General features: G+C 54.4%; 1 protein-coding gene across 3 annotated transcripts; it reads left to right on the top strand.

Annotated features, from left to right (window-relative positions):
- The first annotated feature begins 3,398 nt into the window (after window positions 1-3,398).
- LOC140411164 (zinc transporter ZIP9) lies at window positions 3,399-123,011 on the top strand. Of its 3 annotated transcripts, XM_072500242.1 has the most exons (8): window positions 3,399-3,633; window positions 73,012-73,120; window positions 76,418-76,597; window positions 84,738-84,839; window positions 97,944-98,012; window positions 100,574-100,659; window positions 105,403-105,537; window positions 122,609-123,011. In XM_072500242.1, the coding sequence occupies exons 1-8, from the start codon at window positions 3,538-3,540 to the stop codon at window positions 122,840-122,842; spliced, it is 1,011 nt and encodes a 336-aa protein (XP_072356343.1). In that variant the 5' UTR covers window positions 3,399-3,537; the 3' UTR covers window positions 122,843-123,011. The 3 variants fall into 3 exon arrangements, with proteins under 3 accessions (XP_072356343.1, XP_072356344.1, XP_072356345.1); XM_072500243.1 differs by lacking the exon at window positions 84,738-84,839; XM_072500244.1 differs by lacking the exons at window positions 76,418-76,597; window positions 84,738-84,839.
- Window positions 123,012-245,402: the final 122,391 nt, after the last annotated feature.

The following is a 245,402-nucleotide window of genomic DNA, read 5'->3' as shown; positions in this document are numbered from 1 at the left end:
CCCCCCCTCCCCCCCCTCCCCTCTCCCCTCTCCTCCCCCCTCCCCCCCCTCCCCCCACCCCCCCTCCCCCCTCCCCCTCCCCCGCCCCCCCTTCCCCCTCCCCCTCACCCCCCCTCCCCCTCCCCCCCTCCCCCCCCCCCTCCCCCTCCCCCTCCCCCCCTCCCCCCCCTCCCCCCCCACCCCCCCCTCCCCCCCCTCCCCCCCCCCTCCCCCCCCCCCTCCCCTCTCCCCCTCCCACCTCCCCCCTCTCCCGCCCCCCTCCCCCATCCCCCCTCTCCCCCCCCCCTCCCCCCCACCCTCCCTCCCCCTCCCCCCTCCCCCCCTCCCCTCCCCTCTCCCCCCCTCCCTCCCTCCCCCCTCCCTCCCTCCCCCTCCCCTCCCCCTCCCCCCCTCCCCCCCCTCCCCTCCCCCCCCCATCCCCTCCCCCCCCATCCCCCTCCCCCCCTCCCCCCCCATCCCCCTCCCCCCACACCCCCTCCCCCCTCCCCCTCCCCCCCTCCCCCCCTCCCCCCCTTCCCCCCCTCCCCCCTCCCCCTCCCCCCCTCCCCCTCCCCCCCCCTCCCCCTCCCCCCCCCCCCTCCCCCCCCTCCCCCCTCCCCCCTCCCCCCCCCCCTCCCCCCTCCCCTCCCCCCCCATCCCCCTCCCCCCCCCCCCTCCCCCCCCTCCCCCCTCCCCATCCCCCCCCCCCTCCCCCCCCTCCCCCCTCCCCATCCCCCCCTCCCCCTCCCCCCCTCCCCTCCCCCCCCTCCCCCCCCCCCCTCCCCCCCCTCCCCCCCTCCCCCCCCCCCCTCCCCCTCCCCCCCCCCTCCCCCCCTCCCCCCCCCCTCCCCCCCCTCCCCCCCCCCTCCCCCTCCCCCCCCCTCCCCCCTCCCCCCCCTCCCCCTCCCCCCCCCCCCACCCCCCCCTCCCCCCTCCCCCTCCCCCCCCTCCCCCCCCCCTCCCCCCCCCCCTCCCCACCCACTCCCCCCCCTCCCCCCTCCCCCCCCCCCCCCCCCACCCACTCCACCCCCCTCCCCCTCCCCCCCCTCCCCCCACCCCCCCTCCCCCCCCCCTCCCCCCCCCTCCCCCCCCACCCCCTCCCCCCCCACTCCCCCCCACCCCCCCCCCCCCACCCCCCCCACCCCCCCCCCCCCCCCCCCTCCCCCCCCTCCCCCCCCCCCTCCCCCCCCCCCCCCCCCCCCTCCCCTCCACCCCTCCCCCCCCCTCCCCACCCCCCCCCCTCCCCCCCCTCCCCCCTCCCCCCCTCCCCCCTCCCCCCCACCCCTCCCCACCTCCCCTCCTCCCCCCCCCCTTCCCCTCCCCCTCCTCCCCCCCCCTCCTCCCCCCCTCCCCCTTCCCCTCCCCCTCCCCCCCTTCCCCTCCCCCTCCCCCCCTTCCCCCTCCCCCTCCCCCCCCTTCCCCTCCCCCTCCCCCCCCTTCCCCTCCCCCTCCCCCCCCTTCCCCTCCCCCTCCCCCCCTCCCCCCCCCTCCCCTCCCCCACCCCCCCCCTCCCCTCCCCCTCCCCCACCCCCCCCCTCCCCCACCCCCCCCCCACCCCCACCCCCCCCCACCCCCCCCCCCCCCACCCCCCCCTCCTCCCCCCCCCCACCCCCCCCCTCCCCCCTCCCCCCCCCCCCCCCCCCTCCCCCCCCCTCCCCCCCCCTCCCCCCCCCTCCCCCCCCCCTCCCCCCCCCCCTCCCTCCCCCCCCTCCCTCCCCCCCTCCCCCCCCCCTCCCCCCCCCCCCCCCCCCCCCCTCCCCCCCCCCCCCTCCCCCCTCCCTCCCCCCCTCCCCCCCCCCCCCCCCTCCCCCCCCCCCCTCCCCCCCCCTCCCCCCCCCCTCCCCTCCCCCCCTCCCCTCCCCCCTCCCCCCCCTCCCCTCCCCCCCCCTCCCCTCCCCCCTCCCCCCCCTCCCCTCCCCCCCCTCCCCCCCCCCTCCCTCCCCTCCCCCCTCCCCCCCCCCTCCCCCCCCCCTCCCTCCCCCCCTCCCCCCCCCCTCCCCCCCCCTCCCTCCCCCCCCTCCCCCCCCCCCTCCCCCCCTCCCCTCCCCCCTCCCCTCCCCCCCCCCCCTCCCCCCCTCCCCCCCCCCCTCCCCCCCCCCCTCCTCCTCCCCCCCCCCCCTCCCCCCCCCCCTCCCCCCCCCCCCCCCTCCCCTCCCCTCCTCCCCCCTTCCCCCCCCTCCTCCCCCCTTCCCCCCTTCCCCCTCCCCTCCCCTCCTCCCCCCCTTCCCCCCCCCCCTCCTCCCCCCCTTCCCCCCCCCTCCCCTCCTCCCCCCCTTCCCCCTTCCCCCTCCCCCTTCCCCCTTCCTTCCCCCCCTCCCCCTTCCCCCTTCCTTCCCCCCTCCCCCTTCCCCTCCCCTTCCCCCTTCCTTCCCCCCTCCCCTCCCCCCCCCCTTCCTTCCCCCCTCCCCCCTCCCCTCCCCTCCCCTCCCCCCCTCCCCTCCCCCTTCCCCTCCCCTCCCCCCTCCCCCCCTCCCCCCTCCCCCCCCCCTCCCCCCCCCCCCCTCCCCTCCCCTCCCCCCCCCCTCCCCTCCCCCCTCCCCCCCCTCCCCTCCCCCCTCCCCCCCCTCCCCCTCCCCCCCTCCCCCTCCCCCCCCTCCCCCCCCCCTCCCCCCCCCCTCCCTCCCCCCCCCTCCCTCCCCTCCCCCCCCCCCTCCCCCCCCCCTCCCCCCCCCCCTCCCCTCCCCCCCCCCCTCCCCCCCCCCTCCCCCCCCCCCTCCCCCCCCCCTCCCCCCTCCCCCCCCCCTCCCCCCTCCCCCCCCCCTCCCCCCTCCCCCCCCCCCCCTCCCCCCTCCCCCCCCTCCCCTCCCCCCTCCCCTCCCCCCTCCCCCCTCCCCTCCCCTCCCCCCCCCTCCCCTCCCCCCCCCTCCCCTCCCCCCCCCTCCTCCCCCCCCTCCTCCCCCCTCCCCCCTCCCCCCTCCCCCCCTCCCCTCCCCCCTCCCCCCCCTCCCCTCCCCTCCCCCCCTCCCCCCCCTCCCCTCCCCCCCCTCCCCCCCCTCCCCTCCCCCCCCTCCCCCCTCCCCCCCTCCCCTCCCCTCCCCTCCCCCCTCCCCCCCCCCTCCCCCCCCTCCCCCCTCCCCCCCCCCCTCCCCCCCCTCCCCCCCCCTCCCCCCTCCCCCCCCCTCCCCCCTCCCCCCTCCCCCCCCCCCTCCCCTCCCCTCCCCCCCCTCCCCCCTCCCCCCTCCCCTCCCCCCCCCTCCCCCCTCCCCTCCCCCTTCCTTCCCCCCTCCCCCTTCCTTCCCCCCTCCCCCTTCCTTCCCCCCTCCCCCTTCCCCCTTCTTTCCCCCCTCCCCCTTCCCCCTTCCTTCCCCCCTCCCCCTTCCCCCTTCCTTCCCCCCTCCCCCCTCCCCTCCCCCTACTTCCCCCTGCGGTTCCTCGCTCCGCCGCGGGTGCTGCTGTTTGCCACATTCCGCGGACCAGCGACGTGGATGGTGTGAAGTTTGGGGAAGTTTGCGGGAGTTTGGGGAAGTTTGCGGGGATGCTGCGGGCTGGGCTGAGCTGCTCCCGGCCGCCTTGCTGAAGGGTCCGGGCTGAAGGGGAGGCAGCCAGGGCTGGGAGGCGATGGACGGGGCGGTGGCGATCATCCTGTTGTCTCTGGCCATGTTCGGGGGCTGTTTGCTGCTGGGACTGATCCCATTGACCATCAGACTGGCCCAGGTAAGGAGCTGCTCCAGCACAGAGCCGCTCACGGTGTGGAGGATGTGGCTCTTCTCCAACTCCGTTACAGCCTCTGTTTGCTTTAAGTGTTGTTTGCTGGAAAGTTGAACTTGTTTTAAAGTCTCCCCTCCCTGTAAATAAGCACATTCCTGCCGGGATCACCACCCTCAGCCCCGCCGGTTAATGAGGAATAGACAGAACCCGCCAGACTGAGGGTCAGACAGACCGAGGGTCAGACAGACCGAGGGTCAGACAGAGGGAAGGTCAGACAGAGGGAGGGTCAGACAGAGGGAGGGTCAGACAGAGGGAGGGTCAGACAGACTGAGGGTCAGACAGACCAACAAGACCGAGGGTCAGACAGAGGGAGGGTCAGACAGAGGGAGGGTCAGACAGAGGGAGGGTCAGACAGAGGGAAGGTCAGACAGAGGGAGGGTCAGACAGAGGGAGGGTCAGACAGACTGAGGGTCAGACAGACTGAGGGTCAGACAGACCAACGAGACGGAGGGTCAGACAGAGGGAGGGTCAGACAGAGGGAGGGTCAGACAGAGGGAGGGTCAGACAGAGGGAGGGTCAGACAGAGGGAGGGTCAGACAGAGGGAGGGTCAGACAGAGGGAGGGTCAGACAGAGGGAGGGTCAGACAGAGGGAGGGTCAGACAGACTGAGGGTCAGACAGACTGAGGGTCAGACAGACTGAGGGTCAGACAGACTGAGGGTCAGACAGACTGAGGGTCAGACAGACTGAGGGTCAGACAGACTGAGGGTCAGACAGACTAACGAGACCGAGGGTCAGACAGACCGAGGGTCAGACAGAGGGAAGGTCAGACAGAGGGAAGGTCAGACAGAGGGAAGGTCAGACAGAGGGAGGGTCAGACAGAAGGAGGGTCAGACAGAAGGAGGGTCAGACAGAAGGAGGGTCAGACAGAGGGAGGGTCAGACAGACTGAGGGTCAGACAGACCAACGAGACCGAGGGGTCAGACAGACCGAGGGTCAGACAGACCGAGGGTCAGACAGACCGAGGGTCAGACAGACCGAGGGTCAGACAGACCGAGGGTCAGACAGACCGAGGGTCAGACAGACCGAGGGTCAGACAAAGGGAAGGTCAGACAGAGGGAAGGTCAGACAGAGGGAGGGTCAGACAGAGGGAGGGTCAGACAGAGGGAGGGTCAGACAGACTGAGGGTCAGACAGACTGAGGGTCAGACAGACTGAGGGTCAGACAGAGGGAGGGTCAGACAGAGGGAGGGTCAGACAGAGGGAGGGTCAGACAGAGGGAGGGTCAGACAGAGGGAGGGTCAGACAGAGGAGGGTCAGACAGAGGGAGGGTCAGACAGACGGAGGGTCAGACAGACTGAGGGTCAGACAGAGGGAGGGTCAGACAGAGGGAGGGTCAGACAGAGGGAGGGTCAGACAGAGGGAGGGTCAGACAGAGGGAGGGTCAGACAGAGGGAGGGTCAGACAGAGGGAGGGTCAGACAGAGGGAGGGTCAGACAGAGGGAGGGTCAGACAGAGGGTCAGACAGACAGAGGGTCAGACAGACTGAGGGTCAGACAGACTGAGGGTCAGACAGACTGAGGGTCAGACAGACTGAGGGTCAGACAGACTGAGGGTCAGACAGACTGAGGGTCAGACAGACTGACGAGACCGAGGGTCAGACAGACCGAGGGTCAGACAGACCGAGGGTCAGACAGACCGAGGGTCAGACAGACCGAGGGTCAGACAGACCGAGGGTCAGACAGACCGAGGGTCAGACAGACCGAGGGTCAGACAGACCGAGGGTCAGACAGACCGAGGGTCAGACAGACCGAGGGTCAGACAGACCGAGGGTCAGACAGACAGAACCAGCCTGACTGCGGGTCAGACAGTGGGAGGGTCAGACAGAGGGAGGGTCAGACAGAGGGAGGGTCAGACAGAGGGAGGGTCAGACAGAGGGAGGGTCAGACAGACTGAGGGTCAGACAGACTGAGGGTCAGACAGAGGGAAGGTCAGACAGAGGGAAGGTCAGACAGAGGGAGGGTCAGACAGAGGGAGGGTCAGACAGAGGGAGGGTCAGACAGAGGGAGGGTCAGACAGAGGGAGGGTCAGACAGAGGGAGGGTCAGACAGACTGAGGGTCAGACAGACGGAGGGTCAGACAGACGGAGGGTCAGACAGACGGAGGGTCAGACAGAGGGAGGGTCAGACAGAGGGAGGGTCAGACAGAGGGAGGGTCAGACAGAGGGAGGGTCAGACAGAGGGAGGGTCAGACAGAGGGAGGGTCAGACAGAGGGAGGGTCAGACAGAGGGAGGGTCAGACAGAGGGAGGGTCAGACAGAGGGAGGGTCAGACAGAGGGAGGGTCAGACAGAGGGTCAGACAGACTGAGGGTCAGACAGACGGAGGGTCAGACAGAGGGAGGGTCAGACAGAGGGAGGGTCAGACAGAGGGAGGGTCAGACAGAGGGAGGGTCAGACAGAGGGAGGGTCAGACAGACTGAGGGTCAGACAGACTGAGGGTCAGACAGACTGAGGGTCAGACAGACTGAGGGTCAGACAGACTGAGGGTCAGACAGACTGAGGGTCAGACAGACTGAGGGTCAGACAGACTGAGGGTCAGACAGACTAACGAGACCGAGGGTCAGACAGACCGAGGGTCAGACAGACCGAGGGTCAGACAGAGGGAGGGTCAGACAGAGGGCGGGTCAGACAGAGGGCGGGTCAGACAGAGGGCGGGTCAGACAGAGGGCGGGTCAGACAGAGGGCGGGTCAGACAGAGGGCGGGTCAGACAGAGGGCGGGTCAGACAGAGGGCGGGTCAGACAGAGGGCGGGTCAGACAGAGGGCGGGTCAGACAGAGGGCGGGTCAGACAGAGGGCGGGTCAGACAGAGGGCGGGTCAGACAGAGGGCGGGTCAGACAGAGGGCGGGTCAGACAGAGGGCGGGTCAGACAGAGGGCGGGTCAGACAGAGGGCGGGTCAGACAGAGGGCGGGTCAGACAGAGGGCGGGTCAGACAGAGGGCGGGTCAGACAGAGGGCGGGTCAGACAGAGGGCGGGTCAGACAGAGGGCGGGTCAGACAGAGGGCGGGTCAGACAGAGGGCGGGTCAGACAGAGGGCGGGTCAGACAGAGGGCGGGTCAGACAGAGGGCGGGTCAGACAGAGGGCGGGTCAGACAGAGGGCGGGTCAGACAGAGGGCGGGTCAGACAGAGGGCGGGTCAGACAGAGGGCGGGTCAGACAGAGGGCGGGTCAGACAGAGGGCGGGTCAGACAGAGGGCGGGTCAGACAGAGGGCGGGTCAGACAGAGGGCGGGTCAGACAGAGGGCGGGTCAGACAGAGGGCGGGTCAGACAGAGGGCGGGTCAGACAGAGGGCGGGTCAGACAGAGGGCGGGTCAGACAGAGGGCGGGTCAGACAGAGGGCGGGTCAGACAGAGGGCGGGTCAGACAGAGGGCGGGTCAGACAGAGGGCGGGTCAGACAGAGGGCGGGTCAGACAGAGGGCGGGTCAGACAGAGGGCGGGTCAGACAGAGGGCGGGTCAGACAGAGGGCGGGTCAGACAGAGGGCGGGTCAGACAGAGGGCGGGTCAGACAGAGGGCGGGTCAGACAGAGGGCGGGTCAGACAGAGGGCGGGTCAGACAGAGGGCGGGTCAGACAGAGGGCGGGTCAGACAGAGGGCGGGTCAGACAGAGGGCGGGTCAGACAGAGGGCGGGTCAGACAGAGGGCGGGTCAGACAGAGGGCGGGTCAGACAGAGGGCGGGTCAGACAGAGGGCGGGTCAGACAGAGGGCGGGTCAGACAGAGGGCGGGTCAGACAGAGGGCGGGTCAGACAGAGGGCGGGTCAGACAGAGGGCGGGTCAGACAGAGGGCGGGTCAGACAGAGGGCGGGTCAGACAGAGGGCGGGTCAGACAGAGGGCGGGTCAGACAGAGGGCGGGTCAGACAGAGGGCGGGTCAGACAGAGGGCGGGTCAGACAGAGGGCGGGTCAGACAGAGGGCGGGTCAGACAGAGGGCGGGTCAGACAGAGGGCGGGTCAGACAGAGGGCGGGTCAGACAGAGGGCGGGTCAGACAGAGGGCGGGTCAGACAGAGGGCGGGTCAGACAGAGGGCGGGTCAGACAGAGGGCGGGTCAGACAGAGGGCGGGTCAGACAGAGGGCGGGTCAGACAGAGGGCGGGTCAGACAGAGGGCGGGTCAGACAGAGGGCGGGTCAGACAGAGGGCGGGTCAGACAGAGGGCGGGTCAGACAGGGGCGGGTCAGACAGGGGGCGGGTCAGACAGGGGGCGGGTCAGACAGGGGGCGGGTCAGACAGGGGGCGGGTCAGACAGGGGGCGGGTCAGACAGGGGGCGGGTCAGACAGGGGGCGGGTCAGACAGGGGGCGGGTCAGACAGGGGGCGGGTCAGACAGGGGGCGGGTCAGACAGGGGGCGGGTCAGACAGGGGGCGGGTCAGTCAGGGGGCGGGTCAGTCAGGGGGCGGGTCAGTCAGGGGGCGGGTCAGTCAGGGGGCGGGTCAGTCAGGGGGCGGGTCAGTCAGGGGGCGGGTCAGTCAGGGGGCGGGTCAGTCAGGGGGCGGGTCAGTCAGGGGGCGGGTCAGTCAGGGGGCGGGTCAGTCAGGGGGCGGGTCAGTCAGGGGGCGGGTCAGTCAGGGGGCGGGTCAGTCAGGGGGCGGGTCAGTCAGGGGGCGGGTCAGTCAGGGGGCGGGTCAGTCAGGGGGCGGGTCAGTCAGGGGGCGGGTCAGTCAGGGGGCGGGTCAGTCAGGGGGCGGGTCAGTCAGGGGGCGGGTCAGTCAGGGGGCGGGTCAGTCAGGGGGCGGGTCAGTCAGGGGGCGGGTCAGTCAGGGGGCGGGTCAGTCAGGGGGCGGGTCAGACAGGGGGCGGGTCAGACAGGGGGCGGGTCAGACAGGGGGCGGGTCAGACAGGGGGCGGGTCAGACAGGGGGCGGGTCAGACAGGGGGCGGGTCAGACAGGGGGCGGGTCAGACAGGGGGCGGGTCAGACAGGGGGCGGGTCAGACAGGGGGCGGGTCAGACAGGGGGCGGGTCAGACAGGGGGCGGGTCAGACAGACCGAGGGTCAGACAGACCGAGGGTCAGACAGACAGATATGAAAAAGCATTCAGCTTCAGTCTTTGAGCGAGTCGACTGTCTGCCAGGAATTCTACCACACAATAAACGGATTTACTGTTAGTGGACTACGCTAGGGGCACTGCAGGTGGGTATAATCACAGATACAGGTCAGATGTGTGCAGGTCTGTCACTGTATTACACTGGGACACAGTACTGATGGGTACAGGTCTGTGACTGTATTACACTGGGACACAGTACTGATGGGTACCGGTCTGTCACTGTATTACACTGGGACACAGTACTGATGGGTACAGGTCTGTCACTGTATTACACTGGGATACAGTACTGATGGGTACAGGTCTGTCACTGTATTACACTGGGACACAGTACTGATGGGTACCGGTCTGTCACTGTGTTACACTGAGACACAGTATTGATGGGTACAGGTCTGTCACTGTATTACACTGGGATACAGAATTGATGGGTACAGGTCTGTCACTGTATTACACTGGGACACAGTACTGATGGGTACCGGTCTGTCACTGTGTTACACTGGGACACAGTACTGATGGGTACAGGTCTGTCACTGTATTACACTGGGACACAGTACTGATGGGTACCGGTCTGTCACTGTGTTACACTGGGACACAGTACTGATGGGTACAGGTCAGTCACTGTGTTACACTGGGACACAGTATTGATGGGTACAGGTCTGTCACTGTATTACACTGGGACACAGTACTGATGGGTACAGGTCTGTCACTGTATTACACTGGGACACAGTACTGATGGGTACCGGTCTGTCACTGTGTTACACTGGGACACAGTACTGATGGGTACAGGTCAGTCACTGTGTTACACTGGGACACAGTATTGATGGGTACAGGTCTGTCACTGTATTACACTGGGACACAGTACTGATGGGTACAGGTCTGTCACTGTATTACACTGAGACACAGTATTGATGGGTACAGGTCTGTCACTGTATTACACTGGGACACAGTACTGATGGGTACAGGTCTGTCACTGTGTTACACTGGGACACAGTATTGATGGGTACAGGTCTGTCACTGTATTACACTGGGACACAGTACTGATGGGTACAGGTCTGTCACTGTATTACACTGGGACACAGTACTGATGGGTACAGGTCTGTCACTGTATTACACTGGGACACAGTACTGATGGGTACAGGTCTGTCACTGTATTGCACTGAGACACAGTACTGATGGGTACAGGTCTGTCACTGTGTTACACTGGGACACAGTACTGATGGGTACAGGTCTGTCACTGTGTTACACTGGGACACAGTATTGATGGGTACAGGTCTGTCACTGTATTACACTGAGACACAGTATTGATGGGTACAGGTCTGTCACTGTGTTACACTGGGACACAGTATTGATGGGTACAGGTCTGTCACTGTATTACACTGGGACACAGTACTGATGGGTACAGGTCTGTCACTGTATTACACTGGGACACAGTACTGATGGGTACCGGTCTGTCACTGTGTTACACTGGGACACAGTACTGATGGGTACAGGTCAGTCACTGTGTTACACTGGGACATAGTATTGATGGGTACAGGTCTGTCACTGTATTACACTGGGACACAGTACTGATGGGTACAGGTCTGTCACTGTATTACACTGAGACACAGTATTGATGGGTACAGGTCTGTCACTGTGTTACACTGGGACACAGTATTGATGGGTACAGGTCTGTCACTGTATTACACTGGGACACAGTACTGATGGGTACAGGTCTGTCACTGTATTACACTGGGACACAGTACTGATGGGTACAGGTCTGTCACTGTATTACACTGGGACACAGTACTGATGGGTACAGGTCTGTCACTGTATTGCACTGAGACACAGTACTGATGGGTACAGGTCTGTCACTGTGTTACACTGGGACACAGTACTGATGGGTACAGGTCTGTCACTGTGTTACACTGGGACACAGTATTGATGGGTACAGGTCTGTCACTGTATTACACTGAGACACAGTATTGATGGGTACAGGTCTGTCACTGTGTTACACTGGGACACAGTATTCATGGGTACAGGTCTGTCACTGTGTTACACTGGGACACAGTATTGATGGGTACAGGTCTGTCACTGTGTTACACTGGGACACAGTACTGATGGGTACAGGTCTGTCACTGTGTTACACTGGGATACAGTACTGATGGGTACAGGTCTGTCACTGTGTTACACTGGGACACAGTACTGATGGGTACAGGTCTGTCATTGTGTTACACTGGGACACAGTATTGATGGGTACAGGTCTGTCACTGTGTTACACTGAGACACAGTACTGATGGGTACAGGTCTGTCACTGTATTACACTGGGACACAATACTGATGGGTACAGGTCTGTCACTGTGTTACACTGAGACACAGTACTGATGGGTACAGGTCTGTCACTGTATTACACTGGGACACAGTACTGATGGGTACAGGTCTGTCACTGTATTACACTGGGACACAGTACTGATGGGTACAGGTCTGTCACTGTATTACACTGGGACACAGTACTGATGGGTACAGGTCAGTCACTGTGTTACACTGGGACACAGTACTGATGGGTACAGGTCTGTCACTGTGTTACACTGGGACACAGTACTGATGGGTACAGGTCTGTCACTGTATTACACTGGGACACAGTACTGATGGGTACAGGTCAGTCACTGTGTTACACTGGGACACAGTACTGATGGGTACAGGTCTGTCACTGTATTACACTGGGACACAGTACTGATGGGTACAGGTCTGTCACTGTATTACACTGGGACACAGTACTGATGGGTACAGGTCTGTCACTGTATTACACTGAGACACAGTATTGATGGGTACAGGTCTGTCACTGTGTTACACTGGGACACAGTATTGATGGGTACAGGTCTGTCACTGTATTACACTGGGACACAGTACTGATGGGTACAGGTCTGTGACTGTATTACACTGGGACACAGTACTGATGGGTACCGGTCTGTCACTGTGTTACACTGGGACACAGTATTGATGGGTACAGGTCTGTCACTGTATTACACTGGGACACAGTACTGATGGGTACAGGTCTGTCACTGTATTACACTGGGACACAGTACTGATGGGTACAGGTCTGTCACTGTATTACACTGGGATACAGTACTGATGGGTACAGGTCTGTCACTGTATTACACTGGGACACAGTACTGATGGGTACCGGTCTGTCACTGTGTTACACTGAGACACAGTATTGATGGGTACAGGTCTGTCACTGTATTACACTGGGATACAGTACTGATGGGTACAGGTCTGTCACTGTATTACACTGGGACACAGTACTGATGGGTACCGGTCTGTCACTGTGTTACACTGGGACACAGTACTGATGGGTACAGGTCAGTCACTGTGTTACACTGGGACACAGTATTGATGGGTACAGGTCTGTCACTGTATTACACTGGGACACAGTACTGATGGGTACAGGTCTGTCACTGTATTACACTGAGACACAGTATTGATGGGTACAGGTCTGTCACTGTATTACACTGGGACACAGTACTGATGGGTACAGGTCTGTCACTGTGTTACACTGGGACACAGTATTGATGGGTACAGGTCTGTCACTGTATTACACTGGGACACAGTACTGATGGGTACAGGTCTGTCACTGTATTACACTGGGACACAGTACTGATGGGTACAGGTCTGTCACTGTATTACACTGGGACACAGTACTGATGGGTACAGGTCTGTCACTGTATTGCACTGAGACACAGTACTGATGGGTACAGGTCTGTCACTGTGTTACACTGGGACACAGTACTGATGGGTACAGGTCTGTCACTGTGTTACACTGGGACACAGTATTGATGGGTACAGGTCTGTCACTGTATTACACTGAGACACAGTATTGATGGGTACAGGTCTGTCACTGTGTTACACTGGGACACAGTATTCATGGGTACAGGTCTGTCACTGTGTTACACTGGGACACAGTATTGATGGGTACAGGTCTGTCACTGTGTTACACTGGGACACAGTACTGATGGGTACAGGTCTGTCACTGTGTTACACTGGGATACAGTACTGATGGGTACAGGTCTGTCACTGTGTTACACTGGGACACAGTACTGATGGGTACAGGTCTGTCATTGTGTTACACTGGGACACAGTATTGATGGGTACAGGTCTGTCACTGTGTTACACTGAGACACAGTACTGATGGGTACAGGTCTGTCACTGTATTACACTGGGACACAATACTGATGGGTACAGGTCTGTCACTGTGTTACACTGAGACACAGTACTGATGGGTACAGGTCTGTCACTGTATTACACTGGGACACAGTACTGATGGGTACAGGTCTGTCACTGTATTACACTGGGACACAGTACTGATGGGTACAGGTCTGTCACTGTATTACACTGGGACACAGTACTGATGGGTACAGGTCAGTCACTGTGTTACACTGGGACACAGTACTGATGGGTACAGGTCTGTCACTGTGTTACACTGGGACACAGTACTGATGGGTACAGGTCTGTCACTGTATTACACTGGGACACAGTACTGATGGGTACAGGTCAGTCACTGTGTTACACTGGGACACAGTACTGATGGGTACAGGTCTGTCACTGTATTACACTGGGACACAGTACTGATGGGTACAGGTCTGTCACTGTATTACACTGGGACACAGTACTGATGGGTACAGGTCTGTCACTGTATTACACTGAGACACAGTATTGATGGGTACAGGTCTGTCACTGTGTTACACTGGGACACAGTATTGATGGGTACAGGTCTGTCACTGTATTACACTGGGACACAGTACTGATGGGTACAGGTCTGTGACTGTATTACACTGGGACACAGTACTGATGGGTACCGGTCTGTCACTGTGTTACACTGGGACACAGTATTGATGGGTACAGGTCTGTCACTGTATTACACTGGGACACAGTACTGATGGGTACAGGTCTGTCACTGTATTACACTGGGACACAGTACTGATGGGTACAGGTCTGTCACTGTATTACACTGGGATACAGTACTGATGGGTACAGGTCTGTCACTGTATTACACTGGGACACAGTACTGATGGGTACCGGTCTGTCACTGTGTTACACTGAGACACAGTATTGATGGGTACAGGTCTGTCACTGTATTACACTGGGATACAGTACTGATGGGTACAGGTCTGTCACTGTATTACACTGGGACACAGTACTGATGGGTACCGGTCTGTCACTGTGTTACACTGGGACACAGTACTGATGGGTACAGGTCAGTCACTGTGTTACACTGGGACACAGTATTGATGGGTACAGGTCTGTCACTGTATTACACTGGGACACAGTACTGATGGGTACAGGTCTGTCACTGTATTACACTGAGACACAGTATTGATGGGTACAGGTCTGTCACTGTATTACACTGGGACACAGTACTGATGGGTACAGGTCTGTCACTGTGTTACACTGGGACACAGTATTGATGGGTACAGGTCTGTCACTGTATTACACTGGGACACAGTACTGATGGGTACAGGTCTGTCACTGTATTACACTGGGACACAGTACTGATGGGTACAGGTCTGTCACTGTATTACACTGGGACACAGTACTGATGGGTACAGGTCTGTCACTGTATTGCACTGAGACACAGTACTGATGGGTACAGGTCTGTCACTGTGTTACACTGGGACACAGTACTGATGGGTACAGGTCTGTCACTGTGTTACACTGGGACACAGTATTGATGGGTACAGGTCTGTCACTGTATTACACTGAGACACAGTATTGATGGGTACAGGTCTGTCACTGTGTTACACTGGGACACAGTATTGATGGGTACAGGTCTGTCACTGTATTACACTGGGACACAGTACTGATGGGTACAGGTCTGTCACTGTATTACACTGGGACACAGTACTGATGGGTACCGGTCTGTCACTGTGTTACACTGGGACACAGTACTGATGGGTACAGGTCAGTCACTGTGTTACACTGGGACATAGTATTGATGGGTACAGGTCTGTCACTGTATTACACTGGGACACAGTACTGATGGGTACAGGTCTGTCACTGTATTACACTGAGACACAGTATTGATGGGTACAGGTCTGTCACTGTGTTACACTGGGACACAGTATTGATGGGTACAGGTCTGTCACTGTATTACACTGGGACACAGTACTGATGGGTACAGGTCTGTCACTGTATTACACTGGGACACAGTACTGATGGGTACAGGTCTGTCACTGTATTACACTGGGACACAGTACTGATGGGTACAGGTCTGTCACTGTATTGCACTGAGACACAGTACTGATGGGTACAGGTCTGTCACTGTGTTACACTGGGACACAGTACTGATGGGTACAGGTCTGTCACTGTGTTACACTGGGACACAGTATTGATGGGTACAGGTCTGTCACTGTATTACACTGAGACACAGTATTGATGGGTACAGGTCTGTCACTGTGTTACACTGGGACACAGTATTCATGGGTACAGGTCTGTCACTGTGTTACACTGGGACACAGTATTGATGGGTACAGGTCTGTCACTGTGTTACACTGGGACACAGTACTGATGGGTACAGGTCTGTCACTGTGTTACACTGGGATACAGTACTGATGGGTACAGGTCTGTCACTGTGTTACACTGGGACACAGTACTGATGGGTACAGGTCTGTCATTGTGTTACACTGGGACACAGTATTGATGGGTACAGGTCTGTCACTGTGTTACACTGAGACACAGTACTGATGGGTACAGGTCTGTCACTGTATTACACTGGGACACAATACTGATGGGTACAGGTCTGTCACTGTGTTACACTGAGACACAGTACTGATGGGTACAGGTCTGTCACTGTATTACACTGGGACACAGTACTGATGGGTACAGGTCTGTCACTGTATTACACTGGGACACAGTACTGATGGGTACAGGTCTGTCACTGTATTACACTGGGACACAGTACTGATGGGTACAGGTCAGTCACTGTGTTACACTGGGACACAGTACTGATGGGTACAGGTCTGTCACTGTGTTACACTGGGACACAGTACTGATGGGTACAGGTCTGTCACTGTATTACACTGGGACACAGTACTGATGGGTACAGGTCAGTCACTGTGTTACACTGGGACACAGTACTGATGGGTACAGGTCTGTCACTGTATTACACTGGGACACAGTACTGATGGGTACAGGTCTGTCACTGTATTACACTGGGACACAGTACTGATGGGTACAGGTCTGTCACTGTATTACACTGAGACACAGTATTGATGGGTACAGGTCTGTCACTGTGTTACACTGGGACACAGTACTGATGGGTACAGGTCTGTCACTGTATTACACTGGGACACAGTACTGATGGGTACAGGTCTGTCACTGTATTACACTGGGACACAGTACTGATGGGTACCGGTCTGTCACTGTTACACTGAGACACAGTATTGATGGGTACAGGTCTGTCACTGTGTTACACTGGGACACAGTACTGATGGGTACAGGTCTGTCACTGTGTTACACTGGGACACAGTACTGATGGGTACAGGTCTGTCACTGTGTTACACTGGGACACAGTATTGATGGGTACAGGTCTGTCACTGTATTACACTGGGACACAGTACTGATGGGTACAGGTCTGTCACTGTGTTACACTGGGACACAGTACTGATGGGTACAGGTCTGTCACTGTGTTACACTGGGACACAGTACTGATGGGTACAGGTCTGTCACTGTATTACACTGGGACACAGTACTGATGGGTACAGGTCTGTCACTGTGTTACACTGGGATACAGTACTGATGGGTACAGGTCTGTCACTGTGTTACACTGGGACACAGTACTGATGGGTACAGGTCTGTCATTGTATTACACTGGGACACAGTATTGATGGGTACAGGTCTGTCACTGTGTTACACTGAGACACAGTACTGATGGGTACAGGTCTGTCACTGTATTACACTGGGACACAGTACTGATGGGTACAGGTCTGTCACTGTGTTACACTGAGACACAGTACTGATGGGTACAGGTCTGTCACTGTATTACACTGGGACACAATACTGATGGGTACAGGTCTGTCACTGTGTTACACTGAGACACAGTACTGATGGGTACAGGTCTGTCACTGTGTTACACTGAGACACAGTACTGATGGGTACAGGTCTGTCACTGTATTACACTGGGACACAGTACTGATGGGTACAGGTCTGTCACTGTATTACACTGGGACACAGTACTGATGGGTACAGGTCAGTCACTGTGTTACACTGGGACACAGTACTGATGGGTACAGGTCTGTCACTGTGTTACACTGGGACACAGTACTGATGGGTACAGGTCTGTCACTGTATTACACTGGGACACAGTACTGATGGGTACAGGTCAGTCACTGTATTACACTGGGACACAGTACTGATGGGTACAGGTCTGTCACTGTATTACACTGGGACACAGTACTGATGGGTACAGGTCTGTCACTGTATTACACTAGGACACAGTACTGATGGGTACAGGTCTGTCACTGTATTACACTGAGACACAGTATTGATGGGTACAGGTCTGTCACTGTGTTACACTGGGACACAGTACTGATGGGTACAGGTCTGTCACTGTATTACACTGGGACACAGTACTGATGGGTACAGGTCTGTCACTGTATTACACTGGGACACAGTACTGATGGGTACAGGTCTGTCACTGTATTACACTGGGATACAGTACTGATGGGTACAGGTCTGTCACTGTATTACACTGAGACACAGTACTGATGGGTACAGGTCTGTCACTGTATTACACTGGGATACAGTACTGATGGGTACGGGTCTGTCACTGTATTACACTGGGACACAGTACTGATGGGTACAGGTCTGTCACTGTATTACACTGGGACACAGTACTGATGGGTACAGGTCTGTCACTGTATTACACTGGGACACAGTACTGATGGGTACAGGTCTGTCACTGTGTTACACTGGGACACAGTACTGATGGGTACAGGTCTGTCCCTGTGTTACACTGGGACACAGTACTGATGGGTACAGGTCTGTCACTGTATTACACTGGGACACAGTACTGATGGGTACAGGTCTGTCACTGTATTACACTGGGACACAGTACTGATGGGTACAGGTCTGTCACTGTATTACACTGGGACACAGTACTGATGGGTACAGGTCTGTCACTGTATTACACTGGGACACAGTACTGATGGGTACAGGTCAGTCACTGTGTTACACTGGGACACAGTACTGATGGGTACAGGTCTGTCACTGTGTTACACTGGGACACAGTACTGATGGGTACAGGTCTGTCACTGTATTACACTGGGACACAGTACTGATGGGTACAGGTCAGTCACTGTGTTACACTGGGACACAGTACTGATGGGTACAGGTCTGTCACTGTATTACACTGGGACACAGTACTGATGGGTACAGGTCTGTCACTGTATTACACTGGGACACAGTACTGATGGGTACAGGTCTGTCACTGTATTACACTGAGACACAGTATTGATGGGTACAGGTCTGTCACTGTGTTACACTGGGACACAGTACTGATGGGTACAGGTCTGTCACTGTATTACACTGGGACACAGTACTGATGGGTACAGGTCTGTCACTGTATTACACTGGGACACAGTACTGATGGGTACCGGTCTGTCACTGTGTTACACTGAGACACAGTACTGATGGGTACAGGTCTGTCACTGTGTTACACTGGGACACAGTATTGATGGGTACAGGTCTGTCACTGTATTACACTGGGACACAGTACTGATGGGTACCGGTCTGTCACTGTGTTACACTGAGACACAGTACTGATGGGGACAGGTCTGTCACTGTGTTACACTGGGACACAGTATTGATGGGTACAGGTCTGTCACTGTATTACACTGGGACACAGTACTGATGGGTACAGGTCTGTCACTGTGTTACACTGGGACACAGTACTGATGGGTACAGGTCTGTCACTGTGTTACACTGGGACACAGTACTGATGGGTACAGGTCTGTCACTGTGTTACACTGGGACACAGTACTGATGGGTACAGGTCTGTCACTGTATTACACTGGGACACAGTACTGATGGGTACAGGTCAGTCACTGTGTTACACTGGGACACAGTACTGATGGGTACAGGTCTGTCACTGTATTACACTGGGACACAGTACTGATGGGTACAGGTCTGTCACTGTGTTACACTGAGACACAGTACTGATGGGTACAGGTCTGTCACTGTGTTACACTGAGACACAGTACTGATGGGTACAGGTCTGTCACTGTATTACACTGGGACACAGTACTGATGGGTACAGGTCTGTCACTGTATTACACTGGGACACAGTACTGATGGGTACAGGTCAGTCACTGTGTTACACTGGGACACAGTACTGATGGGTACAGGTCTGTCACTGTGTTACACTGGGACACAGTACTGATGGGTACAGGTCTGTCACTGTATTACACTGGGACACAGTACTGATGGGTACAGGTCAGTCACTGTATTACACGGGGACACAGTACTGATGGGTACAGGTCTGTCACTGTATTACACTGGGACACAGTACTGATGGGTACAGGTCTGTCACTGTATTACACTGGGACACAGTACTGATGGGTACAGGTCTGTCACTGTATTACACTGAGACACAGTATTGATGGGTACAGGTCTGTCACTGTGTTACACTGGGACACAGTACTGATGGGTACAGGTCTGTCACTGTATTACACTGGGACACAGTACTGATGGGTACGGGTCTGTCACTGTATTACACTGGGACACAGTACTGATGGGTACAGGTCTGTCACTGTATTACACTGGGATACAGTACTGATGGGTACAGGTCTGTCACTGTATTACACTGAGACACAGTACTGATGGGTACAGGTCTGTCACTGTATTACACTGGGATACAGTACTGATGGGTACGGGTCTGTCACTGTATTACACTGGGACACAGTACTGATGGGTGCAGGTCTGTCACTGTATTACACTGGGACACAGTACTGATGGGTACAGGTCTGTCACTGTATTACACTGGGACACAGTACTGATGGGTACAGGTCTGTCACTGTGTTACACTGGGACACAGTACTGATGGGTACAGGTCTGTCCCTGTGTTACACTGGGACACAGTACTGATGGGTACAGGTCTGTCACTGTATTACACTGGGACACAGTACTGATGGGTACAGGTCTGTCACTGTATTACACTGGGACACAGTACTGATGGGTACAGGTCTGTCACTGTATTACACTGGGACACTACGGATGGGTACAGGTCTGTCACTGTATTACACTGGGACACAGTACTGATGGGTACAGGTCTGTCACTGTGTTACACTGGGACACAGTACTGATGGGTACAGGTCTGTCACTGTATTACACTGAGACACAGTATTGATGGGTACAGGTCTGTCACTGTGTTACACTGGGACACAGTACTGATGGGTACAGGTCTGTCACTGTATTACACTGGGACACAGTACTGATGGGTACAGGTCTGTCACTGTATTACACTGGGACACAGTACTGATGGGTACCGGTCTGTCACTGTTACACTGAGACACAGTATTGATGGGTACAGGTCTGTCACTGTGTTACACTGGGACACAGTACTGATGGGTACAGGTCTGTCACTGTGTTACACTGGGACACAGTACTGATGGGTACAGGTCTGTCACTGTGTTACACTGGGACACAGTATTGATGGGTACAGGTCTGTCACTGTATTACACTGGGACACAGTACTGATGGGTACAGGTCTGTCACTGTGTTACACTGGGACACAGTACTGATGGGTACAGGTCTGTCACTGTGTTACACAGGGACACAGTACTGATGGGTACAGGTCTGTCACTGTATTACACTGGGACACAGTACTGATGGGTACAGGTCTGTCACTGTGTTACACTGGGATACAGTACTGATGGGTACAGGTCTGTCACTGTGTTACACTGGGACACAGTACTGATGGGTACAGGTCTGTCATTGTATTACACTGGGACACAGTATTGATGGGTACAGGTCTGTCACTGTGTTACACTGAGACACAGTACTGATGGGTACAGGTCTGTCACTGTATTACACTGGGACACAGTACTGATGGGTACAGGTCTGCCACTGTGTTACACGAGACACCAGTACTGATGGGTACAGGTCTGTCACTGTATTACACTGGGACACAATACTGATGGGTACAGGTCTGTCACTGTGTTACACTGAGACACAGTACTGATGGGTACAGGTCTGTCACTGTGTTACACTGAGGACACAGTACTGATGGGTACAGGTCTGTCACTGTATTACACTGGGACACAGTACTGATGGGTACAGGTCTGTCACTGTATTACACTGGGACACAGTACTGATGGGTACAGGTCTGTCACTGTGTTACACTGGGACACAGTTACTGATGGGTACAGGTCTGTCACTGTAGTTACACTGGGACACAGTACTGATGGGTACAGGTCTGTCACTGTATTACACTGGGACACAGTACTGATGGGTACAGGTCTGTCACTGTATTACACTGGGACACAGTACTGATGGGTACAGGTCTGTCACTGTATTACACTGGGACACAGTACTGATGGGTACAGGTCTGTCACTGTATTACACTGGACACAGTACTGATGGGTACAGGTCTGTCACTGTTTTACACTGGACACAGTACTGATGGGTACAGGTCTGTCACTGTATTACACTGGGACACAGTACTGATGGGTACAGGTCTGTCACTGTATTACACTGGGACACAGTACTGATGGGTACAGGTCTGTCACTGTATTACACTGGGACACAGTACTGATGGGTACAGGTCTGTCACTGTATTACACTGGGACACAGTACTGATGGGTACAGGTCTGTCACTGTATTACACTGAGACACAGTACTGATGGGTACAGGTCTGTCACTGTATTACACTGGGATACAGTACTGATGGGTACAGGTCTGTCACTGTATTACACTGGGACACAGTACTGATGGGTACAGGTCTGTCACTGTATTACACTGGGACACAGTACTGATGGGTACAGGTCTGTCACTGTATTACACTGGGACACAGTACTGATGGGTACAGGTCTGTCACTGTGTTACACTGGGACACAGTACTGATGGGTACAGGTCTGTCACTGTATTACACTGGGACACAGTACTGATGGGTACAGGTCTGTCACTGTATTACACTGGGACACAGTACTGATGGGTACAGGTCTGTCACTGTATTACACTGGGACACAGTACTGATGGGTACAGGTCTGTCACTGTATTACACTGGGACACAGTACTGATGGGTACAGGTCAGTCACTGTGTTACACTGGGACACAGTACTGATGGGTACAGGTCTGTCACTGTGTTACACTGGGACACAGTACTGATGGGTACAGGTCTGTCACTGTATTACACTGGGACACAGTACTGATGGGTACAGGTCAGTCACTGTGTTACACTGGGACACAGTACTGATGGGTACAGGTCTGTCACTGTATTACACTGGGACACAGTACTGATGGGTACAGGTCTGTCACTGTATTACACTGGGACACAGTACTGATGGGTACAGGTCTGTCACTGTATTACACTGAGACACAGTATTGATGGGTACAGGTCTGTCACTGTGTTACACTGGGACACAGTACTGATGGGTACAGGTCTGTCACTGTATTACACTGGGACACAGTACTGATGGGTACAGGTCTGTCACTGTATTACACTGGGACACAGTACTGATGGGTACAGGTCTGTCACTGTGTTACACTGAGACACAGTACTTGATGGGTACAGGTCTGTCACTGTGTTACACTGGGACACAGTACTGATGGGTACAGGTCTGTCACTGTGTTACACTGGGACACAGTACTGATGGGTACAGGTCTGTCACTGTGTTACACTGGGACACAGTACTTGATGGGTACAGGTCTGTCACTGTATTACACTGGGACACAGTACTGATGGGTACAGGTCTGTCACTGTGTTACACTGGGACACAGTACTGATGGGTGCAGGTCTGTCACTGTGTTACACTGGGACACAGTACTGATGGGTACAGGTCTGTCACTGTATTACACTGGGACACAGTACTGATGGGTACAGGTCTGTCACTGTGTTACACTGGGACTACAGTACTGATGGGTACAGGTCTGTCACTGTGTTACACTGGGACACATTACTGATGGGTACAGGTCTGTCATTGTATTACACTGGGACACAGTATTGATGGGTACAGGTCTGTCACTGTGTTACACTGAGACACAGTACTGATGGGTACAGGTCTGTCACTGTATTACACTGGGACACAGTACTGATGGGTACAGGTCTGTCACTGTGTTACACTGAGACACAGCACTGATGGGTACAGGTCTGTCACTGTATTACACTGGGACACAATACTGATGGGTACAGGTCTGTCACTGTGTTACACTGAGACACAGTACTGATGGGTACAGGTCTGTCACTGTATTACACTGGGACACAGTACTGATGGGTACAGGTCTGTCACTGTATTACACTGGGACACAGTACTGATGGGTACAGGTCTGTCACTGTATTACACTGGGACACAGTACTGATGGGTACAGGTCAGTCACTGTGTTACACTGGGACACAGTACTGATGGGTACAGGTCTGTCACTGTGTTACACTGGGACACAGTACTGATGGGTACAGGTCTGTCACTGTATTACACTGGGACACAGTACTGATGGGTACAGGTCAGTCACTGTGTTACACTGGGACACAGTACTGATGGGTACAGGTCTGTCACTGTATTACACTGGGACACAGTACTGATGGGTACAGGTCTGTCACTGTATTACACTGGGACACAGTACTGATGGGTACAGGTCTGTCACTGTATTACACTGAGACACAGTATTGATGGGTACAGGTCTGTCACTGTGTTACACTGGGACACAGTACTGATGGGTACAGGTCTGTCACTGTATTACACTGGGACACAGTACTGATGGGTACAGGTCTGTCACTGTATTACACTGGGACACAGTACTGATGGGTACCGGTCTGTCACTGTGTTACACTGAGACACAGTATTGATGGGTACAGGTCTGTCACTGTGTTACACTGGGACACAGTACTGATGGGTACAGGTCTGTCACTGTGTTACACTGGGACACAGTACTGATGGGTACAGGTCTGTCACTGTGTTACACTGGGACACAGTATTGATGGGTACAGGTCTGTCACTGTATTACACTGGGACACAGTACTGATGGGTACAGGTCTGTCACTGTGTTACACTGGGACACAGTACTGATGGGTGCAGGTCTGTCACTGTGTTACACTGGGACACAGTACTGATGGGTACAGGTCTGTCACTGTATTACACTGGGACACAGTACTGATGGGTACAGGTCTGTCACTGTGTTACACTGGGATACAGTACTGATGGGTACAGGTCTGTCACTGTGTTACACTGGGACACATTACTGATGGGTACAGGTCTGTCATTGTATTACACTGGGACACAGTATTGATGGGTACAGGTCTGTCACTGTGTTACACTGAGACACAGTACTGATGGGTACAGGTCTGTCACTGTATTACACTGGGACACAGTACTGATGGGTACAGGTCTGTCACTGTGTTACACTGAGACACAGCACTGATGGGTACAGGTCTGTCACTGTATTACACTGGGACACAATACTGATGGGTACAGGTCTGTCACTGTGTTACACTGAGACACAGTACTGATGGGTACAGGTCTGTCACTGTGTTACACTGAGACACAGTACTGATGGGTACAGGTCTGTCACTGTATTACACTGGGACACAGTACTGATGGGTACAGGTCTGTCACTGTATTACACTGGGACACAGTACTGATGGGTACAGGTCAGTCACTGTGTTACACTGGGACACAGTACTGATGGGTACAGGTCTGTCACTGTGTTACACTGGGACACAGTACTGATGGGTACAGGTCTGTCACTGTATTACACTGGGACACAGTACTGATGGGTACAGGTCAGTCACTGTATTACACGGGGACACAGTACTGATGGGTACAGGTCTGTCACTGTATTACACTGGGACACAGTACTGATGGGTACAGGTCTGTCACTGTATTACACTGGGACACAGTACTGATGGGTACAGGTCTGTCACTGTATTACACTGAGACACAGTATTGATGGGTACAGGTCTGTCACTGTGTTACACTGGGACACAGTACTGATGGGTACAGGTCTGTCACTGTATTACACTGGGACACAGTACTGATGGGTACAGGTCTGTCACTGTATTACACTGGGACACAGTACTGATGGGTACAGGTCTGTCACTGTATTACACTGGGATACAGTACTGATGGGTACAGGTCTGTCACTGTATTACACTGAGACACAGTACTGATGGGTACAGGTCTGTCACTGTATTACACTGGGATACAGTACTGATGGGTACGGGTCTGTCACTGTATTACACTGGGACACAGTACTGATGGGTGCAGGTCTGTCACTGTATTACACTGGGACACAGTACTGATGGGTACAGGTCTGTCACTGTATTACACTGGGACACAGTACTGATGGGTACAGGTCTGTCACTGTGTTACACTGGGACACAGTACTGATGGGTACAGGTCTGTCCCTGTGTTACACTGGGACACAGTACTGATGGGTACAGGTCTGTCACTGTATTACACTGGGACACAGTACTGATGGGTACAGGTCTGTCACTGTATTACACTGGGACACAGTACTGATGGGTACAGGTCTGTCACTGTATTACACTGGGACACTACGGATGGGTACAGGTCTGTCACTGTATTACACTGGGACACAGTACTGATGGGTACAGGTCTGTCACTGTGTTACACTGAGATACAGTACTGATGGGTACAGGTCTGTCACTGTATTACACTGAGACACAGTACTGATGGGTACAGGACTGTCACTGTGTTACACTGGGATACAGTACTGATGGGTACAGGTCTGTCACTGTATTACACTGGGACACAGTACTGATGGGTACAGGTCTGTCACTGTATTACACCGGGACACAGTACTGATGGGTACAGGGCTGTCACTGTATTACACTGGGACACAGTACTGATGGGTACAGGTCTGTCACTGTATTACACTGGGATACAGTACTGATGGGTACAGGTCTGTCACTGTGTTACACTGGGACACAGTATTGATGGGTACAGGTCTGTCACTGTATTACACCGGGACACAGTACTGATGGGTACAGGTCTGTCACTGTATTACACTGGGACACAGTACTGATGGGTACAGGTCTGTCACTGTGTTACACTGGGACACAGTATTGATGGGTACAGGTCTGTCACTGTATTACACTGGGACACAGTACTGATGGGTACAGGTCTGTCACTGTATTACACTGGGATACAGTACTGATGGGTACAGGTCTGTCACTGTATTACACTGGGATACAGTACTGATGGGTACAGGTCTGTCACTGTATTACACTGGGATACAGTACTGATGGGTACAGGTCTGTCACTGTGTTACACTGGGGCACAGTACTGATGGGTACAGGTCTGTCACTGTGTTACACTGGGACACAGTACTGATGGGTACAGGTCTGTCACTGTATTACACCAGGACACAGTACTGATGGGTACAGGGCTGTCACTGTATTACACTGGGACACAGTACTGATGGGTACTGGTCTGTCACTGTATTACACTGGGATACAGTACTGATGGGTACAGGTCTGTCACTGTGTTACACTGGGACACAGTATTGATGGGTACAGGTCTGTCACTGTATTACACCGGGACACAGTACTGATGGGTACAGGTCTGTCACTGTATTACACTGGGACACAGTACTGATGGGTACAGGTCTGTCACTGTGTTACACTGGGACACAGTATTGATGGGTACAGGTCTGTCACTGTATTACACTGGGATACAGAATTGATGGGTACAGGTCTGTCACTGTATTACACTGGGACACAGTACTGATGGGTACAGGTCTGTCACTGTATTACACTGGGACACAGTACTGATGGGTACAGGTCTGTCACTGTATTCCACTGGGACACAGTACTGATGGGTACAGGTCTGTCACTGTGTTACACTGCGACACAGTACTGATGGGTACAGGTCTGTCACTGTGTTACACTGGGACACAGTACTGATGGGTACAGGTCTGTCACTGTGTTACACTGAGACACAGTATTGATGGGTACAGGTCTGTCACTGTATTACACTGGGACACAGTACTGATGGGTACAGGTCTGTCACTGTGTTACACTGAGACACAGTATTGATGGGTACAGCTCTGTCACTGTATTACACTGGGACACAGTACTGATGGGTACAGGTCTGTCACTGTGTTACACTGGGACACAGTATTGATGGGTACAGGCCTGTCACTGTATTACACTGAGACACAGTACTGATGGTTACAGGTCTGTCACTGTATTACACTGGGACACAGTACTGATGGGTACAGGTCTGTCACTGTATTACACTGGGACACAGTACTGATGGGTACAGGGCTGTCACAGTATTACACTGGGACACAGTATTGATGGGTACAGGTCTGTCACTGTGTTACACTGGGACACAGTACTGATGGGTACAGGGCTGTCACTGTATTACACTGGGACACAGTACTGATGGGTACAGGTCTGTCACTGTGTTACACTGAGACACAGTACTGATGGTTACAGGTCTGTCACTGTATTACACTGGGACACAGTACTGATGGGTACAGGTCTGTCACTGTATTACACTGGGATACAGTATTGATGGGTACAGGTCTGTCACTGTGTTACACTGGGACACAGTACTGATGGGTACAGGTCTGTCACTGTATTACACAGGGACACAGTACTGATGGGTACAGGTCTGTCACTGTATTACACTGGGACACAGTACTGATGGGTACAGGTCTGTCACTGTGTTACACTGGGACACAGTATTGATGGGTACAGGTCTGTCACTGTATTACACTGGGACACAGTACTGATGGGTACAAGTCTGTCACTGTATTACACTGGGACACAGTATTGATGGGTACAGGTCTGTCACTGTATTACACTGGGACACAGTACTGATGGCTACAGGTCTGTCACTGTATTACACTGAGACACAGCACTGATGGGTACAGGTCTGTCACTGTGTTACACTGGGACACAGTATTGATGGGTACAGGTCTGTCACTGTATTACACTGGCACACAGTACTGATGGGTACAGGTCTGTCACTGTGTTACACTGGGACACAGTACTGATGGGTACAGGTCTGTCACTGTATTACACTGGGACACAGTACTGATGGGTACAGGTCTGTCACTGTATTACACTGAGACACAGTACTGATGGGTACAGGTCTGTCACTGTATTACACTGGGACACAGTACTGATGGGTACAGGTCTGTCACTGTGTTACACCGGGAAACAGTACTGATGGGTACAGGTCTGTCACTGTATTACACTGGGACACAGTATTGATGGGTACAGGTCTGTCACTGTGTTACACTGGGATACAGTACTGATGGGTACAGGTCTGTCACTGTATTACACTGGGATACAGTACTGATGGGTACAGGTCTGTCACTGTGTTACACTGGGACACAGTACTGATGGGTACAAGTCTGTCACTGTATTACACCTGGATACAGTACTGATGGGTACAGATCTGTCACTGTGTTACACTGAGACACAGTACTGATGGGTACAGGTCTGTCACTGTGTTACACTGGGACACAGTATTGATGGGTACAGGTCTGTCACTGTATTAAACTGGGACACAGTACTGATGGGTACAGGTCTGTCACTGTATTACACTGGGACACAGTACTGATGGGTACAGGTCTGTCACTGTATTACACTGGGACACAGTACTGATGGGTACAGGTCTGTCACTGTATTACACATGGACACAGTACTGATGGGTACAGGTCTGTCACTGTATTACACTGGGACACAGTATTGATGGGTACAGGTCTGTCACTGTGTTACACTGGGACACAGTACTGATGGGTACAGGTCTGCCACTGTATTGCACTGGGACACGGTACTGATGGGTACAGGTCTGTCACTGTGTTACACTGAGACACAGTACTGATGGGTACAGGTCTGTCACTGTATTACACTGGGACACAGTACTGATGGGTACAGGTCTGTCACTGTATTACACTGGGATATAGTACTGATGGGTACAGGTCTGTCACTGTGTTACACTGGGACACAGTACTGATGGGTACAGGTCTGTCACTGTATTACACTGGGACACAGTACTGATGGGTACAGGTCTGTCACTGTATTACACTGGGATACAGTACTGATGGGTACAGGTCTGTCACTGTGTTACACTGGGACACAGTATTGATGGGTACAGGTCTGTCACTGTATTACACCGGGACACAGTACTGATGGGTACAGGTCTGTCACTGTATTACACTGGGACACAGTACTGATGGGTACAGGTCTGTCACTGTGTTACACTGGGACACAGTATTGATGGGTACAGGTCTGTCACTGTATTACACTGGGATACAGAATTGATGGGTACAGGTCTGTCACTGTATTACACTGGGACACAGTACTGATGGGTACAGGTCTGTCACTGTATTACACTGGGACACAGTACTGATGGATACAGGTCTGTCACTGTATTCCACTGGGACACAGTACTGATGGGTACAGGTCTGTCACTGTATTACACTGGGATACAGTACTGATGGGTACAGGTCTGTCACTGTATTACACTGGGACACAGTACTGATGGGTACAGGTCTGTCACTGTATTACACTGGGATACAGTACTGATGGGTACAGGTCTGTCACTGTATTACACTGGGATACAGTACTGATGGGTACAGGTCTGTCACTGTGTTACACTGGGGCACAGTACTGATGGGTACAGGTCTGTCACTGTGTTACACTGGGACACAGTACTGATGGGTACAGGTCTGTCACTGTATTACACCGGGACACAGTACTGATGGGTACAGGGCTGTCACTGTATTACACTGGGACACAGTACTGATGGGAACTGGTCTGTCACTGTATTACACTGGGATACAGTACTGATGGGTACAGGTCTGTCACTGTGTTACACTGGGACACAGTATTGATAGGTACAGGTCTGTCACTGTATTACACCGGGACACAGTACTGATGGGTACAGGTCTGTCACTGTATTACACTGGGACACAGTACTGATGGGTACAGGTCTGTCACTGTGCTACACTGGGACACAGTATTGATGGGTACAGGTCTGTCACTGTATTACACTGGGATACAGAATTGATGGGTACAGGTCTGTCACTGTATTACACTGGGACACAGTACTGATGGGTACAGGTCTGTCACTGTATTACACTGGGACACAGTACTGATGGGTACAGGTCTGTCACTGTATTCCACTGGGACACAGTACTGATGGGTACAGGTCTGTCACTGTATTACACTGGGATACAGTACTGATGGATACATGTCTGTCACTGTATTACACTGGGACACAGTACTGATGGGTACAGGTCTGTCACTGTATTACACTGGGATACAGTACTGATGGGTACAGGTCTGTCACTGTGTTACACTGGGACACAGTACTGATGGGTACAGGTCTGTCACTGTATTACACTGGGACACAGTACTGATGGGTACAGGTCTGTCACTGTGTTACACTGCGACACAGTACTGATGGGTACAGGTCTGTCACTGTGTTACACTGGGACACAGTACTGATGGGTACAGGTCTGTCACTGTATTACACTGAGACACAGTACTGATGGGTACAGGTCTGTCACTGTATTACACTGGGACACAGTACTGATGGGTACAGGTCTGTCACTGTGTTACACTGAGACACAGTATTGATGGGTACAGGTCTGTCACTGTATTACACTGGGACACAGTACTGATGGGTACAGGTCTGTCACTGTGTTACACTGGGACACAGTATTGATGGGTACAGGCCTGTCACTGTATTACACTGAGACACAGTACTGATGGTTACAGGTCTGTCACTGTATTACACTGGGACACAGTACTGATGGGTACAGGTCTGTCACTGTATTACATTGGGACACAGTACTGATGGGTACAGGGCTGTCACAGTATTACACTGGGACACAGTATTGATGGGTACAGGTCTGTCACTGTGTTACACTGGGACACAGTACTGATGGGTACAGGGCTGTCACTGTATTACACTGGGACACAGTACTGATGGGTACAGGTCTGTCACTGTGTTACACTGAGACACAGTACTGATGGTTACAGGTCTGTCACTGTATTACACTGGGACACAGTACTGATGGGTTCAAGTCTGTCACTGTATTACACTGGGATACAGTATTGATGGGTACAGGTCTGTCACTGTGTTACACTGGGACACAGTACTGATGGGTACAGGTCTGTCACTGTATTACACAGGGACACAGTACTGATGGGTACAGGTCTGTCACTGTATTACACTGGGACACAGTACTGATGGGTACAGGTCTGTCACTGTGTTACACTGGGACACAGTATTGATGGGTACAGGTCTGTCACTGTATTACACTTGGACACAGTACTGATGGGTACAAGTCTGTCACTGTATTACACTGGGACACAGTATTGATGGGTACAGGTCTGTCACTGTATTACACTGGGACACAGTACTGATGGCTACAGGTCTGTCACTGTATTACACTGAGACACAGCACTGCTGGGTACAGGTCTGTCACTGTGTTACACTGGGACACAGTATTGATGGGTACAGGTCTGTCACTGTATTAAACTGGGACACAGTACTGATGGGTACAGGTCTGTCACTGTATTACACTGGGACACAGTACTGATGGGTACAGGTCTGTCACTGTATTACACTGGGACACAGTACTGATGGGTACAGGTCTGTCACTGTATTACACATGGACACAGTACTGATGGGTACAGGTCTGTCACTGTATTACACTGGGACACAGTATTGATGGGTACAGGTCTGTCACTGTGTTACACTGGGACACAGTACTGATGGGTACAGGTCTGCCACTGTATTGCACTGGGACACGGTACTGATGGGTACAGGTCTGTCACTGTGTTACACTGAGACACAGTACTGATGGGTACAGGTCTGTCACTGTATTACACTGGGACACAGTACTGATGGGTACAGGTCTGTCACTGTATTACACTGGGATATAGTACTGATGGGTACAGGTCTGTCACTGTGTTACACTGGGACACAGTACTGATGGGTACAGGTCTGTCACTGTATTACACTGGGACACAGTACTGATGGGTACAGGTCTGTCACTGTATTACACTGGGATACAGTACTGATGGGTACAGGTCTGTCACTGTGTTACACTGAGACACAGTATTGATGGGTACAGCTCTGTCACTGTATTACACTGGGACACAGTACTGATGGGTACAGGTCTGTCACTGTGTTACACTGGGACACAGTATTGATGGGTACAGGCCTGTCACTGTATTACACTGAGACACAGTACTGATGGTTACAGGTCTGTCACTGTATTACACTGGGACACAGTACTGATGGGTACAGGTCTGTCACTGTATTACACTGGGACACAGTACTGATGGGTACAGGGCTGTCACAGTATTACACTGGGACACAGTATTGATGGGTACAGGTCTGTCACTGTGTTACACTGGGACACAGTACTGATGGGTACAGGGCTGTCACTGTATTACACTGGGACACAGTACTGATGGGTACAGGTCTGTCACTGTGTTACACTGAGACACAGTACTGATGGTTACAGGTCTGTCACTGTATTACACTGGGACACAGTACTGATGGGTACAGGTCTGTCACTGTATTACACTGGGATACAGTATTGATGGGTACAGGTCTGTCACTGTGTTACACTGGGACACAGTACTGATGGGTACAGGTCTGTCACTGTATTACACAGGGACACAGTACTGATGGGTACAGGTCTGTCACTGTATTACACTGGGACACAGTACTGATGGGTACAGGTCTGTCACTGTGTTACACTGGGACACAGTATTGATGGGTACAGGTCTGTCACTGTATTACACTGGGACACAGTACTGATGGGTACAAGTCTGTCACTGTATTACACTGGGACACAGTATTGATGGGTACAGGTCTGTCACTGTATTACACTGGGACACAGTACTGATGGCTACAGGTCTGTCACTGTATTACACTGAGACACAGCACTGATGGGTACAGGTCTGTCACTGTGTTACACTGGGACACAGTATTGATGGGTACAGGTCTGTCACTGTATTACACTGGCACACAGTACTGATGGGTACAGGTCTGTCACTGTGTTACACTGGGACACAGTACTGATGGGTACAGGTCTGTCACTGTATTACACTGGGACACAGTACTGATGGGTACAGGTCTGTCACTGTATTACACTGAGACACAGTACTGATGGGTACAGGTCTGTCACTGTATTACACTGGGACACAGTACTGATGGGTACAGGTCTGTCACTGTGTTACACCGGGAAACAGTACTGATGGGTACAGGTCTGTCACTGTATTACACTGGGACACAGTATTGATGGGTACAGGTCTGTCACTGTGTTACACTGGGATACAGTACTGATGGGTACAAGTCTGTCACTGTATTACACTGGGATACAGTACTGATGGGTACAGGTCTGTCACTGTATTACACTGGGATACAGTACTGATGGGTACAGGTCTGTCACTGTGTTACACTGGGACACAGTACTGATGGGTACAAGTCTGTCACTGTATTACACCTGGATACAGTACTGATGGGTACAGATCTGTCACTGTGTTACACTGAGACACAGTACTGATGGGTACAGGTCTGTCACTGTGTTACACTGGGACACAGTATTGATGGGTACAGGTCTGTCACTGTATTAAACTGGGACACAGTACTGATGGGTACAGGTCTGTCACTGTATTACACTGGGACACAGTACTGATGGGTACAGGTCTGTCACTGTATTACACTGGGACACAGTACTGATGGGTACAGGTCTGTCACTGTATTACACATGGACACAGTACTGATGGGTACAGGTCTGTCACTGTATTACACTGGGACACAGTATTGATGGGTACAGGTCTGTCACTGTGTTACACTGGGACACAGTACTGATGGGTACAGGTCTGCCACTGTATTGCACTGGGACACGGTACTGATGGGTACAGGTCTGTCACTGTGTTACACTGAGACACAGTACTGATGGGTACAGGTCTGTCACTGTATTACACTGGGACACAGTACTGATGGGTACAGGTCTGTCACTGTATTACACTGGGATATAGTACTGATGGGTACAGGTCTGTCACTGTGTTACACTGGGACACAGTACTGATGGGTACAGGTCTGTCACTGTATTACACTGGGACACAGTACTGATGGGTACAGGTCTGTCACTGTATTACACTGGGATACAGTACTGATGGGTACAGGTCTGTCACTGTGTTACACTGGGACACAGTATTGATGGGTACAGGTCTGTCACTGTATTACACCGGGACACAGTACTGATGGGTACAGGTCTGTCACTGTATTACACTGGGACACAGTACTGATGGGTACAGGTCTGTCACTGTGTTACACTGGGACACAGTATTGATGGGTACAGGTCTGTCACTGTATTACACTGGGATACAGAATTGATGGGTACAGGTCTGTCACTGTATTACACTGGGACACAGTACTGATGGGTACAGGTCTGTCACTGTATTACACTGGGACACAGTACTGATGGATACAGGTCTGTCACTGTATTCCACTGGGACACAGTACTGATGGGTACAGGTCTGTCACTGTATTACACTGGGATACAGTACTGATGGGTACAGGTCTGTCACTGTATTACACTGGGACACAGTACTGATGGGTACAGGTCTGTCACTGTATTACACTGGGATACAGTACTGATGGGTACAGGTCTGTCACTGTATTACACTGGGATACAGTACTGATGGGTACAGGTCTGTCACTGTGTTACACTGGGGCACAGTACTGATGGGTACAGGTCTGTCACTGTGTTACACTGGGACACAGTACTGATGGGTACAGGTCTGTCACTGTATTACACCGGGACACAGTACTGATGGGTACAGGGCTGTCACTGTATTACACTGGGACACAGTACTGATGGGAACTGGTCTGTCACTGTATTACACTGGGATACAGTACTGATGGGTACAGGTCTGTCACTGTGTTACACTGGGACACAGTATTGATAGGTACAGGTCTGTCACTGTATTACACCGGGACACAGTACTGATGGGTACAGGTCTGTCACTGTATTACACTGGGACACAGTACTGATGGGTACAGGTCTGTCACTGTGCTACACTGGGACACAGTATTGATGGGTACAGGTCTGTCACTGTATTACACTGGGATACAGAATTGATGGGTACAGGTCTGTCACTGTATTACACTGGGACACAGTACTGATGGGTACAGGTCTGTCACTGTATTACACTGGGACACAGTACTGATGGGTACAGGTCTGTCACTGTATTCCACTGGGACACAGTACTGATGGGTACAGGTCTGTCACTGTATTACACTGGGATACAGTACTGATGGATACATGTCTGTCACTGTATTACACTGGGACACAGTACTGATGGGTACAGGTCTGTCACTGTATTACACTGGGATACAGTACTGATGGGTACAGGTCTGTCACTGTGTTACACTGGGACACAGTACTGATGGGTACAGGTCTGTCACTGTATTACACTGGGACACAGTACTGATGGGTACAGGTCTGTCACTGTGTTACACTGCGACACAGTACTGATGGGTACAGGTCTGTCACTGTGTTACACTGGGACACAGTACTGATGGGTACAGGTCTGTCACTGTATTACACTGAGACACAGTACTGATGGGTACAGGTCTGTCACTGTATTACACTGGGACACAGTACTGATGGGTACAGGTCTGTCACTGTGTTACACTGAGACACAGTATTGATGGGTACAGGTCTGTCACTGTATTACACTGGGACACAGTACTGATGGGTACAGGTCTGTCACTGTGTTACACTGGGACACAGTATTGATGGGTACAGGCCTGTCACTGTATTACACTGAGACACAGTACTGATGGTTACAGGTCTGTCACTGTATTACACTGGGACACAGTACTGATGGGTACAGGTCTGTCACTGTATTACATTGGGACACAGTACTGATGGGTACAGGGCTGTCACAGTATTACACTGGGACACAGTATTGATGGGTACAGGTCTGTCACTGTGTTACACTGGGACACAGTACTGATGGGTACAGGGCTGTCACTGTATTACACTGGGACACAGTACTGATGGGTACAGGTCTGTCACTGTGTTACACTGAGACACAGTACTGATGGTTACAGGTCTGTCACTGTATTACACTGGGACACAGTACTGATGGGTTCAAGTCTGTCACTGTATTACACTGGGATACAGTATTGATGGGTACAGGTCTGTCACTGTGTTACACTGGGACACAGTACTGATGGGTACAGGTCTGTCACTGTATTACACAGGGACACAGTACTGATGGGTACAGGTCTGTCACTGTATTACACTGGGACACAGTACTGATGGGTACAGGTCTGTCACTGTGTTACACTGGGACACAGTATTGATGGGTACAGGTCTGTCACTGTATTACACTTGGACACAGTACTGATGGGTACAAGTCTGTCACTGTATTACACTGGGACACAGTATTGATGGGTACAGGTCTGTCACTGTATTACACTGGGACACAGTACTGATGGCTACAGGTCTGTCACTGTATTACACTGAGACACAGCACTGCTGGGTACAGGTCTGTCACTGTGTTACACTGGGACACAGTATTGATGGGTACAGGTCTGTCACTGTATTAAACTGGGACACAGTACTGATGGGTACAGGTCTGTCACTGTATTACACTGGGACACAGTACTGATGGGTACAGGCCTGTCACTGTATTACACTGGGACACAGTACTGATGGGTACAGGTCTGTCACTGTATTACACATGGACACAGTACTGATGGGTACAGGTCTGTCACTGTATTACACTGGGACACAGTATTGATGGGTACAGGTCTGTCACTGCGTTACACTGGGACACAGTACTGATGGGTACAGGTCTGCCACTGTATTGCACTGGGACACGGTACTGATGGGTACAGGTCTGTCACTGTGTTACACTGAGACACAGTACTGATGGGTACAGGTCTGTCACTGTATTACACTGGGACACAGTACTGATGGGTACAGGTCTGTCACTGTATTACACTGGGATATAGTACTGATGGGTACAGGTCTGTCACTGTGTTACACTGGGACACAGTACTGATGGGTACAGGTCTGTCACTGTATTACACTGGGACACAGTACTGATGGGTACAGGTCTGTCACTGTATTACACTGGGATACAGTACTGATGGGTACAGGTCTGTCACTGTGTTACACTGGGACACAGTATTGATGGGTACAGGTCTGTCACTGTATTACACCGGGACACAGTTCTGATGGGTACAGGTCTGTCACTGTATTACACTGGGACACAGTACTGATGGGTACAGGTCTGTCACTGTGTTACACTGGGACACAGTATTGATGGGTACAGGTCTGTCACTGTATTACACTGGGATACAGAATTGATGGGTACAGGTCTGTCACTGTATTACACTGGGACACAGTACTGATGGGTACAGGTCTGTCACTGTATTACACTGGGACACAGTACTGATGGATACAGGTCTGTCACTGTATTCCACTGGGACACAGTACTGATGGGTACAGGTCTGTCACTGTATTACACTGGGATACAGTACTGATGGGTACAGGTCTGTCACTGTATTACACTGGGACACAGTACTGATGGGTACAGGTCTGTCACTGTATTACACTGGGATACAGTACTGATGGGTACAGGTCTGTCACTGTATTACACTGGGGCACAGTACTGATGGGTACAGGTCTGTCACTGTATTACACTGGGACACAGTACTGATGGGTACAGGTCTGTCACTGTATTACACTGGGATACAGAATTGATGGGTACAGGTCTGTCACTGTATTACACTGGGACACAGTACTGATGGGTACAGGTCTGTCACTGTATTACACTGGGATACAGTACTGATGGGTACAGGTCTGTCACTGTGTTACACTGGGACACAGTACTGATGGGTACAGGTCTGTCACTGTATTACACTGGGACACAGTACTGATGGGTACAGGTCTGTCACTGTGTTACACTGGGACACAGTATTGATGGGTACAGGTCTGTCACTGTATTACACTGGGATACAGAATTGATGGGTACAGGTCTGTCACTGTATTACACTGGGACACAGTACTGATGGGTACAGGTCTGTCACTGTATTACACTGGGACACAGTACTGATGGATACAGGTCTGTCACTGTATTCCACTGGGACACAGTACTGATGGGTACAGGTCTGTCACTGTATTACACTGGGATACAGTACTGATGGGTACAGGTCTGTCACTGTATTACACTGGGACACAGTACTGATGGGTACAGGTCTGTCACTGTATTACACTGGGATACAGTACTGATGGGTACAGGTCTGTCACTGTATTACACTGGGATACAGTACTGATGGGTACAGGTCTGTCACTGTGTTACACTGGGGCACAGTACTGATGGGTACAGGTCTGTCACTGTGTTACACTGGGACACAGTACTGATGGGTACAGGTCTGTCACTGTATTACACCGGGACACAGTACTGATGGGCACAGGGCTGTCACTGTATTACACTGGGACACAGTACTGATGGGAACTGGTCTGTCACTGTATTACACTGGGATACAGTACTGATGGGTACAGGTCTGTCACTGTGTTACACTGGGACACAGTATTGATAGGTACAGGTCTGTCACTGTATTACACCGGGACACAGTACTGATGGGTACAGGTCTGTCACTGTATTACACTGGGACACAGTACTGATGGGTACAGGTCTGTCACTGTGCTACACTGGGACACAGTATTGATGGGTACAGGTCTGTCACTGTATTACACTGGGATACAGAATTGATGGGTACAGGTCTGTCACTGTATTACACTGGGACACAGTACTGATGGGTACAGGTCTGTCACTGTATTACACTGGGACACAGTACTGATGGGTACAGGTCTGTCACTGTATTCCACTGGGACACAGTACTGATGGGTACAGGTCTGTCACTGTATTACACTGGGATACAGTACTGATGGGTACATGTCTGTCACTGTATTACACTGGGACACAGTACTGATGGGTACAGGTCTGTCACTGTATTACACTGGGATACAGTACTGATGGGTACAGGTCTGTCACTGTGTTACACTGGGACACAGTACTGATGGGTACAGGTCTGTCACTGTATTACACTGGGACACAGTACTGATGGGTACAGGTCTGTCACTGTGTTACACTGCGACACAGTACTGATGGGTACAGGTCTGTCACTGTGTTACACTGGGACACAGTACTGATGGGTACAGGTCTGTCACTGTATTACACTGAGACACAGTACTGATGGGTACAGGTCTGTCACTGTATTACACTGGGACACAGTACTGATGGGTACAGGTCTGTCACTGTGTTACACTGAGACACAGTATTGATGGGTACAGGTCTGTCACTGTATTACACTGGGACACAGTACTGATGGGTACAGGTCTGTCACTGTGTTACACTGGGACACAGTATTGATGGGTACAGGCCTGTCACTGTATTACACTGAGACACAGTACTGATGGTTACAGGTCTGTCACTGTATTACACTGGGACACAGTACTGATGGGTACAGGTCTGTCACTGTATTACATTGGGACACAGTACTGATGGGTACAGGGCTGTCACAGTATTACACTGGGACACAGTATTGATGGGTACAGGTCTGTCACTGTGTTACACTGGGACACAGTACTGATGGGTACAGGGCTGTCACTGTATTACACTGGGACACAGTACTGATGGGTACAGGTCTGTCACTGTGTTACACTGAGACACAGTACTGATGGTTACAGGTCTGTCACTGTATTACACTGGGACACAGTACTGATGGGTTCAGGTCTGTCACTGTATTACACTGGGATACAGTATTGATGGGTACAGGTCTGTCACTGTGTTACACTGGGACACAGTACTGATGGGTACAGGTCTGTCACTGTATTACACAGGGACACAGTACTGATGGGTACAGGTCTGTCACTGTATTACACTGGGACACAGTACTGATGGGTACAGGTCTGTCACTGTGTTACACTGGGACACAGTATTGATGGGTACAGGTCTGTCACTGTATTACACTTGGACACAGTACTGATGGGTACAAGTCTGTCACTGTATTACACTGGGACACAGTATTGATGGGTACAGGTCTGTCACTGTATTACACTGGGACACAGTACTGATGGCTACAGGTCTGTCACTGTATTACACTGAGACACAGCACTGCTGGGTACAGGTCTGTCACTGTGTTACACTGGGACACAGTGTTGATGGGTACAGGTCTGTCACTGTATTACACTGGGACACAGTACTGATGGGTACAGGTCTGTCACTGTGTTACACTGGGACACAGTACTGATGGGTACAGGTCTGTCACTGTATTACACTGGGACACAGTACTGATGGGTACCGGTCTGTCACTGTATTACACTGAGACACAGTACTGATGGGTACAGGTCTGTCACTGTATTACACTGGGACACAGTACTGATGGGTACAGGTCTGTCACTGTGTTACACCGGGACACAGTACTGATGGGTACAGGTCTGTCACTGTATTACACTGGGACACAGTATTGATGGGTACAGGTCTGTCACTGTGTTCCACTGGGATACAGTACTGATGGGTACAAGTCTGTCACTGTATTACACATGGACACAGTACTGATGGGTACAGGTCTGTCACTGTATTACACTGGGACACAGTATTGATGGGTACAGGTCTGTCACTGTGTTACACTGGGACACAGTACTGATGGGTACAGGTCTGCCACTGTATTACACTGGGACACAGTACTGATGGGTACAGGTCTGTCACTGTGTTACACTGAGACACAGTACTGATGGGTACAGGTCTGTCACTGTATTACACTGGGACACAGTACTGATGGGTACAGGTCTGTCACTGTATTACACTGGGATACAGTACTGATGGGTACAGGTCTGTCACTGTGTTACACTGGGACACAGTACTGATGGGTACAGGTCTGTCACTGTATTACACTGGGACACAGTACTGATGGGTACAGGTCTGTCACTGTATTACACTGGGATACAGTACTGATGGGTACAGGTCTGTCACTGTGTTACACTGGGATACAGTACTGATGGGTACAGGTCTGTCACTGTATTACACTGGGACACAGTACTGATGGGTACAGGTCTGTCACTGTATTACACTGGGACACAGTACTGATGGGTACAGGTCTGTCACTGTATTACACTGGGACACAGTACTGATGGGTACAGGTCTGTCACTGTATTACACTGGGACACAGTACTGATGGGTACAGGTCTGTCACTGTATTACACTGAGACACAGTACTGATGGGTACAGGTCTGTCACTGTATTACACCGGGACACAGTACTGATGGGTACAAGTCTGTCACTGTGTTACACTGGGACACAGCACTGATGGGTACAGGTCTGTCACTGTATTACACTGGGACACAGTACTGATGGGTACAGGTCTGTCACTGTATTACACTGAGACACAGTACTGATGGGTACAGGTCTGTCACTGTATTACACTGAGACACAGTACTGATGGGTACAGGTCTGTCACTGTATTACACTGGGACACAGTACTGATGGGTACAGGTCTGTCACTGTATTACACTGGGACACAGTACTGATGGGTACAGGTCTGTCACTGTATTACACTGGGACACAGTACTGATGGGTACAGGTCTGTCACTGTATTACACTGGGACACAGTACTGATGGGTACAGGTCTGTCACTGTATTACACTGGGATACAGAATTGATGGGTACAGGTCTGTCACTGTATTACACTGGGACACAGTACTGATGGGTACAGGTCTGTCACTGTATTACACTGGGACACAGTACTGATGGGTACAGGTCTGTCACTGTATTCCACTGGGACACAGTACTGATGGGTACAGGTCTGTCACTGTATTACACTGGGATACAGTACTGATGGGTACATGTCTGTCACTGTATTACACTGGGACACAGTACTGATGGGTACAGGTCTGTCACTGTATTACACTGGGATACAGTACTGATGGGTACAGGTCTGTCACTGTGTTACACTGGGACACAGTACTGATGGGTACAGGTCTGTCACTGTATTACACTGGGACACAGTACTGATGGGTACAGGTCTGTCACTGTGTTACACTGCGACACAGTACTGATGGGTACAGGTCTGTCACTGTGTTACACTGGGACACAGTACTGATGGGTACAGGTCTGTCACTGTATTACACTGGGACACAGTACTGATGGGTACAGGTCTGTCACTGTGTTACACTGAGACACAGTATTGATGGGTACAGGTCTGTCACTGTATTACACTGGGACACAGTACTGATGGGTACAGGTCTGTCACTGTGTTACACTGGGACACAGTATTGATGGGTACAGGCCTGTCACTGTATTACACTGAGACACAGTACTGATGGTTACAGGTCTGTCACTGTATTACACTGGGACACAGTACTGATGGGTACAGGTCTGTCACTGTATTACACTGAGACACAGTACTGATGGTTACAGGTCTGTCACTGTATTACACTGGGACACAGTACTGATGGGTACAGGTCTGTCACTGTATTACACTGGGATACAGTATTGATGGGTACAGGTCTGTCACTGTGTTACACTGGGACACAGTACTGATGGGTACAGGTCTGTCACTGTATTACACAGGGACACAGTACTGATGGGTACAGGTCTGTCACTGTATTACACTGGGACACAGTACTGATGGGTACAGGTCTGTCACTGTGTTACACTGGGACACAGTACTGATGGGTACAGGTCTGTCACTGTATTACACCGGGACACAGTACTGATGGGTACAGGGCTGTCACTGTATTACACTGGGACACAGTACTGATGGGAACTGGTCTGTCACTGTATTACACTGGGATACAGTACTGATGGGTACAGGTCTGTCACTGTGTTACACTGGGACACAGTATTGATAGGTACAGGTCTGTCACTGTATTACACCGGGACACAGTACTGATGGGTACAGGTCTGTCACTGTATTACACTGGGACACAGTACTGATGGGTACAGGTCTGTCACTGTGCTACACTGGGACACAGTATTGATGGGTACAGGTCTGTCACTGTATTACACTGGGATACAGAATTGATGGGTACAGGTCTGTCACTGTATTACACTGGGACACAGTACTGATGGGTACAGGTCTGTCACTGTATTACACTGGGACACAGTACTGATGGGTACAGGTCTGTCACTGTATTCCACTGGGACACAGTACTGATGGGTACAGGTCTGTCACTGTATTACACTGGGATACAGTACTGATGGGTACATGTCTGTCACTGTATTACACTGGGACACAGTACTGATGGGTACAGGTCTGTCACTGTATTACACTGGGATACAGTACTGATGGGTACAGGTCTGTCACTGTGTTACACTGGGACACAGTACTGATGGGTACAGGTCTGTCACTGTATTACACTGGGACACAGTACTGATGGGTACAGGTCTGTCACTGTGTTACACTGCGACACAGTACTGATGGGTACAGGTCTGTCACTGTGTTACACTGGGACACAGTACTGATGGGTACAGGTCTGTCACTGTATTACACTGAGACACAGTACTGATGGGTACAGGTCTGTCACTGTATTACACTGGGACACAGTACTGATGGGTACAGGTCTGTCACTGTGTTACACTGAGACACAGTATTGATGGGTACAGGTCTGTCACTGTATTACACTGGGACACAGTACTGATGGGTACAGGTCTGTCACTGTGTTACACTGGGACACAGTATTGATGGGTACAGGTCTGTCACTGTGTTACACTGAGACACAGTACTGATGGGTACAGGCCTGTCACTGTGTTACACTGAGACACAGTACTGATGGGTACAGGCCTGTCACTGTATTACACTGAGACACAGTACTGATGGTTACAGGTCTGTCACTGTATTACACTGGGACACAGTACTGATGGGTACAGGTCTGTCACTGTATTACATTGGGACACAGTACTGATGGGTACAGGTCTGTCACTGTGTTACACTGAGACACAGTACTGATGGGTACAGGCCTGTCACTGTATTACACTGAGACACAGTACTGATGGTTACAGGTCTGTCACTGTATTACACTGGGACACAGTACTGATGGGTACAGGTCTGTCACTGTATTACATTGGGACACAGTACTGATGGGTACAGGGCTGTCACAGTATTACACTGGGACACAGTATTGATGGGTACAGGTCTGTCACTGTGTTACACTGGGACACAGTACTGATGGGTACAGGGCTGTCACTGTATTACACTGGGACACAGTACTGATGGGTACAGGTCTGTCACTGTGTTACACTGAGACACAGTACTGATGGTTACAGGTCTGTCACTGTATTACACTGGGACACAGTACTGATGGGTTCAGGTCTGTCACTGTATTACACTGGGATACAGTATTGATGGGTACAGGTCTGTCACTGTGTTACACTGGGACACAGTACTGATGGGTACAGGTCTGTCACTGTATTACACAGGGACACAGTACTGATGGGTACAGGTCTGTCACTGTATTACACTGGGACACAGTACTGATGGGTACAGGTCTGTCACTGTGTTACACTGGGACACAGTATTGATGGGTACAGGTCTGTCACTGTATTACACTTGGACACAGTACTGATGGGTACAAGTCTGTCACAGTATTACACTGGGACACAGTATTGATGGGTACAGGTCTGTCACTGTATTACACTGGGACACAGTACTGATGGCTACAGGTCTGTCACTGTGTTACACCGGGACACAGTACTGATGGGTACAGGTCTGTCACTGTATTACACTGGGACACAGTATTGATGGGTACAGGTCTGTCACTGTGTTACACTGGGATACAGTACTGATGGGTACAAGTCTGTCACTGTATTACACATGGACACAGTACTGATGGGTACAGGTCTGTCACTGTATTACACTGGGACACAGTATTGATGGGTACAGGTCTGTCACTGTGTTACACTGGGACACAGTACTGATGGGTACAGGTCTGCCACTGTATTACACTGGGACACAGTACTGATGGGTACAGGTCTGTCACTGTGTTACACTGAGACACAGTACTGATGGGTACAGGTCTGTCACTGTATTACACTGGGACACAGTACTGATGGGTACAGGTCTGTCACTGTATTACACTGGGATACAGTACTGATGGGTACAGGTCTGTCACTGTGTTACACTGGGACACAGTACTGATGGGTACAGGTCTGTCACTGTATTACACTGGGACACAGTACTGATGGGTACAGGTCTGTCACTGTATTACACTGGGATACAGTACTGATGGGTACAGGTCTGTCACTGTGTTACACTGGGATACAGTACTGATGGGTACAGGTCTGTCACTGTATTACACTGGGACACAGTACTGATGGGTACAGGTCTGTCACTGTATTACACTGGGACACAGTACTGATGGGTACAGGTCTGTCACTGTATTACACTGGGACACAGTATTGATGGGTACAGGTCTGTCACTGTATTACACTGGGACACAGTACTGATGGGTACAGGTCTGTCACTGTGTTACACTGGGACACAGTACTGATGGGTACAGGTCTGTCACTGTATTACACTGGGACACAGTACTGATGGGTACCGGTCTGTCACTGTATTACACTGAGACACAGTACTGATGGGTACAGGTCTGTCACTGTATTACACTGGGACACAGTACTGATGGGTACAGGTCTGTCACTGTGTTACACCGGGACACAGTACTGATGGGTACAGGTCTGTCACTGTATTACACTGGGACACAGTATTGATGGGTACAGGTCTGTCACTGTGTTCCACTGGGATACAGTACTGATGGGTACAAGTCTGTCACTGTATTACACATGGACACAGTACTGATGGGTACAGGTCTGTCACTGTATTACACTGGGACACAGTATTGATGGGTACAGGTCTGTCACTGTGTTACACTGGGACACAGTACTGATGGGTACAGGTCTGCCACTGTATTACACTGGGACACAGTACTGATGGGTACAGGTCTGTCACTGTGTTACACTGAGACACAGTACTGATGGGTACAGGTCTGTCACTGTATTACACTGGGACACAGTACTGATGGGTACAGGTCTGTCACTGTATTACACTGGGATACAGTACTGATGGGTACAGGTCTGTCACTGTGTTACACTGGGACACAGTACTGATGGGTACAGGTCTGTCACTGTATTACACTGGGACACAGTACTGATGGGTACAGGTCTGTCACTGTATTACACTGGGATACAGTACTGATGGGTACAGGTCTGTCACTGTGTTACACTGGGATACAGTACTGATGGGTACAGGTCTGTCACTGTATTACACTGGGACACAGTACTGATGGGTACAGGTCTCTCACTGTATTACACTGGGACACAGTACTGATGGGTACAGGTCTGTCACTGTATTACACTGGGACACAGTACTGATGGGTACAGGTCTGTCACTGTATTACACTGGGACACAGTACTGATGGGTACAGGTCTGTCACTGTATTACACTGAGACACAGTACTGATGGGTACAGGTCTGTCACTGTATTACACCGGGACACAGTACTGATGGGTACAAGTCTGTCACTGTGTTACACTGGGACACAGCACTGATGGGTACAGGTCTGTCACTGTATTACACTGGGACACAGTACTGATGGGTACAGGTCTGTCACTGTATTACACTGAGACACAGTACTGATGGGTACAGGTCTGTCACTGTATTACACTGAGACACAGTACTGATGGGTACAGGTCTGTCACTGTATTACACTGGGACACAGTACTGATGGGTACAGGTCTGTCACTGTATTACACTGGGACACAGTACTGATGGGTACAGGTCTGTCACTGTATTACACTGGGACACAGTACTGATGGGTACAGGTCTGTCACTGTATTACACTGGGACACAGTACTGATGGGTACAGGTCTGTCACTGTATTACACTGGGATACAGAATTGATGGGTACAGGTCTGTCACTGTATTACACTGGGACACAGTACTGATGGGTACAGGTCTGTCACTGTATTACACTGGGACACAGTACTGATGGGTACAGGTCTGTCACTGTATTCCACTGGGACACAGTACTGATGGGTACAGGTCTGTCACTGTATTACACTGGGATACAGTACTGATGGGTACATGTCTGTCACTGTATTACACTGGGACACAGTACTGATGGGTACAGGTCTGTCACTGTATTACACTGGGATACAGTACTGATGGGTACAGGTCTGTCACTGTGTTACACTGGGACACAGTACTGATGGGTACAGGTCTGTCACTGTATTACACTGGGACACAGTACTGATGGGTACAGGTCTGTCACTGTGTTACACTGCGACACAGTACTGATGGGTACAGGTCTGTCACTGTGTTACACTGGGACACAGTACTGATGGGTACAGGTCTGTCACTGTATTACACTGGGACACAGTACTGATGGGTACAGGTCTGTCACTGTGTTACACTGAGACACAGTATTGATGGGTACAGGTCTGTCACTGTATTACACTGGGACACAGTACTGATGGGTACAGGTCTGTCACTGTGTTACACTGGGACACAGTATTGATGGGTACAGGCCTGTCACTGTATTACACTGAGACACAGTACTGATGGTTACAGGTCTGTCACTGTATTACACTGGGACACAGTACTGATGGGTACAGGTCTGTCACTGTATTACACTGAGACACAGTACTGATGGTTACAGGTCTGTCACTGTATTACACTGGGACACAGTACTGATGGGTACAGGTCTGTCACTGTATTACACTGGGATACAGTATTGATGGGTACAGGTCTGTCACTGTGTTACACTGGGACACAGTACTGATGGGTACAGGTCTGTCACTGTATTACACAGGGACACAGTACTGATGGGTACAGGTCTGTCACTGTATTACACTGGGACACAGTACTGATGGGTACAGGTCTGTCACTGTGTTACACTGGGACACAGTACTGATGGGTACAGGTCTGTCACTGTATTACACCGGGACACAGTACTGATGGGTACAGGGCTGTCACTGTATTACACTGGGACACAGTACTGATGGGAACTGGTCTGTCACTGTATTACACTGGGATACAGTACTGATGGGTACAGGTCTGTCACTGTGTTACACTGGGACACAGTATTGATAGGTACAGGTCTGTCACTGTATTACACCGGGACACAGTACTGATGGGTACAGGTCTGTCACTGTATTACACTGGGACACAGTACTGATGGGTACAGGTCTGTCACTGTGCTACACTGGGACACAGTATTGATGGGTACAGGTCTGTCACTGTATTACACTGGGATACAGAATTGATGGGTACAGGTCTGTCACTGTATTACACTGGGACACAGTACTGATGGGTACAGGTCTGTCACTGTATTACACTGGGACACAGTACTGATGGGTACAGGTCTGTCACTGTATTCCACTGGGACACAGTACTGATGGGTACAGGTCTGTCACTGTATTACACTGGGATACAGTACTGATCGGTACATGTCTGTCACTGTATTACACTGGGACACAGTACTGATGGGTACAGGTCTGTCACTGTATTACACTGGGATACAGTACTGATGGGTACAGGTCTGTCACTGTGTTACACTGGGACACAGTACTGATGGGTACAGGTCTGTCACTGTATTACACTGGGACACAGTACTGATGGGTACAGGTCTGTCACTGTGTTACACTGCGACACAGTACTGATGGGTACAGGTCTGTCACTGTGTTACACTGGGACACAGTACTGATGGGTACAGGTCTGTCACTGTATTACACTGAGACACAGTACTGATGGGTACAGGTCTGTCACTGTATTACACTGGGACACAGTACTGATGGGTACAGGTCTGTCACTGTGTTACACTGAGACACAGTATTGATGGGTACAGGTCTGTCACTGTATTACACTGGGACACAGTACTGATGGGTACAGGTCTGTCACTGTGTTACACTGGGACACAGTATTGATGGGTACAGGTCTGTCACTGTGTTACACTGAGACACAGTACTGATGGGTACAGGCCTGTCACTGTGTTACACTGAGACACAGTACTGATGGGTACAGGTCTGTCACTGTGTTACACTGGGACACAGTATTGATGGGTACAGGTCTGTCACTGTATTACACTGAGACACAGTACTGATGGTTACAGGTCTGTCACTGTATTACACTGGGACACAGTACTGATGGGTACAGGTCTGTCACTGTATTACATTGGGACACAGTACTGATGGGTACAGGTCTGTCACTGTGTTACACTGAGACACAGTACTGATGGGTACAGGCCTGTCACTGTATTACACTGAGACACAGTACTGATGGTTACAGGTCTGTCACTGTATTACACTGGGACACAGTACTGATGGGTACAGGTCTGTCACTGTATTACATTGGGACACAGTACTGATGGGTACAGGGCTGTCACAGTATTACACTGGGACACAGTATTGATGGGTACAGGTCTGTCACTGTGTTACACTGGGACACAGTACTGATGGGTACAGGGCTGTCACTGTATTACACTGGGACACAGTACTGATGGGTACAGGTCTGTCACTGTGTTACACTGAGACACAGTACTGATGGTTACAGGTCTGTCACTGTATTACACTGGGACACAGTACTGATGGGTTCAGGTCTGTCACTGTATTACACTGGGATACAGTATTGATGGGTACAGGTCTGTCACTGTGTTACACTGGGACACAGTACTGATGGGTACAGGTCTGTCACTGTATTACACAGGGACACAGTACTGATGGGTACAGGTCTGTCACTGTATTACACTGGGACACAGTACTGATGGGTACAGGTCTGTCACTGTGTTACACTGGGACACAGTATTGATGGGTACAGGTCTGTCACTGTATTACACTTGGACACAGTACTGATGGGTACAAGTCTGTCACTGTATTACACTGGGACACAGTATTGATGGGTACAGGTCTGTCACTGTATTACACTGGGACACAGTACTGATGGCTACAGGTCTGTCACTGTGTTACACCGGGACACAGTACTGATGGGTACAGGTCTGTCACTGTATTACACTGGGACACAGTATTGATGGGTACAGGTCTGTCACTGTGTTACACTGGGATACAGTACTGATGGGTACAAGTCTGTCACTGTATTACACATGGACACAGTACTGATGGGTACAGGTCTGTCACTGTATTACACTGGGACACAGTATTGATGGGTACAGGTCTGTCACTGTGTTACACTGGGACACAGTACTGATGGGTACAGGTCTGCCACTGTATTACACTGGGACACAGTACTGATGGGTACAGGTCTGTCACTGTGTTACACTGAGACACAGTACTGATGGGTACAGGTCTGTCACTGTATTACACTGGGACACAGTACTGATGGGTACAGGTCTGTCACTGTATTACACTGGGATACAGTACTGATGGGTACAGGTCTGTCACTGTGTTACACTGGGACACAGTACTGATGGGTACAGGTCTGTCACTGTATTACACTGGGACACAGTACTGATGGGTACAGGTCTGTCACTGTATTACACTGGGATACAGTACTGATGGGTACAGGTCTGTCACTGTGTTACACTGGGATACAGTACTGATGGGTACAGGTCTGTCACTGTATTACACTGGGACACAGTACTGATGGGTACAGGTCTGTCACTGTATTACACTGGGACACAGTACTGATGGGTACAGGTCTGTCACTGTATTACACTGGGACACAGTACTGATGGGTACAGGTCTGTCACTGTATTACACTGAGACACAGTACTGATGGGTACAGGTCTGTCACTGTATTACACTGGGACACAGTACTGATGGGTACAGGTCTGTCACTGTATTACACTGGGACACAGTACTGATGGGTACAGGTCTGTCACTGTATTGCACTGGGACACAGTACTGATGGGTACAGGTCTGTCACTGTATTACACTGGGACACAGTACTGATGGGTACAGGTCTGTCACTGTGTTACACTGGGACACAGTACTGATGGGTACAGGTCTGTCACTGTATTACACTGGGACACAGTACTGATGGGTACAGGTCTGTCACTGTATTACACTGGGACACAGTACTGATGGGTACAGGTCTGTCACTGTATTACACTGAGACACAGTACTGATGGGTACAGGTCTGTCACTGTATTACACCGGGACACAGTACTGATGGGTACAAGTCTGTCACTGTGTTACACTGGGACACAGCACTGATGGGTACAGGTCTGTCACTGTATTACACTGGGACACAGTACTGATGGGTACAGGTCTGTCACTGTATTACACTGAGACACAGTACTGATGGGTACAGGTCTGTCACTGTATTACACTGAGACACAGTACTGATGGGTACAGGTCTGTCACTGTGTTACACTGGGACACAGTACTGATGGGTACAGGTCTGTCACTGTATTACACTGGGACACAGTACTGATGGGTACAGGTCTGTCACTGTATTACACTGGGACACAGTACTGATGGGTACAGGTCTGTCACTGTATTACACTGGGACACAGTACTGATGGGTACAGGTCTGTCACTGTATTACACTGGGATACAGAATTGATGGGTACAGGTCTGTCACTGTATTACACTGGGACACAGTACTGATGGGTACAGGTCTGTCACTGTATTACACTGGGATACAGTACTGATGGGTACAGGTCTGTCACTGTGTTACACTGGGACACAGTACTGATGGGTACAGGTCTGTCACTGTATTACACTGAGACACAGTACTGATGGGTACAGGTCTGTCACTGTATTACACTGGGACACAGTACTGATGGGTACAGGTCTGTCACTGTATTACACTGGGACACAGTACTGATGGGTACAGGTCTGTCACTGTATTACACTGGGACACAGTACTGATGGGTACAGGTCTGTCACTGTATTACACTGGGACACAGTACTGATGGGTACAGGTCTGTCACTGTGTTACACTGGGACACAGTACTGATGGGTACAGGTCTGTCACTGTATTACACTGGGACACAGTACTGATGGGTACAGGTCTGTCACTGTATTACACTGGGACACAGTACTGATGGGTACAGGTCTGTCACTGTATTACACTGAGACACAGTACTGATGGGTACAGGTCTGTCACTGTATTACACCGGGACACAGTACTGATGGGTACAAGTCTGTCACTGTGTTACACTGGGACACAGCACTGATGGGTACAGGTCTGTCACTGTATTACACTGGGACACAGTACTGATGGGTACAGGTCTGTCACTGTATTACACTGAGACACAGTACTGATGGGTACAGGTCTGTCACTGTATTACACTGAGACACAGTACTGATTGGTACAGGTCTGTCACTGTATTACACTGGGACACAGTACTGATGGGTACAGGTCTGTCACTGTATTACACTGGGACACAGTACTGATGTGTACAGGTCTGTCACTGTATTACACTGGGACATAGTACTGATGGGTACAGGTCTGTCACTGTATTACACTGGGACACAGTACTGATGGGTACAGGTCTGTCACTGTATTACACTGGGACACAGTACTGGTGGGTACAGGTCTGTCACTGTGTTACACTGGGACACAGTACTGATGGGTACAGGTCTGTCACTGTATTACACTGGGACACAGTACTGATGGGTACAGGTCTGTCACTGTATTACACAGGGACACAGTACTGATGGGTACAGGTCTGTCACTGTATTACACTGGGACACAGTACTGATGGGTACAGGTCTGTCACTGTGTTACACTGGGACACAGTACTGATGGGTACAGGTCTGTCACTGTATTACACCGGGACACAGTACTGATGGGTACAGGGCTGTCACTGTATTACACTGGGACACAGTACTGATGGGAACTGGTCTATCACTGTATTACACTGGGATACAGTACTGATGGGTACAGGTCTGTCACTGTGTTACACTGGGACACAGTATTGATAGGTACAGGTCTGTCACTGTATTACACCGGGACACAGTACTGATGGGTACAGGTCTGTCACTGTATTACACTGGGACACAGTACTGATGGGTACAGGTCTGTCACTGTGCTACACTGGGACACAGTATTGATGGGTACAGGTCTGTCACTGTATTACACTGGGATACAGAATTGATGGGTACAGGTCTGTCACTGTATTACACTGGGACACAGTACTGATGGGTACAGGTCTGTCACTGTATTACACTGGGACACAGTACTGATGGGTACAGGTCTGTCACTGTATTCCACTGGGACACAGTACTGATGGGTACAGGTCTGTCACTGTATTACACTGGGATACAGTACTGATGGGTACATGTCTGTCACTGTATTACACTGGGACACAGTACTGATGGGTACAGGTCTGTCACTGTATTACACTGGGATACAGTACTGATGGGTACAGGTCTGTCACTGTGTTACACTGGGACACAGTACTGATGGGTACAGGTCTGTCACTGTATTACACTGGGACACAGTACTGATGGGTACAGGTCTGTCACTGTGTTACACTGCGACACAGTACTGATGGGTACAGGTCTGTCACTGTGTTACACTGGGACACAGTACTGATGGGTACAGGTCTGTCACTGTATTACACTGGGACACAGTACTGATGGGTACAGGTCTGTCACTGTGTTACACTGAGACACAGTATTGATGGGTACAGGTCTGTCACTGTATTACACTGGGACACAGTACTGATGGGTACAGGTCTGTCACTGTGTTACACTGGGACACAGTATTGATGGGTACAGGCCTGTCACTGTATTACACTGAGACACAGTACTGATGGTTACAGGTCTGTCACTGTATTACACTGGGACACAGTACTGATGGGTACAGGTCTGTCACTGTATTACACTGAGACACAGTACTGATGGTTACAGGTCTGTCACTGTATTACACTGGGATACAGTATTGATGGGTACAGGTCTGTCACTGTGTTACACTGGGACACAGTACTGATGGGTACAGGTCTGTCACTGTATTACACAGGGACACAGTACTGATGGGTACAGGTCTGTCACTGTATTACACTGGGACACAGTACTGATGGGTACAGGTCTGTCACTGTGTTACACTGGGACACAGTACTGATGGGTACAGGTCTGTCACTGTATTACACTGAGACACAGTACTGATGGGTACAGGTCTGTCACTGTATTACACTGGGACACAGTATTGATGGGTACAGGTCTGTCACTGTATTACACTGGGATACAGTACTGATGGGTACAGGTCTGTCACTGTATTACACTGAGACACAGTATTGATGGGTACAGGTCTGTCACTGTATTACACTGGGACACAGTACTGATGGGTACAGGTCTGTCACTGTATTACACTGGGATACAGTATTGATGGGTACAGGTCTGTCACTGTGTTACACTGGGACACAGTACTGATGGGTACAGGTCTGTCACTGTATTACACAGGGACACAGTACTGATGGGTACAGGTCTGTCACTGTATTACACTGGGACACAGTACTGATGGGTACAGGTCTGTCACTGTGTTACACTGGGACACAGTACTGATGGGTACAGGTCTGTCACTGTATTACACTGAGACACAGTACTGATGGGTACAGGTCTGTCACTGTATTACACTGGGACACAGTACTGATGGGTACAGGTCTGTCACTGTATTACACTGGGACACAGTACTGATGGGTACAGGTCTGTCACTGTATTACACTGGGACACAGTACTGATGGGTACAGGTCTGTCACTGTATTACACTGGGACACAGTACTGACGGGTACAGGTCTGTCACTGTGTTACACTGGGACACAGTACTGATGGGTACAGGTCTGTCACTGTATTACACTGGGACACAGTACTGATGGGTACAGGTCTGTCACTGTGTTACACTGAGACACAGTACTGATGGGTACAGGTCTGTCACTGTATTACACTGGGACACAGTACCGATGGGTACAGGTCTGTCACTGTGTTACACTGGGACACAGTATTGATGGGTACAGGTCTGTCACTGTATTACACTGGGACACAGTATTGATGGGTACAGGTCTGTCACTGTGTTACACTGGGACACAGTACTGATGGGTACAGGTCTGTCACTGTATTACACTGGGACACAGTACCGATGGGTACAGGTCTGTCACTGTGTTACACTGGGACACAGTACTGATGGGTACAGGTCTGTCACTGTATTACACTGAGACACAGTACTGATGGGTACAGGTCTGTCACTGTATTACACTGGGACACAGTATTGATGGGTACAGGTCTGTCACTGTATTACACTGGGACACAGTACTGATGGGTACAGGTCTGTCACTGTATTACACTGAGACACAGTACTGATGGGTACAGGTATGTCACTGTATTACACTGGGACACAGTACTGATGGGTACAGGTCTGTCACTGTGTTACACTGAGACACAGTACTGATGGGTACAGGTCTGTCACTGTGTTACACTGGAACACAGTACTGATTGTTACACGCCTCCCCCACCTCCTCCCCTCCACCTCTTCTTCCCCCCCCCCCTCCTCCCCTCCACCTCTTCTCCCCACCCCCCTCTCCCCTCCCTCACCACCCTTCCCCCTCCCCCCCCCCTCCCTCCCCAAACCTGGAATCTTGTGCGCAGTTCTGGTGTCCTTATCTGACGAAGAATGTTCTAGATACAGAGGGAGTGCAGCGAAGGTTTACCAGACTGATTCCAGGAATGGGAGGACTGACGTATGAGGAGACATTGAATCGGTTAAGATTGTATTCACCGGATCTGAAGAATGAGGAGGGATCTCATCGAAACCTATAAAATTCTAACAGCATTAGGCTGGGTACGTACAGGAAGGATGTTCCCGATGGTGCGGGAGTCCTGAACCAGGGGGGCACAGTCTGGGGATATGGACAGAGGTGAGGAGACATTTCTTTACCCAGAGAGTGGTGAGCCTGCGGAATTAGCATTAGCTGTGAGCAGCGGTTGAATAAACTCGTTTACAGAGGCCCTTCGGCACGGGCTTGGAGGGCCGAAGGGCATGTTCCTGTACTTTTCTTTGTTCTTTGTTCATTATCATAGGAAATAGTTTAGGCCAAAACATTGTATTTTTTCAAGAAGGAATTAGATTTAGCAGTTGGAGCTAAGAGGATGTTAGATATGGAGGGGAAGGCGGGATCAGGTTACCGAGTTGCATGATCAGCTATGATCAAAATGAATGGTAGATCAGGCTCGAAGGGCCTACTCCTCCTATAATCTATGTTTCTATGTAAGGCCCATTCTCACATATGCCTCCGATACACACAGATACAAATACACACACACGCAAACACACACAGACACGCACACACACGTGCACACACACGTGCACACACACACACACATGCACGCACACTGACACAAGCACACGCACTCACAGACACACGCACGCACACGCACACACATAAGATGCCAGGAGAGCGGGAACCCAGGCTAAAAGGTAATCCTTTTCTGACCCATCCTTTTATATGAACTCTGTTGTGGTCAGCTTGGAATGTGCACAACCAAAGGAGAATGCAAAGTAAGTTATTTAAACCCATCTCCTTAATTTAGCACTAGTCCCTCCTCCATTTTTAAAAAAGTAATCTTTATTGTCACAAGTAGGCTTACATTAACACTGCAATGAAGTTACTGTGAACAGCCCCTAGTCGCCACATTCCGGTGCCTGTTCAGGTACACAGGGAGAATTCAGAATGTCCAATTCACCTAACAGCATGTCTTTCGGGACTTGTGGGAGGAAACCGGAGCATCCGGAGGAAACCCACACAGACACGGGGAGAACGTGCAGACTCCACACAGACAGTGACCCAGCAGGGAATCGAACCTGGGTCCCTGGAGCTGTGAAGCAACAGTGCTAACCACTGTGCTTCCGTGTTGGCCCCTTCCCTGGTGGTCAGCACTTGGGGCCTATTCTGTCTCTCTCTTTAACTCTGCTTCTTAAACAAAGGGACAGAGAAGGTTTGATTGTTTAGCACTGGTGCTTGTCACTTCTGAATGGGCATTCTTATTCATTGCCAGTCTATTTAAAACCGATCAATTTATTGTTTACAAATTGATTTTTTTTCCCTCAGGAAGTTAGTTATGTTTTCGTCACAGCCTAGCTTTTTTATTGAAAATCTTGTTTAATGTTGTGTCAAACCAAGTCACGGGTAGTTGTTGGGTTTCTTGCTGAAGAGGAATGAGGGGTTTGGAGAGAGTACAGAAAAGGTTTACCAGGATGTTGCCTGGTGAGGAGGGTATGAGCTATGAGGAGAGATTGAATAAACTGGGATTATTCTCCCTGGAGAGATGGGGGCTGAGGGGCAATCTGATAGAAGTTTATAAAATTATGAGGGGTAAAGATAGGGTGAAAAGTTAGAGCTTTTTTCCAGGGCGGAAATCACAATTACAAGGGGGCACAAGTTCAAGGTGAGGGGGGAAAGGTTCAGTGGAGATGTGCGGGGAAAGGTTTTTACACAGAGGGTGGTGGTGGCCTGGAATGCACTGCCAAGTGAGGTGGTTGAGGTAGATACGTTAGCGACTTTTAAGACTTATCTGGATAGGCACGGGAACAGACTGGGTATAGAGGGATACAGGCGGTGGGCTAGATAGGACACGTGACTGGTGCAGGCTTGGAGGGCCGAAGGGCCTGTTCCTGTGCTGCACTGTTCTTTGTTCTTTGCTCACACAAAGTCTGATTGCTTTTTGGAGGGGATGGGAAAGGGAATACCTTTGGAAATGTTGGAAGTGCTCAGCACATCCAACGACATCTGTACAGAGCGACCCTTCCTCAGAACTAGTGCAGATTGTGGACCTGAACCATTCTCTTTCCACAGATGCTGTCTAGTCTTCTGAGTATTTCCAGCAGTTTCTGTTTCAATTCCAGATTACAAACCCCGACAGAACTTTGCTCTTCCTGTTATTGTTGGCCATTTGTAAGTGTGGCTAGTGTCAATGTAAAATGAGAAAATGTAATTTTTATGTTTATGGGATAAAAATAACAAATTATTGCAGGTTAATTGGTAGGTGCTAATTTACTCGAATATTTTGCAAATTTTAGACTTGGAACTGAAACCAGAAGACATATGCCAAATGAATATGTCACTGTTAGTTCAAGATACTCTTATTTGTACATGGGATTGTTGTTTGCAGCGCTTGTGAGGTTTGGATGTTTCTGTCCAGATATTGCATAGGGCTCCACAGACATGTGACTGGCTCGGGGCCAATCACAGCTGAGTGCGTGAACCCCAACCAATGGGGAGTGTGCACGGGGCCCTGGGAGCCGGTCCTCGGGTAGTGTGGACTGGGAACTGAAGTATAAAGACCTGTTATATAATGTTAGGTGCCTGTTATCTAACTGATTGAATGAAGAGTGCAGGAGAGCATGCCAGGAACAACACCAGGCATACCGAAAAAATGAGGTGTCAACCTGGTGAAGCTACAACACAGAATTACTTGTGTGCAAAACAGCATAAACAGCAAGCAATAGACAGAGCTAAGCGAATCCACAATGAACGCATTCGATCTAAGCTCTGCAGTCCTGCCACATCCAGCCGTGAATGGTGGTGGACAATTAAACAACTCTCTGGAGGAGGAGGCTCCACAAATATCCCCATCCTCGATGATGGAGGAGCCCAGCACATCAGCACAAAAGACAAGGCTGAGGCATTCGCAACAATCTTCAGCCAGAGGTGCCGGGTTGATGAACGATTCACTCCGGGTGATATCAAGAAACGGCTGACGGCACTGGATATTGCAAAGGCTATGGGGCCTGATAATATCCTGGAAATAGTACCGAAGGCTTGTGCTCCACAACGTGCCGCACTCCTGGCCGAGCTGTTCCAGTGCAGCGACAACACTGGCATCTACCCGGCAATGTGGACAATTGCCCAGGTGTGTCCTGTACACAAGAAACAGGACAAATCCAACCCAGCCAATTACCGCTCTATCAGTCTACTCATCATCATCAGCAAAGGAATCATCAACAGTGCTATAAAGCGGCACTTACTCAGCAATAACCTGCTCACGGACGCTCAGTTTGGGTTCCGCCTGGGTCACTCAGCGTCCTGATCTTATTCCAGCCTTGGTTCAAACATGGACAAAAGAGCTGAATGCCAGAGGTGAGGTGAGAGTGACTGCCCTGGACATCAAGGCAGCATTTGACCGAGTGTGGCAGCAAGGAGCCCTAGCTAAACTGGAGTCAATGGGAATCAGGGGGGAAACTCTCCGCTGGTTGGAGTCATACCTGGCACAAAGGAAGATGGTTGTGGTGGTTGGAGGTCAATCATCTCAGCTCCAGGACATCACTGCGGGAGTTCCTCAGGGTGGTGTCCTAGGCCCAACCATCTTCAACTGCTTCAACAATAATCTTCCTTCCATCATAAGGTCAGAAGTGGGGATGTTTGCAGATGACTGCACAATGTTCAGCACCATTCGTGACTTCTGTATATAACCTGTTCTTACTGGGTTCCTCACTCTTGTTACATTCCCAGTTTTCTGTCACAAAGCGTGCCGGTGTTATCTATGAGGGTGTCCCAGTTTATGGGGGTGTCTAGTTTATTTTGTTTTGGTATGAGGGGATAAGTGACACCCCAGTGAGAATAAACAGCCCAGTCATTGTTAAACAATTATTAAAGACTATTTATTAGTGTAAAGAAAAGACAAACACACACGAACAGGAAGATTCTACTCATGCAATTAAGAGATATGAACTACTAAACACACTCAGTTTATACAGAATATCTCCTTTGTTAACCAATATATCTACAATACCTGAACTCTGAAAAATTTATCTTGTTCCCCAAACAACATCCAAATGAATAACCAGCTATAGCTATCACACAATACAGACACAATAGTCAAATCTAGGAAGCATATTTTTCCTGGTCCGGTGAAGATATTCGAAAACTTGTTACGAATGTTTTCTGCACTGCCTTGGCTCTAAGGTTTAGAAACTTGTTTGCTGTAAACCTGCCCTTCAATCTTGGTGGCTGGAAATCAGCCTGTCCCCTTTCAGAGATTGGTAGCTTATAACTGCCTTTCCTGGCTTGTCAGGGCCTGGGCAATTGTACCTTTGTTGTTCTTTAATTATGCCTTCTGTGTAGATGGCTGTCTGCCCTTATCAACTTCCATGACTACACATTAATATATGTATATCTCAAGGACCTTCTCAATTGTCCATAATTTGTTTCTCCTCCATAAATTATTCACAATTGATAATTATCTGAATTATCGTTCTAAACTCTTTAACGGAGAGGGGGCTGTACTGATTAGGGAGAACATTACAGTGCTGGAGGGAAAGTGTGTCGGAAGAGTCAAGATGCACAAATAATAATTGATTAGAACTAAGAGACAATGGAGCTACCAGGACATTTCTCGGTCTGCACCACTAACTTCTTAATTTCTACATCTCTTTGTAATTGAAGCTTTGCTAATTCACGATCCTCACTTTTCAAAATGTTGAGTCTGGCTAACCCCTCATACCCGTTGAGGCCCTTAGAATACAGCCTTCTGCTGTCTCCATGGAGATTCATGACACTGGGTCTGAACCATTCTTACCTCATTGAAGTCGGCTTTCCCCCAGTGAATTATTCGTACTCTGAATTGTTCCTTGTTCTTTTCCCTAGCCAACCTAAACCTTATAAGAACATAAGAACTACGAGCAGGAGTAGGCCATCTGGCCCCTCGAGCCTGCTCCGCCATTCAATGAGATCATGGCTGATCTTTTGTGGACTCAGCTCCACTTTCCGGCCCGAACACCATAACCCTTAATCCCTTTATTCTTCAAAAAACTATCTATCTTTACCTTAAAAACATTTAATGAAGGAGCCTCTACTGTTTCACTGGGCAAGGAATTCCATAGATTCACAACCCTTTGGGTGAAGAAGTTCCTCCTAAACTCAGTCCTAAATCTACTTCCCCTTATTTTGAGGCTATGCCCCCTAGTTCTGCTTTCACCCGCCAGTGGAAACAACCTGCCCGGATCTATCCTATCGATTCCCTTCATAATTTTATATGTTTCTATAAGATCCCCCCTCATCCTTCTAAATTCCAACGAGTACAGTCCCAGTCTACTCAACCTCTCCTCGTAATCCAACCCCTTCAGCTCTGGGATTAACCTAGTGAATCTCCTCTGCACACCCTCCAGTGCCAGTACGTCCTTTCTCAAGTAAGGAGACCAAAACTGAACACAATACTCCAGGTGTGGCCTCACTAACACCTTATACAATTGCAGCATAACCTCCCTAGTCTTAAACTCCATCCCTCTAGCAATGAAGGACAAAATTCCATTTGCCTTCTTAATCACCTGTTGCACCTGAAAACCAACTTTCTGCGACTCATGCACGAGCACACCCAGGTCTCTCTGCACAGCAGCATGTTTTAATATTTTATCATTTAAATAATAATCCCTTTTGCCGTTATTCTTACCAAAATGGATAACCTCACATTTGTCAACTTTGTATTCCATCTGCCAGACCCTAGCCCATTCACTTAGCCTGTCCAAATCCCTCTGCAGACTTCCAGTATCCTCTGCACTTTTTGCTTTACCACTTATCTTAGTGTCGTCTGCAAACTTGGACACATTGCCCTTGGTCCCCAACTCCAAATCATCTATGTAAATTGTGAACAGTTGTGGGCCCAACACTGATCCCTGAGGGACACCACTAGCTACTGATTGCCAACCAGAGAAACACCCATTAATCCCCACTCTTTGCTTTCTATTAATTAACCAATCCTCTATCCATGCTCCTACTTTCCCCTTAATGCCATGCATCTTTATCTTATGCAACAACCTTTTGTGTGGCACCTTGTCAAAGGCTTTCTGGAAATCCAGATATACCACATCCATTGGCTCCCCGTTATCTACCGCACTGTTAATGTCCTCAAAAAATTCCACTAAATTAGTTAGGCACGACCTGCCCTTTATGAACCCATGCTGCGTCTGTCCAATGGGACAATTTCCATCCAGATGCCTCGCTATTTCTTCCTTGATGATAGATTCCAGCATCTTCCCTACTACCAAAGTTAAGCTCACTGGCCTATAATTACCCACTTTCTGCCTACCTCCTTTTTTAAACAGTGGTGTCACGTTTGCTAATTTCCAATCCGCCGGGACCACCCCAGAGTCTAGTGAATTTTGGTAAATTATCACTAGTGCATTTGCAATTTCCCTAGCCATCTCTTTTAGCACTCTGGGATGCATTCCATCAGGGCCAGGAGACTTGTCTACCTTTAGCCCCATTAGCTTGCCCATCACTACTTCCTTGGTGATATCAATCCTCTCCAGGTCCTCACCTGTCATAGCCTCATTTTCATCAGTCACTGGCATGTTATTTGTGTCTTCCACTGTGAAGACCGACCCAAAAAACCTGTTCAGTTCCTCAGCCATTTCCTCATCTCCCATTATTAAACCTCCCTTCTCATCCTCTAAAGGACCAATATTTACCTTAGCCACTCTTTTCTGTTTTATGTATTTGTAGAAACTTTTACTATCTGTTTTTATATTCTGAGCAAGTTTGCTTATGATAGAATGATCACTGTCCACTAATTATCCCCCCCTGACAATTGACCACCTCATTCCCAAGAACCAGGTCCAGAAATGTCTTCTTTCTCGCTCTTGAACATACTCGAGAAACTCTTGCCCCTCTCTGCCCTTTGTACTATCCCAGTCTGTATTCAGATAAATCAAGTCTCCCATTGTAACTACTCTATATTTCCTAGACCTCTGCAATTTCCCTGCAAATGTGTTCCTCTACATCCTTCCCACTAGTTGGTGGCCTATAGACGGCAATGGGAAATGCCATGGTAGCTCCATTGTCTCTTAGTTCTATCCAATTATAATTGGTCCATCTTTACCCCTCAGACATCCTCGCCCTCCAGCACTGTAATGTTCTCCCTAATCAGCACTGCCACCCCTCCCCCTTCCCTTCCCTATCTTTCCTGAACATCGTACATCCTGGACTATTCAGTACCAGGCTATCCCTTCCTGGAGCCAGGTCTCCATTATCACTTTGACACCTAGGGCGGGATTCTCCAACCCAACACCGGCTGCCGTATTCTCCGGCGCACTTTTTTGGGCGGGGCCGGGATTGCCGCCACACCGGTCAGGGGCCGTTGACAGCGCGCCCCCCCCCGGCGATTCTCTGGGCTCTGATGGACCGAGCGGCTGTCCATTTGTGGCCAGTCCCGCCGGCGTGAATCACTCAACTCGCGCACCGGCGGGACATGGCAGGTGAGTATGCGTGGGCGGTCCTCGGGGGGGCACAGGGGGATCCGACCCCTGGGGGGGGGCCGCCACGGTGGCCTGGCCAGCGATCGGGGCCCACCGAACTGGGGGCGGGCTTCTTCCTTCCGTGCCGGGCCCCTGTAGGGGGCCGGCGCGGAGAAGAGAACGGCGACCATTCTGCGCATGCGCGAACTCGCGCCATCCCTCCGGCGCCGACTGGAGTGCCGCCAACCCTTCCGGCATCAACCTAGCTCCCTAGACAGGTGAAAATTCCTCACCTTGGGGGGGGGGGGGGGGGGGGGGGGGCGTTGACGCCGGAGTCGGCGGCGTTGGTTTTCCCGCCGACGTGGGTACTTAGTCTCTTGAAGGGAGGATCCCGGCCCATTTTTCCACTTGTCTAACCGTGCCGAAAACTCACCATTCTGGTTACTGGGCTCCAGTTATTCACAATGGTGAATCACAATTACATTCCCGCTTACTCTGACACCACTTCACAATCTGCTTCTCCCAGTTCTCTGTGCACGTTGGTTTTCCTCTCTAATATTGCCCCTGTGAGAGTTTAAACCCTCCCCAATAGCATTAATATGTAGCTCAGTAAGGGCACTAGTCCCGGGTCTGTTCAGGCACGTTAGCACAGTGGATAGCACTGTGGCTTCACAGCTCCAGGGTCCCAGGTTCGATTCCCCGCTGGGTCACCGTCTGTGTGGAGTTTGCACATCCTCCCCGTGTGTGCGTGGGTTTCCTCCGGGAGCTCCGGTTTCCTCCCACAGTCCAAAGACGAGCAGGTTCGGTGGATTGACCATGATAAATTGTCTCTTAGTGTCCAAAGAGGTTAGGTGGGGTTTGCTGTGTTATGGGTATGGGGCGGAGCTGTGGGCTTTAGTAGGGTGCTCATTCCAAGGGCCGGTGCAGACTCGATGGACCGAATGGCCTCCTTCTGCACTGTAAATTCTATGTCTATGTCTAACCCTTCCGGCCTCGACAGCACTCATCTCCCCGGAACAGATCCCAATGACCCAGGTCTTTAACGCCCTCCCTCCTGCGCCATCTCCCCAGTCACACGTTCGTGGTTCTATTTCTGCACTCGCTTGTGCGTGCTGCCAGGGATAATCCAGAGGTTATTACCCTTGGAGGTCCCGCCTGCCGGTTTCCTTCCTAGCTCCCTAAACGTTGCCTCTGAGACCGCATCCCTCCATCTAAGTCATTGGTGCCAATATGCAGCATTGACTACCCACTGTTCACCCTCCATACCGCCCCCCCCCTGCCCCCACCCCACCCCAATACCCCGCCCTCAGATGACTCCTATTCTGCTCTGAGAACAGTCACCAATGAAGGAGAAAGTGTATGTGTGTTCCAGGCTGATATTGAAGAGCAGATTGATGGAGGACTCCTATACCATGGCTGTTTGTACCTCCACTTTCGTACATTACAGGCTGGATTCACCTCTTTGTTGCCTCCTCGCTTAACGTTGCTGAGGAATATTTCCCGCCCAACACAAATAGGGCACCTCTGCTTGATTGAGTCTCCCTCAATTTGTTTTCTCGAGCTCTCACATTGGCGGGAGAAGGCCTCCCTTCGATCCAGTTCCATGCCCTCGCGAGCTGGAGTGGGTGGGCAAATGGGTTGGGTGGTCCTTTCTCCTTCACGGCCTTTTCCCCGGTTCCCGACATAACAGAACTCACCAATTGTTTGCGCTTATTCTGAATCCTTGGCATGGGCTGTGGGAAGCTGGATGTCTGACCTCATTGATAACACAAATGGTGCTTTGAGAATTGTGTCTGGATGCCAGCCACATCCCTGGTTATGAAGGGAGGGAGAGAGAGAACTCTGCTTATTAATGAACTGAATTCTAGCAAAACAGACACTGAGGCAGTGTGTAAGTGAAGTGTCAATACATCCGACTGCTTTTCCCCATTGATATTAATCCATCCCACAGTATGAATTAAAGAAAGGACTTGTATTTCTGTGCATTTTAGTGCTCTCTCCAGTGTCTCGCAATTCTCTGCATACAACTTATTACTTTGACATGACTGTTTTCTTCAGGCAAAATTGGAAGCCATTTATGCCAATAATTTAAATACCGATAACCTAATGGCTCAAAGCGTCTCCACACAATGTAAGAATTACAAGCGTATGACATTTCTCCCGATAAGCCAGGTACTAAATCTCAGTTTTCGGTCAAGCTGACCTCCACTGCCCTTTCTCAATGTATGCGCATTTTTGTCACCATAACAATGACTGGATCTTTTTTCTCATCATACCTTCACGGGATGTGGGTGTCGCTGGCCAGGCCAGCATTTAGTGCCCATCCCTAATTGCCCCTGAGAGTAGTGAGTCGCCTTCTTGAACAGCTGCAGTCCCTATGGTGTAGATACACCCGCAGTGCCATTAGGGGAGGAGTTTCGGCCCAGCGACAGTGAAGGAACGGCGATATATTTCCAAGCTGGTGTCCAATTAGAACATACAGTGCAGAAGAAGGCCATTCGGCCCATTGGGTCTGCACCGACGCACTTAAGTCCTCACTTCCACCCTATCCCCATAACCCAATAACCCCTCCTAACCTTTTTTTGGGTCACGAAGGGCAATTTATCATGGTCAGTCCACCTAACCTGCACGTCTTTGGACTGTGGGAGGAAACCGGAGCATCCGGAGGAAACCCACGCAGACACGTGGAGAACGTGCAGACTCCGCACAGACAGTGACCCAGCGGGGAATCGAACCTGGGACCCTGGCGTTGTGAAGCCACAGTGCTATCCACTTGTGCTACCGTGCTGCCCACATTGTGGCTTGGAGATGACTTGGTGATGTTCCCATGCATCTGTTGTCCTTGTCCTTCTGGCTGGTGGAAGGTATGGGTTTTGCCATCCCTAATTTCCCTTGAGCTGAATTGTTTTCTGGGCCATTTCAGAGGGCACATTGCTGTGGGTCTGGAGTCACAGTCGGCACAGGGAAGGATGGTCGACTCCCTTCCCCTAAAGGGCATCAGAGTATTCGATAATCGATGATAGTTTCATACACACCATTACTGAGAATTTATACTCCAGATTTATTTATTAGTTCAAATTCCACCCACTGCTGCGATGGGATTTGAACCCTCGTCTCCATTAGTGGTTCCCACATTACCACTGCACCATCTCCCAGGATGCACTGCTTCTTGAGGATAGTATTGTAACTGGTGGTGGAGGGAGTGAATGTTCAAGATGGTGAATGGGATGCTCTTAAAACGGGCTGCTTTGTCCTGGATGGTGTTGAGCTTCTTGAGTGTTGTTGGAGCTGCACTCATCCAGGCAAGTGGATAGTATTCCATTACACTCCTGACTTGTGCCTTGTAGATGCGGCGTGGGGGGGGTGTTCGGGAGGTGAGTTACTCACCACAGAATTCCCAGCCTCTGACCCGCCCTGGTAGCCACAGTAATAATCTGGCGAGTCCAGTTCAGTTTCTGGTCAATGGTAACTCCCAGGATGTTGATTGTGGGGGATTCAGTAATGAAATGAATGAAAATCGCTTATTGTCACAAGTAGGCTTCAATGAAGTTACTGTGAAAAGCCCCTAGTCGCCACATTCCGGCGCCTGTTCAGGGAGGCTGGTACGGGAATCGAACCGTGCTGCTGGCCTGCCTTGGTCTGCTTTCAAAGCCAGCGATTTAGCCCTGTGCTAAACAGCCCCTGATGGTAATGCCATTGAATGTCAAGCGGCGATGGTTAGATCCTCTCTTGTTGGAGATGATCATTGCTTGACATTTGTGTGGCGTGAATGTAACTTGCCACTTGCCACCCAAGCCTGGATGTTGTCCAGGTCTTGCTGCATTCACGGGTTTGTGAATGGTGCTGGACATTGTCCAGTCGTCCGCAAGCATCCCCACTTCTGACCTCATGATGGAAGGGAGGTCATTGATGAAGCAGCTGAAGATGGTTGGGGCCGAGGACACTACCCTGAGGAACTCCTGCAGTGATGTCCTGGAGCTGAGATGATTGACCTCCAACCATCACAACCACCTTCCTTTGTGCCAGGTATGTTCCAACCAGCGGAGTGTTTTCCCTAATTCCCCATTTAACGATAAATCCCAGGCCAAGTTTTACAATTCAACATCTAGTAACGCGGAAAAAGGGTTATTGGATGCTGATTAATAATAATTTGTTGGGAAATTTTGAAATGTGGAAAGCACGTTACTGCTGAAATCCTGCAAACGTTCCCACTTTTGTTACGATGGTGTTATAATTGGACAGGAAGATCCCAAAAGAGGACCTTGGCGCTGGCTGAGAGAAAGTACGCCTAAATCGAGAAGGAAGGACTGGCGGTGATATTTGCAGTAAAAAAAATGTCACCAGTATCTGTACGGGCAGAAATTCACCATAGTGACGGACCATAAGCCGTTATTAGGGTTATTAAAAGAAGACAAATCAATACCTCCGTTTGCATCAGCTAGAATCCAACGCTGGGCCTTGCTACTGGCGGCGGGCGTATAGATACGCTCTGGAGCACAGACCGGGAACGCGAGTAGCAAATGCAGATGCTTTGAGCAGACTTCCCCTCCCAGACACCCCGCCGCTAATACCGAAAGTAGAGGAGACAGTAATGACACTAAATTTTTTGGACACCCTACCAGTGGACGCCCAACATATTCGGTTGTGGATGCAAAAAGACCCAGTTTTAGCCAAGATTAAGCATTTACTGGTAATGGGGGAACTGGAGAGACCAGTGGAGCCCCAGATGCACCCATACTGGAGCAGAAGGGACCAAATAACCGTAGAAGACGGTATCCTATTATGGGGAGCCCGGGTAATAGTCCCAGCTCAGGGCCGTCGGGCAATCTTATCTGCGTTACATCACGGACACCCAGGGGTGTCTAAAATGAAGATGCTAGCTCGAAGCTACGTTTGGTGGCCAGGATTGGACACCGACATAGCAGCCTTGGTACGTCGGTGCCAGGAGTGCCAACAGGGGCAAAGAGTGCCACCAGCTGCGCCATTGCACCCGTGGGAATGGCCAGGCAGACCGTGGACCCGCCTGCATATTGACCATGCCGGCCCTTTCATGGGCTCAATGTTTTTGGTGATAGTGGACGCCCACTCCAAATGGTTGGACGTCCACCGGGTAAACGTGGCAAGCACAGCATCGACAATTGAAAAGCTCAGGGCCTCGTTTGCAACACATGGACTTCCGGAGGTATTGGTGTCGGACAACGGAACGGCATTCACAAGTGGGGAATTTGGAAAATTCCGAAAGGGAAACTGAGTCCGCCACATCAAAACGGCCCCTTGCCATCCAGCGTCCAACGGCCTGGCAGAGAGAGCGGTCCAGACACTAAAAGCGGGACTCGAGAAGCAGCCGGCAGCGTCAATGGACACAAAGCTCTCCCGCTGGCTGTTTGATTACAGGACCACACCGCATTCCACAACGGGCATACCGCCAGCTGAACTCTTAATGGGAAGGCGAGACATTTCCAGGTGGGGGCACCGGTTTGGGTCAAGATTTATGGGAATGGACCAACGTGGGTCAAAGGCATGGTAGAGTCCCAAACAAGGTCCATATCATATAAAGTTTCGATAGGAGGTAAGGTGCTGAAGAAACACCTAGACCAAATAAGGGCAGCGGAACCACACCTGGAGGCAGGCGAAGCAGGACCGCCTCAAGCTGGGATAGCTCAGACGGGAAAGATACCCACACCCCAGCCCCGAGCAATTGCTCCAGACCCCATCATCCAGTCGTCAGAGTCGGAGATGGACACGTTCGACGAGGCCGCCGCGACACCTCTCCCCGAGGAGGAGGAAGTACAACTTCCAAGGAGGTCGTCAAGGAAAAGACGGGCACCTATAAGGTACACCCCACCCACGTCGGAGAACGACCCGGCGGACGACACAGAGGTGACAGACCCGGACAGGAGGAGCAGAAAGAAGCTCAGAGGAATGCCAGCTGGCAGGAATTCCTCGGACCTTGGGGGGGGGGGGTTGGTGGGGGGGGGTGTAATGACCTCCAATTGGCATTATTGGTTGGCCAATTGGAGTATGAGCTCCCTCAATGATAGCTCATTGAGGGGGCCCATATAAGCACCTGTGTAGGCTTTGTGAGGCAGTCTTAAGTTGACTGAAATGTTTGGAGCTGCTCTTGTATATAAGTTATTGCAAATAAATACGTGTGGTGACGGAACCCCTGCCTCCTGAGGATTATTACAAGAACCTTGGCTTAAAAGACTGCGACTTTTACTACTTTTGTAGAAAACATGGAGGAACAGAATCACAAGACTGCTAATTAGATTTGGCACGAAGAAACAAACATTTGTTAAACATGAAACAATTGGATTATGATACAATATTCCTTTACTTTAGTTTTGTGAAGGGGCAGTCGTGCCTCACTAACTTGATCGAGTTTCTGAGGAGGTGGCAAAGATGATTGAGGGGAGGGCGGTGGATGTTGTTTACATGGACTTCAGTAAAGCCTTTGACAAGGTGCCTCATGGCAGACTGGTACAAAAGGTGAAGTCACACGGGATCAGAGGTGAGATGGTAAGGTGGATACAGAACTGGCTCGGTCACAGAAGGCAAAGGGCAGCAGTAGAAGGGTGTTTTTCTGAATGGAAGGTTGTGACTAGTGGTGTTCCCCACGGATCGGTGCTGGGGCCTCGGTTGTTTGTAGAATACAGAAATGATTTGGAGGAAAATGTCACTGGTCTGATTCGTAAGTTCACGGATGACACGAAGGTTGGTGGAGTGGCAGATAGTATTGAGGATTGTCAGAAGATACAGCAGGACATAGATAAGTTGGAGACTTGGGCAGAGAAATGGCAAATGGAGTTTAATCCTGACAAATGTGAGGTAATGCATTTTGGTAGGTCTAACATAGAGAGGATATATACAGTAAATGACAACACTCTTAGGAATATAGAAAGTCCGCGATCTGGGTGTGCAGGTCCACAGATCTTTGAAAGTGGCAACACAAATGGACAAGTTAGGGTTAGGGGTCTGATCGAGGTCTACAAGGCTATGAGGGGCGTGGATAGGGTGGAGGGGTTAGCCACCAGAGGGCATAGGTTTAAGGTCCGTGGGGCAAAGTTTAGAGATTGCGAGGCAGGTTTTTTACACAGAGGGTGGTGAGTGGCTGGAACGCGCTGCCAGGGGAGGTTGTGGAAGCAGATACATTAATGGTGTTCAAAAGGCATCGCGACAAATACATTGATAGGATGGGTAGAGGGATACGGCACAAGGATGTGCTGAGGGTTTTGGTCAAGGTTGGTATCATGACCGGGACAGGCTTGGAGGGCCGAAGGGCCTGTTCCTGTGCTTACACAGATTTTAAGATTAACATGAATTACAAAGCACATCCTAAACTATAACGATCTCATTAACACACAGTCCCTTTTAAGCACACAGAATGACTGTGGTAAGGCACACTCCTCTCTTAACCCGAGTGAATGTCTGTGGCTCTCTCCTCAGAATCCCCCCCCCCCCCCAGATGATTTTTATACCGTGAGCCACTGTGTCTCACTGACTGAGACTTCAGATTGTGAACTCTCTCCTCCACTTCCACCCCATTTTTATTTCTATCAATTTATTTTCATTTTTTCCATCAATCTGATTTTCCATGACTTCCCCCCCCCCACCTCACACCACTAAGGCCATCTGTACCCTGTTCCTGGTTGTTCTGCCATTATGACAGTCTGGTCTCTTAATGTGTCGCTATCAGCGCCCTTTGCAGTAATTGCCACACCATTTACATTCCCTTTGTCTCTCTGCCCATCACATCTTTGTCAATCTCCACCTTGTGGTGGATGTATTACTGCTACCATTCACCATTGTATTGCATTACATTGTATTGTATGATGTTGATGCCCTTGTGGGCTCCGCCTTTGGCTCCGCCCCCTCGGGAGAGGTATATAGATCTGCAGCCTGTAGGCGGCACTCAGTACAGAGCAGTCGCAGGCAGGCACAGATCTAGCTGATTAAAACCACTGTTCATTTCTGCTCAACGTCTCTTGTGAATTGATGATCGCTTCACACCTATTGCTGGTCCTTTACTCAGCTCCACCACTCTCCCCTTCCCCCCCCCCCCCGTCACCCCCCTCCCCCTCACCACAGCATAAATCTCATCTTATCCCCCCAGCTTTGACGAAGAGTCATCCAGGCTGGAAACGTGGGCTCCGTCCTCTCTCCACGGATGTTGTCAGACCTGCTGAGATGGTCCAGTATTTCCTGTTTTTGTTTTACTGGACTCCGACTTCCTCACGAGTGACTTAAATTCCACTTTCAAAAGTCACATTTTCAAACCTTTTAAATGATCCTTGCCCCCTGCTGCTTCCATCCAGGTTTCGCTCCCAGGTTTTACATCTCTCCCTTCAGGTTTCCTTTGGCTTTTGACACAAACTCCGAGGTCCAGCCACTGATTTCCACAATTATTTCAAATTTGGGTGGAATGCTCCCGTGTTTTTCCACAGTGTCAGGCTCAGAGTGAAACCCGGCATGTAGCTCTCCAGCTGCACAGAGCAGCTTTCACGCCACGTTGAGCCCCTCTCAGTAAACGAGAAGTCAGTGTGCGTGGTTTGCGCCGTCACTCTGGCAGGGCGGGGCCTGATAGAGCTGGTGACGCTGGCTCTACCGAGATCGGGGTGCCGTCTTTAAAGGATCCATACCGAAACTGAACTTCCACCAGCCCCCCCCCCCCCCGCCCCACAGGTAAACAATAGGACCCCTCCCTCACAAGCATCGCCGGCTGCCCCCACACCAAGCAGAAGTGATGGCGCTCCCCCCCCCCCCCCCCCACCCCCACTAGCATCGGGCAGTACCCCCCCGTCACCCCACACTCTCTTTACAAGCCATGGGGCTGTCCAGAGGGCCCATCCCTGGCACTACCCCACCACAAGTTGGCAATGCCTGGGCATAACCCTCTCCCGTGGGGGTGGGAGAAGGCAATCCCTATCTTTGTATGCCTGGAGGGCATCCCCTTGACTGGATCTCGTTTTTCAAAACCGGTGGAAACCTCGCCGACGTGACTTTTGAATATTTAGTGAGGGGGGCGGGGGCATCATGTGGCTGGGGAGCTGGCTAATTAGATTAAAATGCGCGCAAAACCATCAAACTGAAGTCCTTGCCCTGTGTGGGAGTGAACCACGTGATGTCACAGGCGAGGGGTGAAAAGCCGGGAAACTCGATTCCGGATTTTCTGCCCATGTTGACGACATCGAGGGCTCACAAACACCTCAAGTCTCCTCAACGTTTGGTGATTTCTCACAAATCACTGCAGATATTGTTTTGGCCTCTCGCAATCTAATGCCTTTTCAACTCTTTATGACTTTACTGAACAGGAATCTGTTCTGGTTCCTCTGTTCTGTTAAGTTCAGACGTCTTGGAAGCTTCTCTCCATTTCCCTAGTTTTCTTCACTGACTGGACTTCAGATTTCCGGCATCTGCTCTCTTCGCAAAGCTGAGGGAGACGTTCCCTCTTTCGCCTCCTAAAAGCAACTGGCAAAGCAGTGGGAGCTGCCTTCTCTCTCACTACATATCTCCAACTGCAATCAAATTAACTAAACTAAAACTTAAAACCTTCTCTATCTTACAAGGCCCCAGTTGCTAAGCAACCATTTATTCTTCATGCCGTAGCTCTCTCTAAACATAACAAAGAAACGGTTGGAACTGAACCAAACTCCACACATAAACACCTTTGTCTAGCATGAATCTAACTATAGGTTTTACCCTTCCAGGCACAGAAATTGAATTAAACCCACTTGAAACTATACCTTATTTCTAATGTTTACCTGTACAAATATAAATCCTTTAAAACGACCTTTATTTTCCTAACAGTGTCTACTGAACAGCCAGTATATGCTGCATCAATACTGTAAACATGTTGCCTTATCCTGTTCTCTCGCTCTAACTGGTGTAGGAGAAGCTGAAGTTCGTGACCGTGCTCGGAGCAGGGTTACTGTGTGGGACAGCTCTGGCCATCATTATCCCTGAGGGAATTGAGCTGCTGCTGAGCGATCTCATGGCAGGTGCGTACCCACTTACACTCACCCAACATTTAACCTGCATTTACATAGATCGTTAACTGTGGTCCATGTGGGACCGGGGACATCTCTCTCTGATAGCCCGACATTAAGCATGGGGCAAGGCAAGGAGACGGGCTTCCATGAGTTATTACTGCCGATATAGGGATTGAGTCCATGCACGTCGTTCTCATCATTCTGTCCCACACTCTAGCAATCTGGCCAGCTGAGCAAACAAACCCTCATGTGTATAAAGGTGGAAGATTGGGGTGGGCATGAAGGTGGAATGGGTACACAGTAGAAATGCAGCGCAGAGACCAGAGGGGTTCAGATAGACTGATCTTTACAAGTGGATCCTCAAATTTTAAAAACTGTAAAAACTATATGGCAATGCGATCTTAGGGAATAAAAGCTCTTCCCTCCTCTCCTACCCTCTACCGCTCCCTCTCCACTCTCCCCTTCTCCATTCCCTACTCTCCTACCCTCTACCGCTCCCTCTCCACTCTCCCCTTCTCCATTCCCTACTCTCCTACCCTCTACCGCTCCCCTGTCCACCACGCTCCCTCCCTCCCCATACTCCTAGCTGGTTTACGCCCTCCTCATCAACAATTCCCAGCATGCACTCCTTCACTGCACTCCCCCAGGGTAAATATATAATTCTTTAGGCGAGGAAGGCTAGCACACCCTTCGCCTTCCTCGTTGCTTTCATGTTAACTTTCTGTGGTTTATGTACAAGGTCCCCAGTCCCTTTGAATAAAAACATGTTCCAGTTTCTCTCAGTTCAAAAAATAATCTGCTTTTCTCTTCTTCCTGCTGGAGTAGATACCTTCACACTTCCCCTCATTACCTTCTATCTGCCGTGTTCTTGCCCACTCGCCCAACCTGTCGATTTCCTCCTGCAGCCTCTTCACATCCTCACTGCTTATCTCCCCACTTAACCTTTGCTGTGAGCTCACTTGGATGTGTTGCACTCATTCCTGCCCATGTACTGATCACTGCAGCACCCAGCTAAGTCCAGTCTGCAACCCAAACATATCCTGTTTATTCAACTCGGGTTTCTGTCCATAACCAGTCCTCAATCCACATCCTCAACTCCTTGAACTCTAACTGTGCGGAACCTGATCAGGCGGGGAAAGTGGAGTTGAGGATTGTCCTATCGGATCAGATCAGTCACAACCTCATTGGATGGCGGAGCAGACTGGATGGTCCAAAGGGCTGAATTCCGCTCCTACATCTTATGGTCTTAAATGCTTTTTGGAAATCCAAATATACATCGCCCACTTCTGTCTCCCTTACCCAGCCCACTCGATACATCCCCAAAAACGTAACAGCGTTGTCAAACATGACTTCCTTTTCAGCAATCCACAATGACCCTGCTAATTATATTATGATCTTCTAAGTGTCCTGTTACCACATTCCTAGTAATAGATTCCAGTAATTCCCCTATTGTTGATGTTACTGGAATCTAAGACATTTTGGAAGATCAAAGGCAATGCAGCCACTCCATCAGCAGCTACCTCACAATGCGGCTCAGTCCCATTCATTTCTGCAGCCATTTCCTTTTTACCTCCACTAATTTTCTTTAAGTTCCTCATTCTCTCTAGGCCCTGAGTCGCCCATTATTTGCAGAATGTTTTTTTGGATCTTCTGCTGTGAAGAGAGGTCAGAGGTATTTTGGATCTGCCATTTCCTTATTGTCCATTATAATTCCCACTGCCTCTAATGGGCCGCAATCACTTTCGACAATCTCTTGTTTGCATAGGGACGGGCATGTTTGCCAGCTATCCTGTGGCCTGTATTAGTCACTGTGCCCAGTGGGTGCTGAACTGGGGAGAAATGCACTTCTGTAGGGCTCAGACCCAGGACGACGAGACCTCTGATTCCCTCGGCCTTGTAGCACCTTTTGTCAGTGGGGAGCTGGATTTGTGCCCAGACCCAAAGGTTAAAGGCCACTGGATGACCCACTGTATCTAACTCCCCCAATGAGTATCCTGTTAACTGGTGAGGTATGTTAATGCTTCGGATTCACCCTCGTTATCCGACTGACCTGGTCGAAAAGAAAAGGAAAGACCTGCATTTATATAGCACCTTTCACGATCACAGACCTTCCAAATCGCTTTACAGCCCGTGATGTGCTTTTAAAGTTTAAGGTCAGAAACACTCCAATGGGGAGGTTCCACCTCGGGGTAAAATATGGTGGCCGGTGTCAAGGGTGGTGCCATCAAACAGCAGGGCTGATGTTCACGTGTTCCGAGAGTCTCTGCTATTGGAGGGACAGCAGGGGCAGGGGAGAAGACAGAAACTCTGAAAACAATCCTGTTCTCTCTGTACCCGTCACTCTTGAGATACAGGCAGAGGAATTAATGAGTACAGGCCCCTTGTGCTTTACTGCACTTCTATAGGGCAGCACAGTGGATAGCACTGTTGCCTCACAGCACCAGGGTCCCAGGTTCGAATCCCCGCTGGGTCACTGTCTGTGCGGAGTCTGCACGTTCTCCCCGTGTGTGCGTGGGTTTCCTCCGGGTGCTCCGGTTTCCTCCCACAGTCCAGAGTCGTGCAGTTAGGTGGATTGGCCAATGATAAATTGCCCTTAGTGTCCAAAAAGGTTAGGAGGGGTTATTAGGTTATGGGGATAGGGTGGAAGTGAGGGCTTAAGTGGGTCGGTGCAGACTCGATGGGCCGAATGGCCTCCTTCTGCATGTATGTTCTATGTTCATGCCGTCCAGCTGTCTTGTAATGCAGAACAAGACCAGCAGCACGGTTCAATTCCCGTACCAGCCTCCCCGAACAGGTGCCGGAATGTGGCGACTAGGGGCTTTTCACAGTAACTTCATTTGAAGCCTACGTGTGACAATAAGCGATTTTCATTTCATTTCACTGTATGTTCTATGTTCAGTGTACCGAAGTGAGTGAACAAAGGGACAAAATGCAGGTTGTGAAGCTTTCTGGGCAGTCGCCAGACCAGCTATAAACTGGGCTGTCCAATACAAAATCGGATGTTTGGCCACCCTGGGATATATCCTCCTGACAGACAGCTAGTCTTTTTTTAACCACTTCCTCCTCCTCCCTGTTCAGATTTAGATATTTGAATATTCCAGATGATCCCCTCCAGGCCAGTTATTTAAACAAGTGTTGTCCTGCTCCTCCTCCCACTGTGTTTACAGGACGGGCCTGGTAGGCAAGGCTCCGATCCTGACCCGTCAAGAGGAAATATTCAGTAAATAACGGATGGTGGGGGCCTTTGAAAGAAAGCAAAAATATTTCTTTTTCACTTCTGAAAAACCGTTTTGTCTGAAATTACAGATCAGCACAGGAATATGTCACAGAGTCACGCTGTGGCGGAAATCCAGATGTCTGACGGAAAGCAGGCTGGCACAAAGCAGTTTGTACCCCCTCACTTCATCATTGGCATCTCCCTGGTCATGGGCTTCCTTCTGATGTTCATTGTCGATCAGGTCGGCAACTGCATTGCGTGGGAAGGAGGTAAATGTTCAACTGCCTGACTAAAATAACTGGTATCTTATTGAAAACATTCTCCTTTCCCTCCATTCTTTGTGAAGTGGATAGTCCATCATTTACTGTTCATCGCGAGCTACAGGAACCGCTACAATCCATGTGATGAGAACATGAGAAATAGGAGGAGGAGGCCCTCTGGCCCTTTGCACCTGCTCCCCCCCCCCACCACCATTCAATATGATCACAGCTGTTCTACCTCAGCGCCATTTTCCCTATATCCCTTGATATCTTCTTTGACATGCTCAATGATTGAGCTTCCAGTGCTCTGCGGCAGAGAATTCCAAAGATTCACCACCCTTGGAGTGAAGAAATTCCTCCTCATCTGAGTTCTAGCTGGCCTACCCTTTATTCTGAAACGATGTCCCTGGTTCTATACCCGCCCCCCCCCCTCCGCGAGGCAGGGGCAACCCCCTTCCTGCATCTACCCTATTGAGCCCTGTAAGAACATTGCATGAAATCGCCTCTCGATACACTAAACCGTAGGGAAGACAGGCCCAGTCTCCTCAATCTCTCCTCGTAGGACAGTCTCGCCATCCAAGGAATCAGCCTGGTGAACCTTCATGGCACCCCCTCTAAGGCAAGTATATCCTTCCTGAAGTAAAGAGACCAAAACTGTACACAGTGCACCAAGTGCACCCACCAAGGCTCCATACACCTGCAGCAAGACATCCTTATTCCTGTACTCGAATCGTGCCAGGGTTCTGTATGTATCTCAGGGATGTTTGACCCAGCGACACTGAAGAAACAGCAATGTGGTTCCACATTAGGTTGGTGCGTGAGGGGATCTTGGAAGTGGTGGTGTTCCCTTAACACAGCAGATTACAAATCACTCAAACATGAGGTCTTGCTTTGAACTCGAAGAGCAGCACGTGACCTCGACGTTTGACCTGAGGTGAAGATCTATCTGCATGCAGTTAAACTCGCTGCACACAGTCATAGAATTTACAGTGCACAAGGAGGCCATTCGGTCCATCTAGTCTGCACCGGCCCTTGGAAAGAGCATCCCATTTAAGCCCACTTTTCCAACCTAACCCAGTAATCCACCTAACCTTTTGGACACTGAGGGCAATTTAGCATGGCCAATTCACCTAACCTGCACATCTTTGGACTGTGGGAGGAAACCGGAGCACCCGGAGGAAACCCACGCAGACACGGGGAGAATGTGCAGACTCCGCACAGACAGTGACCCAAGCCGGGAATTGAACCTGGGACCCTGGAGCAGTGAAGCAACAGTGCTAACCACTGTGCCTCCGTCTTCAATTGTTCAATAACTTGGGCTAGAAACATAGACACATTTTTGGCATAGGAAGAGGCTATTTTTCTTTGGGTTTAATTATATTGCTTGATGCAATCAAGAGTGGTAAGCCATAGCTAAAAATGGGATTTACCACAACAATGTCCAGTTCTCCACATGTATGTTATCCAATCTAAAATCACCGACGAGGGGGAGGTGGTGGTGACAAATCCCAAATTTCTTTACCCGTCAGTCTGGCCTCAATAAAAGTCGAGATGGATTTGCAGGTACAGCATTAGTTATTTTATTTAGCTTGCAAGCATGATTCATTTCACAGAAGCATAGGACACATCCAGTCTCCTACATCCCGGAAAGCGAATGAACAAAGAGACAAAGGGATCTCTGCAAATCAATTCAAATGGTATCAAGTTTCACATACACGATTCCCATAGGTCATCCTATACCCCTCCTGACCTAGTCAGACATTCTGATTGGCTCACTTCCAATCCCTTCCTCTGGCCCCTATTACCCAGCATCCTTTTCTCCTCCTTTGGTGGACACACCTCCTCCTTGCTTTGCCATGCGGTCTGAAATCCTTTGTCTGTGAACTCACCAGGATGAGACTGGCCTATCTCTACATCACAGTAACTAATATCTCTAAAGTAACTATTTTATATCACATTCGTCATTCCCTCCTATTATCATTCCATGATAACCAAACTATCCAATCCATAGCTACGGTTCCTCATCTAAAAAGATCTGTCACTGCATTTCCAATTCCTGGCGGAGCCCCCCTTCATCTGCTGCACCCTCATGGATTTTGACAGCTAAGATTTTAGGGGCGTTGATCTGTTCCAGTGTAACCCGCATTCTACCCATCACACATTTAAGGATGGCTAGGCCCACAAAGATGCAGCCGATAGCCACCACTAAATACATGACCATATTTATCAACCAGTCCTTCCAACCTCCAAATCCCCAGTTACCCCAAGCGCCAGGATCCTGCATTCCATCCAGGTGATCCCGTATGTGATCCATAAATTTAGTGATGTTAGCGGTCAAGTCCTGAACTCCCATGATACACTTGCCCTGCACTATGGCGCATACCCCACCCTCACGGGCCAGAAGATAGTCAAGAGCATACCGGTTCTGCATTGCAAACAACCGCAGCTGAGACAATTCCTTGGTTATTGCCCCGAGGGCTCCCAAGGTTTCGTTTCCCAGGATGGTAAGGCCACAAATAAAATAATTCCTGTTGCCGACAGCCAAGGAACCCCCCACACCTCCCAGTTTGTCCAGCTTCGAAACGCCCATTCGGGCCGCCTAGCAATGCGGAAAGCCCTCGTCCCAACAGTGATATGAGAGACATTCGCCCAGCCACAGAGGAGCTGGAGGCCGGCGTTCAATGGAACGCAAGTGGTGTTGTAACAAACGCATTGGCCAGACGCCTGGGTGATATGGCACCTCCTGTCCGTACAGGTGGGGAACAGACATGTTATATTCGTTTCCACCTCTACCAGCAAACAGCCGTACTCGTCACTGCTGAAACAATTCTCGTACGACCGGGAGTCCCTATTGGGAGTGAAGTGGCTAGGTATATATGCCCTCCACCGTTGCAGCCTATCATACTGTGAATGGGAATTATCCCGAGGAAGGGGAAGGCAAATAGCCGGTGGTGCTGAACCCGGATCGTAAGGAAGAGTGACTTGCTCGGGCAGTGGCTCGGAACGCTGACAATGAACCACCGTTTGGGGAGTGCCCCAAAGCGGTGAAACAGAAAATAACCTAGACACCGATGCGGGGTTCGGGTGGCAGACAACCCGTCCGTGGCCATACAAGCGGTGGTAAATCTGGTAGAAGTGATTCATACTACCCAGGTTTTCCTCAGTTTGGCCTTTAACTAACTTAAGTGTAACTCCCGGTAACCTACGTTCTAGCTGTACTTCCCTTCTCACACGCCCTGTCCTCTCTCTAATCCCTCTCTCTCTCTCTCATAGCCTCTTCCTACGCTCTCCTGACAGCCTGATGTTACCTTTATCGCACCAATCTTAACACATCCAAAATCAAATTTACATGTACTCCAAAAACAAGGCAATGTCCATATAATGTTCCCTTCCCATCGCCGGGACCGGTGCAATTGCTTCATGACTCCTGCATTCTCCTTAACTTTGACGACCTTCCATGAGTCGATACCATGTCCTCGTATATGGGGGCAGCGAAGAACATCACCTTTGCATAGGTGATGTATCCTTGTAGATTGGTTGGGGTTACAAATATAGATAATATTCCCCTTTTCCATGTCCATCGCCAATAACACTCCAAGTGAGGTGAGGCCGAAGATCACACAGACGGTGCGTAGCCACCCCATCATGCTCCACACCTGTAAAATAGCACTGGAGAAGGGAGGCAGGTTAATCTGTCCAAGAAAATGAGGCCCGTTATCAGAACTCAACTGAACTGGTCTACTGTACCGGGGAATGATTTCCCGCATCAGAACTTTAACCACAGTAGCAGCTTTATTATCGGTAGTCGGATACACCTCAACCCATCTGCTGAACCCATCCACAATGACCAAAACATATTTATAACATTGACACCTTGCCAACTCAATGTAATCCATTTGGAGCGTCTCAAAGGGACCACTGGGCAACGGGGTTTGCCCCATCCCACAAGGGATACCTTTTCCGGTGTTATATTGCTGACAAATCAAACACCGATTACTGATACTCTGGGCCAACCCCTGCATTTTAGGGTGCCACCAAGTGTCCAGCAACAAATCACTAGTCCCCCGAGCCCCACAATGAGTTGCAAAGTGTACACATTTGATGACCCATAGAGCCAGTACATCAGACATACAAGTCTGATGTGCAGGCGTGGTCCATAAAGAGGAAACAGAATCATATGTACAACCTAACCGTTTCCACGTTTGTTTATCACTCTCAGGAGCGTCCTCCTGTAACCTTATGACGTCTTGGATGGTTGGCATTGACTTGTCAGAAGCAGACATATTTATAGTAGATCGTTTAGTCTGACTTAACATTTTAGGCACCATCACTTGCTGAATTTGTGCGGCTGTGCGCGCTGCACAATCTGCTTGTTCATTACCAACGTCAACTGGGGTCTTACCATTTGTGTGGGCAGCGCATTTAATAACGGAAATCTGCGCGGGCATAAGGAGGGCCTGCAGTAAGTCATTAACTAAACCCCGGTGGGATATTTGACCACACATAATCATGTCTAACGTCCACCACTGGGGGTGATAGAAATATAGCACTGTTGTCTCATCCTCCATGATGTAACCGTTACCCCTTCGTCTCCGTACTCTAGCTGTAGCTGGAAGATACACAGTAAATCTCGGGCCAACAAATTACAGTCCAATCGGGAGGGTGGGCCGGGAGGGTGGGCCCCTGTGGGCCGGGAGGGTGGGCCCCTGTGGGCCGGGAGGGTGGGCCCCTGTGGATCGGGAGGGTGGGCCCCTGTGGATCGGGAGGGTGGGCCCCTGTGGATCGGGAGGGTGGGCCCCTGTGGATCGGGAGGGTGGGCCCCTGTGGATCGGGAGGGTGGGCCCCTGTGGATCGGGAGGGTGGGCCCCTGTGGATCGGGAGGGTGGGCCCCTGTGGATCGGGAGGGTGGGCCCCTGTGGATCGGGAGGGTGGGCCCCTGTGGATCGGGAGGGTGGGCCCCTGTGGATCGGGAGGGTGGGCCCCTGTGGATCGGGAGGGTGGGCCCCTGTGGATCGGGAGGGTGGGCCCCTGTGGATCGGGAGGGTGGGCCCCTGTGGATCGGGAGGGTGGGCCCCTGTGGATCGGGAGGGTGGGCCCCTGTGGATCGGGAGGGTGGGCCCCTGTGGATCGGGAGGGTGGGCCCCTGTGGATCGGGAGGGTGGGCCCCTGTGGATCGGGAGGGTGGGCCCCTGTGGATCGGGAGGGTGGGCCCCTGTGGGCGGAGAGGGTGGGCCCTGTGGGCCGAGAGGGTGGGCCGGGAGGGTGAGCCCTGGTGAAGCTGGAGGTCTTCATGAAGCCTGTACTCACACCATCCTGTCTGAGGTGTGATTCAATACAGTTGCGATTCTAATAACTTTCTATTGTTGATTCCCTTTAATTGGATTTGTTGGGCCCCAGAAACAAAGCACCACCATTAAAACGGGCTCACTCTGCCTCTGTGACGCTGAGGTAATAGAAACTGAGCTGGCACGTGGGGGTCAGGATACTGCCGATGTGGAGTCTGAGACACAACACAGGCTGGTCAGGCTGAAATCCCTATTGCAGCCAGGGGGCGCTAAATGACGGCCTTGTCGGTATGAATACACAAATTAATAAATGAAATCTTACAGGTGCCCTGGGTGGGGTTTGGCTGGGAGCTGGCAATGTCCCAATATTAGTGTTGTTTCCCTCTTCCTGGCCCCCAGCCTGCTTTGCTGCCAGGTCATTGCTCAGTTTACAGTGTGCTCTTTGTACAAGGCTGCTGCTTTAGAGCGTTGGGTCACTGGGTTTCTGTCACTGGGTGACAGACAGGTTCATGCTGGTGAACAGAGTCTCTTTTGTTCAGTCAGCGAGCTTTGGTTCTGATAAGCAGGCTCTCCTACTTCACAAAGTCTTTCATGCCCCTTGTCCCAAAAATAGTTCTCTTAAAAGTCCCAAAACAAAAACAACAACTCTGGCTAGACTTGCCATTTGCTCCGCTCGAGCACCCAGCCTGATTTGAAGTCATTGGAAAGATATTTTTCTTCATAAACACATTAGAAAAGAATGAAAAGGGACCTTGGAGTGACCTGAACAGGTTCGAGGAGAAGCAGGCTGTATCGAGGTTAGCTGGGTTCAGGTGCAGTTGTACCATGTCTAAATCAGGGGAGGGGTCCATTACACCACACAGGACCAAAGTTATCGGTTACATGCATACTGCTCCTTGTATGTTTTATCAGCTGGGGCTGTGCAAGACTTACTCCCCTTCCCTCACTCCCACATGGCTCGTCCCTCCCTCTTGTCTATCCCTACTCCCCTCTCCTTCCTAGTTCCTGTACCTGCCTCTCCATTCTCCCTTTCCTCTCTCCCCTCACTGATCTTCGTTTCCTCTCCCCTGCCCACGTCGCATCTTCTTTCTTGCTCCTCCCATCCTCTCTCCTCTCTGATAGGAGCCCGAGTTTAGTCGGCACTGGGAAACAGTGCTGACCACAGCCTCTCTCCAAAGGTCATGAAGGACACGACTGGCCAGAAGGGATTGATCTCCAAGTGGCTGGACTACATCCCGGAGCACTGCCCTGTCCAGATGGTGGGGTTGGAGGAACAATGAGTGTGGAGGGTTGTCCCCTGTATGTTCCTTCAGAGTGCCCTTCCACAGGAGGAGCGCCGTGATGGGTTAAAATTGTTAACGGATAACGAAGCAGATCAGAAGAAAGGTTTAACAGCTTCAAGAAGCTTGCAAAGGTAAGGCTGGAAGGTTTCCCCTTGACACCCAATGCTGTCGTTTGTATAGAGAAAGCTTTCCCCCTGTGGCGCAATGCGCATGGTGTTATGGACCAGTATTTAGAGAACCCCAAAGTGTATCATGGAGTTCACCTGACCCACAACTTTTACTGGATTGTGGTATGGGGAGCACACGGCTCACTCTACAGGTGTGGTACAGCAGAAATGGAAACTTATTTGTTAAAACAAAACAATGTTTATTCTATGAACTCAAGTTAACCTTTTTAAAACAAACAGTGAACATCTTGCAACCATTAATTCAAAGATAACCCCCAAAGAATACAACACTAAGTAATCCTTTAAGCTGTCCTTTTAACATCCAAAAGACTTAACCTTTAAACAGAAGCACATCAGGGTTTACATTCAATACTGAAAATATTTAAATTTCTGAATTCACCAAATGATTAAGAGATAGTCCTTCATGGCAGAGAGCTGAACAGTACAGCTGCTTTGGCTGACTTCAGCTGCAACACACTGAAAAAAGGAACTAGAAGAGACAGACACACCCAAGCTTTTCTCAAAGCGAAACTAAAAAGCAGAACCAGAGCTCAGCTCCACCCACACTCTGACATCACTGCAATAACATGAGCAGCTAACCATTTCTTAAAGCGACATTCTCATGATAATGACAAGTTGTCACAAACATGATGGCCTGGACACCCTTTCAACCGGCCCATTTCAGAGCAGCGTGAAGTGGGGAGGCAAGGCCACCGCTGGCTGCCTGTCCCACACTCCAGCTGCCAGGAGTACCCCCTCCATCCCGGCAGTAAAAGCCATGGCTGCCGCTTCAGAGGCCCACTGCTGATAAATGTTGGGGTGGCAAATCCGAGCCTGGCTTCCTGACATTCCATCAATGATCACATCAACCTGGGGGGAGGCCGTGGTGGTGGTGCTATCGCCTGAGCTGAAAATGGAAATGGTAACAACAGACAACCCGCCTCCCATCAGGCCCACAGTGTGTCCATTCTGGGTACAAAAACACCACACTCTTCCACAGGAGGCAACCCAATAACCTGTTGCTATAAGACAAACCTTATTACCACCAGGCCTGTTAATGTTGTCGTATTAGCAATGATTGCATCCAAATCTAACTGCTTGTTCACTTGCTCACACTAACCAGGCCACATATTGAACACTTGCACCTCTTTCTGTAGGCTCCTAAAACCTTCAGCACATTGATTTTATCGGGTAAATCTCCTCGGGCCTTCACCCGTTCCACCACTGTGATTCAGCAGACGCTTGATGGAATACTCCTGTTTAAATCCTTTGGCTATTATTCATTCCACAAAGTTGATCGCTTCCCCGGCCGCAGTCTGGCACACCAACACAATGCACGTGGTGGCGATGTGAGCACTGATTGTCGCTCCGTTCTCAGCCAGTACACTAACATGTGTTCCTCTTGTTTTTATAGGTGCGTCCCAAAATCCAGGCCACCCTACTTCAGACGGCCAACAGTCCAGCTCCTCACAGCACCCTGTGTCAGTCACTCAACCTGTAGCAAGCACCAGCACAGGTACATCTACTCCGAGTTTAGATTAATAAAACTTACCTTTATATCCGGGCCTCAGGAAGTCATCACTTTGTGATGTAAGGAACCTGGCAGTGAATGTACACCCAGCTCTTTCCTGGTACATGGGCATCTTTGGCAAGGGCCAGCATTGGATGCCAGTCCAGGTGGAGAAAACCTGCTGCCTTGGAAGTTCTCCTGGAGAAGAGAAGGTTGAGAGAGGTTTTCAGAATGGCGAGGGGTGTGCAGGGAGAAAAGCAGGCAGAATAAATATGAAGAACATTGATGATGAGGTGGTGCTGAACACTGCAGCCACCTGCGAACATCTTCACTTCTGCTGTCATGGCGGAAGGGAGATCACTGATGAAGCGGCAAAACTGTTGAATAAAAATATTTTTACAATTATTGATGAAGATGGTTGGGGCCTAGGACACTACCTGAGGAACACCTGCAGTGATGTCCTGGAGCTGAGATGATTGACCTCCAACCACCATCTTCCTTTGCGCCAGGTATGACTCCAACCAGCGGAGAGTCTCCCCTGATTCCCATTGTCTCGGAGGAAACCCATGCAGACACGGGGGTCAAAGTGCAAACTCCACACATACACTCCACCCACATTGCCGGGTAGATGCCAGTGTTGTAGTGAAAACAGCGCTAGAGGTGAGTGAGCCGGGAAATTGAAAACAGCGCGAGAGGTGAGTGAGCCGGGAAATTGAAAACAGCGAGAGAGGTGAGTGAGCCGGGAAATTGAAAACAGCGAGAGAGGTGAGTGAGCCGGGACATTGAAAACAGCGCGAGAGGTGAGTGAGCCGGGAAATTGAAAACAGCGAGAGAGGTGAGTGAGCCGGGAAATTGAAAACAGCGAGAGAGGTGAGTGAGCCGGGACAATGAAAACAGCGCGGGAGGTGAGTGAGCCGGGAAATTGAAAACAGCGCGAGAGGTGAGTGAGCCGGGAAATTGAAAACAGCGAGAGAGGTGAGTGAGCCAGGACTCTGAAAACAGCGCGGGAGGTGAGTGAGCCGGGAAATTGAAAACAGCGAGAGAGGTGAGTGAGCCGGGAAATTGAAAACAGCGAGAGAGGTGAGTGAGCCGGGACATTGAAAACAGCGCGGGAGATTTAAAAAGCGCGGGAGCTGCGAGTCAGAGCGGAGATTTTAAAAGATCGCGGGCCAGTTTCGGGAGCCGTTCGGAGGTGGAGGAGCAGTCTCTGTCAGGGAGAGAACCTGAGAACATCTAAGACACTCAGAAGGTAAGAAGGTAAGTAAGTGATTTTTACTCATTTTTACTTTTATACCTTTTTCAAATTGTGTGTGTCGGGGGGAAACTGAAGTGACATCACAGAAAAGCTGTGGCCAGAGTGGCTGGTTGGGAATCTACACTAAATTTAAAAAATTAAGCATTGGTAACTAATTAAACATAATTACTTAATTATAATTTAGAGGGGTATCTAAGCCAGAGATCGGAGAGTACTATATTTAGCTTTCACATTTATATTAGAAATCTAGTGCTAGGAAACAGATAGTTAACAGTAACTTTGAAAAAATTAAAAAGAAATATCAATTTTTTAAAAAAAAACTTTTAATTTTAATTAATTGACGCAATGTCAGTTAGAGGGGTGCAGTGCTCTGACTGTGAGATGTGGCAGGTCCGGGAGGCTTCCAGCGTCCCGGATGGCTTCATCTGCAGAAAGTGCACCCAACTGGAGCTCCTCACAGACCGCATGGTTCGGTTGGAGCAGCAATTGGATGCGCTTAGGAGCATGCAGGTGGCGGAAAGCGTCATAGAACGCAGTTATATAAATGTGGTCACACCCAAGGTGCAGGCAGAGAAATGGGTGACCACCAGAAAGGGCAGGCAGTCAGTGCAGGAATCCCCTGTGGTTGTCCCCCTCTCGAACAGGTATACCCCTTTGGATACTGTCGGGGGGGATAGCCTATCAGGGGAAAACAGCAGCAGCCAGAGCAGCGGCACCACGGCTGGCTCTGATGTTCAGAAGGGAGGGTCAAAGCGCAGAAGAGCAATAGTAATAGGGGACTCTATAGTCAGGGGCACAGATAGGCACTCCAGGATGGTATGTTGCCTCCCTGGTGCCAGGGTCCAGGATGTCTCCGAATGGGTAGAGGGCATCCTGAAGGGGGGAGGGCAAACAGGCAGAGGTCGTTGTACATATTGGTACTAACGACATAGGCAGGAAGGGGCATGAGGTCCTGCAGCAGGAGTTCAGGGAGCTAGGCAGAAAGTTAAAAGACAGGACCTCTAGGGTTGTAATCTCGGGATTACTCCCTGTGCCACGTGCCAGTGAGGCTAGAAATAGGAAGATAGAGCAGCTAAACACGTGGCTAAACAGCTGGTGTAGGAGGGAGGGTTTCCGTTATCTGGACCACTGGGAGCTCTTCCGGGGCAGGTGTGACCTATATAAGAAGGACGGGTTGCATCTAAACCGGAGAGGCATAAATATCCTGGCCGCGAGGTTTGCTAGTGTCACACAGGAGGGTTTAAACTAGTATGGCAGGGGGGTGGGCACGGGAGCAATAGGTCAGAAGGTGAGAGCATTGAGGGAGAACTAGGGAATAGGGACAGTGGGGCTCTGAGGCAGAGCAGACAGGGAGAAGTTGCTGAACACAGCGGGTCTGGTGGCCTGAAGTGCATATGCTTTAATGCAAGATGTATTACGGGTAAGGCAGATGAACTTAGAGCTTGGATTAGTACTTGGAACTATGATGTTGTTGCCATTACAGAGACCTGGTTGAGGGAAGGGCAGGATTGGCAGCTAAACGTTCCAGGATTTAGATGTTTCAGGCGGGATATAGGGGGATGTAAAAGGGGAGGCGGAGTTGCGCTACTGGTTAGGGAGAATATCACAGCTGTACTGCGGGAGGACACCTCAGAGGGCAGTGAGGCTATATGGGTAGAGATCAGAAATAAGAAGGGTGCAGTCACAATGTTGGGGGTTTACTACAGGCCTCCCAACAGCCAGCGGGAGATAGAGAAGCAGATAGGTAGACAAATTTTGGAAAAGAGTAAAAACAACAGGGTTGTGGTGATGGGAGACTTCAACTTACCCAATATTGACTGGGACTCACTTAGTGCCAGGGGCTTAGACGGGGCGGAGTTTGTAAGGAGCATCCAGGAGGGCTTCTTAAAACAATATGTAGACAGTCCAACTAGGGAAGGGGCGGTACTGGACCTGGTATTGGGGAATGAGCCCGGCCAGGTGGTAGATGTTTCAGTAGGGGAGCATTTCGGTAACAGTGACCACAATTCAGTAAGTTTTAAAGTACTGGTGGACAAGGATAAGAGTGGTCCTAGGATGAATGTGCTAAATTGGGGGAAGGCTAATTATAACAATATTAGGCGAGAACTGAAGAACATAGTTTGGGGGCGGATGTTTGAGGGTAAATCAACATCTGACATGTGGGAGGCTTTCAAGTGTCAGTTGAAAGGAATTCAGGACCGGCATGTTCCTGTGAGGAAGAAGGATAAATACGGCAATTTTCGGGAACCTTTGATAACGAGAGATATTGTAGGCCTCGTCAAAAAGAAAAAGGAGGCATTTGTCAGGGCTAAAAGGCTGGGCACAGACAAAGCCTGCGTGGAATATAACGAAAGTAGGAAGGAACTTAAGCAAGGAGTCAGGCGGGCTAGAAGGGGTCCGAAAAGTCATTGGCAAATAGGGTTAAGGAAAATCCCAAGGCTTTTTACACGTACATAAAAAGCAAGAGGGTAGCCAGGGAAAGGGTTGGCCCACTGAAGGATAGGCAAGGGAATCTATGTGTGGAGCCAGAGGAAATGGGCGAGGTACTAAATGAATACTTTGCATCAGTATTCACCAAAGAGAAGAAATTGGTAGATGTTGAGTCTGGAGAAGGGTGTGTAGATAGCCTGGGTCACATTGAGATCCAAAAAGACGAGGTGTTGGGTGTCTTAAAAAATATTAAGGTAGATAAGTCCCCAGGGCCTGATGGGATCTACCCCAGAATACTGAAGGAGGCTGGAGAGGAAATTGCTGAGGCCTTGACAGAAATCTTTGGATCCTCACTGTCTTCAGGTGATGTCCCGGAGGACTGGAGAATAGCCAATGGTGTTCCTCTGTTTAAGAAGGGTAGCAAGGATAATCCAGAGAACTACAGGCCGGTGAGCCTTACTTCAGTGGTAGGGAAATTACTGGAGAGAATTCTTCGAGACAGGATCTACTCCCATTTGGAAGCAAATGGACGTATTAGTGAGAGGCAGCATGGTTTTGTGAAGGGGAGGTCGTGTCTCACTAACTTGATAGAGTTTTTCGAGGAGGTCACTAAGATGATTGATGCAGGTAGGGCAGTGGATGATGTCTATATGGACTTCAGTAAGGCCTTTGACAAGGTCCCTCATGGTAGACTAGTACAAAAGGTGAAGTCGCACGGGATCAGGGGTGAGCTGGCAAGGTGGATACAGAACTGGCTAGGTCATAGAAGGCAGAGAGTAGCAATGGAAGGATGCTTTTCTAATTGGAGGGCTGTGACCAGTGGTGTTCCACAGGGATCAGTGCTGGGACCTTTGCTGTTTGTAGTTTTTATAAATGATTTGGAGGAAAATGTAACTGGTCTGATTAGTAAGTTTGCAGACGACACAAAGGTTGGTGGAATTGTGGATAGCGATGAGGACTGTCAGAGGATAGAGCAGGATTTAGATTGTTTGGAGACTTGGGCGGAGAGATGGCAGATGAAGTTTAATCTGGACAAATGTGAGGTAATGCATTTTGGAAGGTCTAATGCAGGTAGGGAATATACAGTGAATGGTAGAACCCTCAAGAGTATTGAAAGTCAAAGAGATCTAGGAGTACAGGTCCACAGGTCACTGAAAGGGGCAACACAGGTGGAGAAGGTAGTCAAGAAGGCATACGGCATGCTTGCCTTCATTGGCCGGGGCATTGAGTATAAGAATTGGCAAGTCATGTTGCAGCTGTATAGAACCTTAGTTAGGCCACACTTGGAGTATAGTGTTCAATTCTGGTCGCCACACTTCCAGAAGGATGTGGAGGCTTTAGAGAGGGTGCAGAAGAGATTTACCAGGATGTTGCCTGGTATGGAGGGCATTAGCTATGAGGAGCGGTTGGATAAACTCGGTTTGTTCTCACTGGAACGAAGGAGGTCGAGGGGCGACCTGATAGAGGTCTACAAAATTATGAGGGGCATAGACAGAGTGGATAGTCAGAGGCTTTTCCCCAGGGTAGAGGAGTCAATTACTAGGGGGCATAGGTTTACGGTGAGAGGGGCAAGGTTTAGAGTAGATGTACGAGGCAAGTTTTTTACGCAGAGGGTATTGGGTGCCTGGAACTCGCTACCGGAGGGGGTGGTGGAAGCAGGGACGATAGTGACATTTAAGGGGCATCTTGACAAATACATGAATAGGATGGGAATAGAGGGATACGGACCCAGGAAGAGTAGAAGATTGTAGTTTAGTCGGTCAGCATGGTCGGCACGGGCTTGGAGGCCGAAGGGCCTGTTCCTGTGCTGTACATTTCTTTGTTCTTTGTTCTTTGTATTGGAACAGCTTGGCTAGGGGACATGGTTAGTTCTGGAGCATAAGTCTTACAGCCAGGATATTTTTAGGTCCCGTAATCTTTGCTATATCCATGCTAATGTGATCAGATCATCTAATTTTAGCACAAATGATTGAGGGGCAAATGTTGACCAGGATATGATGGAAAACGCCCTGCTCTTGCTATCACTGACTGGAAAGGGCAGACGGGCCCCAGTTTAACCACTCATCCCAAAGACAGCACCTCTGGCAATGCAGCACCCCCCGTGGCTGTAGTCCCAGGTCTCTAAAGTGAAAATTGAACCCACAACCTTCAAACTCAAAAGGTGAGAGTGCAATGAACACTGAGGGGGCCCTTCAAATACTCAATGATGCAAACAAACAAATTAGGACCAGGAGTAGGCCACTCGGCCCCTCGAGCCTGTTCCGCCGTTTGATAAGATCATGGCTGATCTGATTCAACTCCACGTTCCTGCTCGTTAACCTTTCACTCCGTTGTTAATCAAGAATCTATCTTGCTCTGTTTTAAACATATTCCAAGATTCTGCTTCCACTGCCTATTGAAGAGAATTCCAAAGACTCCGACTCTGAGAGAAAACGTTCTCTTCATCTTCGTCTTCAATGAGCGACCCCTTATTTCTAAACAGTGACCCCAAGTTCTAGATTCTCTAATAAGAGGAATCATCCTCTCCGCATCGTCAATACCCCTCAGGACCATAAAGGTTTCAACCTTACTCTTCTGAACTCTGGTAGATTATAAACCTAACCTTTCCAAACGTTCCTCAGAAGACTGATGTACCTGTAAAACCTCAGCTACTTTTGACCAGTTTACTTACTCAAAGGTTTTACCCAGGTGCCCTTCCTCGCGTGATGAAGAAAGGAGAAAACAGGTTCACGGTTTAACGCAATTTTATTCACAATCCTCTTACTCAACAAAATATGACTCAGGCCCAGCTGAGCTTTGGGTTTTACCTGAACTTAGGGAAGGAGGCTGGCCAGGCATCGATCACTCGATGTGGATGTCTTCTCTGGGTTGGAGACCCAGGGTCCTGTCTTCTTGCGATGGTTGTGTCTGGGGAACTCAGGTTATCGCTGAGGATCTGTTCTGATGTTCCTGACTTTATACTCGTAGGCTAGCATTGAGTCATAGGTATACGCCCACCACTGGCCATTGTCCCATCCAGATCCCAACTGGTTAATAGGAAATCCAGGATGCTCCTGTTTGTTCATGGTGATTCAATCAAGGCCCATTGTCCTCTGCAACACCCTCGGCAGACCAGCCTTCATAATAATAATCTTTATTATTGTCACAAGTAGGCTTACATTAACACTGCAATGAAGTTACTGTGAAAATCCCCTCGTCGCCACATTCCGGCGCCTGTTCAGGTCACAGAGGGAGAATTCACAATGTCCAATTCACCTAATCTGCACGTCTTTCGGGACTTCATAGAAGTTTACAGCATGGAAACAGGCCCTTCGGCCCAACCAGTCCATGCCGCCCAGTTTTTACCATTAAGCTAGTCCCAGTTGCCCGCACTTGGCCCATAACCCTCTATACCCATCTTACCCATGTAACTATCTAAATGTTTTTTAAAAGACACAATTGTACCCGCCTCTACTACTACCTCTGGCAGCCCATTCCAGACACTCACTACCCTCTGAGTGAAGAAATTGCCCCTCTGGGCCCTTCTGAATCTGTCCCCTCTCACCTTAAACCTATGCCCCCTAGTTTTAGACTCCCCTACCTTTGGGAAAAGATGTTGACTATCTACCTTATCTATGCCCCTCATTATTTTATAGACCTCTATAAGATCACCCCTAAGCCTCCTACGCTCCAAGGAAAAAAGTCCCAGTCTATCCAGCCTCTCCTTATAACTCAAACCATCAAGTCCCGGCAACATCCTAGTAAATCTTTTCTGCACTCTTTCCAGTTTAATAATATCCTTTCTATAATAGGGTGACCAGAACTGCACACAGTATTCCAAGTGTGGCCGTACCAATGTCTTGTACAACTTCAACAAGACGTCCCAACTCCTGTATTCAATGTTCTGACCAATGAAACCATTGTGGGAGGAAACCGGAGCACCCGGAGGAAACCCGCGCAGACGCGGGGAGAACATGCAGACTCCGCACAGACAGTGACCCAAGCCGGGAATCGAAACTGGGACCCTGGCGCTGTGAAGCTATAGTGCTAACCACTGTGCCACCGTGCTGCTCTCATTATGGCGTCTGATGGCTTCTTTTGTCTGTTCTTCGTTCTGCTGCAGAGTTGATCACTTGTGTCTGGAAGTTTGTTACATATTCATAGCATGCTCTTGTTCTTTTGTGTAACTATTGAGTGAGTAATCACAGAGTCCATATCGCGATTACGAGTTTATGTGTTGACTTGACTGCTCTGGCAGGTGGGTGATATCGATTCCAGCCAGGGCCTCATGTGTCAGTTTGTGTTCCTGGCCTAGGTGTCTTGTCAGCCTGTTTCCAGTACCACGAAACAACCCACCCAATCCTGGTATTAGTCTAGTAAACCTTTTAAGATGCTAACACATTTACGTCTTTCCTTGGGTGGTATAAAATGTCAGATTTGATGACTGACCCTAAGTCACCTCAGCTAATTATCCACTCCATTATTTTAATGCATCTGGTCAGATGTTTACTGAGTGACTAATTCAATGGGCAGCACAATAGCACAGTGGTTAGCACTGTAGCTTCACAGCTCTAGGGTCCTGGGTTCGATTTCTGGCTCGGGTCACTGTCTGTGCGGACCGAAAGACGTGCTGTTAGGTGAATTGGACATTCTGAATTCTCCCTCTGTGACCCGAACAGGCGCCGGAATGTGGCGACTAGGGGCTTTTCACAGTAACTTCATTGCAGTGTTAATGTAAGCCTACTTGTGACAATAATAGATTATTATCTCATTGCTTAAAAAGGTAGGAAGGGATAGACAGAGTAATTACAGGCCAGACAACCTAACCTGGGTGTTGGACAAACGATTGAAAAAAATTCTGATGGAAATGAAATGAAATGAAAATCGCTTATTGTCACAAGTAGGCTTCAAATGAAGTTACTGTGAGGATAAGTTTTCATGAAGAAAGTCACGGGTTAATCAAAGACAGCCACCATGAATTTGTTAATCAGAACAGGGAGGGTTGATGAAGGTAGTGCATTTGGAATTGGGAAAGGTTTTTTCACAAGGCCCACATTGCATTCTGGTCAGGCTTTTAAAGAGTTTGTGGGGTTCAAATCAGTGGAGGACACCCTGCGGCCCAGGGGCTCCGAGTGTGGCCCACAAGACATTTTGTTGACCGTTTCTCATATACAGAGTTGCCTCGTCCCTCTGATTTCTGTCCATGGCCTAACTTGGTATTGGGACCAAGCCGCTGAACCTCGCGAGAGGTCTCTCATCAAATTCGCAATGGTCAAAACATCTTGCGAGATTTAACGGAGTCTCGCGAGACGCCATGATATGGATCCCGCCCTCACTGGGCATGACCCAGATTAGCGTATTTAAATAAAACACGAGGCTCATTTAAATATGAATTCACCGGATTTGCCCACGTCTGGGACTCTGGGAGACCTCGCCAGGGGGCGGGTTAGTACTGCCCCACGCAAATGTGGTCTGGTCATAATGGCACCGGGGGGGTGGGAGGGACCTCCCAGGCCATTATAGACTCCCGTGTGGTCAGGGACAGGGCAGGTGGCACCTTGGCACTGAGGCCGCACTTAGTCACGTTTTCTGCACTGAGGTGTTCCAGCGAGTGGAACTTTTAAATGGCGTCCCGATCGCTCAACCCGCCTGATACCACCCCTGAACCACCCCAAGTGGCAAGTCACCGATAAAGGGGTCCTCAGCCCACTCCCCACAGGGAACCCCAGGCTCGGTCACCATCACACAATAAAATGCCAGCTTGGCACACTGGCAGTGTCACCTGGTCCCTGTGCCAGGCTGGAAGTGCCAAGGTGGCACCAGCAGTCCCAGGGTACCACACATCCCAGAGGGTAAGCACCAGGGGGCCTCCAATCCCCTGGGAGACCCCCACGAGTGTTGTTCCGTCTCGTCCCCGTTTTGGAGACCAGCTTTTTTTTTCAAAAATTATACTTTATTCATAAAATCTATCATAGACATTACAGAACATTTCGAGTTGTCTTGACTGTACATTTCCATCAGAGTTACACATTCCCTTGACTTTCTTCCATTCAATTTTGATAACATTACACCCATAATCGCTCTTTACGTTACAATTCCTTCTTAAATATTTACATTGTCATGTTTGTTTTGTACATTGGAGTGTTGGTGGCCCAGACCGAGGGGGGTTTACACTGTTACCCGCCCCTCGGTGTACATTTGCTGGAAAGACCTTACACAGTGGTCTTTTCCCATTGCGCCTTGGTGGCAGCTGCCGTTTTGGAGACCGGCACTGGACAGCGCTGGCCCGAGGTCTCCCAGGTGAAGGGGGTTAGATCCCACGTCTTGGTTAGATCTCGGCAATGCATATTAGAGTGAGACTAGCTGTCCCGCTCTAGTATGCAGATTTGCCATAATTTGATCTTGCCCACAATAGGCGGAATGATTGGACCGTGTTCGCTCTGGTGAGACGTGGCGAGCCAGGTTGATGCTGGTAGAGGGATCTCCCCGCCATGTGGCCAGTAGATCTCGCTGTCTAAGAGCGGCCTCGGCAGAGAGAACCTCGCCGTGGCCCGACAGCGCAGTGTTTCTCCATGCTGCAGCCCAGAACCAGACATCGATTTATTTTTCCGGTTGAATCGCGCCCCATGTAGTCTATTTCCTACCGGTTTGACTGAAGTGTTCCCCACAGGAAGCAAAGGCAGTGAGGTGAGGTGCTGATTGTAGACAACACTGACTGAGAGTCTAGTACGCCTTCTGTGTCCAAAGTCTAAATGATTGTTTTGTTTTCATCATTTGAAGTTGATTAAAGTTGGTGACCGATTTATTCCTGGATAAATGATTATTTTCTATCACCTGTTATGGAATATTGGGCGTGTATTAAATATATTTAATCTTACTGACGGGGGTCATGGTCCGCGAACAAGCCTGAGAAGGAGATGAAGAAGGGTCACTCAAGCAGCCCCTCACTCCCCCATGTTGCCCATTGCTGTCCAAAGAGTTTGGGGCGAATTAGTGTTTTACAGTAAAATAAAGTCAAGCTTCTTGCGTTTATATGGAGCGCGATTCAGCGAATTCAAGTTAATGTCCTTTGAACGGCGTTTTAATTCAGCTTGCTTCTCGCATCGCGGCACCGTTTTGTTCACAGCCCTTATCTCCCCGCCCCCACTTTGTTGGACCCCCCTTCACTCGCCCAACATTGGGGAGGACCCCTGGAACCCCCCCACCCCCACCCCGTCTACCTGGCAAAGTCGTCGTCTTCCCCCCCCCTGCCCAGGCCTGACCCCTGGTCGTACCAACCTGGCATCTGGATGCTCTGGCATGGTGGCAAAGCCACTGGCAGTGCCACCCAGGCACCCAAGCACCCTGGCAATGCCACAGTGCCACCCTGCCCTGTCCCCGACCATCCCGGGTCTGCAATGGCCTGGGGGACCCACCCAGGTGCCGTCACAGCTGGTCCAGTTTGTATGGACCAGTACAAAATGTCATCCTGGCACCGTCTCCCAGGCACTGCCCACGAGTCCCGACTCATTTAAATATTCGGACCTGGATCTCGCCCAGCGAGTTGCACCAGGCGGAGCGAGTTGGGTGACTCGTGTGATGTTTCGCGCCCAGCGCGGAGCCTGTATCGCTCATTACACCCGGATCCGCGGCGGGCATAACAGAGCTGCTGAATCACGACCATAAAGTTTCTACAACCTTTTTCTGGCCAGTGAAGTATTTTGAGGTGTCGTCACTGTTGTAATGAAGGAAACACAGACAAGTAAACTCCCACAGTCAGTAATGTGATCATGATCAGATACTCTTTGTTTTTGTATTGTTGATTGAGGGAAGAATGTTGGCCAGGACACCAGCGATAACTCGCCTCCTGCTCTATGAAATAGTTCCATGGATTCTCTCACATCCACCTCGGTTACCGGCTCTTCAAAAGGATGAGGCACCTTCTGCAGAGCAGCACCCACTCTCGAGTGGGACAAAACAAGGGAATAATATTGGGAAGGATGGCTATCCCAATATGGAATCATGGAGCCTTATAGCTCGGCGGAAACCGTTCCGCTCTTTGAGCCTGTACTGGATCATGGAAAAGGCTCTCGAATCAGATCCACTTCCCTTTCTTCATCACTGGCACATCTTCCTCTTCGTGTACTTGTCCAATTCCCTTTGGAAAGTTATTTCTGAATCTGCTTCCACCACCCTTTCAGACAGGGCCTACCGTATCACAGAATAATACAATTGTTACAGGATAGAAGAAGGTCATTTGGACCATCGGGTCTCTGTCAGCTCTCTGCAAGAGCAGTTTAGCCAATCCTGCACCTCACCCCACCCCTCGCTCGTTCCCTGTGGGCCCAGTTTGGTTTCAGGCAGTGCATTCCAAATCCTAACAACTCGCAATGTTAACAAACTCCAAAAAGTGTCAAAATAATTCTCGTCGTCCCTCTGGCTCTTTTGTTCGTTATCTTGCAGCTGTGTCCTCTGCTTTGTTTCTACTCCTGGTCGCGTGTTATATCACCATGATTGGAAATATGTTGTATTCGTTGTCCTTTCTTCCAGAATGACCCGATGTAGTTGACAATATACCAATCAAAACTAATTTATTATTGCACTACTAATTAAATGAAGTTCGAACACTCTACTGAGCTACTGATAATTAAATGATATTGAATCTGTCTTACAGAGCTCAATATTATATCTAGTCACTAACTGCACTATGATCTAACCTCGTGCTATCTCTATCTACTCTAAGCTTCTTGTGGTTTCACCATGCTTCTCCTTATGCTAGTCCCAGAATTCCCTGAGGCTGTCATACAGAGAAGTAGCAATGGCCTCTAGTGTTTGATTTACACACAGATGGAATTATTAACCCTTCACTAACCTGACTCTATACATATCATTGCATCCTCTGGTTACCAATCCTCCTGCCAGTGGAAACTGTTTTGCCTTAGTTGCTGTGCGTATCAAAACTTTACATCATTTTCAGCACCTTCATTAATTCTGCTCTTAAACTTCCGAGCTCTGACAGCAATGCCGGCTTCTCGAGGAATCAGAGAAGGTTTAAGGCACACGAAGAGGCCATTCGGCCCATCGTGTCTGCTCCGGCTGAGAAACGGGTCACCAGGCCTCATCCCATTTTCCAGCATTTAGTCTGGAGTCCGGCAGGTTTTGGAACTAAGTGTCGATCCAGACACCTTTAAAATGGGTGGAGGGTTCCTGACTCTCCTGCCCTTTCCGGCAGCGGGTTCCAGTCACTCCGAATCAATGCCCCGAGTGACGGACAGCTCCGCTAAAGTAAACAGTTCCCACCCACTGGGAGATAGCTGGAGATAACTGATCTTAATGAAGTCATTACTAGAATCACCCAAGGTACTAAGAATAGTTATATTCCAACTTATAGTTCTGAAAATAGGTCATAATGTGGTGAGATATATATTAATGCATTATTAACATCAGGTTTAATGTTTCCATTACAGAACCAAGGACAGGCCCGGGTGCTGGGTCCAGCCTCACTGCTACACTCGGCCTAGTCATTCATGCTGCAGGTATTGACCCCGACTCCTCCCACTCAACAAGCGATGGGTTTACATAATGGCCCAGTGGAGTTTGGAGATTAACTTAAAGCAGAATATGTTTCAGATGGTGAAGGATCTTCTGCCTTGTTTGGAGTTAAATGTTTAGGGCAGGCGGAGCTCAGTGTGGGGAGGGGGGCTCGGTGTGGGGAGGGGGGCTCGGTGTGGGGAGGGGGGCTCGGTGTGGGGAGGGGGGCTCGGTGTGGGGAGGGGGGCTCGGTGTGGGGAGGTGGAGATTGGTGTGGGGAGGGGGGCTCGGTGTGGGGAGGGTGGCTCGGTGTGGGGAGGGGGCTCAGTTTGGGGAGGGGGCTCGGCATGGGAGGGGGCTCGGCGTGGGGGAGGGGGCTCGGTGTGGGGAGGGGGAGCTTGGTGTGGGGAGGGGGCTCAGTGTGGGAGGGGGCTCAGTGTGGGGAGGGGGCTCGGTGTGGATAGGGGGAGCTCGGTGTGGAGAGGGGGAGCTCGGTGTGGGGAGGGGGCTCGGTGTGGGGAGGGGGCTCGGTGTGGGGAGGGGTCTTGGTGTGGGGAGGGGTCTCGGTGTGGGGAGGGGGCTCGGTGTGGGGTGATGGAGCTCGGTGTGGGGAGGGGGCTCGGTGTGGGAGAGGGGGCTCGGTGTTGTGAGGGGGCTCGGTGTGGGGAGGGGGCTCGGTGTGGGGCGGGGGCTCGGTATGGGAGGGGGGGGCTCGGTGTGGGGAGGGGCAGCTCGGTGTGTGGAGAGTCACTCGGTCTGGGGAGGGGGCTCGGTGTGGGGAGGGGGCTCGGTGGGGGGAGCCAGGGAGGTGTGTGGAGGGGGAGCTCAGTGTTGGATGTCACTCGGTTTGAGGAGGGGGCTCGGTGTGGGGAGGGGTCTCGGTGTGTGGAGGGGTCTCGGTGTGGGGAGGGGTCCCGGTGTGGGGGGGGGGTCCCGGTGTGGGGGGGGGTCCCGGTGTGGGGGGGGGGGTCCCGGTGTGGGGGGGGGGGTCCCGGTGTGGGGAGGGGGTCCCGGTGTGGGGAGGGGTCTCGGTGTGGGGTGGGGGCTCGGTGGGGGAGAGGGGAGCTCAGTGTGTGGAGGGGGCTCGGTGTGTGGAGGGTCACTCGGCGTGGGGAGGAGGCTCGGTGTGGGGAGGGGGCTCGGTGTGGGGAGGGGGCCCGGTGTGGGGAGGGGGCCCGGTGTGGGGAGGGGGCCCGGTGTGGGGAGGGGGCTCGGTGTGGGGAGGGGTCCCGGTGTGGGGAGGGGGCTCGGTGTGGGGTGGGTGGGCTCGGTGTGGGGAGGGGGGCCCGGTGTTGGGTGGGGGGGGGGCTCGGTGTGGGAGGGGGGGTTCGGTGTGGGGAGGGGGGCCCGGTGTGGGGTTGGGGGCTCGGTGTGGGGTTGGGGGCTCGGTGTGGGGAGCGGGGGCTCGGTCTGGGGAGGGGGGGCTCGGTGTGGCGAGGGGGGGGCATGGTGTGTGGAGGGGGCATGGTGTGTGGAGGGGGCAAGGTGTGTGGAGGGGGCTTGGTGTGTGAAGGGGGCTCGGTGTGTGAAGGGGGCTCGGTGTGTGAAGGGGGCTCGGTGTGTGAAGGGGGCTCGGTGTGTGAAGGGGGCTCGGTGTGTGAAGGGGGCTCGGTGTGGGGAGGGGGCTCGGTGTGGGGAGGGGGCTCGGTGTGGGGAGGGGGCTCGGTGTGGGGAGGGGGCTCGGTGTGGGAGGGGGGGCTCGGTGTGGGAGGGGGGGCTCGGTGTGGGGAGGGGGGGCTCGGTGTGGGGAGGGGGGCTCGGTGTGGGGAGGGGGGCTCGGTGTGAGGAGGGGGGCTCGGTGTGAGGAGGGGGCTTGGTGTGGGGAGGGGGGCTCGGTGTGGGGAGGGGGCTCGGTGTGGGGAGGGGGGGCTCGGTGTGGGGAGGGGGCTTGGTATGGGGAGGGGGCTCGGTATGGGAGGGGGAGCTCGGTGTGTCATTGACTCAATCTGAATGGCTTTATGTGAGAGAGAGGTCCACATTTCAACTACCCTTTGAGTGAAGGCGTGCTTCCTGATATCATCCCTATACAGATCTCCTTTAATGGTTATAGTCCTTGTTTTGGATTCCTCACTAACTTCTCTCTCAGACCAACCAGGTTTAGCACACTGGGCTAAATCGCTGCTTTGAAAGCAGACCAAGGCAGGCCAGCAGCACGGTTCGATTCCCGTAACAGCCTCCCCGAACAGGTGCCGGAATGTGGCGACTAGGGGCTTTTCACAGTAACTTCATTTGAAGCCTACTTGTGACAATAAGCGATTTTCATTTCATTTCATTTCTTATCCACCTCAATTCAATCAACCCTCCACTTTCTAAATGTGAGTAAACGCAAACTCTGTTTACCCCCCCTGCTCTCACAATCTTTTCGACATGTCGCACTCTGGTGATTGCGCTGCATTGCCTGCTAGGCCCGTCTCTCGTTCCTCAGGGAGGGTGGCCAGATTGAAAGCAGTGTTTCAGATTGTGGTCAGACCAGGGCTCCGTACGACTGCAATGTCACCTCCATGCACCAAACGGAATTCCCCTGTCAGGTGGCTTCATTACTAACCTGTTTTATTCCCTCTTGCAGCAGACGGTGTGGCACTCGGCACTGCAGCAGGATCCTCCCAGATCTCTCTCCAAGTCATTGTGTTCGTAGCCGTTATCCTTCACAAGGTGATCAGACAGGCTAACGTTGACCTTTCGTGTTGTTGAGCTCCAGGCAGTGCTAGCAAGGATCACCCGAGAAAATGGCGGACCTTCCCCTTCAGCTGAAGGGGTAAGACGCCGTCGTCCCGGGTGACCAGAGGCTGCTTTTCCCTTTGAGGGGGAGAGCTGACTGGTGGTGATTTAACCTGAGGGTCACCACACCTCAGGCGAGGGGCAAGGTTGAGAAGGTGGAGCCTTCATGAATAACCTCAGCCGGTACGGGAATCGAACCCACACTGCTGGCCTCGCTCACCATCACAAACCAAGTGTGCTAAACCAGCCCTCTCCTTGAACTACTGCAGTCCTAATAGGGGCAGCACAAGTGGATAGGACTGTGGCTTCACAGCGCCAGAGTCCCAGGTCCGATTCCCCGCTGGGTCACTGTCTGTGCGGAGTCTGCACGTTCTCCCCGTGTCTGCGTGGGTTTCTTCCGGGTGCTCCAGTTTCCTCCCACAGTCCAAAGACGTGCAGGTTAGGTGGATTGGCCATGCCAATTGCTCTTCGTGACCAAAACGGTTAGGAGGGGTTATTGGGTTACAGGGATAGGGTGGAAGTGAGGGCTTAAGTGGGTCGGTGCAGACTCGATGGGCCGAATGGCCTCCTTCTGCACTGTATGTTCTATGTTCTAATGTCCTAACCAATATTTGCCACATAACCAGCATTGTTAATACAGATAACAGATAACATTTATCTCATTGTTAAGTTTTTGATGCGATGAGGAGCTGTCAATCATAGGAAGAGTGTTTATAAACATCAAACCAGGATAATGGAGATGCACTCAAACATGAAGGGAAAGATCAATGAACAATCCGCCAAGCAGTTGTGTCTGGACCAATAAAACTGCAAATCACTGTCTAGTGAAATTGCTGTATGAAATTGAATGGAAGATTTGCATTTCAACTGTTGTCAAGAGATTTGAAGCCCTTTGAAGTGAACGGCTTTCGAGGAAGCCTCTGGCACTTGTAACAGCTGCTGCTTGAAAGACTTTTGTCTTTTGTAGGGAGCAGATGTTAGGGAAGAGTAAGTGAAAGTGCAGTGATGTTTCACCCTACTGCCTGGACTACATTTCAGCTTTTAAGGCAGGGGTCTCTGATGGGGAGGGTTGGGGGGGGGGGGGGTTGCGTCACCCTCATGTGTGCATGCTGTGGGGGGGGAGGGGGGGTGCCCTCCTTGTCAGCAGGGGATGGGCAGGATTAGCCTTATGGGGGGGAAGGGGAGGCTACTGCCACATCTCAGGATTGGACCGCCCACTCAAAATGGTGAGCTCTCCACCATGTATAGATTTTCATGGTTAAGGAGAGAGAGACTCAGCTGGGCCCCACACCCAGTGCCAGTGGAGACCAGTAGCCATTCTCCAATAGCGGGAGCACTTACGCTCCAGAGCGGAGACTCCCGGCCACTGTCTTTCAGAAACCCGTTCAACTGGTTTCTGAAGGGGCTGGTTTAGCATTCTGGGCTAAATCGCTGGCTTTTAACGCAGACCAAGGCAGGCCAGCAGCACGGTTCAATTCCCGTACCAGCCTCCCCGAACAGGCGCCACAATGTGGCGACTAGGGGCTTTTCACAGTAACTTCATTGAAGCCTACTTGTGACAATAAGCGATCTTCAACTACAGACTTCCCTTCAAACTCCTCACTTCCATTCTTAAAGCGATTACGCCTCAGCGCTTAGACATCGCGGACAAAGCAGTCTGCTTGTTCGTGCTTTCACCAGTGGCCTCAATATCCAGTCCCTCCTCCACTCGTGCAGTGCCTGCAGAGATTGCCACGGGAAGGCCCTGTGGAAACCTCTGGGCAGGCTTCTTTGACCCCCAGTACCAGGAAGCCAGACAGAAGTGATGTCCTGGGAATACCACTCTCCACGGTTTCCCCCATCACCCTGCCTGCTGACTAGGAGTGATATTGCTGTTCCTTCACTGTCGCTGGGAGGAAATCCCCCAATCCCCACCCAAACAACTCTGTAGAGCATTTATTTCCACTGCTTATTTTTGTAAAATATTTTAATTCTCCATTTTCACATTTTCTTCAGAATTTACACCCCACCAACAAGCAGTAAACGGTAACGAATACAAAATCAATCTCCTTATCAACAACAACGATCCCATCCTCCCACCACCCCAAACAACGCCCCACCTGACAATATAAGCTTCAAATAAAACAAACCCTCCCACGGTGGGAAAAACAAAGGAAAAGAAAAAGGAATCAGTAATCGCCTATGGTCATCATTGACCTATAGAGTCCACCCCCGCCCCCTACCCCTATCATTCAATGCCATCCAATGCCCGAAAGAGTAACATAAATAACACCCATGGATTGTAACCCCGCCCTCCCCAACTCCTCCCCGCCACTTACTCTTATAAAACTCCTCCCCCCAACCTCTGTTCCTTCCCCCCATCTTTCCACCCCGGCTAGACTCATCAGACCCTGTTCTGCCAGGCTCCGATGGCCGCAGCCCCTCCCCCCACCTCACTCCCGTTCACTGGCCGGCTTAAACCAGCCAGCGTGGAGGCCCCCACCCGGGTCTCCCTCCCCTTGCCCAGTCCCAGGAAAACCAAGAAATCCCCTTTAGCACACATACCTGCAAACACACCCAAGCCCCAAAGAGCCATCATTGCAAGTGAAAGTCCCACCTCTTCCCTTGTCCAAATATATACAACGTTGGCTCATTTAGCACATACACCAGCACTTTGGATAGTCAGAGGCTTTTCCCCAGGGTAGAGGGGTCAATTACTAGGGGGCATAGGTTTAAGGTGAGAGGGGCAAAGTTTAGAGTAGATGTACGAGGCAAGTTTTTTACACAGAGGGTAGTGGGTGCCTGGAACTCACTACCGGAGGTGGTAGTGGAGGCAGGGACGATAGGGACATTTAAGGGGCATCTTGACAAATATATGAATAGGATGGGAATAGAAGGATACGGACCCAGGAAGTGTAGAAGATTGTAGTTTAGTCGGGCAGTATGGTCGGCACGGGCTTGGAGGGCCGAAGGGCCTGTTCCTGTGCTGTACATTTCTTTGTTCTTTGTTCTTTGTTCACGCAGTGAAAAAATAGTTACATGAGGCTACATCGGTACATGACCATTTCTCAATTCAGCTGCAGTCCTTCTGCCTTCGCAAACTCCTCCGCTGCTTCCGCCGTCCCAAAATAAAAGTCCTTGGATTTGTAGGTCACCCTCAACCTAGCTGGGTATACTATGCCACACTGCACCTTACTGATGTACAGTGCCTTCTTCACCCGGCTGAAGGCAGCCCACCTCCTCGCCAGCTCCACCGTAAAGTCCTGGTATACACGTATACCAGCTCCAGCCCACTGCACCACCCGCTTCTGCTTTGCCCAGCACAGGACCTTCTCCTTCACGCTGTACCTACGGAAACACAGAGTCACTACTCTTGGCTCACATTCCTTTGGTACAGGCCTCCATGACCGATGAGCCCGATCCAGTTCATATCGGGAGGGACATCCCCCTCCCCCAACAGCTTCGCCAACATCGTGGCAAAATACTCCGTCGGCCTCGGGCCTTCCACCCCTTCGAGCAGACCCACAATCCTCAGATTCTGCCGCATGGATCTGTTTTCCAGGTTTTCCATTTAGGCTCGCAAACCCTTGTTGATCTCCATCACCTTCCGCATCTCCTTCCCCATCGAGGTACGTTGATCACTGTGCTGCGATAATGTCTCTTCCACTCCCTTCAGCGCCTCACCTTGCTCCCGCACCTCCGCCACTGCGCTCAATACCGCCGCCCTCACCGGGGCAATCGCCTCCTCCACCAGCACTTTCAATACCGCCCCATCTCCTTCCTCATCGCCTCCATGTGTTTTGTGAACTGTTTTTCAAGTTCCACGGCCATCACCTTGGTCATTTCTTCTGCCGTGGGCAATGCGGCCTCCCCCGGTGCCCCAGCCTCCACTTTCCTTACCGTTCCTGCGCTGACTTTTTCACTCCCCGGCGGACTTCCGTTAACCCCCTTTTTCACGGCCATTTTTCTACCAAACATGGACATTTCTCCTCCCTGTGCCTTCTTACAGCCTTTTCAGCCTCCGCTGCCCCTGGGACCGGGTGTTAAAACTCCGAAATTCCTATTCCCGAGCGGGAGCCCTCCAGTGTGCGGCTCCCTCCCGCCCGCCGTCACCGGGAGTCACTTATTCCCACTTCTGACCATAATTCCCACCTGAAGCAAATCCCCAACCCCTCACTCAATCTACAACACACAGACCTGGCCTGGTGTCCACAACACATCTTAGCAGCACTGTATAGTCAGAATTCTACCAGCTTCACTCACACAGTGTTCTGTAATCTCTGGACATTCTGAGTGCCGGGTCTGTCATTCCCAGATCCTGAATAATCTTTTCCCGAGTTAGTTCAATCCCATTCATTGAGTGATTGACGTTCCACCTGCTCTGGCGTTTGTTTATTTTCCACTTCCTCCGACACAAAGTTTCCAAATTATGACTTTTGCAGTTTGCTCAATTCATCCTCGAAGGTAGTTCAGCAAAGCAAGGCAGAGGTTGAAGGAGGGGGTGAAGAGGTGGGGGTGGGGCCGGGTAGGGTCTGTGTTATTGGGGCTGGGTAAACGGGGACGGGAGGGTAATCCCGGAGGGGAGATATGTGATGGAGAGACTTTGAAAGGAGAATGTGTGGAATATTGAGTGACCAGCAGTGAGATTGCCTGTCAGGCTTTACCATGTGTGCTTACTGCTGTCCTGCATATTTACAGGCTCCTGCATCATTTGGTTTGGTTTCGTACCTGATGCATGCAGGTTTAGAGAAACGGCAGATTCAGAAACATCTATTTGTATTCTCTCTGGCAGCCCCGCTCCTCGCCATCACCACCTACTTTATAGTCAGCAAGGTAAGACCCACAGAAACACCTCCGCCTGTCAATCCTCACCCTCCACCATTCTCCCTGTCTCTGCTAATTCACTCCCTCCTCGCCGACCCTCACCCTCCACCATTCTCCCTGTCTCTGCTAATTCACGCCCTCCTCCCCGACTCTCACCCTCCACCATTCTCCCTGTCTCTGCTAATTCACTCCCTCCTCCCCGACCCTCACCCTCCACCATTCTCCCTGTCTCTGCTAATTCACTCCCTCCTCCTCGACCCTCACCCTCCACCATTCTCCCTGTCTCTGCTAATTCACTCCCTCCTCCCCGACCCTCACCCTCCACCATTCTCCCTGTCTCTGCTAATTCACTCCCTCCTCCCCGACCCTCACCCTCCACCATTCTCCCTGTCTCTGCTAATTCACTCCCTCCTCCCCGACCCTCACCCTCCACCATTCTCCCTGTCTCTGCTAATTCACTCCCTCCTCCCCGACCCTCACCCTCCACCATTCTCCCTGTCTCTGCTAATTCACTCCCTCCTCCCGACTCTCACCCTCCACCATTCTCCCTGTCTCTGCTAATTCACTCCCTCCTCCCGACTCTCACCCTCCACCATTCTCCCTGTCTCTGCTAATTCACTCCCTCCTCCCCGACCCTCACCCTCCACCATTCTCCCTGTCTCTGCTAATTCACTCCCTCCTCCCCGACCCTCACCCTCCACCATTCTCCCTGTCTCTGCTAATTCACTCCCTCCTCCCCGACTCTCACCCTCCACCATTCTCCCTGTCTCTGCTAATTCACTCCCTCCAACTCGACACTCACCCTCCACCATTCTCCCTGTCTCTGCTAATTCACTCCCTCCTCCTCGACACTCACCCTCCACCATTCTCCCTGTCTCTGCTAATTCACTCCCTCCTCCCCGACCCTCACCCTCCACCATTCTCCCTGTCTCTGCTAATTCACTCCCTCCCCGACCCTCACCCTCCACCATTCTCCCTGTCTCTGCTAATTCACTCCCTCCTCCTCGACCCTCACCCTCCACCATTCTCCCTGTCCATGCTAATTCACTCCCTCCTCCCCGACTCTCACCCTCCACCATTCTCTCTGTCTCTGCTAATTCACTCCTTCCTCCCACATCCTCACCCTCCACCATTCTCCCTGTCTCTGCTTATTCACTCCCTCCTCCCCGACTCTCACCCTCCACCATTCTCCGTCTCTGCTAATTCACTCCCTCCTCCCCGACCCTCACCCTCCACCATTCTCCCCGTCTCTGCTAATTCACTCCCTCCTCCCCGACCCTCACCCTCCACCATTCTCCCTGTCTCTGCTACTTCACTCCCTCCTCCCCGACCCTCACCCTCCACCATTCTCCCTGTCTCTGCTAATTCACTCCCTCCTCCGCGACCCTCACCCTCCACCATTCTCCCTGTCTCTGCTAATTCACTCCCTCCTCCCCGACCCTCACCCTCCACCATTCTCCCTGTCTCTGCTAATTCACTCCCTTCTCCCCGACCCTCACCCTCCACCATTCTCCCTGTCTTTGCTAATTCACTCCCTCCTCCCCGACACTCACCCTCCACCATTCTCCCTGTCTCTGCTAATTCACTCCCTCCTCCCCGACTCTCACCCTCCACCATTCTCCCTGTCTCTGCTAATTCACTCCCTCCTCCCAAACCCTCACCCTCCACCATTCTCCCTGTCTCTGCTAATTCACTCCCTCCTCCCCGACCCTCACCCTCCACCATTCTCCCTGTCTCTGCTAATTCACTCCCTCCTCTCCGACCCTCACCCTCCTCCATTCTCCCTGTCTCTGCTAATTCACTCCCTCCTCCCCGACCCACACCCACCACCATTCTCCCTGTCTCTGCTAATTCACTCCCTCCTCCCCGACCCTCACCCTCCACCATTCTCCCTGTCTCTGCTAATTCACTCCCTCCTCCCCGACCCTCACCCTCCACCATTCTCCCTGTCTCTGCTAATTCACTCCCTCCTCCCAGACCCTCACCCTCCACCATTCTCCCTGTCTCTGCTAATTCACTCCCTCCTCCCCGACCCTCACCCTCCACCATTCTCCCTGTCTCTGCTAATTCACTCCCTCCTCTCCGACCCTCACCCTCCACCATTCTCCCTGTCTCTGCTAATTCACTCCCTCCTCCCCGACCCACACCCACCACCATTCTCCCTGTCTCTGCTAATTCACTCCCTCCTCCCCGAGCCTCACCCTCCACCATTCTCCCTGTCTCTGCTAATTCACTCCCACCTCCCCGAGCCTCACCCTCCACCATTCTCCCTGTCTCTGCTAATTCACTCCCTCCTCCCCGACCCTCACCCTCCACCATTCTCCCTGTCTCTGCTAATTCACTCCCTCCTCCCCGACCCTCACCCTCCACCATTCTCCCTGTCTCTGCTAATTCACTCCCTCCTCCCCGACCCTCACCCTCCACCATTCTCCCTGTCTCTGCTAATTCACTCCCTCCTCTCCGACCCTCACCCTCCACCATTCTCCCTGTCTCTGCTAATTCACTCCCTCCTCCCCGACCCACACCCTCCACCATTCTCCCTGTCTCTGCTAATTCACTCCCTCCTCCCCGACTCTCACCCTCCACCATTCTCCCTGTCTCTGCTAATTCACTCCCTCCTCCCCGACCCTCACCCTCCACCATTCTCCCTGTCTCTGCTAATTCACTCCCACCTCCCCGAGCCTCACCCTCCACCATTCTCCCTGTCTCTGCTAATTCACTCCCTCCTCCCCGACCCTCACCCTCCACCATTCTCCCTGTCTCTGCTAATTCACTCGCTCCTCCCCGACCCTCACCCTCCACCATTCTCCCTGTCTCTGCTAATTCACTCCCTCCTCCCCGACCCTCACCCTCCACCATTCTCCCTGTCTCTGCTAATTCACTCCCTCCTCCCCGACCCTCACCCTCCACCATTCTCCGTCTCTGCTAATTCACTCCCTCCTCCACGACCCTCACCCTCCACCATTCTCCCTGTCTGCTAATTCACTCCCTCCTCCCCGACACTCACCCTCCACCATTCTCCGTCTCTGCTAATTCACTCCCTCCTCCACGACCCTCACCCTCCACCATTCTTCCTGTCTGCTAATTCACTCCCTCCTCCTCGACACTCACCCTCCACCATTCTCCCTGTCTCTGCTAATTCACTCCCTCCTCCCCGACACTCACCCTCCACCATTCTCCCTGTCTCTGCTAATTTACTCCCTCCTCCCCTACCCTCACCCTCCACCATTCTCCCTGTCTCTGCTAATTCACTCCCTCCTCCCCGACACTCACCCTCCACCATTCTCCCTGTCTCTGCTAATTCACTCCCTCCTCCCCGACCCTCACCCTCCACCATTCTCCCTGTCTCTGCTAATTCACTCCCTCCTCCCAAATCCTCACCCTCCACCATTCTCCCTGTCTCTGCTAATTCACTCCCTCCTCCCCGACCCTCACCCTCCACCATTCTCCCTGTCTCTGCTAATTCACTCCCTCCTCCCCGACCCTCACCCTCCACCATTCTCCCTGTCTCTGCTAATTCACTCCCTCCTCCCCCACCCTCACCCTCCACCATTCTCCCTGTCTCTGCTAATTCACTCCCTCCTCCCCGACACTCACCCTCCACCATTCTCCCTGTCTCTGCTAATTCACTCCCTCCTCCCCGACCCTCACCCTCCACCATTCTCTCTGTCTCTGCTAATTCACTCCTTCCTCCCACATCCTCACCCTCCACCATTCTCCCTGTCTCTGCTTATTCACTCCCTCCTCCCCGACTCTCACCCTCCACCATTCTCCGTCTCTGCTAATTCACTCCCTCCTCCCCGACCCTCACCCTCCACCATTCTCCCCGTCTCTGCTAATTCACTCCCTCCTCCCCGACCCTCACCCTCCACCATTCTCCCTGTCTCTGCTACTTCACTCCCTCCTCCCCGACCCTCACCCTCCACCATTCTCCCTGTCTCTGCTAATTCACTCCCTCCTCCACGACCCTCACCCTCCACCATTCTCCCTGTCTCTGCTAATTCACTCCCTCCTCCCCGACCCTCACCCTCCACCATTCTCCCTGTCTCTGCTAATTCACTCCCTTCTCCCCGACCCTCACCCTCCACCATTCTCCCTGTCTTTGCTAATTCACTCCCTCCTCCCCGACACTCACCCTCCACCATTCTCCCTGTCTCTGCTAATTCACTCCCTCCTCCCCGACTCTCACCCTCCACCATTCTCCCTGTCTCTGCTAATTCACTCCCTCCTCCCCAACCCTCACCCTCCACCATTCTCCCTGTCTCTGCTAATTCACTCCCTCCTCCCAAACCCTCACCCTCCACCATTCTCCCTGTCTCTGCTAATTCACTCCCTCCTCCCCGACCCTCACCCTCCACCATTCTCCCTGTCTCTGCTAATTCACTCCCTCCTCTCCGACCCTCACCCTCCTCCATTCTCCCTGTCTCTGCTAATTCACTCCCTCCTCCCCGACCCACACCCACCACCATTCTCCCTGTCTCTGCTAATTCACTCCCTCCTCCCAGACCCTCACCCTCCACCATTCTCCCTGTCTCTGCTAATTCACTCCCTCCTCCCCGACCCTCACCCTCCACCATTCTCCCTGTCTCTGCTAATTCACTCCCTCCTCTCCGACCCTCACCCTCCACCATTCTCCCTGTCTCTGCTAATTCACTCCCTCCTCCCCGACCCACACCCACCACCATTCTCCCTGTCTCTGCTAATTCACTCCCTCCTCCCCGAGCCTCACCCTCCACCATTCTCCCTGTCTCTGCTAATTCACTCCCTCCTCCCCGACCCTCACCCTCCACCATTCTCCCTGTCTCTGCTAATTCACTCCCTCCTCCCCGACCCTCACCCTCCACCATTCTCCCTGTCTCTGCTAATTCACTCCCTCCTCCCCGACCCTCACCCTCCACCATTCTCCCTGTCTCTGCTAATTCACTCCCTCCTCCCCGACCCACACCCTCCACCATTCTCCCTGTCTCTGCTAATTCACTCCCTCCTCCCCGACCCTCACCCTCCACCATTCTCCCTGTCTCTGCTAATTCACTCCCTCCTCCCCGACCCTCACCCTCCACCATTCTCCCTGTCTCTGCTAATTCACTCGCTCCTCCCCGACCCTCACCCTCCACCATTCTCCCTGTCTCTGCTAATTCACTCCCTCCTCCCCGACCCTCACCCTCCACCATTCTCCCTGTCTCTGCTAATTCACTCCCTCCTCCCCGACCCTCACCCTCCACCATTCTCCGTCTCTGCTAATTCACTCCCTCCTCCACGACCCTCACCCTCCACCATTCTCCCTGTCTGCTAATTCACTCCCTCCTCCCCGACACTCACCCTCCACCATTCTCCGTCTCTGCTAATTCACTCCCTCCTCCACGACCCTCACCCTCCACCATTCTTCCTGTCTGCTAATTCACTCCCTCCTCCTCGACACTCACCCTCCACCATTCTCCCTGTCTCTGCTAATTCACTCCCTCCTCCCCGACCCTCACCCTCCACCATTCTCCCTGTCTCTGCTAATTCACTCCCTCCTCCCCTACCCTCACCCTCCACCATTCTCCCTGTCTCTGCTAATTCACTCCCTCCTCCCCGACACTCACCCTCCACCATTCTCCCTGTCTCTGCTAATTCACTCCCTCCTCCCCGACCCTCACCCTCCACCATTCTCCCTGTCTCTGCTAATTCACTCCTTCCTCCCACATCCTCACCCTCCACCATTCTCCCTGTCTCTGCTAATTCACTCCCTCCTCCCCGCCCTCACCCTCCACCATTCTCCCTGTCTCTGCTAATTCACTCCCTCCTCCCCGACACTCACCCTCCACCATTCTCCCTGTCTCTGCTAATTCACTCCCTCCTCCCCGACCCTCACCCTCCACCATTCTCCGTCTCTGCTAATTCACTCCCTCCTCCCCGACCCTCACCCTCCACCATTCTCCCTGTCTCTGCTAATTCACTCCCTCCTCCCCGACTCTCATCCTCCACCATTCTCCCTGTCTCTGCTAATTCACTCGCTCCTCCCCGACCCTCACCCTCCACCATTCTCACTGTCTCTGCTAATTCACTCACTCCTCCGCGACCCTCACCCTCCACCATTCTCCCTGCCTCTGCTAATTCACTCCCTCCTCCCCGACTCTTCCCCTCCACCATTCTCCCTGTCTCTGCTAATTCACTCCCTCCTCCCCGACCCTCACCCTCCACCATTCTCCCTGTCTCTGCTAATTCACTCCCTCCTCCCCGACCCTCACCCTCCACCATTCTCCCTGTCTCTGCTAATTCACTCCCTCCTCCCCGACTCTCACCCTCCACCATTCTCCCTGTCTCTGCTAATTCACTCCCTCCTCCCCGACCCTCACCCTCCACCATTCTCCCTGTCTGCTAATTCACTCCCTCCTCCCCGACCCTCACCCTCCACCATTCTCCCTCTCTCTGCTAATTCACTCCCTCCCCGACCCTCACCCTCCACCATTCTCCCTGTCTGCTAATTCACTCCCTCCTCCCCGACCCTCACCCTCCACCATTCTCCGTCTCAGCTAATTCACTCCCCCCTCCACGACCCTCACCCTCCACCATTCTCCCTGTCTCTGCTAATTCACTCCCTCCTCCCCGACCCTCACCCTGCACCATTCTCCCTGTCTCTGCTAATTCACTCCCTCCTCCCCGACCCTCACCCTCCACCATTCTCCGTCTCTGCTAATTCACTCCCTCCTCCACGACCCTCACCCTCCACCATTCTCCCTGTCTCTGCTAATTCACTCCCTCCTCCCCGACCCTCACCCTCCACCATTCTCCCTGTCTCTGCTAATTCACTCCCTCCTCCCCCACCCTCACCCTCCACCATTCTCCCTGTCTCTGCTAATTCACTCCCTCCTCCCCGACACTCACCCTCCACCATTCTCCCTGTCTCTGCTAATTCACTCCCTCCTCCCCGACCCTCACCCTCCACCATTCTCCCTGTCTCTGCTAATTCACTCCTTCCTCCCACATCCTCACCCTCCACCATTCTCCCTGTCTCTGCTAATTCACTCCCTCCTCCCCGCCCTCACCCTCCACCATTCTCCCTGTCTCTGCTAATTCACTCCCTCCTCCCCGACACTCACCCTCCACCATTCTCCCTGTCTCTGCTAATTCACTCCCTCCTCCCCGAACCTCACCCTCCACCATTCTCCCTGTCTCTGCTAATTCACTCCTTCCTCCCACATCCTCACCCTCCACCATTCTCCCTGTCTCTGCTAATTCACTCCCTCGTCCCCGACCCTCACCCTCCACCATTCTCCCTGTCTCTGCTAATTCACTCCCACCTCCCCGACTCTCACCCTCCACCATTCTCCCTGTCTCTGCTAATTCACTCCCTCCTCCCCGACCCTCAACCTCCACCATTCTCCCTGTCTCTGCTAATTCACTCGCTCCTCCCCGACCCTCACCCTCCACCATTCTCCCTGTCTCTGCTAATTCACTCCCTCCTCCGCGACCCTCACCCTCCACCATTCTCCCTGCCTCTGCTAATTCACTCCCTCCTCCGGGACTCTTCCCCTCCACCATTCTCCCTGTCTCTGCTAATTCACTCCCTCCTCCCCGACCCTCACCCTCCACCATTCTCCCTGTCTCTGCTAATTCACTCCCTCCTCCCCGACCCTCACCCTCCACCATTCTCCCTGTCTCTGCTAATTCACTCCCTCCTCCCCGACTCTCACCCTCCACCATTCTCCCTGTCTCTGCTAATTCACTCCCTCCTCCCCGACCCTCACCCTCCACCATTCTCCCTGTCTCTGCTAATTCACTCCGTCCTCCCCGACCCTCACCCTCTACCATTCTCCCTGTCTCTGCTAATTCACTCCCTCCTCCCCGACCCTCACCCTCCACCATTCTCCCTCTCTCTGCTAATTCACTCCCTCCCCGACCCTCACTATCCACCATTCTCCCTGTCTGCTAATTCACTCCCTCCTCCCCGACCCTCACCCTCCACCATTCTCCCTGTCTCTGCTAATTCACTCCCCCCTCCCCGACCCTCACCCTCCACCATTCTCCATGTCTCTGCTAATTCACTCCCTCGTCCCCGACCCTCACCCTCCACCATTCTCCCTGTCTCTGCTAATTCACTCCCTCCTCCCTGACCCTCACCCACCATTCTCCCTGTCTCTGCTAATTCACTCCCTCCTCCCAAATCCTCACCCTCCACCATTCTCCCTGTCTCTGCTAATTCACTCCCTCCTCCCCGACCCTCACCCTCCACCATTCTCCCTGTCTCTGCTAATTCACTCCCTCCTCCCCGACCCTCACCCTCCACCATTCTCCCTGTCTCTGCTAATTCACTCCCTCCTCCCCCACCCTCACCCTCCACCATTCTCCCTGTCTCTGCTAATTCACTCCCTCCTCCCCGACACTCACCCTCCACCATTCTCCCTGTCTCTGCTAATTCACTCCCTCCTCCCCGACCCTCACCCTCCACCATTCTCTCTGTCTCTGCTAATTCACTCCTTCCTCCCACATCCTCACCCTCCACCATTCTCCCTGTCTCTGCTTATTCACTCCCTCCTCCCCGACTCTCACCCTCCACCATTCTCCGTCTCTGCTAATTCACTCCCTCCTCCCCGACCCTCACCCTCCACCATTCTCCCCGTCTCTGCTAATTCACTCCCTCCTCCCCGACCCTCACCCTCCACCATTCTCCCTGTCTCTGCTACTTCACTCCCACCTCCCCGACCCTCACCCTCCACCATTCTCCCTGTCTCTGCTAATTCACTCCCTCCTCCGCGACCCTCACCCTCCACCATTCTCCCTGTCTCTGCTAATTCACTCCCTCCTCCCCGACCCTCACCCTCCACCATTCTCCCTGTCTCTGCTAATTCACTCCCTTCTCCCCGACACTCACCCTCCACCATTCTCCCTGTCTTTGCTAATTCACTCCCTCCTCCCCGACACTCACCCTCCACCATTCTCCCTGTCTCTGCTAATTCACTCCCTGCTCCCCGACACTCACCCTCCACCATTCTCCCTGTCTCTGCTAATTCACTCCCTCCTCCCCAACCCTCACCCTCCACCATTCTCCCTGTCTCTGCTAATTCACTCCCTCCTCCCAAACCCTCACCCTCCACCATTCTCCCTGTCTCTGCTAATTCACTCCCTCCTCCCCGACCCTCACCCTCCACCATTCTCCCTGTCTCTGCTAATTCACTCCCTCCTCTCCGACCCTCACCCTCCTCCATTCTCCCTGTCTCTGCTAATTCACTCCCTCCTCCGACCCTCACCCTCCACCATTCTCCCTGTCTCTGCTAATTCACTCCCTTCTCCCCGACACTCACCCTCCACCATTCTCCCTGTCTTTGCTAATTCACTCCCTCCTCCCCGACACTCACCCTCCACCATTCTCCCTGTCTCTGCTAACTCACTCCCTTCTCCCCGACACTCACCCTCCACCATTCTCCCTGTCTCTGCTAATTCACTCCCTCCTCCCCAACCCTCACCCTCCACCATTCTCCCTGTCTCTGCTAATTCACTCCCTCCTCCCAAACCCTCACCCTCCACCATTCTCCCTGTCTCTGCTAATTCACTCCCTCCTCCCCGACCCTCACCCTCCACCATTCTCCCTGTCTCTGCTAATTCACTCCCTCCTCTCCGACCCTCACCCTCCTCCATTCCCCCTGTCTCTGCTAATTCACTCCCTCCTCCCCGACCCACACCCACCACCATTCTCCCTGTCTCTGCTAATTCACTCCCTCCTCCCAAACCCTCACCCTCCACCATTCTCCCTGTCTCTGCTAATTCACTCCCTCCTCCCCGACCCTCACCCTCCACCATTCTCCCTGTCTCTGCTAATTCACTCCCTCCTCTCCGACCCTCACCCTCCACCATTCTCCCTGTCTCTGCTAATTCACTCCCTCCTCCCCGACCCACACCCACCACCATTCTCCCTGTCTCTGCTAATTCACTCCCTCCTCCCCGAGCCTCACCCTCCACCATTCTCCCTGTCTCTGCTAATTCACTCCCACCTCCCCGAGCCTCACCCTCCACCATTCTCCCTGTCTCTGCTAATTCACTCCCTCCTCCGCGACCCTCACCCTCCACCATTCTCCCTGCCTCTGCTAATTCACTCCCTCCTCCCCGACTCTTCCCCTCCACCATTCTCCCTGTCTCTGCTAATTCACTCCCTCCTCCCCGACCCACACCCACCACCATTCTCCCTGTCTCTGCTAATTCACTCCCTCCTCCCCGACCCTCACCCTCCACCATTCTCCCTGTCTCTGCTAATTCACTCCGTCCTCCCCGACCCTCACCCTCTACCATTCTCCCTGTCTCTGCTAATTCACTCCCTCCTCCCCGACCCTCACCCTCCACCATTCTCCCTCTCTCTGCTAATTCACTCCCTCCCCGACCCTCACCATCCACCATTCTCCCTGTCTGCTAATTCACTCCCTCCTCCCCGACCCTCACCCTCCACCATTCTCCCTGTCTCTGCTAATTCACTCCCCCCTCCCCGACCCTCACCCTCCACCATTCTCCCTGTCTCTGCTAATTCACTCCCTCGTCCCCGACCCTCACCCTCCTCCATTCTCCCTGTCTCTGCTAATTCACTCCCTCCTCCCTGACCCTCACCCACCATTCTCCCTGTCTCTGCTAATTCACTCCCTCCTCCCAAATCCTCACCCTCCACCATTCTCCCTGTCTCTGCTAATTCACTCCCTCCTCCCCGACCCTCACCCTCCACCATTCTCCCTGTCTCTGCTAATTCACTCCCTCCTCCCCGACCCTCACCCTCCACCATTCTCCCTGTCTCTGCTAATTCACTCCCTCCTCCCCCACCCTCACCCTCCACCATTCTCCCTGTCTCTGCTAATTCACTCCCTCCTCCCCGACACTCACCCTCCACCATTCTCCCTGTCTCTGCTAATTCACTCCCTCCTCCCCGACCCTCACCCTCCACCATTCTCTCTGTCTCTGCTAATTCACTCCTTCCTCCCACATCCTCACCCTCCACCATTCTCCCTGTCTCTGCTTATTCAGTCCCTCCTCCCCGACTCTCACCCTCCACCATTCTCCGTCTCTGCTAATTCACTCCCTCCTCCCCGACCCTCACCCTCCACCATTCTCCCCGTCTCTGCTAATTCACTCCCTCCTCCCCGACCCTCACCCTCCACCATTCTCCCTGTCTCTGCTACTTCACTCCCTCCTCCCCGACCCTCACCCTCCACCATTCTCCCTGTCTCTGCTAATTCACTCCCTCCTCCGCGACCCTCACCCTCCACCATTCTCCCTGTCTCTGCTAATTCACTCCCTCCTCCCCGACCCTCACCCTCCACCATTCTCCCTGTCTCTGCTAATTCACTCCCTTCTCCCCGACCCTCACCCTCCACCATTCTCCCTGTCTTTGCTAATTCACTCCCTCCTCCCCGACACTCACCCTCCACCATTCTCCCTGTCTCTGCTAATTCACTCCCTCCTCCCCGACTCTCACCCTCCACCATTCTCCCTGTCTCTGCTAATTCACTCCCTCCTCCCCAACCCTCACCCTCCACCATTCTCCCTGTCTCTGCTAATTCACTCCCTCCTCCCAAACCCTCACCCTCCACCATTCTCCCTGTCTCTGCTAATTCACTCCCTCCTCCCCGAGCCTCACCCTCCACCATTCTCCCTGTCTCTGCTAATTCACTCCCACCTCCCCGAGCCTCACCCTCCACCATTCTCCCTGTCTCTGCTAATTCACTCCCTCCTCCCCGACCCTCACCCTCCACCATTCTCCCTGTCTCTGCTAATTCACTCCCTCCTCCCCGACCCTCACCCTCCACCATTCTCCCTGTCTCTGCTAATTCACTCCCTCCTCCCCGACCCTCACCCTCCACCATTCTCCCTGTCTCTGCTAATTCACTCCCTCCTCTCCGACCCTCACCCTCCACCATTCTCCCTGTCTCTGCTAATTCACTCCCTCCTCCCCGACCCTCACCCTCCACCATTCTCCCTGTCTCTGCTAATTCACTCCCTTCTCCCCGACCCTCACCCTCCACCATTCTCCCTGTCTTTGCTAATTCACTCCCTCCTCCCCGACACTCACCCTCCACCATTCTCCCTGTCTCTGCTAATTCACTCCCTCCTCCCCGACTCTCACCCTCCACCATTCTCCCTGTCTCTGCTAATTCACTCCCTCCTCCCCAACCCTCACCCTCCACCATTCTCCCTGTCTCTGCTAATTCACTCCCTCCTCCCAAACCCTCACCCTCCACCATTCTCCCTGTCTCTGCTAATTCACTCCCTCCTCCCCGAGCCTCACCCTCCACCATTCTCCCTGTCTCTGCTAATTCACTCCCACCTCCCCGAGCCTCACCCTCCACCATTCTCCCTGTCTCTGCTAATTCACTCCCTCCTCCCCGACCCTCACCCTCCACCATTCTCCCTGTCTCTGCTAATTCACTCCCTCCTCCCCGACCCTCACCCTCCACCATTCTCCCTGTCTCTGCTAATTCACTCCCTCCTCCCCGACCCTCACCCTCCACCATTCTCCCTGTCTATGCTAATTCACTCCCTCCTCTCCGACCCTCACCCTCCACCATTCTCCCTGTCTCTGCTAATTCACTCCCTCCTCCCCGACCCACACCCTCCACCATTCTCCCTGTCTCTGCTAATTCACTCCCACCTCCCCGAGCCTCACCCTCCACCATTCTCCCTGTCTCTGCTAATTCACTCCCTCCTCCCCGACCCTCACCCTCCACCATTCTCCCTGTCTCTTCTAATTCACTCGCTCCTCCCCGACCCTCACCCTCCACCATTCTCCCTGTCTCTGCTAATTCACTCCCTCCTCCCCGACCCTCACCCTCCACCATTCTCCCTGTCTCTGCTAATTCACTCCCTCCTCCCCGACCCTCACCCTCCACCATTCTCCGTCTCTGCTAATTCACTCCCTCCTCCACGACCCTCACCCTCCACCATTCTCCCTGTCTGCTAATTCACTCCCTCCTCCCCGACACTCACCCTCCACCATTCTCCGTCTCTGCTAATTCACTCCCTCCTCCACGACCCTCACCCTCCACCATTCTTCCTGTCTCTGCTAATTCACTCCCTCCTCCCCTACCCTCACCCTCCACCATTCTCCCTGTCTCTGCTAATTCACTCCCTCCTCCCCGACACTCACCCTCCACCATTCTCCCTGTCTCTGCTAATTCACTCCCTCCTCCCCGACCCTCACCCTCCACCATTCTCCCTGTCTCTGCTAATTCACTCCTTCCTCCCACATCCTCACCCTCCACCATTCTCCCTGTCTCTGCTAATTCACTCCCTCCTCCCCGCCCTCACCCTCCACCATTCTCCCTGTCTCTGCTAATTCACTCCCTCCTCCCCGACCCTCACCCTCCACCATTCTCCGTCTCTGCTAATTCACTCCCTCCTCCCCGACCCTCACCCTCCACCATTCTCCCTGTCTCTGCTAATTCACTCCCTCCTCCCCGACTCTCATCCTCCACCATTCTCCCTGTCTCTGCTAATTCACTCGCTCCTCCCCGACCCTCACCCTCCACCATTCTCACTGTCTCTGCTAATTCACTCACTCCTCCGCGACCCTCACCCTCCACCATTCTCCCTGCCTCTGCTAATTCACTCCCTCCTCCCCGACTCTTCCCCTCCACCATTCTCCCTGTCTCTGCTAATTCACTCCCTCCTCCCCGACCCTCACCCTCCACCATTCTCCCTGTCTCTGCTAATTCACTCCCTCCTCCCCGACCCTCACCCTCCACCATTCTCCCTGTCTCTGCTAATTCACTCCCTCCTCCACGACTCTCACCCTCCACCATTCTCCCTGTCTCTGCTAATTCACTCCCTCCTCCCCGACCCTCACCCTCCACCATTCTCCCTGTGTCTGCTAATTCACTCCCTCCTCCCCGACCCACACCCTCCACCATTCTCCCTCTCTCTGCTAATTCACTCCCTCCCCGACCCTCACCCTCCACCATTCTCCCTGTCTGCTAATTCACTCCCTCCTCCCCGACCCTCACCCTCCACCATTCTCCGTCTCAGCTAATTCACTCCCCCCTCCCCGACCCTCACCCTCCACCATTCTCCCTGTCTCTGCTAATTCACTCCCTCCTCCCCGATCCTCACCCCCCACCATTCTCCCTGTCTCTGCTAATTCACTCGCTCCTCCCCGACCCTCACCCTCCACCATTCTCCCTGTCTCTGCTAATTCACTCCCTCCTCCCCGACCCTCACCCTGCACCATTCTCCCTGTCTCTGCTAATTCACTCCCTCCTCCCCGACCCTCACCCTCCACCATTCTCCGTCTCTGCTAATTCACTCCCTCCTCCACGACCCTCACCCTCCACCATTCTCCCTGCCTGCTAATTCACTCCCTCCTCCTCGACACTCACCCTCCACCATTCTCCCTGTCTCTGCTAATTCACTCCCTCCTCCCCGACCCTCACCCTCCACCATTCTCCGTCTCTGCTAATTCACTCCCTCCTCCCCGACCCTCACCCTCCACCATTCTCCCTGTCTCTGCTAATTCACTCCCTCCTCCCCGACCCTCACCCTCCACCATTCTCCCTGTCTCTGCTAATTCACTCCCTCCTCCCCGACCCGCACCCTCCACCATTCTCCCTGTCTCTGCTAATTCACTCCTTCCTCCCACATCCTCACCCTCCACCATTCTCCCTGTCTCTGCTAATTCACTCCCTCCTCCCCGACCCTCACCCTCCACCATTCTCCCTGTCTCTGCTAATTCACTCGCTCCTCCCCCACCCTCACCCTCCACCATTCTCCCTGTCTCTGCTAATTCACTCCCTCCTCCCCGACCCTCACCCTCCACCATTCTCCCTGTCTCTGCTAATTCACTCCCTCCTCCCCGACCCTCACCCTCCACCATTCTCCCTGTCTCTGCTAATTCACTCCTTCCTCCCACATCCTCACCCTCCACCATTCTCCCTGTCTCTGCTAATTCACTCCCTCCTCCCCGCCCTCACCCTCCACCATTCTCCCTGTCTCTGCTAATTCACTCCCTCCTCCCCGACACTCACCCTCCACCATTCTCCCTGTCTCTGCTAATTCACTCCCTCCTCCCCGACCCTCACCCTCCACCATTCTCCGTCTCTGCTAATTCACTCCCTAACCGACCCTCACCCTCCACCATTCTCCCTGTCTCTGCTAATTCACTCCTTCCTCCCACATCCTCACCCTCCACCATTCTCCCTGTCTCTGCTAATTCACTCCCTCCTCCCCGACCCTCACCCTCCACCATTCTCCCTGTCTCTGCTAATTCACTCCTTCCTCCCACATCCTCACCCTCCACCATTCTCCCTGTCTCTGCTAATTCACTCCCTCCTCCCCGACCCTCAACCTCCACCATTCTCCCTGTCTCTGCTAATTCACTCGCTCCTCCCCGACCCTCACCCTCCACCATTCTCCCTGTCTCTGCTAATTCACTCCCTCCTCCGCGACCCTCACCCTCCACCATTCTCCCTGCCTCTGCTAATTCACTCCCTCCTCCCCGACTCTTCCCCTCCACCATTCTCCCTGTCTCTGCTAATTCACTCCCTCCTCCCCGACCCTCACCCTCCACCATTCTCCCTGTCTCTGCTAATTCACTCCCTCCTCCCCGACCCTCACCCTCCACCATTCTCCCTGTCTCTGCTAATTCACTCCCTCCTCCCCGACTCTCACCCTCCACCATTCTCCCTGTCTCTGCTAATTCACTCCCTCCTCCCCGACCCTCACCCTCCACCATTCTCCCTGTCTCTGCTAATTCACTCCGTCCTCCCCGACCCTCACCCTCTACCATTCTCCCTGTCTCTGCTAATTCACTCCCTCCTCCCCGACCCTCACCCTCCACCATTCTCCCTCTCTCTGCTAATTCACTCCCTCCCCGACCCTCACCATCCACCATTCTCCCTGTCTGCTAATTCACTCCCTCCTCCCCGACCCTCACCCTCCACCATTCTCCCTGTCTCTGCTAATTCACTCCCCCCTCCCCGACCCTCACCCTCCACCATTCTCCGTCTCTGCTAATTCACTCCCTCGTCCCCGACCCTCACCCTCCACCATTCTCCCTGTCTCTGCTAATTCACTCCCTCCTCCCTGACCCTCACCCACCATTCTCCCTGTCTCTGCTAATTCACTCCCTCCTCCCAAATCCTCACCCTCCACCATTCTCCCTGTCTCTGCTAATTCACTCCCTCCTCCCCGACCCTCACCCTCCACCATTCTCCCTGTCTCTGCTAATTCACTCCCTCCTCCCCGACCCTCACCCTCCACCATTCTCCCCGTCTCTGCTAATTCATTCCCTCCTCCCCGACACTCACCCTCCACCATTCTCCCTGTCTCTGCTAATTCACTCCCTCCCCGACCCTCCCCCTCCACCATTCTCCCTGTCTCTGCTAATTCACTCCGTCCTCCCCGACCCTCACCCTCCACCATTCTCCCTGTCTCTGCTAATTCACTCCCTCGTCCCCGACCCTCACCCTCCACCATTCTCCCTGTCTCCGCTAATTCACTCCCACCTCCCCGACCCTCACCCTCCACCATTCTCCCTGTCTGCTAATTCACTCCCTCCTCCCCGACCATCACCCTCCACCATTCTCCCTGTCTCTGCGCATTCACTCCCTCCTCTGACCCTCACCCTCCACTTTTTCTAACTGCGATCCTGCGCCCGGACCCCTGAGCCTGCTCCTCCTCTCCTCCTGTGCTCTGTTTCTGCAGTGAGTGTTGGAATTCACCTTCACAGCTCTGATTTCCCAATCTGGAACTGAAGGAGTTTTACTTTTCCTCTTCCGTGCCTCCCTCAGCACTTCATCCTTTTTCATGCCTCCGTTCTTCCTCCCTTTCCTCACTTCACCCGTCCTTCTTCCGCCTTATGCCTCATCCCTCCTTTCCACTTTTTGTTCCCCTCTCCTTTCTCCCCCTCTCCCTCTCTCTGTTCTGGTCTTCCTTGCTCCCTCCCTATCTCCGCACTCTTCCTGCCTCCCTCCCTTGGTTAAGCCTGTGCGCCAGACCGACCTGTTTGCCAGGTGTTAGCAGAGTGCTGACTCACGAGGTGGTTGGCTTCTTGACGTGGAGGTTCCGTCAGTGCCTGTTGACAGACGCGAGTTCCAAGAATCTGACCATTTCTTTCTTGCCTCTTCCACAGAGCAGCATGGGCTCACGCCACCAGACTAAGGCCACTGGTATCGGCCTGCTCTTCTCTGCTGGGACCTTTCTGTATGTTGCGTCCGTGCATATACTGCCTGAGGTCAGCAGCCAGACTCACCACGGGGTCACGAGCAGCAGTGGCAAGAAAGGCCTGGGTATTCTGGAGAGCCTGACACTAATCGTGGGCTGCACCATTCCCGTTTTCATGTCACTGGGACTTCATGATGTGTAACTGGAATTGGAGAATTGCCTTGCATCGTCAACCCCACATTCCACCAGTGGGGCCTACAAATCGAGTGAGAGGGGGAGGCCTCAGCCCCTCTCTCAGTGACACATTCGGACATCGCAAGTGGGAACAATGTGCAATTCATATCTTGCAAAATTAATGAGATGGAGGAGCATTTTCTGTTGAGTAATTGGTAATCTGTTAATTGGACGTGACATGAGACACCATGGGATTGGAGGGGGCGGTCAGGGGCATCATAGGGACAGGTCGAACAGGCAATGGCCTCTGTTTCCATAGGATCTCCAAACACACACACTCACACACACAATCATTCATACACACACACTCATACACACACACTCATACACACACACTCATACACACACACACACAATCATTCACACGCACACTCATACACACACAATCGTCGCACACACACACACACAATCATTCACACACAATTATACACACACACACACAATCATTCACACAATTATACACACACACACACAATCATTCACACACAATTATACACACACAATCAATCATTCATACACACACACACAATTATTCTCACACAATCATTCTCACACACACAATCATTCTCCCTCTCTCACACACACACACACACAATCATTTATTGGCAGCACGGTAGCATAGTAGTTAGCACAGTTGCTTTACGCCTCCAGGGTCCCAGGTTCGATTCCCGGCTTGAGTCACTGTCTGTGCGGAATCTGTGTGTGATTGTGGGCGAGTGTGTGTGTGAAATTGTGGGTGAGTGTGTGTGTGATTGTGGGCGAGTGTGTGTGTGTGTGTGTGATTGATTGTGGGCGAGTGTGTGCGTGGGTTTCCTCCGGGTGCTCCGGTTTCCTCCCACAGTCCAAAGATGTGCGGGTTAGGTGGATTGGCCACGATAAATTGCCCTTAGTGTCCAAAAAATGTGACGTGGGGGTTGCTGGGTTACGGGGATAGGGGAGATACGCGGGCTTCAGTAGGGTGCTCTTTGTAAGGGCCTGTGCAGACTTGATGGGCCGAATGGCCTCCTTCTGCACTGTAAATTTTATGATTCACTCACACTCATTCACACATACTTACAATCATTCACACACACACACAAACATTCACACACACACAAACATTCGCACACAAGTACGCACACACACGACTCCACACTCACCTGCAAACGCACAATCAATCACTCACCCACAATCACACATGCGCAAACACAGACACACTCTCACACCCACACATAATATCACAGACACACACACACGCCCACAATCACACTCACACACTCGCCCACAATCACACACACACACTTGCCCACAATCACACACACACTCGCCCACAATCACTCACACACACACACACACGCCCACAATTACACACACACACTCGCCCACAATCACACACACACTCGCCCACAATCACACGCACACACACACACGCCCACAATTACACACACACACTCGCCCACAATCACACACACACTCGCCCACAATCACACACACACTCGCCCACAATCACACGCACACACATGCCAACAATCACACACACACGCCCACAATCACACACACACTCGCCCACAATCACACACACACTCGCCCACAATCACACACACACTCGCCCACAATCACAGACACACTCGCCCACAATCACACACACACTTGCCCACAATCACACGCACACACACACACGCCCACAATCTCACACGCCCACAGTCACAGGCGCACACTCGCCCACAATCACACACACACTCGCGCACAATCACGCACGCACGCACTCGCCCTCAATCACGCACACACACACTCGCCCACAATTTCACACACACACACTCGCCCACAATCACTCACACACTTACCCACAATCACACACACATGCCCACAATCACACACACACGCCCACAATCGCACACACACACACAATTTCACACACACACTCGCCCACAATCTCTCACACACACTTGCCCACAATCACACACACACACACACACTTGCCCACAATCACACGCACACACACACTCGCCCACAATCACACACACACTCGCCCATAATCTCACACACACACACTTGCCCACAATCACACACACACACACTCGCCCACAATTTCACACACACACACTCGCCCACAATCACTCACACACTTGCCCACAATCACACACAGATGCCCACAATCACACACACACGCCCACAATCGCACACACACACACTCGCCCACAATTTCACACACACACACTCGCCCACAATCACTCACACACTTGCCCACAATCACACACAGATGCCCACAATCACACACACACGCCCACAATCGCACACACACACACTCGCCCACAATTTCACACACACACACTCGCCCACAATCTCTCACACACACTTGCCCACAATCACACACACACACACACACTTGCCCACAATCACACGCACACACACACTCGCCCACAATCTCACACACACTCGCCCATAATCTCACACACACACTTGCCCACAATCACACACACACACACGCCCACAATCACACACACACACTCGCCCACAATCTCTCACACATGTGCCCACAATCACACACACTCACACTTGCCCACAATCACACACACGCCCACAATCTCACACACACCCACAATCTCACACACACTTGCCCACAATCACACACACACACACTCACCCACAATCTCACACACACTTGCCCACAATCACACACACACACACTTGCCCACAATCACACGCACACACGCCCACAATCACACACGCCCACAATCACACACACACACACCCACAATCCCACACGCCCATAATCTCCCACACACACTTGCCCACAATCACACGCGCACACACACACACGCCCACAATCACACGCGCACACTCGCCCACAATCTCTCACACACAATCGCCCACAATCACACACACACTCGCCCACAATCTCACACACTCTCGCCCACAATCACGCACGCCCACAATCTCTCACACACATACTCGCCCTCAATCACGCACACACACACTCGCCCACAATCACGCACACACACACTCGCCCACAATCACGCACACACACTCGCCCACAATCACTCACACACACTCGCCCACAATCACTCACACACACTCGCCCACAATCACACACGCACTCGCCCACAATCGCACACACAGACTCGCCCACAATTTCACACACACACACTCGCCCACAATCACTCACACACTTGCCCACAATCTCACACACACGCCCACAATCACACACACACGCCCACAATCACACACACACACACACACATGCCCACAATCACACGCACACACACACGCCCACAATCTCACACACGCCCACAATCACACACACGCCCACAATCACACACACGCCCACAGTCACAGGCGCATACTCGCGCACATTCTCTCACACACAATCGCCCACAATCACACACACACTCGTCCACAATCACACACACTCTCGCCCACAATCACACACACTCTCGCCCACAATCACACACACACTCACCCACAATCACACACACACACTCGCCCACAATCTCTCACACTCTCGTCCACAATCACACGCACGCACTCGCCCTCAGTCACGCGCACACTCGCCCATAATCTCACACACACACTTGCCCACAATCACACACACACACACGCCCACAATCTCACACACACACTTGCCCACAATCACACACACACACACACTTGCCCACAATCACACGCACACACACACTCGCCCACAATCACACACACACTCGCCCATAATCTCACACACACACTTGCCCACAATCACACACACACACGCCCACAATCACACACACACACTCGCCCACAATCACACACACTCACACTTGCCCACAATCACACACACGCCCACAATCTCACACACACGCCCACAATCGCACACACACACACTCGCCCACAATTTCACACACACACACTCGCCCATAATCACTCACACACTTGCCCACAATCACACACAGATGCCCACAATCACACACACACGCCCACAATCGCACACACACACACTCGCCCACAATCGCACACACACACACTCGCCCACAATTTCACACACACACACTCGCCCACAATCTCTCACACACACATGCCCACAATCACACACACACGCCCACAATCGCACACACACACACTCGCCCACAATTTCACACACACACTCGCCCACAATCTCTCACACACACTTGCCCACAATCACACACACACACACACTTGCCCACAATCACACGCACACACACACTCGCCCACAATCACACACACACTCGCCCATAATCTCACACACACACTTGCCCACAATCACACACACACACACTCGCCCACAATTTCACACACACACACTCGCCCACAATCACTCACACACTTGCCCACAATCACACACAGATGCCCACAATCACACACACACGCCCACAATCGCACACACACACACTCGCCCACAATTTCACACACACACACTCGCCCACAATCACTCACACACTTGCCCACAATCACACACAGATGCCCACAATCACACACAGATGCCCACAATCACACACACACGCCCACAATCGCACACACACACTCGCCCACAATTTCACACACACACACTCGCCCACAATCTCTCACACACACTTGCCCACAATCACACACACACACACACACTTGCCCACAATCACACGCACACACACACTCGCCCACAATCACACACACACTCGCCCATAATCACACGCCCACAATCACACACACACACTCGCCCACAATCTCTCACACACGTGCCCACAATCACACACACTCACACTTGCCCACAATCACACACACGCCCACAATCTGTAGAGGGTGCCATCTCCGCTACTCCACTACTGGGCCGATATCTGGGGTTTGAATATCTGTGTGTGTCTCTCTCCAGCTGGCACTGAAACTTCAGAGGCCAGGGGATGTCGCACTGGGACACTTCCACTGAAGAGAGCACTGATTCAAGCCTGCCGTTTATTCCTAACCGACAGCCTGAGACTTATATCACACAGATCTCCAGACCCCTACCAATACCCAGGTGATTCTCTCTCTTGCCGGTGGTACAACACCCACCCGGTTCCTACTCCACTAGAGTAGCTTTCCCAAGAGAGAGAATAGGACACTGCTGTTTATTTCCTAACCAGCAGTCTGTCCTGAGTGAATCGCTCAAGATGACCCTCGATTCCTGAACCCGGAATTAAGGTGAGGAGTATTTTAACAATGACTTGGTCAGAGATCGCTGGTGAAGGATTGAAGAATTTAAACGACTCCAATTATCATCAAATCAAGGTTTATTGTAAAACCCAGGTCAAAATCATCAACAGAAGAAACACAATAAAATCTTATGCTCTAATACAACTAAGTCTATTCAAAAGTAATATAGCGGACACAACGAAAATTCTTATGATTACACAGGTTTTAGCAATATCACAAGGCACAAAACAAGTTCCTTTCCCCAAAGCCTCAACCACTATTAAAGTCAAGGGAGTTTCGCAAGCTGCTGCGGGTTACTTACGGTCACTGGCTGCAGAGGTCAAGTCAGGGGTGCAGAGGTCGAGCCAAGAACGAAGAGACCCCCAATCGAAAACACAGCCCCTTTTATATTGTTTTACCTGGCTTTGTTCTGTGATCGGCCAGCCCCTTTTGCATTGAAAAAGGTAAGGTTTAAAGTTCCCGCTGGTCCTGCCCCCTTTGAGCCGGTCAGACCTGTCGAGATGGGAGTACCTCCCCTAGGTCCGCCTCCAGTCTGCCTTTCGAGATAACGAGGTTGAGCTCCCTTGAAGATTTTCAAAGACTTCCATCTGCTCCGGAGATAGCTGCTATGTTGATGGGGTGTTGATTGGATTCTGCTCTGGTGGAGGCAAAGTCCTTTACATCTGCATGGGGCTATGACCATCCCATTGTCCTGCTTGCATGCAAGCCTCCTGTGTATTCCCGTGCCCCTTTGTCTGTGTTTTGATGTTATCTTGTTGTCTGGCTCCTTCTTCCTTGTAGCTCCTAGGGGGGTGTTTGTAAATATTTATGTACTTATGTCCCTACTCAGCTCAGCGGACCAAGCCTGCTGGGAAAACTGGTTCTGTTCTCTTGGCTGAAAAGTCAGTTTACAGTCTCTGAGTTTTTATGCTTGGGCAGTTCCAAAAGGGCCGAATTGCCCGAAAACCTTACAAATCTCACACACACCCACAATCTCACACACACTTGCCCACAATCACACACACACACACTCGCCCACAATCTCACACACACTTGCCCACAATCACACACACACACACTTGCCCACAATCACACGCACACACCCACAATCTCACATGCCCATAATCTCCCACACACACTTGCCCACAATCACACGCGCACACACACACTCGCCCACAATCTCTCACACAATCGCCCACAATCACACACACACTCGCCCACAATCTCACACACTCTCGCCCACAATCACGCACGCACGCCCACAATCTCTCACACACATACTCGCCCTCAATCACGCACACACACACTCGCCCACAATCACGCACACACACACTCGCCCACAATCACGCACACACACTCGCCCACAATCACTCACACACACTCGCCCACAATCACACACGCACTCGCCCACAATCGCACACACACACTCGCCCACAATTTCACACACACACACTCGCCCACAATCACTCACACACTTGCCCACAATCTCACACACACGCCCACAATCACACACACACACACACATGCCCACAATCACACGCACACACACATGCCCACAATCACACACACGCCCACAATCACACACACGCCCACAATCACACACACGCCCACAGTCACAGGCGCATACTCGCGCACATTCTCTCACACACAATCGCCCACAATCACACACACACTCGTCCACAATCACACACACTCTCGCCCACAATCACACACACTCTCGCCCACAATCACACACACACTCACCCACAATCACACACACACACTCGCCCACAATCTCTCACACTCTCGTCCACAATCACACGCACGCACTCGCCCTCAGTCACGCACACACTCGCCCATAATCTCACACACACACTTGCCCACAATCACACACACACACACGCCCACAATCTCACACACACACTTGCCCACAATCACACACACACACACACTTGCCCACAATCACACGCACACACACACTCGCCCACAATCACACACACACTCACCCATAATCTCACACACACACTTGCCCACAATCACACACACACACGCCCACAATCACACACACACACTCGCCCACAATCTCTCACACACGTGCCCACAATCACACACACTCACACTTGCCCACAATCACACACACGCCCACAATCTCACACACACCCACAATCTCACACACACTTGCCCACAATCACACGCACACACACACTCGCCCACAATCACACACACACTCGCCCACAATCTCACACACACACTTGCCCACAATCACACGCACACACGCCCACAATCACACACGCCCACAATCACACACACACCCACAATCTCACACGCCCATAAGCTCCCACACACACTTGCCCACAATCACACGCGCACACACACACGCCCACAATCACAAGCGCACACTCGCCCACAATCTCTCACACACAATCGCCCACAATCACACACACACTCGCCCACAATCACACACGCACTCGCCCACAATCACACACGCACTCGCCCACAATCTCTCACACACATACTCGCCCTCAATCACGCGCACACACACTCGCCCACAATCACGCGCACACACACTCGCCCACAATCACGCACACACACTCGCCCACAATCACTCACACACACTCGCCCACAATCACACACACACACACTCGCCCACAATTTCACACACACACACTCGCCCACAATCACTCACACACTTGCCCACAATCTCACACACACGCCCACAATCACACACACTCGCCCACAATCACACACACACACATGCCCACAAGCACACGCACACACACACACGCCCACAATCACACACACGCCCACAATCACACACACGCCCACAATCGCACGCGCACACTCGCCCACAATCTCTCACACACAATCGCCCACAATCTCACACACTCTCGCCCACAATCACACACACACTCGCTCACAATCACACACACACTCACCCACAATCACACACACACACTCGCCCACAATCTCACACACACAATCGCCCACAATCTCACACACTCTCGCCCTCAGTCACGCACACACTCGCCCATAATCTCACACACACACTTGCCCACAATCACACACACACACGCCCACAATCACACACGCACACTCGCCCACAATCACACACACTTGCCCACAATCACACACAGACGCCCACAATCACACACACACGCCCACAATCGCACAGACACACACTCGCCCACAATTTCACACACACACTCGCCCATAATCTCTCACACACACTTGCCCACAATCACACACACACACTTGCCCACAATCACACGCACACACACACTCGCCCACAATCACACACACGCACTCACCCTCAATCACGCACACACACACTCGCCCACAATCACGCACACACGCACTCGCCCACAATCACACACACACACTCGCCCACAATCACACACACACTCGCCCACAATCACACACACACTCGCCCACAATCACACACACACACACACACACACTCGCCCACACGCCCACAATCACACACACACACTCGCCCACAATCACACATACACCCGCCCACAATCACACACACACACACTCGCCTACAATCACACACACTCGCCCACAATCTCACACACACACACGCCCACAATCTCACACACACTCGCCCACAATCTCTCACACACACTTGCCCACAATCACACACACACACACACTTGCCCACAATCACACGCACACACACACTCGCCCACAATCACACACACACTCGCCCATAATCTCACACACACACTTGCCCACAATCACACACACACACGCCCACAATCACACACACACACTCGCCCACAATCTCTCACACACGTGCCCACAATCACACACACTCACACTTGCCCACAATCTCACACACGCCCACAATCTCACACACACCCACAATCACACACACACACACACACTTGCCCACAATCACACACACACACACTCGCCCACAATCTCTCACACACGTGCCCACAATCACACACACTCACACTTGCCCACAATCACACACACACCCACAATCTCACACACACCCACAATCTCACACACACTCGCCCACAATCACACACACACACACTCGCCCACAATCACACACACACTCGCCCACAATCTCACACACACTTGCCCACAATCACACACACACACACTCGCCCACAATCACACACACACTCGCCCACAATCTCACACACACTTGCCCACAATCACACGCACACACGCCCACAATCACACACGCCCACAATCACACACACACACGCCCACAATCTCACACGCCCATAATCTCCCACACACACTTGCCCACAATCACATGCGCACGCACACACGCCCACAATCCCACGCGCACACTCGCCCAAAATCACACACACACTCGCCCACAATCATACACACTCTCGCCCACAATCACGCATGGACGCCCACAATCTCTCACACACATACTCGCCCTCAATCACGCACACACACACTCGCCCACAATCACGCACACACACACTCGCCCACAATCACGCACACACAATCGCCCACAATCACTCACACACACTCGCCCACAATCACACACACACACTCGCCCACAATCACACACGCACTCGCCCACAATCACACACACTCGCCCACAATTTCACATACACACACTCGCCCACAATCACTCACACACTTCCCCACAATCACGCACACACAATCGCCCACAATCACACACACACACTCGCCCACAATCACACACGCACTCGCCCACAATCACACACACACGCCCACAATCACACACACTCGCCCACAATCACACACACACACATGCCCACAAGCACACGCACACACACACACACCCACAATGACACAGACGCCCACAATCACACACACTCTCGCCCACAATCACACACACTCTCGCCCACAATCACGCACACACTCGCCCATAATCTCACACACACACACTCGCCCACAATTTCACACACACACACTCGCCCACAATCTCACACACACACTCGCCCACAATCACACACACACACACTCGCCCACAATCACGCACACACGCACTCGCCCACAATCACACACACACACTCGCCCACAATCACACACACACTCGCCCACAATCACACACACACTCGCCCACAATCACACACACACTCGCCCACAATCACACATGCACTCACCCACAATCACACACACACACACACTCGCCCACAATTTTACACACACACACTCGCCTACAATCACACACACGCCCACAATCACACATACACACTCGCCCATAATCACACACACACTCGCCCCCAATCACAGACACTCGCCCCCAATCACACACACACTCGCCCCCAATCACACACACACTCGCCCCCAATCACACACACACACTCGCTCACAATCACACACACTCACTCACAATCTCTCACAGACACACTCGCCCACAATCACACACACACACTCGCTCACAATCACACACACTCACCCACAATCTCTCACAGACACACTCGCCCACAATCACACACACATACTCGCCCACAATCTCACACACTCTCACCCACAATCACACACACACACTCTCCCACAATCTCTCACACACACACTCGCCCATTATCTCACACACACACTCGCCCACAATCACACACACTCACCCACAATCACACACACACACTCGCCCACAATCACACACACACACTCGCCCACGATCACACACACACACTCGCCCACGATCACACACACACTCGCCCACAATCACACACACACTCGCCCACAATCTCTCACACACACACTCGCCCATTATCTCTCACACACACACACACACTCGCCCACAATCACACACACACTCGCCCACAATCACACACACTCTCGCCCACAATCACACACACACTTGCCCACAATCACACGCACACACACACTCGCCCACAATCACACACACACTCGCCCACAATCACACACACTCTCGCCCACAATCACACACACACTTGCCCACAATCACACGCACACACACACTCGCCCACAATCACACACACACTCGCCCATAATCTCACACACACACTTGCCCACAATCACACACACACACGCCCACAATCACACACACACACTCGGCCACAATCTCTCACACACACTTGCCCACAATCACACACACACACACTTGCCCACAATCACACGCACACACACACTCGCCCACAATCACACACACACTCGCCCATAATCTCACACACACACTTGCCCACAATCACACACACACACGCCCACAATCACACACACACACTCGCCCACAATCTCTCACACATGTGCCCACAATCACACACACTCACACTTGCCCACAATCACACACACGCCCACAATCTCTCACACACCCACAATCTCACACACACTTGCCCACAATCACACACACACACACACTCGCCCACAATCACACACACACTCGCCCAATCACACACACACACACTCGCCCACAATCACACACGCCCACAATCACACACACACACGCCCACAATCTCACACGCCCATAATCTCCCACACACACTTGCCCACAATCACACGCGCACACACACACGCCCACACTCGCCCACAATCTCTCACACACAATCGCCCACAATCACACACACACTCGCCCACAATCACACACACTCTCGCCCACAATCACGCACGCACGCCCACAATCTCTCACACACATACTCGCCCTCAATCACGCACACACACACTCGCCCACAATCACGCACACACACTCGCCCACAATCACACACACTCGCCCACAATCACACACTCGCCCACAATCACACACACTCGCCCACAATCACACACGCACTCGCCCACAATCGCACACACACACTCGCCCACAATTTCACACACACACTCACCCACAATCTCTCACACACACATGCCCACAATCACACACACGCCCACAATCACACACACGCCCACAATCACACACACGCCCACTATCGCACGCGCAAACTCGCCCACAATCTCACACACAATCGCCCACAATCACTCACACACTCGCCCATTATCTCTCACACACACTCTCACCCACAATCACACACACACACACACTCGCCCACAATCACACACACACTCGCCCACAATCTCTCACACACACTCGCCCACAATCACACACACACTCACCCACAATCTCTCACACACACACTCACCCACAATCTCTCACACACACACTCGCCCACAATCACTCACACACACACTCGCCCACAATCACACACACACTCTCACCCACAATCACACACACACACACTCGCCCACAATCTCACACACACTCGCCCACAATCACACACACTCGCCCACAATCACACACACACTCACCCACAATCTCTCACACACACTCGCCCACAATCTCTCACACACACACTCGCCCACAATCACTCACGCACACACTCGCCCACAATCACACACACACTCGCCCATTATCTCTCACACACACTCTCACCCACAATCACACACACACACACTCGCCCACAATCACACACACACTCGCCCACAATCTCACACACTCTCACCCACAATCACACACACACACTCTCCCACAATCTCTCACACACACACTCACCCACAATCTCTCACACACACACTCGCCCATTATCTCTCACACACACACTCGCCCACAATCACACACACACTCGCCCACAATCACACACACACACTCGCCCACAATCACACACACACACTCACCCACAATCTCTCACACACACACTCGCCCATTATCTCTCACACACACACTCGCCCACAATCACACACACACTCGCCCACAATCACACACACACACTCGCCCACAATCACACACACACACTCACCCACAATCACACACACACTCGCCCACAATCACACACACTCTCGCCCACAATCACGCACGCATGCCCACAATCTCTCACACACACACTCGCCCACAATCTCTCACACACACACTTGCCCACAATCACTCACACACTCGCCCATTATCTCTCACACACACTCTCACCCACAATCACACACACACACTCGCCCACAATCACACACACACTCGCCCACAATCACACACACACTCGCCCACAATCACACACATACTCGCCCACAATCACACACACACTCGCCCACAATCACACACACACTCGCCCACAATCTCTCACACACACACTCGCCCACAATCTCTCACACACACACTCGCCCACAATCACTCACACACACACTCGCCCACAATCACACACACACTCGCCCATTATCTCTCACACACACTCGCCCACAATCACACACACACTCACCCACAATCACACACACACTCGCCCACAATCACACACACTCTCGCCCACAATCACGCACGCATGCCCACAATCTCTCTCACACACACTCGCCCACAATCTCTCACACACACACTCGCCCACAATCTCTCACACACACACTCGCCCACAATCACTCACACACTCGCCCATTATCTCTCACACACACTCTCACCCACAATCACACACACACACACACACTCGCCCACAATCACACACACACTCGCCCACAATCACACACACACTCGCCCACAATCACACACACACTCGCCCACAATCTCTCACACACACACTCGCCCACAATCACTCACACACACACTCGCCCACAATCACTCACACACACACTCGCCCACAATCACTCACACACACTCGCCCACAATCACACACACACTCGCCCATTATCTCTCACACACACTCTCACCCACAATCACACACACACACACACGCCCACAATCACACACACACTCGCCCACAATCACACACACACTCGCCCACAATCACACACACACTCGCCCACAATCACACACACACTCGCCCACAATCACACACACACTCGCCCACAATCTCTCACACACACACTCGCCCACAATCTCTCACACACACACTCGCCCACAATCACTCACACACACTCGCCCACAATCACACACACACTCGCCCATTATCTCTCACACACACTCTCACCCACAATCACACACACACACGCCCACAATCACACACACACTCGCCCACAATCACACACACACTCGCCCACACGCACTCGCCCACAATCTCTCACACACACACTCGCCCACAATCACTCACACACACACTCGCCCACAATCACACACACACTCGCCCACAATCACACACACACTCGCCCACAATCACACACACACTCGCCCACAATCACACACGCACTCGCCCACAATCACACACGCACTCGCCCACAATCACACACGCACTCGCCCACAATCACACACGCACTCGCCCACAATCACACACGCACTCGCCCACAATCACACACACACTCGCCCACAATCTCTCACACACTCACCCACAATCTCTCACACACACACTCGCCCACAATCACACACACACACTCGCCCACAATCTCTCACACACTCACCCACAATCTCTCACACACACACTCGCCCACAATCACACACACACACTCGCCCACAATCTCTCACACACACACACTGATTTGATGCCTTCCATCTTTGCATACATTGTAGATACTGGTCATAATATTCTTTAGTTTTCCAAGTTTTCTTTTTCTTCTGTCTAAGTTTTTATTAGTTCTGCAGATAAGAAGTGTCTGGCACATTTATTTGTGTTTGGTTGTTGCTACTGGGGTATTCAGCAAATCCTTATCAGGTACAGAAATTTAAAAGGGAAAAATACAAGTTAATTTTCAGGCAATATCCTTTGATGAAGGATTCTAATAAAGGATTCCGCCCTCTTTATTCGGGTAGTGACCGTCTGATGTGAATTTACGGAGTACTCGGTCTTCCCACTTCATATTTTCAGTGTTTGGCATTTATAATTTCGGTTTTCGCTGCAGAATGAAAATACTTTGAGCTGAGCAGGAGGAGAAAAAAAATCACAGTTTGTGCTCCCCACTGAGACACGTGACAGGACCGTGTACGGAGATAAACCAGCACGTGCCAACGGATATGAAGCCAGTTCTTTGCCTGGCACAGCATCGAACCCGCACCCAGCAACGGACCCGCACCCAGCGCCCAGCATCGAACCCGCACCCAGCGCCCAGCATCGAACCCACACCCAGCATCGAACCCACACCCAGCCCACAGCATCGTACCCACACCCAGCCCCCAGCATTGAACCCACACCCAGCCCCCAGCGTCAAACCCACACCCAGCCCCCAGCATCGAACCCACACCCAGCCCCCAGCATCGAACCCACACCCAGCCCCCAGCATCGAACCCACACCCAGCGCTCAGCATCGAACCCACACCCAGCCCCCAGCATCGAACCCACACCCAGCCCCAAGCATCGAACCCGCACCCAGCCCCCAGCATCGAACCCGCACCCAGCCCCCAGCATCGAACCCACACCCAGCCCCCAGCATCGAACCCGCACCCTGACCCCAGCATCGAACCCGCACCCAGCCCCCAGCATCGAACCCACACCCAGCACCCAGCATCGAACCCACACCCAGCATCGAACCTGCCCCCAGCATCGAACCCACACCCAGCCCCCAGCGTCAAACCCACACCCAGCCCACAGCATCGTACCCACACCCAGCCCCCAGCGTCAAACCCACACCCAGCCCCCAGCGTCAAACCCACACCCAGCATCGAACCCACACCCAGCCCCCAGCATCGAACCCACACCCAGCCCCCAGCATCGAACCCACACCCAGCCCCCAGCATCGAACCCGCACCCAGCCCCCAGCATCGAACCCACACCCAGCCCCCAGCATCGAACCCACACCCAGCCCCCAGCATCGAACCCGCACCCAGCCCCCAGCATCGAACCCGCACCCAGCCCCCAGCATCGAACCCGCACCCAGCCCCCAGCCTCGAACCCACACCCAGCCCCCAGCATCGAACCCGCACCCAGCCCCCAGCATCGAACCCACACCCAGCCCCCAGCATCGAACCCGCACCCAGCCCCCAGCATCGAACCCACACCCAGCCCCCAGCATCGAACCCACACCCAGCCCCCAGCATCGAACCTGCCCCCAGCATCGAACCCACACCCAGCCCACAGCATCGAACCCACACCCAGCCCCCAGCATCGAACCCACACCCAGCCCCCAGCATCGAACCCACACCCAGCCCCCAGCATCGAACCCACACCCAGCCCCCAGCATCGAACCCGCACCCAGCCCCCAGCATCGAACCCGCACCCAGCCCCCAGCATCGAACCTGCCCCCAGCATCGAACCCACACCCAGCCCACAGCATCGAACCCACACCCAGCCCCCAGCATCGAACCCACACCCAGCCCCCAGCATCGAACCCACACCCAGCCCCCAGCATCGAACCCACTCCCAGCCCCCAGCATCGAACCCACACCCAGCCCTCAGCATCGAACCCACACCCAGCCCCCAGCATCGAACCCACACCCAGCCCCCAGCATCGAACCCGCACCGAGCCCCCAGCATCGAACCCGCACCCAGCCCCCAGCATCGAACCCGCACCCAGCCCCCAGCATCGAACCCGCACCCAGCCCCCAGCATCGAACCCGCACCCAGCCCCCAGCATCGAACCCGCACCCAGCCCCCAGCATCGAACCCACACCCAGCCCCCAGGATCGAACCCACACCCAGCCCCCAGCATCGAACCCACACCCAGCCCCCAGCATCGAACCCGCACCCAGCGCACAGCATCGAACCCCCACCCAGCATCGAACCCACACCCAGCCCCCAGCATCGAACCTGCCCCCAGCATCGAACCCACACCCAGCCCCCAGCATCGAACCCACACCCAGCCCCCAGCATCGAGCCCACACCCAGCCCCCAGCATCGAACCCACACCCAGCCCCCAGCATCGAACCCACACCCAGCCCCCAGCATCGAACCCCCACCCAGCGCCCAGCATCGAACCCACACCCAGCCCCCAGCATCGAACCCACACCCAGCCCCCAGCATCGAACCCACACCCAGCGTCCAGCATCGAACCCACACCCAGCGCCGAGCATCGAACCCACACCCAGCCCCCAGCATCGAACCCAAACCCAGCCCCCAGCATCGAACCCACACCCAGCCCCCAGCATCGAACCCACACCCAGCCCCCAGCATAGAACCCACACCCAGTCCCCAGCATCGAACCCACACCCAGCCCCCAGCATCGAACCCGCACCCAGCCCCCAGCATCGAACCCGCACCCAGCCCCCAGCATCGAACCCACACCCAGCCCCCAGCATCGAACCCGCACCCAGCATCGAACCCACACCCAGCCCCCAGCATCGAACCCACACCCAGCGCCCAGCATTGAACCCACATCCAGCGTCCAGCCCCCAGCATCGAACCCACACCCAGCGCCCAGCATCGAACCCGCACCCAGCCCCCAGCATCGAACCAGCCCCCAGCATCGAACCCACACCCAGCGCCCAGCATCGAACCCGCACCCAGCCCCCAGCATCGAACCCGCACCCAGCCCCCAGCATCGAACACACACCCAGCCCCCAGCATCGAACCTGCACCCAGCGCCCAGCATCGAACCCTCACCCAGCCCCCAGCATCGAACCCACACCCAGCCCCCAGCATCGAACCCGCACCCAGCCCCCAGCATCGAACCCACACCCAGCCCCCAGCATCGAACCCACACCCAGCCCCCAGCATCGAACCCACACCCAGCCCCCAGCATCGAACCCGCACCCAGCCCCCAGCATCGAACCCACACCCAGCCCCCAGCATCGAACCCACACCCAGCCGCCAGCATCGAACCCGCACCCAGCCCCCAGCATCGAACCCGCACCCAGCCCCCAGCATCGAACCCACACCCAGCCCCCAGCATCGAACCCACACCCAGCCCCCAGCATCGAACCCGCACCCAGCATCGAACCCACACCCAGCCGCCAGCATCAGACCTACACCCAGCCTCAAGCATCGAAACTGCACCCAGCGCCCAGCATCGAACCCACACCCAGCATCGAACCCACACCCAGCCCCCAGCATCGAACCCACACCCAGCCCCCAGCCTCGAACCCGCACCCAGCCCCCAGCCTCGAACCCGCACCCAGCCCCCAGCCTCGAACCCGCACCCAGCCCCCAGCCTCGAACCCGCACCCAGCCCCCAGCATCGAACCCGCACCCAGCCCCCAGCCTCGAACCCGCACCCAGCCTCGAACCCGCACCCAGCCTCGAACCCGCACCCAGCCTCGAACCCGCACCCAGCCTCGAACCCGCACCCAGCATCGAACCCGCACCCAGCCTCGAACCCGCACCCAGCCTCGAACCCGCACCCAGCATCGAACCCACACCCAGCGCCCAGCATCGAACCCACACCCAGCCCTCAGCATCGAACCCACACCCAGCATCGAACCCACACCCAGCATCGAACCCACACCCAGCCCCCAGCATCGAACCTGCACCCAGCCCCCAGCATCGAACCTGCACCCAGCCCCCAGCATCGAACCTGCACCCAGCCCCCAGCATAGAACCCGCACCCAGCCCTCAGCATCAGACCTACACCCAGCGCCCAGCATCGAACCTGCACCCAGCCCCCAGCATCGAACCCACACCCAGCAACGAACCCACACCCAGCCCACAGCATCGAACCCACACCCAGCCCCCAGCATCGAACCCACACCCAGCCCCCAGCATCGAACTCACACCCAGCCCCCAGCATCGAACCCACACCCAGCAACGAACCCACACCCAGCCCCCAGCATCGAACCCACACCCAGTCCCCAGCATCGAACCCACACCCAGCCCCCAGCATCGAACCTGCACGCAGCCCCCAGCATCGAACCCACACCCAGCCCCCAGCATCGAACCCGCACCCAGCCGCCAGCATCGAACCCACACCCAGCCCCCAGCATCGAACCCACACCCAGCCCCCAGCATCGAACCCACACCCAGCCCCCAGCATCGAACCTGCACGCAGCCCCCAGCATCGAACCCACACCCAGCCCCCAGCATCGAACCCGCACCCAGCCGCCAGCATCGAACCCACACCCAGCCCCCAGCATCGAACCCACACCCAGCCCCCAGCATCGAACCAACACCCAGCCCCCAGCATCAGACCTACACCCAGCCCCCAGCATCGAACCCACACCCAGCGCCCCAGCATCGAACCCACACCCAGCCCCCAGCATCGAACCCGCACCCAGCCCCCAGCATCGAACCCACACCCAGCCCCCAGGATCGAATCCACACCCAGCCCCCAGCATCGAACCCACACCCAGCCCCCAGCATCGAACCCCCACCCAGCGCCCAGCATCGAACCCACACCCAGCCCCCAGCATCGAACCCGCACCAGCGCCCAGCATCGAACCCACACCCAGCGCCCAGCATCGAACCCACACCCAGCCCCCAGCAACGAACCCACACCCAGCCCACAGCATCGAACCCGCACCCAGCCCCCAGCATCGAACCCACACCCAGCCCCCAGCATCGAACCTGCCCCCAGCATCGAACCCACACCCAGCCCCCAGCATCGAACCCACACCCAGCCCCCAGCATCGAACCCACACCCAGCCCCCAGCATCGAACCCACACCCAGCCCCCAGCATCGAACCCGCACCCAGCCCCCAGCATCGAACCCACACCCAGCCCCCAGCATCGAACCCACACCCAGCCGCCAGCATCGAACCCACACCCAGCCCCCAGCATCGAACCCGCACCCAGCCCCCAGCATCGAACCCACACCCAGCGCCCAGCATCGCACCCACACCCAGCCCCCAGCATCGAACCCGCACCCAGCCCCCAGCATCGAACCCGCACCCAGCATCGAACCCACACCCAGCCCCCAGCATCGAACCCACACCCAGCCCCCAGCATCGAACCCACACCCAGCCCCCAGCATCGAACCCGCACCCAGCCCCCAGCATCGAACCCGCACCCAGCCCCCAGCATCGAACCCACACCCAGCCCCCAGCATCGAACCCACACCCAGCCCCCAGCATCGAACCCGCACCCAGCATCGAACCCACACCCAGCCCCCAGCATCGAACCCACACCCAGCCGCCAGCATCAGACCTACACCCAGCCTCAAGCATCGAAACTGCACCCAGCCCCCAGCCTCGAACCCGCACCCAGCCCCCAGCCTCGAACCCGCACCCAGCCCCCAGCCTCGAACCCGCACCCAGCCCCCAGCCTCGAACCCGCACCCAGCCCCCAGCATCGAACCCGCACCCAGCCCCCAGCCTCGAACCCGCACCCAGCCTCGAACCCGCACCCAGCCTCGAACCCGCACCCAGCCTCGAACCCGCACCCAGCCTCGAACCCGCACCCAGCATCGAACCCGCACCCAGCCTCGAACCCGCACCCAGCCTCGAACCCGCACCCAGCATCGAACCCGCACCCAGCATCGAACCCGCACCCAGCATCGAACCCGCACCCAGCATCGAACCCGCACCCAGCATCGAACCCGCACCCAGCATCGAACCCGCACCCAGCATCGAACCCGCACCCAGCATCGAACCCGCACCCAGCATCGAACCCGCACCCAGCATCGAACCCGCACCCAGCATCGAACCTACACCCAGCCCCCAGCATCGAACCCACACCCAGCCCCCAGCATCGAACCCACACCCAGCATCGAACCCACACCCAGCCCCCAGCATCGAACCCACACCCAGCCCCCAGCATCGAAACCACACCCAGCCCCCAGCATCGAACCCCCACCCAGCGCCCAGCATCGAACCAACACCCAGCCCCCAGCATCGAACCCACACCCAGCGCCCAGCATCGAACCCACACCCAGCATCGAACCCACACCCAGCATCGAACCCAGACCCAGCATCGAACCCGCACCCAGCCCCCAGCATCGAACCTGCACCCAGACCCCAGCATCAAACCCACACCCAGCCCCCAGCATCGAACCCCCACCCAGCGCCCAGCATCGAACCCACACCCAGCCCCCAGCATTGAACCCACACCCAGCGCCCAGCATCGAACCCACACCCAGCATCGAACCCACACCCAGCATCGAACCCACACCCAGCATCGAACCCACACCCAGCATCGAACCCACACCCAGCATCGAACCCACACCCAGCATCGAACCCACACCCAGCATCGAACCCACACCCAGCCCCCAGCATCGAACCCGCACCCAGCCCCCAGCATCGAAACTGCACCCAGCGCCCAGCATCGAACCCACACCCAGCATCGAACCCACACCCAGCCCCCAGCATCGAACCCACACCCAGCCCCCAGCCTCGAACCCGCACCCAGCCCCCAGCCTCGAACCCGCACCCAGCCCCCAGCCTCGAACCCGCACCCAGCCCCCAGCCTCGAACCCGCACCCAGCCCCCAGCATCGAACCCGCACCCAGCCCCCAGCCTCGAACCCGCACCCAGCCTCGAACCCGCACCCAGCCTCGAACCCGCACCCAGCCTCGAACCCGCACCCAGCCTCGAACCCGCACCCAGCATCGAACCCGCACCCAGCCTCGAACCCGCACCCAGCCTCGAACCCGCACCCAGCATCGAACCCACACCCAGCCCTCAGCATCGAACCCACACCCAGCATCGAACCCACACCCAGCATCGAACCCACACCCAGCATCGAACCCACACCCAGCCCCCAGCATCGAACCTGCACCCAGCCCCCAGCATCGAACCTGCACCCAGCCCCCAGCATCGAACCTGCACCCAGCCCCCAGCATAGAACCCGCACCCAGCCCCCAGCATCAGACCTACACCCAGCGCCCAGCATCGAACCTGCACCCAGCCCCCAGCATCGAACCCACACCCAGCAACGAACCCACACCCAGCCCACAGCATCGAACCCACACCCAGCCCCCAGCATCGAACCCACACCCAGCCCCCAGCATCGAACTCACACCCAGCCCCCAGCATCGAACCCACACCCAGCAACGAACCCACACCCAGCCCCCAGCATCGAACCCACACCCAGTCCCCAGCATCGAACCCACACCCAGCCCCCAGCATCGAACCTGCACGCAGCCCCCAGCATCGAACCCACACCCAGCCCCCAGCATCGAACCCGCACCCAGCCGCCAGCATCGAACCCACACCCAGCCCCCAGCATCGAACCCACACCCAGCCCCCAGCATCGAACCCACACCCAGCCCCCAGCATCGAACCTGCACGCAGCCCCCAGCATCGAACCCACACCCAGCCCCCAGCATCGAACCCGCACCCAGCCGCCAGCATCGAACCCACACCCAGCCCCCAGCATCGAACCCACACCCAGCCCCCAGCATCGAACCAACACCCAGCCCCCAGCATCAGACCTACACCCAGCCCCCAGCATCGAACCCACACCCAGCGCCCCAGCATCGAACCCACACCCAGCCCCCAGCATCGAACCCGCACCCAGCCCCCAGCATCGAACCCACACCCAGCCCCCAGGATCGAATCCACACCCAGCCCCCAGCATCGAACCCACACCCAGCCCCCAGCATCGAACCCCCACCCAGCGCCCAGCATCGAACCCACACCCAGCCCCCAGCATCGAACCCGCACCAGCGCCCAGCATCGAACCCACACCCAGCGCCCAGCATCGAACCCACACCCAGCCCCCAGCAACGAACCCACACCCAGCCCACAGCATCGAACCCGCACCCAGCCCCCAGCATCGAACCCACACCCAGCCCCCAGCATCGAACCTGCCCCCAGCATCGAACCCACACCCAGCCCCCAGCATCGAACCCACACCCAGCCCCCAGCATCGAACCCACACCCAGCCCCCAGCATCGAACCCACACCCAGCCCCCAGCATCGAACCCGCACCCAGCCCCCAGCATCGAACCCACACCCAGCCCCCAGCATCGAACCCACACCCAGCCGCCAGCATCGAACCCACACCCAGCCCCCAGCATCGAACCCGCACCCAGCCCCCAGCATCGAACCCACACCCAGCGCCCAGCATCGAACCCACACCCAGCCCCCAGCATCGAACCCGCACCCAGCCCCCAGCATCGAACCCGCACCCAGCATCGAACCCACACCCAGCCCCCAGCATCGAACCCACACCCAGCCCCCAGCATCGAACCCACACCCAGCCCCCAGCATCGAACCCGCACCCAGCCCCCAGCATCGAACCCGCACCCAGCCCCCAGCATCGAACCCACACCCAGCCCCCAGCATCGAACCCACACCCAGCCCCCAGCATCGAACCCGCACCCAGCATCGAACCCACACCCAGCCCCCAGCCTCGAACCCGCACCCAGCCCCCAGCCTCGAACCCGCACCCAGCCCCCAGCCTCGAACCCGCACCCAGCCCCCAGCCTCGAACCCGCACCCAGCCCCCAGCATCGAACCCGCACCCAGCCCCCAGCCTCGAACCCGCACCCAGCCTCGAACCCGCACCCAGCCTCGAACCCGCACCCAGCCTCGAACCCGCACCCAGCCTCGAACCCGCACCCAGCATCGAACCCGCACCCAGCCTCGAACCCGCACCCAGCCTCGAACCCGCACCCAGCATCGAACCCGCACCCAGCATCGAACCCGCACCCAGCATCGAACCCGCACCCAGCATCGAACCCGCACCCAGCATCGAACCCGCACCCAGCATCGAACCCGCACCCAGCATCGAACCCGCACCCAGCATCGAACCCGCACCCAGCATCGAACCCGCACCCAGCATCGAACCCGCACCCAGCATCGAACCTACACCCAGCCCCCAGCATCGAACCCACACCCAGCCCCCAGCATCGAACCCACACCCAGCATCGAACCCACACCCAGCCCCAGCATCGAACCCACACCCAGCCCCCAGCATCGAAACCACACCCAGCCCCCAGCATCGAACCCCCACCCAGCGCCCAGCATCGAACCAACACCCAGCCCCCAGCATCGAACCCACACCCAGCGCCCAGCATCGAACCCACACCCAGCATCGAACCCACACCCAGCATCGAACCCAGACCCAGCATCGAACCCGCACCCAGCCCCCAGCATCGAACCTGCACCCAGACCCCAGCATCAAACCCACACCCAGCCCCCAGCATCGAACCCCCACCCAGCGCCCAGCATCGAACCCACACCCAGCCCCCAGCATTGAACCCACACCCAGCGCCCAGCATCGAACCCACACCCAGCATCGAACCCACACCCAGCATCGAACCCACACCCAGCATCGAACCCACACCCAGCATCGAACCCACACCCAGCATCGAACCCACACCCAGCATCGAACCCACACCCAGCATCGAACCCACACCCAGCCCCCAGCATCGAACCCGCACCCAGCCCCCAGCATCGAACCCACACCCAGCCCCCAGCATCGAACCCGCACCCAGCCCCCAGCATCGAACCCGCACCCAGCCCCCAGCATCGAACCCGCACCCAGCCCCCAGCATCGAACCCACACCCAGCCCCCAGCATCGAACCCGCACCCAGCCCCCAGCATCGAACCCGCACCCAGCCCCCAGCATCGAACCCACACCCAGCCCCCAGCATCGAACCTGCCCCCAGCATCGAACCCACACCCAGCCCACAGCATCGTACCCACACCCAGCCCCCAGCATCGAACCCACACCCAGCCCCCAGCGTCAAACCCACACCCAGCATCGAACCCGCACCCAGCCCCCAGCATCGAACCCACACCCAGCCCCCAGCATCGAACCCACACCCAGCCCCCAGCATCGAACCCGCACCCAGCCCCCAGCATCGAACCCGCACCCAGCCTGCAGCATCGAACCCGCACCAGCGCCCAGCAACGAACCCAATCCCAGCCCACAGCATCGATCCCGCACCCAGATTCGAACCCACACCCAGCCCCCAGCATCGAACCCACACCCAGCATCGAACCCACACCCAGCCCCCAGCATCGAACCCACACCCAGCCCCCAGCATCGAACCCACACCCAGCCCCCAGCATCGAACCCACACCCAGCCCCCAGCATCGAACCCACACCCAGCCCCCAGCATCGAACCTGCACCCAGCATCGAACCCACACCCAGCCTCCAGCATCGAACCTGCACCCAGCATCGAACCCACACCCAGCCCCCAGCATCGAACCCACACCCAGCCCCCAGCATCGAACCTGCACGCAGCCCCCAGCATCGAAACCGCCCCCAGCATCGAACCCACACCCAGCCACCAGCATCAGACCTACACCCAGCCCCCAGCATCGAACCCACACCCAGCGCCCAGCATCGAACCCACACCCAGCAACGAACCCACACCCAGCAACGAACCCACACCCAGCCCACAGCATCGAACCTGCACCCAGCCCCCAGCATCGAACCAACACCCAGCCACCAGCATCAGACCTACACCCAGCCCCCAGCATCGAACCCACACCCAGCGCCCAGCATCGAACCCACACCCAGCAACGAACCCACACCCAGCCCCCAGCATCGAACCCACACCCAGCCCCCAGCATCGAACCCACACCCAGCATCGAACCCACACCCAGCCCCCAGCATCGAACCCACACCCAGCCCCCAGCATCGAAACCACACCCAGCCCCCAGCATCGAACCCACACCCAGCATTGAACCCACACCCAGCCCCCAGCATCAAACCCACACCCAGCCCCCAGCATCGAACCCCCACCCAGCGCCCAGCATCGAACCAACACCCAGCCCCCAGCATCGAACCCACACCCAGCGCCCAGCATCGAACCCACACCCAGCATCGAACCCACACCCAGCATCGAACCCAGACCCAGCATCGAACCCGCACCCAGCCCCCAGCATCGAACCTGCACCCAGACCCCAGCATCAAACCCACACCCAGCCCCCAGCATCGAACCCCCACCCAGCGCCCAGCATCGAACCCACACCCAGCCCCAGCATCGAACCCACACCCAGCGCCCAGCATCGAACCCACACCCAGCATCGAACCCACACCCAGCATCGAACCCACACCCAGCATCGAACCCACACCCAGCATCGAACCCACACCCAGCATCGAACCCACACCCAGCATCGAACCCACACCCAGCATCGAACCCACACCCAGCCCCCAGCATCGAACCCGCACCCAGCCCCCAGCATCGAACCCACACCCAGCCCCCAGCATCGAACCCGCACCCAGCCCCCAGCATCGAACCCGCACCCAGCCCCCAGCATCGAACCCGCACCCAGCCCCCAGCATCGAACCCACACCCAGCCCCCAGCATCGAACCCGCACCCAGCCCCCAGCATCGAACCCGCACCCAGCCCCCAGCATCGAACCCACACCCAGCCCCCAGCATCGAACCTGCCCCCAGCATCGAACCCACACCCAGCCCACAGCATCGTACCCACACCCAGCCCCCAGCATCGAACCCACACCCAGCCCCCAGCGTCAAACCCACACCCAGCATCGAACCCGCACCCAGCCCCCAGCATCGAACCCACACCCAGCCCCCAGCATCGAACCCACACCCAGCCCCCAGCATCGAACCCGCACCCAGCCCCCAGCATCGAACCCGCACCCAGCCCCCAGCATCGAACCCGCACCCAGCCCCCAGCATCGAACCCGCACCAGCGCCCAGCAACGAACCCACACCCAGCCCACAGCATCGATCCCGCACCCAGATTCGAACCCACACCCAGCCCCCAGCATCGAACCCACACCCAGCCCCCAGCATCGAACCCACACCCAGCCCCCAGCATCGAACCCACACCCAGCCCCCAGCATCGAACCCACACCCAGCCCCCAGCATCGAACCCGCACCCAGCATCGAACCCGCACCCAGCATCGAACCTACACCCAGCCCCCAGCATCGAACCCACACCCAGCCCCCAGCATCGAACCCACACCCAGCATCGAACCCACACCCAGCCCCCAGCATCGAACCCACACCCAGCCCCCAGCATCGAAACCACACGCAGCCCCCAGCATTGAACCCACACCCAGCCCCCAGCATCAAACCCACACCCAGCCCCCAGCATCGAACCCCCACCCAGCGCCCAGCATCGAACCAACACCCAGCCCCCAGCATCGAACCCACACCCAGCGCCCAGCATCGAACCCACACCCAGCATCGAACCCACACCCAGCATCGAACCCAGACCCAGCATCGAACCCGCACCCAGCCCCCAGCATCGAACCTGCACCCAGACCCCAGCATCAAACCCACACCCAGCCCCCAGCATCGAACCCCCACCCAGCGCCCAGCATCGAAACCACACCCAGCCCCCAGCATCGAACCCACACCCAGCGCCCAGCATCGAACCCACACCCAGCATCGAACCCACACCCAGCATCGAACCCACACCCAGCATCGAACCCACACCCAGCATCGAACCCACACCCAGCATCGAACCCACACCCAGCCCCCAGCATCGAACCCGCACCCAGCCCCCAGCATCGAACCCGCACCCAGCATCGAACCCACACCCAGCCCCCAGCATCGAACCCGCACCCAGCCCCCAGCATCGAACCCGCACCCAGCCCCCAGCATCGAACCCGCACCCAGCCCCCAGCATCGAACCCGCACCCAGCCCCCAGCATCGAACCCGCACCCAGCCCCCAGCATCGAACCCGCACCCAGCCCCCAGCATCGAACCCACACCCAGCCCCCAGCATCGAACCTGCCCCCAGCATCGAACCCACACCCAGCCCACAGCATCGTACCCACACCCAGCCCCCAGCATCGAACCCACACCCAGCCCCCAGCGTCAAACCCACACCCAGCATCGAACCCGCACCCAGCCCCCAGCATCGAACCCACACCCAGCCCCCAGCATCGAACCCGCACCCAGCCCCCAGCATCGAACCCGCACCCAGCCCCCAGCATCGAACCCGCACCCAGCCCCCAGCATCGAACCCGCACCCAGCCCCCAGCATCGAACCCGCACCAGCGCCCAGCAACGAACCCACACCCAGCCCACAGCATCGATCCCGCACCCAGATTCGAACCCACACCCAGCCCCCAGCATCGAACCCACACCCAGCATCGAACCCACACCCAGCCCCCAGCATCGAACCCACACCCAGCCCCCAGCATCGAACCCACACCCAGCCCCCAGCATCGAACCCACACCCAGCCCCCAGCATCGAACCCACACCCAGCCCCCAGCATCGAACCTGCACCCAGCATCGAACCCACACCCAGCCTCCAGCATCGAACCTGCACCCAGCATCGAACCCACACCCAGCCCCCAGCATCGAACCCACACCCAGCCCCCAGCATCGAACCTGCACGCAGCCCCCAGCATCGAAACTGCACCCAGCATCGAACCCACACCCAGCCACCAGCATCAGACCTACACCCAGCCCCCAGCATCGAACCCACACCCAGCGCCCAGCATCGAACCCACACCCAGCAACGAACCCACACCCAGCAACGAACCCACACCCAGCCCACAGCATCGAACCCGCACCCAGCCCACAGCATCGAACCCACACCCAGCCCCCAGCATCGAACCCACACCCAGCGCCCAGCATCGAACCCACACCCAGCAACGAACCCACACCCAGCCCACAGCATCGAACCCGCACCCAGCATGGAACCCACACAAAGCCCCCAGCATCGAACCCACACCCAGCCGCCAGCATCGAACCCACACCCAGCATCGAACCCACACCCAGCCCCCAGCATCGAACCCACACCCAGCCCCCAGCATCGAACCCACACCCAGCCCCCAGCATCGAACCCACACCCAGCCCCCAGCATCGAACACACACCCAGCCCCCAGCATCGAACCCACACCCAGCACCCAGCATCGAACAAGCCCCCAGCATCGAACCCACACCCAGCACCCAGCATCGAACCCACACCCAGCCCCCAGCATCGAACCCGCCCCCAGCATCGAACCCACACCCAGCCCCCAGCATCAAACCAACACCCAGCCCCCAGCATCGAACCCACACCCAGCCCCCAGCATCGAACCCACACCCAGCCCCCAGCATCAAACCAACACCCAGCCCCCAGCATCGAACCCACACCCAGCCCCCAGCATTGAACCCACACACAGCCCCCAGCATCGAACCCGCACCCAGCCCCCAGCATCGAACCCACACCCAGCGCCCAGCATCGAACCCACACCCAGCATCGAACCCACACCCAGCCCCCAGCATCGAACCCACACCCAGCCCCCAGCATCGAACCCACACCCAGCCCCCAGCATCGAACCGACACCCAGCCCCCAGCATCGAACCCGCACCCAGCCCCCAGCATCGAACCCACACCCAGCATCGAACCCACACCCAGCCCCCAGCATCGAACCCACACCCAGCCCCCAGCATCGAACCCACACCCAGCCCCCAGCATCGAACCCACACCCAGCGCCCAGCATCGAACCCAAACCCAGCCACCAGCATCAGACCTACACCCAGCCCCCAGCATCGAACCCACACCCAGCGCCCAGCATCGAACCCACACCCAGCAACGAACCCACACCCAGTCCACAGCATCAAACCCGCACAATGCATGGAACCCACACCCAGCCCCCAGCATGGAACCCACACCCAGCCCCCAGCATCGAACCCACACCCAGCATCGAACCCACACCCAGCCCCCAGCATCAAACCAACACCCAGCCCCCAGCATCGAACCCACACCCAGCGCCCAGCATCGAACCCACACCCAGCAACGAACCCACACCCAGCCCACAGCATCGAAGCCGCACCCAGCATGGAACCCACACCCAGCCCCCAGCATCGAACCCACACCCAGCCCCCAGCATCGAACCCACACCCAGCATCGAACCCACACCCAGCCCCCAGCATCGAACCCACACCCAGCCCCCAGCATCGAACCCACACCCAGCCCCCAGCATCGAACCCACACCCAGCCCCCAGCATCGAACACACACCCAGCCCCCAGCATCGAACCCACACCCAGCACCCAGCATCGAACCAGCCCCCAGCATCGAACCCACACCCAGCACCCAGCATCGAACCCACACCCAGCCGCCAGCATCGAACCCGCCCCCAGCATCGAACCCACACCCAGCCCCCAGCATCAAACCAACACCCAGCCCCCAGCATCGAACCCACACCCAGCCCCCAGCATCGAACCCACACCCAGCCCCCAGCATCAAACCAACACCCAGCCCCCAGCATCGAACCCACACCCAGCCCCCAGCATTGAACCCACACACAGCCCCCAGCATCGAACCCGCACCCAGCCCCCAGCATCGAACCCACACCCAGCGCCCAGCATCGAACCCACACCCAGCATCGAACCCACACCCAGCCCCCAGCATCGAACCCACACCCAGCCCCCAGCATCGAACCCACACCCAGCCCCCAGCATCGAACCTACACCCAGCCCCCAGCATCGAACCCGCACCCAGCCCCCAGCATCGAACCCACACCCAGCCCCCAGCATCGAACACACACCCAGCGCCCAGCATCGAACCCACACCCAGCATCGAACCCACACCCAGCCCCCAGCATCGAACCCACACCCAGCCCCCAGCATCGAACCCACACCCAGCCCCCAGCATCGAACCCACACCCAGCCCCCAGCATCGAACCCGCACCCAGCCCCCAGCATCGACCCCACACCCAGCCTCCAGCATCGAACCCGCACCCAGCCCCCAGCATCGAACCCACACCCAGCATCGAACCCGCACCCAGCCTCCAGCATCGAACCCGCACCCAGCCCCCAGCATCGAACCCGCCCCCAGCATCAAACCCACACCCAGCCCCCAGCATCGAACCCGCCCCCAGCATCGAACCCGCACCCAGCCCCCAGCATCGAACCCGCACCCAGCCCCCAGCATCAAACCAACACCCAGCCCCCAGCATCGAACCCGCACCCAGCCCCCAGCATCGAACCCACACCCAGCCCCCAGCATCGAACCCACACCCAGCCCCCAGCATCGAACCCGCACCCAGCCCCCAGCATCGAACCCACACCCAGCCCCCAGCATCGTCCCCACACCCAGCCCCCAGCATCGAACCCACACCCAGCCCCCAGCATCGTACCCACACCCAGCCCCCAGCATCGAACCCGCACCCAGCCCCCAGCATCGAACCCACACCCAGCCCCCAGCATCGTCCCCACACCCAGCCCCCAGCATCAAACCAACACTCAGCCCCCAGCATCGAACACACACCCAGCGCCCAGCATCGAACCCACACCCAGCATCGAACCCACACCCAGCCCCCAGCATCGAACCCACACCCAGCCCCCAGCATCGAACCCACACCCAGCATCGAACCCACACCCAGCCCCCAGCATCGAACCCGCATCCAGCCCCCAGCATCGAACCCACACCCAGCCCCCAGCATCGAACCCGCACCCAGCCCCCAGCATCGAACCCGCACCCAGCCCCCAGCATCGAACCCACACCCAGCCCCCAGCATCGAACCCGCACCCAGCCCCCAGCATCGAACCCGCACCCAGCCCCCAGCATCGAACCCGCACCCAGCCCCCAGCATCGAACCCGCACCCAGCCCCCAGCATCGAACCCGCACCCAGCCTCCAGCATCGTACCCACACCCAGCCCCCAGCATCGAACCTGCCCCCAGCATCGAACCCACAACCAGCATCGAACCCACAACCAGCATCGAACCCACACCCAGCCCCCAGCATCGAACCCACACCCAGCCCCCAGCATCGAACCTGCCCCCAGCATCGAACCCACAACCAGCATCGAACCCACAACCAGCATCGAACCCACACCCAGCGCCCAGCATCGAACCCACACCCAGCCCCCAGCATCGAACCCACACCCAGCCCCCAGCATCGAACCCACACCCAGCCCCCAGCATCGAACCCACACCCAGCCCCCAGCATCGAACCCACACCCAGCATCGAACCCACACCCAGCCCCCAGCATCGAACCCACACCCAGCCCCCAGCATCGAAACCACACCCAGCCCCCAGCATCGAACCCACACCCAGCATCGAACCCACACCCAGCCCCCAGCATCAAACCCACACCCAGCCCCCAGCATCGAACCCCCACACAGCGCCCAGCATCGAACCAACACCCAGCCCCCAGCATCGAACCCACACCCAGCGCCCAGCATCGAACCCACACCCAGCATCGAACCCACACCCAGCATCGAACCCACACCCAGCCCCCAGCATCGAACCCGCACCCAGATTCGAACCCACACGCAGCCGCCAGCATCGAACCCACACCCAGCATCGAACCCACACCCAGCCCCCAGCATCGAACCCACACCCAGCCCCCAGCATCGAACCCACACCCAGCCCCCAGCATCGAACCCACACCCAGCCCCCAGCATCGAACCCACACCCAGCCCCCAGCATCGAACCCACACCCAGCCCCCAGCATCGAACCTGCACCCAACCCCCAGCCCCCAGCATCGAACCCGCACCCAGCCTCCAGCATCGAACCCACACCCAGCCTCCAGCATCGAACCTGCACCCAGCATCGAACCCACACCCAGCCCCCAGCATCGAACCCACACCCAGCCCCCAGCATCGAACCTGCACGCAGCCCCCAGCATCGAAACTGCACCCAGCATCGAACCCGCACCCAGCATCGAACCCACACCCAGCCACCAGCATCAGACCTACACCCAGCCCCCAGCATCGAACCCACACCCAGCGCCCAGCATCGAACCCACACCCAGCAACGAACCCACACCCAGCCCACAGCATCGAACCCGCACCCAGCATGGAACCCACACCCAGCCCCCAGCATCGAACCCACACCCAGCCCCCAGCATCGAACCAACACCCAGCCACCAGCATCGAACCCATACCCAGCCCCCAGCATCGAACCCATACCCAGCGCCCAGCATCGAACCCACACCCAGCAACGAACCCACACCCAGCCCACAGCATCGAACCCATACCCAGCGCCCAGCATCGAACCCACACCCAGCAACGAACCCACACCCAGCCCACAGCATCGAACCCGCACCCAGCATGGAACCCACACCCAGCCCCCAGCATCGAACCCACACCCAGCCCCCAGCATCGAACCCACACCCAGCATCGAACCCACACCCAGCCCCCAGCATCGAACCCACACCCAGCCCCCAGCATCGAACCCACACCCAGCCCCCAGCATCGAACCCACACCCAGCCCCCAGCATCGAACACACACCCAGCCCCCAGCATCGAACCCACACCCAGCACCCAGCATCGAACCAGCCCCCAGCATCGAACCCACACCCAGCCCCCAGCATCGAACCCACACCCAGCCCCCAGCATCGAACCCACACCCAGCCCCCAGCATCGAACACACACCCAGCCCCCAGCATCGAACCCACACCCAGCACCCAGCATCGAACAAGCCCCCAGCATCGAACCCACACCCAGCACCCAGCATCGAACCCACACCCAGCCCCCAGCATCGAACACGCCCCCAGCATCGAACCCACACCCAGCCCCCAGCATCAAACCAACACCCAGCCCCCAGCATCGAACCCACACCCAGCCCCCAGCATCGAACCCACACCCAGCCCCCAGCATCAAACCAACACCCAGCCCCCAGCATCGAACCCACACCCAGCCCCCAGCATTGAACCCACACACAGCCCCCAGCATCGAACCCGCACCCAGCCCCCAGCATCGAACCCACACCCAGCGCCCAGCATCGAACCCACACCCAGCATCGAACCCACACCCAGCCCCCAGCATCGAACCCACACCCAGCCCCCAGCATCGAACCCACACCCAGCCCCCAGCATCGAACCCGCACCCAGCCCCCAGCATCGAACCCACACCCAGCATCGAACCCGCACCCAGCCCCCAGCATCGAACCCACACCCAGCATCGAACCCACACCCAGCCCCCAGCATCGAACCCACACCCAGCCCCCAGCATCGAACCCACACCCAGCCCCCAGCATCGAACCCACACCCAGCCCCCAGCATCGAACCATCACCCAGCCCCCAGCATCGAACCTGCACCCAGCATCGAACCCACACCCAGCCTCCAGCATCGAACCTGCACCCAGCCCCCAGCATCGAACCCACACCCAGCCCCCAGCATCGAACCCACACCCAGCCCCCAGCATCGAACCTGCACGCAGCCCCCAGCATCGAAACTGCTCCCAGCATCGAACCCGCACCCAGCCACCAGCATCAGACCTACACCCAGCCCCCAGCATCGAACCCACACCCAGCGCCCAGCAACGAACCCACACCCAGTCCACAGCATCAAACCCGCACCCAGCATGGAACCCACACCCAGCCCCCAGCATCGAACCCACACCCAGCCCCCAGCATCGAACCCACACCCAGCCCCCAGCATCGAACCCACACCCAGCATCGAACCCACACCCAGCCCCCAGCATCGAACCCACACCCAGCCCCCAGCATCGAACCCACACCCAGCCCCCAGCATCGAACCCACACCCAGCCCCCAGCATCGAACACACACCCAGCCCCCAGCATCGAACCCACACCCAGCACCCAGCATCGAACCAGCCCCCAGCATCGAACCCACACCCAGCACCCAGCATCGAACCCACACCCAGCCCCCAGCATCGAACCCGCCCCCAGCATCGAACCCACACCCAGCCCCCAGCATCAAACCAACACCCAGCCCCCAGCATCGAACCCACACCCAGCCCCCAGCATCGAACCCACACCCAGCCCCCAGCATCAAACCAACACCCAGCCCCCAGCATCGAACCCACACCCAGCCCCCAGCATTGAACCCACACACAGCCCCCAGCATCGAACCCGCACCCAGCCCCCAGCATCGAACCCACACCCAGCGCCCAGCATCGAACCCACACGCAGCATCGAACCCACACCCAGCCCCCAGCATCGAACCCACACCCAGCCCCCAGCATCGAACCCACACCCAGCCCCCAGCATCGAACCCACACCCAGCCCCCAGCATCGAACCTACACCCAGCCCCCAGCATCGAACCCGCACCCAGCCCCCAGCATCGAACACACACCCAGCGCCCAGCATCGAACCCACACCCAGCATCGAACCCACACCCAGCCCCCAGCATCGAACCCACACCCAGCCCCCAGCATCGAACCCACACCCAGCCCCCAGCATCGAACCCACACCCAGCCCCCAGCATCGAACCCACACCCAGCCCCCAGCATCGAACCCACACCCAGCATCGAACCCACACCCAGCCCCCAGCATCGAACCCGCACCCAGCCCCCAGCATCGAACCCACACCCAGCCCCCAGCATCGAACCCGCACCCAGCCCCCAGCATCGAACCCGCACCCAGCCCCCAGCATCGAACCCACACCCAGCCCCCAGCATCGAACCCACACCCAGCATCGAACCCACACCCAGCCCCCAGCATCGAACCCGCACCCAGCCCCCAGCATCGAACCCACACCCAGCCCCCAGCATCGAACCCACACCCAGCCCCCAGCATCGAACCTACACCCAGCCCCCAGCATCGAACCCACACCCAGCCCCCAGCATCGAACCCACACCCAGCATCGAACCCACACCCAGCCCCCAGCATCGAACCCGCACCCAGCCCCCAGCATCGAACCCACACCCAGCCCCCAGCATCGAACCCGCACCCAGCCCCCAGCATCGAACCCGCACCCAGCCCCCAGCATCGAACCCACACCCAGCCCCCAGCATCGAACCCGCCCCCAGCATCAAACCCACACCCAGCCCCCAGCATCGAACCCGCCCCCAGCATCGAACCCGCACCCAGCCCCCAGCATCGAACCCACACCCAGCCCCCAGCATCAAACCAACACCCAGCCCCCAGCATCGAACCCGCACCCAGCCCCCAGCATCGAACCCACACCCAGCCCCCAGCATCGAACCCGCACCCAGCCCCCAGCATCGAACCCGCACCCAGCCCCCAGCATCGTACCCACACCCAGCCCCCAGCATCGTACCCACACCCAGCCCCCAGCATCAAACCAACACTCAGCCCCCAGCATCGAACACACACCCAGCGCCCAGCATCGAACCCACACCCAGCATCGAACCCACACCCAGCCCCCAGCATCGAACCCACACCCAGCCCCCAGCATCGAACCCACACCCAGCGCCCAGCATCGAACCCACACCCAGCATCGAACCCACACCCAGCCCCCAGCATCGAACCCGCATCCAGCCCCCAGTATCGAACCCGCACCCAGCCCCCAGCATCGAACCCGCACCCAGCCCCCAGCATCGAACCCACACCCAGCCCCCAGCATCGAACCCGCACCCAGCCCCCAGCATCGAACCCACACCCAGCCCCCAGCATCGAACCCACACCCAGCCCCCAGCATCGAACCCGCACCCAGCCCCCAGCATCGAACCCACACCCAGCCCCCAGCATCGAACCCGCACCCAGCCCCCAGCATCGAACCCGCACCCAGCCCCCAGCATCGAACCCGCACCCAGCCCCCAGCATCAAACCCTCACCCAGCCCCCAGCATCAAACCAACCCCCAGCCCCCAGCATCGAACCTGCCCCCAGCATCGAACCCACACCCAGCCCCCAGCATCGAACCCACACCCAGCCCCCAGCATCGAACCCACAACCAGCATCGAACCCACAACCAGCATCGAACCCACACCCAGCGCCCAGCATCGAACCCACACCCAGCGCCCAGCATCGAACCCACACCCAGCATCGAACCCACACCCAGCCCCCAGCATAGAACCCGCACCCAGCCCCCAGCCTCGAACCCGCACCCAGCCCCCAGCCTCGAACCCGCACCCAGCCCCCAGCCTCGAACCCGCACCCAGCCCCCAGCATCGAACCCGCACCCAGCCCCCAGCATCGAACCCGCACCCAGCCCCCAGCCTCGAACCCGCACCCAGCCTCGAACCCGCACCCAGCCTCGAACCCGCACCCAGCATCGAACCCGCACCCAGCATCGAACCCGCACCCAGCATCGAACCCGCACCCAGCATCGAACCCGCACCCAGCATCGAACCCGCACCCAGCATCGAACCCGCACCCAGCATCGAACCCGCACCCAGCATCGAACCCGCACCCAGCATCGAACCCGCACCCAGCATCGAACCCGCACCCAGCATCGAACCCGCACCCAGCATCGAACCCGCACCCAGCATCGAAACCGCACCCAGCATCGAAACCGCACCCAGCATCGAACCCGCACCCAGCATCGAACCCGCACCCAGCATCGAACCCGCACCCAGCATCGAACCCACACCCAGCATCGAACCCGCACCCAGCATCGAACCCGCACCCAGCATCGAACCCGCACACAGCATCGAACCCGCACCCAGCATCGAACCCGCACCCAGCATCGAACCCACACCCAGCATCGAACCTACACCCAGCCCCCAGCATCGAACCCACACCCAGCCCCCAGCATCGAACCCACACCCAGCATCGAACCCACACCCAGCCCCCAGCATCGAAACCACACCCAGCCCCCAGCATCGAACCCACACCCAGCATCGAACCCACACCCAGCCCCCAGCATCAAACCCACACCCAGCCCCCAGCATCGAACCCCCACACAGCGCCAAGCATCGAACCAACACCCAGCCCCCAGCATCGAACCCACACCCAGCGCCCAGCATCGAACCCACACCCAGCATCGAACCCACACCCAGCATCGAACCCACACCCAGCCCCCAGCATCGAACCCGCACCCAGATTCGAACCCACACGCAGCCCCCAGCATCGAACCCACACCCAGCATCGAACCCACACCCAGCCCCCAGCATCGAACCCACACCCAGCCCCCAGCATCGAACCCACACCCAGCCCCCAGCATCGAACCCACACCCAGCCCCCAGCATCGAACCCACACCCAGCCCCCAGCATCGAACCCACACCCAACCCCCAGCATCGAACCTGCACCCAACCCCCAGCCCCCAGCATCGAACCCGCACCCAGCCTCCAGCATCGAACCCACACCCAGCCTCCAGCATCGAACCTGCACCCAGCATCGAACCCACACCCAGCCCCCAGCATCGAACCCACACCCAGCCCCCAGCATCGAACCTGCACGCAGCCCCCAGCATCGAAACTGCACCCAGCATCGAACCCGCACCCAGCATCGAACCCACACCCAGCCACCAGCATCAGACCTACACCCAGCCCCCAGCATCGAACCCACACCCAGCGCCCAGCATCGAACCCACACCCAGCAACGAACCCACACCCAGCCCACAGCATCGAACCCGCACCCAGCATGGAACCCACACCCAGCCCCCAGCATCGAACCCACACCCAGCCCCCAGCATCGAACCAACACCCAGCATCGAACCCACACCCAGCCCCCAGCATCGAACCCATACCCAGCGCCCAGCATCGAACCCACACCCAGCAACGAACCCACACCCAGCCCACAGCATCGAACCCGCACCCAGCATGGAACCCACACCCAGCCCCCAGCATCGAACCCACACCCAGCCCCCAGCATCGAACCCACACCCAGCATCGAACCCACACCCAGCCCCCAGCATCGAACCCACACCCAGCCCCCAGCATCGAACCCACACCCAGCCCCCAGCATCGAACCCACACCCAGCCCCCAGCATCGAACACACACCCAGCCCCCAGCATCGAACCCACACCCAGCACCCAGCATCGAACCAGCCCCCAGCATCGAACCCACACCCAGCACCCAGCATCGAACCCACACCCAGCCCCCAGCATCGAAGCCGCCCCCAGCATCGAACCCACACCCAGCCCCCAGCATCAAACCAACACCCAGCCCCCAGCATCGAACCCACACCCAGCCCCCAGCATCGAACCCACACCCAGCCCCCAGCATCAAACCAACACCCAGCCCCCAGCATCGAACCCACACCCAGCCCCCAGCATTGAACCCACACACAGCCCCCAGCATCGAACCCGCACCCAGCCCCCAGCATCGAACCCACACCCAGCGCCCAGCATCGAACCCACACCCAGCATCGAACCCACACCCAGCCCCCAGCATCGAACCCACACCCAGCCCCCAGCATCGAACCCACACCCAGCCCCCAGCATCGAACCCACACCCAGCCCCCAGCATCGAACCTACACCCAGCCCCCAGCATCGAACCCGCACCCAGCCCCCAGCATCGAACACACACCCAGCGCCCAGCATCGAACCCACACCCAGCATCGAACCCACACCCAGCCCCCAGCATCGAACCCACACCCAGCCCCCAGCATCGAACCCACACCCAGCCCCCAGCATCGAACCCACACCCAGCCCCCAGCATCGAACCCGCACCCAGCCCCCAGCATCGAACCCGCACCCAGCCTCCAGCATCGAACCCGCACCCAGCCCCCAGCCTCGAACCCGCACCCAGCCCCCAGCATCGAACCCACACCCAGCCCCCAGCATCGAACCCGCACCCAGCCCCCAGCATCGAACCCGCACCCAGCCCCCAGCATCGAACCCACACCCAGCCCCCAGCATCGAACCCGCCCCCAGCATCAAACCCACACCCAGCCCCCAGCATCGAACCCGCCCCCAGCATCGAACCCGCACCCAGCCCCCAGCATCGAACCCGCACCCAGCCCCCAGCATCGAACCCGCACCCAGCCCCCAGCATCGAACCCACACCCAGCCCCCAGCATCGAACCCACACCCAGCCCCCAGCATCGAACCCGCACCCAGCCCCCAGCATCGAACCCACACCCAGCCCCCAGCATCGTCCCCACACCCAGCCCCCAGCATCGAACCCACACCCAGCCCCCAGCATCGTACCCACACCCAGCCCCCAGCATCGTACCCACACCCAGCCACCAGCATCAAACCAACACTCAGCCCCCAGCATCGAACACACACCCAGCGCCCAGCATCGAACCCACACCCAGCATCGAACCCACACCCAGCCCCCAGCATCGAACCCACACCCAGCCCCCAGCATCGAACCCACACCCAGCGCCCAGCATCGAACCCACACCCAGCATCGAACCCACACCCAGCCCCCAGCATCGAACCCGCATCCAGCCCCCAGTATCGAACCCGCACCCAGCCCCCAGCATCGAACCCACACCCAGCCCCCAGCATCGAACCCACACCCAGCCCCCAGCATCGAACCCGCACCCAGCCCCCAGCATCGAACCCACACCCAGCCCCCAGCATCGAACCCACACCCAGCCCCCAGCATCGAACCCGCACCCAGCCCCCAGCATCGAACCCACACCCAGCCCCCAGCATCGAACCCACACCCAGCCCCCAGCATCGAACCCGCACCCAGCCCCCAGCATCGAACCCACACCCAGCCCCCAGCATCGAACCTGCCCCCAGCATCGAACCCACAACCAGCATCGAACCCACACCCAGCGCCCAGCATCGAACCCACACCCAGCGCCCAGCATCGAACCCACACCCAGCATCGAACCCACAACCAGCATCGAACCCACACCCAGCCCCCAGCATCGAACCCACACCCAGCCCCCAGCATCGAACCCACAACCAGCATCGAACCCACACCCAGCGCCCAGCATCGAACCCACACCCAGCGCCCAGCATCGAACCCACACCCAGCATCGAACCCACACCCAGCCCCCAGCATAGAACCCGCACCCAGCCCCCAGCCTCGAACCCGCACCCAGCCCCCAGCCTCGAACCCGCACCCAGCCCCCAGCCTCGAACCCGCACCCAGCCCCCAGCATCGAACCCACACCCAGCCCCCAGCATCGAACCCACACCCAGCCCCCAGCATCGAACCCGCACCCAGCCCCCAGCATCGAACCCGCACCCAGCCCCCAGCCTCGAACCCGCACCCAGCCTCGAACCCGCACCCAGCCTCGAACCCGCACCCAGCATCGAACCCGCACCCAGCATCGAACCCGCACCCAGCATCGAACCCGCACCCAGCATCGAACCCGCACCCAGCATCGAACCCGCACCCAGCATCGAACCCGCACCCAGCATCGAACCCGCACCCAGCATCGAACCCGCACCCAGCATCGAACCCGCACCCAGCATCGAACCCGCACCCAGCATCGAACCCGCACCCAGCATCGAACCCGCACCCAGCATCGAAACCGCACCCAGCATCGAACCCGCACCCAGCATCGAACCCGCACCCAGCATCGAACCCGCACCCAGCATCGAACCCACACCCAGCATCGAACCCGCACCCAGCATCGAACCCGCACCCAGCATCGAACCCGCACACAGCATCGAACCCGCACCCAGCATCGAACCCGCACCCAGCATCGAACCCACACCCAGCCCCCAGCATCGAACCCACACCCAGCCCCCAGCATCGAACCCACACCCAGCATCGAACCCACACCCAGCCCCCAGCATCGAAACCACACCCAGCCCCCAGCATCGAACCCACACCCAGCATCGAACCCACACCCAGCATCGAACCCACACCCAGCCCCCAGCATCAAACCCACACCCAGCCCCCAGCATCGAACCCCCACACAGCGCCAAGCATCGAACCAACACCCAGCCCCCAGCATCGAACCCACACCCAGCGCCCAGCATCGAACCCACACCCAGCATCGAACCCACACCCAGCATCGAACCCGCACCCAGCCCCCAGCATCGAACCCGCACCCAGATTCGAACCCACACGCAGCCCCCAGCATCGAACCCACACCCAGCATCGAACCCACACCCAGCCCCCAGCATCGAACCCACACCCAGCCCCCAGCATCGAACCCACACCCAGCCCCCAGCATCGAACCCACACCCAGCCCCCAGCATCGAACCCACACCCAGCCCCCAGCATCGAACCCACACCCAGCCCCCAGCATCGAACCTGCACCCAACCCCCAGCCCCCAGCATCGAACCCGCACCCAGCCTCCAGCATCGAACCCACACCCAGCCTCCAGCATCGAACCTGCACCCAGCATCGAACCCACACCCAGCCCCCAGCATCGAACCCACACCCAGCCCCCAGCATCGAACCTGCACGCAGCCCCCAGCATCGAAACTGCACCCAGCATCGAACCCGCACCCAGCATCGAACCCACACCCAGCCACCAGCATCAGACCTACACCCAGCCCCCAGCATCGAACCCACACCCAGCGCCCAGCATCGAACCCACACCCAGCAACGAACCCACACCCAGCCCACAGCATCGAACCCGCACCCAGCATGGAACCCACACCCAGCCCCCAGCATCGAACCCACACCCAGCCCCCAGCATCGAACCAACACCCAGCATCGAACCCACACCCAGCCCCCAGCATCGAACCCATACCCAGCGCCCAGCATCGAACCCACACCCAGCAACGAACCCACACCCAGCCCACAGCATCGAACCCGCACCCAGCATGGAACCCACACCCAGCCCCCAGCATCGAACCCACACCCAGCCCCCAGCATCGAACCCACACCCAGCATCGAACCCACACCCAGCCCCCAGCATCGAACCCACACCCAGCCCCCAGCATCGAACCCACACCCAGCCCCCAGCATCGAACCCACACCCAGCCCCCAGCATCGAACACACACCCAGCCCCCAGCATCGAACCCACACCCAGCACCCAGCATCGAACCAGCCCCCAGCATCGAACCCACACCCAGCACCCAGCATCGAACCCACACCCAGCCCCCAGCATCGAACCCGCCCCCAGCATCGAACCCACACCCAGCCCCCAGCATCAAACCAACACCCAGCCCCCAGCATCGAACCCACACCCAGCCCCCAGCATCGAACCCACACCCAGCCCCCAGCATCAAACCAACACCCAGCCCCCAGCATCGAACCCACACCCAGCCCCCAGCATTGAACCCACACACAGCCCCCAGCATCGAACCCGCACCCAGCCCCCAGCATCGAACCCACACCCAGCGCCCAGCATCGAACCCACACCCAGCATCGAACCCACACCCAGCCCCCAGCATCGAACCCACACCCAGCCCCCAGCATCGAACCCACACCCAGCCCCCAGCATCGAACCCACACCCAGCCCCCAGCATCGAACCTACACCCAGCCCCCAGCATCGAACCCGCACCCAGCCCCCAGCATCGAACACACACCCAGCGCCCAGCATCGAACCCACACCCAGCATCGAACCCACACCCAGCCCCCAGCATCGAACCCACACCCAGCCCCCAGCATCGAACCCACACCCAGCCCCCAGCATCGAACCCACACCCAGCCCCCAGAATCGAACCCGCACCCAGCCCCCAGCATCGAACCCGCACCCAGCCTCCAGCATCGAACCCGCACCCAGCCCCCAGCCTCGAACCCGCACCCAGCCCCCAGCATCGAACCCACACCCAGCCCCCAGCATCGAACCCGCACCCAGCCCCCAGCATCGAACCCGCACCCAGCCCCCAGCATCGAACCCACACCCAGCCCCCAGCATCGAACCCGCCCCCAGCATCAAACCCACACCCAGCCCCCAGCATCGAACCCGCCCCCAGCATCGAACCCGCACCCAGCCCCCAGCATCGAACCCGCACCCAGCCCCCAGCATCGAACCCGCACCCAGCCCCCAGCATCGAACCCACACCCAGCCCCCAGCATCGAACCCACACCCAGCCCCCAGCATCGAACCCGCACCCAGCCCCCAGCATCGAACCCACACCCAGCCCCCAGCATCGTCCCCACACCCAGCCCCCAGCATCGAACCCACACCCAGCCCCCAGCATCGTACCCACACCCAGCCCCCAGCATCGTACCCACACCCAGCCCCCAGCATCAAACCAACACTCAGCCCCCAGCATCGAACACACACCCAGCGCCCAGCATCGAACCCACACCCAGCATCGAACCCACACCCAGCCCCCAGCATCGAACCCACACCCAGCCCCCAGCATCGAACCCACACCCAGCGCCCAGCATCGAACCCACACCCAGCATCGAACCCACACCCAGCCCCCAGCATCGAACCCGCATCCAGCCCCCAGTATCGAACCCGCACCCAGCCCCCAGCATCGAACCCACACCCAGCCCCCAGCATCGAACCCACACCCAGCCCCCAGCATCGAACCCGCACCCAGCCCCCAGCATCGAACCCACACCCAGCCCCCAGCATCGAACCCACACCCAGCCCCCAGCATCGAACCCGCACCCAGCCCCCAGCATCGAACCCACACCCAGCCCCCAGCATCGAACCCACACCCAGCCCCCAGCATCGAACCCGCACCCAGCCCCCAGCATCGAACCCACACCCAGCCCCCAGCATCGAACCTGCCCCCAGCATCGAACCCACAACCAGCATCGAACCCACACCCAGCGCCCAGCATCGAACCCACACCCAGCGCCCAGCATCGAACCCACACCCAGCATCGAACCCACAACCAGCATCGAACCCACACCCAGCCCCCAGCATCGAACCCACACCCAGCCCCCAGCATCGAACCCACAACCAGCATCGAACCCACACCCAGCGCCCAGCATCGAACCCACACCCAGCGCCCAGCATCGAACCCACACCCAGCATCGAACCCACACCCAGCCCCCAGCATAGAACCCGCACCCAGCCCCCAGCCTCGAACCCGCACCCAGCCCCCAGCCTCGAACCCGCACCCAGCCCCCAGCCTCGAACCCGCACCCAGCCCCCAGCATCGAACCCACACCCAGCCCCCAGCATCGAACCCGCACCCAGCCCCCAGCATCGAACCCGCACCCAGCCCCCAGCATCGAACCCGCACCCAGCCCCCAGCCTCGAACCCGCACCCAGCCTCGAACCCGCACCCAGCCTCGAACCCGCACCCAGCATCGAACCCGCACCCAGCATCGAACCCGCACCCAGCATCGAACCCGCACCCAGCATCGAACCCGCACCCAGCATCGAACCCGCACCCAGCATCGAACCCGCACCCAGCATCGAACCCGCACCCAGCATCGAACCCGCACCCAGCATCGAACCCGCACCCAGCATCGAACCCGCACCCAGCATCGAAACCGCACCCAGCATCGAACCCGCACCCAGCATCGAACCCGCACCCAGCATCGAACCCGCACCCAGCATCGAACCCGCACCCAGCATCGAACCCGCACCCAGCATCGAACCCGCACCCAGCATCGAACCCGCACACAGCATCGAACCCGCACCCAGCATCGAACCCGCACCCAGCATCGAACCCACACCCAGCATCGAACCTACACCCAGCCCCCAGCATCGAACCCACACCCAGCCCCCAGCATCGAACCCACACCCAGCATCGAACCCACACCCAGCCCCCAGCATCGAAACCACACCCAGCCCCCAGCATCGAACCCACACCCAGCATCGAACCCACACCCAGCATCGAACCCACACCCAGCCCCCAGCATCAAACCCACACCCAGCCCCCAGCATCGAACCCCCACACAGCGCCAAGCATCGAACCAACACCCAGCCCCCAGCATCGAACCCACACCCAGCGCCCAGCATCGAACCCACACCCAGCATCGAACCCACACCCAGCATCGAACCCGCACCCAGCCCCCAGCATCGAACCCGCACCCAGATTCGAACCCACACGCAGCCCCCAGCATCGAACCCACACCCAGCATCGAACCCACACCCAGCCCCCAGCATCGAACCCACACCCAGCCCCCAGCATCGAACCCACACCCAGCCCCCAGCATCGAACCCACACCCAGCCCCCAGCATCGAACCCACACCCAGCCCCCAGCATCGAACCCACACCCAGCCCCCAGCATCGAACCTGCACCCAACCCCCAGCCCCCAGCATCGAACCCGCACCCAGCCTCCAGCATCGAACCCACACCCAGCCTCCAGCATCGAACCTGCACCCAGCATCGAACCCACACCCAGCCCCCAGCATCGAACCCACACCCAGCCCCCAGCATCGAACCTGCACGCAGCCCCCAGCATCGAAACTGCACCCAGCATCGAACCCGCACCCAGCATCGAACCCACACCCAGCCACCAGCATCAGACCTACACCCAGCCCCCAGCATCGAACCCACACCCAGCGCCCAGCATCGAACCCACACCCAGCAACGAACCCACACCCAGCCCACAGCATCGAACCCGCACCCAGCATGGAACCCACACCCAGCCCCCAGCATCGAACCCACACCCAGCCCCCAGCATCGAACCAACACCCAGCATCGAACCCACACCCAGCCCCCAGCATCGAACCCATACCCAGCGCCCAGCATCGAACCCACACCCAGCAACGAACCCACACCCAGCCCACAGCATCGAACCCGCACCCAGCATGGAACCCACACCCAGCCCCCAGCATCGAACCCACACCCAGCCCCCAGCATCGAACCCACACCCAGCATCGAACCCACACCCAGCCCCCAGCATCGAACCCACACCCAGCCCCCAGCATCGAACCCACACCCAGCCCCCAGCATCGAACCCACACCCAGCCCCCAGCATCGAACACACACCCAGCCCCCAGCATCGAACCCACACCCAGCACCCAGCATCGAACCAGCCCCCAGCATCGAACCCACACCCAGCACCCAGCATCGAACCCACACCCAGCCCCCAGCATCGAACCCGCCCCCAGCATCGAACCCACACCCAGCCCCCAGCATCAAACCAACACCCAGCCCCCAGCATCGAACCCACACCCAGCCCCCAGCATCGAACCCACACCCAGCCCCCAGCATCAAACCAACACCCAGCCCCCAGCATCGAACCCACACCCAGCCCCCAGCATTGAACCCAAACAGCCCCCAGCATCGAACCCGCACACAGCCCCCAGCATCGAACCCACACCCAGCGCCCAGCATCGAACCCACACCCAGCATCGAACCCACACCCAGCCCCCAGCATCGAACCCACACCCAGCCCCCAGCATCGAACCCACACCCAGCCCCCAGCATCGAACCCACACCCAGCCCCCAGCATCGAACCCACACCCAGCCCCCAGCATCGAACCCACACCCAGCCCCCAGCATCGAACCTACACCCAGCCCCCAGCATCGAACCTGCACCCAGCCCCCAGCATCGAACCCACACCCAGCCCCTAGCATCGAACCCACACCCAGCGCCCAGCATCGAACCCACACCCAGCATCGAACCCACACCCAGCCCCCAGCATCGAACCCACACCCAGCCCCCAGCATCGAACCCACACCCAGCCCCCAGCATCGAACCCACACCCAGCCCCCAGCATCGAACCCACACCCAGCCCCCAGCATCGAACCTACACCCAGCCCCCAGCATCAAACCAACACCCAGCCCCCAGCATCGAACCCACACCCAGCCCCCAGCATTGAACCCACACACAGCCCCCAGCATCGAACCCGCACCCAGCCCCCAGCATCGAACCCACACCCAGCGCCCAGCATCGAACCCACACCCAGCATCGAACCCACACCCAGCCCCCAGCATCGAACCCACACCCAGCCCCCAGCATCGAACCCACACCCAGCCCCCAGCATCGAACCTACACCCAGCCCCCAGCATCGAACCCGCACCCAGCCCCCAGCATCGAACCCACACTCAGCCCCCAGCATCGAACACACACCCAGCGCCCAGCATCGAACCCACACCCAGCATCGAACCCACACCCAGCCCCCAGCATCGAACCCACACCCAGCCCCCAGCATCGAACCCACACCCAGCCCCCAGCATCGAACCCACACCCAGCCCCCAGCATCGAACCCGCACCTAGCCCCCAGCATCGTACCCACACCCAGCCCCCAGCATCGAACCCGCACCCAGCCCCCAGCATCGAACCCACACCCAGCCCCCAGCATCGAACCCGCACCCAGCCCCCAGCATCGAACCCACACCCAGCACCCAGCATCGAACCAGCCCCCAGCATCGAACCCACACCGAGGCCCCAGCATCGAACCCACACCCAGCCCCCAGCATCGTACCCACACCCAGCCCCCAGCATCAAACCAACACTCAGCCCCCAGCATCGAACACACACCCAGCGCCCAGCATCGAACCCACACCCAGCATCGAACCCACACCCAGCCCCCAGCATCGAACCCACACCCAGCGCCCAGCATCGAACCCACACCCAGCATCGAACCCACACCCAGCCCCCAGCATCGAACCCGCATCCAGCCCCCAGTATCGAACCCACACCCAGCCCCCAGCATCGAACCCACACCCAGCCCCCAGCATCGAACCCGCACCCAGCCCCCAGCATCGAACCCGCACCCAGCCCCCAGCATCGAACCCGCACCCAGCCCCCAGCATCGAACCCACACCCAGCCCCCAGCATCGAACCCACACCCAGCCCCCAGCATCGAACCCACACCCAGCCCCCAGCATCGAACCCGCACCCAGCCCCCAGCATCGAACCCGCACCCAGCCCCCAGCATCGAACCCGCACCCAGCCCCCAGCATCGAACCCACACCCAGCCCCCAGCATCGAACCCACACCCAGCCCCCAGCATCGAACCCACACCCAGCCCCCAGCATCAAACCAACCCCCAGCCCCCAGCATCGAACCCGCACCCAGCCCCCAGCATCGAACCCGCACCCAGCATCGACCCCACAACCAGCATCGAACCCACAACCAGCATCGAACCCACAACCAGCATCGAACCCACACCCAGCGCCCAGCATCGAACCCACACCCAGCCCCCAGCATCGAACCCACACCCAGCATCGAACCCACACCCAGCCCCCAGCATCGAACCCACACCCAGCATCGAACCCACACCCAGCCCCCAGCATCGAACCCGCACCCAGCCCCCAGCATCGAACCTGCCCCCCGCATCGACCCCACAACCAGCATCGAACCCACACCCAGCCCCCAGCATCGAACCCACAACCAGCATCCAACCCACAACCAGCATCGAACCCACACCCAGCGCCCAGCATCGAACCCACGCCCAGCATCGAACCCACACCCAGCCCCCAGCATAGAACCCACACCCAGCCCCCAGCCTCGAACCCGCACCCAGCCCCCAGCCTCGAACCCGCACCCAGCCCCCAGCCTCGAACCCGCACCCAGCCCCCAGCATCGAACCCGCACCCAGCCCCCAGCCTCGAACCCGCACCCAGCCCCCAGCATCGAACCCGCACCCAGCCTCGAACCCGCACCCAGCATCGAACCCGCACCCAGCATCGAACCCGCACCCAGCATCGAAACCGCACCCAGCATCGAACCCGCACCCAGCATCGAACCCGCACCCAGCATCGAACCCGCACCCAGCATCGAACCCGCACCCAGCATCGAACCCGCACCCAGCATCGAACCCGCACCCAGCATCGAACCCGCACCCAGCATCGAACCCGCACCCAGCATCGAACCCGCACCCAGCATCGAACCCGCACCCAGCATCGAACCCGCACCCAGCATCGAACCCGCACCCAGCATCGAACCCGCACCCAGCATCGAACCCGCACCCAGCATCGAACCCGCACCCAGCATCGAACCCGCACCCAGCATCGAACCCGCACCCAGCATCGAACCCGCACCCAGCATCGAACCTACACCCAGCCCCCAGCATCGAACCCACACCCAGCCCCCAGCATCGAACCCACACCCAGCATCGAACCCACACCCAGCCCCCAGCATCGAACCCACACCCAGCCCCCAGCATCGAAACCACACCCAGCCCCCAGCATCGAACCCACACCCAGCATCGAACCCACACCCAGCCCCCAGCATCAAACCCACACCCAGCCCCCAGCATCGAACCCCCACACAGCGCCCAGCATCGAACCAACACCCAGCCCCCAGCATCGAACCCACACCCAGCGCCCAGCATCGAACCCACACCCAGCATCGAACCCACACCCAGCATCGAACCCACACCCAGCCCCCAGCATCGAACCCGCACCCAGATTCGAACCCACACGCAGCCCCCAGCATCGAACCCACACCCAGCATCGAACCCACACCCAGCCCCCAGCATCGAACCCACACCCAGCCCCCAGCATCGAACCCACACCCAGCCCCCAGCATCGAACCCACACCCAGCCCCCAGCATCGAACCCACACCCAGCCCCCAGCATCGAACCCACACCCAGCCCCCAGCATCGAACCCACACCCAGCCCCCAGCATCGAACCTGCACCCAGCATCGAATCCACACCCAGCCCCCAGCATCGAACCTGCACCCAGCATCGAACCCACACCCAGCCCCCAGCATCGAACCCACACCCAGCCCCCAGCATCGAACCTGCACGCAGCCCCCAGCATCGAAACTGCACCCAGCATCGAACCCGCAGCCAGCCCCCAGCATCGAACCCACACCCAGCCCCCAGCATCGAACCTGCACCCAACCCCCAGCCCCCAGCATCGAACCCGCACCCAGCCTCCAGCATCGAACCCACACCCAGCCTCCAGCATCGAACCTGCACCCAGCATCGAACCCACACCCAGCCCCCAGCATCGAACCCACACCCAGCCCCCAGCATCGAACCTGCACGCAGCCCCCAGCATCGAAACTGCACCCAGCATCGAACCCGCACCCAGCATCGAACCCACACCCAGCCACCAGCATCAGACCTACACCCAGCCCCCAGCATCGAACCCACACCCAGCGCCCAGCATCGAACCCACACCCAGCAACGAACCCACACCCAGCCCACAGCATCGAACCCGCACCCAGCATGGAACCCACACCCAGCCCCCAGCATCGAACCCACACCCAGCCCCCAGCATCGAACCCACACCCAGCATCGAACCCACACCCAGCCCCCAGCATCGAACCCACACCCAGCCCCCAGCATCGAACCAACACCCAGCCACCAGCATCAGACCTACACCCAGCCCCCAGCATCGAACTCACACCCAGCCCCCAGCATCGAACCCATACCCAGCGCCCAGCATCGAACCCACACCCAGCAACGAACCCACACCCAGCCCACAGCATCGAACCCGCACCCAGCATGGAACCCACACCCAGCCCCCAGCATCGAACCCACACCCAGCCCCCAGCATCGAACCCACACCCAGCATCGAACCCACACCCAGCCCCCAGCATCGAACCCACACCCAGCCCCCAGCATCGAAACCACACCCAGCCCCCAGCATCGAACCCACACCCAGCATCGAACCCACACCCAGCCCCCAGCATCAAACCCACACCCAGCCCCCAGCATCGAACCCCCACACAGCGCCCAGCATCGAACCAACACCCAGCCCCCAGCATCGAACCCACACCCAGCGCCCAGCATCGAACCCACACCCAGCATCGAACCCACACCCAGCATCGAACCCACACCCAGCCCCCAGCATCGAACCCGCACCCAGATTCGAACCCACACCCAGCCCCCATCATCGAACCCACACCCAGCATCGAACCCACACCCAGCCCCCAGCATCGAACCCACACCCAGCCCCCAGCATCGAACCCACACCCAGCCCCCAGCATCGAACCCACACCCAGCCCCCAGCATCGAACCCACACCCAGCCCCCAGCATCGAACCCACACCCAGCCCCCAGCATCGAACCTGCACCCAACCCCCAGCCCCCAGCATCGAACCCGCACCCAGCCTCCAGCATCGAACCCACACCCAGCCTCCAGCATCGAACCTGCACCCAGCATCGAACCCACACCCAGCCCCCAGCATCGAACCCACACCCAGCCCCCAGCATCGAACCTGCACGCAGCCCCCAGCATCGAAACTGCACCCAGCATCGAACCCGCACCCAGCATCGAACCCACACCCAGCCACCAGCATCAGACCTACACCCAGCCCCCAGCATCGAACCCACACCCAGCGCCCAGCATCGAACCCACACCCAGCAACGAACCCACACCCAGCCCACAGCATCGAACCCGCACCCAGCATGGAACCCACACCCAGCCCCCAGCATCGAACCCACACCCAGCCCCCAGCATCGAACCAACACCCAGCCACCAGCATCAGACCTACACCCAGCCCCCAGCATCGAACCCACACCCAGCGCCCAGCATCGAACCCACACCCAGCAACGAACCCACACCCAGCCCACAGCATCGAACCCGCACCCAGCATGGAACCCACACCCAGCCCCCAGCATCGAACCCACACCCAGCCCCCAGCATCGAACCCACACCCAGCATCGAACCCACACCCAGCCCCCAGCATCGAACCCACACCCAGCCCCCAGCATCGAACCCACACCCAGCCCCCAGCATCGAACCCACACCCAGCCCCCAGCATCGAACACACACCCAGCCCCCAGCATCGAACCCACACCCAGCACCCAGCATCGAACCAGCCCCCAGCATCGAACCCACACCCAGCACCCAGCATCGAACCCACACCCAGCCCCCAGCATCGAACCCGCCCCCAGCATCGAACCCACACCCAGCCCCCAGCATCAAACCAACACCCAGCCCCCAGCATCGAACCCACACCCAGCCCCCAGCATCGAACCCACACCCAGCCCCCAGCATCAAACCAACACAAAGCCCCCAGCATCGAACCCACACCCAGCCCCCAGCATTGAACCCACACACAGCCCCCAGCATCGAACCCACACCCAGCCCCCAGCATCGAACCCGCACCCAGCGCCCAGCATCGAACCCACACCCAGCATCGAACCCACACCCAGCCCCCAGCATCGAACCCACACCCAGCCCCCAGCATCGAACCCACACCCAGCCCCCAGCATCGAACCTACACCCAGCCCCCAGCATCGAACCCACACCCAGCGCCCAGCATCGAACCCAGACCCAGCATCGAACCCACACCCAGCCCCCAGCATCGAACCCACACCCAGCCCCCAGCATCGAACCCACACCCAGCCCCCAGCATCGAACCTACACCCAGCCCCCAGCATCGAACCTGCACCCAGCCCCCAGCATCGAACCCACACCCAGCCCCCAGCATCGAACCCACACCCAGCGCCCAGCATCGAACCCACACCCAGCATCGAACCTACACCCAGCCCCCAGCATCGAACCCACACCCAGCCCCCAGCATCGAACCCACACCCAGCCCCCAGCATCGAACCCACACCCAGCCCCCAGCATCGAACCCGCACCTAGCCCCCAGCATCGAACCCGCACCCAGCCCCCAGCATCGAACCCGCACCCAGCCCCCAGCATCGAACCCGCACCCAGCCCCCAGCATCGAACCCGCACCCAGCCCCCAGCATCGAACCCGCACCCAGCCCCCAGCATCGAACCCGCACCCAGCCCCCAGCATCGAACCCACACCCAGCCCCCAGCATCGAACCCGCCCCCAGCATCAAACCCACACCCAGCCCCCAGCATCGAACCCGCCCCCAGCATCGAACCCGCACCCAGCCCCCAGCATCGAACCCGCACCCAGCCCCCAGCATCAAACCAACACCCAGCCCCCAGCATCGAACCCGCACCCAGCATCGAACCCACACCCAGCCCCCAGCATCGAACCCGCACCCAGCCCCCAGCATCGAACCCACACCCAGCCCCCAGCATCGAACCCACACCCAGCCCCCAGCATCGAACCCACACCCAGCCCCCAGCATCGAACCCGCACCCAGCCCCCAGCATCGAACCCACACCCAGCCCCCAGCATCGTACCCACACCCAGCCCCCAGCATCGAACCCACACCCAGCCCCCAGCATCGTACCCACACCCAGCCCCCAGCATCGAACCCACACCCAGCCCCCAGCATCGTACCCACACCCAGCCCCCAGCATCAAACCAACACTCAGCCCCCAGCATCGAACACACACCCAGCACCCAGCATCGAACCCACACCCAGCATCGAACCCACACCCAGCCCCCAGCATCGAACCCACACCCAGCGCCCAGCATCGAACCCACACCCAGCATCGAACCCACACCCAGCCCCCAGCATCGAACCCGCACCCAGCCCCCAGCATCGAACCCGCACCCAGCCCCCAGCATCGAACCCACACCCAGCCCCCAGCATCGAACCCACACCCAGCCCCCAGCATCGAACCCGCACCCAGCCCCCAGCATCGAACCCGCACCCAGCCCCCAGCATCGAACCCGCACCCAGCCCCCAGCATCGAACCCGCACCCAGCCCCCAGCATCAAACCAACACCCAGCCCCCAGCATCGAACCCGCACCCAGCCCCCAGCATCGAACCCACAACCAGCATCGAACCCACAACCAGCATCGAACCCACACCCAGCGCCCAGCATCGAACCCACACCCAGCATCGAACCCACACCCAGCCCCCAGCATAGAACCCACACCCAGCCCCCAGCCTCGAACCCACACCCAGCGCCCAGCCCCCAGCATCGAACCGACACCCAGCGCCCAGCATCGAACCCGCACCCAGCGCCCAGCATCGAACCCGCACCCAGCCCCCAGCATCGAACCCGCACCCAGCCCCCAGCATCGAACCCGCCCCCAGCCCCCAGCATCGAACCCGCCCCCAGCCCCCAGCATCGAACCCGCACCCAGCCCCCAGCATCGAACCCGCACCCAGCCCCCAGCATCGAACCCGCACCCAGCCCCCAGCATCGAACCCGCACCCAGCCCCCAGCATCGAACCCGCACCCAGCCCCCAGCCTCGAACCCGCACCCAGCCCCCAGCCTCGAACCCGCACCCAGCCCCCAGCCTCGAACCCGCACCCAGCCCCCAGCCTCGAACCCGCACCCAGCCCCCAGCCTCGAACCCGCACCCAGCCCCCAGCCTCGAACCCGCACCCAGCCCCCAGCATCGAACCCGCACCCAGCCCCCAGCCTCGAACCCGCACCCAGCCTCGAACCCGCACCCAGCATCGAACCCGCACCCAGCATCGAACCCGCACCCAGCATCGAACCCGCACCCAGCATCGAACCCGCACCCAGCATCGAACCCGCACCCAGCATCGAACCCGCACCCAGCATCGAACCCGCACCCAGCATCGAACCCGCACCCAGCATCGAACCCGCACCCAGCATCGAACCCGCACCCAGCATCGAACCCGCACCCAGCATCGAACCCGCACCCAGCATCGAAACCGCACCCAGCATCGAACCCGCACCCAGCATCGAACCCGCACCCAGCATCGAACCCGCACCCAGCATCGAACCCGCACCCAGCATCGAACCCGCACCCAGCATCGAACCCGCACCCAGCATCGAACCCGCACCCAGCATCGAACCCGCACCCAGCATCGAACCCACACCCAGCCCCCAGCATCGAACCTGCCCCCAGCATCGAACCCACACCCAGCCCCCAGCATCGAACCCACACCCAGCCCCCAGCATCGAACCCACAACCAGCATCGAACCCACAACCAGCATCGAACCCACACCCAGCGCCCAGCATCGAACCCACACCCAGCATCGAACCCACACCCAGCCCCCAGCATAGAACCCACACCCAGCCCCCAGCCTCGAACCCACACCCAGCGCCCAGCCCCCAGCATCGAACCGACACCCAGCGCCCAGCATCGAACCCACACCCAGCGCCCAGCATCGAACCCGCACCCAGCCCCCAGCATCGAACCCGCACCCAGCCCCCAGCATCGAACCCGCACCCAGCCCCCAGCATCGAACCCGCCCCCAGCCCCCAGCATCGATCCCGCCCCCAGCCCCCAGCATCGAACCCGCCCCCAGCCCCCAGCATCGAACCCGCACCCAGCCCCCAGCATCGAACCCGCACCCAGCCCCCAGCATCGAACCCGCACCCAGCCCCCAGCATCGAACCCGCACCCAGCCCCCAGCATCGAACCCGCACCCAGCCCACAGCATCGAACCCGCACACAGCATCGAACCCGCACCCAGCATCGAACCCGCACCCAGCATCGATCCCGCACCCAGCATCGAACCCGCACCCAGCATCGAACCCGCACCCAGCATCGAACCCGCACCCAGCATCGAACCCGCACCCAGCATCGAACCCGCACCCAGCCCCCAGCATCAGACCTACACCCAGCCCCCAGCATCGAACCCACACCCAGCCCCCAGCATCGAACCTGCCCCCAGCATCGAACCCACACCCAGCCCACAGCATCGTACCCACACCCAGCCCCCAGCATCGAACCCACACCCAGCCCCCAGCGTCAAACCCACACCCAGCATCGAACCCGCACCCAGCCCCCAGCATCGAACCCACACCCAGCCCCCAGCATCGAACCCACACCCAGCCCCCAGCATCGAACCCGCACCCAGCCCCCAGCATCGAACCCGCTCCCAGCCCCCAGCATCGAACCCGCACCAGCGCCCAGCAACGAACCCACACCCAGCCCACAGCATCGAACCCGCACCCAGATTCGAACCCACACCCATCCCCCAGCATCGAACCCACACCCAGCATCGAACCCACACCCAGCCCCCAGCATCGAACCCACACCCAGCCCCCAGCATCGAACCCACACCCAGCCCCCAGCATCGAACCCACACCCAGCCCCCAGCATCGAACCCACACCCAGCCCCCAGCATCGAACCTGCACCCAGCATCGAACCCACACCCAGCCTCCAGCATCGAACCTGCACCCAGCATCGAACCCACACCCAGCCCCCAGCATCGAACCCACACCCAGCCCCCAGCATCGAACCTGCACGCAGCCCCCAGCATCGAAACTGCACCCAGCATCGAACCCGCACCCAGCATCGAACCCACACCCAGCGCCCAGCCCCCAGCATCGAACCAACACCCAGCCACCAGCATCAGACCTACACCCAGCCCCCAGCATCGAACCCACACCCAGCGCCCAGCATCGAACCCACACCCAGCAACGAACCCACACCCAGCCCACAGCATCGAACCCGCACCCAGCATGGAACCCACACCCAGCCCCCAGCATCGAACCCACACCCAGCCCCCAGCATCGAACCCACACCCAGCCCCCAGCATCGAACCAGCCCCCAGCATCGAACCCACACCCAGCACCCAGCATCGAACCCACACCCAGCCCCCAGCATCGAACCCGCCCCCAGCATCGAACCCACACCCAGCCCCCAGCATCAAACCAACACCCAGCCCCCAGCATCGAACCCACACCCAGCCCCCAGCATCGAACCCACACCCAGCCCCCAGCATCAAACCAACACCCAGCCCCCAGCATCGAACCCACACCCAGCCCCCAGCAATGAACCCACACCCAGCCCCCAGCATCGAACCCGCACCCAGCCCCCAGCATCGAACCCACACCCAGCGCCCAGCATCGAACCCACACCCAGCATCGAACCCACACCCAGCCCCCAGCATCGAACCCACACCCAGCCCCCAGCATCGAACCCACACCCAGCCCCCAGCATCGAACCTAGACCCAGCCCCCAGCATCGAACCCGCACCCAGCCCCCAGCATCGAACCCACACCCAGCCCCCAGCATCGAACCCACACCCAGCGCCCAGCATCGAACCCACACCCAGCATCGAACCCACACCCAGCCCCCAGCATCGAACCCACACCCAGCCCCCAGCATCGAACCCACACCCAGCCCCCAGCATCGAACCCACACCCAGCCCCCAGCATCGAACCCGCACCTAGCCCCCAGCATCGAACCCGCACCCAGCCCGCAGCATCGAACCCGCACCCAGCCCCCAGCATCGAACCCGCACCCAGCCCCCAGCATCGAACCCACACCCAGCCCCCAGCATCGAACCCGCACCCAGCCCCCAGCATCGAACCCGCACCCAGCCCCCAGCATCGAACCCACACCCAGCCCCCAGCATCGAGCCCGCCCCCAGCATCAAACCCACACCCAGCGCCCAGCATCGAACCCACACCCAGCATCGAACCCACACCCAGCCCCCAGCATCGAACCCACACCCAGCGCCCAGCATCGAACCCACACCCAGCATCGAACCCACACCCAGCCCCCAGCATCGAACCCACACCCAGCCCCCAGCATCGAACCCACACCCAGCCCCCAGCATCGAACCCACACCCAGCCCCCAGCATCGAACCCACACCCAGCCCCCAGCATCGAACCCACACCCAGCCCCCAGCATCGAACCCACACCCAGCCCCCAGCATCGAACCCGCACCCAGCCCGCAGCATCGAACCCGCACCCAGCCCCCAGCATCGAACCCGCACCCAGCCCCCAGCATCGAACCCGCACCCAGCCCCCAGCATCGAACCCGCACCCAGCCCCCAGCATCGAACCCGCACCCAGCCCCCAGCATCAAACCAAAACCCAGCCCCCAGCATCGAACCCGCACCCAGCCCCCAGCATTGAACCCACACACAGCCCCCAGCATCGAACCCACACCCAGCCCCCAGCATCGAACCCACACCCAGCCCCCAGCATCGAACCCGCACCCAGCCCCCAGCATCGAACCCGCACCCAGCCCCCAGCATCGAACCCACACCCAGCCCCCAGCATCGTACCCACACCCAGCCCCCAGCATCGAACCCACACCCAGCCCCCAGCATCGTACCCACACCCAGCCCCCAGCATCGTACCCGCACCCAGCCCCCAGCATCGAACCCACACCCAGCCCCCAGCATCAAACCAACACTCAGCCCCCAGCATCGAACACACTCCCAGCGCCCAGCATCGAACCCACACCCAGCATCGAACCCACACCCAGCGCCCAGCATCGAACCCACACCTAGCATCGAACCCACACCCAGCCCCCAGCATCGAACCCGCATCCAGCCCCCAGCATCGAACCCGCACCCAGCCCCCAGCATCGAACCCGCACCCAGCATCGAACCCACACCCAGCCCCCAGCATCGAACCCGCACCCAGCCCCCAGCATCGAACCCGCACCCAGCCCCCAGCATCGAACCCGCACCCAGCCCCCAGCATCGAACCCGCACCCAGCCCCCAGCATCGAACCAGCACCCAGCCCCCAGCATCGAACCCGCACCCAGCCCCCAGCATCGAACCCGCACCCAGCCCCCAGCATCGAACCCGCACCCAGCCCCCAGCATCGAACCCGCACCCAGCCCCCAGCATCGAACCCGCACCCAGCCCCCAGCATCGAACCCGCACCCAGCCCCCAGCATCGAACCCGCACCCAGCCCCCAGCATCGAACCCGCACCCAGCCCCCAGCATCGAACCCGCACCCAGCCCCCAGCATCGAACCCGCACCCAGCCCCCAGCATCGATCCCGCACCCAGCCCCCAGCATCGAACCCGCACCCAGCCCCCAGCATCGAACCCGCACCCAGCCCCCAGCATCGAACCCGCACCCAGCCCCCAGCATCGAACCCACACCCAGCCCCCAGCATCGAACCCGCACCCAGCCCCCAGCATCGAACCCGCCCCCAGCATCGAACCCAGCCCCCAGCATCGAACCCGCCCCCAGCATCGAACCCGCCCCCAGCATCGAACCCGCCCCCAGCATCGAACCCGCACCCAGCATCGAACCCGCACCCAGCATCGAACCCGCACCCAGCATCGAACCCGCACCCAGCATCGAACCCGCACCCAGCATCGAACCCGCACCCAGCATCGAACCCGCACCCAGCATCGAACCCGCACCCAGCATCGAACCCGCACCCAGCATCGAACCCGCACCCAGCATCGAACCCGCACCCAGCATCGAACCCGCACCCAGCATCGAACCCGCACCCAGCATCGAACCCGCACCCAGCATCGAACCCGCACCCAGCGCCCAGCCCACAGCATCGAACCCACACCCAGCCCCCAGCATCGAACCCGCATCCAGCCCCCAGCATCGAACCCGCACCCAGCCCCCAGCATCGAACCCGCACCCAGCCCCCAGCATCGAACCCGCACCCAGCCCCCAGCATCGAACCCGCACCCAGCCCCCAGCATCGAACCCGCATCCAGCCCCCAGCATCGAACCCGCACCCAGCCCCCAGCATCGAACCCGCACCCAGCCCCCAGCCTCGAACCCGCACCCAGCCCCCAGCATCGAACCCGCATCCAGCCCCCAGCATCGAACCCGCACCCAGCCCCCAGCATCGAACCCGCACCCAGCCCCCAGCATCGAACCCGCACCCAGCCCCCAGCATCGAACCCGCACCCAGCCCCCAGCATCGAACCCGCACCCAGCCCCCAGCATCGAACCCCCACACAGCCCCCAGCCTCGAACCCACACCCAGCCCCCAGCATCGAACCCGCACCCAGCATCGAACCCACACCCAGCCCCCAGCATCGAACCCACACCCAGCCCCCAGCATCGAACCTGCCCCCAGCATCGAACCCACACCCAGCCCCCAGCATCGAACCCGCACCCAGCCCCCAGCATCGAACCCGCACCCAGCCCCCAGCATCGAACCCGCACCCAGCCCCCAGCATCGAACCCGCACCCAGCCCCCAGCATCGAACCCGCACCCAGCCCCCAGCATCGAACCCGCACCCAGCCCCCAGCATCGAACCCGCACCCAGCCCCCAGCATCGAACCCGCACCCAGCCCTCAGCATCGTACCCGCACCCAGCCCCCAGCATCGAAACCGCACCCAGCCCCCAGCATCGAGCCCGCACCCAGCCCCCAGCATCGAGCCCGCACCCAGCCCCCAGCATCGAACCCGCACCCAGCATCGAACCCGCACCCAGCATCGAACCCGCACCCAGCATCGAACCCGCACCCAGCATCGAACCCGCACCCAGCATCGAACCCACACCCAGCCCCCAGCATCGAACCCGCACCCAGCCCCCAGCATCGAACCCGCACCCAGCCCCCAGCATCGAACCCGCACCCAGCCCCCAGCATCGAACACACACCCAGCGCCCAGCCCCCAGCATCGAACCCACACCCAGCCCCCAGCATCGAACCCGCACCCAGGATCGAACACACTCCCAGCGCACAGCCCCCAGCATCGAACCCACACCCAGCCCCCAGCATCGAACCCACACCCAGCATCGAACCCACACCCAGCCCCCAGCATCGAACCAACACCCAGCATCGAACCCACACCCAGCCCCCAGCATCGAACCCACACCCAGCCCCCAGCATCGAACCCACACCCAGCGCCCAGCATCGAACCCGCACCCAGCCCCCAGCATCGAACCCACACCCAGCATCGAACCCACACCCAGCCCCCAGCATCAAACCCACACCCAGCCCCCAGCAACGAACCCACACCCAGCCCCCAGCATCAAACCCACACCCAGCCCCCAGCAACGAACCCGCACACAGCCCCCAGCATCGAACCCACACCCAGCCCCCAGCATCGAACCCACACCCAGCCGCCAGCATCGAACCAACACCCAGCATCGAACCCACACCCAGCATCGAACCCACACCCAGCATCGAACCCACACCCAGCATCGAACCCACACCCAGCCCACAGCATCGAACCCGCACCCAGCCCCCAGCATCGAACCCACACCCAGCATCGAACCCACACCCAGCATCGAACCCACACCCAGCCCACAGCATCGAACCCACACCCAGCCCCCAGCATCGAACCAAAACCCAGCCCCCAGCATCGAACCAAAACCCAGCCCCCAGCATCGAACCCGCACCCAGCATCGAACCCACACCCAGCGCCCAGCCCCCAGCATCGAACCCGCACCCAGCCCCCAGCATCGAACCCACACCCAGCCCCCAGCATCGAACCCACACCCAGCCCCAAGCATCGTACTATGGACTCTCTCCATGAACTCGCTGCTTTATGGACTCTCTCTCTGTGAACTCCCGCTGCTTTATGGACTCTCTCTGTGAACTCCCGCTGCTTTATGGACTCTCTCTCTGTGAACTCCCGCTGCTTTATGGACTCTATGTGAACTCCCGCTGCTTTCTGGACTCTCTCTATGAACTCCCGCTGCTTTATCGACTCTGTGAACTCCCGCTGCTTTATCGACTCTCTCTGTGAACTCCCGCTGCTTCATGGACTCTCTCTGTGAACTCCCGCTGCTTTATGGACTCTCTCTCTGTGAACTCCCGCTGCTTTATGGACTCTCTCTGTGAACTCCCGATGCTTTATGGACTCTCTCTGTGAACTCCCGCTGCTTTATGGACTCTCTCTCTGTGAACTCCCGTTGCTTTATGGACTCTCTCTGTGAACTCCCGCTGCTTTATGGACTCTCTGTGAACTCCCGCTGCTTTATGGACTCTCTGTGAACCCTCGCTGCTTCATGGTCTCTCTCTCTGTGAACTCGCTGCTTTATGGACTCTCTCTGTGAACTCCCGCTGCTTCATGGACTCTCTCTGTGAACTCCCGCTGCTTTATGGACTCTCTCTGTGAACTCCCGCTGCTTTATGGACTCTCTCTGTGAACTCCCGCTGCTTTATGGACTCTCTGTGAACTCGCTGCTTTATGGACTCTCTGTGAACTCCCGTTGCTTTATGGACTCTCTCTCTGTGAACTCCCGCTGCTTTATGGACTCTCTCTCTGTGAACTCCCGCTGCTTTATGGACTCTCTGTGAACTCCCGTTGCTTTATGGACTCTCTCTGTGAACTCCCGCTGCTTTATGGACTCTCTCTCTGTGAACTCCCGCTGCTTTATGGACTCTCTGTGAACCCTCGCTGCTTCATGGACTCTCTGTGAACTCCCGTTGCTTTATGGACTCTCTGTGAACTCCCGTTGCTTTATGGACTCTCTCTGTGAACTCCCGCTGCTTTATGGACTCTCTCACTGTGAACTCCCGCTTGCTTTATGGACTCTCTCTGTGAACTCCCGCTGCTTTATGGACTCACTCTGTGAACTCCCGCTGCTTTATGGACACTCACTGTGAACTCCCGCTGCTTTCTGGACTCTCTCTGTGAACTCCCGCTGCTTTCTGGACTCTCTCTCTGTGAACACCCGCTGCTTTATGGACTCTCTCTGTGAACTCCCGCTGCTTTCTGGACTCTCTCTCTGTGAACACCCGCTGCTTTATGGACTCTCGCTCTCTGAACACCCGCTGCTTTATGGACTCTCGATGTGAACTCGCTGCTTTATGGACTCTCTGTGAACTCCCGCTGCTTTATGGACTCTCTCTGTGAACTCCCGCTGCTTTATGGACTCTCTGTGAACTCCCGCTGCTTTATGGACTCTCTTTGTGAACTCTCGCTGCTTTATGGACTCTCTCTCTGTGAACTCCCGCTGCTTTATGGACTCTCTCTCTGTGAACTCCCGCTGCTTTATGGACTCTCTCTCTGTGAACTCCCGCTGCTTTATGGACTCTCTCTCTGTGAACTCCCGCTGCTTTTTGGACTCTCTCTCTGTGAACTCCCGCTGCTTTATGGACTCTCTCTCTGTGAACTCCCGCTGCTTTATGGACTCTCTCTCTGTGAACTCGCTGCTTTATGGACTCTCTCTGTGAACTCCCGCTGCTTTATGGACTCTCTGTGAACTCCCGCTGCTTTATGGACTCTCTTTGTGAACTCTCGCTGCTTTATGGACTCTCTCTCTGTGAACTCCCGCTGCTTTATGGACTCTCTCTCTGTGAACTCCCGCTGCTTTATGGACTCTCTCTCTGTGAACTCCCGCTGCTTTATGGACTCTCTCTCTGTGAACTCCCGCTGCTTTATGGACTCTCTCTCTGTGAACTCCCGCTGCTTTATGGACTCTCTCTCTGTGAACTCCCGCTGCTTTATGGACTCTCTTTGTGAACTCTCGCTGCTTTATGGACTCTCTCTGTGAACTCCCGCTGCTTTATGGACTCTCTCTGTGAACTCCCGCTGCTTTATGGACTCTCTCTCTGTGAACTCGCTGCTTTATGGACTCTCTCTCTGTGAACTCGCTGCTTTATCGACTCTCTCTCTGTGAACTCCCGCTGCTTTATGGACTCTCTCTCTGTGAACTCCCGCTGCTTTATGGACTCTCTTTGTGAACTCTCGCTGCTTTATGGACTCTCTCTGTGAACTCCCGCTGCTTTATGGACTCTCTCTCTGTGAACTCCCGCTGCTTTATGGATTCTCTCTGTGAACTCCCGCTGCTTTATGGACTCTCTCTGTGAACTCCCGCTGCTTTATGGACTCTCTCTCTGTGAACTCCTGCTGCTTTATGGACTCTCTCTGTGAACTCCCGCTGCTTTATGGACTCTCTCTGTGAACTCCCGCTGCTTTATGGACTCTCTCTGTGAACTCCCGCTGCTTTATGGACTCTCTCTCTCTGTGAACTCCCGCTGCTTTATGGACTCTCTCGCTGCTTTATGGACTCTCTCTCTGTGAACACCCGCTGCTTTATGGACTCTCTCTGTGAACCCTCGCTGCTTTATGGACTCTCTCTCTGTGAACACCCGCTGCTTTATGGACTCTCTCTGTGAACTCCCGCTGCTTTATGGACTCTCTGTGAACTCCCGCTGCTTTATGGACTCTCTGTGAACTCCCGCTGCTTTATGGACTCTCTCTGTGAACCCTCGCTGCTTTATGGACTCTCTGTGAATTCCCGCTGCTTTATGGACTCTCTCTGTGAACTCCCGCTGCTTTATGGACTCTCTGTGAACCCTCGCTGCTTTATGGAGTCTCTGTGAACTCCCGCTGCTTTATGGACTCTCTCTGTGAACTCCCGCTGCTTTATGGACTCTCTCTGTGAACTCCCGCTGCTTTATGGACTCTCTCTGTGAACTCGTTGCTTTATGGACTCTCTCTCTGTGAACTCCCGCTGCTTTATGGACTCTCTCTGTGAACTCCCGCTGCTTTATGGACTCTCTCTCTCTGTGAACTCCCGCTGCTTTATGGACTCTCTCTGTGCACTCCCGCTGCTTTATGGACTCTCTCTGTGAACTCCCGCTGCTTTATGGACTCTCTGTGAACTCCCGCTGCTTTATGGACTCTCTCTGTGAACTCCCGCTGCTTTATGGACTCTCTGTGAACTCCCGCTGCTTTATGGACTCTCTCTCTGTGAACTCCCTCTGCTTTATGGACTCTCTCTGTGAACTCCCGCTGCTTTATGGACTCTCTCTGTGAACTCCCGCTGCTTTATGGACTCTCTGTGAACTCCCGCTGCTTTATGGACTCTCTCTGTGAACTCCCGCTGCTTTATGGACTCTCTGTGAACTCCCGCTGCTTTATGGACTCTCTCTGTGAACTCCCGCTGCTTTATGGACTCTCTCTGTGAACTCCCGCTGCTTTATGGACTCTCTCTCTCTATGAACTCCCGCTGCTTTATGGACTCTCTGTGAACTCCCGCTGCTTTATGGACTCTCGATGTGAACTCCCGCTGCTTTATGGACTCTCTCTCCGTGAACTCCCGCTACTTTATGGACTCTCTCTGTGAACTCCCGCTGCTTTATGGACTCTCTCTCTGTGAACTCCCGCTGCTTTATGGACTCTCTCTGTGAACTCCCGCTGCTTTATGGACTCTCTCTCTGTGAACTCCCGCTGCTTTATGGACTCTCTCTCTGTGAACTCGCTGCTTTATGGACTCTCTCTGTGAACTCCCGCTGCTTTATGGACTCTCTCTCTGTGAACTCGCTGCTTTATGGACTCTCTCTCTGTGAACTCGCTGCTTTATGGACTCTCTCTGTGAACTCCCGCTGCTTTATGGACTCTCTCTCTGTGAACTCCCGCTGCTTTATGGACTCTCTCTCTGTGAACTCCCGCTGCTTTATGGACTCTCTCTGTGAACTCCCGCTGCTTTATGGACTCTCTCTCTTTCTCTACTCTCGCTGCTTTATGGACTCTCTCTGTGAACTCCCGCTGCTTTATGGACTCTCTCTCTCTCTACTCTCGCTGCTTTATGGACTCTCTCTCTGTGAACTCCCGCTGCTTTATGGACTCTCTCTCTATGAACTCCCGCTGCTTTGTGGACTCTCTGTGAACTCGCTGCTTTATGGACTCTCTCTGTGAACCCGCTGCTTTATGGACTCTCTCTCTGTGAACTCCCGCTGCTTTATGGACTCTCTGTGAACTCGCTGCTTTATGGACTCTCTCTGTGAAATCCCGCTGCTTTATGGACTCTCTCTGTGAACTCCCGCTGCTTTATGGACTCTCTCTGTTAACTCCCGCTGCTTTATGGACTCTCTCTCTGTGAACTCGCTGCTTTATCGACTCTCTCTCTGTGAACTCCCCTTGCTTTATGGACTCTCTCTCTCTATGTGAACCCTCGCTGCTTTATGGACTCTCTCTGTGAACTCGCTGCTTTATGGACTCTCTCTCTGTGAACTCCCGCTGCTTTATGGACTCTCTCTCTGTGAACTCCCGCTGCTTTATGGACTCTCTCTCTCTGTGAACTCCCGCTGCTTTATGGACTCTCTCTCTGTGAACTCCCGCTGCTTTATGGACTCTCTCTGTGAACTCCCGCTGCTTTATGGACTCTCTCTGTGAACTCACGCTGCTTTATGGGCTCTCTCTGTGAACTCCCGCTGCTTTATGGACTCTCTCTCTCTGTGAACACCCGCTGCTTTATGGACTCTCTCTGTGAACTCCCGCTGCTTTATGGACTCTCTCTGTGAACTCCCGCTGCTTTATGGACTCTCTCTGTGAACTCCCGCTGCTTTATGGACTCTCTCTCTGTGAACTCCCGCTGCTTTATGTACTCTCTCTCTGTGAACTCCCGCTGCTTTATGGACTCTCTCTGTGAACGCCCGCTGCTTTCTGGACTCTCTCTGTGAACTCCCGCTGCTTTATGGACTCTCTCACTGAACTCCCGCTGCTTTATGGACTCTGTGAACTCCCGCTGCTTTATGGACTCTCGATGTGAACTCGCTGCTTTATGGACTCTCTCTGTGAACTCCCGCTGCTTTATGGACTCTCTCTCTGTGAACTCTCGCTGCTTTATGGACTCTCTCTCTGTGAACTCGCTGCTTTATGGACTCTCTCTCTGTGAACTCGCTGCTTTATCGACTCTCTCTCTGTGAACTCCCCCTGCTTTATGGACTCTCTCTCTGTGAACTCCCGCTGCTTTATGGACTCTCTCACTGTGAACTGCCGCTGCTTTATGGACTCTCTCTGTGAACTCCCGCTGCTTTATGGACTCTCTCTCACTGTACTCCCGCTGCTTTATGGTCTCTCTCACTGTGAACTCCCGCTGCTTTATGGTCTCTCTCACTGTGAACTCCCGCTGCTTTATGGACTCTCTCTCTGTGAACTCCCGCTGCTTTATGGACTCTCTCTCTGTGAACTCCCGCTGCTTTATGGACTCTCTCTGTGAACTCCCGCTGCTTTATGGACTCTTTCTCTGTGAACCCGCTGCTTTATGGACTCTCTCTGTGAACTCCCGCTGCTTTATGGACTCTCTCTGTGAACTCACGCTTCTTTATGGACTCTTTCTCTGTGAACTCCCGCTGCTTTATGGACTCTCTCTCTGTTAACTCCCGCTGCTTTATGGACTCTCTCTGTGAACTCCCGCTTCTTTATGGACTCTTTCTCTGTGAACCCGCTGCTTTATGGACTCTCTCTGTGAACTCCCGCTGCTTTATGGACTCTCTCTGTGAACTCCCGCTGCTTTATGGACTCTCTCTGTGAACTCCCGCTGCTTTATGGACTCTCTCTGTGAACTCCCGCTGCTTTCTGGACTCTCTCTCTCTGTGAACTCCCGCTGCTTTCTGGACTCTCTCTCTCTGTGAACTCCCGCTGCTTTATGGACTCTCTCTGTGAACTCCCGCTGCTTTATGGACTCTCTCTGTGAACTCCCGCTGCTTTATGGACTTTCTCTGTGAACTCCCGCTGCTTTATGGACTCTCTCTGTGAACTCCCGCTGCTTTATGGACTCTCTCTGTGAACTCCCGCTGCTTTATGGACTCTCTCTGTGAACTCCCGCTGCTTTCTGGACTCTCTCTCTCTGTGAACTCCCGCTGCTTTCTGGACTCTCTCTCTCTGTGAACTCCCGCTGCTTTATGGACTCTCTCTGTGAACTTCCGCTGCTTTATGGACTCTCTCTGTGAACTCCCGCTGCTTTATGGACTTTCTCTGTGAACTCCCGCTGCTTTCTGGACTCTCTCTCTCTGTGAACTCCCGCTGCTTTATGGACTCTCGATGTGAACTCCCGCTGCTTTATGGACTCTCTCTCTGTGAACTCGCTGCTTTATGGACTCTCTCTGTGAACTCCCGCTGCTTTATGGACTCTCTCTCTGTGAACTCGCTGCTTTATGGACTCTCTCTCTGTCAACTCCCGCTGCTTTATGGACTCTCTCTCTCTGTGAACCCGCTGCTTTATGGACTCTCTCTGTGAAATCCCGCTGCTTTATGGACTCTCTCTGTGAACTCCCGCTGCTTTATGGTCTCTCTCTCTGTGAACTCCCGCTACTTTATGGACTCTCTCTCTGTGAACTCGCTGCTTTATGGACTCTCTCTCTGTGAACTCCCGCTGCTTTATGGCCTCTCTCACTGTGAACTCCCGCTGCTTTATGGACTCTCTCTGTGAACTCCCGCTGCTTTATGGACTCTCTCTCACTGTGAACTCCCGCTGCTTTATGGACTCTCTCTGTGAACTCCCGCTGCTTTATGGTCTCTTCTCACTGTGAACTCCCGCTGCTTTCTGGACTCTCTCTCTGTGAACTCCCGCTGCTTTATGGACTCTCTCTCTGTGAACTCGCTGCTTTATGGACTCTCTCTGTGAACTCCCGCTGCTTTATGGACTCTCTCTGTGAACTCGCTGCTTTATGGACTCTCTCTGTGAACTCCCGCTGCTTTATGGTCTCTTCTCACTGTGAACTCCCGCTGCTTTCTGGACTCTCTCTCTGTGAACTCGCTGCTTTATGGACTCTCTCTGTGAACTCCCGCTGCTTTATGGACTCTCTCTCTGTGAACTCGCTGCTTTATGGACTCTCTCTGTGAACTCCCGCTGCTTTATGGACTCTCTCTCTGTGAACTCCCGCTGCTTTATGGACTCTCTCTCTGTGAACTCCCGCTGCTTTATGGACTCTCTCTCTGTGAATTCGCTGCTTTATGGACTCTCTCTGTGAACTCCCGCTGCTTTATGGACTCTCTCTGTGAACTCGCTGCTTTATGGACTCTGTGAACTCCCGCTGCTTTATGGACTCTCTCTGTGAACTCCCGCTGCTTTATGGACTCTCTCTCTGTGAACTCCCGCTGCTTTATGGACTCTCTCTCTGTGAACTCGCTGCTTTATGGACTCTCTCTGTGAACTCCCGCTGCTTTATGGACTCTCTCTCTGTGAACTCCCGCTGCTTTATGGACTCTTTCTGTGAACTCCCGCTGCTTTATGGACTCTCTCTCTGTGAACTCCCGCTGCTTTATGGACTCTCTCTCTGTGAACTCCCGCTGCTTTATGGACTCTCTCTGTGAACTCCCGCTGCTTTATGGACTCTCTCTCTGTGAACTCCCGCTGCTTTATGGACTCTCTCTGTGAACTCGCTGCTTTATGGACTCTCTCTCTGTGAACTCCCGCTGCTTTATGGACTCTCTCTGTGAACTCGCTGCTTTATGGACTCTCTCTGTGAACTCCCGCTGCTTTATGGACTCTCTCTCTGTGAACTCCCGCTGCTTTATGGACTCTCTCTGTGAACTCCCGCTGCTTTATGGACTCTCTCTGTGAACTCGCTGCTTTCTGGACTCTATCTCTGTGAACTCCCACTGCTTTATGGACTCTCTCTGTGAACTCCCGCTGCTTTATGGACTCTCTCTGTGAACTCGCTGCTTTCTGGACTCTCTCTCTGTGAACTCCCGCTGCTTTATGGACTCTCTCTGTGAACTCCCGCTGCTTTATGGACTCTCTCTGTGAACTCGCTGCTTTATGGACTCTCTCTGTGAACTCGCTGCTTTATGGACTCTCTCTGTGAACTCCCGCTGCTTTATGGACTCTCTCTCTCTGTTAACTCCCGCTGCTTTATGGACTCTCTCTCTGTTAACTCCCGCTGCTTTATGGACTCTCTCTCTGTGAACTCCCGCTGCTTTATGGACTCTCTCTCTGTGAACTCGCTGCTTTATGGACTCTCTCTGTGAACTCCCGCTGCTTTATGGACTCTCTCTGTGAACTCCCGCTGCTTTATGGACTCTCTCTGTGAACTCCCGCTGCTTTATGGACTCTCTCTCTGTGAACTCCCGCTGCTTTATGGACTCTCTCTGTGAACTCCCGCTGCTTTATGGACTCTCTCTCTGTGAACTCCCGCTGCTTTATGGACTCTCTCTGTGAACTCCCGCTGCTTTATGGACTCTCTCTCTGTGAAATCCCGCTGCTTTATGGACTCTCTCTGTGAACTCCCGCTGCTTTATGGACCCTCTCTGTGAACTCCCGCTGCTTTATGGACTCTCTCTCTGTGAAATCCCGCTGCTTTATGGACTCTCTCTGTGAACTCCCGCTGCTTTATGGACTCTCTCTGTGAAATCCCGCTGCTTTATGGACTCTCTCTGTGAACTCCCGCTGCTTTATGGACTCTCTCTGTGAACTCCCGCTGCTTTATGGACTCTCTCTGTGAACTCCCGCTGCTTTATGGACTCTCTCTCTCTCTACTCTCGCTGCTTTATGGACTCTCTCTCTGTGAACTCCCGCTGCTTTATGGACTCTCTCTCTATGAACTCCCGCTGCTTTATGGACTCTCTGTGAACTCGCTGCTTTATGGACTCTCTCTGTGAACCCGCTGCTTTATGGACTCTCTCTCTGTGAACTCCCGCTGCTTTATGGACTCTCTGTGAACTCCTGCTGCTTTATGGACTCTCGATGTGAACTCTCGCTGCTTTATGGACTCTCTCTCTGTGAACTCCCGCTGCTTTATGGACTCTCTGTGAACTCGCTGCTTTATGGACTCTCTCTGTGAACTCCCGCTGCTTTATGGACTCTCTCTGTGAACTCCCGCTTCTTTATGGACTCTCTCTGTGAACCCGCTGCTTTATGGACTCTCTCTGTGAAATCCCGCTGCTTTATGGGCTCTCTCTGTGAACTCCCGCTGCTTTATGGGCTCTCTCTCTCTGTGAACTCCCGCTGCTTTATGGACTCTCTCTGTGAAATCCCGCTGCTTTATGGACTCTCTCTGTGAACTCCCGCTGCTTTATGGACTCTCTCTGTGAACCCGCTGCTTTATGGACTCTCTCTGTGAAATCCCGCTGCTTTATGGGCTCTCTCTGTGAACTCCCGCTGCTTTATGGGCTCTCTCTGTGAACTCCCGCTGCTTTATGGGCTCTCTCTCTCTGTGAACTCCCGCTGCTTTATGGTCTCTCTCTATGTGAACTCCCGCTGCTTTATGGACTCTCTCTCTGTGAACTCGCTGCTTTATGGACTCTCTCTGTGAACTCCCGCTGCTTTATGGACTCTCTCTCTGTGAACTCCCGCTGCTTTATGGACTCTCTCTGTGAACTCGCTGCTTTATGGACTCTCTCTGTGAACTCCCGCTGCTTTATGGACTCTCTCTCTGTGAACTCGCTGCTTTATGGACTCTCTCTGTGAACTCCCGCTGCTTTATGGACTCTCTCTCTGTGAACTCGCTGCTTTATGGACTCTCTCTCTGTCAACTCCCGCTGCTTTATGGACTCTCTCTCTCTGTGAACTCCCGCTGCTTTATGGACTCTCTCTCTCTGTGAACTCCCGCTGCTTTATGGACTCTCTCTGTGAACTCGCTGCTTTATGGACTCTCTCTGTGAACTCCCGCTGCTTTATGGACTCTCTCTGTGAACTCCCGCTGCTTTATGGACTCTCTCTCTGTGAACTCGCTGCTTTATGGACTCTCTCTCTGTGAACTCCCGCTGCTTTATGGACTCTCTCTCTGCGAACTCTCGCTGCTTTATGGACTCTCTCTCTGTGAACTCCCGCTGCTTTATGGACTCTCTCTCTGTGAACTCGCTGCTTTATGGACTCTCTCTGTGAACTCGCTGCTTTATGGACTCTCTCTGTGAACTCGCTGCTTTATGGACTCTCTCTGTGAACTCCCGCTGCTTTATGGACTCTCTCTCTGTGAACTCCCGCTGCTTTATGGACTCTCTCTCTGTGAACTCGCTGCTTTATGGACTCTCTCTGTGAACTCCCGCTGCTTTATGGACTCTATCTCTGTGAACTCCCGCTGCTTTATGGACTCTCTCTCTGTGAACTCGCTGCTTTATGGACTCTCTCTGTGAACTCCCGCTGCTTTATGGACTCTATCTCTGTGAACTCCCGCTGCTTTATGGACTCTCTCTGTGAACTCCCGCTGCTTTATGGACTCTCTCTGTGAACTCCCGCTGCTTTATGGACTCTCTCTCTGTGAACTCCCGCTGCTTTATGGACTCTCTGTGAACTCCCGCTGCTTTATGGACTCTCTCTCTCTGTTAACTCTCGCTGCTTTATGGACTCTCTCTCTGTGAACTCGCTGCTTTATGGACTCTCTCTCTGTGAACTCGCTGCTTTATCGACTCTCTCTCTCTATGTGAACCCTCGCTGCTTTATGGACTCTCTCTGTGAACTCGCTGCTTTATGGACTCTCTCTGTGAACTCCCGCTGCTTTATGGACTCTCTCTCTCTGTGAACTCCCGCTGCTTTATGGACTCTCTCTCTGTGAACTCGCTGCTTTATGGACTCTCTCTCTGTGAACTCCCGCTGCTTTATGGACTCTCTCTCTCTGTGAACTCCCGCTGCTTTATGGACTCTCTGTGAACTCCCGCTGCTTTATGGACTCTCTCTGTGAACTCCCGCTGCTTTATGGACTCTCACTCTGAACTCCCGCTGCTTTATGGACTCTCTCACTGTGAACTCCCGCTGCTTTATGGACTCTCTGTGAACTCCCGCTGCTTTATGGACTCTCTCTGTGTGAACTATCGCTGCTTTATGGACTCTCTCTGTGAACTGCCGCTGCTTTATGGACTCTCTCTCTCTGTCAACTCCCGCTGCTTTATGGACTCTCTCTCACTGTGAACCCTCGCTGCTTTATGGACTCTCTCTGTGAACTCCCGCTGCTTTATGGACTCTCTCTCTGTGAACTCGCTGCTTTATGGACTCTCTCTCTCTGTGAACTCCCGCTGCTTTATGGACTCTCTCTCTGTGAACTCCCGCTGCTTTATGGACTCTCTCTGTAAACTCGCTGCTTTATGGACTCTCTCTGTGAACTCCCGCTGCTTTATGGACTCTCTCTCTGTGAACTCCCGCTGCTTTATGGACTCTCTCTGTGAACTCCCGCTGCTTTATGGACTCTCTCTGTGAACTCCCGCTGCTTTATGGACTCTCTCTGTGAACTCCCGCTGCTTTATGGACTCCCTCTGTGAACTCTCGCTGCTTTATGGACTCTCTCTCTGTGAACTCCCGCTGCTTTATGGACTCTCTCTGTGAACTCCCGCTGCTTTATGGACTCTCTCTCTGTGAACTCGCTGCTTTATGGACTCTCTCTGTGAACTCCCGCTGCTTTATGGACTCTCTCTGTGAACTCCCGCTGCTTTATGGACTCTCTCTCTGTGAACTCCCGCTGCTTTATGGACTCTCTCTCTGTGAACTCGCTGCTTTATGGACTCTCTCTGTGAACTCGCTGCTTTATGGACGCTCTCTGTGAACTCGCTGCTTTATGGACTCTCTCTGTGAACTCCCGCTGCTTTATGGACTCTCTCTCTGTGAACTCCCGCTGCTTTATGGACTCTCTCTCTGTGAACTCGCTGCTTTATGGACTCTCTCTGTGAACTCCCGCTGCTTTATGGACTCTATCTCTGTGAACTCCCGCTGCTTTATGGACTCTCTGTGAACTCGCTGCTTTATGGACTCTCTCTGTGAACTCCCGCTGCTTTATGGACTCTATTCTGTGAACTCCCGCTGCTTTATGGACTCTCTCTGTGAACTCCCGCTGCTTTATGGACTCTCTCTGTGAAATCCCGCTGCTTTATGGACTCTCTCTCTGTGAACTCCCGCTGCTTTATGGACTCTCTCTCTGTGAACTCCCGCTGCTTTATGGACTCTCTGTGAACTCCCGCTGCTTTATGGACTCTCTCTCTCTGTTAACTCTCGCTGCTTTATGGACTCTCTCTCTGTGAACTCGCTGCTTTATGGACTCTCTCTCTGTGAACTCGCTGCTTTATCGACTCTCTCTCTCTATGTGAACCCTCGCTGCTTTATGGACTCTCTCTGTGAACTCGCTGCTTTATGGACTCTCTCTGTGAACTCCCGCTGCTTTATGGACTCTCTCTCTCTGTGAACTCCCGCTGCTTTATGGACTCTCTCTCTGTGAACTCGCTGCTTTATGGACTCTCTCTCTGTGAACTCCCGCTGCTTTATGGACTCTCTCTCTCTGTGAACTCCCGCTGCTTTATGGACTCTCTGTGAACTCCCGCTGCTTTATGGACTCTCTCTGTGAACTCCCGCTGCTTTATGGACTCTCACTCTGAACTCCCGCTGCTTTATGGACTCTCTCACTGTGAACTCCCGCTGCTTTATGGACTCTCTGTGAACTCCCGCTGCTTTATGGACTCTCTCTGTGTGAACTATCGCTGCTTTATGGACTCTCTCTCTGTGAACTGCCGCTGCTTTATGGACTCTCTCTCTCTGTCAACTCCCGCTGCTTTATGGACTCTCTCTCACTGTGAACCCTCGCTGCTTTATGGACTCTCTCTGTGAACTCGCTGCTTTATGGACTCTCTCTCTCTGTGAACTCCCGCTGCTTTCTGGACTCTCTCTCTCTCTCTGTGAACTCGCTGCTTTATGGACTCTATGTGAACCCTCGCTGCTTTATGGACTCTCTCTCTGTGAACTCCCGCTGCTTTATGGACTCTCTCTCTGTGAACTCCCGCTGCTTTATGGACTCTCTCTCTCTCTCTCTGTGAACTCGCTGCTTTATGGACTCTCTCTGTGAACTCCCGCTACTTTATGGACTCTCTCTGTGAACTCGCGCTGCTTTATGGACTCTCTCTCTGTGAACTCGCTGCTTTATGGACTCTCTCTGTGAACTCCCGCTGCTTTATGGACTCTCTCTGTGAACTCCCGCTGCTTTATGGACTCTCTCTGTGAACTCCCGCTGCTTTATGGACTCTCTCTGTGAACTCCCGCTGCTTTATGGACTCTCTCTCTGTGAACTCGCTGCTTTATGGACTCTCTCTGTGAACCCTCGCTGCTTTATGGACTCTCTCTGTGAACTCCCGCTTCTTTATGGTCTCTCTCTCTGTGAACTCCCGCTGCTTTATGGACTCTCTCTGTGAACTCCCGCTGCTTTATGGACTCTCTCTGTGAACTCCCGCTGCTTGATGGACTCTCTCTGTGAACTCCCGCTGCTTTATGGACTCTCTCTGTGAACTCCCGCTGCTTTATGGACTCTCTCTCTGTCAACTCGCTGCTTTATGGACTCTCTCTCTGTGAACTCTCGCTGCTTTATGGACTCTCTCTCTGTGAACTCGCTGCTTTATGGACTCTCTCTCTGTGAACTCTCGCTGCTTTATGGACTCTCTCTCTGTGAACTCGCTGCTTTATGGACTCTCTCTCTGTGAACTCGCTGCTTTATCGACTCTCTCTCTGTGAACTCCCCCTGCTTTATGGACTCTCTCTCTGTGAACTCCCGCTGCTTTATGGACTCTCTCACTGTGAACTCCCGCTGCTTTATGGACTCTCTCTGTGAACTCCCGCTGCTTTATGGACTCTCTCTCACTGTACTCCCGCTGCTTTATGGTCTCTCTCACTGTGAACTCCCGCTGCTTTATGGACTCTCTCTGTGAACTCCCGCTGCTTTATGGACTCTCTCTGTGAACTCCCGCTGCTTTATGGACTCTCTCTGTGAACTCCCGCTGCTTTATGGTCTCTCTCACTGTGAACTCCCGCTGCTTTATGGACTCTCTCTCTGTTAACTCCCGCTGCTTTATGGACTCTCTCTGTGAACTCCCGCTTCTTTATGGACTCTTTCTCTGTGAACCCGCTGCTTTATGGACTCTCTCTGTGAACTCCCGCTGCTTTATGGACTCTCTCTGTGAACTCCCGCTGCTTTATGGACTCTCTCTGTGAACTCCCGCTGCTTTATGGACTCTCTCTGTGAACACCCGCTGCTTTATGGACTCTCTCTGTGAACTCCCGCTGCTTTCTGGACTTTCTCTCTCTGTGAACTCCCGCTGCTTTCTGGACTCTCTCTCTCTGTGAACTCCCGCTGCTTTATGGACTCTCTCTGTGAACTCCCGCTGCTTTATGGACTTTCTCTGTGAACTCCCGCTGCTTTATGGACTCTCTCTGTGAACTCCCGCTGCTTTATGGACTCTCTCTGTGAACTCCCGCTGCTTTATGGACTCTCTCTGTGAACTCCCGCTGCTTTCTGGACTCTCTCTCTCTGTGAACTCCCGCTGCTTTCTGGACTCTCTCTCTCTGTGAACTCCCGCTGCTTTATGGACTCTCTCTGTGAACTTCCGCTGCTTTATGGACTCTCTCTGTGAACTCCCGCTGCTTTATGGACTTTCTCTGTGAACTCCCGCTGCTTTCTGGACTCTCTCTCTCTGTGAACTCCCGCTGCTTTATGGACTCTCGATGTGAACTCCCGCTGCTTTATGGACTCTCTCTCTGTGAACTCGCTGCTTTATGGACTCTCTCTGTGAACTCCCGCTGCTTTATGGACTCTCTCTCTGTGAACTCGCTGCTTTATGGACTCTCTCTCTGTCAACTCCCGCTGCTTTATGGACTCTCTCTCTCTGTGAACCCGCTGCTTTATGGACTCTCTCTGTGAAATCCCGCTGCTTTATGGACTCTCTCTGTGAACTCCCGCTGCTTTATGGTCTCTCTCTCTGTGAACTCCCGCTGCTTTATGGACTCTCTCTCTGTGAACTCCCGCTGCTTTATGGTCTCTCTCACTGTGAACTCCCGCTGCTTTATGGACTCTCTCTCTGTGAACTCCCGCTGCTTTATGGTCTCTCTCACTGTGAACTCCCGCTGCTTTATGGACTCTCTCTGTGAACTCCCGCTGCTTTATGGACTCTCTCTCACTGTGAACTCCCGCTGCTTTATGGACTCTCTCTGTGAACTCCCGCTGCTTTATGGTCTCTTCTCACTGTGAACTCCCGCTGCTTTCTGGACTCTCTCTCTGTGAACTCCCGCTGCTTTATGGACTCTCTCTCTGTGAACTCGCTGCTTTATGGACTCTCTCTGTGAACTCCCGCTGCTTTATGGACTCTCTCTGTGAACTCGCTGCTTTATGGACTCTCTCTGTGAACTCCCGCTGCTTTATGGTCTCTCTCTGTGAACTCCCGCTGCTTTATGGTCTCTCACTGTGAACTCCCGCTGCTTTCTGGACTCTCTCTCTGTGAACTCGCTGCTTTATGGACTCTCTCTGTGAACTCCCGCTGCTTTATGGACTCTCTCTCTGTGAACTCGCTGCTTTATGGACTCTCTCTGTGAACTCCCGCTGCTTTATGGACTCTCTCTCTGTGAACTCCCGCTGCTTTATGGACTCTCTGTGAACTCCCGCTGCTTTATGGACTCTCTCTCTGTGAATTCGCTGCTTTATGGACTCTCTCTGTGAACTCCCGCTGCTTTATGGACTCTCTCTGTGAACTCGCTGCTTTATGGACTCTCTCTGTGAACTCCCGCTGCTTTATGGACTCTCTCTGTGAACTCCCGCTGCTTTATGGACTCTCTCTCTGTGAACTCCCGCTGCTTTATGGACTCTCTCTCTGTGAACTCGCTGCTTTATGGACTCTCTCTGTGAACTCCCGCTGCTTTATGGACTCTCTCTCTGTGAACTCCCGCTGCTTTATGGACTCTTTCTGTGAACTCCCGCTGCTTTATGGACTCTCTCTCTGTGAACTCCCGCTGCTTTATGGACTCTCTCTCTGTGAACTCCCGCTGCTTTATGGACTCTCTCTGTGAACTCCCGCTGCTTTATGGACTCTCTCTCTGTGAACTCCCGCTGCTTTATGGACTCTCTCTGTGAACTCGCTGCTTTATGGACTCTCTCTCTGTGAACTCCCGCTGCTTTATGGACTCTCTCTGTGAACTCGCTGCTTTATGGACTCTCTCTCTGTGAACTCCCGCTGCTTTATGGACTCTCTCTGTGAACTCGCTGCTTTATGGACTCTCTCTGTGAACTCCCGCTGCTTTATGGACTCTCTCTCTGTGAACTCCCGCTGCTTTATAGACTCTCTCTGTGAACTCCCGCTGCTTTATGGACTCTCTCTGTGAACTCGCTGCTTTCTGGACTCTATCTCTGTGAACTCCCACTGCTTTATGGACTCTCTCTGTGAACTCCCGCTGCTTTATGGACTCTCTCTGTGAACTCGCTGCTTTCTGGACTCTCTCTCTGTGAACTCCCGCTGCTTTATGGACTCTCTCTGTGAACTCCCGCTGCTTTATGGACTCTCTCTGTGAACTCGCTGCTTTATGGACTCTCTCTCTGTGAACTCGCTGCTTTATGGACTCTCTCTGTGAACTCCCGCTGCTTTATGGACTCTCTCTCTCTGTTAACTCCCGCTGCTTTATGGACTCTCTCTCTGTTAACTCCCGCTGCTTTATGGACTCTCTCTCTGTGAACTCCCGCTGCTTTATGGACTCTCTCTCTGTGAACTCGCTGCTTTATGGACTCTCTCTGTGAACTCCCGCTGCTTTATGGACTCTCTCTGTGAACTCCCGCTGCTTTATGGACTCTCTCTGTGAACTCCCGCTGCTTTATGGACTCTCTCTCTGTGAACTCCCGCTGCTTTATGGACTCTCTCTGTGAACTCCCGCTGCTTTATGGACTCTCTCTCTGTGAACTCCCGCTGCTTTATGGACTCTCTCTCTGTGAACTCCCGCTGCTTTATGGACCCTCTCTGTGAACTCCCGCTGCTTTATGGACTCTCTCTCTGTGAAATCCCGCTGCTTTATGGACTCGCTCTGTGAACTCCCGCTGCTTTATGGACTCTCTCTGTGAAATCCCGCTGCTTTATGGACTCTCTCTGTGAACTCCCGCTGCTTTATGGACTCTCTCTGTGAACTCCCGCTGCTTTATGGACTCTCTCTGTGAACTCCCGCTGCTTTATGGACTCTCTCTGTGAACCCGCTGCTTTATGGACTCTCTCTGTGAAATCCCGCTGCTTTATGGGCTCTCTCTGTGAACTCCCGCTGCTTTATGGGCTCTCTCTCTCTGTGAACTCCCGCTGCTTTATGGTCTCTCTCTATGTGAACTCCCGCTGCTTTATGGACTCTCTCTCTGTGAACTCGCTGCTTTATGGACTCTCTCTGTGAACTCCCGCTGCTTTATGGACTCTCTCTCTGTGAACTCCCGCTGCTTTATGGACTCTCTCTCTGTGAACTCGCTGCTTTATGGACTCTCTCTGTGAACTCCCGCTGCTTTATGGACTCTCTCTCTGTGAACTCGCTGCTTTATGGACTCTCTCTCTGTGAACTCGCTGCTTTATGGACTCTCTCTGTGAACTCCCGCTGCTTTATGGACTCTCTCTCTGTGAACTCGCTGCTTTATGGACTCTCTCTCTGTCAACTCCCGCTGCTTTATGGACTCTCTCTCTCTGTGAACTCCCGCTGCTTTATGGACTCTCTCTCTCTGTGAACTCCCGCTGCTTTATGGACTCTCTCTGTGAACTCGCTGCTTTATGGACTCTCTCTGTGAACTCCCGCTGCTTTATGGACTCTCTCTGTGAACTCCCGCTGCTTTATGGACTCTCTCTCTGTGAACTCGCTGCTTTATGGACTCTCTCTCTGTGAACTCCCGCTGCTTTATGGACTCTCTCTCTGCGAACTCTCGCTGCTTTATGGACTCTCTCTCTGCGAACTCCCGCTGCTTTATGGACTCTCTCTGTGAACTCCCGCTGCTTTATGGACTCTCTCTCTGTGAACTCCCGCTGCTTTATGGACTCTCTCTCTGTGAACTCCCGCTGCTTTATGGACTCTCTCTGAGATCTCCCGCTGCTTTATGGACTCTCTCTCTGTGAACTCGCTGCTTTATGGACTCTCTCTCTGTGAACTCCCGCTGCTTTATGGACTCTCTCTGTGAACTCGCTGCTTCATGGTCTCTCTCTCTGTGAACTCGCTGCTTTATGGACTCTCTCTGTGAACTCCCGCTGCTTTATGGACTCTCTCTCTGTGAACTCGCTGCTTTATGGACTCTCTCTCTGTGAACTCCCGCTGCTTCATGGACTCTCTCTGTGAACTCGCTGCTTCATGGTCTCTCTCTCTGTGAACTCGCTGCTTTATGGACTCTCTCTGTGATCTCCCGCTGCTTTATGGACTCTCTCTCTGTGAACTCGCTGCTTTATGGTCTCTCTCTGTGAACTCCCGCTGCTTTATGGACTCTCTCTCTCTGTGAACTCCCGCTGCTTTATGGACTCTCTCTCTCTGTGAACTCCCGCTGCTTTATGGACTCTCTCTCTCTGCGAACTCCCGCTGCTTTATGGACTCTCTCTCTGTGAACTCCCGCTGCTTTATGGACTCTCTCTGTGAACTCCCGCTGCTTTATGGACTCTCTCTCTGTGAACTCCCGCTGCTTTATGGACTCTCTCTGTGAACTCCCGCTGCTTTATGGACTCTCTCTCTGTGAACTCGCTGCTTTATGGACTCTCTCTCTCTGTGAACTCCCGCTGCTTTATGGACTCTCTGTGAACTCGCTGCTTCATGGTCTCTCTCTCTGTGAACTCGCTGCTTTATGGACTCTCTCTCTGTGAACTCGCTGCTTTATGGTCTCTCTCTGTGAACTCCCGCTGCTTTATGGTCTCTCTCTGTGAACTCCCGCTGCTTTATGGACTCTCTCTGTGAACTCCCGCTGCTTTATGGACTCTCTCTCTGTGAACTCGCTGCTTTATGGACTCTCTCTCTCTGTGAACTCCCGCTGCTTTATGGACTCTCTCTCTGTGAACTCCCGCTGCTTTATGGACTCTCTCTGTAAACTCGCTGCTTTATGGACTCTCTCTGTGAACTCCCGCTGCTTTATGGACTCTCTCTCTGTGAACTCCCGCTGCTTTATGGACTCTCTCTGTGAACTCCCGCTGCTTTATGGACTCTCTCTGTGAACTCCCGCTGCTTTATGGACTCTCTCTGTGAACTCCCGCTGCTTTATGGACTCTCTCTGTGAACTCTCGCTGCTTTATGGACTCTCTCTCTGTGAACTCCCGCTGCTTTATGGACTCTCTCTCTGTGAACTCGCTGCTTTATGGACTCTCTCTGTGAACTCCCGCTGCTTTATGGACTCTCTCTCTGTGAACTCGCTGCTTTATGGACTCTCTCTGTGAACTCCCGCTGCTTTATGGACTCTCTCTGTGAACTCCCGCTGCTTTATGGACTCTCTCTCTGTGAACTCCCGCTGCTTTATGGACTCTCTCTCTGTGAACTCGCTGCTTTATGGACTCTCTCTGTGAACTCGCTGCTTTATGGACTCTCTCTGTGAACTCGCTGCTTTATGGACTCTCTCTGTGAACTCCCGCTGCTTTATGGACTCTCTCTCTGTGAACTCCCGCTGCTTTATGGACTCTCTCTCTGTGAACTCGCTGCTTTATGGACTCTCTCTGTGAACTCCCGCTGCTTTATGGACTCTATCTCTGTGAACTCCCGCTGCTTTATGGACTCTCTCTGTGAACTCCCGCTGCTTTATGGACTCTCTCTGTGAACTCCCGCTGCTTTATGGACTCTCTCTCTGTGAACTCCCGCTGCTTTATGGACTCTCTGTGAACTCCCGCTGCTTTATGGACTCTCTCTCTCTGTTAACTCTCGCTGCTTTATGGACTCTCTCTCTGTGAACTCGCTGCTTTATGGACTCTCTCTCTGTGAACTCGCTGCTTTATCGACTCTCTCTCTCTATGTGAACCCTCGCTGCTTTATGGACTCTCTCTGTGAACTCGCTGCTTTATGGACTCTCTCTGTGAACTCCCGCTGCTTTATGGACTCTCTCTCTCTGTGAACTCCCGCTGCTTTATGGACTCTCTCTCTGTGAACTCCCGCTGCTTTATGGACTCTCTCTCTCTGTGAACTCCCGCTGCTTTATGGACTCTCTCTCTGTGAACTCGCTGCTTTATGGACTCTCTCTGTGAACTCCCGCTGCTTTCTGGACTCTCTCTCTCTGTGAACTCCCGCTGCTTTCTGGACTCTCTCTCTCTGTGAACTCCCGCTGCTTTATGGACTCTCTCTCTGTGAACTCGCTGCTTTATGGACTCTCTCTGTGAACTCCCGCTGCTTTATGGACTCTCTCTGTGAACTCGCTGCTTTATGGACTCTCTCTGTGAACTCCCGCTGCTTTATGGTATCTTCTCACTGTGCACTCCCGCTGCTTTCTGGACTCTCTCTCTGTGAACTCGCTGCTTTATGGACTCTCTCTGTGAACTCCCGCTGCTTTATGGACTCTCTCTCTGTGAACTCGCTGCTTTATGGACTCTCTCTGTGAACTCCCGCTGCTTTATGGACTCTCTCTCTGTGAACTCCCGCTGCTTTATGGACTCTCTCTCTGTGAACTCCCGCTGCTTTATGGACTCTCTCTCTGTGAATTCGCTGCTTTATGGACTCTCTCTGTGAACTCCCGCTGCTTTATGGACTCTCTCTGTGAACTCGCTGCTTTATGGACTCTCTCTGTGAACTCCCGCTGCTTTATGGACTCTCTCTGTGAACTCCCGCTGCTTTATGGACTCTCTCTCTGTGAACTCCCGCTGCTTTATGGACTCTCTCTCTGTGAACTCGCTGCTTTATGGACTCTCTCTGTGAACTCCCGCTGCTTTATGGACTCTCTCTCTGTGAACTCCCGCTGCTTTATGGACTCTTTCTGTGAACTCCCGCTGCTTTATGGACTCTCTCTCTGTGAACTCCCGCTGCTTTATGGACTCTCTCTCTGTGAACTCCCGCTGCTTTATGGACTCTCTCTGTGAACTCCCGCTGCTTTATGGACTCTCTCTCTGTGAACTCCCGCTGCTTTATGGACTCTCTCTGTGAACTCGCTGCTTTATGGACTCTCTCTCTGTGAACTCCCGCTGCTTTATGGACTCTCTCTGTGAACTCGCTGCTTTATGGACTCTCTCTCTGTGAACTCCCGCTGCTTTATGGACTCTCTCTGTGAACTCGCTGCTTTATGGACTCTCTCTGTGAACTCCCGCTGCTTTATGGACTCTCTCTCTGTGAACTCCCGCTGCTTTATGGACTCTCTCTGTGAACTCCCGCTGCTTTATGGACTCTCTCTGTGAACTCGCTGCTTTCTGGACTCTATCTCTGTGAACTCCCACTGCTTTATGGACTCTCTCTGTGAACTCCCGCTGCTTTATGGACTCTCTCTGTGAACTCGCTGCTTTCTGGACTCTCTCTCTGTGAACTCCCGCTGCTTTATGGACTCTCTCTGTGAACTCCCGCTGCTTTATGGACTCTCTCTGTGAACTCGCTGCTTTATGGACTCTCTCTCTGTGAACTCGCTGCTTTATGGACTCTCTCTGTGAACTCCCGCTGCTTTATGGACTCTCTCTCTCTGTTAACTCCCGCTGCTTTATGGACTCTCTCTCTGTTAACTCCCGCTGCTTTATGGACTCTCTCTCTGTGAACTCCCGCTGCTTTATGGACTCTCTCTCTGTGAACTCGCTGCTTTATGGACTCTCTCTGTGAACTCCCGCTGCTTTATGGACTCTCTCTGTGAACTCCCGCTGCTTTATGGACTCTCTCTGTGAACTCCCGCTGCTTTATGGACTCTCTCTCTGTGAACTCCCGCTGCTTTATGGACTCTCTCTGTGAACTCCCGCTGCTTTATGGACTCTCTCTCTGTGAACTCCCGCTGCTTTATGGACTCTCTCTCTGTGAACTCCCGCTGCTTTATGGACTCTCTCTCTGTGAACTCCCGCTGCTTTATGGACCCTCTCTGTGAACTCCCGCTGCTTTATGGACTCTCTCTCTGTGAAATCCCGCTGCTTTATGGACTCTCTCTGTGAACTCCCGCTGCTTTATGGACTCTCTCTGTGAAATCCCGCTGCTTTATGGACTCTCTCTGTGAACTCCCGCTGCTTTATGGACTCTCTCTGTGAACTCCCGCTGCTTTATGGACTCTCTCTGTGAACTCCCGCTGCTTTATGGACTCTCTCTGTGAACCCGCTGCTTTATGGACTCTCTCTGTGAAATCCCGCTGCTTTATGGGCTCTCTCTGTGAACTCCCGCTGCTTTATGGGCTCTCTCTCTCTGTGAACTCCCGCTGCTTTATGGTCTCTCTCGATGTGAACTCCCGCTGCTTTATGGACTCTCTCTCTGTGAACTCGCTGCTTTATGGACTCTCTCTGTGAACTCCCGCTGCTTTATGGACTCTCTCTCTGTGAACTCCCGCTGCTTTATGGACTCTCTCTCTGTGAACTCGCTGCTTTATGGACTCTCTCTGTGAACTCCCGCTGCTTTATGGACTCTCTCTCTGTGAACTCGCTGCTTTATGGACTCTCTCTCTGTGAACTCGCTGCTTTATGGACTCTCTCTGTGAACTCCCGCTGCTTTATGGACTCTCTCTCTGTGAACTCGCTGCTTTATGGACTCTCTCTCTGTCAACTCCCGCTGCTTTATGGACTCTCTCTCTCTGTGAACTCCCGCTGCTTTATGGACTCTCTCTCTCTGTGAACTCCCGCTGCTTTATGGACTCTCTCTGTGAACTCGCTGCTTTATGGACTCTCTCTGTGAACTCCCGCTGCTTTATGGACTCTCTCTGTGAACTCCCGCTGCTTTATGGACTCTCTCTCTGTGAACTCGCTGCTTTATGGACTCTCTCTCTGTGAACTCCCGCTGCTTTATGGACTCTCTCTCTGCGAACTCTCGCTGCTTTATGGACTCTCTCTCTGCGAACTCCCGCTGCTTTATGGACTCTCTCTGTGAACTCCCGCTGCTTTATGGACTCTCTCTGTGAACTCCCGCTGCTTTATGGACTCTCTCTCTGTGAACTCCCGCTGCTTTATGGACTCTCTCTGAGATCTCCCGCTGCTTTATGGACTCTCTCTCTGTGAACTCGCTGCTTTATGGACTCTCTCTCTGTTAACTCCCGCTGCTTTATGGACTCTCTCTGTGAACTCGCTGCTTCATGGTCTCTCTCTCTGTGAACTCGCTGCTTTATGGACTCTCTCTGTGAACTCCCGCTGCTTTATGGACTCTCTCTCTGTGAACTCGCTGCTTTATGGACTCTCTCTCTGTGAACTCCCGCTGCTTTATGGACTCTCTCTGTGAACTCGCTGCTTCATGGTCTCTCTCTCTGTGAACTCGCTGCTTTATCGACTCTCTCTGTGATCTCCCGCTGCTTTATGGACTCTCTCTCTGTGAACTCGCTGCTTTATGGTCTCTCTCTGTGAACTCCCGCTGCTTTATGGACTCTCTCTCTCTGTGAACTCCCGCTGCTTTATGGACTCTCTCTCTCTGCGAACTCCCGCTGCTTTATGGACTCTCTCTCTGTGAACTCCCGCTGCTTTATGGACTCTCTCTGTGAACTCCCGCTGCTTTATGGACTCTCTCTCTGTGAACTCCCGCTGCTTTATGGACTCTCTCTGTGAACTCCCGCTGCTTTATGGACTCTCTCTGTGAACTCTCGCTGCTTTATGGACTCTCTCTCTGTGAACTCCCGCTGCTTTATGGACTCTCTCTCTGTGAACTCGCTGCTTTATGGACTCTCTCTGTGAACTCCCGCTGCTTTATGGACTCTCTCTCTGTGAACTCGCTGCTTTATGGACTCTCTCTGTGAACTCCCGCTGCTTTATGGACTCTCTCTGTGAACTCCCGCTGCTTTATGGACTCTCTCTCTGTGAACTCCCGCTGCTTTATGGACTCTCTCTCTGTGAACTCGCTGCTTTATGGACTCTCTCTGTGAACTCGCTGCTTTATGGACTCTCTCTGTGAACTCGCTGCTTTATGGACTCTCTCTGTGAACTCCCGCTGCTTTATGGACTCTCTCTCTGTGAACTCCCGCTGCTTTATGGACTCTCTCTCTGTGAACTCGCTGCTTTATGGACTCTCTCTGTGAACTCCCGCTGCTTTATGGACTCTATCTCTGTGAACTCCCGCTGCTTTATGGACTCTCTCTCTGTGAACTCCCGCTGCTTTATGGACTCTCTCTCTGTGAACTCGCTGCTTTATGGACTCTCTCTGTGAACTCCCGCTGCTTTATGGACTCTCTCTGTGAACTCCCGCTGCTTTATGGACTCTCTCTGTGAACTCCCGCTGCTTTATGGACTCTCTCTCTGTGAACTCCCGCTGCTTTATGGACTCTCTGTGAACTCCCGCTGCTTTATGGACTCTCTCTCTCTGTTAACTCTCGCTGCTTTATGGACTCTCTCTCTGTGAACTCGCTGCTTTATGGACTCTCTCTCTGTGAACTCGCTGCTTTATCGACTCTCTCTCTCTATGTGAACCCTCGCTGCTTTATGGACTCTCTCTGTGAACTCGCTGCTTTATGGACTCTCTCTGTGAACTCCCGCTGCTTTATGGACTCTCTCTCTCTGTGAACTCCCGCTGCTTTATGGACTCTCTCTCTGTGAACTCCCGCTGCTTTATGGACTCTCTCTCTCTGTGAACTCCCGCTGCTTTATGGACTCTCTGTGAACTCCCGCTGCTTTATGGACTCTCTCTGTGAACTCCCGCTGCTTTATGGACTCTCACTCTGAACTCCCGCTGCTTTATGGACTCTCTCACTGTGAACTCCCGCTGCTTTATGGACTCTCTCTGTGAACTCCCGCTGCTTTATGGACTCTCTCTCTGTGAACTGCCGCTGCTTTATGGACTCTCTCTCTCTGTCAACTCCCGCTGCTTTATGGACTCTCTCTCACTGTGAACCCTCGCTGCTTTATGGACTCTCTCTGTGAACTCGCTGCTTTATGGACTCTCTCTCTCTGTGAACTCCCGCTGCTTTCTGGACTCTCTCTCTCTCTCTGTGAACTCGCTGCTTTATGGACTCTATGTGAACCCTCGCTGCTTTATGGACTCTCTCTCTGTGAACTCCCGCTGCTTTATGGACTCTCTCTCTGTGAACTCCCGCTGCTTTATGGACTCTCTCTCTGTGAACTCGCTGCTTTATGGACTCTCTCTGTGAACTCCCGCTGCTTTATGGACTCTCTCTGTGAACTCCCGCTACTTTATGGACCCTCTCTGTGAACTCGCGCTGCTTTATGGACTCTCTCTCTGTGAACTCGCTGCTTTATGGACTCTCTCTGTGAACTCCCGCTGCTTTATGGACTCTCTCTGTGAACTCCCGCTGCTTTATGGACTCTCTCTGTGAACTCCCGCTGCTTTATGGACTCTCTCTGTGAACTCCCGCTGCTTTATGGACTCTCTCTGTGAACTCCCGCTGCTTTATGGACTCTCTCTCTGTGAACTCGCTGCTTTATGGACTCTCTCTGTGAACCCTCGCTGCTTTATGGACTCTCTCTGTGAACTCCCGCTTCTTTATGGTCTCTCTCTCTGTGAACTCCCGCTGCTTTATGGACTCTCTCTGTGAACTCCCGCTGCTTTATGGACTCTCTCTGTGAACTCCCGCTGCTTGATGGACTCTCTCTGTGAACTCCCGCTGCTTTATGGACTCTCTCTGTGAACTCCCGCTGCTTTATGGACTCTCTCTCTGTGAACTCGCTGCTTTATGGACTCTCTCTGTGAACTCCCGCTTCTTTATGGTCTCTCTCTCTGTGAACTCGCTGCTTTATGGACTCTCTCTCTGTGAACTCCCGCTGCTTTATGGACTCTCTCTCTGTGAACTCCCGCTGCTTTATGGACTCTCTCTCTCTCTCTGTGAACTCGCTGCTTTATGGACTCTCTCTATGTGAACCCTCGCTGCTTTATGGACTCTCTCTGTGAACTCCCTGCTTTATGGACTCTCTCTCTGTGAACTCGCTGTTTTATGGACTCTCTCTCTCTGTGAACTCCCGCTGCTTTATGGACTCTCTCTGTGAACTCGCTGCTTTATGGACTCTCTCTCTGTGAACTCCCGCTGCTTTATGGACTCTCTCTGTGAACTCCCGCTGCTTTATGGACTCTCTCTGTGAACTCCCGCTGCTTTATCGACTCTCTCTCTGTGAACTCGCTGCTTTATGGACTCTCTCTCTGTGAACTCCCGCTGCTTTATGGACTCTCTCTCTGTGAACTCCCGCTGCTTTATGGACTCTCTCTCTCTCTGTGAACTCGCTGCTTTATGGACTCTCTGTGAACTCCCGCTGCTTTATGGACTCTCTCTGTGAACTCCCGCTGCTTTATGGACTCTCTCTGTGAACTCCCGCTGCTTTATGGACTCTCTCTGTGAACTCCCGCTGCTTTATGGACTCTCTCTGTGAACTCCCGCTGCTTTATGGACTCTCTCTGTGAACTCCCGCTGCTTTATGGACTCTCTCTCTGTGAACTCGCTGCTTTATGGACTCTCTCTGTGAACCCTCGCTGCTTTATGGACTCTCTCTGTGAACTCCCGCTGCTTTATGGTCTCTCTCACTGTGAACTCCCGCTGCTTTATGGACTCTCTCTGTGAATTCGCTGCTTCATGGACTCTCTCTCTGTGAACTCCCGCTGCTTTATGGACTCTCTCTCTGTGAACTCCCGCTGCTTTATGGACTCTCTCTGTGAATTCGCCGCTTCATGGACTCTCTCTCTGTGAACTCCCGCTGCTTTATGGACTCTCTCTGTGAACTCGCTGCTTTATGGACTCTCTCTGTGAACTCCCGCTGCTTTATGGACTCTCTCTCTGTGAACTCCCGCTGCTTTATGGACTCTCTCTCTGTGAACCCGCTGCTTTATGGACTCTCTCTGTGAACTCCCGCTGCTTTATGGACTCTCTCTGTGAACTCCCGCTGCTTTATGGACTCTCTCTCTCTCTGTGAACTCACGCTTCTTTATGGACTCTCTCTGTGAACTCCCGCTGCTTTATGGACTCTCTCTCTCTGTGAACTCCCGCTGCTTTATGGACTCTCTCTGTGAACTCCCGCTGCTTTATGGACTCTCTCTGTGAACTCCCGCTGCTTTATGGACTCTCTCTCTGTGAACCCGCTGCTTTATGGACTCTCTCTCTCTATGAACTCGCTGCTTTATGGAATCTCTGTGAACTCCCGCTGCTTTATGGACTCTCTCTGTGAACTCCCTCTGCTTTATGGACTCTCTCTGTGAACTCCCGCTGCTTTATGGACTCTCTCACTGAACTCCCGCTGCTTTTTGGACTCTCTCTGTGAACTCCCGCTGCTTTATGGACTCTCTCTCTGTGAACTCCCGCTGCTTTATGGACTCTCTCTGTGAACTCCCGCTGCTTTATGGACTCTCTCTGTGAACTCCCGCTGCTTTATGGACTCTCTCTCTGTGAACCCGCTGCTTTATGGACTCTCTCTTTCTATGAACTCGCTGCTTTATGGACTCTCTCTGTGAACTCCCGCTGCTTTATGGACTCTCTCTCTGTGAACTCCCGCTGCTTTATGGACTCTCTCTGTGAACTCCCGCTGCTTTATGGACTCTCTCTGTGAACTCCCGCTGCTTTATGGACTCTCTCTCTCTATGAACTCCCGCTGCTTTATGGACTCTCTCTGTGAACTCCCGCTGCTTTATGGACTCTCTCACTGAACTCCCGCTGTTTATGGACTCTCTGTGAACTCCCGCTGCTTTATGGACTCTCTCTCCGTGAACTCCCGCTGCTTTATGGACTCTCTCTCTGCGAACTCTCGCTGCTTTATGGACTCTCTCTCTGTGAACTCGCTGCTTTATGGACTCTCTCTGTGAACTCGCTGCTTGATGGACTCTCTCTCTGTGAACTCGCTGCTTTATGGACTCTCTCTCTCTGTGAACTCCCGCTGCTTTATGGACTCTCTCTGTGAACTCCCGCTGCTTTATGGACTCTCTCTCTGTGAACTCCCGCTGCTTTATGGACTCTCTCTGTGAACTCCCGCTGCTTTATGGACTCTCTCTCTGTGAACTCCCGCTGCTTTATGGACTCTCTCTGTGAACTCCCGCTGCTTTATGGACTCTCTCTCTGTGAAATCCCGCTGCTTTATGGACTCTCTCTGTGAACTCCCGCTGCTTTATGGACCCTCTCTGTGAACTCCCGCTGCTTTATGGACTCTCTCTCTGTGAAATCCCGCTGCTTTATGGACTCTCTCTGTGAACTCCCGCTGCTTTATGGACTCTCTCTGTGAACGCCCGCTGCTTTATGGACTCTCTCTCTGTGAACTCCCGCTGCTTCATGGACTCTCTGTGAACTCCCGCTGCTTTATGGACTCTCTCTGTGAACGCCCGCTGCTTTATGGACTCTCTCACTGAACTCCCGCTGTTTATGGACTCTCTGTGAACTCCCGCTGCTTTATGGACTCTCTCTCCGTGAACTCCCGCTGCTTTATGGACTCTCTCTCTGCGAACTCTCGCTGCTTTATGGACTCTCTCTCTGTGAACTCGCTGCTTTATGGACTCTCTCTGTGAACTCGCTGCTTTATGGACTCTCTCTCTGTGAACTCGCTGCTTTATGGACTCTCTCTCTCTGTGAACTCCCGCTGCTTTATGGACTCTCTGTGAACTCCCGCTGCTTTATGGACTCTCTCTGTGAACTCCCGCTGCTTTATGGACTCTCTCTGTGTGAACTCCCGCTGCTTTATGGACTCTCTCTGTGAACTCCCGCTGCTTTTTGGACTCTCTCTCTGTGAACTCCCGCTGCTTTATGGACTCTCTCTGTGAACTCCCGCTGCTTTATGGACTCTCTCTCTGTGAAATCCCGCTGCTTTATGGACTCTCTCTGTGAACTCCCGCTGCTTTATGGACCCTCTCTGTGAACTCCCGCTGGTTTATGGACTCTCTCTCTGTGAAATCCCGCTGCTTTATGGACTCTCTCTGTGAACTCCCGCTGCTTTATGGACTCTCTCTGTGAACGCCCGCTGCTTTATGGACTCTCTCTGTGAACTCCCGCTGCTTTATGGACTCTCTCTCTCTCTACTCTCGCTGCTTTATGGACTCTCTCTGTGAACTCCCGCTGCTTTATGGACTCTCTCTCTCTCTACTCTCGCTGCTTTATGGACTCTCTCTCTGTGAACTCCCGCTGCTTTATGGACTCTCTCTCTATGAACTCCCGCTGCTTTATGGACTCTCTGTGAACTCGCTGCTTTATGGACTCTCTCTGTGAACCCGCTGCTTTATGGACTCTCTCTCTGTGAACTCCCGCTGCTTTATGGACTCTCTGTGAACTCCTGCTGCTTTATGGACTCTCGATGTGAACTCTCGCTGCTTTATGGACTCTCTCTCTGTGAACTCCCGCTGCTTTATGGACTCTCTCTGCGAAATCCCGCTGCTTTATGGACTCTCTCTGTGAACTCCCGCTGCTTTATGGACTCTCTCTGTGAACCCGCTGCTTTATGGACTCTCTCTGTGAAATCCCGCTGCTTTATGGGCTCTCTCTGTGAACTCCCGCTGCTTTATGGTCTCTCTCTATGTGAACTCCCGCTGCTTTATGGACTCTCTCTCTGTGAACTCGCTGCTTTATGGACTCTCTCTGTGAACTCCCGCTGCTTTATGGACTCTCTCTCTGTGAACTCCCGCTGCTTTATGGACTCTCTCTCTGTGAACTCGCTGCTTTATGGACTCTCTCTCTGTGAACTCGCTGCTTTATGGACTCTCTCTGTGAACTCCCGCTGCTTTATGGACTCTCTCTCTGTGAACTCGCTGCTTTATGGACTCTCTCTCTGTCAACTCCCGCTGCTTTATGGACTCTCTCTCTCTGTGAACTCCCGCTGCTTTATGGACTCTCTCTCTCTGTGAACTCCCGCTGCTTTATGGACTCTCTCTGTGAACTCGCTGCTTTATGGACTCTCTCTGTGAACTCCCGCTGCTTTATGGACTCTCTCTGTGAACTCCCGCTGCTTTATGGACTCTCTCTCTGTGAACTCGCTGCTTTATGGACTCTCTCTCTGTGAACTCCCGCTGCTTTATGGACTCTCTCTCTGCGAACTCTCTCTGCTTTATGGACTCTCTCTGTGAACTCCCGCTGCTTTATGGACTCTCTCTGTGAACTCCCGCTGCTTTATGGACTCTCTCTCTGTGAACTCGCTGCTTTATGGACTCTCTCTCTGTGAACTCCCGCTGCTTTATGGACTCTCTCTCTGCGAACTCTCGCTGCTTTATGGACTCTCTCTGTGAACTCCCGCTGCTTTATGGACTCTCTCTCTGTGAACTCCCGCTGCTTTATGGACTCTCTCTCTGTGAACTCCCGCTGCTTTATGGACTCTCTCTGTGAACTCCCGCTGCTTTATGGACTCTCTCTCTGTGAACTCGCTGCTTTATGGACTCTCTCTATGTGAACTCCCGCTGCTTTATGGACTCTCTCTGTGAACTCGCTGCTTCATGGTCTCTCTCTGTGAACTCGCTGCTTTATGGACTCTCTCTGTGATCTCCCGCTGCTTTATGGACTCTCTCTCTGTGAACTCCCGCTGCTTTATGGACTCTCTCTGTGAACTCGCTGCTTTATGGTCTCTCTCTGTGAACTCCCGCTGCTTTATGGACTCTCTCTCTCTGTGAACTCCCGCTGCTTTATGGACTCTCTCTCTGCGAACTCCCGCTGCTTTATGGACTCTCTCTGTGAACTCCCGCTGCTTTATGGACTCTCTCTCTGTGAACTCCCGCTGCTTTATGGACTCTCTCTGTGAACTCCCGCTGCTTTATGGACTCTCTCTCTGTGAACTCGCTGCTTTATGGACTCTCTCTCTGTGAACTCCCGCTGCTTTATGGACTCTCTCTGTGAACTCGCTGCTTCATGGTCTCTCTCTCTGTGAACTCGCTGCTTTATGGACTCTCTCTCTGTGAACTCGCTGCTTTATGGTCTCTCTCTGTGAACTCCCGCTGCTTTATGGTCTCTCTCTGTGAACTCCCGCTGCTTTATGGACTCTCTCTGTGAACTCCCGCTGCTTTATGGACTCTCTCTCTGTGAACTCGCTGCTTTATGGACTCTCTCTCTCTGTGAACTCCCGCTGCTTTATGGACTCTCTCTCTGTGAACTCCCGCTGCTTTATGGACTCTCTCTGTGAACTCGCTGCTTTATGGACTCTCTCTGTGAACTCCCGCTGCTTTATGGACTCTCTCTCTGTGAACTCCCGCTGCTTTATGGACTCTCTCTGTGAACTCCCGCTGCTTTATGGACTCTCTCTGTGAACTCCCGCTGCTTTATGGACTCTCTCTGTGAACTCCCGCTGCTTTATGGACTCTCTCTGTGAACTCTCGCTGCTTTATGGACTCTCTCTCTGTGAACTCCCGCTGCTTTATGGACTCTCTCTCTGTGAACTCGCTGCTTTATGGACTCTCTCTGTGAACTCCCGCTGCTTTATGGACTCTCTCTCTGTGAACTCGCTGCTTTATGGACTCTCTCTGTGAACTCCCGCTGCTTTATGGACTCTCTCTCTGTAAACTCGCTGCTTTATGGACTCTCTCTGTGAACTCGCTGCTTTATGGACTCTCTCTGTGAACTCGCTGCTTTATGGACTCTCTCTCTGTGAACTCCCGCTGCTTTATGGACTCTCTCTCTGTGAACTCGCTGCTTTATGGACTCTCTCTGTGAACTCCCGCTGCTTTATGGACTCTCTCTGTGAACTCCCGCTGCTTTATGGACTCTCTCTGTGAACTCCCGCTGCTTTATGGACTCTCTCTCTGTGAACTCCCGCTGCTTTATGGACTCTCTCTCTGTGAACTCCCGCTGCTTTATGGACTCTCTGTGAACTCCCGCTGCTTTATGGACTCTCTCTCTCTGTTACCTCTCGCTGCTTTATGGACTCTCTCTCTGTGAACTCGCTGCTTTATGGACTCTCTCTCTGTGAACTCGCTGCTTTATCGACTATATCTCTCTATGTGAACCCTCGCTGCTTTATGGACTCTCTCTGTGAACTCGCTGCTTTATGGACTCTCTCTGTGAACTCCCGCTGCTTTATGGACTCTCTCTCTCTGTGAACTCCCGCTGCTTTATGGACTCTCTCTCTGTGAACTCGCTGCTTTATGGACTCTCTCTCTGTGAACTCCCGCTGCTTTATGGACTCTCTCTCTCTGTGAACTCCCGCTGCTTTATGGACTCTCTGTGAACTCCCGCTGCTTTATGGACTCTCTCTGTGAACTCCCGCTGCTTTATGGACTCTCTCTCTAAACTCCCGCTGCTTTATGGACTCTCTCACTGTGAACTCCCGCTGCTTTATGGACTCTCTCTGTGAACTCCCGCTGCTTTATGGACTCTCTCTGTGTGAACTATCGCTGCTTTATGGACTCTCTCTGTGAACTGCCGCTGCTTTATGGACTCTCTCTCTCTCTGTCAACTCCCGCTGCTTTATGGACTCTCTCTCACTGTGAACCCTCGCTGCTTTATGGACTCTCTCTGTGAACTCGCTGCTTTATGGACTCTCTCTCTGTGAACTCGCTGCTTTATGGACTCTCTCTCTCTGTGAACTCCCGCTGCTTTCTGGACTCTCTCTCTCTCTCTCTGTGAACTCGCTGCTTTATGGACTCTCTCTCTCTCTCTGTGAACTCCCGCTGCTTTATGGACTCTCTCTCTGTGAACTCCCGCTGCTTTATGGACTCTCTCTCTGTGAACTCCCGCTGCTTTATGGACTCTCTCTCTCTCTGTGAACTCGCTGCTTTATGGACTCTCTCTGTGAACTCCCGCTACTTTATGGACTCTCTCTGTGAACTCCCGCTGCTTTATGGACTCTCTCTCTGTGAACTCGCTGCTTTATGGACTCTCTCTGTGAACTCCCGCTGCTTTATGGACTTTCTCTGTGAACTCCCGCTGCTTTATGGACTCTCTCTGTGAACTCCCGCTGCTTTATGGACTCTCTCTGTGAACTCCCGCTGCTTTATGGACTCTCTCTCTGTGAACTCGCTGCTTTATGGACTCTCTCTGTGAACCCTCGCTGCTTTATGGACTCTCTCTGTGAACTCCCGCTTCTTTATGGTCTCTCTCTCTGTGAACTCCCGCTGCTTTATGGACTCTCTCTGTGAACTCCCGCTGCTTTATGGACTCTCTCTGTGAACTCCCGCTGCTTTATGGACTCTCTCTGTGAACTCCCGCTGCTTTATGGACTCTCTCTCTGCGAACTCGCTGCTTTATGTACTCTCTGTGTGAACTCGCTGCTTTATGGACTCTCTCTCTGTGAACTCCCGCTGCTTTATGGACTCTCTCTCTGTGAACTCCCGCTGCTTTATGGACTCTCTCTCTCTCTCTGTGAACTCGCTGCTTTATGGACTCTCTCTATGTGAACCCTCGCTGCTTTATGGACTCTCTCTGTGAACTCCCTGCTTTATGGACTCTCTCTCTGTGAACTCGCTGCTTTATGGACTCTCTCTCTCTGTGAACTCCCGCTGCTTTATGGACTCTCTCTGTGAACTCGCTGCTTTATGGACTCTCTCTCTGTGAACTCCCGCTGCTTTCTGGACTCTCTCTCTCTCTCTGTGAACTCGCTGCTTTATGGACTCTCTCTCTGTGAACTCCCGCTGCTTTATGGACTCTCTCTCTGTGAACTCCCGCTGCTTTATGGACTCTCTCTCTCTCTGTGAACTCGCTGCTTTATGGACTCTCTGTGAACTCCCGCTGCTTTATGGACTCTCTCTGTGAACTCCCGCTGCTTTATGGACTCTCTCTGTGAACTCCCGCTGCTTTATGGACTCTCTCTGTGAACTCCCGCTGCTTTATGGACTCTCTCTGTGAACTCCCGCTGCTTTATGGACTCTCTCTGTGAACTCCCGCTGCTTTATGGACTCTCTCTCTGTGAACTCGCTGCTTTATGGACTCTCTCTGTGAACCCTCGCTGCTTTATGGACTCTCTCTGTGAACTCCCGCTGCTTTATGGTCTCTCTCACTGTGAACTCCCGCTGCTTTATGGACTCTCTCTGTGAATTCGCTGCTTCATGGACTCTCTCTCTGTGAACTCCCGCTGCTTTATGGACTCTCTCTCTGTGAACTCCCGCTGCTTTATGGACTCTCTCTGTGAATTCGCCACTTCATGGACTCTCTCTCTGTGAACTCCCGCTGCTTTATGGACTCTCTCTGTGAACTCGCTGCTTTATGGACTCTCTCTGTGAACTCCCGCTGCTTTATGGACTCTCTCTCTGTGAACTCCCGCTGCTTTATGGACTCTCTCTCTGTGAACCCGCTGCTTTATGGACTCTCTCTGTGAACTCCCGCTGCTTTATGGACTCTCTCTGTGAACTCCCGCTGCTTTATGGACTCTCTCTCTCTGTGAACTCACGCTGCTTTATGGACTCTCTCTGTGAACTCCCGCTGCTTTATGGACTCTCTCTCTCTGTGAACTCCCGCTGCTTTATGGACTCTCTCTCTGTGAACTCCCGCTGCTTTATGGACTCTCTCTGTGAACTCCCGCTGCTTTATGGACTCTCTCTGTGAACTCCCGCTGCTTTATGGACTCTCTCTCTCTGTGAACCCGCTGCTTTATGGACTCTCTGTGAACTCCCGCTGCTTTATGGACTCTCTCTGTGAACTCCCGCTGCTTTATGGACTCTCTCTCTCTATGAACTCCCGCTGCTTTATGGACTCTCTCTGTGAACTCCCGCTGCTTTATGGACTCTCTCTCTGTGAACTCCCGCTGCTTTATGGACTCTCTCTGTGAACTCCCGCTGCTTTATGGACTCTCTCTGTGAACTCCCGCTGCTTTATGGACTCTCTCTCTGTGAACTCCCGCTGCTTTATGGACTCTCTCTGTGAACTCCCGCTGCTTTATGGACTCTCTCTGTGAACTCCCGCTGCTTTATGGACTCTCTCTCTGTGAACTCCCGCTGCTTTATGGACTCTCTCTGTGAACTCCCGCTGCTTTGTGGACTCTCTCTGTGAACTCCCGCTGCTTTATGGACTCTCTCTCTCTATGAACTCCCGCTGCTTTATGGACTCTCTCTGTGAACTCCCGCTGCTTTATGGACTCTCTCACTGAACTCCCGCTGCTTTATGGACTCTCTCTCCGTGAACTCCCGCTGCTTTATGGACTCTCTCTCTGCGAACTCTCGCTGCTTTATGGACTCTCTCTCTGTGAACTCGCTGCTTTATGGACTCTCTCTGTGAACTCGCTGCTTTATGGACTCTCTCTCTGTGAACTCGCTGCTTTATGGACTCTCTCTCTCTGTGAACTCCCGCTGCTTTATGGACTCTCTGTGAACTCCCGCTGCTTTATGGACTCTCTCTCTGTGAACTCCCGCTGCTTTATGGACTCTCTCTCTCTCTCTGTGAACTCGCTGCTTTATGGACTCTCTCTGTGAACTCCCGCTGCTTTATGGACTCTCTGTGAACTCCCGCTGCTTTATGGACTCTCTCTGTGAACCCTCGCTGCTTTATGGACTCTCTGTGAACTCCCGCTGCTTTATGGACTCTCTCTGTGAACTCCCGCTGCTTTATGGACTCTCTGTGAACCCTCGCTGCTTTATGGACTCTCTGTGAACTCCCGCTGCTTTATGGACTCTCTCTGTGAACTCCCGCTGCTTTATGGACTCTCTCTGTGAACTCCCGCTGCTTTATGGACTCTCTCTGTCAACCCTCGCTGCTTTATGGACTCTCTGTGAACTCCCGCTGCTTTATGGACTCTCTCTGTGCACTCCCGCTGCTTTATGGACTCTCTCTGTGAACTCCCGCTGCTTTATGGACTCTCTCTGTGAACTCCCGCTGCTTTATGGACTCTCTCTCTGTGAACTCCCGCTGCTTTATGGACTCTCTCTGTGAACTCCCGCTGCTTTATGGACTCTCTCTGTGAACTCCCGCTGCTTTATGGACTCTCTCTCTCTATGAACTCCCGCTGCTTTATGGACTCTCTCTGTGAACTCCCGCTGCTTTATGGACTCTCTCACTGAACTCCCGCTGTTTATGGACTCTCTGTGAACTCCCGCTGCTTTATGGACTCTCTCTCCGTGAACTCCCGCTGCTTTATGGACTCTCTCTCTGTGAACTCGCTGCTTTATGGACTCTCTCTGTGAACTCCCGCTGCTTTATGGACTCTCTCTCTGTGAACTCGCTGCTTTATGGACTCTCTCTCTGTGAACTCGCTGCTTTATGGACTCTCTCTGTGAACTCCCGCTGCTTTATGGACTCTCTCTGTGAACTCCCGCTGCTTTATGGACTCTCTCTGTGAACTCCCGCTGCTTTATGGACTCTCTCTCTGTGAACTCGCTGCTTTATGGACTCTCTCTCTGTGAACTCGCTGCTTTATCGACTCTCTCTCTGTGAACTCCCCTTGCTTTATGGACTCTCTCTCTCTCTATGTGAACCCTCGCTGCTTTATGGACTCTCTCTCTGTGAACTCCCGCTGCTTTATGGACTCTCTCTGTGAACTCGCTGCTTTATGGACTCTCTCTCTCTGTGAACTCCCGCTGCTTTATGGACTCTCTCTCTCTGTGAACTCACGCTGCTTTATGGACTCTCTCTGTGAACTCCCGCTGCTTTATGGACTCTCTCTGTGAACTCCCGCTGCTTTATGGACTCTCTCTCTCTGTGAACACCCGCTGCTTTATGGACTCTCTCTGTGAACTCCCGCTGCTTTATGGACTCTCTCTCTCTGTGAACACCCGCTGCTTTATGGACTCTCTCTGTGAACTCCCGCTGCTTTATGGACTCTCTCTGTGAACTCCCGCTGCTTTATGGACTCTCTCTCTCTGTGAACTCCCGCTGCTTTATGGACTCTCTTTCTGTGAACTCCCGCTGCTTTATGGACTCTCTCTGTGAACTCCCGCTGCTTTATGGACTCTCTCTCTGTGAACTCCCGCTGCTTTATGGACTCTCTCTCTCTGTGAACTCCCGCTGCTTTATGGACTCTCTCTGTGAACTCCCGCTGCTTTATGGACTCTCTCACTGTGAACCCTCGCTGCTTTATGGACTCTCTCTCTCTGTCAACTCCCGCTGCTTTATGGACTCTCTCTCTCACTGTGAACCCTCGCTGCTTTATGGACTCTCTCTGTGAACTCGCTGCTTTATGGACTCTCTCTCTGTGAACTCCCGCTGCTTTATGGACTCTCTCTGTGAACTCCCGCTGCTTTATGGACTCTCTCTCTGTGAACTCCCGCTGCTTTATGGACTCTCTCTCTCTGTGAACTCCCGCTGCTTTATGGACTCTCTCTGTGAACTCGCTGCTTTATGGACTCTCTCTCTGTGAACTCCCGCTGCTTTATGGACTCTCTCTCTGTGAACTCCCGCTGCTTTATGGACTCTCTCTGTGAACTCCCGCTGCTTTCTGGACTCTCTCTGTGTGAACACCCGCTGCTTTATGGACTCTCTCTCTCTGAACACCCGCTGCTTTATGGACTCTCTCTGTGAACTCCCGCTGCTTTATGGACTCTCTCACTGAACTCCCGCTGCTTTATGGACTCTGTGAACTCCCGCTGCTTTATGGACTCTCGATGTGAACTCCCGCTGCTTTATGGACTCTCTCTCTGTGAACTCTCGCTGCTTTATGGACTCTCTCTCTGTGAACTCGCTGCTTTATGGACTCTCTCTCTGTGAACTCGCTGCTTTATCGACTCTCTCTCTGTGAACTCCCCCTGCTTTATGGACTCTCTCTCTGTGAACTCCCGCTGCTTTATGGACTCTCTCACTGTGAACTCCCGCTGCTTTATGGACTCTCTCTGTGAACTCCCGCTGCTTTATGGACTCTCTCTCACTGTACTCCCGCTGCTTTATGGTCTCTCTCACTGTGAACTCCCGCTGCTTTATGGACTCTCTCTGTGAACTCCCGCTGCTTTATGGACTCTCTCTGTGAACCCGCTGCTTTATGGACTCTCTCTGTGAACTCCCGCTGCTTTATGGTCTCTCTCACTGTGAACTCCCGCTGCTTTATGGACTCTCTCTCTGTTAACTCCCGCTGCTTTATGGACTCTCTCTGTGTACTCCCGCTGCTTTCTGGACTCTCTCTCTCTCTCTGTGAACTCGCTGCTTTATGGACTCTCTCTCTGTGAACTCCCGCTGCTTTATGGACTCTCTCTCTGTGAACTCCCGCTGCTTTATGGACTCTCTCTCTCTCTGTGAACTCGCTGCTTTATGGACTCTCTGTGAACTCCCGCTGCTTTATGGACTCTCTCTGTGAACTCCCGCTGCTTTATGGACTCTCTCTGTGAACTCCCGCTGCTTTATGGACTCTCTCTGTGAACTCCCGCTGCTTTATGGACTCTCTCTGTGAACTCCCGCTGCTTTATGGACTCTCTCTGTGAACTCCCGCTGCTTTATGGACTCTCTCTCTGTGAACTCGCTGCTTTATGGACTCTCTCTGTGAACCCTCGCTGCTTTATGGACTCTCTCTGTGAACTCCCGCTGCTTTATGGTCTCTCTCACTGTGAACTCCCGCTGCTTTATGGACTCTCTCTGTGAATTCGCTGCTTCATGGACTCTCTCTCTGTGAACTCCCGCTGCTTTATGGACTCTCTCTCTGTGAACTCCCGCTGCTTTATGGACTCTCTCTGTGAATTGGCCACTTCATGGACTCTCTCTCTGTGAACTCCCGCTGCTTTATGGACTTTCTCTGTGAACTCGCTGCTTTATGGACTCTCTCTGTGAACTCCCGCTGCTTTATGGACTCTCTCTCTGTGAACTCCCGCTGCTTTATGGACTCTCTCTCTGTGAACTCACGCTGCTTTATGGACTCTCTCTGTGAACTCCCGCTGCTTTATGGACTCTCTCTCTCTGTGAACTCCCGCTGCTTTATGGACTCTCTCTCTGTGAACTCCCGCTGCTTTATGGACTCTCTCTGTGAACTCCCGCTGCTTTATGGACTCTCTCTGTGAACTCCCGCTGCTTTATGGACTCTCTCTCTCTGTGAACCCGCTGCTTTATGGACTCTCTGTGAACTCCCGCTGCTTTATGGACTCTCTCTGTGAACTCCCGCTGCTTTATGGACTCTCTCTCTCTATGAACTCCCGCTGCTTTATGGACTCTCTCTGTGAACTCCCGCTGCTTTATGGACTCTCTCTCTGTGAACTCCCGCTGCTTTATGGACTCTCTCTGTGAACTCCCGCTGCTTTATGGACTCTCTCTGTGAACTCCCGCTGCTTTATGGACTCTCTCTCTGTGAACTCCCGCTGCTTTATGGACTCTCTCTATGAACTCCCGCTGCTTTATGGACTCTCTGTGAACTCCCGCTGCTTTATGGACTCTCTCTCTGTGAACTCCCGCTGCTTTATGGACTCTCTCTGTGAACTCCCGCTGCTTTGTGGACTCTCTCTGTGAACTCCCGCTGCTTTATGGACTCTCTCTCTCTATGAACTCCCGCTGCTTTATGAACTCTCTCTGTGAGCTCCCGCTGCTTTATGGACTCTCTCACTGAACTCCCGCTGTTTATGGACTCTCTGTGAACTCCCGCTGCTTTATGGACTCTCTCTCCGTGAACTCCCGCTGCTTTATGGACTCTCTCTCTGCGAACTCTCGCTGCTTTATGGACTCTCTCTCTGTGAACTCGCTGCTTTATGGACTCTCTGTGAACTCGCTGCTTTATGGACTCTCTCTCTGTGAACTCGCTGCTTTATGGACTCTCTCTCTCTGTGAACTCCCGCTGCTTTATGGACTCTCTGTGAACTCCCGCTGCTTTATGGACTCTCTCTCTGTGAACTCCCGCTGCTTTATGGACTCTCTCTCTCTCTCTGTGAACTCGCTGCTTTATGGACTCTCTCTGTGAACTCCCGCTGCTTTCTGGACTCTCTGTGAACTCCCGCTGCTTTATGGACTCTCTCTGTGAACCCTCGCTGCTTTATGGACTCTCTGTGAACTCCCGCTGCTTTATGGACTCTCTCTGTGAACTCCCGCTGCTTTATGGACTCTCTGTGAACCCTCGCTGCTTTATGGACTCTCTGTGAACTCCCGCTGCTTTATGGACTCTCTCTGTGAACTCCCGCTGCTTTATGGACTCTCTCTGTGAACTCCCGCTGCTTTATGGACTCTCTCTGTCAACCCTCGCTGCTTTATGGACTCTCTGTGAACTCCCGCTGCTTTATGGACTCTGTCTGTGCACTCCCGCTGCTTTATGGACTCTCTCTGTGAACTCCCGCTGCTTTATGGACTCTCTCTGTGAACTCCCGCTGCTTTATGGACTCTCTCTCTGTGAACTCCCGCTGCTTTATGGACTCTCTCTGTGAACTCCCGCTGCTTTATGGACTCTCTCTCTCTATGAACTCCCGCTGCTTTATGGACTCTCTCTGTGAACTCCCGCTGCTTTATGGACTCTCTCACTGAACTCCCGCTGTTTATGGACTCTCTGTGAACTCCCGCTGCTTTATGGACTCTCTCTCCGTGAACTCCCGCTGCTTTATGGACTCTCTCTCTGCGAACTCTCGCTGCTTTATGGACTCTCTCTCTGTGAACCTGCTGCTTTATGGACTCTCTCTGTGAACTCGCTGCTTTATGGACTCTCTCTCTGTGAACTCGCTGCTTTATGGACTCTCTCTCTCTGTGAACTCCCGCTGCTTTATGGACTCTCTGTGAACTCCCGCTGCTTTATGGACTCTCTCTCTGTGAACTCCCGCTGCTTTATGGACTCTCTCTCTCTCTGTGAACTCGCTGCTTTATGGACTCTCTCTGTGAACTCCCGCTGCTTTATGGACTCTCTGTGAACTCCCGCTGCTTTATGGACTCTCTCTGTGAACCCTCGCTGCTTTATGGACTCTCTGTGAACTCCCGCTGCTTTATGGACTCTCTCTGTGAACTCCCGCTGCTTTATGGACTCTCTGTGAACCCTCGCTGCTTTATGGACTCTCTGTGAACTCCCGCTGCTTTATGGACTCTCTCTGTGAACTCCCGCTGCTTTATGGACTCTCTCTGTGAACTCCCGCTGCTTTATGGACTCTCTCTGTCAACCCTCGCTGCTTTATGGACTCTCTGTGAACTCCCGCTGCTTTATGGACTCTCTCTGTGCACTCCCGCTGCTTTATGGACTCTCTCTGTGAACCCTCGCTGCTTTATGGACTCTCTCTGTGAACCCTCGCTGCTTTATGGACTCTCTCTGTGAACTCCCGCTGCTTTATGGACTCTCTCTCTATGAACTCCCGCTGCTTTATGGACTCTCTCTGTGAACTCCCGCTGCTTTATGGACTCTCGATGTGAACTCCCGCTGCTTTATGGACTCTCTGTGAACTCCCGCTGCTTTATGGACTCTCTCTCCGTGAACTCCCGCTGCTTTATGGACTCTCTCTCTGTGAACTCGCTGCTTTATGGACTCTCTCTGTGAACTCCCGCTGCTTTATGGACTCTCTCTCTGTGAACTCGCTGCTTTATGGACTCTCTCTCTGTGAACTCGCTGCTTTATGGACTCTCTCTGTGAACTCCCGCTGCTTTATGGACTCTCTCTGTGAACTCCCGCTGCTTTATGGACTCTCTCTGTGAACTCCCGCTGCTTTATGGACTCTCTCTCTGTGAACTCGCTGCTTTATGGACTCTCTCTCTGTGAACTCGCTGCTTTATCGACTCTCTCTCTGTGAACTCCCCTTGCTTTATGGACTCTCTCTATGTGAACCCTCGCTGCTTTATGGACTCTCTCTCTGTGAACTCCCGCTGCTTTATGGGCTCTCTCTGTGAACTCGCTGCTTTATGGACTCTCTCTCTCTGTGAACTCCCGCTGCTTTATGGACTCTCTCTCTCTGTGAACACCCGCTGCTTTATGGACTCTCTCTGTGAACTCCCGCTGCTTTATGGACTCTCTCTGTGAACTCCCGCTGCTTTATGGACTCTCTCTCTCTGTGAACTCCCGCTGCTTTATGGACTCTCTCTGTGAACTCCCGCTGCTTTATGGACTCTCTCTCTCTGTGAACACCCGCTGCTTTATGGACTCTCTCTGTGAACTCCCGCTGCTTTATGGACTCTCTCTGTGAACTCCCGCTGCTTTATGGACTCTCTCTCTCTGTGAACTCCCGCTGCTTTATGGACTCTCTCTCTGTGAACTCCCGCTGCTTTATGGACTCTCTCTGTGAACTCCCGCTGCTTTATGGACTCTCTCTCTGTGAACTCCCGCTGCTTTATGGACTCTCTCTCTCTGTGAACTCCCGCTGCTTTATGGACTCTCTCTCTCTGTCAACTCCCGCTGCTTTATGGACTCTCTCTCTCACTGTGAACCCTCGCTGCTTTATGGACTCTCTCTGTGAACTCGCTGCTTTATGGACTCTCTCTCTGTGAACTCCCGCTGCTTTATGGACTCTCTCACTGTGAACTCCCGCTGCTTTATGGACTCTCTCTCTCTGTGAACTCCCGCTGCTTTATGGACTCTCTCTGTGAACTCGCTGCTTTATGGACTCTCTCTCTGTGAACTCCCGCTGCTTTATGGACTCTCTCTCTGTGAACTCCCGCTGCTTTATGGACTCTCTCTGTGAACTCCCGCTGCTTTCTGGACTCTCTCTGTGTGAACACCCGCTGCTTTATGGACTCTCTCTCTCTGAACACCCGCTGCTTTATGGACTCTCTCTGTGAACTCCCGCTGCTTTATGGACTCTCTCTCTCTGTGAACTCCCGCTGCTTTATGGACTCTCTCACTGAACTCCCGCTGCTTTATGGACTCTGTGAACTCCCGCTGCTTTATGGACTCTCGATGTGAACTCCCGCTGCTTTATGGACTCTCTCTCTGTGAACTCTCGCTGCTTTATGGACTCTCTCTCTGTGAACTCGCTGCTTTATGGACTCTCTCTCTGTGAACTCGCTGCTTTATCGACTCTCTCACTGTGAACTCCCGCTGCTTTATGGACTCTCTCTGTGAACTCCCGCTGCTTTATGGACTCTCTCTCACTGTACTCCCGCTGCTTTATGGTCTCTCTCACTGTGAACTCCCGCTGCTTTATGGACTCTCTCTGTGAACTCCCGCTGCTTTATGGACTCTCTCTGTGAACCCGCTGCTTTATGGACTCTCTCTGTGAACTCCCGCTGCTTTATGGTCTCTCTCACTGTGAACTCCCGCTGCTTTATGGACTCTCTCTCTGTTAACTCCCGCTGCTTTATGGACTCTCTCTGTGAACTCCCGCTGCTTTATGGACTCTCTCTGTGAACTCCCGCTGCTTTATGGACTCTCTCTGTGAACTCCCGCTGCTTTATGGACTCTCTCTGTGAACACCCGCTGCTTTATGGACTCTCTCTGTGAACTCCCGCTGCTTTCTGGACTCTCTCTCTCTGTGAACTCCCGCTGCTTTATGGACTCTCTCTGTGAACTCCCGCTGCTTTATGGACTCTCTCTGTGAACTCCCGCTGCTTTATGGACTCTCTCTGTGAACTCCCGCTGCTTTATGGACTCTCTCTGTGAACTCGCTGCTCTATGGACTCTCTCTCTGTGAACTCGCTGCTTTATGGACTCTCTCTGTGAACTCGCTGCTTTCTGGACTCTCTCTCTCTCTGTGAACTCCCGCTGCTTTCTGGACTCTCTCTCTCTGTGAACTCCCGCTGCTTTATGGACTCTCGATGTGAACTCCCGCTGCTTTATGGACTCTCTCTGTGAACTCCCGCTGCTTTATGGACTCTCTCTGTGAACTCGCTGCTTTATGGACTCTCTCTCTGTCAATTCCCGCTGCTTTATGGACTCTCTCTCTCTGTGAACCCGCTGCTTTATGGACTCTCTCTGTGAAATCCCGCTGCTTTATGGACTCTCTCTGTGAACTCCCGCTGCTTTACGGTCTCTCTCACTGTGAACTCCCACTGCTTTCTGGACTCTCTCTCTGTGAACTCCCGCTGCTTTATGGTCTCTCTCACTGTGAACTCCCGCTGCTTTATGGACTCTCTCTGTGAACTCCCGCTGCTTTATGGACTCTCTCTGTGAACTCCCGCTGCTTGATGGACTCTCTCTCTGTGAACTCCCGCTGCTTTATGGACTCTCTCTGTGAACTCCCGCTGCTTTATGGACTCTCTCTGTGAACTCGCTGCTTTATGGACTCTCTCTGTGAACTCCCGCTGCTTTATGGACTCTCTCTGTGAACTCCCGCTGCTTTATGGACTCTATCTGTGAACTCGCTGCTTTATGGACTCTCTCTGTGAACTCCCGCTGCTTTATGGACTCTCTCTGTGAACTCGCTGCTTTATGGACTCTCTCTCTGTGAACTCCCGCTGCTTTATGGACTCTCTCTCACTGTGAACTCCCGCTGCTTTATGGACTCTCTCTGTGAACTCGCTGCTTTATGGACTCTCTCTCTGTGAACTCCCGCTGCTTTATGGACTCTCTCACTGTGAACTCCCGCTGCTTTCTGGACTCTCTCTCTGTGAACTCCCGCTGCTTTATGGACTCTCTCTCTGTGAACTCGCTGCTTTATGGACTCTCTCTGTGAACTCCCGCTGCTTTATGGACTCTCTCTGTGAACTCGCTGCTTTATGGTCTCTTCTCACTGTGAACTCCCGCTGCTTTCTGGACTCTCTCTCTGCGAACTCCCGCTGCTTTATGGACTCTCTCTCTGTGAACTCGCTGCTTTATGGACTCTCTCTGTGAACTCCCGCTGCTTTATGGACTCTCTCTGTGAACTCGCTGCTTTATGGACTCTCTCTGTGAACTCCCGCTGCTTTATGGACTCTCTCTCTGTTAACTCCCGCTGCTTTATGGTCTCTCTCACTGTGAACTCCCGCTGCTTTATGGACTCTCTCTCTGTGAACTCGCTGCTTTATGGACTCTCTCTGTGAACTCCCGCTGCTTTATGGACTCTCTCTCTGTGAACTCCCGCTGCTTTATGGACTCTCTCTCTGTGAACTCGCTGCTTTATGGACTCTCTCTGTGAACTCCCGCTGCTTTATGGACTCTCTCTCTGTGAACTCCCGCTGCATTATGGACTCTCTCTCTGTGAACTCGCTGCTTTATGGACTCTCTCTGTGAACTCCCGCTGCTTTATGGACTCTCTCTGTGAACTCGCTGCTTTATGGACTCTCTCTGTGAACTCCCGCTGCTTTATGGACTCTCTCTCTGTTAACTCGCTGCTTTATGGACTCTCTCTGTGAACTCCCGCTGCTTTATGGACTCTCTCTCTGTGAACTCCCGCTGCTTTATGGACTCTCTCTGTGAACTCCCGCTGCTTTATGGACTCTCTCTGTGAACTCCCGCTGCTTTATGGACTCTTTCTGTGAACTCCCGCTGCTTTATGGACTCTCTCTGTGAACTCCCGCTGCTTTATGGACTCTCTCTGTGAACTCCCGCTGCTTTACGGACTCTCTCTGTGAACTCGCTGCTTTACGGACTCTCTCTGTGAACTCGCTGCTTTATGGACTCTCTCTCTGTGAACTCCCGCTGCTTTATGGACTCTCTCTGTGAACTCGCTGCTTTATGGTCTCTCTCTGTGAACTCCCGCTGCTTTATGGACTCTCTCTGTGAACTCCCGCTGCTTTATGGACTCTCTCTGTGAACTCCCGCTGCTTTATGGACTCTCTCTGTGAACTCCCGCTGCTTTATGGACTCTCTCTGTGAACTCCCGCTGCTTTATGGTCTCTCTCTCTGTGAACTCCCGCTGCTTTATGGACTCTCTGTGAACTCCCGCTGCTTTATGGACTCTCTCTCTGTGAACTCCCGCTGCTTTATGGACTCTCTCTGTGAACTCCCGCTGCTTTATGGTCTCTCTCTCTCTGTGAACTCGCTGCTTTATGGACTCTCTCTCTGTGAACTCCCGCTGCTTTATGGACTCTCTCTGTGAACTCCCGCTGCTTTATGGACTCTCTGTGAACTCCCGCTGCTTTATGGTCTCTCTCTCTGTGAACTCCCGCTGCTTTATGGTCTCTCTCTCTCTGTGAACTCGCTGCTTTATGGACTCTCTCTCTGTGAACTCCCGCTGCTTTATGGACTCTCTGTGAACTCCCGCTGCTTTATGGACTCTCTCTGTGAACTCGCTGCTTTATGGACTCTCTCTCTGTGAACTCCCGCTGCTTTATGGACTCTCTCTGTGAACTCGCTGCTTTATGGACTCTCTCTGTGAACTCCCGCTGCTTTATGGATTCTCTCTCTGTGAACTCCCGCTGCTTTATGGACTCTCTCTGTGAACTCCCGCTGCTTTATGGACTCTCTCTCTGTGAACTCGCTGCTTTCTGGACTCTATCTCTGTGAACTCCCGCTGCTTTATGGACTCTCTCTGTGAACTCGCTGCTTTCTGGACTCTCTCTCTGTGAACTCCCGCTGCTTTATGGACTCTCTCTGTGAACTCGCTGCTTTATGGACTCTCTCTCTGTGAACTCGCTGCTTTATGGACTCTCTCTGTGAACTCCCGCTGCTTTATGGACTCTCTCTCTCTGTTAACTCCCGCTGCTTTATGGACTCTCTCTCTGTTAACTCCCGCTGCTTTATGGACTCTCTCTCTGAACTCCCGCTGCTTTATGGACTCTCTCTCTGTGAACTCGCTGCTTTATGGACTCTCTCTGTGAACTCCCGCTGCTTTATGGACTCTCTCTGTGAACTCCCGCTGCTTTATGGACTCTCTCTGTGAACTCCCGCTGCTTTATGGACTCTCTCTGTGAACTCCCGCTGCTTTATGGACTCTCTCTCTGTGAACTCCCGCTGCTTTATGGACTCTCTCTGTGAACTCCCGCTGCTTTATGGACTCTCTCTCTGTGAAATCCCGCTGCTTTATGGACTCTCTCTGTGAACTCCCGCTGCTTTATGGACCCTCTCTGTGAACTCCCGCTGCTTTATGGACTCTCTCTCTGTGAAATCCCGCTGCTTTATGGACTCTCTCTGTGAACTCCCGCTGCTTTATGGACTCTCTCTGTGAAATCCCGCTGCTTTATGGACTCTCTCTGTGAACTCCCGCTGCTTTATGGACTCTCTCTGTGAACTCCCGCTGCTTTATGGACTCTCTCTGTGAACTCCCGCTGCTTTATGGACTCTCTCTCTCTCTACTCTCGCTGCTTTATGGACTCTCTCTGTGAACTCCCGCTGCTTTATGGACTCTCTCTCTCTCTACTCTCGCTGCTTTATGGACTCTCTCTCTGTGAACTCCCGCTGCTTTATGGACTCTCTGTGAACTCCTGCTGCTTTATGGACTCTCGATGTGAACTCCCGCTGCTTTATGGACTCTCTGTGAACTCGCTGCTTTATGGACTCTCTCTGTGAAATCCCGCTGTTTTATGGACTCTCTCTGTGAACCCGCTGCTTTATGGACTCTCTCTGTGAAATCCCGCTGCTTTATGGGCTCTCTTTGTGAACTCCCGCTGCTTTATGGGCTCTCTCTCTCTGTGAACTCCCGCTGCTTTATGGTCTCTCTCTATGTGAACTCCCGCTGCTTTATGGACTCTCTCTCTGTGAACTCGCTGCTTTATGGACTCTCTCTGTGAACTCCCGCTGCTTTATGGACTCTCTCTCTGTGAACTCGCTGCTTTATGGACTCTCTCTCTGTGAACTCCCGCTGCTTTATGGACTCTCTCTCTGTGAACTCGCTGCTTTATGGACTCTCTCTGTGAACTCCCGCTGCTTTATGGACTCTCTCTCTGTGAACTCGCTGCTTTATGGACTCTCTCTCTGTGAACTCGCTGCTTTATGGACTCTCTCTGTGAACTCCCGCTGCTTTATGGACTCTCTCTCTGTGAACTCGCTGCTTAATGGACTCTCTCTCTGTCAACTCCCGCTGCTTTATGGACTCTCTCTCTCTGTGAACTCCCGCTGCTTTATGGACTCTCTCTCTCTGTGAACTCCCGCTGCTTTATGGACTCTCTCTGTGAACTCGCTGCTTTATGGACTCTCTCTGTGAACTCCCGCTGCTTTATGGACTCTCTCTGTGAACTCCCGCTGCTTTATGGACTCTCTCTCTGTGAACTCGCTGCTTTATGGACTCTCTCTCTGTGAACTCCCGCTGCTTTATGGACTCTCTCTCTGTGAACTCCCGCTGCTTTATGGACTCTCTCTGTGAACTCCCGCTGCTTTCTGGACTCTATCTCTGTGAACTCCCGCTGCTTTATGGACTCTCTCTGTGAACTCGCTGCTTTCTGGACTCTCTCTCTGTGAACTCCCGCTGCTTTATGGACTCTCTCTGTGAACTCCCGCTGCTTTATGGACTCTCTCTGTGAACTCGCTGCTTTATGGACTCTCTCTCTGTGAACTCGCTGCTTTATGGACTCTCTCTGTGAACTCCCGCTGCTTTATGGACTCTCTCTCTCTGTTAACTCCCGCTGCTTTATGGACTCTCTCTCTGTTAACTCCCGCTGCTTTATGGACTCTCTCTCTGTGAACTCCCGCTGCTTTATGGACTCTCTCTCTGTGAACTCGCTGCTTTATGGACTCTCTCTGTGAACTCCCGCTGCTTTATGGACTCTCTCTGTGAACTCCCGCTGCTTTATGGACTCTCTCTGTGAACTCCCGCTGCTTTATGGACTCTCTCTCTGTGAACTCCCGCTGCTTTATGGACTCTCTCTGTGAACTCCCGCTGCTTTATGGACTCTCTCTCTGTGAACTCCCGCTGCTTTATGGACTCTCTCTGTGAACTCCCGCTGCTTTATGGACTCTCTCTCTGTGAAATCCCGCTGCTTTATGGACTCTCTCTGTGAACTCCCGCTGCTTTATGGACCCTCTCTGTGAACTCCCGCTGCTTTATGGACTCTCTCTCTGTGAAATCCCGCTGCTTTATGGACTCTCTCTGTGAACTCCCGCTGCTTTATGGACTCTCTCTGTGAAATCCCGCTGCTTTATGGACTCTCTCTGTGAACTCCCGCTGCTTTATGGACTCTCTCTGTGAACTCCCGCTGCTTTATGGACTCTCTCTGTGAACTCCCGCTGCTTTATGGACTCTCTCTCTCTCTACTCTCGCTGCTTTATGGACTCTCTCTGTGAACTCCCGCTGCTTTATGGACTCTCTCTCTCTCTACTCTCGCTGCTTTATGGACTCTCTCTCTGTGAACTCCCGCTGCTTTATGGACTCTCTCTATGAACTCCCGCTGCTTTATGGACTCTCTGTGAACTCCCGCTGCTTTATGGACTCTCTCTGTGAACCCGCTGCTTTATGGACTCTCTCTCTGTGAACTCCCGCTGCTTTATGGACTCTCTGTGAACTCCTGCTGCTTTATGGACTCTCGATGTGAACTCCCGCTGCTTTATGGACTCTCTGTGAACTCGCTGCTTTATGGACTCTCTCTGTGAAATCCCGCTGTTTTATGGACTCTCTCTGTGAACCCGCTGCTTTATGGACTCTCTCTGTGAAATCCCGCTGCTTTATGGGCTCTCTTTGTGAACTCCCGCTGCTTTATGGGCTCTCTCTCTCTGTGAACTCCCGCTGCTTTATGGTCTCTCTCTATGTGAACTCCCGCTGCTTTATGGACTCTCTCTCTGTGAACTCGCTGCTTTATGGACTCTCTCTGTGAACTCCCGCTGCTTTATGGACTCTCTCTCTGTGAACTCGCTGCTTTATGGACTCTCTCTGTGAACTCCCGCTTCTTTATGGACTCTCTCTGTGAACTCGCTGCTTTATGGACTCTCTCTCTGTGAACTCGCTGCTTTATGGACTCTCTCTGTGAACTCCCGCTGCTTTATGGACTCTCTCTCTGTGAACTCGCTGCTTAATGGACTCTCTCTCTGTCAACTCCCGCTGCTTTATGGACTCTCTCTCTCTGTGAACTCCCGCTGCTTTATGGACTCTCTCTCTCTGTGAACTCCCGCTGCTTTATGGACTCTCTCTGTGAACTCGCTGCTTTATGGACTCTCTCTGTGAACTCCCGCTGCTTTATGGACTCTCTCTGTGAACTCCCGCCGCTTTATGGACTCTCTCTCTGTGAACTCGCTGCTTTATGGACTCTCTCTCTGTGAACTCCCGCTGCTTTATGGACTCTCTCTCTGCGAACTCTCGCTGCTTTATGGACTCTCTCTCTGCGAACTCCCGCTGCTTTATGGACTCTCTCTGTGAACTCCCGCTGCTTTATGGACTCTCTCTCTGTGAACTCCCGCTGCTTTATGGACTCTCTCTCTGTGAACTCCCGCTGCTTTATGGACTCTCTCTGTGAACTCCCGCTGCTTTATGGACTCTCTCTCTGTGAACTCGCTGCTTTATGGACTCTCTCTCTGTGAACTCCCGCTGCTTTATGGACTCTCTCTGTGAACTCGCTGCTTCATGGTCTCTCTCTCTGTGAACTCGCTGCTTTATGGACTCTCTCTGTGATCTCCCGCTGCTTTATGGACTCTCTCTCTGTGAACTCGCTGCTTTATGGTCTCTCTCTGTGAACTCCCGCTGCTTTATGGACTCTCTCTCTCTGAACTCCCGCTGCTTTATGGACTCTCTCTCTGCGAACTCCCGCTGCTTTATGGACTCTCTCTGTGAACTCCCGCTGCTTTATGGACTCTCTCTCTGTGAACTCCCGCTGCTTTATGGACTCTCTCTGTGAACTCCCGCTGCTTTATGGACTCTCTCTCTGTGAACTCCCGCTGCTTTATGGACTCTCTCTGTGAACTCCCGCTGCTTTATGGACTCTCTCTCTGTGAACTCGCTGCTTTATGGACTCTCTCTCTGTGAACTCCCGCTGCTTTATGGACTCTCTCTGTGAACTCGCTGCTTTATGGACTCTCTCTCTGTGAACTCGCTGCTTTATGGACTCTCTCTGTGAACTCCCGCTGCTTTATGAACTCTCTCTGTGAACTCCCGCTGCTTTATGGACTCTCTCTCTGTGAACTCCCGCTGCTTTATGGACTCTCTCTCTGTGAACTCGCTGCTTTATGGACTCTCTCTGTGAACTCGCTGCTTTATGGACTCTCTCTGTGAACTCGCTGCTTTATGGACTCTCTCTGTGAACTCCCGCTGCTTTATGGACTCTCTCTCTGTGAACTCCCGCTGCTTTATGGACTCTCCCTCTGTGAACTCGCTGCTTTATGGACTCTCTCTGTGAACTCCCGCTGCTTTATGGACTCTATCTCTGTGAACTCCCGCTGCTTTATGGACTCTCTCTCTGTGAACTCGCTGCTTTATGGACTCTCTCTGTGAACTCCCGCTGCTTTATGGACTCTATCTCTGTGAACTCCCGCTGCTTTATGGACTCTCTCTGTGAACTCCTGCTGCTTTATGGACTCTCTCTGTGAACTCCCGCTGCTTTATGGACTCTCTCTCTCTGTTAACTCTCGCTGCTTTATGGACTCTCTCTCTCTGTGAACTCGCTGCTTTATGGACTCTCTCTGTGAACTCCCGCTGCTTTATGGACTCTCTCTCTGTGAACTCGCTGCTTTATGGACTCTCTCTGTGAACTCCCGCTGCTTTATGGACTCTCTCTCTGTGAACTCGCTGTTTATGGACTCTCTCTGTGAACTCGCTGCTTTATGGACTCTCTCTCTGTGAACTCGCTGCTTTATGGACTCTCTCTCTGTGAACTCCCGCTGCTTTATGGACTCTCTCTCTCTGTGAACTCCCGCTGCTTTATGGACTCTCTGTGAACTCCCGCTGCTTTATGGACTCTCTCTGTGAACTCCCGCTGCTTTATGGACTCTCTCTGTGAACTCCCGCTGCTTTATGGACTCTCTCTCTGAACTCCCGCTGCTTTATGGACTCTCTCACTGTGAACTCCCGCTGCTTTATGGACTCTCTCTGTGAACTCCCGCTGCTTTATGGACTCTCTCTGTGTGAACTCCCGCTGCTTTATGGACTCTCTCTCTGTGAACTGCCGCTGCTTTATGGACTCTCTCTCTCTGTCAACTCCCGCTGCTTTATGGACTCTCTCTCACTGTGAACCCTCGCTGCTTTATGGACTCTCTCTGTGAACTCGCTGCTTTATGGACTCTCTCTCTGTGAACTCGCTGCTTTATGGACTCTCTCTCTCTGTGAACTCCCGCTGCTTTCTGGACTCTCTCTCTCTCTCTGTGAACTCGCTGCTTTATGGACTCTATGTGAACCCTCGCTGCTTTATGGACTCTCTCTGTGAACTCCCGCTGCTTTATGGACTCTCTCTCTGTGAACTCCCGCTGCTTTATGGACTCTCTCTCTCTCTGTGAACTCGCTGCTTTATGGACTCTCTCTGTGAACTCCCGCTGCTTTATGGACTCTCTCTGTGAACTCCCGCTGCTTTATGGACTCTCTCTCTGTGAACTCGCTGCTTTATGGACTCTCTCTGTGAACTCCCGCTGCTTTATGGACTCTCTCTGTGAACTCCCGCTGCTTTATGGACTCTCTCTGTGAACTCCCGCTGCTTTATGGACTCTCTCTCTGTGAACTCGCTGCTTTATGGACTCTCTCTGTGAACCCTCGCTGCTTTATGGACTCTCTCTGTGAACTCCCGCTTCTTTATGGTCTCTCTCTCTGTGAACTCCCGCTGCTTTATGGACTCTCTCTGTGAACTCCCGCTGCTTTATGGACTCTCTCTGTGAACTCCCGCTGCTTTATGGACTCTCTCTGTGAACTCCCGCTGCTTTATGGACTCTCTCTCTGCGAACTCGCTGCTTTATGTACTCTCTCTCTGTGAACTCCCGCTGCTTTATGGACTCTCTCTCTGTGAACCCCCGCTGCTTTATGGACTCTCTCTCTCTCTCTGTGAACTCGCTGCTTTATGGACTCTCTCTATGTGAACCCTCGCTGCTTTATGGACTCTCTCTGTGAACTCCCTGCTTTATGGACTCTCTCTCTGTGAACTCGCTGCTTTATGGACTCTCTCTCTCTGTGAACTCCCGCTGCTTTATGGACTCTCTCTGTGAACTCGCTGCTTTATGGACTCTCTCTCTGTGAACTCCCGCTGCTTTCTGGACTCTCTCTCTCTCTCTGTGAACTCGCTGCTTTATGGACTCTCTCTCTGTGAACTCCCGCTGCTTTATGGACTCTCTCTCTGTGAACTCCCGCTGCTTTATGGACTCTCTCTCTCTCTGTGAACTCGCTGCTTTATGGACTCTCTGTGAACTCCCGCTGCTTTATGGACTCTCTCTGTGAACTCCCGCTGCTTTATGGACTCTCTCTGTGAACTCCCGCTGCTTTATGGACTCTCTCTGTGAACTCCCGCTGCTTTATGGACTCTCTCTGTGAACTCCCGCTGCTTTATGGACTCTCTCTGTGAACTCCCGCTGCTTTATGGACTCTCTCTCTGTGAACTCGCTGCTTTATGGACTCTCTCTGTGAACCCTCGCTGCTTTATGGACTCTCTCTGTGAACTCCCGCTGCTTTATGGTCTCTCTCACTGTGAACTCCCGCTGCTTTATGGACTCTCTCTGTGAATTCGCTGCTTCATGGACTCTCTCTCTGTGAACTCCCGCTGCTTTATGGACTCTCTCTCTGTGAACTCCCGCTGCTTTATGGACTCTCTCTGTGAATTCGCCGCTTCATGGACTCTCTCTCTGTGAACTCCCGCTGCTTTATGGACTCTCTCTGTGAACTCGCTGCTTTATGGTCTCTCTCTGTGAACTCCCGCTGCTTTATGGACTCTCTCTCTGTGAACTCCCGCTGCTTTATGGACTCTCTCTCTGTGAACCCGCTGCTTTATGGACTCTCTCTGTGAACTCCCGCTGCTTTATGGACTCTCTCTGTGAACTCCCGCTGCTTTATGGACTCTCTCTCTGTGAACTCACGCTGCTTTATGGACTCTCTCTGTGAACTCCCGCTGCTTTATGGACTCTCTCTCTCTGTGAACTCCCGCTGCTTTATGGACTCTCTCTCTGTGAACTCCCGCTGCTTTATGGACTCTCTCTGTGAACTCCCGCTGCTTTCTGGACTCTCTCTGTGAACTCCCGCTGCTTTATGGACTCTCTCTCTGTGAACCCGCTGCTTTATGGACTCTCTCTCTCTATGAACTCGCTGCTTTATGGACTCTCTGTGAACTCCCGCTGCTTTATGGACTCTCTCTCTCTATGAACTCCCGCTGCTTTATGGACTCTCTCTGTGAACTCCCGCTGCTTTATGGACTCTCTCACTGAACTCCCGCTGCTTTATGGACTCTCTCTGTGAACTCCCGCTGCTTTATGGACTCTCTCTCTGTGAACTCCCGCTGCTTTATGGACTCTCTCTGTGAACTCCCGCTGCTTTATGGACTCTCTCTGTGAACTCCCGCTGCTTTATGGACTCTCTCTCTGTGAACCCGCTGCTTTATGGACTCTCTCTTTCTATGAACTCGCTGCCTTATGGACTCTCTCTGTGAACTCCCGCTGCTTTATGGACTCTCTCTGTGAACTCCCGCTGCTTTATGGACTCTCTCTGTGAACTCCCGCTGCTTTATGGACTCTCTCTCTGTGAACTCCCGCTGCTTTATGGACTCTCTCTGTGAACTCCCGCTGCTTTATGGACTCTCTCTGTGAACTCCCGCTGCTTTATGGACTCTCTCTCTCTATGAACTCCCGCTGCTTTATGGACTCTCTCTGTGAACTCCCGCTGCTTTATGGACTCTCTCACTGAACTCCCGCTGTTTATGGACTCTCTGTGAACTCCCGCTCCTTTATGGACTCTCTCTCCGTGAACTCCCGCTGCTTTATGGACTCTCTCTCTGCGAACTCTCGCTGCTTTATGGACTCTCTCTCTGTGAACTCGCTGCTTTATGGACTCTCTCTGTGAACTCGCTGCTTTATGGACTCTCTCTCTGTGAACTCGCTGCTTTATGGACTCTCTCTCTCTGTGAACTCCCGCTGCTTTATGGACTCTCTGTGAACTCCCGCTGCTTTATGGACTCTCTCTCTGTGAACTCCCGCTGCTTTATGGACTCTCTCTCTCTCTGTGAACTCGCTGCTTTATGGACTCTCTCTGTGAACTCCCGCTGCTTTATGGACTCTCTGTGAACTCCCGCTGCTTTATGGACTCTCTCTGTGAACCCTCGCTGCTTTATGGACTCTCTGTGAACTCCCGCTGCTTTATGGACTCTCTCTGTGAACTCCCGCTGCTTTATGGACTCTCTGAGAACCCTCGCTGCTTTATGGACTCTCTGTGAACTCCCGCTGCTTTATGGACTCTCTCTGTGAACTCCCGCTGCTTTATGGACTCTCTGAGAACCCTCGCTGCTTTATGGACTCTCTGAGAACCCTCGCTGCTTTATGGACTCTCTGTGAACTCCCGCTGCTTTATGGACTCTCTCTGTGAATTCGCCGCTTCATGGACTCTCTCTCTGTGAACTCCCGCTGCTTTATGGACTCTCTCTGTGAACTCCCGCTGCTTTATGGACTCTCTCTCTGTGAACTCCCGCTGCTTTATGGACTCTCTCTCTGTGAACTCCCGCTGCTTTATGGACTCTCTCTCTGTGAACCCGCTGCTTTATGGACGCTTTATGGACTCTCTCTGTGAACTCCCGCTGCTTTATGGACTCTCTCTGTTAACTCCCGCTGCTTTATGGACTCTCTCTCTCTGTGAACTCCCGCTGCTTTATGGACTCTCTCTCTGTGAACTCCCGCTGCTTTATGGACTCTCTCTGTGAACTCCCGCTGCTTTCTGGACTCTCTCTGTGAACTCCCGCTGCTTTATGGACTCTCTCTCTGTGAACCCGCTGCTTTATGGACTCTCTCTCTCTATGAACTCGCTGCTTTATGGACTCTCTGTGAACTCCCGCTGCTTTATGGACTCTCTCTCTCTATGAACTCCCGCTGCTTTATGGACTCTCTCTGTGAACTCCCGCTGCTTTATGGACTCTCTCACTGAACTCCCGCTGCTTTATGGACTCTCTCTGTGAACTCCCGCTGCTTTATGGACTCTCTCTCTGTGAACTCCCGCTGCTTTATGGACTCTCTCTGTGAACTCCCGCTGCTTTATGGACTCTCTCTGTGAACTCCCGCTGCTTTATGGACTCTCTCTCTGTGAACCCGCTGCTTTATGGACTCTCTCTTTCTATGAACTCGCTGCTTTATGGACTCTCTCTGTGAACTCCCGCTGCTTTATGGACTCTCTCTCTGTGAACTCCCGCTGCTTTATGGACTCTCTCTGTGAACTCCCGCTGCTTTATGGACTCTCTCTGTGAACTCCCGCTGCTTTATGGACTCTCTCTCTCTATGAACTCCCGCCGCTTTATGGACTCTCTCTGTGAACTCCCGCTGCTTTATGGACTCTCTCACTGAACTCCCGCTGTTTATGGACTCTCTGTGAACTCCCGCTGCTTTATGGACTCTCTCTCCGTGAACTCCCGCTGCTTTATGGACTCTCTCTCTGCGAACTCTCGCTGCTTTATGGACTCTCTCTCTGTGAACTCGCTGCTTTATGGACTCTCTCTGTGAACTCGCTGCTTTATGGACTCTCTCTCTGTGAACTCGCTGCTTTATGGACTCTCTCTCTCTGTGAACTCCCGCTGCTTTATGGACTCTCTGTGAACTCCCGCTGCTTTATGGACTCTCTCTCTGTGAACTCCCGCTGCTTTATGGACTCTCTCTCTCTCTGTCAACTCGCTGCTTTATGGACTCTCTCTGTGAACTCCCGCTGCTTTATGGACTCTCTGTGAACTCCCGCTGCTTTATGGACTCTCTCTGTGAACCCTCGCTGCTTTATGGACTCTCTGTGAACTCCCGCTGCTTTATGGACTCTCTCTGTGAACTCCCGCTGCTTTATGGACTCTCTGAGAACCCTCGCTGCTTTATGGACTCTCTGTGAACTCCCGCTGCTTTATGGACTCTCTCTGTGAACTCCCGCTGCTTTATGGACTCTCTCTGTGAACTCCCGCTGCTTTATGGACTCTCTCTGTCAACCCTCGCTGCTTTATGGACTCTCTCTGTGAACCCTCGCTGCTTTATGGACTCTCTCTGTGAACTCCCGCTGCTTTATGGTCTCTCTCACTGTGAACTCCCGCTGCTTTATGGAGTCTCTGTGAACTCCCGCTGCTTTATGGACTCTCTCTGTGAACTCCCGCTGCTTTATGGACTCTCTGTGAACCCTCGCTGCTTTATGGACTCTCTGTGAACTCCCGCTGCTTTATGGACTCTCTCTGTGAACTCCCGCTGCTTTATGGACTCTCTCTGTGAACTCCCTCTGCTTTATGGACTCTCTCTGTGAACTCCCGCTGCTTTATGGACTCTCTGTGAACTCCCGCTGCTTTATGGACTCTCTGTGAACTCCCGCTGCTTTATGGACTCTCTCTGTGAACTCCCGCTGCTTTATGGACTCTCTCTGTGAACTCCCGCTGCTTTATGGACTCTCTCTCTTTATGAACTCCCGCTGCTTTATGGACTCTCTCTGTGAACTCCCGCTGCTTTATGGACTCTCGATGTGAACTCCCGCTGCTTTATGGACTCTCTGTGAACTCCCGCTGCTTTATGGACTCTCTCTCCGTGAACTCCCGCTGCTTTATGGACTCTCTCTCTGTGAACTCGCTGCTTTATGGACTCTCTCTGTGAACTCCCGCTGCTTTATGGACTCTCTCTCTGTGAACTCGCTGCTTTATGGACTCTCTCTCTGTGAACTCGCTGCTTTATGGACTCTCTCTGTGAACTCCCGCTGCTTTATGGACTCTCTCTGTGAACTCCCGCTGCTTTATGGACTCTCTCTGTGAACTCCCGCTGCTTTATGGACTCTCTCTCTGTGAACTCGCTGCTTTATGGACTCTCTCTCTGTGAACTCGCTGCTTTATCGACTCTCTCTCTGTGAACTCCCCTTGCTTTATGGACTCTCTCTCTCTATGTGAACCCTCGCTGCTTTATGGACTCTCTCTCTGTGAACTCCCGCTGCTTTATGGACTCTCTCTGTGAACTCGCTGCTTTATGGACTCTCTCTCTCTGTGAACTCCCGCTGCTTTATGGACTCTCTCTCTCTGTGAACTCACGCTGCTTTATGGACTCTCTCTGTGAACTCCCGCTGCTTTATGGACTCTCTCTCTCTGTGAACACCCGCTGCTTTATGGACTCTCTCTGTGAACTCCCGCTGCTTTATGGACTCTCTCTCTCTGTGAACACCCGCTGCTTTATGGACTCTCTCTGTGAACTCCCGCTGCTTTATGGACTCTCTCTCTCTGTGAACACCCGCTGCTTTATGGACTCTCTCTGTGAACTCCCGCTGCTTTATGGACTCTCTCTGTGAACTCCCGCTGCTTTATGGATTCTCTCTGTGAACTCCCGCTGCTGTATGGACTCTCTCTCTCTGTGAACTCCCGCTGCTTTATGGACTCTCTCTCTGTGAACTCCCGCTGCTTTATGGACTCTCTCTGTGAACTCCCGCTGCTTTATGGACTCTCTCTCTGTGAACTCCCGCTGCTTTATGGACTCTCTCTCTCTGTGAACTCCCGCTGCTTTATGGACTCTCTCTGTGAACTCCCGCTGCTTTATGGACTCTCTCACTGTGAACCCTCGCTGCTTTATGGACTCTCTCTCTCTGTCAACTCCCGCTGCTTTATGGACTCTCTCACTGTGAACCCTCGCTGCTTTATGGACTCTCTCTGTGCACTCGCTGCTTTATGGACTCTCTCTCTGTGAACTCCCGCTGCTTTATGGACTCTCTCTGTGAACTCCCGCTGCTTTATGGACTCTCTCTCTGTGAACTCCCGCTGCTTTATGGACTCTCTCTCTGTGAACTCCCGCTGCTTTATGGACTCTCTCTGTGAACTCGCTGCTTTATGGACTCTCTCTCTGTGAACTCCCGCTGCTTTATGGACTCTCTCTCTCTGAACACCCGCTGCTTTATGGACTCTCTCTGTGAACTCCCGCTGCTTTATGGACTCTCTCTCTCTGTGAACTCCCGCTGCTTTATGGACTCTCTCACTGAACTCCCGCTGCTTTATGGACTCTCGATGTGAACTCCCGCTGCTTTATGGACTCTCTCTCTGTGAACTCTCGCTGCTTTATGGACTCTCTCTCTGTGAACTCGCTGCTTTATGGACTCTCTCTCTGTGAACTCGCTGCTTTATCGACTCTCTCTCTGTGAACTCCCCCTGCTTTATGGACTCTCTCTCTGTGAACTCCCGCTGCTTTATGGACTCTCTCACTGTGAACTCCCGCTGCTTTATGGACTCTCTCTGTGAACTCCCGCTGCTTTATGGACTCTCTCTCACTGTACTCCCGCTGCTTTATGGTCTCTCTCTGTGAACTCCCGCTGCTTTATGGACTCTCTCTGTGAACTCCCGCTGCTTTATGGACTCTCTGTGAACTCCCGCTGCTTTATGGACTCTCTCTGTGAACTCCCGCTGCTTTATGGACTCTCTCTGTGAACCCGCTGCTTTATGGACTCTCTCTGTGAACTCCCGCTGCTTTATGGTCTCTCTCACTGTGAACTCCCGCTGCTTTATGGACTCTCTCTCTGTTAACTCCCGCTGCTTTATGGACTCTCTCTGTGAACTCCCGCTTCTTTATGGACTCTTTCTCTGTGAACCCGCTGCTTTATGGACTCTCTCTGTGAACTCCCGCTGCTTTATGGACTCTCTCTGTGAACTCCCGCTGCTTTATGGACTCTCTCTCTGTTAACTCCCGCTGCTTTATGGACTCTCTCTGTGAACTCCCGCTTCTTTATGGACTCTTTCTCTGTGAACCCGCTGCTTTATGGACTCTCTCTGTGAACTCCCGCTGCTTTATGGACTATCTCTGTGAACTCCCGCTGCTTTATGGACTCTCTCTGTGAACTCCCGCTGCTTTATGGACTCTCTCTGTGAACACCCGCTGCTTTATGGACTCTCTCTGTGAACTCCCGCTGCTTTCTGGACTCTCTCTCTCTGTGAACTCCCGCTGCTTTATGGACTCTCGATGTGAACTCCCGCTGCTTTATGGACTCTCTCTGTGAACTCCCGCTGCTTTATGGACTCTCTCTGTGAACTCGCTGCTTTATGGACTCTCTCTCTGTCAATTCCCGCTGCTTTATGGACTCTCTCTCTCTGTGAACCCGCTGCTTTATGGACTCTCTGTGAAATCCCGCTGCTTCATGGACTCTCTCTGTGAACTCCCGCTGCTTTATGGACTCTCTCTGTGAACTCCTGCTGCTTTATGGACTCTCTCTCTGTGAACTCCCGCTGCTTTATGGACTCTCTCTGTAAACTCGCTGCTTTATGGACTCTCTCTCTGTCAATTCCCGCTGCTTTATGGACTCTCTCTCTCTGTGAACCCGCTGCTTTATGGACTCTCTCTGTGAACTCCCGCTGCTTTATGGTCTCTCTCACTGTGAACTCCCGCTGCTTTATGGACTCTCTCTGTGAACTCTCTCTCTGTCAATTCCCGCTGCTTTATGGACTCTCTCTCTCTGTGAACCCGCTGCTTTATGGACTCTCTCTGTGAACTCCCGCTGCTTTATGTTCTCTCTCACTGTGAACTCCCGCTGCTTTATGGACTCTCTCTGTGAACTCCCGCTGCTTTATGGACTCTCTCTGTGAACTCCCGCTGCTTTATGGACTCTCTCTCACTGTGAACTCCCGCTGCTTTATGGACTCTCTCTGTGAACTCGCTGCTTTATGGACTCTCTCTGTGAACTCCCGCTGCTTTATGGACTCTCTCTGTGAACTCGCTGCTTTATGGACTCTCTCTGTGAACTCCCGCTGCTTTCTGGACTCTCTCTCTGTTAACTCGCTGCTTTCTGGACTCTCTCTCTGTGAACTCCCGCTGCTTTATGGACTCTCTCTGTGAACTCGCTGCTTTATGGACTCTCTCTGTGAACTCCCGCTGCTTTATGGACTCTCTCTGTGAACTCGCTGCTTTATGGACTCTCTCTCTGTGAACTCCCGCTGCTTTATGGACTCTCTCTCACTGTGAACTCCCGCTGCTTTATGGACTCTCTCTGTGAACTCGCTGCTTTATGGACTCTCTCTGTGAACTCCCGCTGCTTTATGGTCTCTTCTCACTGTGAACTCCCGCTGCTTTCTGGACTCTCTCTCTGTGAACTCCCGCTGCTTTATGGACTCTCTCTCTGTGAACTCGCTGCTTTATGGACTCTCTCTGTGAACTCCCGCTGCTTTATGGACTCTCTCTGTGAACTCGCTGCTTTATGGTCTCTTCTCACTGTGAACTCCCGCTGCTTTCTGGACTCTCTCTCTGTGAACTCCCGCTGCTTTATGGACTCTCTCTCTGTGAACTCGCTGCTTTATGGACTCTCTCTGTGAACTACCGCTGCTTTATGGACTCTCTCTGTGAACTCGCTGCTTTATGGACTCTCTCTGTGAACTCCCGCTGCTTTATGGACTCTCTCTCTGTTAACTCGCTGCTTTATGGACTCTCTCTGTGAACTCCCGCTGCTTTATGGACTCTCTCTCTGTTAACTCCCGCTGCTTTATGGACTCTCTCTCTGTTAACTCCCGCTGCTTTATGGTCTCTCTCACTGTGAACTCCCGCTGCTTTATGGACTCTCTCTCTGTGAACTCGCTGCTTTATGGACTCTCTCTGTGAACTCCCGCTGCTTTATGGACTCTCTCTCTGTGAACTCCCGCTGCTTTATGGACTCTCTCTCTGTGAACTCGCTGCTTTATGGACTCTCTCTGTGAACTCCCGCTGCTTTATGGACTCTCTCTGTGAACTCGCTGCTTTATGGACTCTCTCTGTGAACTCGCTGCTTTATGGACTCTATCTGTGAACTCCCACTGCTTTATGGACTCTCTCTCTGTTAACTCGCTGCTTTATGGACTCTCTCTGTGAACTCCCGCTGCTTTATGGACTCTCTCTCTGTTAACTCCCGCTGCTTTATGGTCTCTCTCACTGTGAACTCCCGCTGCTTTATGGACTCTCTCTCTGTGAACTCAGGTTGCTTTATGGACTCTTTCTGTGAACTCCCGCTGCTTTATGGACTCTCTCTGTGAACTCCCGCTGCTTTATGGACTCTCTCTGTGAACTCCCGCTGCTTTATGGACTCTCTCTCTGTGAACTCCCGCTGCTTTATGGACTCTCTCTGTGAACTCCCGCTGCTTTATGGACTCTCTCTGTGAACTCCCGCTGCTTTATGGACTCTCTCTGTGAACTCCCGCTGCTTTATGGACTCTCTCTGTGAAC

This window comes from Scyliorhinus torazame, chromosome 4 (assembly GCF_047496885.1).
Source record: "Scyliorhinus torazame isolate Kashiwa2021f chromosome 4, sScyTor2.1, whole genome shotgun sequence".
In the NCBI taxonomy this organism is placed as follows: Eukaryota; Metazoa; Chordata; class Chondrichthyes; order Carcharhiniformes; family Scyliorhinidae; genus Scyliorhinus; species Scyliorhinus torazame.
This window is presented reverse-complemented; position numbering and strand designations above follow the sequence as displayed.

Coding starts and splice junctions, on each gene's coding strand:
- LOC140411164 (XM_072500242.1), top strand. CDS start 3,538: ATGGACGGGGCGGTGGCGATCATCCTGTTGTCTCTGGCCATGTTCGGG. Junction 3,634..73,011: donor TGACCATCAGACTGGCCCAG/GTAAGGAGCTGC, acceptor TAACTGGTGTAG/GAGAAGCTGAAGTTCGTGAC. Junction 98,013..100,573: donor CCTAGTCATTCATGCTGCAG/GTATTGACCCCG, acceptor TCCCTCTTGCAG/CAGACGGTGTGGCACTCGGC.